At 43.5% G+C, this 257,421-nt stretch overlaps 1 protein-coding gene and 1 long non-coding RNA gene across 6 annotated transcripts; both read left to right on the forward strand.

Annotated features, from left to right (window-relative positions):
- Positions 1–393: 393 nt before the first annotated feature.
- NFX1 (nuclear transcription factor, X-box binding 1) lies at positions 394–226,665 on the forward strand. 5 transcript variants are annotated; one of them, XM_043508487.1, is made up of 25 exons: positions 394–485; positions 25,165–26,214; positions 33,923–34,084; positions 45,366–45,443; positions 46,529–46,634; positions 75,825–75,896; positions 86,051–86,089; positions 87,869–88,008; positions 90,632–90,731; positions 90,835–91,052; positions 97,279–97,376; positions 118,513–118,543; positions 122,460–122,542; positions 124,720–124,828; positions 149,918–150,037; positions 150,938–151,017; positions 151,486–151,716; positions 158,642–158,715; positions 181,444–181,545; positions 188,103–188,144; positions 188,502–188,600; positions 199,141–199,207; positions 214,492–214,634; positions 219,911–220,012; positions 223,147–226,665. In XM_043508487.1, exons 1-23 carry the CDS (start codon positions 461–463, stop codon positions 214,555–214,557), a joined length of 3,192 nt encoding a protein of 1,063 aa, XP_043364422.1. In that variant the 5' UTR covers positions 394–460; the 3' UTR covers positions 214,558–214,634; positions 219,911–220,012; positions 223,147–226,665. The 5 variants fall into 5 exon arrangements, with proteins under 5 accessions (XP_043364422.1, XP_038248877.1, XP_043364421.1 ...); XM_038392949.2 differs by lacking the exon at positions 86,051–86,089; XM_043508486.1 differs by lacking the exons at positions 86,051–86,089; positions 118,513–118,543 and adding an exon at positions 140,448–140,517.
- On the forward strand, positions 188,609–190,925 carry LOC122458835. Its single transcript, XR_006279116.1, has 2 exons — positions 188,609–189,091; positions 189,912–190,925. It is a non-coding gene; the product is annotated as an uncharacterized LOC122458835 (long non-coding RNA).
- Positions 226,666–257,421: the final 30,756 nt, after the last annotated feature.

A 257,421-nucleotide genomic window follows, 5' to 3' on the forward strand; every position in this document is an offset into this window, starting at 1 on the left:
GGACAAGAAGCAATGGGCTTAAATTGCAGCACGGAAGGTTTAAGAAAAACTTCCTGTCAGGATAGTTAAGCACTGGAAAAAATTGCCTAGGGAAGGGAATCTCCATCAGTGGAGATTTTTAAGAGCGGGTTGGACAAACAGGTGTCAGGAATGGTCTAGATAACTTTGTCCTGCCACGAGTGCAGGGGACACACTGCTATCAGATAACCGTTTTTTCACCATAGCAGTTTCTTACAATCCATTAGGTACCAATAACTGCTACAGGTAGCACATTCCTGCACGCAGCAGGGTCCTACCTTGCAACTGGCTCCAGGGCAGCGCGCTCCCGTCCCAGAGCGGCGCCGGCCGCGCGCTCTTGGCCCTGCCTCCAGCCCGGGTTGTGGGTGTGGCCTACGCGGTGCCGCGAGTTCTCTCGGCCGGGGTGGGAGGGTGTTTCGTTAGGCGCGTGCGCGGGGTCGGCATGGCGGAGGCGCAGCCGGGCTCAGGTAGGGCTCACGCGGGTCTTGGTGTGACAGAGATCCCCGGGGACGGGCCTTCGGCTCAGGGATCTGCCTGTCTTTAGAGCCTGCCCGTTGCGGGATCTAGGGGCAGAACCACCCCCGCCGACGGCGTGGGAACCCGGATTGGCCGGCACGCGGCACGCGGCCCCGTGCGCGGCGCGAGCTCAGGGGCAGGGGTGGTTGGTCCGCGCAGGCACCAGCGAAGCCGCCTCCCCGTGTCTGTGCGAGCAGCAGCCTGCGCCGGGCAAGGCCCTTCTCCGCCGCCGGGCCTTGCGCACTGGCGCCGGGAGAGAAATGTTCCTGGGAAAGCTATAGGGGATCGGTGATTTGGTCTCCTAGAGCAATTTCTACGCCCCTGAGCTCGCTTCACAGCTCCTGCCAGCATTTTTTCCCCTGATAAAAAATTGTAGTCAACGTGGGGGAAAAGTGAGGTTTTTTTCTAAGATGAATTAGCTGTAATCTTGCTATATTGCAAAATCTTATCGGTGGGCACAAAGTATTATTTCACCGTGTAATATAAGCAAAGGCAAACGCAAAAGTTTAGGAACGCAATTATAAAACTGGGTATTTCAAAGTCAGGAATCTTCAGAAGTCCTTATTGCATAAGGCAGTCCCTCTTCCTGATGGGAGAAACATTTTGTTTCTAATCTAGTAAGTAGTGAGGTATTAGTGGAGGCCACTAAAATTCATTTTTAAATATTTGTTTTATTATCTGGGAATTTTATCTATATGAGGGAGTGTATGTGTGTGAGGTAGTGGGTGGGAGGAGCAGGTTTGGGGGGGTGGGGCAGAGGTTGGGGCGTGGGGGTTGTATTGCAGAGGGAGACTGACTCATCCTTACCACACAGCAGGAGATCCTGACCCATGGGACTGGGCCTAGCTCCCTGCTTTTACTCCTAGGGGGATTCTGCATGCCTGCAGAAAATGTACCACCTCCTCTCCCAAATTCCTGTGCTTCCCTGCAGAAAACAAAAGAGAAGCAAAGGGAACCCGTGCTTGAGGGGTGCGGGCAGGGAACAACCATGGTTTTTTGGGGGGGTTGCTCCCCCAGCAGAGGCGAGGCATGGGGTTACATGCCACTGCCCCCCCTCATTTCTGCAAGCGCAGAACTGCCAAGCTGAAAGAGGCTGCCGCTGACTCTGCAGCTGAATGCCGCCTCTTAGGTCCTAGTGCCAGTGGTGCTCCCCATCTGTATGCTGGGAGCCTTCCTGTTTTCAATGCAATCCTGAGTGTGGGTGGTAGGGCTAGGTAAGATGGGGTAAAAGGAAGGGGGGTGAGGGAACAAAGGGAAGGGATGGGGAGGGATGGAATAGGGCAGGGGGAGGGAAATGGAGAAGGAAAGGGGATAGGGGAATCGCACAGGGAAGCGGCAGCCCAGCATGCGGCGTCTCCTAGGCAACAGCTGGGGCTCCTTCTTTAAACAGGCCCATCGAACCCTTACCCTGACAAGCTCTACCCCCCCCATGCTTGGACCCCTCCAATGAGCCCAGACCCCCACCCCACTGATCCCCAAGCAGCTGCACAGGACCCCCATCCCATCAAGACCTACTCCCCCAGCACGTGGACCCCCTACTGGGCCCCATCTCCCCACATCCAGCCACCTGCCACCTCCGCCCCCCCCAGCTGAGCCCTAACCACCTTCACCTGGATCCCATGCAGCGTCTTATTGCTCCTGCACACAGAACCCCCCAACAAGCCCCTGTACATCCAGATCTCCCACTGAGCTGCCTGCACCCAGACTGCCCCACGCAGAAACCTCTCACCCCACACCTGGATCCCCCCACATTAAGCCCCTCCGCACTTGGATCCTGCTGGCCTGAGCCAGCCCAGCCACTACTGGGGCAGGCCCAGACCTGTGTCAGGGTCAGGTGCAACCTCACTGCCAAGTCTCTGTACATTGGGGCTTCAGGTGATCTCCCACCTAAATGCAGCCAGTGGCCTATGCTCCCCACTGCCATGCTGAAGCCACATTTATTTATTGACAAATAAAATTTGCAGAATTTTAAAATATGGTGTACTTAATTTTTAATTTTTTTGTGCAAAATTTCTCAGGAGTACTGCTTTGCAACTGGGGCTTTTTGATCTGGTAGAGACGGGTGTAACAAAATCCAATGGCTGAAGTTGAAGCTAGACAACTTCAGACTGGAAATAAGGTGTATATTTTTAACAGTGAGGCGAATTGTTACAATGGTTAGTGTTGATTCTCCTTCACTGACAACTTTTAAATAAAGATATATGCTCTAGGAATTTTATCGACATTCCGTTGCCTATGTTATACAGGAGGTTAGACTAGATGATTACAGTGGTTCCTTCTGGTCTTGGAACCCATGGATGTGTGGGGTGAGTTTATTTTATTTCGTGTTGGGCCTTATTTTTAAGCTTTCTATGGAAGAGTTATATTGTATAGTAAAAACATAAAGGGAGAGAAATAATATGTTGCACGTAAGTAATTAGGTTAGTGTCCGAAGGTCATAAAAAATGAAAGACTGGTGATGGAGGTAAAGCTCAAAATATTAAGATCTTTAAGGTGGACTATTGTCAGGCTCAATGGGTGGTGATCAATGGCTCCATGTCTACTTGGCAGCCGGTATCAAGCGGAGTGCCTCAAGGGTCGGTCCTGGGACCGTTTTTGTTCAATATCTTCATTAATGATCTGGAGGATGGCATGGATTGCACCTTCAGCAAGTTTGCAGATGACACTAAAGTGGGAGGAGAGGTAGATACGCTGGAGGGTAGGGATAGGATACAGAGGGACCTAGACAAATTAGAGGATTGGGCAAAAAGAAATCTAATGAGGTTCAACAAGGAGAAGTGCAGGACAGAAGAATCCCATGCACTGCTACAGACTAGGGACCGAATGGGTAGGCAGCAGTTCTGCAGAAAAGGACCTAGGGGTTACAGTGGATGAGAAGCTGGATATGAGTCAACAGTGTGCCCTTGTTGCCAAGAAGGCCAATGGCATTTTGGGATGTATAAAATGGGGCATTGCCAGCAGATCGAGGGACGTGATCATTCCCCTCTATTCGACATTGGTGAGGCCTCATCTGGAGTACTGTGTCCAATTTTGGGACCCACACTACAAGAAGGATGTGAAAAAATTGGAAAGCGTCCAGCGGAAGGCAACAAAAATGACTGGGGGACTGGAACACATGACTTATGAGGAGAGGCTGAGGGAACTGATTTGATAGCTGCTTTCAACTACCTGAAAGGCAGTTCCAAAGAGGATGGATCTAGACTGTTCTCAGTGGTAGCAGATGACAGAATGAGGAGTAATGGTCTCAAATTGCAGTGGGGGAGGTCTAGGTTGGAAATTAGGAAAAGCTATTTCACTAGGAGGGTGGTGAAACACTGGAATGAGTTACGTTGGGAGGTGGTGGAACCTCCTTCCTTACAGGTTTTTAAGGCCCGGCTTGACAAAACCCTGTCTGGGATGATGTAGTTGGGGTTGGTCCTGCTTTGAGCAGAGGGTTGGTTTCAACCCTAATCTTGTATGATTCTACTGTAATGTTCCTCTAAGTACACTTCCCAGAGACCTCTAATGTAAGACAAGGTCCAACAAATGGACTGCATTTCCCCCTATTTTCCCTAGGAGTTGCTAGCAAAAAAACAAACTTTTTTCAATGTACATATGGGGAATATGATCTTCCTTCTATTTTTTTCCCAGTTGCTGCTGTTATGGGATGGCTAGGCTAACGTAATTAGTCTTATATTTTGTTCTGAAGGTGGAGAGGTCTTGTGATCATTCTCACTTTTAGAATGTGGTTCCTTGGTCTTGGATTCATGAGACCTGCTTTCATGAGACTTAGCCTTAATGTACTGCTGGCTGCAGGTGCTGCTCCTGAGATGGGCTGCTGAGTTTTGGACTGGATAGAGTTTTCTTTAAAGTCAGACATTTACAGTCTATTGCAGTAATACAGTTTGGAATTCAAGAAGGCTGTATCACTGTCATGAGGTCATCATACAACAGTAGGTGCACCATCTTCTTGCTAATTGCAGGTGAATGGAAGTTGTGGATGTGAGTGGCCAGAATTAACGGGTTGTTCAGAAAAAGCCCCAGTTTATGGGCTGACTTCACTACTGAGTGTAGACTCCCTCATAGATATGATGCTGGCAGCTAGGTCTTCCTACCTTCAGTTTTTGTTCGCTTGCTTATCTCTGTCAGACATTGAGGTAACTGAAGGATAGCATTATTATCATCAAAAGTGAGTAACACACTGTTCATTACCTGCATGTTGTTGACATTGTAGACCATGTGTTGTGATTCTTCTAAGTGGCTCCATAGTGTTGTCAAATAAAATGTGTAATAGTGGATGAATGGGCATCCAGAAGTGAGTGCTCTGGCAGAAGAGGAGCAATTGCCCATCACTGCTTTGCATGCTGTGGTCAGATGTTCGGCTGTGTGTGGAGGTTCTTTCTGTCCAATAAGACCACAAGACTTGGTTTATTAGCGAATGCACCCGACCAGTTTTATTGCCAACAAAGCACGGTGCTCCGGCTCAAGGTTACAGGTGCACTAACATGTATGCTCATGACAATGGACCAGTTGAGTCACTGGTGGGACTTTCCACTGCACCCTAGGGCATATCAAGGGTTAAAGTGAAGTATCCCAACACTTATAGACTGAGACAATCTGGGATAAACAACTTACTTATCACCTTATGTGTTTCATGACATGTTTGTTACCTCACCTTGTGCTTTTCTCCTGATGTTTCAGACAAAATATCAGAATTCATCACTTTTATCAAACCATTTTATCATATGTTAGGTGGTGGTGTTCTTGTGTTGGCCTGCTGCAATGTGTTTACGTATTCAGTGTTGTGACTGGGGTCCAAGGGAGCCGCACTGAAATTACTCAATTAGGGTAAACTGCAAAGAATGGGGCAGACAATCCCCAAAGCCAGTGGATATTCCAATACTTAGATTTTACTAAGCCAGCACAAAACAGCTTCTATAGTACCTTACTGGTAACCAAGAAGCCAACAGCACAGTTCCCTTAAAGCACGGGTGGGGAACCTTTTTTCGATCCTGGGCCCACTGACCCATGAAAAAATCAGTTGCGGGCCACACAGAGCCCCGTGGGGTGGGTGGGGAAGGCAGAGGCTCAGGGTTTCCTCTAGGCTGTGGGGTGGGGTCAGAAATGAGGGGTTCAGTGTGCGGAAGGAGACACCAGGCTGGGGTCAAGGGGGTTTTGGAGTGTGGGAGTGGACTCAGGACTGGGGCAGGGGGTTGGGGTACAGGCTCTGGGAGGAGGTTGGTGTGTGGGAGGGGAGTCAGGGCTGTGGCTGGGAGTTGGGGTGCAGGAGGGGGTAAGGGGTGGGAGCTCTGGCCGGGCACTGCTTACCTCAGGGGCTGCTCCCAGTCAGCAGTGCAGTGGGGCTAAAGGAGGCTCCCCTGGCCGCGTGCCGCTCCCGGAAGCAGCCATGATCATGTGGTCACGCGGCTCTGTGTGGTGCGTGCTGCCCACAGCATACCTGCAGGCACTGGCCAATGGGAGCTGTGGGGGCGGCGCCCACAGGTGGGGTTAGGCGCACATGGATTCAGAGCTTCCCTGATCTCCCCTGCGCCTAGCAGGGGCCACAGAGACAGACGATCGACTGGCCTGGCACCCCTAGCTTCCCCCCCACAGCGGGGCGAGCCGGTGCTTGAGGCTCAGGGCTTCTGGCCCGCGGTGTGGAGACTTGTTGTGGGCTGGATGAAATCAAACGGGTCCGGATGTGGCCCATGGGTCAGAGGTTTCGTACCCCTGCCTTAAAGCAACACAGTCTCAGGCCTCCACCCAGACACCAAGTCAAATATGATGATGATTACTGAAAATCTTATTCATCATATAATAAAGTTCTACCAATCCCAAAGGATTGGACACATTACCTACCAGGTTAATGAATATTTCTGATCATATCCAAATACATGCTTACAGCCCATTCTTATTAACTAAACTAACATTTTAAAAAAAAGTGTATTGGTTAAAAGATCAGATTCATAGTAGAGACTAAAAGAAAAGGAGTACTTGTGGCACCTTAGAGACTAACAAATTTATTAGAGCATAAGCTTTCGTGAGCTATAGCTCACTTCATCGCTCAAATAAATTTGTTAGTCTCTAAGGTGCCACAAGTACTCCTTTTCTTTTTGCGAATACAGACTAACATGGCTGCTACTCTGAAACCTGTCATAGTAGAGACTGTGAGCTTTGTAGTTGCAAAGAGTTCTTTCAGAATTAGTCACTAGGTTATAGTCCAGTATTCATATTCAGGGTGATCCAGGTGGGACTGGAGATCTCAGTTTTACGACTCAAGCTTCCCCTGCATAAAGCATCAATCAGATCTGTGATAAAAAGATCAGGACCCAAGACATTTTTATACAGTTCCAGGCTTCCTCTTGATAGTTCGGCGTCCGTAGACAATCATGGAGGCTTTGAAGTAGACCCTGTTTCCTAAGCATCACTGGTAATTAGCTACATGGATTAACATAAGGCAATTTATCCATTAGCCAGTTTATCAGAGACTTTAAAGAGACACATAGACAATGATATTATTTCACCCAAGATTCATCTAAATGTTAATATTCCCTTTTGATCTCTGAATCAATAGCTGTAATGACAGACAGCAGCTGTCTGTTTACATGGGCAACATCTAACAAGATATAAGTAAACGCATACAATTATCACTTCTAATTCCCTAACAATACAGATTTGCATTTCTAGCCTATCTAACATGGAATGGTCTTAATTACCATTTACATACTTTTCTAACATGTCTCTAAAGATTGAATTTGGGTAATTTTCCTGCAGGATGCTTAACCCTTTCTGGCCATGTGACACAAGTGTGTTTTAAGAAAAGGAGTACTTGTGGCACCTTAGAGACTAACAAATTTATTTGAGCATAAGCTTTCGTGAGCTACAGCTCACTTCATCAGATGCATTTGGTGGAAAATACAGTGGGGAGATTTATATACACACACAGAGAACATGGAACAATGGGTTTTATCATACACACTGTAAGGAGAGTGATCAATTAAGATGAGCCATCACCAGCAGCGGGGGGGCGGGGGGGGGCAGGAAGGAAAGTGTGTTTTAGGAATGCTAGCAATACTGGTGCTGAGTTTATGTACCGGACTGTGTTTTGCAGACAAGTATCTGCTTTTGACAGAGCCTGACTGTTGCTCATAGCATAACTTCTGTTGACTTTGGTTCAGGCCTTACACCAGGCCCATGCTTCAGGCTCTCTTTCTACTACACATGCAACCCCAAAGTAAGAATCTTTTGTAGCTCAGTGCTTTCCTATTAGTACCTGCTACTACTTCAAGGCAGGATAGTGGTATACTGTGGTTAATGGTTCTGAAATCTGCAAAAAGAGTTAGTTATATAACTCCTGTCCTCTTCGTGTCAGTGAACAAAGGCATTAGCTAGTACAACGGATATTGTTCCAGTGTTGTATTGGTCTGAAACCTGATTGGGGGTGGTCAAAAGCTCTTGTAATTTGGTATGATTGGAGATGGCTTTTAATTAGTTTTTGTTAAATAATTTTTTTAACTTGTATGCTCCTCTGGGGAAGAGGTCCCAGTGACCATAGGAGGTCATCGGGTTCTGCTAGCTCTGTGTGCAAACAACTGCTACTAGGTAATGAATAATTATGTTCAGAATTTTGAAACCTGAAATTACTACCCAGTTACCTCTTTTTGTAATCTGCTGGTTCTTATCACAAATTTATCTATGGTTGTTTCTGGATGATGGAGATTTTTTATTCTTTTTGCTACAGGTGGTATACTGTGGCTATGTGACATACATGATGTGACTGAAACACTGTCATTGGCAGATAACTCTGAAACTATATAAAATGATGGAGATCTTGAAGGTGGATAGTCTTCAGAATCCTGTATGTTGAGGATGGATTCTCCTAAACAAAATAAGTTAATGTAGTTATTTAATTATTATTACCATACTGCTCATTTAGTATTGCTCTTGTATTCGCTGACACTCAGTACTGCTTTAAAGGTGAAATTGTAAAAGGAAACTCTGCCTATTTCAGCTTTTTTTTTTTTTTTAATCCCAACTGCATCTAAAATGATAGTACCATAGAGTAACAACTATATTTTTTGCTCAAACATAAGAATTCAAGAATAGTCTAGAAGGAAGACAGGCAATCCTTAAGAAAGAAGTATGAAATAAAAAAGTTTACCAACCTGAAGATCCTGCATGTTCAGACATGTTCCTTTCCAACTCAGCTTCCTCCTGAGAGGGAACAGTTCTCATGTTGTTTCATTTGGGCAACTAGGCCTTGCATCTGTTTTCAGCGCTTTAGCATTTGCACGCATGCCTGTTTTTACCCATAGGTAGAGGAACTTCATTAAAATATTCCCAAACTGGGTCTTTTTTACAGCCTGTTGCTGTTATAGGTTTTCCCTTCTAGTTAGAGAATGGTATGGTAGATCTCAGATCAATGAAGGCTACACTCAGAAAGACCTCAAGACTTCTGGAATATGCTGCTCAAACAATTTCACTTTTGTTTCTAGTGCCTACTCCCTTCTCACATTTATCTTCAGACTTCTTGTCCAGATCTGTTCCGCCCCCAACAATCTTCTATTCATTGAACTTTTTGAAACTTTCCACTTTCAGAGAGAGGTAAGGGATTAAGTCTGTGTACACAAATTTGCAGAGGGACAATAAGGTTGTTATTTCTCTCCTCTCTATATATATTTATTTATTTTAAAACAATTTTGCTGTTAACAAGCATGTTATCTCTGGAGACACAAATCCACAGTTTGAGAACTGCAAAACTGAGCATCTCTGATGGTATCCTCTAGAGTGAGCACTGAGTCCCATTGGGTAGATAGAAAGATTAACCTAAATAATGTTTTCAGAAGCCTCTGAAACTCCATAAGATTGGGTCCCTAATCCATGAACTATTGGAACTCATTTACAAAACTTTTCTTAAACATTACATGAATATATTGTCTCATACTGTAGAATTAAAATCCCTATTCAATGATGAGATATCTTTGAACTATAATGTATGTTAGGTTTTTTTCCTCAAAAATCAGATTTAAATTTAAAAAAATCCCTTTTTAAAAAAAAATAATTTATTTTTATCCACCCTGCTAAATACACAATAACTCAAACATTATCTCATAACATGTCTTTTGAGGGTCATTTATTTTGCAGGATGTTTAACCCTTTCTAGCCATGTATAACACCAGTCTATAGAACCAGTTCCCACTCGCACAGAGGGAAGGACTTCTACGTCAAGTTCTTCCTGATACCGAAAAAGAACGGTGATTGGAGACCCATTCTGGATCTAAGATCACTCGAGACCTGTAAAGATACAAACTTCAAGATGGTTACTCTTGCATCAATAATCCTATCTCTGGACCAAGGGACTGGTTCTTGGCCCTCGACATACAAGATGCTTATGCATATTGCGATCCATCCATCCCATAGAAGGTTTCTACAATTCGATCTGGTGCAGGACCACTTTCAATACAAGATGCTCCCGTTGGTCTATCATCTGCACCAAGAGTGTTCTCAAAGGTCTTTTCTGTGGTAGCGGCACACCTTCGCACAAAAGCAATTATGATATTCCTATATCTAGATGATTGCTTGCTCTAAGCACATTCCATCGATGCTTTGAGGGCTACAAAAAAGACCATGGACTTATTCCTTCAGCTGGGACTATAGGTAAATGTCCACAAGCCCACAGTAGTGCCAGTACAACATCTGGAATTCATAGGAGCCTACGTAGAAGTGATAGCGGCCAAAACCTGCCTTCCATCACAAAGATTCAACACCTTAGCCAACTCAATCTCAAAGATCCAGGCCAGTCATAAGACCTCTGCCAGAAACTGTCTTCATCTACTGGGACATATGTCAGCAGGCACCTTTGTAATAATCATGCAAGACTTCACATGAGCTGCCTTCAAGGATGGCTCAGAACGGTATATGTACCAAGCAAACACAGCTGAAACAAACTTCTGTTGATGCCCTCAGCTGTGGAAAAACTCCCTTGACTGGTGGAAAGACCCTCAGAGTATCTGTGCAGGGGTTCCCTTCACTCAACCACCCCCAACATTAATACTGACAACAGATGCATCCCTATTTGGATGGGAAGCCCACATGGACACCCACACTATTTAAGGCAAATGTTCCCCTCTCAAATTCACACTAAATGTCAGCTTGCTAATGCCTGCTCATGTTTCTTGCCACTCATCAGGGGCAAGCATGTAGAAATAGATAGGTTTCACATAAACTGCAAGGGAGGAGCAAGATCACCTTCCCTGTGTGGCAAGACAGTGAAACTCTCTGGAATTGGTGCATTCACTACCACATCAACATCTCAGCAGCTTACCTCCCAGGCATACAGAACACTACAGTGGATGCTCTCCAAGGGAATTTTTATGAGGCTCACGAATGGGAAATAGACCCTCCATTCTCCACAGCATATTTCTATGTTGGGGAGTCCCAAAGATAGATTTATTCACCACAGCCAAGAAAAAGGAGTGCTTCCAATTCTGCACCAGGGCCAGCCTGGGTCATCACTCTCTCAGAGATGCCTTTCTCCTACACTGGAACACAAATCTCTTCTGTGACTTTCCGCCAGTTCCTCTGATATCCAAGGTCCTGTTTAAGATGAGAAGAAAGAGCACTTGAGTTATACTTGTAGCTGTCATCTGGGCAAGACAAACATTTGTCCGCCAATCCTCTCCAGCCTATTCGGCATCTCCTCTTTCAGTTTGCTGGCCAGATCCATGCAGTATACAGGTTCTCTGACCCAAGGCATGGCTCCTCAATGGTTTTAAATCTTGGAAATGACCTGCTCTGAGGATATAAAGATTGTGCTGTTACATAGCAGGAAACTACTAGTCACACATATATTCAAAAGAAGAAGAGATTCCAACTGTGGTGTGACTTGAGGCACATTATTCCTATATTCTCTCTATTACACTTGTGCTACATCACAGCCTACAACTAAAAATGTCAGAATTATCTCTAAACTCCATAAAAGTGCATCTTGCAGCCATCACCGTCTTTCATCATCAGATAGATGGTTATTTTGTGTTCGCCTATCCTACAATAAGAAGAATTCTGAAGGGTATGAGTAACCTCTTCTCACAAATCAGATGTCCCACTGCAGCATAGCATCTCAGACTTGTGCTTAGGTGCTTTATGCAGCCTCACTTTGAACCTATGGCCACAGATGTTCTTGTACACCTCTCTATGAAATCTGCATTCCTAGTGACCATTATGTCTGTTTGGAGAGCAGGGGAGAGAGAGGGGCTCTAGTGGCATACCCCTATTTACAATCTTTTTCAAATATAAGGTTACATTATAACCGCACCCCAAGTTCCTACTGATTTCAGATGTCCATATAAACCAGTTTATCCACCTCCCAGCTTTTTTTTTTTTTCCTGAAACTGCACTGGAACAAAAAGGAGTCGACACTGGGTGTCAGGAGAGCCCTAGCTTTCTATTTGGATAGAACTAAGACCTTCAGGAAATCTCCTAGACTATTTCTTCCCATTGCAGACATATCTAAGGGATCCTCAGTCTCTAAACAAAGACTCTCTAGGTGGATATCAGATTGCATTACCTATTGCTACCTTGCTCATCACCTTCATTCTTGTTCTTCAAACTCACTCCACGAGATCTCTCTCCACTTTCATAGCCTTCGTCAAGAATATTCTGGTCACAGAAATATGCAGAGCAGTGACTTGGACATTTGCTCATATATTTGCTGAACATTGTGCAGTCACCCATAACTCTGCATCCAATGCCATATTTGGCTACACTGTCATATCCTCAATACTAAACTCGACTGAAGCTCCACCACTCCATTAGGGGTACAGAGTCACCTAGAGTAGAGTGGCCATAGGGACTTTACTTGAAGAAGAGAGGGTTACTTACCTTGTCAGTAACTGTGGTTCTTAGATACGTATCTCTGTGTGTGCTCCACTACCTGCCCTCCTCCCCTCTGCTTTCTAGTTCTTACCAATGAGCTCTGTAGTAAAGAAGGAACTGAGGATGGTTTGCCCATGTGGCGTTATGTAGCCCTGATGCAGGGCACAAGACTGGGAGAGAACATCTGCAGGTTGAACAAACATTGCTACCTAAAATCTTTGATCTGAGGCGTAGGGCATGAATACACCTAGTGTGGCGCACCCTTAGGAACACACATCTAGAAGAACCAGTTATTACACAAGGTGAGTAACTCTCTTTTGTGAACTTTAGGTACTACAATGCAGTGACCTACAAAATGATTCTCATAATAAAAATACTTTGCAGATAAAGGAATATGTTTGTGTTCTGTTTGAATAACACTTTTTTCTACTTAAAAATTAAGAAAATTCAGAAACAAAAGGTTGTTTAACTTGAGTTGTGGTTTATCTCCATCAAACTTTAAGATTCAGGAAACACCAAATTAGGGATTGAACTTCAACTATTTTTTTCTTATATCGTCACAAAAATCACACCAGAGCCTTAACGTCAACCAAAATATAGAATAACTTTGTTTTCTGTATAATATGTATATATTGAACACTTCCTTATTACACTTGTGTTTTAACTTACAAAATGAGGTAGCAGTTTTCTCTCCAAACAGTATCAAAAGGAGTATCAGCACAAACAAAAATTCCAAAACAACATCATTCTATGGTGAGAATGTACTTTCTGCAGGGATGCTAGTGCAAATATAGAAAGTAAAATATATAACTGAATATTTCTTCATACTTGGGATACTTTGCAGGCAGTACAGACATGAAAATCAGGGAAAATAAACCTTTTTCTAGGGAAGCTTATATACAAAAATATTTTATCGAATCTTTTAAAATGTATAGGCTGAATAAAATTTTCCCATTAGGAATTTTGCATTATGAACAACTAAGATAAAACATAACTCCTTGCTGTGGGGAAGGAACTCTGCATTTTCACACCTGGCCTGATGACTTTGTCTCAATTACTATATATACTTGATCATAAGCAGGATCGTTTATAAGCTGACTCCCCCGCCCCGATGGATAAGTAAAAATAGAAAATTATGACCCATTTATAAGTCGTCCCTATAATTCAGGGATTGGTAAACTTTTGCTCCTGGGCCATCAGGACAAGCTGCTGGTGGGCCGAGACTGTTTGTTTACCCCGAGCGTCCGCAGGCACGGAGGTAAGCCTAAGTAAACAAAGTGTCCCAGCCCACCAGCTGCTTACCCTGACAGGCTGGGACAACAACTGGTGGGGAAATTTTGGGGATGGGGGGGAGAGAAGCTGGAGGTCAGGGGAGTAACCCCTGTGACCACCCCCCCACATGACCCCACGCCTAGCCAGGGACCCCCACACTCTCCCCATCCTATCCCTTCCCATCTTAGCTGGAGCGGGCCAGGGAAGGATGTCTCTAGCCTGGCTGGAACTGCTCTGGTAGGCTGGGTGGCGCAGCCGCAGCCTGCTCCGGCGGGCAGGGCTGAGCGACGCGGCAGCACTCTGCCAGACCCAGAGCTGCAGCTGCTTTGGAGGCTGGGGGGAGAGCATCGTTGCCAGAAGCGGAGAGACTCTGGCCCCGCCTCTTCCCTTCTGGCTGTGCTGCCTCTCCTTCCCTCCTCTGTTGTGGGGAGGACTGTGTCATAGATTCATAAATACTAAGGTCAGAAGGGACCATTCTGATCATCTAGTCTGACCTCCTGCACAACGCAGGCCACAGAATCTCACCTACGCACTTCTACGAAAAACCTCACCTATGTCTGAGCTATTAAAGTCCTCGAATCGTGGTTTAAAGACCTCAAGGAGCAGAGAATCCTTCCTCAAGTGACCCATGCTACAGAGGAAGGCAAAAAACCTCCAGGGCCTCTTCCAATCTGCCCTGGAGGAAAATTCCTTCCCGATCCCAAATATGACGATCAGCTAAACCCTGAGCATATGGGCAAGATTCACCAGCCAGATACTACAGAAAATTCTTTCCTGGGTAACTCAGATCCCATCCATCTAATATCCCATCACAGGGGATTAGGCCTATTTACCCTGAATATTTAAAGATCAATTAATTACCAAAAATCCCATTATCCCATCATACCATCTCCTCCATAAACTTATTGAGTAGAATTTAAAAGCCAGATAGATCTTTTGCCCCCTCTGCTTCCCTTGGAAGGCTATTCCAAAACTTCACTCCTCTGATGGTTAGAAACCTTCGTCTAATTCAAGTCTAAACTTCCTGGTGGCCAGTTTATACCCATTTGTTCTTGTGTCCACATTGGTGCTGAGCTTAAATAATTCCTCTCCCTCTTCGGTATTTATCCCTCTGATATATTTATAGAGAGCAATCATATCTCCCCTCAACCTTCTCTTAGTTAGGCTAAACAAGCCAAGCTCCTTGAGTCTCCTTTCATAAGACAAGTTTTCCATTCCTTGGATCATCCTAGTAGTCCCAGCTCTCCCTCTCTATATCCGTTCATAAGCCAACCCCCTTCTCTGATGCTTCCCTTTTTTACAAAAAAAAATTTGGCTTATGAATGAATATATACTTTGATTAGTATCACAAATTAAAAATGGTACTTCTTATTTTCCTTTTAATTAAATTTAATTTTTTTATTATAAAGGGTACTATAACTTTTAAGAATAAAGTATGATATGTTGTGAACATTATATGTTAAAATTTTAAATTAAACCTTGAAGTTAATTCAAAATTTTCAGTTTGTAGCTTGAAATTGGGGATGGATGTGATTTTTATAAAGATACAAAATACAATTTGTCTTGTTTTATGAATTGTAGTTGAAGGTTAATTCTTACCTTCGTCTCCTTTTTAAGGCTTGATGGGGAGGAACTGCAACTCGCATTAAAAAATGTTTATTATTTCTGATTACCTTATGAAAAACCCAGCTGCTGAAAACTTTTATTTTTGATTGTCCTAGAATCATAGATTCAAGGTCAAAAGGGATTATCATCATCATCTAATCTGAAAAATCAGTAAAAAGCATACTGGTTTGGAAGTTTTTTGTACTAGTCTACCAACGAGTTTCTAAACCTGTAAGGTCAGGAGCTACTGAACATTAAAACGTGGTTGTTAGTGTATTAAAAGTTTGGTCATGTTGTTTAACTTCATAAAAATTGACAGTTGTTTCACATCTCAAAAAAAGTTACTATCTGATGTTTGTTCTGCATGGCTTGAAAGTTCTATTGTCCACTGAAAATAGTAAACTATGTAAAAAGTACTCATTTTAAAATAAATTGCATGTCCATCCCTTAAGGTTGAAAAGATAACATTACAAATGTAATCCAAGTGTGAACTAGTGTAGTGCTGTATTTCTAAATCTGCATGCAAATAGCTCCAGACCGTTTGGTGCTGTGCTTAATTTTCTTAAGTTTCCGCACTGGTGATAACTGATGGTTGTGTTGTCTGATTTCACTGCTTGCTATTCAAAAACTTGTGCCTATCAGTGAAACTGACAGAATTCAGATAGCTTTTCCCTTGCTGCTGCTTAAGTAAAGTTTGAACAGTACAGGACAAGCATTCAAGCTATTCACTGGAGAGTAGGACTCGAAAACAGAGGCTGAGTTGAATGCATTCTTTTGCAGTACTGGAAAGTTGAGGGGTGAAACAGCAGGGCACTCCCAATCCAACTATGTAGCAGCTAGTAGGCTCTGGGATGGGAGAGAATATTCCTTCTACTTTCTAGAAGCCAAAGCTTGTGACGAGAGGCAAAGAGAGGCTTCAAATTCAGTCATCTTCTAGCCAGAGTCTGATGGAAAGATGGAGCCTGGTGAGGGTCCAGGGACATTTCCCTGGCAGAAGTCCCAGCAGTTTCATTTTTTTCCCAGCAGCTTGGGAGCATGGTGGCTGGCTTATCACCTGTGCATTGCCTGTAAATGTTTCCTTCCTCCATCTTTTGTGTCATACGTTGGGTAGTAGGTTTAATGATGCATCTATATTAGTATCTATAACTTGTCACTGTGGAATCATTACTCAACACAGAGCTCTGGCATTTTAGTGGAGGTTCACTGTTGGTGAACTAAGTCTGAATGTTGCTAGTGTACACTTAGATCTAGGTGACAGGGCTTGAAAATCTCACCAGTATACGAGTGGATGTTTGTGAGGTGGGAAAATGAGTGATTCGAAGAAGGAGATGTTCATAAGAATGGTGGGAAGAAATTCTGGAGGGAGGGAAGGAAGAAAGACAGGAAATATGAGGGAGGAAGTAGAGGACACAAAGTAGGGAAAGGTGAGGGTGGGAAGAAAAGAAAAATGATAGTGGAAACTGCTCAGGAAAAGATAAATCGTGATCTAAAATAGGAAAGTGGAGTGAAACCAGGAAGGGAAAAGTTGTAAAAGAAGCAGAAAAGATGTGGTAAGTTACATTTAAAAAAAACAAACAAACGTTATTTGACAATATTACATTTAAGTGTGGTACTCAAACGTGCACAACTGTTTTGCTTGAAGTGTTGGGCCACGTGATGTGGCAGCGCATTTACTTTTCACATAGGTAACTAGACTTTGTCCTTGAACTGAAACATACTGGTTTTTTCTCCTCCCCCTCCCCCCAAAGTTATGTATTGTGGTTTTGTCTTACAGCTATGCCAGAGGTTTTGTCTACACTAGAGATGCTTGATGTAGTAACTACAATTTGGACTCCCAGTACATCTATACCACGTTTTGCTTCTAACAATGCACAGGTGTTATACCACTGCTTTCTAAACTCCGCTGCACAAGGATTTAGTAGGCCAGAAGACATGTACCTTTCTCTTCAACTTAATTGTGCTGCTACTATCAGTAGTGCTACTCAGAGAAAACCATCATACTAGTGTACTGCCAGCTAGCCTGAAGCCAGTGTTTGGTTGCTGGTGGCCATCTGAGGAGATAAGGAAGATCAGGACCAGCTGAATTGTCACTCTCAAGACTTTAGTATATAAAAATATGATTAGCTGAGAGGTGTATAACTTTGAGCAGCACAGAGACACTTTAGAGACTTAAGGTCTACGACAATAGCTGCTCTGGCTTGAGGCTGAAAATGTATCTGTTTTGTAGTAATCCACACAGAATCCTTAGTGCTTGCACTTCCAAGCTGCCCTAAATGCTACAAGATAGCACAGAGGCAACTTACGCAGTGTTTTTGGTGAAATAGAAAAATAACTGCTGTCTTAAACTGGTGGATTAGAGGGATGAAGAGCTGCACTACAGTGTGTCAGTGGTGTTGCTGAGATCTTGGAATCCCAGACATGGCAGTGGAGATGGCAGCTGAGATTTTGTCAGGAAGGAGGGGAATACTGACAAAGAACTTTCTATACTAGATATGCAGTTTTGATAATACTGTGGACAGATTGGAGCTGTTTTTTCAAGCTTTGAGGCTAGAGAGAGTTTTTTCTGAGTTGTTACGAATGTTGCCGTTAGTGGTTTGGTAAACGAGCGGAGTGGAAGTATCCCCTTTTGTCCTTGCTTTGCCATTTCCCACTCTGCTTTGCCTTCACAGTTTTCCCTACCTCCCTGATATTATCAATAGCTGCCATGCCCAGCACTTCTAAGCTGGTTCCTCTGTAATTTCCAAACTTTCATAGATTCTAAGACGAGGAGGGACCACTGTGATCATCTAGTCTGATCTCCTGTATGTTGCAGGTCATAGAACTTCCCCAAAATAATTCCTAAAGCATATCTTTTTTTTTTTAAATCCATCTTAGTTTCCAAATCTTGACTTTTTCCTTAACTCTTTTCTCCCTTTTGATGCATGAGCTACTGTTCCTAGTTAAGATTGAAGTGCCTCGGTCAGTTTACATGTTGTTTGGCTGAGCCATATGTCATGTATAGACTCAAAATGGTGGATAAACAGGGAAGATTATTGTAGTTATACAGTAGCCACAATTTAAATTCTTCCAATTTAATGCCTGAAAAACAGTCCTAGGCATATAATGGTAACAAAGGGATGACACCTGAAAATAAGGGAGAGGTAACTACATTTCCTATCCTGATAGTTGACAAACCCAAAGTAAAGTTTTGGAAATCTAGCAGAGATACCAATTTTAAGACTTACTTTTCCCAATCCTCAGTTGATATGTCTGAAACATTTCAGAAACCAATTTTTCAAACCTTGCAATTACATTATGGGGAAAATACATGATTTCCCTCCACAGATACATAGTAGCTCACACTACCTTGCCGTTCATGGAACTGCTCCTCATATCCATGTGAATAACTCTAGCACAGATTTATCAGTCTTTGCCCTCACTCTCAAATTGCCTTTTTTTTTTCTTGCTGTGCTTTGCCCTTCACAAAGCAGTTTGTGTCCTGTCTGTGTGTAGTAAGTGACCGTTAGTCCAGTTACACTGACGACCCTTTTCCTCTCCACTTCATACCCACAACAGGATTGTTGAAGGGGATATCATTTTACATGAGTAAACTTTGACATGATTTTCTACAGAGCCTTATGATTGACAGAGTTGAAGGCTTTGGTCAGATTGACAAAGGCCATATACAGCTCCTGGTGGTGTTGACATTTTTCCTGGATCTGCCTGGCTGCACAAATCATGTTGGTGGTGCCTCTTGATGGTCCGAAGTCACACTGGGACTCTGGAAGTACTTCCTTTGCAAGAGGGAGCAGGCAATTCAGTAAGATTCTAGCAAGAATCTTCCCAACCATGGAGAGGAGGACAATGCCTCAGTAGTTGCCACAGACGGCCCTATCTACCGTTTTGAAAATGAGGATTACATAAATCAGTAGGGATTTCTTTGGTGCGCCAGATTTTGAGCAGCAGCAAATGAAGCTTGTTAGTCGGTGTTTCCTCCCCATTTTCTGTACTTCGGCTGGTATTCCATCAGGACCTGATGCTTTTTGGTTCTTTATTTGCTTAATTGCTTTGCGGACCTCCTCAGGTGTTGGTGGGTTGGCAAGAGTTTCCTGGATTGGGTGCTGAATGATGGGGTTGATGGTGTTGTCAGTCACAGTCGATTCTCAATTTAGAAACTTTTGATAGTGTTCTTCCAGTGCTTTTTGATAGGTTCGTTATCTTTAAGAAAGATACTACCATCTTCAGATCTCGGTGGTGTGAGGCCACATGAGCTTGGTCTGTAAAGGTCTTTGTCTCACCAAAAAAGCTTCATATATCATGTCTGTCAATGAATGAATGGATTTCTTGTGCTTTGTCCTCCCACCAGTCGTTTTTGATTTCTCAAGTCCTCCTTTGAACTTCAGCTTTGAGCTGATGGGAAGAGCTTTGCTTCAGACTGGATAATGGATAGTTTTGCCTGACCCAGAAAGCTTTTCTCTTCTGGTCCAAAAGGGCTGTGATCTCAATGTTCTTGTCCACCATCGTGACTTTGACGACAAATAGCAAGGCTGATGGATTCCTCAAGTCTCATGGATGGTCTGTTTTAGGGCTTCCCAGTCTTCTTAGACGCTTTTGTTTGTCATTTCAAGGGGTGCATATGGTCTGTTTTTCACTGAGGAGTGCTTGGAAGTTCTCTTGGTATGCTGTGGATTGAAATCTTTGGATGTTGTATTTCCATCTCTGTGGTTTGGATTGCTTTCTATGTTTTGATGCAATCTTGATGAACATGACTGACCTCAACAGGCGGTGGTCGGTCCATTAATTGTTGGCTCCTCTCACGATGTGGGTGATTTGGACATCTCTTAGAGCCTTAAAGTGTTCTTAAAATGACTTAGTCTAGGAGGTGCCATTGTTTTAAGCGGGAGTGTTGCCAAGTTGTTTTGTACTTGTTGCTTTGTCTGAAGATGGTGTTTGTGATTGCAAGCTTGTGCTCTGCTCATTTGCTGAGTAGAAGGATGTAATTGGAATTGGTCTTGCCCACTCCTTCTTTTCTCATAGAGCTACTCCATATATTAGAATCTCGGCCTTCTCTTGTGGTAAAGTCCCCTAAGAGGATTATCTTATCTGTTTTTGGAATAGATGACTGACAAATCTATCAAGGTCAGTGTAGAAGGATTCTTTCTGTTCTTCTTCAGCATGAAATGTTGGTGCATATGCACTGATGATGGTGGCAAATGACTTATTGACCAATTGGATACAGAGGGTCTTAAGGTGCTCGTTAATGCCAATGGGGACCCCCTGGGGAGCCACGAGCAGGTAACAGGGTCTCCGCCAAAATAAATCAGCAAGCAGGGCTGGCATTAAATTCGCTGGGACCCAGGGCTAAGAGCTGAAGCTGAAGCCCTGCCTCCCAGGGCTGAAGCCAAAGCCCAAGCAACTTAGCTTCTTGGGGACCTGGGAAACTGCCCTGCTTGCTACCCCCTACCACCAGCCCTGGCTTTTAATCTGCTGGATATGCAGAAAAACAGTTGCTGTGGTGCAGGTGAGTTGTGGAATTTTTATGGCATGTTGAGGTGGCCTCAGAAAGAAAAAGGTTGAGAACCCCTGGTATAGGTCACTGTAAAAAGTATTTGTAATGATCTTCTTGTCTTTCTGAGCATGTCACTTATTTAAGGTATCTGGTTTGAATAGCTGATTACTGCTTAAGAAATGAGCATGTTTAAAAATTATTTTTGTATTTATGCATACATAGTGTCTTATTGTTGACATAAACATATTAAGAACACAAGAATGGCCATACTGGGTCAGACCAAAGTTCCATCCAGCCCAGCGTCCTGTCCTCCTGGCTAATGCCAGGTGCACCAGAGGGAATGAACAGAACAGACAATCATCAAGTGATCCATTCCCTGTCACTCATTCCCAGCCTCTGGCAAAAAGGAATTACCCTAAGGAATGCTTTTTAAAAATGAGAGGCTTGCAATTTGCTAAGTTTAAAAATATACAAGCTTATTTTATCCTAAATCATAAGCTGATGTTTTCATTTTAGAGTAAAGCATAAGGTAACAACTCCTACAAATGTTACCTAACTTGAAATATTCTTAAACATGTGTTTTAAAAACAAACCCATGGGTTTATCTTTTTCACAAGGTAGGTGGGGGAGTAAGTTAGCTTCATTAGCTGAAAACTATAGTAAGGAACTTTGTGCCCTCTTTTCTTTCAGGTCTTTCATAAAAGAAAGTAGATTAGGCAGAGTTAGTAGATTAGGCAGTGTATCTGAAATGTTTAAGCTGTAAATTTTTGGGACACTGGCCATTTTGATCACATGCTTCTGTCATAGTATGTATTGCGCTTTTTTTTTTTTTTGCGCTGGAGGGTAGATTAAAGGAAATTAAAAATCATCCTTACATGACCCTTGCTTCAACCTCAACTGTGTAGAGATTATCTTTTCATAACAAAGTGCACACACCTGCAGAGATAGAATTAGAAGACAAGACCCACAGCTTTAGAATACACCCCTTTTCTGCCACTTGTCTTTACCACTTCTCTGTTTAGCAATGGAAGGACCTTTTTTAATGTTCTAAGCTGCCATATGCTCGTGCAAATTTTTTACCCACTCTTGCTCCAGTGAATTCAATGGCAAAAAATTCCATGGTTTGGAAATCACTATTTTGCCTATTACACCCCAAACCACCCACAACAAAAATAGCTGTTAACCTTATTTAATCACAACCCAGTTTCTTCAATGAATACAGCAGCTGCATGAGTTTTCAAGGAGATACATATATGTAAATCTGGAGGGTTAAAAAAGTCAAATGACACTCAGATTTGAATTTTTTACTTTAGGCTAAATTCTTAATGACCTGTAACATTATCAAACAAGTTTTCTTCATACTTCTTAAAAACTTTCCCTTTTATTTTCAGAATAATTTTAGCAGTTTTCTGACTAAACCTGTCTTCTAAGCAAGAGTTAGTGTGACTGAAAAATGTCTCTGATTAGTGCTGTCAGTTAGTCGCAGTCAACTCGTGATTAACACAAAAAAATTAATTGCAGTTTTAATCGCACTATTAAACAATAGAGTACCAATTGAAATTTATTAAAATGTATTAAATATTTTGGATGTTTTCTACATTTTCAAATATATTGATTTCAGTTACAACACAGAATACAAAGTGTATTCTCTTTATTATTCACTTTATCAGTATTCACTTTATATTATTTTTATTACAAATATTTGCACTGTAAAAATGATAAACAAAAGAAATAGTATTTTTCAGTTCACCTCATACAAGTACCATAGTGCAATCTCTTTATCGTGAAAACACAACTTACAAATGTAGATTTTTGTTGTTGTTACATAACTGCACTCAAAAACAAAACCATGTAAAACTTCAGAGCCTACAAGTCCACTCAGTCTTACTTCTTGTTCAGCTAATTGCTAAGAGAATCAAGTTTGTTTGCATTTACAGGAGATAATGCAGCCCGCTTCTTATTTAGTATCACCTGAAAGTGAGAACAGAGGTTTGCATGGCATTTTTGTAGCCATCATCGTAAGGTATTTACGTCCCAGATATGCTAAACATTCAAATGCCCCTTCATGCTTTGGCCACCATTCCAGAGGACATGCTTCCATGCTGAAGACGCTCGTTAATTACATTTGTGACTGAACTCCTTGGGGGAGAATTGTCTGTTTCCTGCTCTGTTTTACACCTGCATTCTGCCACATATTTCATGTTATAGCAGTCTTGGCTGATGACCCAGCATGTTTCTTTTAAGAATACTTTAACTGCAGGTTTGACTAAACGCATAGAAGGTACCAATGTGAGATTTCTAAAGATAGCTATAGCACTCGACCCAAGGTTTAAGAATCTGAAGTGCTTTCCAAAAGCTGATCAGGATGGGGTGTGGAGCATGCTTTCAGAAGTCTTAAAAGAGCAGCACTCCGATACAGAAACTACAGAACCCAAACCACCAAAAAAGAAAATCAGCCTTCTACTGGTGGTATCTGACTAAGATGATGAAATTGAACGTGTTGGTCTGCACTGCTTTGGATCGTTATCGAGCAGAACCCATCATCAGTGTGGACACGTCCTTTGGAATGGTGGGTGAAGCATGAAGGGACATATGAATCTTTAGCACATCTGGCACATAAGTATCTTGCAACATCAGTGCCATGTGAATGCATGTTTTCACTTTCAGGTGACATTGTAAACAAGCTAGCAGCATTATCTCCTGCAAGTGTAAACAAACTTGTTTGTCTGAGTGATTGGCTGAACAAGGAGTAGGACTGAGTGCTCTTTAAGGCTCTAAAGTTTTATATTTTGTTTTTGAGTGCATTTGTATAACAAAAAAAAATTACCTTTGTAAGTTGTGCTTTCACAGTAAAGAGATTGCACTTCAGTACTTGTATGAGGTCAATTGAAAAATACTATTTCTTTTATCATTTTTACAGTGCAAATATTTTGTAATAAAAATAATGGGAGTACTGTACACTTTATTCTGTGTTCTAATTGAAATCAATATATTTGAAAATGTGAAAAACATCCAAAAATGTTTATATAAATAGTATTCTATTGTTTCACAGCACGATTAATCACAATTAATTTTTTTAATTGCTTGGCAGCTGTATCTCTGATAGAACATGGCTGCAACTTTAACTATAGAGAGACTACTATCTCTTCATCATATAAGACAGGAGTAGCAAACATAGTGCCTGTTCACAGTTCCTGTAGAAATTAACAAAAGAATCTGCCTATAGCTCTGCCACAGTATAAAAGGGTTGGGAGGGAGTTAAAGTCAAAGTGGGTGGAGTGGAAGAGGGAGATAATGACTGAGCCCCTACCCTACCTCCCTCCACATCTGTGCCAAAATGCCCCTCAGCTTTGGCTTAGGAGAGGGTCCTTCCCAGTACTCACCGCCCACATGAGTCACCCCTTGTCTCTTTCTGTCACCCCACTCAATTCCTGCTGCCACCAGTCTCCCAGCAGTGGGATCAGAAGAATCTTCTTTCCAGACTTCTCCCTCATTGCCACTGCTGAAGGGCCTCATACTACTAAGCACAACGAAAAGGAAGTTTTTATTACTACTACTACTATGCTCCCACCTTCGTCCAGGAACCAGGACCTGGCAGGCAAAGAGGAGGAGGAAGAGTGGGGAGAAGAATCAACAAATGGGGTAGGGAAGAGAAACGCGAGGGTAGGAAAAATGAGGTATGGGGAAAGGAAGTTGATTAGAAGAAGAGGACATGGGGCTGGGGGGAGAATGCCAAAGTGAGGTTGGGTGGGGAGGTGTTGTGAATGTCCAAAGTGGGACAATGGGTAGGGAAAAGAGGGGACATTCACATAAAGAATGGAGATCATGGGGTGAAGAAAGGAGGTTTCAGAAATACAAAGGGTTTCTTGTGAAAAGGCTTTAAATGTGGTATTTTACTTGGCTAGCTAAAGGACACTGCTCTCAGAAGACTGCAGAATTTTCTTCCTAGTGAAATTTTTACTCACAGCCCAAAACTGAGAAGGTGCAGAACAAATTTAACATGCCTGTAAGGCAAATAGAAAATAACTATTTTCATATAAGCAATGGTTTCAGAGTAGCAGCCGTGTTAGTCTGTATTCGCAAAAAGAAAAGGAGTACTTGTGGCACTTTAGAGACTAACAAATTTATTAGAGCATCCGATGAAGTGAGCTGTAGCTCACGAAAGCTGCTCTAATAAATTTGTTAGTCTCTAAGGTGCCACAAGTACTCCTTTTCTTCATATAAGCAATGAAAACTCCATGAAAAAACTGAATTTCTGGATATTGGTCCTTATTTTGCAATTTAGTGTTTGGAGCAGCTGCACTTTTCGGCCCATTGTGTATGCAGTAGATTTTGCTGTGGTACATCATTAGAGGAATTTTAATACTTGCGCAGTTCTGAACTTTAGTAACTTTTTTTGTTTTATGTTTTAGGTGCATTAAACTTCAATCCGGATGCAGCTGATTTCATCCCAAGAGAGAAAGAGACTCCTGATGTAAATTGGAGAAGTCTGGGTAGATTGGAATCCAATAGGAATCAGAATAGAAATGATACTCTACCACTTCCTAGTCAGTCTTCTGATAGAGGCACAGACTATGTAAGCTCTTCCACAAAGCAACACAGCTTTTATAGTCCAGAAAGCCAGTACTGTAGCCAGCAAGATTTTCTCCAGCTTGCTGGTACCAGTAAACCTCATAAGAATCATAGTTTTCCAAGCCAGCGATGGCACAGATCTAGAAGTGATAGGACGTATACTAGAAACCGGATAAGGCAATCATCTGATGGCACAACCAACATGACAACTGTAGATACCACATTAGTACCAAGGTTGAGAGTCAATCCTAAAGAATACAATGACTTTTGCTCTTCAGAGAGTGACAAGGAGGTATCTAGTGCAGACAATAGAGGGGCAAAGCCAAAGAAAACACACCTGATGCCTGTATCTGGAAGAAGCCTCAAAGAGAAGGGGAAGCAGTTACATGAGTGGGATAAGAGAGTGACATCTAAACAGAAGGATGATATGTTTGAAAATATACCATCTCTGGATCTGACTCAGTCTGACTCTTCAGAAGCATCTTTTGGCAAAGCATTGTATGATGGATATGTTGGCAATAGTGATGAACAAAAAAGATATCCATTTGTGAACAAGAAATACTCCAGGAAGTCCAGTAAACCCCAGTTAGGTAAAGAAATCCAGAAAAAACAAGATACTTACCGCAGTAAAAATACAAAAGCAGTTAAGAAGCCGCCTCTTACTTATACTCAAAAAGATAAAATTAGTGAGAGGAGCAAAGAATCAGGTGTTCACAACAATGATCAAAACTTGACCAGCATAACACATGCTCACCAATTAGGGGAATCAGTCAAATGTGGTGGAAGACAGCTTCACCTGCAGGTGGGACACACAACCTCCCTTCACTTCAATTGGACTCGGTATTGGAAAAAGCAGAGTAATGTACCAAGGAACAAGGAAACTCATACAGGTAAGTTTCCTGGACTGGTTTAGACCTTCAAATTAAAGGTCTAGTCCTGTGAGATGAACAATTTCAACGGTATTGAAGTTTGTTGGTTGAAGATGGTTGGCATTTCACAGGAGTTGCTCAACACCTCACAGGGTCTGTTTCAAAGAATGCAAAGGATACTTAACATTCCTGTATTATATTTAAATGCATCTGTTTGCTATGTGTCTGGTGATTTTCCATAATTCCCACTTCATTATTAGAAAGGTGGCAGCCTTTTCACAGGTTTTGTTTAAAGCTGAATTTTGCTTCTTTTGTAAATCAGACTTCAAAATGGAGGTCACATCAGGGACAAGAGTAGAATTGGGGGGAAAATGTGAAGTGATTTGAACAAGTGTTCTAAAGCTGGAGCATACTTAATGAAATTATAGTCAAAGTTGCAAAAGTTTTGTAATGTTTTGTTGCACACAGAGGGGAGCTAATTAAGGGATGAGTAAAATGAAACTCCTATTGCTGGATTCCCCTTCTTGAGATCAAGCATATGGTACCAATAATATGTAATATTGGAAATACAAAAAAAGATATTGGGCCTTAGTTTTGAAACAGTGGAGTGGAAAGGTGTGGCACTGACCATCAATGACAGGTTTCAGAGTAGCAGCCATGTTAGTCTGTATTCGCAAAAAGAAAAGGAGTACTTGTGGCACCTTTGTCTCTAAGGTGCCACAAGTACTCCTTTTCTTTTGACCATCAATGAGTAGATCACCAGCACAGTGTTCAGACTCTGTAGTGTAACTTGTGGAAAGTCTTCAGTTCCAGGCTTTGGAACTCAAACAGATGTGGAGGGGACTGACTACCCTCCAAAACCACAGCACTGATTTCTATTTTTCATCTAAAGAAATAGCTCCTTCACTCATGCCTGGCCTACACTACAAAGATAGGTTGGATGTTACCTTGCATCGACTTACATGTGTGTATGTCTAAACTCAAATTTGATTAAAAAAAGAAAAGGAGTACTTGTGGCACCTTAGAGACTAACAAATTTATTTGAGCATAAGCTTTCATGAGCTACAGCTCACTTCACTTTTTGCGAATACAGACTAACACGGCTACTTCTCTGAAACCTGTCAAATTTGATTGCTACCTATGTAAGCGCCCTTGTAAGGGTAACATGTTAACACCCCTGCCCAAATGGCATTGTGCCATGCTTGGCATACTGTGATTGATGCAGAACGAGTGTAAATGCTGTGTGAACCTATCTTGACCCTAACTATCCTTCAGCAGCTGTCCAACAATGATTGCTCTGGTCACAATTGTGAACTCCACTGCTCAGGTGTCACAGAGATCGGAAGCCATGTCTCCCTGCCTTTTAAACCCTCACCAATTTTTTAAAATGCCTTTTCCTCATTTCCCACTTTGGCAGTTCTCCCTCATTGTGTACAGCTGCTTAACCGACCATGCTGACTCCATGTGTGTCTGTCTGTAGTAGACATGAGGTATTGGATCACCTAGATGTATGGGGAGAAGAGGCTGTGTAGGCAGAGCTATGGACTAGTCATAGAAACATAGATACGTGTGAAAACATTACATAGGGGATGCAGGTAGCAGCAGCAGTGCCGCATGAAAGCAAAGATGCTGCAGCAGGTATACTACAAGGCCATGAAGGCCGACAATTGAGCTGATACCAAGCTGCACACCTTTTGCTTTTACTACGAGTTGCATGCAATACTTGGCAGAGAACCCACCAGCATTTGCAGACCACTGTGGATACCTTAGAGGAGCCTGGGACAGAGAGCCATGTGATCAACAGTGAGATGGGAGACATTGTAGGGGAATCCAGCTATGCTGCGAGCCATGTACTTCCAATACTCCACCACAGACTAGCCAGTCCTGCCAGCTAAGCACAGAGGAACCTGATGAAGTTAGCCAGACGCAGGTATTGACTCTTCATTGTTTTTCTTGTATGAGACGAGCTAGCAGTATACCAGCCAAATAATTGTCTACCTCTCAGTCCCCTGTATGGTTAAGTGGGTGGGATGGTGGTGGTGGCGGCAGTGGCATGCAGAGAAGTTCATAGGAATGCTCTCAGGAAGATACAAAGAAATCTTCATGAAGGCTTCATGGATGTACTCTGCAATCCTCTCCAGGAGGTTTCTAGGAGTGGCTGCCTTATTTATTCCTCAATGGTAGGTCAGTTTCCCATGCCATTCTGTAATGACTTCGCCTGGCACCATTACAGTTCACAGGCTAGCGGCATATAGTTCTGGGCAGCTTTGGGACATCAGTAACAGCTGTGCTTTCCGTGCCTTTGTTACCCTCAGGAGTGAGACATCAGCTAAAATCACTACCGCCAGTGGAAAATTAGTGCCAGTACTCCGTACCATTGCCCTATGTTTGTACCCATGGAAATAAAGGCTGATATATCATTGTTTCATATAATGGAAACATTCCTTCCTAATTTTTTCTTTCCCCCCCCCATCTTCTATGCCCTTGGTGGGACATGTTCCCGATGCCTGGGACTGGAGAGCTAGGCTGTGCAGAGGGACTCCAAAGCTGAAGTGTCAATAAGCATGGTTTTATTAAAAACATTTATGGGACTAAGAGAATGGGGTTCTGAAATGTCTTTCACTTTCCACTATGACTGTAAATCCAATAATACATCTGTTTTATCTGTAGTTAGTGCTGTTGGGGCCCTGTGGAGTACCCCTTCCACACCCATGGAATGACTGACTCTGATGAGGACGGAAAGAAGGGGACTGTGGAGGATATGTTCATTGAGATCCTCCAAACTAGTGCTGCATTGGACTGTGAATGGGGGGCCTGCTATGTGAATGTGGCAGACCGCATAGAAAAGCCCAGAAGTCCCAGTGGGAAAAGGAGAAGGAGATGCACCGGGACATGAGTTTTTTTTTTTTTAGGCAGGAAATACAAATGCAACAAGAAAAGGAGTACTTGTGGCACCTTAGAGACTAACAAATTTATTAGAGCATAAGCTTTCGTGAGCTACAGCTCACTTCATCGGATGCATCGATGAAGTGAGCTGTAGCTCACGAAAGCTTATGCTCTAATAAATTTTAGTCTCTAAGGTGCCACAAGTACTCCTTTTCTTTTTGCGAATACAGACTAACATGGCTGCTACTCTGAAACCTGTCACAAATGCAACAGACTCTTGTTGACCTATAAGTCCAACAGTCATGAGCTCCCTTCCCTTCACAGTCAGTGGAGAACTCCATTTTAGCACCTCCCTGTAGGGTGGTAGAGTGGCCTCGCACTGAGCCAGAGGGGGTGGGACCACTCTCTAAGCCCAGGTAGATGGGGCCAGGCTGTGCATATCCCTCCCACTGGAAGTCAGGAGGCAAAACAGGAAGTATAAAGGACAGGTCCTGGTGCTCAGTTGTGCTGCAGCCACCGGAGGAGATAGACACCTCCCACCCCACCCTTTCCTGACGCTGGAAACCACACAGGAGCCCTGCTGAGCTGAGGACTGGCCTAAGCTGCTTGCTGACCGAGGCACTGAGGAGTCAGCTACTGGCAGTCCCAGCATCTACCCTGAGGAAACTGTGTACCCCCATGAATCCAGATACCACCCCAAGGGGAGGTAGTGGCCCAGGGACAGCTGACCCAGTCTGGCTGCATTGCTGCTGGAAACCTGGTCAACATGTTGTGGCTGGATTCCCCGCTGACCTACTGGTGGAACAATCTGTAGGGCTCTGGGCTGGGACCTGGTGGAGTTGCGTGGGCCCGGGTCCCCCTGCCGGATTCCCGGCAGCCTCCCCACTTTTTAGGCTATGAAGCCTGCATTTGTCTGCCATCTACCTGAGCCAAGACATCGGGCAATACACGGCCAACTGCTCTGCCCTATCTCAGAGGTCCGAGAAACCCCTCCTGAGGCCTGAGACTGTTGGGTACCTGGTCCTGAGACTAATTGCCGCTCTGTCTCTGCCTAAGGCCAGAGCTCTCACACTGCTCATTGCTCTGCCTTGCCTGAGGGGCCGGAAGCTTTTAGACCGTTTGTTGCTCTGCCCTGCCAAAGGCCCAAGCCATACATCCTTGCAGCTCTGCCCTGCCTAAGGGCCATAGCTCTAAACTGTTTACTGTAATTCTCTGACTGTGGGCGATGCCCACTGACATAGTGAGGTGGAATGGCCTCCCACTGACTCAGAGGGGGAGGACCCACCACTAACCCACTGCATTTCCTTAGAACCCCTCAACGTTCCAGGTGACATCATGGGCTGAATCCCTATCCCTGTTACTCCATGCCTGGAGACAGTAAGGACAACCAGAACTTAACATACATCCCCCGTGGCGCTCTCAGGTCAGCGTACGTGTAGCTGAAATGGACAGGAATGTTTTCTATTCTAATTTTAAAGTTCTGTTCTGATAATTTATTTTAGCAGTTTGAATTGTATTTGTTTTTAATTGTACTTTTGTCTTTTTTGCACTTTTTTTGGTATGCAATACATTTTTATTTACTGAAAATAAATTCATCTTTATTACTTCACAGCATGTACTCCAGGATGCCTAGTCCTACTCAAAGCATCTACTACTTGTAAATGTACAGGGCCACTGAATTCATAGGTACAGTTTAAAAAAAAAAAAAAAAAGTGTATTTCCCATTGACTGGTAGCAATCCGGCTTTGCAACATTCCACTGCATGATTGCCTTCTTAACTGTCAATGCGGTTCTTATTCTGGTGTTCATGCACTGGAGGGTGAAGGCCAGACAAAAGTGCTATGCAGGTGTGGCACACTTTACCTCCAAGCAGCACCCTGGAACCTCCATATTCACGCGTTGTATAATTGATATATTTTTTACAAAGCATGTCATGTAAGATACCTTATGAAGGGTCATGATCTGCTGAAACCCATTCTGTCAAACTACGTCTATTGTTAGTGTGCATCAAGTTATGAGACTTTGCTGAGTGATTGTTACTGAAATATGCCGTAAATTTGCTAGTGACATACAGAGGATGTGATCCCAGCCCAGGAGGATGTTCCACGACCATTAATTAGCAGGGGGGTTGTAATAAAAGTTTTTTTTACAATTCAGTGACAGTTGCACAAGACCACACCAGAGGAATCGCTCGACCCTGTGACTCGGCAAAGCCCACGAGGACATGTTTAGGCTAGTATTTTCCAGGCATGTGGACTGAGGGTATAAAATAAGGGACAGTAGCATCATGCTTTGCCTTTCTCCTCCCCTCCCTTCCCCCCCCCCACTGGAAACAACAAGAATGCTGAGAAGACAAAGACTTCAACTGAGGAGGCTGGTCCCAGGTTTGAGAGAGAGAGGCCTGTGTATTAAGAACTGTAACGTCCAGTGGGGTGGGAAAACTGCTTGATCTAAATACTGCCTAGTGTAATAAGGTTTGAGACTTAGATTGTGTGCTTATCTTTTATTTTCTTTGGTAACTATTTCTGACCCATTATACCTATCACTTATCACTTACAGTCTTTCTCTAGTTAATAAGTCTGTTTTATATTTTACCTAAAACTGTATTTTGGTTGAGGTGCTTGGGAAAATCTCAGCTCAGGTTACAAAGGCTGGTGTATGTCCTCTCCACATTGAGGGAGGGGCAAACTGGGTAATAAACTTACACTGACCAGGGCAAGACACTACAGCTCTGGGGTGCAAAGCTGGGGATATAGGGGAATTGTCTGGTGCCTTTTTCTGTGTGATTCATGAGTGACTTTGGGAGCATTCAAGAAATCTAGCTGAATGTGGCGCTCGACGTGCTGAGTGAGAGCAGCGCCTGAGGGCTTTGCTGCTTGTCACTAGCAAAGCATTGTGAGAGATGGCCCAGGCTGGAGAGTTAAGGGGGCAAAGCAGTACCCCAGTTCCAAGTTGTGCCCTAGGGATCCTGTCACAGCAGGTTTGTGGTATTTTAAAAAAGGCTTAAAAACTATGGAATAGGGATGGTATTATGGGATGGAGAAAGTTACATGATGTCAGTTTGACTTTTGCCCTCAGCCACCCCAACGCCTATGCAGCTTGTGTGTACCCCACAACATGTTGCAACAATTTGTCAAAAGGTATTTCACCAAAGGGTGATGCAGAGCACCGTAGGTGTACCTCTCATGCACCGAAGTTTGTGTTGGCACAGGCACTTCTGGTGAGGATGTGTAGACCCAAGCAGCCATACTGTAACTGCAGCGGCTTTATGCTGACATAACTTGAGTCGACCAAAGTTTCTAGTGTAAATGTGGCCTTGCAGCAGCAGGCTGTCCTCCTCTAAAGCAGACCCACTATTAGATGATATCCCACCATACACGAGCCAGTGTTCTACTCAACCACATAAAAATACTTAAGAGGGAAGGAAGTCTTAATAAGATTGAAGCCATTGTGGTGTTTTGGTGGGCCCTTTTGAAAGGGATATCTCTTTCACTGTTCCCAGTGGGACTGAGCTTGATTCCACCATCATCCCCAAGGGCAGGATGTGGCATCAGTCTCATTGAGGACTGTGGGAGATGGTCCTTTTCGAAGGGAAAATTTTTTTGTGCCAGGTAACTTGACAAAGAAAAGTAAAAAATGACCATTAATCCTAAATGTCTTCAAAAGCCACCCATTGGACTGGATCCAATCATCAGATAGGCCAGAAGGGAACGTGAAAGTACCATGTATGTGTGTGCTGCTAGGGAACTCAAATTACACTAACTATTGCCCTGTCACCAACTTTTCAAACTTCCCATATTAAAATTCTGTGCATTGGCAGCATTGTAATATTTCTTTTAGGTTTAATGGTAGGTTTTCCTCATATTTTTTTTTAATAACTTAAATATTAAATTTTCCTTCAGGAAAAACCTTAAATGTGCCCTGTAGTGACAGTGCAAAACCACTCAACTATGATTAAGTATTTTAGGTTTTGTGGACTCAGATTAAATTGACTTCTAAAGATGCCCTTGATTTTTTTTTTTTTCTTCTCCTCTCCTCCCCCCACTCCCATGGGTTAGCTATAGGGCAGAGTTAAGGTTGTTTGGCTGCCCTAACTATATTTACACACCTTAATGTATTTTCAGACTTTTCCCACTATCAGTTTTTAGTTTCTTCCAGCTGGTGTTTGAGGTGCACTTCCCTCTTTGATTTCAGGGTAGTCTTTGATGCTAATTTGCCTACTAAAAGGGTTCCACATTATGGCAACCATCCCTTTGGTCTAGAGTAGTTGAATGTGGCTCTGTCTGGAGCCCACCACTCTGTTCCTAAAACAGCCAGTTAGAAATGCTTCCTCTTGTGGGTGAATTATGAAGCCTTCTGCATATTCCCAGTAATGCATCATTCAACTGGTCTGTAAATAATGCACAGATACAGGATTTTAACTTTGTTTAGATTGAGATTTGTATAGTGATGTATATGTTACGGTGTTCTTTTGTAAATAGTAGAAAAAAGCTAAATTCTCCCACTTAAGATAGCTGGAACAACAGACTTGTAAAATTTTCTCTTCTGCCAAATAAGAATCTCTAATAGGTTTAAAGGAAACACCTGAACAATTTATTACTGCTTTTGCCCAAATTTATGAGACTGACGCACAAGAAAGCAGAAAACTTGTACCAAATTTTTGGATTGGAATCTTTCAGCTTTTCTAACAGGAGAAAAAGCTTTGCATTACATCCATAGGAAGAAATAAATTCTAAAATTGCATTTAAAGTGTAGCATATTTTGGTGCCATTTTTAGTGAGTATAACTTGTGCATATTGTCCTGATTAATTTAGGTGTGTACGTATTGAATTTTTCTTTTCAGGTTCCCTGATAGACCAGCTGACCACAGAGAAATATGAGTGTATGGTGTGCTGTGAGGTGATCCGAAAAATAGCCCCGGTATGGAGCTGTCAGAATTGTTATCATGTGTTTCATCTGAACTGCATTAAGAAGTGGGCAAGATCACCAGCATCACAAGCCGAAGGTAGGTATTTTCTTATCAGATGTACAGAAAAGTTCACATTTTTCATGGTATGTGGAAGAAGACAAATTCTAGTCCTAAGTTACCTATGCATTTAAGTTGATTAATACAACTGCCTCCGAATAAAGCAAGCTTTAAATCAGAGATGGGCAAATTTTATGGTTCTTCACATTACAACGCTAATGTTGTTTTCTGTACTTCTGGCTCAATGAACTTCCAGGAGAGAGAGAGAGGGAGAGTATGTGTGTGAGAGAGTGAATGATAGTGGCATGCCAGTACTGCTATGGTTACAGATGCATTAAGACATCTGTTTAACTGTTACCTTTTCTAAGTTCTCCAGAATTGACGTGCTTAGTTGGATTTATTTGAAATTTGCTGTGCTTCAGGGGGGTGCAGGATAGGGTTAGTCACCCATATTGGAGGCATGTGTATGTAGTGTTTTGGCAATATGAGCCCTGAAAAAAATAGCTATTTTTAAAGAAACTTATGGGTGGGGGGTTTTTTTCTGCTCAGCGTTTGAGATCAAACTGTTGATTAGTAGACCAGAATGGAATAAATCTGCTAAGATTTACCCAACTTAATGATGGCAGCCGGAGAAAATTAAAATGTGCATTTTCTGCACTGCGCACATACCAATACAGAAAAATAGCTAGAGGGTTTCTATTCTTATCATTTTATATGATTTAAAACTCAAAGCTTGTAAGCTGTCTAAAATCTGAATGTTTAATTGGATTACTTCAAAATTTGTGGTGCCTCATGGGCTGCAGGGTAGTGTTTGTTAGTGATCCAAATTTGAGGTTATTTGACTCTGGGATTCCTGAGTTATGGGGCTTTCCCCAATCCTTCCCCCATCACCTTCCTTCTGCTTCCTTGTACTGTTAAATGAAAAAGTACTAATCACTGGTAGAATCACATGCCTTGTTGAATTTGATGACTGAAATCACCATTGATGGCTTTGAACTCAGCCTTCAGTTAACTAAACTAAGGTTAAATTAATCACAAGCCCTCATCTAAGACAAAAGGAGTTTTGAACTGAGTGGCTGGACATTACTACCATTTGTGAGTCAGGGGTGGCAGTTTTATTTTGGGGAATGTAATCATACTACTTAGTGTGGTGGCTGGGGGAAATTAGACACGTGAATGCTTCTTTGGAGGGAAGGAGTACTAGTGTGTGTAAGTGAGGGAATGGCGAGGGATTTTAGGGAGCAGGATAAATGGGAATGGATGTTAAGGGGAGGCGAGAGATTTTGGGGGCTTAGGGGAGGGAAGCATTGCACCCCCCAACTCTGCCAGTGCACTTCAACCGTCCTGCATCTCCCAGCTATGCCAGTGGACCTCATATATCCTGCATACAGAGCTGTGCCACCTACCATGCACCCCAACTCTGCCAGTGCACTCCTGCCACCCCAGTTGTGCCAACTATCATGCACCCCAACGCCAACTACCATGCATCCCAACCCCCCTGCATCTCCCAGCCCAGCCCGTGGACCCCAACCACCCTGCATCCACGGAAGTCTTTGGAGGGAAGAAATTAGACGTGTGAATGCTTTCTTGAAGGGGAGAGGGGTTACGGGGTTGGGGGTGCAATCCACACCAGTGACTCTGTAACCTGGGGTGCCTCTCAATGCTTTGCTGCTGTATTTCCCAGCCTCGGATGCTCACAACCAAACTATCAGTACGCAGGTCACAGCCTAAGTGTTTGTGGGCTAGACACCTCTGGTTTAGCAGCTTTGGCACCAGCAGCACACCAAATATGCTCTCCCTGGTCTCCACCAGCTTTGGGTACTACTTGCAGGGTGACCCCAACACGCTCCCAATCATGAATTTTTCAAAACCCGTGTGCTCTGTAATGTCTACCCCTCTCCTGGACAGTTCAGAGAAATAATAGGGTTTGTTTGTTCCTCTAAAAGCACACAACCTGGCAGCTTTCCACATTCACTTTAATTTAAATACAGTACTGGTGGTTCAGATTAAAAGTAAAACAAATTTATTAACAAAAGAAGATAGGATTTTAAGTGAGTTCAAGTATAAGAGATAAAGTTAGAAAAGGTGACAAGCAAATAAAAGTGAAAATACACATCTGAGTCTAAAACTTAATTTAGCAGGGTTCAGGGTTTCTTCAAGATGGTTTCTCTCACCAATCATCATTCTTCCTAGCCATGACAGACTTTTCCTCAGTCAGAACTGTAGTTAGTCATTGGCTGCGTGTGTGTGTGTGTGTGTGTGTGTATTGCTTCTGTGTGCTGTCTCAACTCTGCTCAGATAGCTGACACAGCAGACCTTGATACAATTGCCCAAAAGACCATAGACCTGTTTCAGTAGAGAAAGCACTTGGCAAGGTTTGTCCTAATGTCCTGGCTCAATGGTTACCAGTACACTAACATATGTATGCCCATTGCAATGGGCTCAGCTCAGCTCAGCAAATGGCGGAATTTTCCATTCCCCATCTTGGCTAGCCAAAGACACTCCCTCTGAATCCCCTCTTTATACACTGATACAAACAAGTTATGTATCATAGAATCATAGACAATTAGGGTTGGAAGAGACCGCAGGTCATCTAGTCCAACCCCCTGCTCAAAGCAGGACCAACTCCAACTAAATCATCCCAGTCAAGGCTTTGTCAAGCCGGGCCTTAAAAACTTCTAAGGATGGAGATTCCACCACCTCCCAATGTAACCCATTCCAGTGCTTCACCACCCTCCTAGTGAAATAGTTTTTCCTAATATCCAACCTAGACCACCTCCACTGCAACTTGAGACAATGCATCCGATGAAGTGAGCTGTAGCTCACGAAAGCTTATGCTCTAATAAATTTGTTAGTCTCTAAGGTGCCACAAGTACTCCTTTTCTCATTGCTCCTTGTTCTGTCATCTGCCACCAATGAGAACAGCCAAGTTCCATCCTCTTTGGAACCCCCCTTCAGGTAGTTGAAGGCTGCTATCAGATCCCCCCCCTTCTCTTCTGCAGACTAAATAAGCCCAGTTCCCTCAGCCTCTCCTCACAACTCACGTGTCCCAGCCCCCTAATCATTTTTGTTGCCCTCCGCTGGAGTCTCTCCAATTTGTCCACATCCTTTCTATAGTGGAGGGCCCAAAACTGGACGCAATACTCCAGATGTGGCCTCACCAGTGCCGAATAGAGGGGAATAATCACTTCCCTCGATCTGCTGGCAAGGTTCCTACTAATGAAGCCCAATATACCATTTGTCATCTTGGCAACAAGGGCACAATGTTGACTCATATCTAGCTTCTCATCCACTGTAGTCCCCAGGTCCTTTCCTGCAGAACTGCCGCTTAGCCAGTTGGTCCCCAGCATGTCAGAGTGCATGGGATTCTTCCGTCCTAAGTGCAAGACACTGCACTTGTCCTTGTTCAACGTCATAAGATTTCTTTTGGCCCAATCCTCCAATTTGTCTAGGTTACTCTGGACCCTGTCCCTACCCTCCAGCATATCTGCCTCTTCCCCCAGCTTAGTATTATCCGTGAACTTGCTGAGGATGCAATCCATCCCATCATCCAGATACCACTTGATACTGGCTGCCAACTAGACATCGAGCCATTGGTCACTACCCATTAAGTCGGATGATCTAGCCAGTTTTGTATCCACTTTATAGTCCATTCATCCAATCCATACTTCTTTAACTTGCTGGGAAGAATACTGTGGGAGACCATATCAAAAGCTTTGCTGAAGTCAAGGTATATCATGTGCACTGTTTTCCCCATATCCACAGAGCCAGTTATCCCATCATAGAAGGCAATCAGGTTGGTCAGGCATGACTTGCCCGTGGTGAATCCATGTTGACTGTTCCTGATCACCGTCCTCTCCTTCAGATGCTTCAAAATGGATTCCTTGAGGCTCTGCTGTATGATTTTTCCATGGACTGAGATGAGGCTCTCTGTAGTTCCCCAGATTCTCTTTCTTCCCTTTTTTTTAAAAATGGGCAATATATTTGCCTTTTTCCAATCGTCTGGGATCTCCCCTGATCACCATGACTTTTCAAAGATAATGGCCAATGGCTCTGCAATCACATCAGCCAATTCTCTCGGCACCGTAGGATGCATTGCATTCAGTCCGATGGACTTGTGCATGTCCAGCTTTTCTAAATAGTCCTTACCCGTTCTTTCACCACTGAAGGCTGCTCACCTCCTCTCCATACTGTGTGTCCCAGTGCAGCAGTCTAGGAGCTGACCTTGTCTGTGAAGACTGAGGCAAAAAAAGCATTGAGTACTTCAGTTTTTTCCATATCATCTGTCACTGGGTTGCCTCTCCCATTCACTAAGGGTCCCAAACTTTCCCTGATGACCACCTTGTTGCTAACATACTGTAGAAACCCTTTTGTTACCATTCACGTCACTTACTAGCTGCAACTCCAATTGTGCTTTGGCCTTCCTGATTACACCTCTGCATGCTCGAGCAATATTTTTATATTCCTTCCTAGTCATCTGTCCAATTTCCCACTTCTTCTAAGCTTCCTTTTTGTGTTTAAGCTCCCCAAAGATTTCTCTCTTAAGCCAAGCTGGTCTCTTGCCATATTTACTATACTTTCTGCATATTGGGATGATTTGTTCCTGCACCCTCAATAAGGCTTCTTTAAAATACAGCCAGCTTTTCTGGACTCCTATACCCCTCATATTAGCCTCCCAGTGGATCCTGCCCATCAGTTCCCCGAGGGAGTCAAAGTCTGCTTTTCTGAAGTCCAGGGTCCGTATTCTGCTGCTCTCCTTTCTTCCTTTTGTCAGGATCCTGAACTCGACTATCTCATGGACACTACTGCCCAGGTTGCCACCCAGTTTTACTTCCCCTACACATTCTGCCTTGTTTGTGAGAAGCAGGTCAAGAGAAGCACGGCCTGTAACAAATTGGCCTTTGCTGGGACACTACTGAGAGTATCAATTCAGGACAAATTGCTTAGAGCAGGGTAGTCACAGCCCAAAGCTGGGGGTCCTTCACTACTAAGGCACACCAAACTAGCCAAATGGAGAGGACTTGGGTTTTACGCCACTGGCTAACCAGAAGTCATACAAGCAATTCCCTCAGACTCTCCAGTTTCCCAGTATCACCACCAGCGCCACTCATGGGGATGAATGGTTATGAAAACCAATACCCCAGTAAAAGAAAAAAGGTTCTCCTAATCCCAAAGGACCAATCCCCAGACCGAGGTCAATATACCAGTCAGATCTCACCCAGAAATCACACTGTTGCCAATTCTTTAGAATCTAAAATCTAAAGGTTTATTCATAAAAAGAAAGAAATATAGATGAGAGTTAAAATTGGTTAAATGGAATCAAATATATACAACAATTGCCAAGTTCTTAGTTCAGGCTTGTTTCAGGCTTGATGGGATTACTGCTGATTTAAACCAATCAAGTCTCTGGAGTACAAACATCCAAGATTGGAGGGGTCGTTCAGTCCTTTGTTCAGAGCTTCAATTTCAAGCACAGTTCCTCTAGAGGTCAGAAGCAGGATTGAAAACAAAATGGAGGGGTTTCCACGGCCTTTTATATCCTCTGCCGTGTGGAAGGAAACCCTTTTGTTCTTACTGTGGGAAAGCACAGCAGCAAGATGGAGTTGGGAGTCACATGGGCAAGTCACATATCCATGCATGACTCAGTTTGCAGGTGTCAGCCATTGCTCACATGCTACCTTGAACACCTCCAGGAAGGTTCTCAGATGTGGATTGGAGTCTCCGAAGGTCCACTGGCAGTTAAGTGTTTCTTGATTGGGCACTAAATCTGAATAATTCTTTCTCAAGAAGCTGACCAAATGCTTCACTAATGCTACTTAGAATCAAACACATTGAGATATGAGTACATAGCCCATATTCATAACTTCACATACAAAAATGATACACACAGACAGCATAATCATAACCAGCAAATTACAATCTTTTCATAGACATCTTACTTGGCCTCCTTTGTACAAGATTTGGTGCAATTATAGGACCTTGGTTGCAACAATGATTTATATGGTCACAGTTCATGTCAATAACATGTCACAGTCCCTAGTTGGTTCCTCCAGCACTTACACCAGGAAGTTGTCCCCCCACATTCTCTAAAACTTCCTGGATTGTCTGTGTACTGCTGTATTGCTCTCCCAGCAGAGATCAGGGTGATTGAAGTCCACCATGAGAACCATGGCCTTGGATCTGGAAACTTCTGTTAGTTGTCCAAAGAAAGCCTAGTCTACCTCATTCTCCTGGTCTGGTGGTCTATAGCAGATGCCCACCACGACATCACCCTTGTTGCTCTCGCCTCTAAGATTAATCCAAAGACTGTCAACAGGCTTTTCTCCAGTTTCATACTGGAGCTCTGAGCAATCATACTGCTCTCTTACATACAGTGCAACTTCTCCACCTTTTCTCCCCCACCTGACCTTCCTGAACAGTTTATGCTCATCCATGACAGTGCTCCAGTCTGCCTGTTTGACGTAATTAGCTACCATCCTTTTACCTTGTACATGTTGATTCAATCAAAACATCTCTGTCCATCACACTGTTGTCGTGACCTTATCTTTAGGGAGGGGTCAGTGTGTTCCTGTTATCTTTGGGGAATGAGTTTGTACCACAGCTGGAATCGGGGTGTTCTGTTACCCCCTTATGGACTGTGTTTGTGTGAGTGTCCTGTGCCTAGCACTTATTAGGAATGTGTGTGTGTGTGTGTGTGTGTGTGTGTGTGTTTGCAATACCAGCCCTGTTTTTGCCAAGTTCTCTGAACTTGCAAGCAGGCGTGTTTTATAACAGGGCCTGACTTCTGCTTACAACCTGACTTCTGATAACTTTGTTTAATATCAGCTGTGCCAAAATACTACTTTAATTCAGGCCTCATGTTTCGTGCTCTCTTTCTACTACAAGGATCTTCCCCTTCCTACAAGGTTGACTTCCCTTGTCGTCTTGGGTGAAAGATCTTGGTCTAGGATGGTTTCTCATCTGTATTCAATTTCTAGATACTTCAAACCCCCCTTTAATTGAAGGACCCATCTTTTGCGGCTGTTCGTTTCTATCTAATTATGGATGCAAAAAATGACTTCTCTCCTTGCTTGTCTTGCTTGTCAATATGATTTTGAACTGAATTGGGCCCACTATGGATGCCAGCCTACTCAAGGAGCAAGTTTGTTTTTGACCACCAAGAAGTTGCTGTGATCAGGTCCTGGCTCTTGCTACAAACATTGAGGCTGGATTCTGATGAAAAGTCAAGACCAATACTGCTTTTATCAATCTGTGAGCGGCATAAGACGCAGTTTGGAAGGAGTACTTCCAGAAGTGGCAGCAGAGACCAAATCTGAGCCAATCAGTAGTCTCTACTTTCCACCTTGATAATGGAATTGCACAAAATGCTCTAACTGTGGAGTTATGTGGCGAAACTGTGTTATGACTGAAAGCTAACATATCTTGGTGTCATCCTTGACTGTAGACTGACCTTTCACGATCACCTCAAGAAAGTAGCCTCTAACATGAAGATTTGCTTCAACATTATTCAAAAGTTAGTGGGAACAAGCTTTAGATCAACTGCCTCGGTGGTACAAACATCAGTCTTGGCCCTAGTGTACAACTTGCAGAGTACTGTGCACCTGTGTAGACAAGAATCTGCCAAACCCAACTTGTGGCTGGGCAGCTGAATCAGAACACGCGAATCATCACGGGAACTTTTAAAATCAGCGTCTCTACCACAGCATTCTGTATTAGCTTGAGGTTCGATGTTTGCTATCTGCCGAAATATAGCCACAGGACAAGAACTTAAATGTGCCAAAGAGTACCCAGAACTTCCCATTCAGTAGGTTATGAATAACAACAATCCCAATATCCCAACAATGCCTGAAATTGCAAAATTTAATGACCACCTAATGACTTTGGATCCAGCCAGGGAATGGCAAAGTTCTGGACCTCAGCTACCTTCCAAACAAGCACATCATTACTGACCCAATAAGCTGCCCTCTTGGTTTTAACCTGCCACGCAGACTTTGTGCCACATTGAACTACATCTGAACAAACCATGGAAGATGCAGCTAATTGATGCACAAGTGGAAAATCAGACTCCCCTTTGTGTGACTGAGGTGAGGCCATCGAACATCACACATCTTTACTTTGCCAACCACGCCACGGTTCACATCCTTTTACAGTCCATTCACACTCACCCACAGGATTTCATCTAGCGCTGTTAAATTAGAAAAAGAGGGAAGGAAGGAAAAGATTTTGTCTTGCCATTTTCTGTTCCTCTGGAGGTGGCAGCAGCCAGTGGTTATTTATGTACGTTCCAGGTGTAGTCAGTGTGTCAGGTGTACCTATGTGAAATGGTGAAGGCAGTAGTAGGCCCTGCTTGGTAAAGTTGTGTTGGTGATACGAGGACTTGTGGATAACTTTGAGTTGTGCGATGGAGTTGTGGTTATATGTTTTGCACCTTCTGTGTGTGAGCAAAGGGAAGAGCTGCATCTGAGTCTTCAAGATCTACTGTGTACATTGTGTAATTAGCAGGGCACAGGTGTTTTAATAATGCTTTCATATTCCAGCTTACTACTGACAATTACCTATGCATTTATTATCTGCATATATTCCAGGTAAAGTGAGTGTGGTCAATATCAGGTGTAGCTTGTTGGTAAATTGTCTAGTAAATTGCTTAAGTACGTTTTGGTTCCTTATGAAATATATTCAAGAGATGAAACAACCAATGTTAGTCAGGTTTACTGCTATAAGCCAATAATGATATAGTACAGGAAAAAGGTTCTATTCAATACCAGATTCCGGGAAGTCGTCTCATGTAGTATTGATGCATTCATCTTATGCAGAACATGTATGTGACGGGACATCTGAGTACAACCTGGAACTGTGGAACTGCTATGCACCCATAACTCTCCAGCCTGGGTTGTCTCTCACAATGCTTTGCTAGTGGTAAGCAGCAAATCCCTCTAAGTGCTGTTATTACTCAGCCACCACCATGCAGAAGCACACCCAGCTAAGTTGCATGCATGTTCTCCAAGCCACTCACGAACTATGCACAGGGAAACATTAGCAAATCTCCCAAGCCACTAACCTTGCACCCAGGGGTGCTGGAACAATTTGTATAGTGGGATTACTGAAATCCATTGAACCAAACTGTGAACCCTGTTTATGATGGAAACCACTTAAAGTCCGGGGATTTGGCCAGCACCCCTAATTCCAGCACCTAATGCTTGCACCCCAGAAATGTACCATCTTGCACTGCTCAAGACCTTCTCTTTAACAGTGAAAACTCATTAGTTCGCCACTTCATCAAAGGAAAATGGATGTGCATTAGCCTTTGTAAACTGAGCAGATTCCCCAAGCACTTTAGACAAACTCACTGGTAAAGATAAAACATTAAAATAAGTTTATTAACTACAAAAGGATAGATTTCAAGTGATTATAAGTGGTATGTATAAAGGTTAGAGATGTTTACTTTTTCTTTTCTAAAGGTAACTGCATTCTAAATCCTAAATTTTTAGACTAAGCAAGAGTTGAATCAAACAGTTTTTCTCATCCCACTGAATGTAGCAGGTAGGTTATAGTTCTTAATACACAAGCTGAATTTCCTTCTCAGTCTGGGAACAGCCTTCTCAGTTCAGTCTTTGTCTTCTCAGTGTTCTTGTTGTCTTCAGCGTAAGTGGAGAGAGGTGGTCTCATGATGCCACTGTCCCTTATTTTATACTCTCACTTCATGTGCCTGGAAAAATACTGGCTCAGACATGTATTAGTGGGCCTGCTGAGTCAGAGTTGAGCAGTCCTCATGTGCTGCTTTGCGCAACTGAGTCATAGAGTTTAGGATTATATGGGGAATATAAGAAAGGGCACAAGCATCCATATCCACTATTTCTAGGCAGATATATTCAAGAACCTTTTCAGGACTACGAAGTGTTCATAAAAGATTCCGCTTCTGTGTGGTCTCACTCAGTCAAGCATTTGGCTAATTGCTGGCTAGAACAGCGCACAGCTTAATTCAAGGAATTTGCTCTGTGTCTTTCTGCCTTTCAGTGCTCATCTTTATCAAGCACTATAAAATGGATACGGTGTTTGTCCAATGTGGCATTTGGATGAAAGGTTTTGAAGTCTGTCTTTTGGTTTTACTTCATTCACATCCTTCATGCTATCATGGAAGCGCTTAGTCTCATACAGGGACTGAATCCTTGGGGTATTTTTTCTGCTCTGTGACCTACCTACAGTTGGGCCTTATGTTCTGTGATATTGCTTACCGCTCAGGGTGTTGCCCATATCACAGTCACATGACACTCCATCATACACTAAGCTATTGGAGGTGACTGAGTTCAGAAGACCATATTGCTGCTTGTTTCCCCACAAAAGCATCATTGCCCATGCATCTTTCTCAGATCGGCTGAATCTAGTTATGCTTTAGTTGCTTAAGAGCTCTTTACAATTCAATGATTTGTCTCTGTTTAGGTGCTTATAAAATGTTTCCAAGTAATCTGCTAACCTTTACTTCAATAAAGTGATATATTTAACTCCATTGCTAATTAAAGTATTTTTTCACATCACATATCCATACTTGTGGCTCTTCTGTGAACCCTCTCCTGTTTTTCAGCATCTTTTTTTTGTGTGGTGTGGACACCAGAACTGGATGCAGTTTTTCCCATAATGGTATCACCAATACTATGTACTGGGATTACTACCTTCCTTATATACTATCCTATTTATACATCCAGTGATCGTGTTAGCTCATTTTGACACATTGCTATGTCAGGAATTCATGTTCAATTGATTATTTATTCTGACCTCAAGTCCTCCTCAGTACTGCTTTCCAGAATAAAGGCTGTCATCCTGTAAGCATGGCCTGTAATCTGTATTCCTAAATGTATGACTTTGTGTTTGTTTGCATCTATCATAATGGTGATCCAAATCACTTGGTAATATGCTGTCCCCATTGGTATTTACCATCCCTGCAAACTTTATTGGCAATGAGTTTATATTTTCTTCCAGGTAACTGATAAAAATAGAGTAACATTGGGCCGAGAACTAATCCCTGCGGGACCCCCGTAAGAACACTACCACTCATTGATGATCTTGAATTAGCAATTCTGTTTTGAGATCTATCCATTCATTTTTATTTTATTTAAAATGAGTGACTAATTTTTGTATTGCACTACTTGTTAAACAGAATGTGACACATAACGAAATCAGATTTCTATAAGGTGGTATAGTATTACTTGAAATGGTGAAATTAGTAAAGTCTAAAAAAAAGTTTGCTGTCCTATGCCACTATTCTAAATTGTTTATCATCTGCCTTAAACATATTTTAAGTTCTTGTATATTAATTTCTTTACAGATGGCAATAGTGGCTGGAGATGTCCTGCTTGTCAAAATGCTTCAACACAAGTTCCTACTACTTACACCTGTTTTTGTGGTGAGTGTATTTCATATTTACAGTTGGTATTCTTTAATTGATAAGTTCTAATACTGTTGAAGAATCTTTTCTTACATCCCCAAAAGCTCTCTTTCATGGCTACTTTGTTAATGATATTGGAAGATAACCGCCTGATTTGTGTGATGTTTCATTACTATATAAAAATTACATATAACAAATATTTAGATAAATGTTAAAATAAAACCTTTGTTAGGAATGTTTAGCAATCAGTATTGATATGAAGACATGTAGTTGGAAAAAATCTAGAAAACTGCTAGCATACCTTGTTCTAAGGTACAGGTAATTACATCTATTATAGGCCCTTCTCTACATATGTTCTATTAGTGCAACTTTTCTAATGTGTGAATTTAAACCAATATAGTAAACCAATTCAGACTCCTGTTTGGACACTCTTATTTTGGTTTCAGAGTAGCAGCTGTGTTAGTCTGTATTCGCAAAAAGAAAAGGAGTACTTGTGGCACCTTAGAGACTAACAAATTTATTAGAGCATAAGCTTTTGTGAGCTACAGCTCACTTCAGCTGTAGCTCACAAAAGCTTATGCTCTAATAAATTTGTTAGTCTCTAAGGTGCCACAAGTACTCCTTTTCTTATTTTGGTATAAGAGTGGCTTTATTGGTTTAGCTTAAGTTGATTAGAAACGGGATTAAATTAAACTGAAATAAGTGTTCACACGGGCTTGCACTAGTTCTAATTATATCAGTTGAAGAAAAGATTTAAGTTAAACAGGTGCAACTTTCCTGTGTAGATCCAGAGCCTAGATCTCTACTTTACCATATGTAGGCTGATGCACAAAACATTGCAGCATCATGAGATAAATGAATTATGAGATATCTAAAGGTATGCAGTTATGTTTGAGACTTGCACTCAATTTCCAAAGTTCCGAGCAGCTTCAATAAGCTTCCACTTCTTAAAATCAGCCTGTCTTGGAAAAGTTGCCTCCTATTTTCTAAAAAACGTGGAATATCACCTCAAATAAAAGTGACACCTCAAAGTCCGAGATGGTCCATCACTCTCATCAACACTGTTTCTGCATCTGATTTTTTGTTTTTGTTTTGCTTTTTAGGTAAGGTAAACAACCCTGAATGGAATAGAAATGAAATTCCACATAGTTGTGGAGAGCTTTGTAGAAAAAGAAGACCAGGTCAGGACTGTCCACATTCTTGTAATATGTAAGTAAGAGTGTTTCAGAATGTTTTGTAGTGATCTACAAGCATTTGTGAAATCTGTGGAAACAGATTTTTGGATATTTGTGTTTTTGTTTCAATTTGTCAGTTACTTAATTCTTAAAACCCCTGTTTTGATGGCTGTTTAGTGAATGAACAAACGGTGTGTATGAAATTGATTATTATGGAATGTGGTTTTCTTTACCAGTATGAAAAAGTTTCAGGCTTTCAGTGACTAATGCCAGCTACTATTTGTTAGACGTTTTTCAGATTCCTTTAGGAAAGTGTAAAAATTTAAACTTTTTCAATGTCTTTAATTCTGAGCATAAAATATATTATATTTTATACATCACCGGATTGAGTATATTTTTCAGTAGAAGCGTGGAAGTTAGTACAGTGGCACTTGTTGTTCCCTTCCCTCTGTTTTATAGAGAGGGGAAATAATAAATGAATATTCAGTTCTGATCTCTTTTTTGTAAAAGAAATAAAATTACAGTGTAACCAGATATAACAAATAATAGAAATTTTTAGAAATATTAATTTTTGTTTAAAGGCTTGTGCTTATGGCTGAAAATTTTGGATTTTAAGTGTAACAGCCCATCTTTCATAGAACTGATATATTTTTTGTATTGGGAATGAAATATCAAATTTTTTAGGATTGGTTAGTTTTTGGGCCAGTCTGCTGAAATAGTATCTTTAACATTTAAGTATTGCCACCAAGATCAAAGATTGTGCACCCTGTTTTATTAAAGAAAAACAAAAAAAACCCCTACACTTAAAAATGTTGACCAGTGTGTGCCCCTTTACTGTTGTAAAGATAAACTTAGTAGGTAAATCTATAATTTCCCCACTTTCTAAAACTGCTTTGAAAAAGGCATTTCTAGCTTCGTAATATAATAATCATTAGTAGCTGCAGGTTTGTTTCCCCTTAAAGTGAGGAAAGGTGGTCAGTGGGTCAGGTGCTGGACTAGACATCAAGAGACCTAGGTTCTCGTCTCACCTTGGCCACTGACTTGCTGTGTTACTTCTCAAACAGAAGTTATGGGCGTCATGCAGAATTTACTGGGTGGCGTTCTGTGGCCTGTGGTGTTCAGGAGGTCAAAAAACGAGATCATAATGCTTCGTTCTGGCTTTAAAATGTATGAAAGTATCTATGCAAGTTAGTGAGCTATAGGGATATTGTCAAGTTGAATCTTTTTTTTATATTGACTGACTTTAAAATGTTCTCCCAGAACAACCTTTAAACAGTATTTCCTAAAACTTCGTTTTTAAAAGCTAGGGATATTTAAAAGGGTCATTTGGGCAGGCCCAGAATGCCTGCTGCTTTTTTAGTTTTAGCTTTGCTGCTGCTGTTACTAGTAGATCTCCTCTGGCTGAGCCCAAGGAAAGGCATGCACCATCATCAAAACAGTTGCGTTGATTCTACATTTAGCAGCACCTTATGAATAAAGTAAATACACTGATTAAATAAATTTTTCTTTAGTCTGTCTCAGTTGTGCTAATCTTAAGGGTTACTTATAACAATGGTGAGTGCAAAACATCAGATGGAAATGTGAGTTTCCAAATGCATGATATCCCTTTAAATGACCTTGCAAGTAAAACTAAAATAAATCTCCAATAATATCAAGAACTAAAAATATATTAAATATTTCTATTCTATATAACATTATGGTATTCATATTTTGCTTGTATTTATTTGAGAACACATGGCTAAAACTCCTCCCCACACCCCAATATCCTTATATGTCAATACAGATGTAATATGAGATCTTCTCAGAAGATGGAAAGGAAACCAGTTAAAAGCATTGTGGTGTTTCTGTATAATGGGAACTGATCCATCTTGAACACATTAGTTTCAAGAACTTTCAGAGGAACACATAATGGGGAAGAAGAAAATAAAACCGAATGTGTACGCAGTGTTGCCTCAAATATTTAAAACTTGTTAGTGTCTAATATTGTTTGTTTATCTTGTCTTTTTAGATTGTAAATTTCTGGGGCAAGGATTTTTCTTTCTACGTGTTTGTATGGTATCTGGCACGGTGGATCCCTAATCCTTATTTGGGCATATGAAGTAGAAGTAATAAATAATAATGAAAACAAGGAAAATTAATATATGATTATATAGAAATGCAAACTAAGTAGCTTTGTTTAGGTTTTCATTATTAAATCAAATATCTTCCCCACCTTTTTAACAGTGTATACCTAGTCTTGTACAAATTCATACATTTGTAAGACTAGAAGGGGACCATTATGATCACCTAGTCTGACTTCCTGCATAGTACAGGTCATATGAATTACTGGGTGGAATTCTGCATCAAGCTCATATCTTGTAGAGCATGTTTTTTTGGAAAGCTGGTCTTAATTTAAAGATTTCAAGTGATGGAGAATCCACCAAATCGCTGGGTAAATTGTTCCAATAGATAATTATCCTCATTGTTAAAACGTTGTTGTTCCTTGTTCCTAACCTGAAATTAGATTAATTCTACTTCCACACATCAGCACTTATTATGTCTTTGTCTGCTGTATTAAAGAGCCCTCTACTATCCTTATGGAGATATTTATGACACATGATCAAGTAATCTTTTAACCTTGTATTGGTAAAGTAAATAGATACAGTGAAAGACTTAAAAAGCTCTAAGGCAGGATTTGCAGACCTCAGATCATTCTTGTAGTTCTCTTCAGAACCCTTTCCAAATTTTCAACGTTTATGTAGCGTGGACACCAGGACTGGACATACCATTCCAGTAATGGTCTCACCGCAGTTGTGTATACAGAGGTAGTATCCTCACCCTACTTCTTGATATTTCCCCTTCTTTATACATCCAAGGGTTGTATTTAGCTCTCTTTAGCATTGCGGTGGGGAATGCATGTTCAGTAGGTTATATACCATGACCCTTAAATCACTTTTGAGTCCCTGCTTTCCAGGATACAATAATCAATCTAATAAGAGTGACTTGCACTCTTTGTTCTTAGCTGTATAGGACCATGTATTTTGGTGTATTAAAATGCATGTTGCTTAAATGAACCCAGTTTACCAAATTATGCAGGCTGCTTTAGTCTTTTCTGCATCTTTGTTGACAATTTTTTTTACCATCTCACCTAGTACTGAACTTCTATCTTCCCTAGGATTTCTTTTATTCTAGATTTTTGTATTTTTATGTACAGTAACTCCTCACTTAATATTGTCCCGGTTAACGTTGTTTCGTTGCTATGTCGCTGATCTATTAGGGCTCATTTAAAGTTGTGCAATGCTCCCTTATAATGTTGTTTGGCAGCCACCTGCTTTGTCCACTGCTTGCAGGAAGAGCAGCCCATTGGAACCAGCTGGTGGGAGTGTGAAACCAGGGTGGACCGACAGCCACCCTATCAGCTTCCCTAAGTTCCCTGTGCGGCAGCTGCCCAGCAGGCTATTAATTGCCAGGCAGTTCAGGTTTCCCTCCCCCTGCTGCCGTGTGCTGCTCCTGCCCTCTGCCTTGGAGCTGCTCCCAGGAGCCTCCTCCTTGCTGTGCAGGGGGCTGGGGGGAAGAGGTGTCACCCTCCTCCCGCTCCTGTATCCCATCTCTACAGAGTTAGGGGAGGGGGAGAGGACATGACAGGGCTCAGGACAGAGGGAGCTTGCGGTCAGCAGCTGCTGTCTCAAGTTGCTGATCTACTTAAAAAGGCAGCATACTTAGAATGAGGTCTAAGGTACTTAAAGGGGCAATGCGCATAACTCTCAATCCCACACAGGGTGTGTGTGTGTGTCTGTCTCTCTCACTCACACGCGTGCGCGCGCACACACACACATATACACTTTGGAAAGTGGAAGGAGTGGTGCGCTCCAGTGGGATAGCGTGGGTTCATCATCACATTCAGTTTCCGCAGGGAATCTTTGCAGCCACTGCCATGCATCTATTGTGCTCCCTCCATTCATGTGCACTCCCTCCATTCATACTTCCTTGTAGAGTGAGGCTACATTAACAACATGTTAACCCTTGAGGGCTCAGCCGAGTGCTAGTTCATCATTTTAGGAGCAAGACATTCCCTGGGAAGTATCCCATCCCACCCTCTTTCACAATGTCTTTTGTCTGGTGAAAAAAATGTCCCTGGAACCTAAACCCCCGCCCCGCCACCCCTTTACATTCATTCTTATGGGGAAATTGGATTCACTTAACATCATTTCACTTAAGGGATATAACTACAATGTTAAGCAAGGAGTTACTGTAAATTATCCTTATCTCTATTGACAATAGATGTTTCTTATCAGTTGCCTAGATTTCTTAACTTCTGATTTATATCCATTGTCCTCCACATCCCATCTTTTCCCATTTGTTACATTATTTCTTAAGTTGTGAATGTTTAAATGTTTAAAGCTGTCGTTTACATGCACAACATTAGAATGAAAATTATTTTTTTTACTTTGAGGAAGCTAAAGCTTTTCTTAAGTCGTTATTGAATATTGTGGATGAAATATAGTGAGGGTTTGGATGGTTTACAGAACAATATTCCCACAGATTTTATCTTAGATTTTTAATAAAATGTTCTATGTTATGGTAGCATTTCACTGTATATTAACTTGACTACATCTTGTAGCCTCCATTTGCTATCATGTATTTCTTGTAGGTTTTTACTGTTTTTAAAAACCCTCGATAGCTTTTTTTTTTTTTTTTTAACCACAGACTCCCAGGTGATTTGAGAGATTTTTCTTATCTCTGGTGAAGGAACTTGTTAAAGCTTTATGTAATTTTTAATAAATGGTGTTAACCAGTTCTTTTTTTATCCATTATTTTACTGACATGTTTGAATAATTAGAGATTAGTGAGACACTAGTTCCTTTTGCAAAAGCTGGTTAGACCATATTATAATGTGATTTTGTGTTTTGTTCTATTTTTAATGATCATTTCAACCATTCTGCGAGGTATTAGTTGTAAGGCTTACTGGTGTCCAATTCCCCAGATCACCTCTATAATTTTTTAAAATACAGATACATTTGCTATACTCCAGTTCTCTGAAACTGTTTTCAGAAACTATCTAGTTTTGTTAGCAGCTAACTTCACATTGAGGCATCTTCAGAACTCTTGGGTGTACACCAGCTGGCCTGGTGACTTACTGCTTTTTAAATTATCATTTTGTTCCAGCACCTTTTCTTCTAACATAGTCTCTGATAGCACCTCTTCTTTATTACCAGAAAAGAGTGGATGTGAGAGAGGTATCTGCCCAACCTCCTCTCCAGTGAAGAATGGTGCAAAAAAATCATTTAGTTTCTCAGCAATGACCTTCTCTTTACCTGAGAATCTTCATTTTAAAAGTAAATTTCTAACCTTCATGGTTGTAGAGAGGAGCATGAGAATAACTAGAATGATTCAAGACATGGGAAAACTCTCATACAAAGAGAGTGAAAGGATTTGGGATTGTTTACCTTAGAAAGGAGACTAATAAGAGAAGACAAATGATAATATGTATAAAATAAATGATACAGAGAAAGTAGATCAGGATCTTCTGTTCTGTCCCTTTAAGAATAAGGGGATCTTCAATTAAATTGAAAGGTGGCAACTTCAAAACTGATTGAAGAAATACTTTTTTACAGAGTACATAATTAGACTGGAATTTATTGTCATATGAAATTGTGGAGGCCAAGAAATTAACCATATAGATGTCCAAACTAATTTTGAATCTTGATAATTTCTTGGTCTCCATCTCTAATACCCCTTTCTCTAATATCCCTTCAAAAATGTCACCTTTCATTACAACTCTGTATATTCTTGTTAACTGTATAAATATATCCAGTCTCTTTTTTTTGAATCTTGCTAACAAGGATATACAGAGTTGTTGTAATGAAAGGTATCATATTTTGGAAGGGATATTAGACCTCATGCTTCAGGATTTAAAACAATCTAACTATTCAATATTAGAATGAGAGCTAATGTGGGGGTAGACTATCCCATGTCTGCCTACTGGGAGGTTCTTACACCTTCCTCTAAGACATCTGGCACTTGCCACTGTCAGAGATGGTACTGGTTTAGGTGGACCTTGAGTCTGATCAATTGTGGCCATTTCTCTCTTGCGTAATGTAATCACATGATGCTAGTAGTTGGGGCTTTAGGACAAACACTACAGGAGTAGGTTTCAGAGTAGCAGCCGTGTTAGTCTGTATTCGCAAAAAGAAAAGGAGTACTTGTGGCACCTTAGAGACTAACAAATTTATTAGAGCATAAGCTTTCGTGCATCCGATGAAGTGAGCTGTAGCTCACGAAAGCTTATGCTCTAATAAATTTGTTAGTCTCTAAGGTGCCACAAGTACTCCTTTTCTTTTTACAGGAGTAGGTGGGTGAAATTCCGTGTCCTGCATTGTGCAGGAGGTCAGACTAGATGGTCCTTTCTGACTTTAAAGTCTGTGATTCTAAAAATCAGTTTAATGAGACTAAATTGGGGGGCCCAGATAATCTTCATCCAAGAATATTAAAGAAACTGGCTCATGAAATTGCAAGCCCATTAGCAAAAATTTTTAATGAATCTGTAAACTCGGGTTGTACCGTATGACTGGAGAATTGCTAACATAGTTCCTATTTTTCAGAAAGGGGGAAAAAAAGTGATCCAGGTAACTACAGGTCTCTTAGTTTGACATCTGTAGTATGCAAGGTCTTGGAAAAAGTTTTGAAGGAGAAAGTAGTTAAGGACATTGAGGTCAATGGTAATTGGGACAAAATACAACATGGTTTTACAAAAGGTAGACCATATCAAACCAACCTGATATCCTTCTTTTAGTAGATAATAGATTTTTTTTAGACAAAGGAAACACAGTGGATCTAATTTACCTCGATTTTAGTAAGGCATTTGATATGGTTTCACATGGGGAATTATTAGCTATATTGGAAAAGATGGGGATCAATATGAAAATTGAAAGATGGATAAGGAACTGGTTAAAGGGGAGACTACAACGGGTCACGCTGAAAGGTGAACTTTCAGGCTGGAAGGAGGTTACTAGTGGAGTTCCTCAGGGATCGATTTTGGGACCAATCTTATTTAATCGTTTTATTACTGACCTTGGCACACAAAGCGGAAATGTGCTAATAAAGCTTGCGGATGACACAAAGCTGGGAGGTATTGTCAATAAAGAGAAGGACCAGGATATCATACAGGAAGATCTGGATGATCTTGTAAACTAGAGTAATAGTAATAGGATGGGTTTCAGAGTAGCAGCCGTGTTAGTCTATATCCACAAAAAGAACAGGAGTACTTGTGGCACCTTAGAGACTAACAAATTTATTTGAGCATAAGCTATCATGGGCTACAACCCACTTTATCAGATGAATAGAATGGAACATACAGATAGATAGATAGATATACACATACAGAGAACATGAAAAGGTGGAAGTTGCCATACGAACTTTAAGAGGCTAAGTAAGTAAGATGAGGTATTGTCAGCAGGAGAAAAAACAAAAACACTTTCCTAGAGATAATCAAGATGGCCCATTTCAGAGAGTTGACAAGAAGGTGTGAGGATACTTTAACGTGGGGAAATAGATTCAATTTGTATAATGACCCAGCCACTCCAAGTCTCTATTCAAGCTAATGGTATCTAGTTTGCAAATTAATTCCAGTACAGCAGTTTCTCTTTGGAGTCTGTTTTTGAAGCTTTTCTGTTGCAAAATTGCCACCTTTAAGTCTGTTACTGAGTGACCAGAGAGGTTGAAGTGTTCTCCTACTGGTTTTTGAATGTTATGATTCCTGATGTCAGATTTTTGTCCATTTATTCTTTTGCGTAGAAACTGTCCAGTTTGGCCAGTGTACATGGCAGACGGGCATTGCTGGCACATGATGGCATATATCACATTAGTAGATGTGCAGGTGAACGAGCCCCTGATTGCGTGGCTGATGTGATTAGGTCCTATGATGATGTCACTTGAATAGATATGTGGACAGAGTTGGCAACGGGCTTTATTGAAAGGATGGGTTTCTGGGTTAGTGTTTTTGTTGTGTGGTTTGTGGTTGCTGGTGATTATTTGCTTCAGGTTGGGAGGCTTGTTAGGGGGCTTATTCCTTCACCCGCTTACTTCCCTGGTCCTTCTCGTATGAACAGAGAGCAACAATACCCAAAGTCCAAAGGTGCAAACAATTCGATGTTTGGGGTGAACTTCCAGCAAGCATGATTCCAGTTTCCTTCCTTAGTGTCCCCCTTCCCAACTCTGACACCACAGAGCCCTACATAGATTCATAGATGCTAAGGTCAGAAGGGACCAGTCTGATCATCTAGTCCAACCTCCTGCACAACACAGGCCACAGAATCTCACCCACCCACTCCTACGAAAAACCTTACCTATGTCTGAGCTATTGAAGTCCTCAAATCATGGTTTAAAGACTTCAAGGAGTAGAGAATCCTCCCTCAAGTGACCCGTGCCCCATGCTACAGAGGAAGGCGAAAAACCTCCAGGGCCTCTTCCAATCTGCCCTGGAGGAAAATTCCTTCCCGACCCCAAATATGGCGATCAGCTAAACCCTGAGCATATGGGCAAGATTCACCAGCCAGATACTACAGAAAATTCTTTCCTGGGTAACTCAGATCCCATCCATCTAATATCCCATCTCAGGGGATTAGGCCTATTTACCCTGAATATTTAAAGATCAATTACTTACCAAAATCACATTATCCCATCATACCATCTCCTCCATAAACTTATCTATCTGACTTTAAGATTCTACTCGATCTTTTGCCACCACTGCTTCCCTTGGAAGGCTATTCCAAAACTTCACTCCTCTGATGATTAGAAACCTTTGTCTAATTTCAAGTCTAAACTTCCTGGTGGCCAGTTTATACCCATTTGTTCTTGTGTCCACATTGGTGCTGAGCTGAAATAATTCCTCTCCCTCTCCTGTATTTATCCCTCTGATATATTTATAGAGAGCAATCATATCTCCCCTCAACCTTCTCTTAGTTAGGCTAAACAAGCCAAGCTCCTTGAGTCTCCTTTCATAAGACAAGTTTTCCATTCCTCGGATCATCTTAGTAGCCCTCCTCTGTACCTGTTCCAATTTGAATTCATCCTTTTTAAACATGGGAGACCAGAATTGCACACAGTATTTCAGGTGAGGTCTCACCAGTGCCTTGTATAATGGTACTAAAATCTCCTTATCCCTACTGGAAATACCTCTCCTGATGCATCCCAAAACCACATTAGCTTTTTTCATAGCCATATCACATTGACAGCTCATAGTCATCCTATGATCAACCTATTCTCCAAGGTCCTTCTCCTCTTCTGTTACTTCTAATTGATGTCTCCAGTTTGTAACTAAAATTCTTGTTATTAATCCCTAAATGCATAACCTTACACTTCTCACTACTAAATTTCATCCTATTACTATTACTCCAGTTTACAAGGTAATCCAGATCCTCCTGTATAATATCCCGATCCTTCTCTGAATTGGCAATACCTCCCAGCTTTGTATGCTCTGCAAACTTTATTAGCGCACTCCCACTTTTTGTGCTGAGGTCAGTAATAAAAAGATTAAATAAGATTGGTCCCAAAACCGTATGCTTTCTGCTTCTTCTTAATCACTACTCTAAGATGCTTGCTCATGCAGCTTGGCTACAACTCCTGCCTGTGAATTTTTTCCCCTTTCTTGGGATACAGGCTTCTGATAACTTCTGCAGCTTTGATTTAAAGTAATCCCAGGCCGCCTCTATCTTTAGAACCATAAATTTTTCAGTCCAATCCACTTCCCTAACTAATTTCCTTAATTTTTGAAAGTCAGCCCTTTTGAAATTAAAAACTCTAGTTGCAGATTTATTTTTGTTAATCCTTCGGTTCAGTTTGAACTGAATTAGCTCATGATCACTTGAACCAAGATTATCCCCTACAACCATTTTTTCTATGCGGTCCTCGCTACTCATCAAAATTAAATCTAAAATGGCATCCCCTCTAGTTGGTTCAGCAACTACTTGGTGAAGGAATCCATCAGCTATCGCATCTAGGAAAATCTGAGCCCTATTATTTTGACTAGCACTGGCCCTCCAGTCTATATCTGGGAAGTTAGTCTCCCATGATCACGCAGTTTCCATTAGTATTTACTTTATTAAAAAGATTAAAAAGGGCTCTATCCATATCCAAATTAGATCCGGGCGGTCTATAGCACACCCCAAGCACTATCGTAGGAGAGGCTCTACTAGTTTTCTTCCCCAATGTAATTTTTGCCCAGACGGACTCTGTCTTATCCATTGCATCGCTTCTTATTTCTTTACATTCTACCTCATCATTGATATACAATGCTACTCCACCACCTTTACCTTTATTTCTGTCTTTCCTAAACAGCACATACCCTTCAATACCTGTAGTCCAGTCATGACTACTATTCCACCATGTTTCTGTTATCCCTATAATATTTGGTTTCACTTCCTGCACCACTAGCTCTATTTCCTCCATTTTGTTACCTAGGTTCCTCGCATTGGTGTACAAACATCTTAATTTTTGCTCTTTGGCCTCGCTCATATTTTGTACCCTATTAGGCACAGTCATTCTAACTCTATAACCTATTAGACTGGTATCTACAGTGCCCTCGCTCCTTATATACATTCTCCTACCCACGGCCGTGTCCCTGTTCCCATTTCCCCCCTTAGCAAAACATGATTCCAATTCCCCACCCCCATTTCCTGTTCCCATTCCCTGCCCCCCCACTTCCTGATTGACTGCAGACTACATAGTAAAAGTTGAGATCTGCTTAGCTATACCTTAACCAATCATTTTACTGAAATTTAACTAACCAATCCTAATATATTGTAACATGATTATTTAACCAGTATATCCCACCAGCTTAATTAGTTTACACTCAGCAAAATTAATTGTATAGCAGACGGAAACAATCACAGAACCAGACACACACCATGCCAATAAACAATAGCAAAGTGGGAACCATAATGACAAAACATTACAGAAGTGAGGATTTCACAACTATGTCTATAAAGACATAAGGGTTTCCCAGCTGTGTCTATTGATAAGTGAGTTCTTACTGAACAGAAAACTATCAAACTAAACTTCCTTTTACATCCTCAAGGCTCTTCTCTTTTTCTGGAGGTGATAGATCAGATCACCTTTCTAACAGCCCCAGATTGCCTTATTTCAGTGTGACTAGTTTGGAATGTGAGGATGTGACCATATGCTTCCCAGGATATGGTTGCCTCTGCTGCTTAGCCAGAGATCTTAGCTTAAGAACAGGGCCTCAGACTGTCACAGTAAGAGAAGGCCCTTACACCAGTGATTTTGATTCTTTCTTTCTTTTCTTCCTCTATAACTAGCTAAGTGATAAGAATACACCTAAATTCTTAGAGTATAGGCCTTTACAGATGAACCTGAATATCTATATCCTAACAGGGCTGTCTGTAAGCTAGGACTGGTCTGTCTCCCAAGACCTGTGAGAGCGAGGGATCGTCTTTCAGGATAGGTTGTAGATCTTTGATGATGCGCTGGAGAGGTCTTAATTGAGGGCTGAAGGTGATGGCTAGTGGCATTCTGTTCTTTTCTTTGTTGGGCCTGTCCTGTAGTAGGTAACTTCTGGGTACTCTTCTGGCTCTGTCAATCTGTTTCTTCACTTCAGCAGGTGGGTATTATAGTTTTAAGAATGCTTGATAGAGATCTTGTAGGTGTTTGTCTCTGTCTGAGGGATTGGAGCAAATGCGGTTGTATCTTAGAGCTTGGCTGTAGACAATGGATCGTATGGTGTGTCCTGGATGGAAGCAGGAGGTATGTAGGTAAGTGTAGCGGTCGGTAGGTTTCTGGTATAGGGTGATGTTTGTGACCATCTCTTACTAGCGCAGTAGTGTCCAGGAAATAGACCGCTTTGTATGCCACTAGCCATCACCTTCAGCCCCCAACTAAAACCTCTCCAGTGTATCATCAAGGATCTACAACCTATCTTGAAGGACGACCCATCACTCTCACAGATCTTGGGAGACAGGCCAGCCCTTGCTTACAGACAGCCCCCCAACCTGAAGCAAATACTCACCAGCAGCCAGACGCCACACAACAAAAACACTAACCCAGAACCTATCCTTGCAACAAAGCTGTTGCCAACTGTATTCACATACCTATTCAGGGGACACCATCATAGGGCCTAATCACATCAGCCACACTATCAGAGGCTCGTTCGCCTGCACATCTACCAATGTGATATATGCTATCATTTGCCAGCAATGCCCCTCTGCCATGTACATTGGACAGTCTTTCCGATGAAGTGAGCTGTAGCTCACGAAAGCTTATGCTCAAATAAATTTGTTAGTCTCTAAGGTGCCACAAGTACTCCTTTTCTTTTTGTCTTATGAAAGGAGACTCAAACCGCTTGGCTTCTTTAGCCTAACCAAAAGAAGGCTGAGAGGAGATATGATTGCTCTCTCTAAATATATCAAAGGGATAAATTCCACGGAGGGAGCAAAATCATTTAATCTCACTACCAGTGAGGACACAAGAACAAATGGATATAAACTGGGCAGCAGGAAGTTTAGACTTGAAATTTGACGAAATTTCTGACCATCAGAGGAGTGAAGTTCAGCAACAGCCTTCCAAGGAAAGCAGTGGGGGCAAAAGACGTATCTGGCTTCAAGACTAAGCTTGATAAGTTTATGGAAGGGATGATATGATGGGATAAATTAGTTGCCAAAATTAGGCTATCTTTGACTATTAGCGGTAAATATGCCCAATGGCCTGTGATAGGATGTTAGAGTGGGTGGGATCCGAATTACTACAGAGAATTCTTTCCTGGTTATCTGGCTGGTGAGTCTTGCCCACATGCTCAGGGTTTAGCTGATCACCATATTTGGGGTCAGGAAGGAATTTTCCTCCAGGGCAGATTGGCAGAGACCCTGAGTGTTTTTCACCTTCCTCTACAGCGTGGGGCATGGGTCACTTGCTGGAAGATTCTCTGCACCTCAAAGTCTTTAAACCACGAGTTGAGGACTTTAGTAGCTCAGACATAGGTTAGAGGTTTGTTACAGGAGTGACTGGGTGAGATTCTGTGGCTTGCATTGTGCAGGAGGTCAGACGTCATAATGGTCCCTTCTGACCTTAAAGTCCTATGATTCTAAACACTCAAGATAACCTCAAGAGCTGGCAACACTGATTATTCTTGTTACCAGCTGTGCCTGTTACTTTGGGGTTATTTATTCGGGTTACTCTTTAGGGGTAGGGGATTCTGTACTTCTATAAGTGTACTGCTTATGTGACTTGTGTTCGCCTATGGAGCTCTACTTCTCCCTACTGCAAGTGCCCTCCTAATGGAGCTATCCTGCAGGACCTAGGTTCCCCAGGGTTGGGTTCTTCCAGCCCCAGAATCAGCTGCACGCACGCACAGATTAACAGAGTGTGTCTGAGAGGACTGGATTAATCAGCACTCCCAAGCTGGAGTCCCTGGACTCAGCAGGCTGGGTCAAACAGCACCTCCAAGCTGTCACTCTCATATGCCATGAGCCCCACACTGGAATAAAGCACGCCTGAGCAGGCTGGATCGAGCAGCACTTTCAATCTGTCCCCTCATATGCCCTTGGACTCAGCAGAGTGGGTTGAGCAGCACTTCCAAGATGCCACTCTCATATGTCCCAGGTTCAGCATGTCTCTATCGCCATTTTCACGTTACAATTGTTGTGGAAGTAACCCACTTGATGAGCAAACCCCACAGGATTTTTGAGTGCTGCAGGGATCTTTTAGCTTAGGTACAAGGAGTGTTGCTGTAGAGTGAATGAAGAAACCAAAAAATACCCACCGGGGGGGGGGGGGGGGAGAGACAGAGAGAAGCAACCAGCTTAATCATGAAAGTTATTTATTGCCAGATAATAACCATAAGGCAGCCAAACAAACAAAACAGTTATAATATTAAATCTAAGTTAAATTTGATTATAAAAGTCAGGTTTACAAAACTGAAACTTATCACACAAGTCAGGGTCAGAAGGCTATACCTAGAGAGAGAGCGAGATGGGTTCTCACCTCTCCATGAAGCTTGAATTGATCGGAGGTCCCAGGTGGTGGTGCTGGCTGAGAGTCCGGAGTGCTGGAGTCAGGCAGAGCCCCTAGCACGATCAGTGAGGAGAAGATGAAGTCCCTATAGAACTGATACAGATTTTGGATCCAGGCATCAGAACACTTATTTGAGCATAAGCAGGGGTTTTTGTAGAGAAACAACAATGGTTCAAGGGAGAACACTAGATTTGTTTGTGTAAACAAGGGAGTATACCAAAGTTGTTGTGTTCAGGCTATACCATGGGAGCTGATCGTTCCTGGCTTTGGGCGGCATTCCTTGGAGGGAACTCAAAATGCAGTTAGGAAGCTTCGCTATTTTGGATACCAGTAAAAGATTTATTACTAGAATTGGTCTGATAACTACAAAGCTGGGTGTGTGTAGGTGTGGGTTCATTAACATCTGGAGCAGAGATCCCCCATCATGCAGTGCTTCCCTGCTTTTCTGGTCCCAGAGTTCTATGGGGTTCTTGCCTTGGAATCTCTGTTCTCCATTCCGTATGCTAATGGAGATGCCTCCTTGTCCCATATTCGATGCAAATGCAGCTAGGGGAGTTTCCTTAATCCTGTCATCCTTATTCCAGGGATTTAGGTGCATCTCCCACTGCCTTTTCGTTGCTTTTTGTAAATCTTTCTTCTGATGCAGATTTGGTTCAAGCAGAGACTGGGGGTGTGGTGGGGGAGGGAGGTCTTTTGTGAGTCAGGCAGGCTGCGTACTGTGCCCTGGTTCCCCAAGAACACAAAGCTTCTAGATAACCCCGTTGATGAGGTGCTTGCACTGAATGAGTATCCCTATCACATCCTTACTCTGTGGTACCGGGTCTGATCTTCAATCCATTGCAGCCGCCGCATCAGTCGCTGGATCCAGCAAACCAGTAGAACGAGACCAATTGCTAGTATAATTTGGAAACTGATCATCACCACAATGGGGTGAAGCATGATATTCAAAAGACCTGTTACACTAGGGCTCCACCCAAGAAAAGTCTTCCACCAGGAGTGATAGCCTGTGTTTCTAACTGTAACTGCTAGCCTAGAGATCTCTTGGTTGTGGTGTTGAATCTCGAGTTTGCCATTCTCCCCCAAAGTTCTGAGCTTCTGCAGCTCACTTTGTAAGGAGGGATGGGTTAATAGTTCCTTAATGACAGTGAGACCCATTCCCAGGGAAATGGGGGAAACCTCCTTTTAGAGCTCAGGATAAGCTTTCAAATGTTGTACAGTCCATATAGGCACAGTAAACTTAATATCACAACTAACAATAATGGTTACATTACAGAAATCATGATTAATAAGATACTGTGGGTTGAATCCAATGTCCATTAATCAATGCAATGTTACATCTTTCTTGCACACACACATGCTTTACCATCACAGATAATAACAGACCCCTCTTCCTGGATGACATCGAAGGAATAGTGAGACTTATTCCCAGGTTATGGGAAGAAGCATTCATCATGTTCCTCCAGCACTTGGTCTTCTCAGATATAGCCCAAACCTTCGTTTCTCCTACACCCCTTTACATTTACTATGTTCCACACATTATCTTTCTGCCAGGACCAAGTGTTAGGATCTCTGGAGTACATTACTGAGTTATCATTAATCCAGGAGTGGGCAAATGTTTTGGCCCGAGATCACATCTGGGAATAGAAATTGTATGGCGGGCCATGAATGCTCACAAAATTGGGTTGGGGTGTGGGAGGGGGTGAGGGCTCTGGTTGGGGGTACAGGCTCAGGGGTGGGCCAGAAATGAGGAGTTCACAGTGTTGGAGGGAGCTCCAGGTTGGGGCTGGGGTGAGCGCTCTGTGGTGGGGCTGAGGATGAGGAATTTGGGATGTAGGAAGGTGCTCTGGGCTGGGACTGAGGTGTTTGGAGGGCAGGACGGGGATCGGGGCTGGAGCAGGGGTTTGGGATGTGGGAAGGGGTGCAGGCTTCGGCTGGGGGTGTGGGCTCTGGAATGGAGCTGGGGATGAGGGGTTTGGGGTGCAGGAGCATGCGCTGAGCTGGGATCGAGAGGTGCGGAGGGAGGGAGGGGGATCAGGGCAGGGATTGGGGCATGGGGAGAGGCTCAAGGATGCAGGATCTGGGTGGCACTTACCTCAAGAGGCTCCCGTAATCAGCGGTATGTCCCTTCTCCAGCTCCTATGCAGAGGCATAGCCAGGCAGCTTGGCACACTGCCCCAGTCAAAGGCACTGCCCCTGCAGCTCCCATTGGAGTCCTGGAGGGAGCCATTGGAGCACATAGGAGCCAGAGGGAGGACATGCGGCTGCTTCCAGGAGCCTCATGGAGCAGCCACTGGCCAGAGTGCCAGAGCGGGGCTATGTGGCTGCTTCCAGGAGCTGCGTGGAACGACCCCCCTCAACCCTGCTCTCGGGCTGGAGCTCCAGAGTGGTACAAGCCCGAGACCCTGCTCCCCAGCAGGAGCTCGAGGGCCGGCTTAAAATGGCTGGCAGGCTGGATCCAGCGCACGGCCTTTAGTTTGCCCACCCCGATTAATCTAATCCCAGTGGGACTACTGGGTGGATTACTCTAATTTCCTTGCCTGCCACAGTTATCAAGAATAACTGAAAGCTTTGCTGGTGGTAACTGTACAAAGCATTAACTAGTCTCCACTAGGGCCAGAGGACTAATTCTTCCTCCATTACATGAGGCCGAATCAAGTTGATTGCCTCCATGGAAATTTGTCCTGCTATGGCTTGCCAAATCATTCCCATGATTATATTCTGGGTAAGAGCCTGAGCTTGCTCACACGCTGAGGTCAATGTGACATTATTCTGGAGGGACTGTACACCAGACATCATTAACTCTTCATCTTTTTCTGAGTCTTTCCCACCTAGGAAATACCTCACTTCTTAACTGCTGTTCCTCACTGAATTGTTTCAAAGATGCTATTAATGGGGTTCCCATCTTTCCTACATTTTCGGTGGCATATGATATTTTATTAGCCAGAACTTCTATGTTTGCGGCATCAACTAAAGAGATTCCTGTTCCTACAGGTGCAATCCAATCACTTAATTCCCTTTTTACTCTATTTACATGGTCAGCCCTGTGCCACATTTTTACCCATTCATCCCAACCCTTATGGCTAGTTCCAATCAAGGGAGTGCATACAGGTGCTATGTGAGAGAGATTCATGCTTTTTAAGTGGATTTGAACCTTCCTTTAGAAAAGTCTGAGGTTGAAGAACCAAATGGTCTTGTTGATCCAATTTTAACACAAGGGTCCTGAAATTGGGGCTCTTAAACGTCAGAGGGGAGTGAGGTTTGTGATCAGAGGGTCAAAATTTAAAATGTTTTTTTGTTGTGGTTGGCCCAATTCCATTTTGTACAATCCAGGCTCATGGAATCCCTCCGAAATGGCAATGTGCCCATAGAATTTAAACCAAATTGTTGGCATGAGCTTATCAAAATGTGTGCCCTTTAATGGAACTACCTAGTCTGGGCAACCTGGCTGAATCAAGTCATGTCCAGCTAAAGTCCAGTTCAGCGGTTCCCAGTTTGAGGAACCATGTGGTGATGATCTCGCCTGCTGGCGAGATCAGAGACAGCTGCAGTTCATCTCCGGGTAACGGAGGTGTCTGGGTTCTGATGACAACGATGACACGTAGGGGCATGGTTGCTCCCCAAACCGCAGAGAAAACCAGGACTATCCTGCACCTTCTGCCACCTGGGAAGCTGTTACTGGTTGTGTTTGATGGTGTATGTCCCTTTCGAGACCATAACGGTTTACAGAAGAATGGGGCGGAGTCTGGTGTGGTCTTAGTTTCATAACAAAACTTGAGTCGCTACCCGGTGGCACTTTGCGTACAATTGGCAACGCTTTTCCAGGGGCAACCCAAGGAGTTACTAACAGCATAGAACTGGTAGCTACACTGCAGGGCCAGGGGGTTGCTTCCATTTCTATAGAATCCATACATGTGGCACAGAAATTTTATTTCCTGGCCTCCAGCTGGCAAGCACCTCCAGAGGTTTAGAGGGATCACAGGTTCAGCATAGAGCCTGGCCAGCATCAGACTCCAGACACTTATGAACAGCAGAGATCTGGTGCAAAGGTAGGATGGTATGGCTTGGGTTCGGGACCTGTGAGGGGGAAGGGAAGAGAGAACAAACTCCCACACTCCCCTGGTATATACTGGGAGAGTCTGGGACCAATATTGTAGGGTGAACATGAAGCAGTGACCTAGGTGAGGGTGGCCATAATAAGTCGAGGACTTCTCTGGCCTTTTCCTGCCTCAACATCGGGGTAGGCACTGACAAGCCCACCTGACGCGTATTTTCCAACAGCCCCAAGCCATTCCTTCTTGCTAACCAAGAAGGGTGACTAGCAGGATGGAGAAGACAGTTTTAATAATCCTTGAGGGTCAAATGGTTTACCCTTCTGCTCTTTGAGCTGTGGAATGAAACCATTTCCATCAGGGTTTCCCATTTTTTCCATTCAGGATTTCTACCTGATGATAAACACTGGGGCTGGCCCAATTCACAATAAAGCAGGGGCCATCCCAGGTGTGTGTCAAAGAGTGCTCCTTTGCTGAAAACTTCCTGTACATTAGTGGTTGGCCTAATTCCCATATTAACGGAGGTTTTCCCCAGCCTAATTTTTGTCCATATTTTGCTGTATTATGTCTAGCTGTGCAGCCACTCACTTGTGTAATGCAGCCATCACAACTACAAAGGTTTGTACCCATTCATCTGTTGCCACTCCCAATCCACCAACTTTCAAGCATGCGCATTTGTCTTCCAGTCACAACTTCAAAGGGAGTGTACCCATGTATAGGCTTAGAGCCTCTTAGCCGTTAAGATGATTGGTAGTTTTTCATCCCAGTCCCTCCCTGAGCTCTTTTTTTTTTTAAAAGCTTCCTTTAGTGGGTGATTGGTTTGTTCAACTTGTCCAGAGGACTCAGGGTGTCCAGCTATGTAGAAATGTTGCTTAATGCTTAAAGCCTTACATAGCTCTTACATAACATCTCCCACAAAATGGGATCCCAAATCTGAATCAATTACTCTGGGAATTCCTATTCTTGAGAAAACGGTGTTAAAGAGCTGCTTAGCAGTGACTGAGGCAATGTTGGTTTTAGTAGGGATGGTTTCCACCCATTTAGAGAAGGAATCTACTATTACCAGGCAGTATTTATTCCCTCTACTGGTGGTGGGTAAAGGGCCTATGTAATCTATCTGAATCTGGGAACAGGGACCCCTCTATTCTTTGGTTCCTCAATGCATTTTTTCAAACCTGGCAATTAGCATTAACCATGACGCACTGCAGACAATTATCACACCACTGATTTATATTGGCTTTCATGCCTGGCCCCCACCCTGTATCTTTAACCTTATTTAAAGTATCCTGTTTTCCTTTATGCCCTTGCTCTTGCACAAACAGAATCAAGTCCCCCCGTACCTGGCTGGGGACTATCCAGTGCCTTTGACCACCTGCACCCACTGCCCATTGGACATCTCCAACCTGCTCAATCCTGTATTTTCCTGTGGGATCTTTAACTGTCTTGGCTAAGGACAGGATTTCTGTATCACCATCTTGAAGGGTCCTTAAGTCCAAGGTATCTATTCCTTTGCCTATTTTTTTTTCCCCAGGTAGTTATTGCCTCTGTTTGTTCTACCTGGTCTGTGTCTCTAGTGTGGTTACGAGTAGCAGCAGCTTTGGCTAAGGCATCAGCTCTATTGTTCCAGTGTGCTTCTTCTGAGTGATTTTTCTGATGCCCCTTTGTGTGCGTCAGCAAGGTGTCCCCAGTTCTTTCCTTGATCAGATTTGCTACGTCTCCATTTGTCTGAATGAGAAATGAGGGGCCCATCTGTGGCTATCATTTCTCTATTCAATCGAAGGGGGAGCCACACAGTGATTGCTCTGGCTGTCCAGTCAGTGTAAATAGTAACAGAAGTATCCCAGGTTTCATAAGCTAGGACAGCTCTAACTGCCTCCACCTGGGCTGCTTGGGCAGAATGAGGGTGAACTAGTCCTTGGAGCATCTCTCCATCATTTACACAGATCACTCCATACCCTCTTTGGGGATGACCCGTATGGTAGAAACTTGAGCCATCTGTAAACCAAATTGCAACCCCCTTTTGTTTAGCATCTGCAAGCTTCATGCCTCCCTTGACTAGTGTTTTACTTGGGGAAGGGTTAGTTATGCTCCTCTCCTTCTATAACTAGCCCACCTGGGGCTGGTGAAATGGCTTGCTCTTTTTTAAACTCGACTCCTTGGTTTACTAGGGTGAGGGTCCATTGAGCAATGCGTGGGTTAGAGACCCGGCCATCTTCTATTTTCCCCGATATGATGTACTTAGTGCATTCCCCTCTCATCTGAACAATGATCTTTGACCCTCCAATAATAAATTCTCAATGCATGAGGCTCCAGACCAATTCAAGACACTCCTTTTCACAGGGGGTAAAGCCTGGCTTTGTTTGATACAGAAGCCTGGAGGCATATGCTATGACTCTGAGCTCCTTGCATTGCCTTTGTTTGAGAGTAGCTCCGACACTTGTTTCTGAGGAGGCGAATTGAATCACAAAGGGCAGGGCAGAGTCAGGTTAAGCCAGGGTAGGAGCACTAGCCAAACCTTATTTCAAGGTGGCCAGGGCAGTTGGTTGGTCTGGTCTCCATTCCCAAATCCTGTTGTTTTTTAAATAATTGGTACAGAGGTTTGGCTTTGTAAGAGAACATTTCAGTGAACTCTCTGGAAAAGTTAAAAGTTCAAGAGAGCTCACAGGGAGTGTGCGTCAGTGGGAGCAGGTAGCTTTCCTATCGTTTATACCCTTTGTTGATCGGGAGTCCAGCCATCCTTCCCAAGATGCACCCCCAAGTATTTCACTTGTTGCTATACTAACTGAGCCTTTTCTCTATTTACCTTCAATCCGGTTTCCTACGCTATAGTCAACACCTCTCTGGTGATTTCCTTGATCATTTCTGAAGTGGGGGGTGTGTATTAAAATGTTATCCACATATGAAATTACATGTGAGTGGTGGTCAGGGCACAAATGGTTTTAGTCACGTGGGCATGACAAATACTAGGGGAAGAATGGAAACCTTGGGGAGTCCAGCTGAAGGAATATTGTTGTTCCCTATAGGTAAAAGCAAACTTATACCAATATGAAGGATGGAGCAGTATAGCCATGAAAGCATTAGCCAAATCAATCACAGAAAACCATTTTGAGTCAGCTGCTACTGCTGCTGCGATTTCATTGTATTTAGCTACTACAAGAGCTGCTGCAGGGGTGACTGCATTTAATGCACGGAAGTCTATTGTCATTCCATAAGTGACCCCGTCCGCCTTAAGGACTGGCTATACTGGTGAATTGCAGATACTTTGCGTAGGCACAAGCACCCCTTGTTCCAAGAGACAGTCTATAGTATCGGTAATGCCTTCCTCTGCTGCAGCTGGGTACTTATATTGCCTTTAAGGAGGGGGATCTTTTCCCTCAATCAAAACTTCAGCATCTATTTTTGCACACTGCCTTATTTTTAGTCCATACCCTAGGAAATTCTTGTACCCACTAATCACTAATGGAGGTTAGGGTCGCTGTGGGTGCCTTTATAGCAGCACAACGATGCACAGCAGAGATCTCTGTAGGCCCCCATTCTAACCTCCATAACACACCGTTAGCTAGATCCACAGTTAGCTGAAATGTTCGGAGGAAAGGTACACCTAGGATTCCCTTCTCATTTCCCTCATGAGCCCAGCATTCTATTTGCCCCTGTAGTCTGTCAGTTTTCAAGGGAACATCCTGCCAGACTGGAGCTTCCTGGATTTCTCCCCCATACCTGCTGAGCTGAACCTGTTTAGTGGTGGGTCTCCCTCCAGAGAGCCCCTGGGGACGTAGAATGTTTAGTGATGCTCCGGTGTCCACTAGCAATTGGGCTAATATCCCTGGGTTTTCCCACTGTAGCCTTCACAGTGGGTCTCCCCCATACATCACACTGAAGTCTTGCGATCAGATGGGGAGGCCCGAGACAAACCAGGCAGACTTACTGATCGGCCGACTCTCTCGAGAGCCTCCACTCAGAAGAAGGGGCAGGGATTTGGTTTTAACAGGGAGTGGGCGTGGGGGACGCACTCTGTACTGGGGCAGTGGGCCAAGTGGGGGCTCCCTGCATTAACTCTGTTCTCTGCATGATCTGAGACTAAGTATTAATTAGAATGCTGAGGGGCTGACTATCATATTTTCCCATACCCTCCCCCAACTTCACCAGCTCCATCCAAATCATGTTCCTAAGGGCATGGCTACACTTGCAGATGTAGAGCACTGTGAGTTAAACCAGCCGTCGGAGACGGCAGCAGGGAAAGCGCTGCAGTATGTCCACACTGACAGCTGCAAGTGCACTGGCGTGGCCACATTTGCAGCACTTGCAGTGGCATTGGGAACTGTGTATTATGGGCAGCTATCCCACAGAGCACCTCTTCCCATTCTGGCGCTGTGGCTAGTGGGAAGGGGATGGGAGGGTTTGTGGCATTCTGGGTCCTGTCCCGATGTGTTGCATCAGTTCGCATCCCAGCAATCCCTGGGCTTCCATCCACATTTGGCGCCATCTTTCAACGTTTTTTGTACTGCGCGCGCTGTCTTCCCTTTTGGTCTGCAGGAGTGGATCCCAAACTGCTGAGGAATATGCTGATGTGTCTTGCCAGCACATCATGAATTGCAGTCAAGTTGCTCCCTACGCTGTGAACTGACAGTGAGAAGTCGGAGGATGATATCAACTCTCATAACACATACGACATGAGATTGCTTGTGGCATTCACGGACATGCTCACTACCATGGAACACCGCTTTTGGGCTCGGGAAACAAAGACTGAGTGGTGGATCACACTGTCATGCAAATCTGGGATGATGAGCAGTGGCTGCAGAACTTTCAGATGAGAAAAGCCTCTTTCAGGGGACTGTGTGATGAGCTCGCCCCCACCCTGCGGCACAAGGACAAGAGATTGAGAGCTGCCCTACTGGTGGAGAAGCGGGTGCTATTGCAGTCTGGAAGCTGGGAATTCCAGATAGCTACTGATTTGTTGCTAACCAGTTTGGAGTGGGAAAGTCAACCGTTGGAGTTGTGTTGATGCAAATTTGCAGGGCCATTAATCACATCCTGCTCAGAAGAACCGTGACTCTGGGTAACGTGCATGACACTGTGGATGGCTTTGCACAAATGGCTTTACCTAACTGCGGAGGGGCGATAGATGGCACACACATTCCAATTCTGGCACCAGCCCACCTAGCCTCTGAGCAAGTTAATCGGAAGGGGTATTTCTCTATCGTTCTCCAAGCGCTTCTGGATCACTGTGGGCATTTCATTGACATTAACACAGGCTGGTCCGGAAAGGTGCATGATGCATGTATCTTTTGAAACACAGGCCTGTTCAGGAAGCTGCAAGCCGGGATTTTCTTCCCAGAAAAGATCACCATACGGGAAGTTGAAATGCCCATTGTGATCCTTGGAGTCCCCGCTTACTCTTTAATGCTGTGGCTCATGAAACCCTACACAGGGAGCCTTGAAAGCAGCAAGGAGCAGTTCAACAACAGGCTGAGTCGGGGCAGAATGACTGTGGAGTGTGCTTTTGGCCATTTAAAGAGCCGCTGGCGCTGTCTGTATGGGAAACTGGACCTGGTCGATGTCAACATCCCCACGGTTATATCGGCGTGCTGTACCCTCCATAACATTTGTGAAGGGATAGGTGAAAGATTCACTCAGGCATGGAACTTGGAGGTTGAACACCAGGAGGCTGAATTTGAACAGCCAGAGAGCAGGGCTATTAGAGGGGCTCAGCGCAGGGCTGCAAGGATTAGGGATGCTTTGAGGGAGGAATTTGAGGCTGAAAGCCACCACTAATGTTTGGTGCCCTGCACAAGAGTGAAGTGCAGTGGTTCCAATGTTAGTAGGAATCTGTGCTTGCTACATATGATGCACTGACTTTCAGTGCCTGTTGCTTTCATGGGCTATGATATCTTTTACTTAATGCAATAATAAAGAATCTTTTCAAAGCCAGAAAACTCATTTATTGAAAAGAAAATTCATTTATTGACAAGAAACACAACTTCTTGGGAAACAGAAAGGGCATGACACATCTGTGCGGTGGGGAATGGGACAATCACAGATTTGTATATGTCCTGTTATAATAATGAGTCTTCCTGTCTGGAATGCTGTGCAATGAGTGCTGCACTTCAGGCTGGCTAAAATGCATAGTGATGGGGGTTGAGTGCAGTGGGTAAGGGTCGTAGTTTGCAGGGTTGTGTGGTGAAGCCACAGGTGTTGAAAGCAGCTGGTGATGATAAGAACCTGGATGTTGGGGAAAGTGGGTTGACGGTGACATAGTGGCACAAGGGAAAGAGTTTTGGGACAAGGGCTGCATAGGGGGTGGGGGTTGGGGCGCGGAAGTGCTCTGCCTGCATTGCTATGAGTGCCTGTATTGAGTCTGATTGGTGTTCAATGATGCTTATCAGCCACTCCGTGATTTGATGCTGGCGATCCGCATTCTGCTGGTGGACCCTCCTTTCACTCTCCCGCCATCCCTGCACTTTTTGATTTTCATTAATGGACTGCTGCATCACTTCATGCAGCATGTCCTCTTTGCTTTTTTGAATACACTTCCTGATTCTTTGGAGTCTTTTGGCTGTTGATAACAAAGACAGCTGGGATCTCAAGGTTGCATCTGTAAAGCCAAAAAGCAACACTTAATAGAGGCAGCATTCTTCACACCAGACAGATCAATGATTCAGCCGTACTTAAAGACAAGCACAGTAGCAGAAATTGCCCAACCCAAAGCGAGTGCACATAACCCACAGGAGCCCCAAAATGGTGAGTAAGCATAGGGGCAAAGGAGACTGATTGTTTCACGGCCGTACTGTCCTCTGGCGTTCTGTGCCTTGGGGAGAGCCAACAACTGCACGGGGCCCCTGAACACTGAACACACTCCCCACATTTTCCACAGGAGTTCGTCCTGGAAGATATCTCGCTGCTGAGAGTGACCTGGGAAGCAAAGGAGGGTTTTCTACTCTACAAAAACTGCATTGTAGAAGAAACAATGGTTCAAGGGAGAATACTAGATATGTTTATGTGTAAACAAGGAAGTATACCAAAGTTGTTGTTGTTCAGGCTATACCATGGGAGCTGATCATTCCTGACTTTGGGCGGTGTTCCTTGGAGGGAGCTCACAATGCAATTAGGGAGCTTCACTATTTTGGATACCAGTAAAGGATTTATTACTAGAATTGGTCTGATAGCTACTGAGCTGGGTGTGTGTAGGCGTGGGTCCATTAACATCTGGAGCAGAGATCGCCCATTATGCAGTGCTTCCCTGCTTTTCTGGTCCCAGAGTTCTATGGGGTTCTTGCCTTGGAATCTCTGTTCTCCATTCCGTATGCTAATGGAGATGCCTCCTTGTCCCATATTCGATGCAAATGCGGCTAGGGGAGTTTCCTTAATCCTGTCTTCCTTATTCCAGGGATTTAGGTGTGTCTCCTACTGCCTTTTCATTGCTTTTTGTAAGTATTTCTTCTGATGCAGATTTGGTTCAAGCAGAGGCTGGATTAGGGGCGGGAGTCTTTCACAAGTCAGACAGGCTGGGTGCTGTGCCCTGGTTCCCCAAGAACACAGGTAACATTCTATGGAATCCTTTAGGATCATAGAATATCAGGGTTGGAAGGGACCCCAGGAGGTCTTCTAGTTCAACCCCCTGCTCAAAGCAGGACCAATCCCCAACTAAATCATCCTAGGCATGCTTTTTCAAGACTGACCTTTAAAACCTGTAAGGAAGGAGATTCTACCACCTTCCTAGGTAACGCATTCCAGTGCTTCACCACCCTCCTCGTGAAAAAGGATTTCCTAATATTTAGATATTGCTCCCTCATTTATTTGGCCTAATCTGTCTTTTACTGTGTTGTAACCAGGTATTATGGTATCCAACTGATTTTTTTTGTCATTCCACTGTATTTCCACAGTGCCAGCGAAAGATATTCTTGTTCTTTTAATTTTTGCTTTAGAGTTTCATGTTTGTGTAGAGAAATTAATCTATCATTTTTATTTTTTACCAAGCATCTATTTTAACTGCCTAATCGGACAGCTTGATGATTTTACTGAAATTTCATGCGTTCTTGTCCTCTCCTTATCCTCTAGTTCAATTGTAATTTTGCTTCCTATTCTTTACTGGATATACAGATGCAATTGTACTCTGTCCATCGATGTGCTCCTTAACTCCTGTCAGCTTTCCCCCACCTCATAGTTTAAACACTCTTCCAGTATCCTATTTTACGTGCTTGCAGTCTGGTTTCGTTTTATAGAATCATAGAATATCAGGGTTGGAAGGGACCTCAAGAGATCATCTACTCCAACCCCCTGCTCAAAGCAGGACCAATTCCCAATTTTTGCCCCAGGTCCCTAAATGGTCCCCTCAAGGATTGAACTCACAACCCTGGGTTTAGCAGGCCAATGCTCAAACCACTGAGCTATCCCTTCCCCAATATTTAATTAAGGTGGAGCCCCCATCCCTTTTCTACAGGCTTCTCCTTCCAAAAAATCTTCCCAAGTGCCTAGTAAATTTAAACTTGTCCTCCTTACACTGAAGTTCTCTGTGCCTAGTTGGACCCAGGCATGGACTTGAAAGCATTTCAGAGAAGGCTTCCACGGAGGCCTTGGATGTAAACCTTCTTCCTAGTAGTCTAAATTTAGCTTCCAGGATCTCTCATGTAACATGACCACAGACTTCTCCACAGCAATCATCAGAAGTCCATCTAAGTTTCTTGTGATGTCCACAGACTTCACACAGGCAGGCAAGTTTCTCATCTGTTTTCTCAGTCACCTTATACCCAATATATTCCTATATCTCCTATGACCATGGCCTTTCTTAGTCTCCCAAGAGTTTCTCCTCCCCTGGAGAGCAGCAGCCTTGGTGCATGAGGAATTGTCAGTCTAAGTGGGTTCCAGTTAAGGGTGAGTGTTTGAGTCTAATTGCTAATCAAAAACATGTATGTGCACTGGAGATCAGTTAATGTCACTGAGACATTGAGCTTTTGCATTTCCTTACCTTTGTGATTTTAATTTCTAATTCTAACATTGCATTGTTATAAAACAAACAACTAATAGAGTTAGTTATGACGTTTTTTAAAATATGCCATGTGACAATTTTTCCTACGATCTAATGTTTTAAGTTAACATACTTTTTTCTCTGAATACATTAGAAAAATGCCTGCTAAAGATTGCAACATGTTTTTAAACTTTAAATATAAAAGTTATCTTGAATGTTGATATTGACATAGTGTTACTATTCAAGGTTGTCATTGTTACCGATGACATATAATGGTTAACATGGAAGTTAATGTTGACACAGTGTTGCTGAGGACACAAGCTATAATTATAACATTAGCATTATCTCCACAATGGCAGAAGGATTAGGAGAACATAGTGCACCAAGTATACTAGAGAACTTTAGAAGACAATGTTGTAACCCACCCTAACAGAATGTAGTTTTTAGTGACCTTTAGGGACTAGACCACAATTAGTAGCTTGAGTCTGCACCTGGTTCTGTATCTCAAGCACTAGATTCATGCTTTTAGATTCAGAGATCTCTGTTTCAATCCCTACAGACACAGGTGGGCTTGGCTGAATTTGATTTTTGTTTTTAAGCATTTTTAATTTTTATTGATTTTAAATTTTCATGGTTGTGCAAAATTATGAGTTTTAAAGCATTCTATTTTTTATTTTTATTTTATTTAAATTTTCACTGATGCAGGAAGCTATGGGAGGGTCAGACAATGGGGGATGGGTCAACAACAATTATTTAATGACTGTAGGTGTTGAAATTCAAACACAAACTGTCAAGATCATATGTCAACATATATACAATAAATATTAAATCAGACAGTTCTCTAGCAGCATTTATTTTACTGTAAATGTCTATCAGTAAATTTCAATTATTATGATGGAAATATTTTTTCATCAGTTTGTGTGAGTACAGTGAAGTCAATATTTACTGAAATTTACAGATACAAATCTAATTTTTTCACGCCTCTTATAGTATTTAAAGTGCTATGGTCATCTGGACTTCAGAATGAGAGGTTCCCTGTCAAAGCGAGTGTACAATCTACAATGACACAGCATGGCTTTTTGTCCTCCATAGTAACTTGGCATTGTGTAATGATGCCCCTAGTCAGGACAGCTGTACGGAAAGAACCCTGGATTTCTGGATTTAAAAGAATCAGCTACTACTCTGAGCTAAATGATAGAGCCTTTAAGTTAAAAACAGATTTCACAAAGGGTATGCCTACACTCCAATCAAAGGTGTTATTGAAGCTTGTGTAGGCATACCCACACAAGCTTTAATTTAGCTAGCACAGCTAAAAATAACAGTGCTGCCATGGTGGCAAGAGCTTCATTGCATGCTAGGAACGTAAGAATATACCCAGGGTCCCAGGTGGGCTTGTACAGTCTATGCTGAAGCTTGTGCTGCCATGGTTTCACTGCTATTTTTAGCCATGTTATGAGTGAGTTAGATTAAAGCTAGACTAAGTATCTTAACACAGTCTGAAATCACCTCTCCACTTCAATTCCAGTGTCCACGTTACCCATGCCTGCTTGGGTGTTGCACTCTGTCCCCTTCTAGTGGCACCTAGCCCAGCTAGAGATTGATGAGTCTGCTACAGCTTTAGCTGTAGTCATCTGGCTTTTAGCTCATGCAGTAGAGGCTCATACACTAAGCTTCAGAGATTCCAGGTTCAATCCCGCCTGCCGATGGTCTGTTGGCATTACACACATACCCAAAGGTAAATGTTAGAGTTAAAAACAACTGTGGAGTCTGAAATAAAATGTTATTAAAATGAATGCCAAATGCCTAAAAAGTTTAGAGGGTTGGTGTCACAGAAGAAAAGATTTGAAAGGTAGGGACACCTTTTGCTAGAGACGAGGAGTGTATCATCAACAGTGTTGTAGTTGATATGAAGGTGGCAAAGAGTACTGGAGACCTAGCCCTTAACTTATTTCCATTCTCTCAAGGATTTCGGTGAGTGGTGTAGATCCTGAATTGTCACCAAGTTTTTGTTAGTGTAAATATAACTTTGTAAAACACTTTAGGAAAAATATTAATATACAAATGTTCTGATAATGTACTGTTGTGTTTTAAATTTACAAGCCTTTGGTAACACTGCAGAATGTAGAAACTTTTTCTCTGACAAGTGAAACAAGTTTAAAAATCAAGATACCATACGTTTTTTGTGACTTATTAAAATGTTTTCATTTTTAAGCCTCTGCCATCCAGGTCCTTGCCCATCATGCCCTGCCTTTACGACAAAAACATGTGAATGTGGGCAAACAAGGTGAGATTATTTTGTTTATGTTTTGTACAAACAAAAAGAGGGAATTTTATAAATACAAATTGTAATAAATTTCCATTCTTTGAGGTAAAAAGAAAAGGAGTACTTGTGGCAATTTAGTCTCTAAGGTGCCACAAGTACTCCTTTTCTTTTTACGGATACAGACTAACACGGCTGCTACTCTGAAACCATTCTTTGAGGTATACTTCCAGTCTGTGTATTGGGAATGTCCAAAGCTATTTCTTACAACTTTGCTGAAAACTAGATGCAATATATTTGAAATCTACTCTGTTCTTAAAAAATCTAAATAGGGACAGACGTAATACCTGAAATAGAGTCATCCTGGTAACTTTTCATTTTTACAATTACATTTTAATATATTTTTAAATTCTCTTCCCTTTTTTTGAATGAGAGATCCACAGAAACAGGGAATGGAAACTGAAATTGATATATGCAAAGAAAAAATTGTAATTGTTACAGTAATCTTAAATGGTATTTGTAATAGGTAAATGATTGAGGTAATTTTTAGTTGATGTAAACATGTTGCTCTAAACCGGGGTTCTCAAACTTCATTGCACTGCGACCCCCTTTTGACAACAAAAATTACTACATGACCCGGAGGAGCGGGGACTGAAGACTGAGCCCACCTGAGCCTTGCTGCCCTGGGTGGGTGGGTGGAGGGGAGCCAAAGCCTGAGCCCCACTTCCCTGGAGGGGCAAAGCTGTAGCCTCAGGCTTTGGCCTCAGGTGGTGGGGTTTGGACTTGGGCTTCGGTCCTGGGCCCTGACAAGTCTAAGCCAGCCCAGGCAACCCCATTCAAACAGGGTCACTACCCACTTTGGGGTCCTGACCCACAGTTTGAGAACCACTGCTCTAAACCCTGTAAACAGTTTTTAAAATTCCAGTAGAGGCAAAAAATGTATTGCTATTTTAAAAAAATTCAATTAGTGCCATATTTTAACAAAATTGCATTACTAAGATCTTGTTATGACACTCAATGTGAGAAATAAAATGTGTACAAGAGTTTTTAGGTTTTTTTTTTTTTTAAAGTTTGTGTTTGCGAAGTAAGAATTAGATGTTAATATATACTCTGGCATTTCAGTCGTAAAAATCCTAATCAGAACCAAGATTTGGGCTTCTAGTTAGTTCATGACTGAAAGTCCTGTAGCTTTAGAACTCCAGAGCTGTTCAGCCACATCATCAGTGGACAGCATATATCTACAGAGCAAGTACAACAACTTCCTATTGCTTCTAACTTTTTCTACCACTAATGTTAGATGAATGCCTTTTCACAGCTGCTGCCACTGTGGAAAAGTGGATGTGTTGGCCAGACTTGCTTGATTCTTTCAGCCATACCTCTTGCAAACTTGATTTTTACTGTCGACTTTTCAAAGTCTCCAGTAACTCCAGTTGTAACAGTGTTTACTAATACAGATCCCTGAATCCCAGCCTCAGCTTCATCTCATGCAAACTGATGAATCTGTCACCTTACAACTCTGTCTGTATTGGTGACACAGACTTTTCATCTGTAGCTGGTCAAATCACTGTCCTGGCACAAAGCCTATCTCCTATGCTTCAAATATGCATGGCACTTTTTGCTCCAAATCTGATTACACCCTGATATATTTATAGAGTATAAACAGCAAGGTGGGAGAAGACGTGTTTAAGACAATGGCCAATTTGGTACAAGAAATAATGGGTATATACTGGTCATGAATAAATTTAGCTTGAAAATTAGAAGGTTACTAACCATCAGAGGAGTGTGATTCTCGAACAGCCTTTCAAAAGGAGTAGTGGGGGGGAAAGCACTTAACTGGTTTTAAGGAGGAGTTTGATAATCTCATTCATAAACTTACATGAAGGGGTTACCTCTGATCATGGGGGACTGGACTTGGTGACCCAGGAAGTCTCTTCTAGTCCTATGTTCCTGTGTGCAAAGCTACAAATTAGTTTTGAAAGTCTCACCAAATTGTCTTGTCAAATTGTCCCGCTTGAGACAGCTCTTATAATCATAGAATATTAGGGTTGGAAGAGACCTCAGGAGGTCCAATCCCCTACCCAAAGCAGGACCAACACCAACTAAATCATCCCACCCAAGGCTTTGTCAACCTGGGCCTTAAAAACCTGTAAGGATGGAGATTCCACCACCTCCCTAGGTAACCCATTCCAGTGCTTCACCACCCTCCTTGTGAAATAGTGTTTCTTCTTTGAGTGCTTGTTCACATGCATTTCGTGCACGAACGTTGGAAACTTTTCCCTTAGCGGCTCCCGGCGGGACCCCCTGAGTGGTGCCACTGCATCGTGCCCTGCCACCTGACCCCTGCCACCCAACCCCCTCCAGTTCCTTCTTACCGTCCGTGGCTGCGTTGGAACAACCTCTCTCTCTTGTATGAGAGCAGTCCGTTAGCCTTTCTCATAGATAGCTGTTATCAGTTAGTTAGCATACCTTTGTTGTGGACACTTACGTGATCAGGGGCTTGGAGGTGTCCAGCACCTGCCCCGGGCTGCGGGGCATGCCGCAGGCCCACGGGTTTAAGGCTTGTGCCACAAGCCTGTACCAGTTAGTGACTTCCATGGCTCGTGTCTACATTGCCTGAGGGAAGAACATCAATCTTGAGCGATGTAAGATTTGCAAGGCGTTCAAGCCAAGAACAAAGAAAGAAAGAAAGAAGGAAAGAAAGAGAGAGAGAGAGAGAGAGAGAGAGAGAGAGAGACTTTCGTTTGAAGCACTTATTGATGGAAGCCACATTGCAGCCACCAGGCCTGGAGTGCCTGACATCAGCTCCAGCTTCCTCGGTGCGTAGTGCCCCGGAGTCATTGGGAGACCCGGCACCGGCTAAATACCGAAAGCTTTCGGCCCCAGAGCTCCAGACTAGGCCCTGGCACCTCTCGTCCTCCCCTGTGTGGCCCATGGCCCAGCCAAAAGGAAGGTGTGAACGTTCCCCGGATAGGAGGCCGGCACCTTCTAAGGCTCTGAGCACCGATAAGAGTGGGAAGGCTGCTGTACCGGCACTGGCACTGGTAGCTGCAGCACCACAAGTCCCACTGAGCCCAGGCCTAGGTGAACTCAGTGCGGGCAATGGGCACGAGGACTTAATGGATCAGCCCTCCACTCCTGGCACCTTTGAGGTGGCAAAGGACCTCATTGAGCCGTCGGCGACGAGCTCCATCCTGTAAAGGGAGAATTTTCTGGCACCCATGCCACAGGTGCCGTCGAGGGGTAAGCCAGCAATGGTGTGCTGTTTGAGGACACCGTCCCGGCATCGCTCCCGGAGTTGGTCCCGGTCGAACTTGACGTCTGCGGACTCCCAGGTACCTGTGGCTCAAAGGAAGTCACAGTACCGGGAGTCGTTCGGCACGAGGAAGTAACGGAAGAGGCACAACGCTCTCTGGCACTTATTAGAGACTGGCATCGGGAGAAGTCGAGACGGCCCTTGCTGGAGGACTCACGCAGATGCCGATTCTGGTCCCGAGAACGCCAGCGCTGATCCCGGTCCCTGGGATATCAGTATCGGTCTTGCTCCCATTTCGTTAGGAGCCACTCGTCGACCTCCCGCAGGCACAGATTGTTGGCACCGCCATGGCCTTCGCGGTTGGTGTTGCCGCAGTCCGGCGCCGACTCCAGCCGTTACAATAACTCGCACTGTGCTCTGGACAGCAAGGACCCTCAGACGGGGTGGCACTCCCAATGGGGGCCGCCAGGTCATTGGCCCTTCTGGACTCCTTGGGCCTATCAACAGCGCCAAGGGGCCCCATCCAGGGCGAGCTACTCGGTGCAGTGGTCCCAATCCCTGCACCGATGTCTGACGGCGCTAGAAGCTACAGTATCCAAGCCTCCAGCATTCCCCCAGGATAAACTGGAGAGACCAGCACCGAGTCTGGTGCCGCCCCGGTCTGAGCCAGAGGCCCCTCCCATGGAAGAAGGGGAGCAGGAAGACTAGCCAGAGGGGGTTGAGCAGCTGCTAACCTCCTTGTCATGCTTGGATGAGGCGGTGGCAGAAACAGCAGTGTCCGGCCCTCCACCATAGACCACAGAGCCCACCAGGAGCTACTGCGTAGGGTCACCCAGAACTTGGGGTTGCAGGCCGAGGAGACTGTTGAGCAGGAGGACCCCATGATGGACATTTTGATCCCCAAAGGTCCATCTAGAATAGCGCTTCTGCTCATTAAGACCATCCAATTGAATTATAAGACTGTATGGCAGACCCCGGCCTCCAGCTCTCCAATGGCTAAAGGAGTGGAGCGCAAATACTTTGCCCCGTCAAAGGGCTATGAATTCTTGTTCTGCCACCCAAGTCCATGCTCCCTGGTGGTCTCCGCGGTGAACGAAAGGGAGCTCCATGGACAACAAGCCCCGGCACCTAAGGCCAAGGAGGCAAAACACCTGGACCTTTTTGGCAGAAAGGTATACTCGTCAGGGGCCTTCAGTTGAGGATTTCTAACCAGCAGGTCATCCTCAACAGGTATAATTTTAACTTCTGGGCGGCGGTGGGGAAGTTTAAGGACAACCTCCTGCAAGGTTCTCAATAGGAGTTTACGGCCCTGGTGGACGAGGGAAAGACAGTAGCTAAGACCTCTCTCCAGGCATCCCTGGATTCAGCAGACGCGGCGGCCAGAACAATCACGTCGGGGGTGTTCATGAGGCGCTCGGCGTGGCTGCAGGTGTCAGGCCTGCCGTCTGAGGTCCAGAGTACGCTTCAGGATCTCTCCTTTGAAGGGTCCGGGCTCTTTTTGGACCAGACAGATGCGAGGCTGCATAGCCTCAAGGACTCGAGGGCTACACTTAAGTTGCTGGGTATGCACACCCCGGTGACGCAGAGGAAGCCCTTTAAGCCGCAGCCTCCCCCTCAGCGCCAGTACCAGCCTCGTCATAGGCATGAACCTTACTGTAGGCGAGGCAGGGATAACAGGCAATGGCACAATAATGCACCGGGTCAGAACCAAGGTCAGCACAAATCCCAGCTAGGCAGTAAGCCAGGCTTTTGAAGGTGCGCTCAAGGACAGTGTACCAAACCAGTCACCAGATCTGTCCCCTTGTTTCGTGAATCACCTGTCCCGTTTCTCCTATGCGTGATGCAGCATTACGTCGGACCGTTAGGTCTTACACACAGTACGGAACGGGTACTTGCTGCAATTCTCTTCCCTCCCACCCCCTTTCCCCGTCCCTCTTCAGGGACCCCTCTCACGAGCATCTTCTAGAGAAGGAGGTTCACTTGCTGCTAGAGGCAGGGGTGGTAGAGGTGGTGCCGTACAACCTACGGGGGAAGGGTTTCTACTCCTGGTACTTCCTCATTCCCAAGACCAAAGGGGGCCTTCATCCCATTTTAGACCTGCGCAGGCTCAACAAGTTCCTGGTCAAGGACAGGTTCCGCATGGTCTCTCTGTGCACCATCATCCCTTCCCTGGATCTGGGAGGCTGTTATGCTGCCCTCAACATGAAGGACGCGTACTTTCACATTGCCATCCACCCAGCACATCAGCGGTTCCTGTGCTTCACCGTGGGCCAAGAACATTACTAGTTTGCGGTTTTCCTGTTTGGTCTAGCTGTGGCCCCACAGGTGTTCACGAAATGCATGGTGGTGGTGGCAGCCTTCTTACGGAGGCAGAAGGTCCGGGTTTATCTGTACCTTGACGACTGGCTCCTGGCGAGATGATCCGAAGTGGAAGTGCGGGGCCAAGTGAAGGTGACCCTCAGATTGACCAGGAGCCCCAGCTCATGGAACAATGTCCCCAAGTCCACACTCATGCCAACTCAGAGAGTGGAATTCATAGGGGGCGGTCCTGGATGCGGTGCAAGCCAGGGCAAGCCTTCCAGTATCCCGATTTTGGACTATCCAGCAAGCGGTGGCCTCCCTGCACCAATTTCCAAAGACAATGACCAGGTGCTGCCTGCGGCTGCTGGCCACATGGCAGCATGCACGCATGTAGTCAGGCATGCCAGACTTAGACTCAGGACTCTGCAGGCGTCCAGTCCACTACCTGGACTTGGTAGTGACAGCCCCAAGGGATGTGCTGGACTCCCTGCTGTGGTGGCAGTCCTAGCCTGTGGTTTGCGAAGGCATCCCCTTTGCGCCCTACAACCGGACCTGATTCTGGTGACGGACATGTCAGACAACGGATGAGGGGCTTGCCTGGGGGTCCCCAGGACTCAGGGCTTGTGGTCCGGAGCAGAGCGGTCGCTCCATATCATTGTGAAGAAGCTCAGGGCGGTTGGTCTAGCCTGCCAGACCTTTCACACCACTCTGAGTGGTCACAGTGTGACAGTCAACACTACTACCATGTTTTATATAAACAAGCAGGGCGGGGCCCATTCCTCACTGCTCTGTTGCGAGGCTCTCCTCCTCTGGGTCTTTTGTATAGTCCATGCCATTCACCTCGAGACGTTGTATCTTTCGGGGGTGCGGAACGAGCTGGCGGACTCCCTCAGTAGGTCATATCACATGCACGAGTGGACGCTCAGAGCGGATGTCATGCTTTCTCTCTTCCACAGGTGAGGGTTTCCCCGGGTAGACCTGTTTTGCCACCAGGGCCAACGCCCAGTGCCTGCGGTTCTGCTCGTTCCAGGGCCACAGCTCAGGCTCAGTCGCAGACGCTTTTGCAATCCCGTGGGGAGGGGGCTTGATGTATGCCTTCTGCCCGCTCCCCTTGGTACACAAGGTCCTACTCAAGGTTCGCAGGGACAGGGTGGCAGTGGTCCTCATCTCCCTGGCGTGGCTCTGCCAGCACTGGTACATAACACTCCTAGAGCTGTTGGCGGAGGCCCTGGTAGTCCTGCCCCTACACCGGGACCTCATCACGCAGGACGGCGAGTGGCTTCTCCACCCCGACCTGCAATCACTACACCTGACTGCATGGAAGTTCTGTGGCTAAAAGCCTTGGAGAGCCAGTGCTCCCTTCCTGTGCAGCAGATTCTGCTTGGCTGTAGGAAGCCCTCTACCAGGGCTTCCTCTGTGGCCAAGTGGAAAAGGTTCTCATGTTGGTGTGAGCCCCGACAGGTGCCAGGCCCCAGTGCAAGCCATCCTCGAGTACCTCCTGTACCTCAAGCAGCAGGGGCTGGCCCTGTCCTCACTCAGAGTGCACCTGGCAACCATCTCTGCCTTTCATCTGGGGTTTTCGGGGGGCTTGGTGTTTTCCCACTTAGTGATGGTATGGTTCATTGAAGGATTGGAGAGGATGTTTCCGTACTTACGCCCCCCCAGTCCCTCCTTGGAACCTTAACTTGGTTCTCTCTAAGTTCATGGGACCCCCATTCAAGCCCCTCGCTACCTGCTCCCTCCTCCACCTTTCCTGGAAGCATTTCTGTGGCCATTACCTCGGCCAGAAGAGAGTCTGAGCTGAAGGCTCTCACCTCTGAGCCACCGTATACAGTGTTTCACAAGGATAAGGTGCAGCTCTGACCACACCCCAAGTTCCTCCCTAAGGTGGTCTCGTCTTGGCCCAAATGGAATTGCATTTGTCTGCCGTTTTTTTTCCAAACCCCCATACAGACCCGAGCCACCGCAGCCTACACACCCTGGATGTCCATCGAGCACTGGCATTCTATTTGGAGTGCACCAAGCCCTTTCATAAATCCACGTAGCTGTTTGTGGCCGTAGCCAAGAGGATGAAAGGCCTCCTGGAGTCGGTGCAGCAGATCTTGTCTTGGATTACAAGCTGCATCTGGGCGTGCTATGAGCTCGCAGGTGTTCCAGCCCTGGCAGTCACAGCCCACGCTACCAGGGCGCAAGCGACTTCCACGGCTTTCCTGGCATAGGTTCCAATCCAGGAGATCTGCAGAGCAGTCACCTGGTCCTTGGTGCACACCTTCACGACCCACTACACAGTCAACCAGCAGGCCAGAGAGGACGCAGCAGTTGGCAGAGCAGTCCTCCAATCAGTTGTTCCGTGACTCCTACCCTCCTCCAGAGGTAAGCTTATGATTCACCTAATGTGGAATGGACGTGAACAAACATTTGAAGAAGAAAAAACGGTTACTTACCTTCTCGTAACTGTTCTTCGAGCTGTTGGTCACGTCCATTCCACCATCCACCCTCCTACCCCTCTGTTGGAATCGCCGGCAAGAAGGAACCAGAGGGGGTCAGGAAGCAGGGGTATATATGCACAGTGCAGTGGCACCACTCAGGGGCCCCGACGGGAGCCGCTAAGGGAAAACATTTCCGACGCTCGTGCACGCAATACATGCACACCTAATGTGGAATGGATGTGAAAAACACAGCTCGAAGAACAACAGTTATGAGAAGGTAAGTAATCGTTTTTTCCTAGTATCCAACTTAGACCTCCCCCCCTGCAACTTGAGATCATTGCTTCTTGTTCTGCCATCTGCCACCACTGAGAACAGCCTAGCTCCTTCCTCTTTGGAACCCCCGTTCAGGTAATTGAAGGCTGCTATCAAATCCCTCCTCACTCTTCTTTTCTGCAGACTAAATAACTCCAGTTCCCTTAGCCTCTCCTCATAAGTCATGTGCCCCAGCCCACTAATCATTTTTGTTGCCCTCCACTGGACTCTCTCCAATTTGTCCACATCCCTTCTGTAGTAGGGGAACCAAAACTGGACACACTACTCCAGGTGTGGCCTCACCAGTGCCGAATAGAGGGAAATAATCACTTCCCTTGATTTGTTGGCAATGCTCCTACTAATAGATCCCATCATGCCATTGGCCTTGGCAATAAGGGCATGCTGCTGACTCATATCCAGCTTCTTGTCCACTGTAATCCCCAGGTCCTTTTCTGCAGAACTGCTGCTTAGCCAGTTGGTCCCCCAGCATGTAGCGGTGCATGGGATTCTTCGTTCCTAAGTGCAGAAGTCTGCACTTGTCCTTGTTGAACCTCATCAGATTTCTTTTGGGCCCAATCCTCCAATTTCTAGGAATGTTCTAGAATACTGCAGAATTTATTGGGTGGGAAACCGCAGGAAATCCACTTCCTTCTCACAAAATGCTATTGAACCTACTCTACAGGATGAAATGTGGATTTCATTTATTCCAGTTTGGTACTAAAGGTCAGGAAGGATATGGTCAGTCCTGGATTTCATGATACCAGATCACTTTTTTTTTTGCACTATTTATGTCAGCATATAAAGTCATGTAAAGTTTACCATTCTCAGACTGTCATCTCAGCATCCAGAACACGGAGTGCATATGCAAACATGATTTAAAAGTGGTTATTTTTGAGATGGAAGAAAAGATTAAAAACGGCTACCATTCCGCGGATACAGTTATAGTCATGGTTTGAGGTCAGCTTGTTAGCAGGCTAACCTGGTGTGTAATTCACTTACATTTGCTATAGCAACATTAATTTCACTGGGAAGTTATAAACAGTATTGGAAATACTGTTTTACACTCAGAATTCCAGATCCATTTCATATGTTGTTCTGACATTCTGTACTCTTTCAGTATTCAAGTTGTCCAGCCTGCAACTTGCTCCTGTGGTACTATACCTAGCCATTTAAAAAAAAAAATTTGTCAGGGTCCCCCTCCCCCCCCAACTCTGAACTCTGGGGTACATGAAAGACCCCTTAAGCTTATATTTTACCAGTTTAGGTACAAACTTCTCTAAGGCACTAATTCCTTAGACTGATATTGCTGCCACCACCAAGTGATTTACACAAAATATTTAGAGAAGGGTCACTTGGAATCCCTATCCCCCCAAACCCCTTCACCCCCTTTCCTGGGGAGGCTTGAGAATAACCTACCAACCAGTTGCCTTAGCAATGTGAGCACAGACCAGACCCTTTGTCTTCAGGACACTGAAATCAATCAGGTTCTTAAAAGAAGGACTTTATTGATAAAGAAAAACATAAAAGAATCACACCTGCAAAATCAGGATGGAAGGTAGTTTTACAGGATAATAAAAAGATTTAAAACACAGAAGATTCCCCTCTGGACTCAGCTTCACAGTTACAAAAACAGGAATGAAATTACTTCTGTAGGACAGGAAAATTCACAAGCCAAAATAAAAAATAACCTAACTTGCCCTACTCACAGTTTCTGTGGTTTTAGATGGATTATTCCACGTGTATTTTCAGAAGCTATTGTACCTGCTTGGCTTCTCCCTCTGTCCGGAGAGGGAACAACCTACACAACAACAACGAAATCCTTCCCCCACAGATTTGAAAGTGTCTTTTTTTTTTTTTTTTCCCTCATTGGTCCTTCTGGTTAGGTGCCAACTAGGTTATTTGAACTGCTTAACACTTTACAGGTAAGGGAATCCAGTACAGCTGCCAAGGATACATAAAGGTTGCTACCCTTTCCCCTATATTCATGACAAGATTATACACATGACCATTCATCTGGACATTGGACATGGATAAAAGATGACTGTAAGAGTAAAAAGAAAAGGAGTACTTGTGGCACCTTAGAGACTAACAAATTTATTAGAGCATAAGCTTTCGTGAGCTACAGCTCACTGCATCCGATGAAGTGAGCTGTAGCTCACGAAAGCTTATGCTCTAATAAATTTGTTAGTCTCTAAGGTGCCACAAGTACTCCTTTTCTTTTTGCGAATACAGACTAACACGGCTGCTACTCTGAAACCTGTAAGAGTAAAGTCAGTTACCAAATTGTGCAAAATCAGTGCATCTAGAATTCTGTAATCAGTGGATTTTACAACGAGGACACTATAATATTAGCATTACTAACCTTTGCATATATCCCAGACAAAAAGTTAAATCTTAGAGAATGTATCTAATTTAAGAGTTTAAAAAAAAATTACAGAGATTGCCTGATTGTGTATTAATTATATTGACTACTTAAGAATTTCTGATTAACGCTCTGAAGTTTGATAGGTTCTTGTTCCAAGATCAGGCCTAGTATTAAAATTACTGTTCAGTTGGGAACCCTGATGTGCACAATTTCAACATTCACCCGCAGGAAAACCCTTCTGGGTTTGTAATAGCTTGATTAGTACAGTTCACAAAGTCACCAACACGCTGACCCAGAAAAGTTGATGGAATGTACATCTGAGCATCCATAGACTTACACTATCCCTTGCAGAACAACCTGCAGTGTTAGTCATTATATTCCTCATTACCATCACCAGTGGCCGTAATCGTGGCACCTCCCAAGGGCTACATCTCTCCCTCTCTAAGCCCATAGACCGGTATACAACTTTTATAATATGCTATGCTGACACCACTGTGCCTAATGCATATTCAGTAAGGGTTTCTCTACTCTTCCTTATTTGTATTTCCTCATTTTAATAATGTGGGGTGTTCTTACTCCATAGGTTACTATATTAATTGTTTAGCTTATTGCCATATTCGTTAAGTCATTGTCAAGGCAAACTTGCAGTTAAGCATTTGCCAAAATTTAATCCTAAAATATCCAAACCTAGTATCAGTTCAATGTTCTTGCAGTTACCTGGTATCGTTTTGTACGAACTTCCCCTGTAAAGACACCTTTCCCAGTTCACTCTAAACTCAGAGTAACTGTCTGGTAAGTTGCTCTTCCTAAGGCCATGGACCTCACAGCCTTTTGCTAACTGCTCAAGCTAATGTGTTACAGGATGTAGACCTGTAGGCTCATTGTTTTACTCCTTAACTTATGCCTGTGCTTTACTTAGCAAATACTTAAGCTACACAGGGATTTTGTAACTATCCAAAAACCATGCATTATAAACTCAGCAAATTCAGAGTTAAGGCCACACTTAAAAGAAATTCAAATATCTTAAGGTAATAAATGTACTGTTTTCCACCAGAATATCAAATCAAGTGCAAAATCATATTCTGCATTTTAAATACTACACTACACCCAGTTAGTGTGATGTCAAACACTTTTCTCTATATTGAGATGTAAGAAGAGTCTAAGGCCGCAGCATTATTCCTGAACAGAATTATGTATCTGTCATTAACAAATAGAACTTGTTTACTTTGAATGTTGCAGCATATATTGTAAAGGGGTTATTTGAATATATAAATGTGAAATCCTTAAATCCAGCTAAAAGATGCTATACTAACTACAGTATCATATTTATCTACAGTCATTCAGTTCGCTGCGGCCAATCCACCACAATTCATTGTTCTAATGTATGTGGGAATACTTTAAATTGTGGTAGGCATAACTGTGCCCAGGTGTGCCATGTGGGAAAATGTCATCCTTGTCAGCTTACAGTACAGCAAGGTAGGTATCAGACATGTGGAAATGTACTTAGATTTGTATGTTCAGTAGAGCTGTTTTTCAATTTCTTTAAGTTAGCTAACTGCAAGTAAACAAATAAATTAGAGTATAATAGTGGGCAAAATAACAGGTAATCGTTAAGGCCAAGATTTAAAAAAAAGACTGCTGTAGTTGCATTTAATTTAAAACAGGTCACTAGCTCTTATTCTTAATATATGCAAGTACATCTTAAACCTTTTTATTTAGTGATTATTTCCTGAACACTGAAACAACTTAAAATTCATTCTAATATTCCCCAGGAGCATATGTCAGGTTTGTCCTTTTGCTGATGCAGCTATATAAAGAATTTATTTATTCCAGTAAAACCCAGAATTAGGTACTTTACCTGCTGGGTTTTAATCTAAAATTTGGATAGTGCATAAAGTCTCTTCCAGTATAGTAGGAGTGGTGACTGCCATAGCTTTGTAACCATTCAGAGGTTTATAGCATCTTGAATTTCACCTTTTGGGATTAAATTTTTCAGGCTCAATCTTTTCCTGAAGTTAAATATTTTGGGGAAAGTTTAAGCAAAAAATGATTCAGCCACTTTTGAGAGTGGAAAAACAAAATTAAAAAACAAAACAAAAACACTGGAATATTATTTTGATTACTTTCAACAGTAAAAATGGTGGAAGTTGAATTATAGTATAGAAATAGCTTACATTAAAGAGAAATGCCTTTGTTCCACTGAAATTTGGTTTTGTGTTGCTTAAGTTATGAGCCTTTTTAAAATCACAATCTTGAATATATGCAGTACATTTTAAAGACTGGTTTTCCACTAAATTTGTAAAATGCACAGCTAAGGAAGGCAATTAGCACATGCACAGACTAGTTTTCTGTACAGCAAAAAGTGTACTGATGGTACCAAAAGGTGGAAGTGGAGCTGCTTTCATTCTCTTTGATATTGGCAGTAGGGAACTTTGCTTCAGTGCATCTTCAGAGCTCTACAGCTGGGGAAATTCAGCCAGCCTGCCTTCTCCTGTTGTGAACCTCCAAAAGTATGTGGACAAGAGTGTAGCAGATAGAGCAGCCAGTTGAGTGGCCAATAGTCAGTCTCCATTCTGCCCCTGCTTACATCATGGCAGCTCCTGTTCGTACTTAATATTGCAGTGAAGAAGAAGGTGTGATGCTGAGTTTGGCCAGTTTTTCTTGCTGGCCCAAATTTTAGGGATAAGCACAAATGAACAAGTGGAAGGAGACAAAGGAAGACAGCTTCCCCTGAAGATGTGGAAGTAAAAAGGTTTTTAAATGGTACATGCATCCAACTTTTTAGGGAAAATTATCTATTTGCTTAAAAGTTAGATCTTCTTTTCCCCAAGTGTATACTAATCCCCCACTGACAAGCATTTTAACTCATGGGACAGGAGTTTTCTTTTTATAAATCTCAGCTCCAGTCAATATTTATGCACTGTTCTCTAACCCATTTTGTTGTTACCTGTTTAGCTTTGTCATACAAGTTTTTTCTGTATTGTCGTTGCTTAAGTGTCCTTACTTCATTATATTGGAACCTAAAAGACATCTTCACTTTTGTTAAAGTCAAGCACAGCCTGCCTGAAGACTATCCCCTTGACAATTTTAATGTCCTATGGGAGATTGAGTGGTTCCAAAAAAGTCAACAGAATTTTTTGTAATGGACAGTGGCATCCTAATTATAGGGGTTGGTGCTGTGCCTCTTTTAATGAATATTGTAAAGGATTTGCTATCATGGCAAGTTCTATAAATTAGTAATTCTATAAATTATATGTATGATGAATTTAGCGAACACCTTTCCATCTAAAGGCTGAATACATGCTTATTTTTTATCAGTGAGTTTACTTCCAAATTGAGAAAAGTCTTGCTTCAGATAGGCACTTAATTTTAATTTTTTAACTTTAAAAAAAATGCATCTGCAAGGGTTCTATAAATCAAAACAGGTGATATACCACTGTTACAGGATATTTTAAATACTAATTTACTCTTGAATAGGAAAATATTACTTATGTGTGACCCCTAGGACTTTTTTAATCAGTAGTTTTGAAAAGTAACAGAAAACTTGTATAAAAGCACATTTAAAGTAGCATACTTAAATAAGCACCCACACTTTTCAAATGGCTAAAAGTATTTTACCTCTGGTCTGATAGCCCATGTGGCTCTTATGATGTCCAAATGTCTAGTACAGTATAATATTGGTACATTTCTTTGTGATATTTACAAAGAAAATGCTTGCATTTCTTTTTTATGTAAATTTTTTGAAGTTTAGTTTAAGATAAAAGTTCTCATTCAAGATTAATTTGCATTATTTTTTGATTAAGCCCTCTTTTGCAAGTAGTTTGTCCTTTTTATTGCTACTCATTTTTTATTAGCAAAAGACACTAATAAAAAATATAGAAACTCAGCCTGTATACAGCTACAGAAATGTACACAGCTAAGTCAAGTCTAAATAGAACAACTAAAGTACACTTTTAAAGGTTGTTTTAATACATTTTCAATTTTTATGTTCAGTTTTTCAAATTTAGTATTGTCCTGCATATAGTGTGTTGAGTGTTCCTTGTTTGTGGTAATACTGTTTTTTTGGGTTTTTTTTTTCTTACTGTTTGTTCTCCCTTAGTCTGCTACTGTGGGAGTACCTTTCAAGATGTATTGTGTGGAACAAATGAAGAGTTTTCTGATGGATTTGGAAAGTTCTCCTGCCAGAAAGCATGTGACAAGTAAGGGCCTCTTTCTCCCCAATAACCTAAAGCAAAAATTACATTTTATTCAACACTTAGTGACTGTGATATCCTTATAATTCCTTGTATATTTCTTTTTTAGAAAATTAAAATGTGGAAGGCACAGCTGTATGCAGATATGCCATCCTGAGCCCTGCCAACTTTGTCCACGACTTCCCGAAGTAGTGCACTGCTGTCCTTGTGGGCAGACTCCTCTTAGCAGATTACTAAAACTAGGATGTATTGAGCGTAAACTGTGCACGGATCCCATCCCATCGTGTGGAAAAACATGTGGAAAACCTCTACCGTGTGGTAGCCATGGTAACTAGAACTTTCTGCTTTAAATGCTTACAAACGCATTCCATTATTAAAGGGGCAGGTAGTCCAGATTCATATTTCTTTAAAAAATAGATTCAGAATTAACAAAAATCCAGTATGAGTAGAAAGTGTTCATGACTGCGTGGTTGTAGTCAAGTTGAATTTATAAAAGCCTCCGTAGAATTTGCAACCCAAATCTTGAATAATTGTAATTGTACTTGAGAAATAGAAAGTCCGCTGTCTAGAAACAAATGAAACTGACCAGCTTTTTTAGCATTGCCTTTGTGGATCCCCACTGTAGGTGGTAAACATGTTGTGGGAGGCAAGTGCAGAAATTTCTAGAAAACAAGTGTCCAGTGGGACTGCATATGAACCCTGCCTGTGTCCCCATGTCCTTAGTTCCTCCAGATCTTTCTGGCCAGCCAGCTGAGTTCTACAGCATGTCATTTCCCTTCATGCTTTACAGAAAAGTTAACTATAAGCAAACATGTATATACAATAAAAATGAAACTTTTAAATGGCATTAGCTCTGGTGCTCTTGTGGGCCTGCCGATGAGGGCCTTGCACTTTTTGCCTCGCTGCTCCCAGGGATAGGGTCCAAGGTCCACTCTGAGATCACGTATTGAGCGTCCTCCTATTCACCATGGATCAGGTGTGGCAGCATCTACTACTTGAGTGACTCCTTGCTGATGGGTCCGTCCAGAGGTAAGTCCACTATATCCATATGGAATAAATCTATCTTAGATTTGTTGAGCTACATGGGCGCAGTTGCCCATATTGCAGAAGACCCAAGGACAATTGTGTAGAAGAGGAGAGAGGAATGAAGCATTATATCAGCAAGATCTCCTTTGCCTAAGAGTCTTCTCACCAGCAATTCTCTCCTCCAGCCCTCTTTATCATCAGTGTAACGGGAAGATGAAGTTCTTCAAGTGATTGCTCATGTGTATTCCACAATAGGTGTGCGTGCTCATCACGTACACCGGTGCCAGAAGTTTTTCCCCTAGCAGTACCCATAGGGGGGAGTGCCCCAGCAACCCCTGGAGTGGTGCCTACATGGTACAGTATAAACTTCCGGCACCGGTACACATGGCGAGCATGCACACCTATTGTGGAATGGACATGACAACACATCTCGAAGAACACCAGTTACGCAAAAAGGTAACTGACTTAACGTTACTGACAACCTTATCTTTATTGCCAAACAGTTGTCAGTGTTGGCGCACACTTCCTCCCTGTTCTGTTCAAGGGTCTTTAAGAGTTTGTCTCCATTAGTCTCCCAATAAACCTTGAACTTTTGAAGGCCAACTTAAAATGACGTAGTATAACAGATCTGTGGAGAGTAAGTCATCAGCCTATTTGTCATTTTGAAGGCAGAAGCAGTCCTGCCAGTCTCTGGCAAGAAGGTGTATGGCCCAGCCCATAAAGATCCAACCATTTTTTCTTTATTATTCTGCCTGTACCTCTGCAGGCAGTTGCAGACCCACACTGGTGCTGAGGAGAAAACGAAAGGAAAAAAAATCTTTAAACTTCAGCTGCAGAATCATTAAAACTGTGCTGTCAGTTTTGCCCTCTTACACAGGGAAAGCCCTCCTTTGTGTTTGCCTGAGACTTCAGCAGCTTGACCCCGTGCTTATCTTTATGGAGCAGTATCTGATGGACAAGCCCAGGAAGAAGGCAGAATACACATTACAGACTCTTTGCAAGCAGCCAGTCTGAGCAGGGGACCCCTTGACCCCCTTACCACAGAAGTGGTCTCGGATGTCATTAGACTGGCAAAAAGCATGCTAAATAAACTGCAGTGTCTGGTATTCCTGCTCACCCTCATGGTGGGTAACACAAAGAAGATTGATTTATGAGTGGCATCAATTTCTCTGGTTTCAGAGTAGCAGCCGTGTTAGTCTGTATTCGCAAAAAGAAAAGGAGTACTTGTGGCACCTTAGAGACTAACAAATTTATTAGAGCATAAGCTTTCGTGAGCTACAGCTCACTTCATCGGATGCATTTGGTGGAAAAAACAGAGGAGAGATTTATATATACACACACAGAGAACATGAAACAATGGGTTTATCATACACACTGTAAGGAGAGTGATCACTTAAGATAAGCCATCAACAGCAGCAGGGGGGGAAAGGAGGAAAACCTTTCATGGTGACAAGCAAGGTAGGCTAATTCCAGCAGTTAACAAGAATATCAGAGGAACAGTGGGGGGTGGGGTGGGAGGGAGAAATACCATGGGGAAATAGTTTTACTTTGTGTAATGACTCATCCATTCCCAGTCTCTATTCAAGCCTAAGTTAATTGTATCCAGTTTGCAAATTAATTCCAATTCAGCAGTCTCTCGTTGGAGTCTGTTTTTGAAGCTTTTTTGTTGAAGTATAGCCACTCTTAGGTCTGTGATCGAGTGACCAGAGAGATTGAAGTGTTCTCCAACTGGTTTTTGAATGTTATAATTCTTGACGTCTGATTTGTGTCCATTCATTCTTTTACGTAGAGACTGTCCAGTTTGGCCAATGTACATGGCAGAGGGGCATTGCTGGCACATGATGGCATATATCACATTGGTAGATGCGCAGGTGAACGAGCCTCTGATAGTGTGGCTGATGTGATTAGGCCCTATGATGGTATCCCCTGAATAGATATGTGGACAGAGTTAGCAACGGGCTTTGTTGCAAGGATAGGTTCCTGGGTTAGTGGTTCTGTTGTTGTGTGGTGTGTGGTTGCTGGTGAGTATTTGCTTCAGGTTGGGGGGCTGTCTGCAAGCAAGGACTGGCCTGTCTCCTAAGATTTGTGAGAGTGATGGGTCGTCCTTCAGGATAGGTTGTAGATCCTTGATGATGCGTTGGAGAGGTTTTAGTTGGGGGCTGAAGGTGATGGCTAGTGGCGTTCTGTTGTTTTCTTTGTTGGGCCTGTCCTGTAGTAGGTGACTTCTGGGTACTCTTCTGGCTCTGTCAATCTGTTTCTTCACTTCAGCAGGTGGGTATTGTAGTTGTAGGAATGCATGATAGAGATCTTGTAGGTGTTTGTCTCTGTCTGAGGGGTTGGAGCAAATGCGGTTATATCACAAAAAAGCTTCAAAAACAGACTCCAACGAGAGACTGCTGAATTGGAATTAATTTGCAAACTGGATACAATTAACTTAGACTTGAATAGAGACTGGGAATGGATGAGTCATTACACAAAGTAAAACTATTTCCCCATGGTATTTCTCCCTCCCACCCCACCCCCCACTGTTCCTCTGATATTCTTGTTAACTGCTGGAATTAGCCTACCTTGCTTGTCACCATGACAGGTTTTCCTCCTTCCCCCCCCCCCTGCTGTTGGTGATGGCTTAAGTGATCACTCTCCTTACAGTGTGTATGATAAACCCATTGTTTCATGTTCTCTGTGTGTGTGTGTGTGTGTGTGTGTGTGTGTGTGTGTGTGTATATAAATCTCTCCTCTGTTTTTTCCACCAAATCCATCCCATGAAGTGAGCTGTAGCTCACGAAAGCTTATGCTCTAATAAATTTGTTAGTCTCTAAGGTGCCACAAGTACTTCTTTTATTTTATCAATTTCTCTGTATTCTTCAGTGGATTGATAGAGATTTTTTTTCTTTTGCAGTCACAAGTCCCTCTTGGACATGTTGCCTTAGACTCACTCCTTGATGCATTGTACAGAACAGTCTCCTCCTTTAATCCTCTCTATCTTGCCACATGGGTGGGGCAAAAGGCCTAAACTACCTAAGAAGAGCCAGAGCAATTTCAGCTCTGTGCAGTAGTGGCTTGGGGGAAGAGCGGTAGCATGCATCATAGGAGTGGTCATCAGGTCATAGTCTTACCTATTTAGAGTTCAAATTGAATGTCTAGTCTTTAGCTTACCCTTGGGGTAGAGGGTGCTTCAGTCTGTTAATAGGAGGATTAAGTTTAGAAATGTGAGCAACAAGGGTGATGTCATGGTGGGAGTCTGCTATAGACCACCGGACCAGAGGGATGAGGTGGACAAGGCTTTCTTCCAGCAACTCACGGAAGTAACTAGATCGCAGGCCCTGGTTCTCATGGGAGACTTCAATCACCCTGATATCTGCTGGGAGAGCAATACAGTGGTGCACAGACAATCCAGGAAGTTTTTGGAAAGTGTAGGGGACAATTTCCCGGTGCAAGTGCTGGAGGAACCAACTAGAGGCAGAGCTCTTCTTGACCTGCTGTTCACAAACCGGGAAGAATTAGTACGGGAAGCAAAGGTGGATGGGAACCTGGGAGGCAGTGACCATGAGATGGTCGAGTTCAGGATCCTGACACAAGGAAGAAAGGAGAGCAGCAGAATACGGACCCTAGACTTCAGAAAAGCAGACTGTGACTCCCTCAGGAATCTGATGGGCAGGATCCCCGGGAGAATAACATAAGGGGGAAAGGAGTCCAGGAGAGTTGACTGTATTTTCAAGAATCCTTATTGAGGTTACAGGGACAAACCTTCCCGATGTGTAGAAAGAATAGTAAATATAGCAGGCAACCAGCTTGGCTTAACAGTGAAATCCTTGCTGATCTTAAACACAAAAAAGAAGCTTCCAAGAACTGGACAAATGACCAGGGTGGAATATAAATATGTTGCTCAGGCATGGAGGAGTGAAATCAGGAAGGCCAAATCACACCTGGAGTTGCAGCTAGCAAGAGATGTTAAGAGTAACAAGAAGGGTTTCTTCAGGTATGTTAGCAACAAGAAGAAAGTCAAGGAAAGTTTGGGCCCTTTACTGAATGAGGGAGGCAAGCTGGTGACAGAGGATGTGGAAAAAAGCTAATGTACTCAATGCTTTTTTTGCTTCTGTCTTCACGAACAAGGTTAGCTCCCAGACTACTGCACTGGGCAGCACAACATTAGGAGGAGCTGACCAGCCCTCTGTGAAGAAAGAAGTTGTTCAGGACTATTTAGAAAAGCTGGACGAGCACAAGTCCATGGGGCCGGATGCGCTGCATCTGAGAGTACGAAAGGAGTTGGCGGATGTGATTGCAAAGCCATTGGCCATTATCTTTCAAAACTCATGGCAATCGGGGAAGGTCCCAGACAATTGGAAAAAGGCTAACGGATTGAGCCTCAGCTATATCAAAGACTTAAATTCAATCTGTGAACTTCTTGGGGCTGATGTTCTGTTGCAAACTGGGATTCACTATATCTTTTGATTCAGCTGAGAAATTTTGAAGTTTTTGCTTAAGCTATGAGGTGTATAAACAGTTATACTTGAAATCATTTCCATATTAGTCTTCTGACCATTTGGTTATCTTTTGCTGTGGATTTTATTTCAAACTGGCATGCTATTTATGGGTGGGATCATTTCCTTCCAGTGACTGACAGGTCTGGTTTGGTCTTCAAACTGCAAATTAGGCTGGAGTCGCACTGTAATGGATCTATGGACCTTATTATTTGGAGAGAGGAAATTTTCAGATAAACTCAGATACATTTTTGTGTCTGTTCAGTATTCTTCACATGAAGCAATGTGCTCTTTATAGCTGGGCAAACTTTCTTCTCCAGTAGATGCGTCTCTCTTAAGAGTGCCAAGTTCATGCACACAAGACACTATGTCTTTCATACAGTTTGGATCCATGCAGGCAATCATTTTGAAGAACCAACCAGATATGATGGGAAATGGCTAATTTTTGTTTTCCTTTTCCAAGCTAAATAACCTACAGAAGATCAGTATATATAGTGAAAAATGAATTAGTTTAATTTTTCTCAGTTTTAAAAAAAAAAGTCAGATTATACAAATAGGGAAATCTTGTTTTTTAAAATGGTTTTTAACATAGTGCTCCTCAATTGTTCATCTCATTAAATCACACCATATTAAATCACAAGATTCTATATATTTATATGAAAAGTGTTTAGCAAAGTGTCTATTTTTAATACTACTAGTATAAAAATTGTGGAACTGGAACTCTAGAGGCCATAGATTTACTAAAATGAACAAGCACAATTTTAGCCTTTTTAAAAAATATTTCAAAGCAATACACAACTTTAAGTTGCAAATCTTATAATGCACCTAATTCTTATTTTTTTTTTTTGACATAAAATCTGTAACATGTACATGAGAAATATTAAGGGAAGATGATTTGCAGGTAGTGTCTTGTGCCTGCAGCTCAGAATTCATGCAGAAGCTGCAATGTGACCACTGATGTTCATATGATATATAATATAAAGTACCAATATGTTAAATGAAAAGGTTTAATTTACAAATCATTCTTACATTTTCATTTTTGATAGATTTCATTCATACATGTGAAAGTCTTTGCCATGAAGGAGAATGTGGACCATGCTCTCGTACATCAAATATTTACTGTAGGTGTGCCTTCAAAACAAAGGTAAAACTTTAAACACTTATCTCTAGTAACAAGCTCTCTCAAAAATTATCTGGGGGAAGGAGGCCCTATACACTGTAGAAGCAAGTAGTACTGCCAGATTTGTAGAACCAGTAGGAAATAGCTAGCTCAACATGCGGGCCATTTACTTATATGTTTCATCAAGTTCAGGAGTGTGCTTTTCAGTTTATATGTACATGATTTTATTCATTAATTTAGCTGTGGAAAACCCATCTTCTCCCACAAAACTACTACAATTCAGTGAATGTTATTTCCACCAAAAGCATTGTTAGAAGTATGTCATGTGCATGGTGATTTGATGTGGAATTTTGGAGAGTGGTTTTCGCTGTGGAACGTTGCTAGTGCGGCCTTATTAATGCTGCTAGGGCTGCTATTCTTGGAGCTCTGATGTTAGCTGCACTAGAACAAAATGCAGCGTATTGATTCATTAGACCTTGGTCTTATTCCCAAAGAAAGGCCACATGCTCAGTTTGGTAGCAAAGGCACTCAACCAGGTTTGCTGTCAACAAAGTACAGTCCTAGTGCCCCATAGGAGCTCAGGTACACTAACATGTATATCCCTTACAAAGTACTAATTCAATCAACAGAACAGGATGCTATCTCCTAAACTAGTACAAAGATGCTGTGCATGACTTCTCCTTTCATATATTAATACAGACAAGTTACATATTACATTCCATATGCTTTTCATTATAATCCTGTATCTTGTACCTGCCAGTTCGAACAAAACATCTTCATCCATTTTCCTCTCCTTCCCACCTTACCTTATGAGGGGTCTGTGCGTCCATGAGTGTAGCATTTCCTAGAAATGTGTTTCTGCAGTTACTTGAGAACTCTGGGCATTTCTGTACCATCCTCTCAGGTCAGGAATGTGCTTTCTAATACCTAGCATGTTGCCATTCTGCCAAGGCCTGGCATATGCTGGTTCACAGCCTTTGGTTCACACTGTTAGTTATGCCTAGGGCTCCCGCAAGGCTTACGGGGGAGTCATTTGTTTAGCAGTCTCCATTTCTTCCTCACTATACATTTGTACAGTGATCCAGCAGATCGTCAGTTTGTATATGGCCAGTAACAGGGCAATTGTTTTTATTATTATTGTGTGGAACCAGATCTTTGAAGCAATTTGATAGTGTTGGAGCCTTAATGAATGTGACATTCATGTGTTCACAATAGTATCTTCAAACCATGTATATCTGATGATTCTGTTACTTTGCCGCCAAGGTCCAATATGGTCCCTGCAAACTTGCTTTCCTGATAAATGTTTGGGTGAAATGCCTAGGATTATCTCTTACTGCTGTGAGTTCCAGCATAGCATCTTTTAGCTTTTGCAGCTCCTCAGAGAACTCGAGATCCCGTCCTTGAAAAGTAAGAGTGGTAAATCACCAATGTGACTGAAGTCCATCATAAAATACCACGTCCTGAAAAAGGCATTTCTCATAGACAAGACAGTCCCAGTCATGGAATTAATCTTGGCCATAGTGGCAGCTGACTGGTCAAACATCTTGGCATCTGGATTGCTTCCCCTATATTTACAGAATGCGTTACAATTCCAGTCTGACTGCCTCTCTGTCACAAGAACCTGCTCTTCTTTGACTAGCGTCCCTGTGGGTGTTCCTCTTCAGGTGTACATGTGCCCATGGTTCTTCAATCGAAGATCTTCATTAACAATGTGTGTTTGGCCCACATGTCCTATACATCCTCATGCCACGCTATGAGGCTAAATAGGTCTGCTTGTGCAAACCGCCCTCAGTTCCTTCTCAGCCACCTCGGCTTGAGATGGAGTTTTAGCAAGTCCACCTCAAGTGTGTCTCAGAAAAGAATTTTTTTCTAGTTGCTAGTTTAGTTCTGTCTAGTTTGTTAGATTAGCTTAGGTTAGTATTTGGGAGGATTGTTTTTTGTTCTCCCCTCCTTCTGGGGAGGCTTGTCTTCCTCAGGAGGGGATGCCTGTCTAACCAGGGTTTAAAGGTTGCCTTGCTTGCCAGAAGCCCAACCTGATTAGCGGCAGCACTGCAAATGTGTTCACTGCCTAGAAGAGTCGCTCATCCCACGTAAGTATGGCTTTTGTCTAGTCCTTAATTTCAGGGTGAAGAAGAACCTGGAGATCAAGTTGAGGCTACTTACGATGGAGCATTCCCATTGCCCTGCTTCAGAGCCAGGTCAACAATCTCCGGACAGATCCAGCATCCCTTCAACCTCGACTCAGCACTCCCCCCAGAAAGGGAAAGAATCCAGAGGCCTTTTCAGAAGGTCTCTGGAAGAAGAGCTCTGACTCTCCTTGTAAACAGTATGCTCTGAAAAGTCCTTGGTCTCCCAGTAGGTCAACCACCTCAGAAAATTCAGCCTCTTGAACAGGTACTGTAGAGACAAGGGGCTCCTCTAGTTCCAGCGGGACTGGAAAACCCTGAAGCTCTTCTAAGAGCTAACACTGCTCCGAGCAAGTTCTGGTTCCATCTGGACATGATAGAGATAGCAAAGAGAGACATTCTTCCAGACTGATACAGTTGGACATAGCTCTACATTTGGTACCTCCCCTGATGGGCTCCTTGCTATGGTATAAGGCTAAACCTCCATCAGCACCCACCTCAGGGTGCTCTAATTCTTCGGTATTGTGCACTTCTAGAGAGAGGTGGACAGTTATATTGATTCACAACTCCCTGACGGACAGGTTAAGCAGATGCTTGTCTGCAGACCAGAAATGGGAGATCCACAACACATTTCTAACCAACATGTTTGCACAGTGGGGTACTCCGCTGAGACCTCTTTGCATCGCAGATGAACAAAAAGCTTCCCACGCATTGCTCCAGGGGAACCATAAACTGTGAATCCCAGGGCGATGCTCTCCTGCTGTCCTGGATGGGTGACCTTTCTTTCCTTCCCCCTACTACCTCAAGATGTACAGAAGATCTGTCACAAAAGAGCCACCATTATCCTCCTAGAACCCCACTGGTCCAGACTGTTTTGGTTCACGGAACTCCAAATGATGTCAGCACATTCACCTATCAGAATATGACTATTATAGGATCTCCTGGCTCAGGATGAGGGTAAGGGGGAGATCAAGCACCCTAACCTGGGCTCACTCCATCTCATGGCCTGGTACTTGGATGGGCATCAGAAATAAAACATTCATGCTTTGTCCTTGTTCAGGAAATCCTTATCCAAACTAGAAAGGATTCTACTAGAGCCTGCTACCTGGCTAAATGGCGGTACTTTTCAGCCTGGGTATGTCACCACCACCATGTGTATTCCAGTTATCCTAAACTATCTCCTCTGCTTAAAGACTTCAGATCTGGCTCTAAGTTTGCTGCGAGTACTCCTAGCATTGATTAGTGCCTTTCTCCTTCCGGTGAAGGTACGTTCTGTCTTTATGCACCTGGCTACTGTGTGATGTATGAAGGGCTTGATCAGAACCTTCCCACCAGTCATTAAACTTACCTCTCAATGGGACCTTAACCTTGTCCAGACAACACTCTCAGGTCTGCCCTTTGAACCTATGGAAACATTTATAACAATACCTACAGGAAAACTTCTCCCTCCTGGGGGTATTACAGCTCACTCCATGTGAGCAGAAGCTGCTTTCATGTCATCCTTATCGGACGTTCTGCTGCAGAGCAGCAACTTGGAGGTCTGTCCACACGTTCATGACATACTATGCTCTAACTCAAGCTGCAACTGTATACCAGCTTCCTTGTACTCTCTTCTAGTCTGAACATGGCTTGCTAGTCAACCATGTATGGAATACACACAAGGACAATCACTCGAAGAAGAAATAGAGGGTACTTATTGTAACTGGAGGTTCTGCAAGATGTGTTGTCCCTATCTGTATTCCCCTACCTGCCCTCCATCCCCTCTGCTTCGGATTCTGTAAAAAGAGGAACAGGAGAGGCACTGATCCATACTGCCTCTTATACCCTCAGTCGGGAGCACGAGAGAAACTGTTGCATATGTGAGAGTCAAGAAACACTGCTTTGAAGAATTTCTGGACTCGGGCGCGTGGCACACGTGTACCCACTTGTGGAATACAACAGATAGGGACCACACACTTTGAAAAATCTCCAGTTACAGTAAGTAACCTCCATTTACTCACCCTTTGCAGTAACTGTGGTTCTTCGAGCTGTGTCCCCCTGTTGATGATCTCTACCTACCCTCCTTCCCCCCTGCTTCAGAGTTTCCTCTATGGAACATTGTGGTAGAGAAGGAGTTGTGGGTGGTTTGCCTGCACAGACCTTTGTATCCTCTGTGTGGGGCACAAGAATGTATGGGACAGATGCACAGGCCAAGTGGATGCTAATGAAAATTTCCAATTGAAGTTGCATGGAGCACACACACACACACCTGAAGTGGAGTACCTATGGGGGGCACATCTCAAAAAAATAGTTTTTACTGCACTGGGTGAGTTATCTCTCCTTATGTGTGTCATCAGTTATTGGCTGTGTGTGTGTGTTCTCTCTGTGTGCTGCTCTTGCTCTGGCCAGATAGCCTGTCCAGCAGGCTCCAGTCGACCTGTCCAAGAAGACCACAGGCTCCATTCAGTAGTGAAGGAACTTGACCAGGTTTATTGTCCACGAAGCACTGTCCTAGAGTCCTGGCTCAATGGTTACAGGTATGCTAACACATGTATGCCCGTTACAATGAATTCAGCTCTGTCAATAGCGGGACTTTCCATTCCCCCCTCGGCTAAACAACAACACCCTGTCTGTGACCCCTCTTTTATACACTGATGCAAATAAATTACCTCTTACCTCTCTGACGTGGTTAGTTACCACCCTTTACATTGTACTTCTTGGTTTAATCAAAACATCTCTATCCATCATCCTATGATCCTGACCGTATCTTTAAGAGGGGTCAGTATGTCCCTGTACCATCTTCAGGGAGAGTGTTTACACCATAATCTTGTATTGGGGTTTTTTAGCACTACCCTTCTAGAATGTGCTTACATGACTACTTAGTGCCTAGGCGTGCTTGTGTTTTTGCAACGCCAGCCCTGTTCTTGCCAAGTTCATGTATTGGATGGTGAACCCGCAAGCCGGCATCTGCTTTGTAACAGGGCAGGGCTTGACTTTTGTTTGGGCCTTAGGTCTTACACCAGGCTCTTATATCAGGCCTCATGTCTTAGGCTCTCTCTTTCTACTACATTCCCCCACTTTTTGTCTTTTTATGGGGAGGATGTTTTAACGATCGTCGCAGAAAAGCATAATGCATGGACTGAAGATGTCGCAATGGACTAAACGCTGTTATATTGCCACCTTATTTTACCTTCTCCACGTTCCTGCCCCATCTGTTCCTTGGTCTGCACATTCCCTCGTATGACTGGTGGACAGATTTTAAGTTCCAGTTATGTCTTAGTCCCTTATGGTGGGCCTGGGAATGTTAGCTCAGGAACTTTGAGGAATGTAATTTTATGTTTGAGATTTGGGCACACTCCCATATATATAATATGGGTATATAAGTATAATATCACAGAATATCAGGGTTGGAAGGGACCTCAGGAGATCATCCTGCTCAAAGCAAGACCAATCCACAATTAAATCATCCAACCAATTTTTTCCCCATATCCCTAAATGGCTCCCTCAAGGATTGAACTCACAACCCTGGGTTTAGCAGGCCAATGCTCAAACCACTGAGCTATCCCTGCTCACCTCCACCCCCACCATGTGTGTACATGTGACACTGCCTCATATACGAGCATCACAATCCTTTTCTAATCTGCTGTTGTCATCTGGCCCTTTTACTTTGGTTCTGGAGATAGCAACACACTCATATTAGGGCAATTACAGTTACCATCTGTATTATCATTAGTAGTAGGATGTGTTTTGGAACACTGGGATAGGCATTATTTCAGGGTGTCCCACAGTGCTATGTATATAAGAAGTAAAACAGAAGTTTGGAGTAGAGACATCACAAATGAAGCCTTTATATATGTTTTTTTTGTAATTAGTTACTAACTACACAATACAGTCCGTCCATGTTATAGGTTACCCTTACTGCTGGTTGTCACCCTCTACTCCTGAGGGAATTCTGCACCAAAAAATTAAAAATGTCTGTGGACAATATTTTAAAATTCTGCATATTGTATTTGTCAAAATAACACAATATAATCACACCAGTTTCAATATTTTGGTAATTTTATTTCAAAATACTTGTCAGCAATTATGTCTATAACAATACAGACAAAAAAGATTCAGGAAATGTGTGTTTGACAAATAGATTCCTTACTAGGCATGTTAATACAGAACTTTGAGTAATTAATTTAAACTACAAAAAAGAAACTTATTTCCTGCACCACTCAGAAGAAGTACAAAGGCTCGCGGGAGTCGGAGGTAATGGAGGAACTGAGGGAGAAGGAAGGAGGCTGGGAGTGAACCATGAGGGTTGTTGGGTGTGGATAGGAGAAGTATAGAACATTTTCATTTTGGAGGGAGGAGGGATTGCTAGGGAGTTGGGAAGCCCAACTATGCAGACCCTGGCTCTTCCATTCAGTCAGGCACATCTATCCCTGTCCCCAAGTGTGCCTGCACCCCCTGTTCCCATGTGGCCCTCCATTCATCCCCTGGTTCAATACTGTCAACCCACTAGCTTCTGTGCCCGTGACCCAGTCTGTCCCACTCCTCCCACTAGCCATTCTGAACCCCAGTCTGTGATCTCCCAGCAGCCCTATGGGCCCCACTCTGCTTCCTAACCTGGCTCCACAGGCAGGCTGCTGTGATGAACGCAGGGGCTAGCTGTCACTGCTGGTCAGCTGGCTGTTCTGGTGCCACAGCGGCCTCTGGTGGGTGAAAGGCGGAACTGCGGCACTTCTTCAGTAGACTGTATTTTCGAGGGGGTGGGAGGGAAATTCTGTATCAGACATGAATTCTGCGTGTTTGCAGTGGCATAGAATTGCCCCAGGAGTAATCCTCTGATAAGCTTCGCTGGGCAGGAAACAGGAACAGCTAGCTTCTGTGTTCCATTGGTTGCATATCTCTGATACACCAGTAGTTGACGTAGATCTAGTTATTTCTTATAGATGCTGTCTTCCAGATAACCTACTGAATGGACAGTAACCAATTTATCAAATATTGCTGTGTCAGAATTTAATATAGTTAACCAGACACCGAACATCATTGTTTTGAATAACCTGCTTCAGTTAGGATGCAGTCAGTGTCACTGACCCCAAATTTTGACTGGTACTAACAGGGAATTTGTTTACACGATTTGACAGATCGCCAACTCATCACTGTTTTTGTTATACACCAACAATGCCAATGCCAGCTAGCTGTTTGTTACTAATAAGGTTAGGTGATTAAAAAAGGAAAATGTTTCCTAATGAGTTGGTTATGGTAGTTACTATGTAACTTCCATAAACAGTACAAATAACTTCTTTACTGGTTTGTTGTTTCCTTGCTTTGTTGTTGGCTGCCATTAGTTTAATTTTTACCTGTGTGTTGGTTAAACAGTTTAGCAATGTTGTTCATATTGTAAATGGTGTAGAGCAATAGAACAATACAGTTGCTTTTACACAGTAGCTAAATTCATTCATATTTCAATGGTAAAGATTTGAAACTACTGGCACATGAACTCACTTTACTTAATAATATACAGTTTAAATGACAGTGAGCGCTGGTCCAGCTAATGGTATTTAGCTGATTGCCTACCTAATTGTCCATATATAGTAGACTGAGGTGTAGTTGGCTAGTCTGTTGTTTATAAAGCACTTCATTTTTCTTTTCTTGATACCTGGGGGTTTCTTCACTGTGTACTGATATCTTTTGGTGTCTTCAGTCGGTGGGATGCAACCATAAACAGCTTAAGTTGATTAACAGAATAAAGTTTTTACATTCCTCTTTTTTTCAGTAACCCAATTTAATACACAGATTAACTTAGTGTGCATTATTTATTTTTTATATATTAAATATAGTTCTTAACTGCTGAAATAGATGTTCACGATCTTCTGTGAGGAGTACTGCTCTCCCGTGTTGAGCACTCTGTTTTAGCAAAAAAGTTAGTAACAGAATTTTTACCCAAGCTTTCTAGAGTTAATTTGCTTGTGATACCAATTCCACTTCTGCTAACTGTTTAGAAGCACAAACTTTAACCGTCACTACTTCCCTTTAACATAACAATTAAAGAAAGAGTGTAAACATTAAACCAAACTGATTTTTAAATGCTGGTCTATGAAAACACATTGAGAGTATTAACTTTTATAACGCTTAGTTGTATTTGGGAAAAAAAAGCTTGTTAATATGTTGAAATTGTCTGGTTAGCTTTAATATTTTGGAACACAACCGGACATATCTTTTTTACCATTTTTGCTATAACATTCTTATAACTATATTTTAATACTTAATAAAGGTGCAAACAAGTTTATAAAAACCCAAACGAGAAATTGACATTTTGTTAATATTACTGTTGTTGAATTACTGGTGATGTTTCCCTTTACATTTTTTCCTTTGATTAAAAAAATCCCCCTGTGATTACTAAGAGAATTCTTTTTGTTTGCAATTGCATTATTTGTTGAGGCAGAAATATATGTACATATATTTATAACTGAGGCCTTTTTGAGCTTTTGCAAAAAAAAATTAATTGGTTAATACTGTTACGATGGTTATACCCCAACCATAATATTAAAATAATGTGGTACCATTTATATTTTTTAAAAATATAAAATTGACTTTTGTTGCAACAAAATAAAAGAAAAAAGTGGTCACGTGACACACAGCACAGCACAACATACAAGACATACAGGACAAAATTACAATTAAAAATGACTGGCACCAGAATTATATTTATAACTATACAAGATAAGGCATTAAGAACCTTAGGTATTTAAGCAATGCATTATAGAAAATAAACAGGTGAGCAAAAGAGTTAAAGATCTAAATAAGCAAGTTATTACCGTTTCATTTTAAACTTTTAATAAGAATTGATAAAAATTCATATGAAGTTATTTGCCCCCTTTGTTGTATTAGATTAATAAATTAAGGCATTTTCCATTTCTTTATATTACTTTACTTTAAAAACTCTTCTATATGGAAATGTTTCAAATATTAGCCAGTGGTTAGAATTAGAAGTGGAGTCTGCATTTCTGTTGCTTGGCAACCATATCTTCAAGAAAATTAGAAGTAATTCCAGCTGTTAATTCCTGAAGAATGTAAATAATTCATTTACTGGATTTATTTAAAGTCAAACTTTTACCTAATTTTCTCTGTTATTTTGTTCTGTTTTCAGTTGTTTTGTCTTTTTTGGCAATGGTGGTTTCTAGAATAACTATAACTTTTAACTTTTAAAACAAAGAGAGAAAGCAGAAGTGAGTAGAGGCGGGGAGTGCAGGGGAAGGGAGGGGGGAAGTGCAACCTACGAAGGGAGGGATACCTGAGCCAAGAGAGATTAACTCTATCAAATTATCTTAAAGTACAGGCAGCAGCAGTGAGTTTAGCAAACTGAGAGAGGATATAAGGGAAAACTTAACTGACGTAAAAATATTTGAGAAAAAAGTTTATATTATTAGCTCTGAGCTGAGGCTCCGTGGGTTAAAGCAGTTGGGAACCTGCACTCCTGGTTTTTATCCTGGCTCTGAGATGAGAGTAGGGGTCATTACCTGCTCTTGCAATATCTGAATTTGTTCCCCCCGTCTGTTGCTTTTGTCCTCATGCCAAATAGATTGCAAGAGTGCCCTTGTCTGCTACAGTTAACTATTTTGGGGCAACTCCATGTATTAATGCATCAAATTTAGGTATTAAACTGCTCACTCTCAGTATTTCACTTCGAAATTCGTTTTTATCAACTCCCCCATGATAAAGTCGCAGCTCAAGTCTACTAATGTGCTCTGTGAAATGTTCCATTTTTTCCTTCGTCTGATTTACCAATTCAGTGAAAGTATTGTTTGCTACTTCTCCCTCCTGTGCACTTATTTTTCCTGTTCTGACAGGCACCAATCTAGAACTCAGTTTAGCTTTTAGTGGAACCTGGCTTTTATCAGACAATGCAAGAGGCCCCTGCCCATGGGTTATTAGGTGGCTAGTTTAGGTCATTCCCAGTGTCCCCATTGCAGCACCCATTCCAGTCATTCCATGTAACATCTTTTAATTTTTCTCAGGCCACCTTTTTCCATTTCTGTTTCCATTCTTCAGGCACTATATAGGTACCCGAAGCCCATTGCTGACCAATATTTATAACCGGGGGTGGCACTTCTATTTTTTGAAAATTCTTTGCAGCTATTTCCAACATTTTATTCTGTTCCTGTGCTTTCTGTAACGTGTAATGTCTCTGAACTGCTTGCCACCCTGCAAGGAGAGCAGAAGCATTTCAGAGCTTTGTTGCTTCTCTTAACTTTTTCTTTGTTTCTGTTAGTTGCCCTGCCAATTTTATGGCCGTTGTGTACATTTCTTACTCTTATTATTTTCTAAGGCTATAGTCTCTGTCCAGCCTTACAGATTCCATTCCATGTTTCTTCCCCCATATCTTTTAAATTCATATGGACCTCCTTTACTGGCAGTCCAGTATGTCCATACCTCATCAAACTCATCAAAAACATTGTGGCGGGTGGTTTTGGGTACATGTTGTCAGTCGCCCCTCCCTCCATGAAAGCAATGGCAGACAATCGTTTTGCGCCTTTTTTCCGTGCAGATGCCATACCACAGCAAGCATGGAGCCCGCTCAGCTCAGCTCACCGTCACCACTGCTGTTGTGTCCTGGGAGCCGCTGTTAGCAGACGGTGCAGTACGACTGCTAACCGTCATCATCCACTACTTCCGCTGCAACTCTGCTCTCCTGCTCTTGTATATGAGCTCAGTCTCAATAGCAAATTTCTCCATGTTGTCGTCATCCACCGCTTCCGCTGCAACTCATCTCTCCTGCAGATGTCATACTACAACAAGCAAGGAGCCCGCTCAGTTCACCGTCACTGCTGCTGTTGTGAGCTTTGTAAACACCTCACGCATTATCCTGGAGTATATGCATAACCGGGCTAAGAGACACCAGCACAAGGACGATTTTGATGAGGACATGGACACAGACGTTTTGTGAAAGCATGAGCTATGGCAGCTGGGACATCCATGCTGGCAGTGAGGCTGGTTGATATAGTGGAATGCCAATTCTGGGCCCGGGAAACAAGCACAGACTTGTGGGACCGCATAGTGTTGCAGGTATGGGATGATTCACAGTGGCTGTGAACTTTCGCATGCATAAGGCCACTTTCCTTGAACTCGGTGAGTTGCTTTCCCACACCCTGAAGCACAGGAATACCAAGATGAGAGCTGCCCTGACCCTGGAGAAGCGAGTGGCGATAGCCTTGTGGAAGCTTGCAATGCCTGACTGCTACCAGTCAGTCAGGAATGAATTTGGAGTGGGCAAGTCTACTGTGCAGGCTGCTGTGATCCAAGTTGCCAGTGCAATCATTGACATTCTGTTATCAAGGGTAGTGACTCTGGGAAATGTGCAGGTCATAGTGGATGGCTTTGCTGCAGTGGGGTTCCCTAACTGTGGTGGGGTGATAGAAGGAACGTATATCCCTATCTTGGCACTGGACTACCTTGCCAACCAGTACATAAACTGCAAGGGGTACTTCTCAATGGTGCTGCAAGCACTGGTGGAGTGGATCACAAGGGACGTTTCACCAACATCAACGTGGGATGGCCGGGAAAGGTGCATGACACTTGCGTATTTAGGAACTCCGGGCTGTTCGAGCAGCTGCAACAAGGAACTTGCTTCCCAGACCACAAAATTACTGTTGGGGATGTTGAAATGCCAATAGTTATCCTTGGGGACCCAGCCTACTCATGAAGCCTTACACAGGAAATCTGGACAGTAGTAAGGAGCAGTTCAATTATAGGCTGAGCAAGTGCAGAATGGTGATAGAATGTGCCTTTGGACATTTAAAAGCTTGCTGGTTCTGTTTGCTGACTAGGTCAGACCTCAGTGCAACCAACATTCCCATTGTTATTGCTGCTTGCTGTGTGCTTCGTCATATCTGTGAGAGTAAGGGGGAGATGATTATGGCGGGGTGGGAGGTTGAGGCAAATCGCCTGGCATTTGATTTTGAGCAGCCGGACACCAGGGTGATTAGAAGAGCACAGCTAGGCGCGCTGCGCATCAGAGAGGCTTTGAAAACCAGTTTCATGACTGGCCAGGCTACGTTGTGACCATTGTGTGTGTTTCTCCTTCATGCAAACCCGCTCCCCTTAGTTGATTTTAATTCCCTGTAACCAAACGACCCTCCCTCCCCCTTTTGAAATAAAGTAACTATTGTTTTGAAACCAGGCATTCTTTCTTTATTAATTAAATAAAAAAATGAGATAACTGACAAGGTAGCCTGGGTGGGGTGGGGTGGGAGGGAAGGACAAGGCCATATTGCTGGGTGCCCGGAGCCTCCCGGCACCGTGTTCTTGGGCATCTGGGTGAGGAGGATATGGAACTTGGGGAAGAGATCAAGCGGTTATACAATGGATGCAGTGGGGGTCTGTGCTCCTGTTGGCTTTCCTGAAGCTCCACCAGATGCTTCATCATATCTGTTTGCTCCCCCATTAGCCTCAGCATCGCCTCCTGCCTCTGCTCTTCGTGCTCCTGCCTCTGCTCTTCATGCTCTCTTAATGCTTTCCTGGCCTCTAACACTGAATGCCTCCATGCATTAAGCTGTGCCCTATCAGTGCAGGTGGACTGCATGAGCTTGGAAGACGTCGTCATGAGTATGTTTTTTTTCGCCTTCTAATCCGCAATAATCTCAGGGATGGAGATGATAGGGGGAGCATAGAAATATTTGCACCTGGGGGTGGGGGGGAGATAAAAAGGGAGAGTAAAATTTAAGATGATACATTTCTGAGAACAAAAGTATTCTTTCACAGTGAATCAAGCAATTCACAGCAGACAGCACATGTGCTTTAGGTACAAGGTTGCATTTTGCCTTTTATATTGAGAGCCTGCCAGTATGGTGACACATCACTCACGGCTGGGCAACAGAATTCTGTTTCCAGGCAGCCATGGTGTCATAAATATAAAGGGAAGGGGGGGAAGGCTTTTGTCTGTCTGTGTGATACCTTTGCTGGGAACAGATCAAGGATGCAAGCCCTCCTGCTCCTGTAAAGTTAGTTAGTAATCTAACTAGAAAATGCGTTAGGTTTTCTTTTTTTTGGCTTGTGAAATTCGCTGTGCTGGAGGAAATGCGTATTCCTGTTTTTGTGTCTTTTTGTAACTTAAGGTTTTGCCTAGAGGGATTCTCTATGTTTTGAATCTGATTGCCTGTAAGATTGTCTTCCATTCTGATCTTAGAGTTGTTCTCTTTATCTTTTTTTGTTCTAATAATAAAGTTCTGTTTTTTAAGAACCTGACCGGGTTTTGGGTCTTAAAAATCCAAGGCTGGTTGGTGCTTTTCTTGTTTATTCTCAAGCCTCCCCAGGAAAGGGGGTGTAAGGGCTTGGGGTTGGGGGATATTTTGGGGAAATAGGAACTCAAAGTGGTCCTTTCCCTGTTCTTTGTCTAAATAACTCGGTGATGGCAGCATACAGTTCAAGGACAAGGCGAAATTTGTGCCTTGGGAAAGTTTTTAACCTAAGCTGGTAAAAATAAGCTTGGGGGACTTTCATGCAAGTCCCCACATCTGCATCCTAGAGTTCAGTGTGGGGAGGGACCCCTGACACGTGGTAAGGCACAGGGTACGCGGGGTTGGCTTCTTACGCATACCATGTGGGAATGGTTTCAAACTGCAGTGCCATCCTTTCCCATAGCAAGCAATGGGTTGGGTTTCACATTTAAAAGGAGGGGTTGCTGCTTTTGGGTGGATGTGCAGCACACGCCTCCCCCCACCCCACCGCATGGCTGTTCTCTGGGATGATCCCTTCACCCCTCCCCCCGCTGCTTGGCTATTCTCCAGGATGATCCCTTTTAGCCAAGCACAAACAGCCCAGCATGAACGGGGTCCTTTTACTGTTCCCTTACAAAAATTTGCCTATTTCAACCAGTGGACCATGAATGATATCACTCTTCTGAGGCTAACACAGAAAGATATAGACTGAATGTTGCTTGAATGCCACCAAAATCCAGGGCCAATTGCTGCCATGCTTTGTGCTGCAGTGATTTCAAAATACTTGTTACTAGCTTGCCTTGGTAAAGTGTCCTACTGTGGAGGACGAAATAAGGCAGCCCTCCCCAGAAACCTTCTGCAAAGGCTTTCAGAGTACCTCCAGGAGAGCTTCGTGGAGATGTCCCTAGAGGATTCTCGCTCCATCCCCAGACATGTAAACAGACTTTTCCAGTAGCTGAACTGGCCGCGAATGCATCCCAAGTCTTCAGGGCAAATCAGACATGAAACACTATTGCTTTTAAACCTTGTACTATAGTTACAAATGTGCACTCACCAGAGGGGACTTCTCCGGCTTCAGGGTCGGGGACTGGCTTCAGGGTGATGAAAAGGTCCTGGCAGCTGGGGAGAACGGATTCACCACTTGCCTGCTGCACATTCTCCTCCTCTTCCTCATCCACCAAATCCTCCTCCCTGTTGCGTGAGACTCCCCCCTTGCAGGTGTCCAGGGACAGTGGTGGGGTAGTGGTAGGGTCTCCCCTAGAATGCCGTGCAGCTGATCATAGAAGCAGCAGGGGTGGGGCTCTGAACTAGAGCACCCGTTTGCCTCCTTTGTCTTTTGGTACGCTTGCCTGAGTTCCTTAACTTTCACGTGGCACTGCTGTGTGTCCCTGTTGTAGCCTCTCTTCATCATGCCCTATGAGATTTTGGCAAATATATTGTCATTTCTTCTTTTTGATTGGAGTTCTGCCTGCACAGATGCTTCTCCCCATACAGCAATCAGATTCAGTGTCTCCCTTTTGGTCCATGCTGGAGCTCGTTTGCGATTCTGGGAGGACTGCATGGTCACCTGTGCTGCTGAGCTTGCCACGCTGACCAAACAGGAAATGAAATTCAAAAGTTCCCAGGGCTTTTCCTGTATACCTGGCTAGTGCATCGGAGTTCAAATTTCTATCCAGAGCAGTCACGCTGGAGCACTCTGGGATAGCTCCCAGAGGCCAATACCGTTGATTTGAGTCCACACTACCCCAAATTCAACCCAGCAAGGTCGATTTTAGCGCTACTCACCTCGCCGGGGAGGAGTGAACTTGAACACAAAAAAGAAGCTTCCAAGAAGCGGAAGATTGGACAAATGACCAGGGGGAGTATGAAAAAATTGGTCAGGCATGCAGGAGTGAAATCAGGAAGGCCAAATCACCCTTGGAGTTGCAGCTAGCTAGCAAGGGATGTTAAGCGTAGCAAAAGGGTTTCTACAGGTATGTTAGCAACAAGAAGAAGGTCAGGGAAAGTGTGGGCCCCTTACTGAATGGGGGTGGCAACCTAGTGACAGAGGATGTGGCAAAAGCTAATGTACTCAATGCTTTTTTCGCCTCTGTCTTCATGAACAAGGTCAGCTCCCAGACTACTGCGCTGGGCAGCACAGCATGGGGAGGAGGTGACCAGCCCTCTGTGGAGAAAGAAGTGGTTCAGGACTATTTAGAAAAGCTGGATGAGCACAAGTCCATGGGGCCAGATGCACTACATCCGAGGGTGCTAAAGGAGTTTGCGGATGTGATTGCAGAGCCATTGGTCATTATCTTTGAAAACTCAGGTTGATCAGGGAAGGTCCCAGACGACTGGAAAAAGACTAATGTAGTGCCCATCTTTAAAATAGGGAAGGAGGAGGATTCTGGGCACTACAGGACAGTCAGCCTCACCTCAGTCCCTGGAAAAATCATGGAGCAGGTCCTCAAGGAATCAATCTTGAAGCATTTAGAGGAGTGGAAAGTGATCAGGAACAGTCAGCATGGATTCACCAAAGTCAAGTCATTCCTGAGTAACTTAATTGCTTTCTATGATGAGATAACTGGCTCTGTGGATGAGGGGAAAGCAGTGGATGTGTTATTCCTTGACTTTAGCAAAGCTTTTGATACGGTCTCCCACAGTATTCTTGCCAGCAAGTTAAAGTATGGGCTGGATGAATGGACTATAAGGTAGACAGAAAGCTGGCTATATCGTCGGGCTCAACAGGTAGTGATCAATGTCTCCATGTCTGGTTGGCAGCTGGTATCAAGCAAAGTGCCCCAAGGGTTGATCCTGGAGCCGGTTTTGTTCAATATCTTAATTAATGATCTGGAGGATGGCGTGGATTGCACCCTCAGCAAGTTTGCAGATGACACTAAACTGGGAGGAGAGGTAGATACGCTAGAGGGTAGGGATAGGATACAGAGGGACCTAGACAAATTAGAGGAATGGACCAGAAGAAAACTGATGAGGTTCAACAAGGACAAGTGCAGAGTCTTAGGAAGGAAGAATCCCATGCATTGCTACAGACTAGGGACCAAGTGGCTAGGCAGCAGTTCTGCAGAGAAGGACCTAGGGGTTACAGTGGACGAGAAGCTGGATATGAGTCAACAGTATGCCCTTGTTGCCAAGATGGCCAAAGGCATTTTGGGCTGTATAAGTAGGGGCATTGCCAGGAGATCGAGGGACGTTATCCTTCCCCTCTAATCGGCATTGGTGAGGCCTCATTTGGAGGATTGTGTCCAGTTTTGGGCCCCATACTACAAGAAGGTTGTGGAAAAATTAGAAAGAGTCCAGTGGAGGGCAACAAAAATGATTAGGGGACTGGAACACATGACTTATGAGGAGAAGCTGAGGGAACTGGAATTATTTAGTCTGCAGAAGAGAAGAATGAGGTGGGATTTGATAGCTGCTTTCAACTACCTGAAAGGGGGTTCCAAAGACGATGGGTCTAGACTGTTCTCAGTTTTAGCAGATGACAGAACAAGGAGTAAAGCTCTCACGTTGCAATGGGGGAGGTTTAGCTTGGATATTAAGAAAAACTTTTTCACTAGGTGGGTGGTGAAGCACTGGAATTCGTTACCTAGGGAGGTGGTGGAATCTCCTTCCTTAGAGGTTTTTAAGGTCAGGCTTGGCAAAGCCCTGGCTGGGATGTTTTAGTTGGGGATTAGGTCCTGCTTTGAGCAGGGGGTTGGACTAGATGACCTCCTGAGGTCTTTTGCAACCTTGATATTCTGAGAGTCTATCCCTTCAATAGCAGGGATACTGATCACGTTGCTTCTTTTCTCCCATCTAAGTCTCCATTTTCTCTCATTCCAAACATCTGTTTCTTTGGATAGCAAGAATTAGAGCATCTTCTGAGAAGAGATCCCCTCTTCTCCTCATAGACAACCCATGCCTGCTGACAGTGTGGGGACCCAGCCCCGAAACACCCCCTTCCCACCCTCCTGGCTGCCTTCCCCTCTCCAGGAAAGCAGCAGCCCCTCCAGGCAACTTCCAGCTGTTCTTCTGCTCCTGCCTCTGTCTCTACCTGCCTGGCAAAGCTCAGCTGCTCCACAGGGAGGGAGGCCCACTGCACCATGTGACCGACCAGTCTGGGGGGGTGGTATGTAACCCAGCATTCCCCCTCCCCACTCGTCGCCTCTGCTTCCCCTCCCTTCTTTTCTTGATAGACTGTTTGCTACTGCATCTGGCATGGCTTTCTGATTTAATATGAGAATAGACAATTTAAAGATTATCACAACTTATTTGAAAGTTTTTTGACTGGACTATGATGCTTTTGTTGGGTGCATATGAGAGGTAGTTCAAGCAACAAAACTCTGATAGTATTGATTGCCACTGTGGACATATGGGTGTGGTTAACCCTTCAGTAATGAATTTCAGACTTGAGGATTTCTTGTTACGAGATGTCATATTTCTGGTAAGATTTAAATTGACTATTAATGGAAATTTTTGTTCTGGGATATGTAATAGGATTCCCAACAGTGCAGCAAAATGGTACTGAAGCAAAATAACCCCAACAGATTACAGTAGAATTTTTTAAAATGAGTGCATTATTTTATTATTATTAATAGATCTCTGGTGAAAGTGCTAAATATCTAGTGACCAGTTAAAAGAATAATATAAAAACTTCTCCATTTTCTCCCCCATTAATTTTTTAAAAAATGGATTTGGATTTATCACTTGATTCTTTGAAAATAATAGACAAAAACAGTCAGATGTGCTGTAGTTTTTTTTTTTTTTTAGAAACAGGAAAATAAAATATTCTTCTGGATAGGTAAAAGGGATGCTCTGCTAGTGCTTGCTTTGCGGTGTCTGTCTGTTCCCTTCATAGATGTTGTCACCATTAATATGGCTAACATTTCTTTGGGAATGAGGTGAGGAGGTACAAAAACGGTGCACTACTTTACTGTTTGTGTTGAAGAACCTCTAAGAAAAAGAGTAGTTAAAAATTGGTGTGATATGTAAACATAAAATAAAATGGGTATTTTGAGGTTCTTCTTTGACTGCTTTGTCCTATGTGTATTCCACACATGGGTATACATCCACCCCATGTGCGTGAAATTGGAGGTTTATAGCAAGTAGTGTCCATTGGCCCGCACCTGTGCAATTGTTCTCCCCATGCTCTGAACCAAGTCCACAAGAGGTAGGGCAGACTGACGCCTCTCTAGTTCCTTCTTACTGCCGCATGGCTTGAGTCAGAATCTGCTATATCCACAGATTTCTCAGTGCTGCTTTCTTCTTCAAACCTGTAAATATATTGTACATAGTTTTGCTTTAATATTTTAGTGTTGTTTGAGTTTTTAATCTTTAGTAAACCTTAGTGTCTCCCCACCAATGCAGAGTACTCCCATTTGGGCTAGCAACACCACTTTCACAAAGGCTTTCTGAGTGGTGTGGCCCAAATGAGACATCACAGTTTACACAATCTTCCATATCTGGACGACAGACTCCTAATGGGTCACTTCAGTCAGGAGGTCCAGTCAGTAACTCTGTTCTTGCTTCAGCTTCTAGCAGACTTGAGAATCTGTGTTAACTAAGAAAAGTCCACTTTGATTCCCACAAGGACAATAGACTTTATAGGAGCAACCCTAGATTTGATCTCAGCAAGAGCCTACCTCCCTTTGGAAAGATTCCAGACCATGAACAATTTGAAAAGACAAGTCACTTTCAGACCACAAACCACACTCAAGGTATGCTTTTCCCAATTAGGCCACATGGCATCATGTACATACGTAACACCATTTGTCAGGCTTCACCTACATTGCCTACAAGCCTGGCTCCATTCTATTTACTTACCAGGCAGAGATCACATAAACACTACATAACAATTTCTACCAAGGTCACAGCTTTTCTTGCTTTGTCGATGAACCCAGAACAAATATTTGTGGGAATTTCTTTAATTACATCCACACCTGATGCAACCATTGTCAAAGCTGCATCCCTGATTGGATGGGGAGCCCATCTGGACAACCACACTGCATAAAGCACTTGGTCTACTCAGGAGGCCAGTATCCAAATCAGTCTATGAGAGCAGTCTATCTCACCTGCAATGCATTTTTTCCACTTATTCAGTCCCACCATGTCCAAATACCGTCAGACATCATAATGACTGTCTTTTACATAAACAACAAGGTGGAGCAAAAATCCCTTCCTCTCTGTTTATGTGCACCAGAAATCACATAATTATCTCTGCTGTATACCTACCAGGCACACAGAATTCTCTAGCAGACAGTCTCAGCAAGTACTTTGCCCACAGACCATGAGGGGGAGATGCACAATTCCATTCTGAATAAGATCTTTGCATAGTGAGGAACGTCATCCTGAGATCTGTTTGCGTCCCAAACAAAAGATTCATCCTTTCCTTCTCCAGGATAGCCCTGGGCCATGGTTCCAGGGGTGATACTGTTCTGTTATTCTGAACAGACCATCTCTGGGCTTTCCATTACTTCCCTTTGGGTTCAACAAGCACAATCATGCCTTCTGTCCTCCAGTAAAAGGATATTCCATTCTTACTGACCCAACAACAATTAGATTCCTGAAAGGTCTAGGTAAGATCTTCTCATTAGTGGTGAAAACTGCATTACAATGGGACCTCAACCTTGTACAATCAGTACTTACCAAGCGACCTTTTGAATCATTGGCAACATGTTGTATGATACACATTCCCATGAAGATCACCTTTTTAGTTGCTATCACATTGGCCAGAAGCCAGAGCCAACTGGGAGCACTTTGGTTTTGCTATTTTCATCAGCAGGTTTCCCTTTGCCTTCACCTTCACCTGAAATTCATCCCTAAAGAAATTTCTGAGCTTTGCATCAATTGATCTATCTGCTTAATGGCATTCTTCCCAAAATCTTATACTTCCAAAGAGATGAGGAGACTTCACTCTTTGGACATCAGACAAGCTGTAGTGTTCTACTTGCAAAGAACAAAATCAATTAATAAATCACTAAGACTGTTTGGCACTATAGTGGAATGGTTGCGAGGGCAGGTATTATCTGCTCAAAGACTCTCTAACTGGATCTCTGGCTGCATCATTCTGTTTGTCCAGTTGACACACTTCTCCCCTGAATGGGGTAAGGGCCCATTCCACAAGAGCACAAGCAACCTCAACAGCATCTCTTCAAGAGGTACCTATACTGGACATCCGTGGATCGGCAACCTGGAGTTCTGTGATACATTCACAAAATATTAGGCCTTAATTCAAGCCTCCTCTACAGATGTAGCTGTTAGGACTGTGGTATTACAAGCATCTATACCAACTGCATCCTCATACCCCCTCCTGTTAAACACTGCTTATCAATCACCCACAGGTAGAATACACATAGGGACTCGTGTTTCAAGAAGAAATAGAAGTTACAGACCTGTAACTGGAGGTTCTTCAAAATATCTGGTCCTTATCTGTATTCCACTACGCAGCCTCCTTCCCCTCTGCTTCAAATTCTTCTGCTTAGTGGTAAGAGAGGAATTGGAGAGGTACTGGTCTGATGCCCCTACCATCAGTTCGGAGCATGAGGAGAAAAACTTGCAGGACCAATGGGCACTATTTGCTAAAAATCTCTGATCACAAGCACATGGTGTGCTTGCCTACCGTTGTGTGGAATACAGATAGAGAGACCAGACCATCCTGTTACAGATCAGAAGCCTCCATTTTTTTTTCCTCCCTTTATGATCGGTTTTTTGTCCCACTTACTGTGTATGCAAATATTTTAGTAGCTAAAAACCAGTTGCTTGACTTTTTTTTTTTCATTTGATATACTGTATGTAGTTGTTAGCTTTCTAGAACATTAAGCTCTCACTACATATCATTTGCTGTGATTTAATCTTTTCCTATCTATTTCTTAGGAAGTCCCATGTGCCCTCCTCAAAAATAAAGGTAAATAGTTGTAATATACTAACCGTGAAATAGAAACTTTAAAAACATTCTACTCAAACTGATGTATTTTTTGTGTGTTACTTCGTATATTGAATGAAAGTATGTGGATGAAGAGATCAGATGCTGGTGGAGGTTGTATGAAGTATAGTGTCAATTTCATCCACTACACAATACTCTGATTTCATGTGCACAATTGGTGGTCTTGGGTTTTACGTATTTTTGCTACCTTTTTGTACTATATTATTTGCTTTGATTGCTCTTTTTAAGTTTATTTTAGATATTTAACACTCTTGTTCACTTAAACAGGGTCAAAATCTTTAAATTCTTTGGAAACAAAGCATGGGTGTGTATATATTTATATGCTGATTCATCAAATTGGTAGAAGGATTCAAATAATAGTAAATACATCAGTATACCTTTCTGTGTGCTTTCAGTGTTGGAAATTTCCAATGCAAATAGTTGGTTTATTCTCCTTTTGAATAGATCTTTTATTAAATCTATACTTGTGACCTCATGGAGGGGAAGCCCGTTAGAACTTTTCAGACAAAAAAAGTCTCCACCAATTACTTAACCTTATTTTCTGAAGTTTTTCCCCCTTTTTCTAGTATTTTCACTGTTGTGTCAAATGCACTTGTGCAATCTTAATCCTAAATTTAGTGTTTTAGATCAGAATAGATGTTTAAAAAAGTTAACAAAGTGTGCAGCATAAAATGCATCTGAGTTTGTTTCTCCTCCTGAAATTCTTAATGTTTCAAGTTTTCATAAGCAATATTTTCTAATTGGATTGTAATTCCAATCCATATTAAGCCCAAAGACTTTATATAGTCCAAAACGTTTCAGTCCTCATCAGACTATACTGTGTCCCGCAGGCATAGAACAGGAGAGACCAAGCTGCCACCAATGACAGAGGCCCCTGCAATGGAAGGGAATTGATTAGGTGAGATCTGCCCCAGATGATCCCAGCAGGTGAACCCCATGCTACAGAGAAAGGCAAACAAAAATAACCCAAAATCCTTTCCAATCTGACCTAGAGAAAAAATCCTTCCCAACCCCAAATCTCATGATCACCATAACACTGACCATTATGAGCAAGACACAATAGTCAGATTTCTAGAATGAATTCTATGTACCACCTCAGAGCACTGGTCCACCCCATCTCTAATGCTTCAGAGGAAGGCAAAAATAAACAAAAAACCCACAGAATACGTCTAGCCAATTGCATATTGGTAGTGGGTCTACCCTTTTATTTCTACTGAATGGTCAATTTTAGACCAATACAGCGGTTTTTAAGTTTTCAATCTTTTAATCTTCTCTTTGTTTTATTAGAGGAAATTTCCTGTGTTGTTGGGGGAGGCTTTAGTCACTGGTGTTTAACAATTAGGAATAGTGAAGGCTGTTCATCTTGTGGCTCAACATTTCCCATTTCAGACACTTGTAATCAATTCTTGACATGCTCGGCATTTGCTAATGTAGTGCTGCTTTTTCTAGATTTTCGCTTGTCAGAAGCATTGCATGTCCCAATTAGGATCCACGTGATACAGGAAGCCATGAAAGTTTTGAGGACAGGTTCAGAATAAGAACTGATTCCAGGCTCTTCCGCACACTTTCAACCTTAGGAGACCCCAAAGTCCAGTGCTGAAAAATGCTTGGTTTTCAGGGGGTCTGAATTGTCCAGTAGGCCACAGAGTTCTGCAGTGTTCTTTCTTAGTGCCAAGGGACCATTAGAAGAAAAGAGAATAGCAGTACCACTGTTCTTCACATGCGCACAAGACTGAAATCTTTTGACCTGCACTATCCATTGGGGCTGTGCCTGTGCCCTGCATGTGTTTGTGTTCCTCAACCGAGAGGTAGAGTAGGAAATTGTAGTGCTGCTTTTCCTGCTGCTCAGGCTGATGAACTGGATTTGTGATTCTGTTTCACAACCACTCTTCTGTTGCTGGTTTTGATTTGATGAGCCTGTAAGTGATTAGTGCTTCCCAGTATCCTGGACCTATTTTCTCCAGGTTCTGTTTTACATTTGCCTTCATTTCAATCTGGCCTCATTCATCTTGAAGGGAGCCATTTCTCAAAGAGAGGCTTCTCCACTGTCTGGAGAGCAGCAGAATGTATGCTCTCCTGCTCTCAGAGCTGGAAATTCTTTGTGGCCTGATGTGGCACCAAGATATTTTGGATTTGCCTCTGTTGCTGTTCAAGAAATGGTTTCAAAAACCCGTGATTCATCCTGTGATCCTCAATGGAACTTGATCCTCATCCATGTCAATTTTGATGCAACCAACTTTCATGAGAGACCTTAGGACAAAATTCTTTCCTTTTAAGATGGTTTTTCTTTCCAGAGTGAGTGAATGAGTAGAACTCCCATCTTCTCTCCTCCTTATCTCCCTCGTTTTCCAGAAGGATATTTTTTGTCTTCGTTCAGAATTTGTTCACAAGATGAATACTAAGTTCTATCTATTGTTCTTCTCCTTTCAGTCCTAATCTAGTATTCCCCACCCACGACTAGAAGCTACATTTATTGGATGTTAAGCATGTTGTCAACTTTTATCCTATTCTGAGAGTTTAGAAAGTCACAGCAGGGTTACAAAGGTAATGCTGCATCTACCATAGCTTTTGCTAGGTGGGTCTTATGCTGTATTCTTAAAGCATATGACCAGACTGTCAGATAAACTTGCCAGATTCCATGTAGCTAGATGAATCTTCATGAGCCGTGAACATGCTGAAGATGTGTAAGTCAGCAGCATGATCATCTCCTCACTCCTTTATAAATTGTCATCAATTAGGTATCTCCACTTCTCAGGATACTTCCTTTGGCTGCAAGGACCTGATAGTGGCATGTTAAGGTAGTCCCACATCCTCAGGTTACTGCTTGCTGCATCCTCTTTTTGTGCCCTTAATCCAGTGTTTGTAGGATAGAAGAGAGAGACATAAAACAAAGGCGAAAATTACCAGTAATTCTGTCTGTTTTCTCCTCTTCTATACTATATCTCATCCACCTCCCTTTTGGGTGTTGTTTTGCTGCTTGTTTTATTTCTTTCTGTCTTTCATACTGTTTCCTTCTCTATAGATCTGGAAGTTCTCTTCCTGATGGGATGCAGTTGTGGCTGAGATTTATGGAATCAGGGGCAGGGCTTTAGAATATTTTGCCTCCCTGCTTCCAGTAGGTGTCACCATAACACTGCCTTTGAATTCAGTGTTGTAGGATGGGAGTTGAGGAGACTACAACAGTGTCACCGGTAATTAACATTCCCTACTTTATGTAGCAACATAAAGATGGTCAAATTTTCAGATTTTTCAAATCCATTAGCTGTTTCATAAACCACTTTCTTAATATACTTAAGTAGTTCTAAGTATGTTAATGTAAACTTCCAAATTATGCTTTTATCAGTACTTGTCACTATTCTGCGGCATGCTTAGATACTGCTGTAGGTATTTGGATGTAAACTGAAATGCACCCACATTGGAGATACCTCACAAGTGACTCCACTTCTCTTGTAACTTGCTGTTTACAGGGACTTTTTGCTCCAAACATTTAATGAGTATATTGTCAGTTTGTAATCTGTCGCCAATTTGAATTGTTTAAGAATCAAATGGTGGTATTGTCTTACCAGGAACGTTCCCCTTAATTAAAGACTGGTGGTCATTTTAATACTGACGCTAGTAAGCAAGAAGCCAAAGTACAACCACCAGGCTTATGTCTCAAACTAATTATAAAAGAGAGTTTGGTCTAGTGTCACATTATATTAGCCTCTCTATGCAGTGATTTGTGCTGCCTCTGTAAGAATGTACTCTCTTTTCTTCATTTCATCATATTATTTTTAGTGTGGTCTTGCTACACACATTTACTTATTGCAATCTTATAATATGTAGTCACAGGTTGAATATTTAAATAAATATAAACACATTTTTTCTACTGGAACAGCTGATATTACATTTATGTGTGACAAGCGATGTAACAAGAAACGGTCATGTGGACGACACAAATGTAATGAAATTTGCTGTGTGGTAAGTTCATTTATACAATATAAGAAATGGTTCAGTGTAAAATGCTACATCTCTACTTTTTTTAAAAAAAATAGTATGTGAAAAGGCTGCTGAGATGTAGATTCCCTGTTTCGTAATGTAAAATATTCATCCTTGCACTTTGTTCAAGAAGTCTGTTAGGATTAATGCTGTGCACCCAAGTGTGATAGTGTAACTAAGACAGTGGTTCTCAACCCATGGCCCACAGGTCACATGCAGCCCAATTAGCACACCACTGCAGTGCAGCGGTGTGCTAAAGGCCCTAGGGCTCAGGTCCTGGCTGACTTGTTGCTGGCCCCCGCAGGGTGGGGTCTAGGATCCTAGCTGCACTGCCACCTGGCCGCTCCGGGGCCAGCTGTGGGGGCCTGGCTGCTCAGCCAGGAACCCACGCCCAGGGTTCCACTCCTGACCCCACTTTCTGGAGGGGTCTGTGAGTGGGGTTGCTGGGGATAGGGGTCTGTGAAGGAGTTTGGGGGGGGCACACTGTGGTTCTCAATCTGCAGCCCAAGTAACATATTTTGGGCTGCATATATGAAAATAGGTTGAGAACCACTGAACTAAGAGCTTGTCAACACACAAGCTATACCACTTTAACTATATTAGTATACTTAAAGCAATACAACCCCTTAGTATGAATCCAATTATACCAGTATAAATGTGCCTTATGCAAGTATAGCTATTCCCATATGGGAAGCGGAGTAAACTATACTGATGTAAGACATCTATATATGAGTATAACTGTGACCATGCTAGGGGTTGTACAAAATAACTTTGGTTTTTAAAAAAAAAAAAAAAAAAAAACCACCCCTAACCAAATACAAATCCTATACCAGCACAAAACTTTGTGTATCCTAGTCCTAGGTTGATAAAATTCCAGTTGATCAATGAGATACTCTCATAGATCTACAGTATTGGTGCTAAGACCCCAGCTTTGGAGTCGTCTCAGGAAGGATCACTTCAGTGTGCCAGACCCTCTTGGGGTCTCACTCTTCCTCCAGGATAAGCCATGCGGTTTCACTGCCTCCTTAGACTTGACCTCTGGGCCTTCATCACACCATGAGCTCCATTTAGCGAGTCCCACTGAGACAGACCTCTGAGGGAGACTTGTACAATCTTAGAGAGCAGTGCACCTCCACCAGCATCTGCAGTGACACTCAGCCAGTGTTGTCAAACTGAAGGGTTTAATAGTTGACTAGAATTCCGCATAGGAAGACCTTGGTTAGCAAAGAGAAATGAATAGGGCCCTACCAAATTCATGGTCCATTCTTGTCAATTTCATGTTTCAAATGTTTATATCTGAAATGTCATGGTGTTGTAGCCATGGGGATCCAGACTCAAAAGGGGGGTCTGGGGAGGTTGCAAAGCTGTTGTAGGGGGTCACAGGATTGCCACCCTCACTTCTGCAGTGCGTTCAGAGCTGGGCTCTGAAAGCAGCACCCCTGGAGCTTCCTGCAGCCACAGGAGGTTCCCGGAGGTGGAGGTGGGTCTGGTCTCCCCTGTGCTGCTGGGAGTGCCCCAGTCAGGGGCTCCTAGCTGCTAGTCCCAGCCAGGTTAGGGAGGGACAGGACTTGCTCTTCCCCTGCACTGCTGTGCTTGCAGGGAGCTCTTCACCCTCTAGCACTTAGCTCCCATCTCACACCGCCCTGGTCCTTTGTTCCCGAACTGAGGAAATGCTGCTTGGCTTCCTGCAGAAAAGGTGGGACAATCTGTGGTCGTTGGTTGCGAGGTTTCAATATCCCGGTGATTTGCTATTGTCTTCATGGTTTCTCCACTGACACAGGGATTAAGGCCCACTTAGTTCCGGACAGCTAGGCTGCTGACAAGCAGGTTAAAAGGTTCCACTCACACCTGTCTCTTTAGCCTGCCCTGAGAGCATACAGACTCTTTCTCCCCCCCGCCCAACTCCAAAACTAGGAAACACTGCAGTATATGGGGAAACTGAGGTATACATAGTCTTCATAAAAATATTGCAGAAAATTCCCACTTAATAGATGCTCAGCATGTGGTATGAAAAGAATCTTGACTGTTAATTTCTTCTATCCTTGGGTACAGTAATATGGCCCTGGTCAGTAGTGGATTTTAATCATATTTTGCGGGGCATTTTAGAGGGGGAGAAAAGCATTGATAATTTAGTAATTTTTCATAAATATTTTTCCCAGGACAAAGAACATAAGTGTCCCTTGGTTTGTGGACGCAAACTCAATTGTAGCCTTCATAGATGTGAAGAACCTTGTCACCGTGGCAACTGTCAAACATGCTGGCAGACAAGTGAGTATACTGCAGTACATATGTTCATCTTTAGAAGATTAGTGCGCTGTAGACATTTTAACTCTGATCCTTTAAGAGGTTTATTCTCTTATTAGGTGTATTATTGAAAGTGCATTATTTCTCTATAATAAAAATTCAAATACTCAGTTATTGAGATGATCATGATTGCCATATTTTGCCATGGGTAACAAAGTTGTATAATTGAATTAGATGGATTTATTTTATTTGTTAGATTTAATAATTTCACTACAGAATTTATATTTAAAAAAAAATAATTTCAGTAAAGTTTACTTACAGTTCAAGGCTCTGATCCTGCAGTCACTTAGGAACAAGTTTAACTTCATAAACATAAGCAGTTCTTCATAAGAATTAAGTTCCCAGTTGTGTTTCATCAGTTTCTTTTCACAAGCACTAAATTTATTTTAAAAGGTGTCAAATTGAAAGCGTTGCAGACTGAAGTCTTTGTTTAGCTACAGAACCAGACTGTATAAATTATGGAATATCAGGGTTGGAAGGGACATCAGGAGGTCATCTAGTCCAACCCCCTGCTCAAAGTTGGACCAATCCCCAATTTTTGCCCCAGATCCCTAAATGGCCCCCTCAAGGATTGAACTCACAACCCCGAGTCTAGCAGCCAATGCTCAAATCATTGAGCTATCCCTCCCCCCATACTCGCCCAATCATGTACCTTAACCCTAGCCGATTGGGAGCACCAGTAGGAATGGAAGTTATGTCATCTCCATGCCTCTTGAATTCTTCAACTCTCTGCTCAGATGTTGAATTATGGAAACTTCTGTGGAATCAACACGTGTCCACTGAGACCAACACACAGCCATCAAATCGTAACAATTTTTGGTGATTACTAAAATAATACGGATTCAGACAGATGTCTTGTATGTGATGGGGTTTGATGTACACTTAAAAGTTAGATCAACATAAATAAGTGTCCGTTGGGAGTGTGAAAAAAACCCACACCCATGATCGACATAGCTATGCCAATCTAACCCCCAGTGTAGATGCAGCTTCTTCCATCCATGTAACTCCTGACATCCAAGGAGGTGGTGTTCTACATAGACAGAAGAACTCTTTCTGTCATTGTAGGCTGTGTCTGTTACAGGGTAATGCATGAATAGCTATGCCAACATGGCTATACTGGTGTAATCTCCATAGTGTAGCCATATCCAAGGTTTTCATCTTCTCCCTTGTCCCTGATTAACCCAGTCTCCGTCTTTCTGTATTTAAATGCATTTTGCTACAGAAATGAATCTTTAGTTAGTTAGGTAGTACCCATTACGCCTCCACTCCTGTCTGCTTCTGACAAGTCTTTCCCCAGCTGTCCCCCAGGTTTTTCAGCTCAGCTTCCCAGTTCTTTGTCATGTTGTTTTCGGGGGACCACATTTTCGCTTGCCTTCAGGTGTATTGCTATTCTGGTGATGGAATCAGTTTCCATCCAAAGCACATGGCCGATCCATCTCCAATGCCTCCTCGTAGTGATGGTGCTCATCTTCTTTTGGCTACATTGTGTGAAATTGTTCTGGACCAAAAGATCTTTAATTTACAATTATTTGCTTACAAATTGAAATTATAGAAGTTAGGGCAGGCGGGGAAGGATCATGCAGTTCACCTCCTTCAATTTGGCCATGTATTCTCTTACCTTTTCACCTGAGTATAATGTAATCTCTTTTAATCCTGTGTCTTCATTGATGGTGCTTTTACCTACCTACTGGCAGCTGTTTTATTTCTCACTTCATTTAAGTTTTTCCTTAGATTTGAAACCAAAGGACAAATCTGAGATAAGGGCATCACTTCTTTGTAAAGTGTGAATATGTTTTCCCTTTCCTAATAGTTTCCTCTCAAATATTTGTTTAGCACAATCCTTCCCTTTCTTTTCTTATGTTAAGGTTACGATTCTGTCAAGGGTATTTTTAGTAAGTCAGGGACAGGTCACAGGCAATAAACAAAAATTCATGGAAGACCGCTACCTGTGCTTGACTTTTACTAAAAATACCCTGTTGAAGGGAGGCGGGGATTGGTGGGAAAAGACAAATAGTCAGAGCGCTGCTGGGAGCTTTCAGCTGCTCCAGCCCCACTGTTGCTCCTGTGGCAGGGGCTGACCCAACCCCTGCTGCTGCTGCTTCAGTCCTGGGGCCACTGCTCTGGTGAACTCAGGGCTGAGCGCTGCTCCAGCCCTGCCCCTGAAGAAGTCATGGAAGTCCCAGAAATGCACAGAATCCATGACAGAATCGTATCCTTACTTATGATAGTCCTCCTCTTGTTTCCTTAAACTGTAATCTTTCCTGATGCATGATACCTTCCCACCTTTGCCACTGAATGTCCTTTATATGGCAAATTTGTGTGGTGTCCTCTTTGACAAAGCTTCTAAAGTATTTTAGACAAAGGAATTAATTTTAACATTGCATGTTTATATATAATGTTACATACAAAATAAAACTACATTTAAAGAATATTAAGGTTGCAAAGTAAGGAACTCAAAGGCTAGGAAATTCCTAAGTAAAGGTTGCCCATGCAACCTTAATTTAGTCTCCTTGTACATATGCATTATGATAGATGGTTGGTTATTACCTGATAACCTACTGTTTAGTCCACGGGGTCCCTGTCTCATTCACTTTACAGAATGAATAGTGCTTGCTGAATAGGTAGTTACTCAATATTTCTTTTTATATTATTAATTCATGTGGAAAATAAATTGTCATTTAAATAATGAGGCAGGGATAGAATCCAAATCTGCAGGGCAGCATTCTCATTTGTCTAAAACACAAGACCATTATTTCTCTTCCAGCATTTCCCTCCCTTGTTCATACACACCTTTCAACTTCTGCAACAAATGATGCAGGTCAACAGCCTTATTCACTGAATAACCTTGATTCATTCCCTGAGCACTGTAAATCCTGTGCACTATGACAGGGATCCTGTGGGGGGAAAAAATAGCACCTGATCATGTAATTAAAGACTTAATCAAAATACATGCACACCAGTGGGACAAATTAATGTTGTTCAGGCAGCGTTAATTCTGGCATATCCTAACTTCTGAGTGCTTGACTTTGCAACCTTTATAATCTTTTAGCATAGGCCTATTTGTGTGTAACTTCCTTGATTTTTTAAAAAAGTTTATTTAATGTAGAGCCATACAACATGGGTCATCAGCAGAATCAGAACCTGTAGACCACAGGACAGACCTCTGTTACTAAAGCTATGTCTACACTAAAAACTTTGGTTGACCCAAGTTATGTCAGCGTACAGCAACAGAAGTTTGCATATACCTCAGGCACATGCATACTTAGTTGCTTGCACTGGCACTGGACATACTTACCAGGAGTGCTTGTGTAGATGCAAAGTGCAGTGCACCACAGGTAGGTGTGCTAGTGTGCTATGCATTGCCTTCTGGCATAATGCCTTTTGCAAAATGTTGACAACATGTTGTGGGTAGAAATGAGTCATGCCAGGATGTCTGGGACTTAGGGGTCAAGTTCCCAAAATGTAACTTTCTCCGTACCATAATGTCATCCATGGCCCATAATTTTCATGTCTTTTTATTAAAATCACAAAAACCCACGTGACACTTTTCAGTGTCCACCCTCTGACACACAGCAACATTAGATTGCTACTGGCCAGTGGGAAATCATTTTGGAGTTGGAAAATTCACATAGGGAACATTGTCATGCAAGTGCTATGCAGGACTGTGACTTTCAGCAACATGCCTCCAGATGAGAGCAGCCCCTGTGGAGCATCTACCCACCTTGCTCCAGATCTTGGCCCAAGGACCAACGGCCAGTGCATAGCAGGGTCCCACCACCATGCTAATTGGCTCTTCTGGAGTCCATGAGGCATTCCCCATATGCTCTACAGCATCCCAATTCCCTTCCTGCCCTCCCACATTGAGTAGGCATTAGAAGCGTGTACAACATGGTCCCCATTCCCCCTTTTCTGGGATATGCAAGGGCAATTGCTTACTTAGGACTTTCCTGTCCAATTCTTGTTAGATGAGGATCTCCCTGAACACCCATTGGTCTCTTTCTCTTCATCACCAGATGAAGCAGTACTCTCGGAGTCTACCTCCCCCCCTTCAGATGATTTCAGAGCCCACCAGGACTTAATAAAAAGGGTGGTTGCGGCTCTGCTTATCCAACCAGAGGAGCTGCAAGAAAAGTTGCATAGATTGATGGACATTTTGACTTTTGTGGCACCCTCTAGGGTAATTCTCCTTATAAATGAGGCTATCCTAGAGCCCATCAAGATCTTATGACACATCCCATTCTCCTTTCCTCTCACTGTTAAAAGGGGGGAAAGGAGATATGTCCCTTCTTAGGGATATGAATATTTTTACAACCACCTGGTTCCCTGATACCATCTGCTGCAAACAGGGAAAGAAGCAAGAAAGCTGGACCTCTTGGTGGAAAGATTTATTTCACAAGAGAGTTACAACTGAGAATCACGAACCAGCAGGTTCTGCTGAGTCAGTCTGATTTTAACTTGTGGGAAAGTTTCCTAAAGTTTGACAAGTTTCCAGATGAGGTTAAGCAGGAGTTCACGACTCTGGTAGATGAGGGCAAATTATTGGCCAGATCATGCTGGAAGTGGCTGACTCAGCGGCTTTTGTTATGGCTTCGACCATTTCCATGCAACGTTCATCTTGGCTGCAATTGGCAGGTCTACCTTGAGAGATGCAGCAAACCATACAGGACCTCCCATTTGAATGCTCCTCGCTCTTCTCTGAGAAGACAGATGAGAGGCTTCATAGCCTTAAGGACTTAAGAGCAACACTTAAGTCACCGGGAACCTGTATGCTGGCGGTGAAGAGCAAGCCGTTCTTCCCGCAGCAATCAGAGTGGTTCCACCATTCATTCCTCATAACCAGGATCTGTCAAGAAGAAGGCTAGAGGTTATAAGAGATGGTCTCTACCTTCTTCCTCCTCTGCAACTGCCAGTTCATCTGGACAGAACAGATCATCAAAGCTGTTCTCAAACTATGGGGTGGACTCCCCAGGGTGGCAGCAGCAGCGCAGAAATAAGGGTGGCAATGCGGCACTAAGTCTGCTATGAAAAGTGATGACAAATATCACTTTTCACATTCTCTCCTTTACTTCTGTGCTGCTGCATCCTTACTTCTAAGTCTGCTGTGAAAAGTGATATTGATGAATATCAGTTTTCACATTGCCATCTTTACTTCTGTACTACTGCTGGTCAGTGCTGCCTTCAAAACTAAAAGTGGCTTGGTATATGTTCTTGGGGGAAGGAAGAGATGTTAACGACTACAGACACAGAGAAGGGGGCCCCGATCAAATAAGTTTGAGAACCACTGATCTAAAGCAACTAAACAAGTTTCTGAATAAAACAAAATTCTTGATGTTTACTCTTACTTCTGATATCCCTTCCTTAGAGACTGGGGACTGGTTCGCTGTCCTTGACTTAAGGGACACTTACTTTCATGGGGCAATTCATCACAGCACAGAAATTTCCTCAGATTCATGGTCAACGAACCCTACCATCCGCTCACAGTTCTCCCGTTTGGCCTGTCAACAGCCCCTTCCGTGTTTACAAAATTCATGGCAGTAGTGGTTGTATTCTTGCACAAGTAAGGAATCCATGTGTTGTCTTACCTGGATGATTGGCTATTGAGAGGCCAGTACGGGTCCCAGATAGTCTCCAGCAAGGCCACTATCCAGTCAGCCTTCTACACCTAGGACTCCTAATCAGCGCAGAAAAATCTATCCTGACTCTACTCTCTGAACAAGAATCTATCCTCTCTAATCCTGGACACCACACTTGCCAGTGCATTCCTGCCACAAAAGAGGATCCAACTGTGACAAAGTGTGGATTTTCCCTTACGTTGTACGTGAGCCTATGTGAGTCTTACTGTTTTGCATCAGTGCTATGTGTGCCTCAGTTTCCCTGTGTATTGCACCAATGTCTAGGTGGTGGGAATAAGGGTGTGTTATTTTTGCAGTGGCTGCTCCAGCTGCCTGCACAGATGCTATGGCCACCCCTTCGTAACCTGAGACCAGGGAGGGGATGCGACCAGGTGAGTCTTGGCCCAGGAAGCGAGACAAAGTCTGGAGGAGGAGCAATGAGCAGGGCAGGGGCCAGGCAGCTGGAAGCACACGGTGTGAAAGGGGATACTGAATGCGCTGAGGTCAGACCCAAGAAGGTCGAAGCTGTGTAAGCTTCTTGCCCTGGAGACAGTATGCTCAGAGAGAGGAGGCATGCTCCCCCAGATTTCTGACTGGCTTTGTATGGAGTAGTTCCAGAGCATCACCCCAATGGCTCTGTGACACCAAGCAATGCAGCTCATTGTACTAGATCTAAATGCTCATCCTCTCACTACAGTTCGAAAATGCCTCAAACTTCTAGGGCACATAGTTTGGCATGCAGGACTGCACTTCAGGGAACTACAGGGTTGGCTCACCTCAGTATACTCTCCAGCCCACCATCATATGGATACAGTAATTGAGATACCTGCTTGAGTCTTGTCCTCCAATGACTGACAGATAGACCCATCAAACGCTGGCAGAGGAGTTCCCTTTGCTGCTCCTCAGCAGACACTCATTGGATTGGGGAGTTCACTTTGGTCCCTGTCAAACTCTGGAGCTTTTGTCTTCCCAGGACCTAAGTCTCCATATAAATATCAGAGAACTCAGGGCCAGCTGTTTGGCTTGCATGGCCTTACTCCCACATATCATGGGGCAGAGCTTTAATATTTACTGACAACACAACAGCCATGTTTCATGTAAATAGACAAGGATCCCGGTCAACAAAGTTATGCCAAGGAGGCAGTCTTGCTTTGGAACTTTTGCATCAGCCTCAAAGTGGCTTATCATTCAGGGGTTCAAAACATTCTGACAGACTGTGAAAGCAGATTGTTTGCAGGCCACCATGAATGGTCCCTTCATCCAGATATGTCCGAGGCCATTTTCCAATAGTGGGGTACTCCCCTAGTGGACCTGTTCGCAACAAATGAAAACAAAAAATATCTGGGTGGGATAATTTCCTCCTAAACTGGTCCAAAGCCCTGCTGTATCCCTCCCCTCCAGTTCTTCTACAAGGTCTTGTCCAAGGTCAGGCAAGATTGTGCTCACATTATACCAATAGCCCCACTGTAGCTTCGACAATATTGGTTTTCATTTCTACTAGCCCAATTGGTCAGACCCCCTCTGTCACTCCTGAGAGATGCATATGTCATCTCCCAGGACAACGGCTGCCTCCTCAATCCCAATCTATAGGCCTGTCAGCATGGATGCTTCATGGCTGACTTCCTCTGAAAGGTGTTGCTCTAAAAGAGTAGAAGAAATTCTCCTGAATGTTAGGAAGCCTTCAACCAGGTCTACTTACGTTGCAAAATGGAAGAAATTCCCTATTTGGCCTATGCAAAGAGGTGTCCACCCAGCCCAAGCTTCAATTCCACATATCTGGGAGTATCTCCTGTTCCTGAAGCAACAAGGACTTGCCTTTAATTCCATCAGAGTCCACCTGGTGGCTGTCTCAGTTTTCCACCTTCAACCCTTTTCTCTTCAAACCCTATGTCCGTTAGATTTCTAAAGGGATTGGATGTGCTATACCCACTGACCCATAGCCCAATTCTGCAGTTTAGTTCTGATAAAGTTTGATGGCTCCCCCCTTTGAGCCACTAGCAACTTATTCCTTTTACACCTATCTATGAAAATGGCTTTCGCTTCATCATGATTACCTTGGCCAGGAGAATAGGAGAGCTATGATCCCTGGTGTCAGAACCTCCCTACACAGTATTCCACAGTAAGATAAGGTTTTCCTTTAATCTTATCCAAAGTTCCTGACTAAAGTGGTTTCTGATATTTTCACATTAGTCAAGAAATTTACTTACTACCCTTCTTTTCAAAGCCTCATTCAAGTAGCTGGGAAGAGAAACTCCATTCTCTAGATGTTAGAAGTATTAGTCGGATCCAGGCTTTTTGTCTGGATCGGACTAGCCCATTCAGATCATCCTCACACCTATTTGTTGTAATTTCAGAAAGAGTAATGGGCCACCCAGTGTCCACTCAGATAATCTCCTCCTGGATTTCTGGATGTATATGTCTGTGCTACTGTTCTGTGGATCCAGAACTTCTATCTAAAGTGTGACTCACTCAACTAGATCAGTGGCGGCTTCCGTGGCCTTTCTTGCTTGGGTGCCCATCCTTAACATTTGTAAGGTGGCATCCTGGTCTTCAGTCCACATATTTACCTCCTATTATGCCATCACTCATTAGTCTAGAGACAAAGCCAGATTTGGATTCGTGGTCCTGCAATGCCTGTACAAGTAGACTCTGAACCCACCTCCAACTTGAACTGCTTGTGAGTCCTCCACAGTGGAATGGACATGTGCAATCACTCAAAGAAAACAATGGCTATCTACCTTTCTTTACTGTTGTTCTTTGAGCTGTGTTGCATATGTCCATTCCACAACCCACCATCTTTAAGAACATAAGAAAATAAGAATGGCCATATTGGGTCAGACCAGTGGACCAGGATCTAGCACAGTATCTTGTCTTCCAACAGTGGCCAATGCCAGATTCTTCAGAGGGAATGAACAGAACAGGGCAATTGTCAAGGTTCCTTCCCCACTCTGAACTCTAGGATACAGATGTGGGGACCTGCATGAAAGACCCCCTAAGCTTATTCTTACCAGCTTAGGTTAAAAACTTCCCCAAGGTACAAACTTTGCCTAGTCCTTGAACCATATGCTGCCACCACCAAGCATTTTAAAAAAAGAACAGGGAAAGAGCCCACTTGGAGACATCTTCCCCCAAAATATCCCCCCAAGCCCTACACTCCCTTTCCTGGGGAAGGCTTGATAAGAATCCTCACCAGTTTGTACAGGTGAACACAGACCCAAACCCTTGGATCTTAAGAACAATGAAAAATCAATCAGGTTCTTAAAAGAAGAATTTTATTTAAAGAAAAGGTAAAAGAATCACATCTGTAAAATCAGGATGGTAAATACCTTACAGGGTAATCAGATACAAAACATAGAGAATCCCTCTAGGCAAAACCTTAAGTTACAAAAAGACACAAAAACAGGAATACACATTGCATCCAGCACAGCTTATTTTACCAGCCATTAAACAAAAGGAAATCTAACGCATTTCTAGCTAGATTACTTACTAATTTAACAGGAGTTGTAAGGCTGCATTACTGATCTGTTCCCGGCGAAAGCATCACGTAGACAGACAAACCCTTTGTTCCCTCCCCTCCAGATTTGAAAGTATCTTGTCCCCTCATTTTGAGTCAGGTGCCAGCGAGGTTATCTTAGCTTCTTAACGTTTTACAGGAGAAAGGGTTTTGCCTCTGGCCAGGAGGGATTTTATAGCACTGTATACAGAAGGGTGCTTACCCTTCCCTTTATATTTATGACAGCAATTATCAAGTGATCCATCCTCTGTCATCCAGTCACAGCATCTGGTAGTTAGAGGTTTAGGGACACCCGGAGCATGGGGTTGCATTACTGACCATCTTGACTAATAGCCATTGATGGACTTATCCTCCAAGAACTTATCTAATTCTTTTTTGAAGTTATAGCTTTGACCTTAACATCCCCTGGCAATGAGTTACACTGTTTGACTGTGCGTCGTGTGAAGAAGTACTTCCTTTTGTTTGTTTTAAACCTGCTGCATATTAATTTCATTAGATGAGCCCTGGTTTTTGTTTTATGTGAAGGACTAAATAACATTCCCTTATTCACTTTCTCCACACCGTTCATGATTTTATAGACCTTTATCATATCTCTCCTTAGTTGCCTTTTTTCCAAACTGAAAAATCCCTATCCTTATAATCTCTCCTCATATGGAAGCTGTTCCATACCCCAGTTGTTTTTATTGCCCTTCTCTGTACTTTTTCCATTTCTAATGTATCTTTTTTGAGATGGAGCGACCAGAACGGTATGCAGTATTCAAAGTATAACCATACCATGGATTTATATAGTGGTATTATGATATTTACTGTCTTATTACCTATCCCTTTCCTAATGATGCCTAACATTGTTAGCTTTTTTGACTGCCATTGCACATTGAGCAGATGTTTTCAGAGAACTATCCATAATGACTCTAAAACCACTTTCTTGAGTCGTAACAGCTAATTTAGAACCTATCATTTTGTATGTATAGTTGGGATTATATGTTCCAATGTGCATTACTTTGCATTTATCAAAATTGAATTTCATCTGCCGTTTTGTTGCCCAATCACCCAGTTTTATGAGATCCCTTTGTAACTATTTGCAGTCTGCTTTGGACTTAACTATCTTGAGTAGTCTTGTGTCATCTGCAAACTTTGCACCTCACTGTTTACCCCTTTTTCCAGAACATGTGAATATGTAGAACAGCACTGGTCCTAGTACAGATCCCTGGGGTACCCTGCTATTTGCCACTCTTCGTTGTGAAAACTGATGATTTATTCCTACCCTTTGTTTCCTGTCATAGCTTCAATTACATATACATAATTAAACACCTGTAATGCTTTTGCTGCCAATTAGAAAGCAGGACAGTTATTCTCTGGCCCTCAGGGATGTTATGTAGCCTAGTGATCCTTTCAAAGATGGTCAAATATTCCTCAGTGCAATCAGTTTCCTTGTAACTAGGGTAGAATTTGTCCCAGTCATGTGATCCTTGGAGAGGAGTGCTTGCTGCCTAAGGGTTTTGTATCCATAGCTCCAGCATCCTGTGTTCATGATTTCTCCTCCCACTTCCACTCCTCTAGTTCTGTGGCTCACTAATGTGAAGCTATTTCTGCTGCCTGTTTCTGCTTCTCAGCTTCCAGGGCTCTTTGGTGTGCTGCTTCCTCTGACTCCCACTTTTCCTTTTCTGCCTACAGGGGTCTCTGGTGGGTTTCCTCTTGTGCTGCCGGTTTCTCTTTGGCTGCTTACATCTGGAATTCTCATTCCTTTGCCACCTATAACTTGGCCAACTGTAACTTCATGGCTGTTCTGCTGATAGAAAATCAGCCTAAGGCAGCCAAGCCTTTGCCCTCAGGCCCTTTTATTGGATCAGTCTGATCTTTGGACCATTTATCCTGCTGGCTCATTTTTTACTTTTAGTTCTCTTTTCTTTACCGGAAATAAACTAATGGAAAATAACTGTAATCCTTTTATTTGTCTATTCCCCAACCTTCTCACTTGTGAATCTCTTAGAATCTAGTTTACAAGTGCTTGGGGTCTGATCCTTAGCTAACCAGTAAACTGTGTAAATCCTGGCAATTACATCATTATGAAGGTTATTAGGGTACCCAGGACCATAAGTCACCTTGTTAATCCCTTCATTCCAGCATGAGGATGCCTTCCTTATGCTTATCTGGGTGCTACCCCTCTGATATCGCCCAATCACTCTTCTCTGGGCAATGTTAGCCCTTACTTTGGAGTGCATCTATTGTTAACCTGCAAAGCAGTCACCCTTATCCACTGAATACTCCCAGAAATATCAGGTCTGCTGTCTCTAAGGGATCAGTGAACACGGCAGCTTGCATAATTCAACCCATGAATGGGGACATCCTCAGCCCACCTTCAATCCTTCTTATTGGCCCTAGTGCGGCTCGTAGGACCCACAAGCATGATACTCCAGGTCAGAGCAATCTAACAGGGAATCATTCTCCCTACTGCAAGAAAGTAATTAGAGCTTCCACCTGATCCCCATGAGCTGGATCCGCTAGTTCTGGCAAGGTTATCCTCCTCATCTCCTGATGAGGCAGTCATCCCAGCTTCACCATTCCCTCTGGGTGACCATAAGCAATTTTGAAAGCTGCTACATAGGGTGGCAGAGGAGCTCCAGATGTTCCTGGAGAAGGTTCAGGACACACAACTCAAGCTCCTGGACATCCTACATCACACAGGGTCCAGCCGGATAGTACTGGTGAATGAAGCCAGATATATCCAGCATATATTGGCAACGTGTATCTCTACCCCCAAGAGGGCTAAGAAGCACTACTTTGTCCCAGCTAAGGAAACAGAGTTTCCATTTAACCACCTTGCACCAAACTCCCTCCTTGTTCAGATTGTCACAGAAAGATGTAGCCACCCACTCTGAAATTAGGGAGGCCAAGTGACTGGACCTGCTGGGAAGGAAGGTTTTTACATCATCTAGTTCAATATTCTGAATATTCTATGTAGTGCTGTTGGCCAAGTACGATTTTCTGAATTATTGACAGTTCTTGGATTTTAAGAACAAATTTCCCCAAGCAAGACATGGCTCAATTTCAAGCCCTTATTGATGAAGGCAGGTTGGTATCCAGCATTTTTTGAGAAACTAGAACACAGTGGAGCATTTGCCCTTCAAGACCAACCTTTTCAACAAAAAGACTGAGGAGTCTTTGCACTCACTATAGGACTTCAGGGCAACCCTCCATTTTCTGGGTGTATATATATACACCTGCCCCAAAGATCCACGAGCATCCTGGCAAAACAAGAGCTGTGCCTCAACCATTTTGCCATCAGTGATTCTATGAATCTCTTTGTGAATGGCAGTGTACACAAAAGCCACGATACCTACACTCTACACATCCGTCACCTCAATCCAACCTTATTCCCCAGGCAAAAGATACTACTGATACCATCTCTACCCAATCCTCACATATGCTTTGGTAGCTCTTTCTCCACAACTGGAGTGCAATAACAGTGGACAAGTTGGGTGCTGAATATCATCCATTCTGTCTATACCAATATGTTTCTCTTCTTACCCCCATCCAAAATGTCCTTCCCCATCCTTCTTTGAGACCATTCTCATGAGGAGATCCTTTGCCCAGAGGTAGAATCCCTCCTTAGAGACATTTACTAGTTCCCAAAAAGAAGGGAGGGTGGAGACCCTACTCTCCATCTGCACCAACTCTGTCTTTTTTTTTTTTTTTTTTAAATTTGCAAACTAAAATTCCATATGGTTACACTGGCATAAATATTTTCATCCCTCAAAAGAAGCACAGCTTTCAATATGAAAGATGCATACTTCCATGTGGACATTGACCCCTTCCACACAAGATTTCTGTCAGGTTTATGGTGGGTCCTGACCAGTACCAATACAGGGTACTCTCATTTGGCCTAGCAACCACACCCAACATCTTCCTCAAATTGTTTCTAGTAGTAGTAGCACAGTTCAGATGCAGCAGCTTCACCATTTTCGTATATTTAGACTATTGGCATCTTGTTGAAAGGACACATGAGAAAGCCCTTACATCAACATCATCTCTGCGTCACCTTCTCTCATCCCTAGGAGTCTGTGTGAACATGAAAAAATCTACCCTGATTCCAACTAAGACTTCAGAATTTATAGGGGCAATCTTCAATTCAGTCAGGGTGAGGGTTTATCTCCCGATGGATAGATTTCACACCATGAGTAATGTGATAGACCAGGTAATGTGTGCCTCTTGAACATAATTTCAGACTTTCCTTTCTCTCCCGGAATGCATCATGGACTTATATTACACTATTTACCAGTCTCCACTTCCATTGCCCGCAGACTTAGTTCCAAACAGTATATACACCAACCAGTCACAGAATGAACACCATAGTGACTTCCTACCAGGTTGAGGACCTCATTAATTGGTGGAAAAATCCTGAGTAAGTGTGTGTAGGTATTCCTTTCCTAGCCCCACACCTGAAAAGATGATCATTACATTACATTACTCCATGATAGGCTGGGGACCTCATGTGAACAGTCAGGTGGTGCAGGGACTTGGATGCCTTGAGAGCCCAAAATGCACATCAGTCTTCCAGGCAGTCCAGGAAGTTTGTATAGCCTTTCTACCGTTCATCCAGTTTCACCATAAACAGGGCTGAGTGAGAGCCATCCCCCTGTGTGTAGAAGCTCTCACCTTATGGAACTGGTGGATCAAAAATCATATTACCCTATTGGCAGTGTACTCTCCAGAAATCCAGAATTAATTGGAAGACAGCCTAAGCCAGTAGTGAACAGTATTTTCACTCAGTGGGGAACCCCCATTTCGGGCAGGCAAACAGGAAATGCAACATGTACTTCTCCAGGGGAGCTCAAGAAAAGCACTCCGGAGGCAATATTCTCCTTCTGACCTGGTCAGATTACTTGAGCTATGTCTACCTTCCCATCATGATACCAGCTCAGGTTCTATAGAAGATTTAGCCCAAGACAAAGCACAAGTCATCCTCATTGCTCCCAAATGGCCCAGACAGTTCTGGTTTCTAAGCCTCCTACAATGTCACCCCATCCAACAATCAGCATGCAATCCTTTCCAAATCTCTTGACTCAAAGCACTTCATCTCATGGCTTGGCATTTGGATGGGTGTCAAGCCTAGAAAGTACCTGCTGTGAAGTCATGCAACCTTTCTTAATAATAGCAGAAATGACTCCACCAGAAAATGCTACCTAGCTAAGTGGAAACATTTCTCTATCTGGGCCTGGCAAAAGCATACATCTTCAGAGACAGCAGATAGTCCCACTGTTTTAGACTTACTATGAAGGCATCAGTTCTTTCCCTTAATTCACTGCGAGTTCACCTGGTGGCAATCAGCATGTGTCACCTGCCATCAGATCTTTACCCAGCCAGTAACCAAATTCTTGGAAGGCCTGATGAGAACCTTTCCACCAGTAAACAAACAAAACCTTCAATGTGACCTTAACTTAGTACTTTTGACACTCCACTAAATCACTCTTTGAACAACTAGCTGTGTGTTCCATGTTTTACCTCCTGATGAAGGTAGCATTCCTCATTGCTATCACCTTGGCCAGAAGGGTAAGTGAAGTAGGGGCACTGACAACTACAAGAGATATTCCTAAGGCATATTCCAGTTATATCATATTCATACTTATAAGCATATTTCCATAAAACATATGGAATGCAACGTCACATATGCAATATTCCATGAGGACAAAGTTTTGCTATGACTACACCCAAAATTCCCTCCTAAATTTAATTTAGGAATTTCACATTGGCTAGTTTACCTACCTGTTTTGGGGGGGGGGGGGGGAGAGGGTTTGGTTTTTTTCCCCTGAAGCCCCATGCCTCTGGCAAGGAGAGGATTCTTCATTTCATTGATGTGTGATTTTTACCTTCTGAAAACAAAACAGATCAGAAAGCCTCCTAGGGTATGTCTACACTGCAGTTAAACACCTGTTGTTGGCCCTTGTCAACGGACTCAGCTACAGGGTTGTTTAATTCGTGGTGTAGATGTTTGTGCTTGGGCTGGAGCCCTGGCTCTGTGACCCTGTGAAGCTGGAGGGTCCCAGGGTTCAAGGCCGAGTCCAAACATCTACACAGCAATTAGACAGTCCCATAGCCTGAGCCCAAGTCAGCTGACCGGGCCAACTGTGGGTGCTTAATTGCAATGTAGACATACTCCTAGACTGTTGGTTGCCATAACAGAACAAGTTCAAGGTCAAGCTGTATTCTCCCAGAGAATCTCTAAGTGGGTCTCTGGCTGTATCGTACTCTATAGTTGACACAACTCCCTCCCCGTATGGGCTCATATGCATAAGAGGCATCACTTCAAGAGGTATCCCTGCTTGATATTTGCAGTGCAGTTACATGGAGTTCCATCTACACATTCACAGGACATTATGCCTTGATCCAAGACTGGTCCGCTGACGCATAATTTGTGGCAGTGGTTCTACAAACATCCTTGCACCCTTCTCTTCTCTAGGTACTATTTTGTCAGTCACCCACAGTAGAATATGCACTTGAAGAAAGGGAAGTAACTGGAGTTCTTCAAGGTATGTGGTCCCTATCTGTATTCCGCTACCCACTCTCCTTCTCTGCTTTAGATCATGACTGGCTTTGCCATAGACAAAGGAACAGAAGAGCCAGTTGGTCTGCCCTGCCTCATTCTTTATACCCTCAGTACGGAGATGAGGATAGCAGGGGCTTGGGCATAGACCAACAGACACAGCTTGCAAGAATTCTCTGGTCTCCGGCACTTGTATACCTACAGTGGTATATAGATGGGGACCATGCATCTCAAAAAACTCCAGTTATAAAGGTAGGTAACTTCCCTTTGTGCATTTCTCTGGATCCCCCTCAGTCTCTCTCCTGCATCCCCTTCATTCCCTTCTGGTCATAGCCAAAATCCACATATGGAATGTACTTGATGAACTTGTATCAACCAGAATTGTAGTCTTGTTTAAGATCTTGTCAAAGTAATTTGATATCAGTTTTCTAAGGAAGGGGAAAAGCAGCAAAAGACTTTCTACAAAGTCAGAAGCAGGAGAGAATGTCTTAGCTTCTGTCTGTATAGAATCTTTCTTGCTTCTCTTTCTTTGCTTGACATAAATTGGATGAATGTCTGTCTTCTGATTATCCTTTCTATTTTCCACTCTCTCATGTTCCCTTAAAACCAATTCATTCTCTAGTGGATCTGCGGTGGTGCTGCCGTCAGTTGTCCAGTAATTCTTCTGTCTTTCTCATAGTACTTATCAGCTACACACCAAGACGACCGATCTTTTTCTCTAATGCAGCCATCAACTTGGACTTTATGCACAGAAAGCCTCTTCTGTCGACAGGGAGGAAACAAAATTTGGCTTGTAAGGGATGTGTCATAATAACTGTTCCATCATTGGTCAACATCATTGCTTATGTAGAATTGTACCTGGAGAAAAAGCTCCTACACTCAGGCCTGGTCTATACTGAGGTTGGGATTGATCTAAGATATGCAACTTCAGCTACGAGACTACCGTAGCTGAAGTCGACATTCTTAGATCGACTTACTGCGGCATCTTCACAGCAGTGAGTCGACTGCTGGCACTCCCCCATTGACTCCGCTTGCACCTCTTGCAGCGGTGGAGTACAGGAGTCAATGGGAGAGCGCTTGGGGGATCAATTTATCACGTCTAGATAAATCGATCTCCAATAGATGGATCACTACCCGCTGATCCAGCGGGTAGTGTAGGCCTGGCCTCAGACTCCCGTTAACATGTGGTGTTTCCCCACTCAGGAGTTTGTTTTGCAACTATTTTATATACCTAGCATAGCAGGTCAGTATGATTCCTTGTTAACTGGTGTGACAGGGTCGGGCCAGATGGCTACAGGAGAGTGATAGAAGGCAGATACATTATCCCCAGGTTAAGTAGGTCCCTTTTCCCTGGGTAAGGTAACAGGGAAGGTTCCAGAACAATCAGGAACTTTCCAGAAACAATTAAGGCAGACAGCCTGATTAGAACACTTGCAGCCAATCAAGAAGCTGCTAGAATCAATTAAGGCAGGCTAATCAGGACACCTGGGTTTAAAAAGGGGCCCACTTCAGTTTGTGGTGCGCGTGTGAGGAGCTGGGAGCAAGAGGCACTAGGAGCTGAGAGTGAGAAGCATACTGCTGGAGAATTGAGGAGTACAATCATTATCAGACATCAGGAGAAAGGTCCTGTGGTGAGAATAAAGAAGGTGTTTCGAGGAGGCCATGGGGAAGTAGCCCAGGGAGTTGTAGCTGTCACGCAGCTTTTACAGGAGCCACTGGAGACGACTGCAATCCACAGGCCCCTCGGCTGGAAACTGGAGTAGAGGGCAGGCCCGAGTTCCCCTCCATCTCTCCATCCCCCCAACTCCCTACTTGATACCGGAGGAGTTGAACTGGACTGTGGGTTCCACAAGAGGGGAAGGTCTCTGGCCTGTTTCCTGATCCACTAGGTGGATCAGCAGAGACTGCGGGGATTGTTTTTCTTCCTTTCCCCATTCTGGCCAGTGATGAGGCTGAGTGAACAGCAGATTTGAGCCACGAAAGTGGCCAAAGTGAGGGCTGCCGTGAACCTCTGAGGCGAGAAAATCCGCAAATAAGCGCAGGACCCACTAAGGCAGCAGAGGAACTTTGTCACAACTGGTGTCAGGGGTGGGATTTGGTGTGCAAAGCATGGCGGAAAAAGGAGATGATGGTGGTGGTGGTTTGTTTAAAAAAAAAATGAGAGAGAAAGATGCTTTATTTTTTTTTTCACCACAATGGAGGAGGTAGTGCGGGCACTGATACAAGCCACGGCTGCCCAGCAGTAGGCTACCCGTATCCAGGCAGCCACCCAACAGGAGGCAGTGCGGCTGCAGCAAGAGACTAATCGCCTGCTGATGGACCAGGCTGCTCAAGTCTGGGCTATGTTGCGGGAACTGGTAAATCAAGTGAAGGAAGGCCCTTACAGAGATCAACCACGGCCATGATGGGACGCGGATCATACGGGCCAGCAATTGGCTGCAGAAAATGACGGGGGAGGATGACATAGAGGCATATCTCCTGGCCTTTGAGAGGACAGCCCTACAGGAGGCCTGGCCTCAAGATCAGTGGTCTGGCATCCTCCCCCCATTCCTGTGTGGAGAGGTCCAGAAGGCCTACTATGATCTGCCTGAAGAAGCTGAAGCAGACTACCCCCAGCTGAAAGCAGAGATCCTGGCCAGATCTGGGGTAACGACCGCAGTGCGGGCCCAGCGGTATCATGAGTGGAAGTACCAGGAAAACAAAACCCCGCGGTCCTAATTGTTTGACTTCATCGATCTCACACGAAAGTGGTTGCGAACTGAGTCCTGGAGTCCGGAGGAGATACTAGAGGTTCTGATCATTGACCGGTACATGAGAGGACTACTGCCAGACCTTCGCGCCTGGGTCAGCCAGAATGAACTCTCCACCTATGACGAGGTTGTCGCACTGGTAGAGAGGCGAAGGACAGCAAGGGAGCTGACCCGACCAGTTAAGGAAGAAGCACCCTGCGTTAAACTAGCAGCACCAAGCCCTAGTGCTCGGGTGACTGGGCCACCAGGAGAGGCCAGGTGGAAAAAGAGAGGGGCTGAAGGCCCACCAGAAGCCATAAAACGTCAGAGCACTGAGGGGGAAGAGGATTGTGATGTTAGACTGCCCAAACCAAGAGACCGGGGAATGCCTAGGGCTCCCTACAGATGTTACGCCTGCGGGGAGTGGGGGCACATAGCTGCACAGTGTCCCAATGATGAGGAGCCTATGCAGTGTAACCTGGGGAACTGGGCAGACCCATGCTCCCTGATCTACATTGCGGGGGTCTCACTAACCCCACATATGTACACCAGACCAGTGAAGCTAAATTGGGTAGAGACCACGGCATTGGTTGATTTGGGGAGTGTTATCATGCTTGTCTCAGGGAAGCTCGTGAAGCATAGTCAGCTGCTGTGGGGTAAGCATATGGGGATAACATGCGTCCATGGGACAGTTGGTTATTACCCAATCATCCCAGTAAAAATTGAGTTTCAGGGGAATACTACTGAGGTAGCAGTAAGTGTAGTCCCTAAACTCCCATACCTGGTGCTCATAGGGAGAGACTTCCCAGGGTTTGGAGACTTACTCCCAGTAAGGGAATTGGAGAAAGGGGGAAACCCTGAAGTCAGTGAGGCATCCACACTAGACTGTCAACCCCCAGTCTTCTCTGAAATATCCCCAGATTTGTTTTCCACTCCCAGACAGAGTAGAAAGTTGAAAAGGGAAAGGAGGGCAGCTAAGGCCTTTGGAACCCAAATACTGACCCAAAGCCAGAGGTTTGAGTAGCAGCCGTGTTAGTCTGTATTCGCAAAAAGAAAAGGAGTACTTGTGGCACCTTTGAGACTAACAAATTTATTTGAGCATAAGCTTTTGTGAGCTACAGCTCACTTCATCGGATGCATTTGGGGGAAAATACAGAGGGGAGATTGATATACACACACACACATGAACATGAAACAATGGGTTTTATCATACATACTGTAAGGAGAGTGATCACTTAAGATAAGCCATCACCAGCGGGGGGGGGGAGGAGGAACCTTTGATGGTGACAAGCAAGGTAGGCTATTTCCAGCAGTTAACTAGAACATCTGAGGAATGGTGGGGGGTGGGGTGGGGGGGGAGAAATAACATGGGGAAATAGTTTTACTTTGTGTAATGATTCATCCATTCCCAGTCTCTATTCAAGCCTAAGTTAATTGTATCCAGTTTGCAAATTAATTCCAATTTAGCAGTCTCTCGTTGGAGTCTGGTTTTGAAGTTTTTTTGTTGAAGGATAGCCACCCTCAGGTCTGTAATCGAGTGACCGGAGAGATTGAAGTGTTCTCCAACTGGTTTTTGAATGTTATAATTCTTGACGTCTGAGTTGTGTCCATTTATTTTTTTACATAGAGACTGTCCAGTTTGGCCAATGTACATGGCAGAAGGGCATTGTTGGCATATATCACATTGGTAGATGTGCAGGTGAACGAGCCTCTGATAGTGTGGCTGATGTGATTAGGCCCTATGATGGTGTCCCCTGAATAGATATGTGGACAGAGTTGGCAACGGGCTTTTTTGCAAGGATAGGTTCCTGGGTTAGTGGTTCTGTTGTGTGGCTGCTGGTGAGTATTTGCTTCAGATTGGGGGGCTGTCTGTATGTATGTCGCTCTTGTATGTAGGCGGACCGGATCAGCTGAAAAGGAGGCCACCCAGGAGGGAGAAGCACCCGAGTCTGACGCATACCCTAACGCCTCTGAACCAGTAGAGGGCACAGAGACTGGCCCCCTAGATCTTGGGCAGATTAACCTGGGGAGAGGAAATTTTGGACTGGACCAGGCTGAAGACTCAAGGTACAACAACGTTAGGAAGGAGGTGACCGAAATAGATGGGGTCCCTGTTGAAGTGAAAACCCAGGGACCAGGACCCTATTTCATAATGAAGAAGAATCTCTTATACCAGGTTGCACCAGTACAGGGGCAGAAGGTACAGCAGATCCTAGTACCTCAAAAACTCCAGAATGCTGTATTAAGTCTTAACCATAGTCATCTTTTTGGGGGGTCATTTGGGGGTAGAGAAGATCCTGGCACAGGTCCTGCGACGATTCTTCTGACCCGGAGTACATGAAGAAGTGCGGAGGTACTGTGCATTCTGCCCAGAGTGCCAGCTGCACAGTCCCTGTCCCCACTTGAGGGCACCTTTAGTACCCCTTCCCATCATAGAGGTCCCCTTCAAGGGAATACCCATGGACCTAGTGGGACCCCCGGAGAAGACAGCCCGGGGCCACCAATATATACTTCTCATTCTGGATTATGCTACTCGCTACCCAGAAGCCATCCCCCTGCAAAATACAGCCTCTAAAAGGATAGCTAAAGAGTTGGTGGGGATCTTTGTCTGAGTGGGGCTACCAGAGGAGATATTAACAGACCAAGGTACCCCATTTATGTTGAAGCTAATGAAGGACCTCTGTATGCTGCTCCATATCCATACCCTGAGAACTTCTGTCTATCATCCGCAGACCGATGGGCTGGTAGAAAGGTTTCACCAAACCCTCAAGGCAATGATAAGGAAAGTGGTAAGTTGGGACGGGAAGGATTGGGACACCCTACTACCCTACCTTACGTTCGCAATCCGGGAGGTACCTCAGGCCTCAACTGGGTTTTCCTCTTTTGAGTTATTATACGGACACTACCCCCGTGGCATACTAGATATTGCAAAAGAAATCTGGGAAGAGGAACCCAATGAGGAGAGAAATATAATTGACCATGTGTTGCAGATGCAACAACGGATAGCCCGGGTCACCCCATTGTACGGGAACATTTGGAAAAGGCGAAGGAGGCTCAGCATACCCATTACAATCGCCAGGCAAAAGTCTGACGGTTCCAACCGGGGAATCGGGTGATGGTGTTGGTACTCATGGCAGAAAGCAAGCTTTTGGCCCAATGGCGGGGCCCTATGAGATGGTTGAACCTGTGGGGGGAATAACTTACAAGGACGCCGGAAACAAGAACAAATTTATCACATTAACCTCTTAAAGCCTTGGCACCAACGAGAGGCGTGTGTAGTGGCCCAAGAGACCCCAATCCAGGGAAATAACATGCAGGAGCAGATCAGGATGTCCACTGATCTGACACCAAACCAGAAGAAGGAGGTAACTGAGATGATCAACCAATACCAGGATGTGTTTTCAACCAAACCAGTTCGGACCACTGAAGCATATCACCACATTATCACAGACCCTGGGGCAAAAGTAATTTTAAGGCCCTATCGGGTCCCAGCAGCAAAAAGGGAGGAGATCAAGGCAGAGGTAAAAAGGATGTTGGAGCTGGGAGTCATCGAAGAATCCCACAGTCAGTGGTCAAGCCCGATTGTGTTGGTGTCCAAACCAATGGCACCACTAGGTTTTGTAATGACTTTCGCCAGCTGAATGAGAGATCCAAATTAGATGCATACCCCATCCCAATGAGTTAGTTGACTGCCTGGCAATGCCCGATTTTTGACCACCCTTGATTTAACAAAGGGATACTGGCAGATTCCCCTTGCCAAAGATATGAAAGAAAAAAGGGCATTCTCTACCCCAGAGGGTCTGTTTCAATATACTGTTGTTCCTTCTGGACTGCATGGGGCACCTGCCACCTTCCAGCGTCTTATGGACAAACTCCTACTGCCCCATACCAGTTATGCAGCGGCATACCTGGATGATGTGATTATTCACACCCCCAACTGGGAAACCCACTTGGAAAAGGTGGAAGCAGTTCTGGACACACTAAGACGGGCTGGCCTCATAGCCAACCCAGCCAAGTGTGCTATAGAGCTAGCCGAGGCTAAATACCTTGGCTACCTTGTAGGAAGGGGCATGGTCAAGCCCAAACTAAACAAACTAGAGGCTATCCAAAATTGGCCCTGGCCTAATTGGAAAAAGCAAGTCCGGGGCATTCCTGGGTGTGGTGCGGTACAACTGACGATTTATTCCCCATTTTGCTAGCAGAGCGAGTCCCCTGACAGACCTGATAAAAGCCTGGGATCTGGACATGGTGAAGTGGACAGATGCCTCAGAGAAAGCATTCATGGATCTACATACAGCCCTCTGCGGTAACCCCATGCTTGTAGCCCCAGACTTCAACAAAGAATTCATTTTACAGACAGATGCATCTGAAGTAGGATTGGGAGCTGTCCTATCGCAGATGGTCAGAGATGAAGAACACCCAATCCTCTACCGCAGCAGGAAACTCCTCCCGAGAGAGCAGAAGTATGCCGTGGTTGAAAGAGTGCCTAGCTGTGAAATGGGCCATGGAAACACTATGTTATTACCTTCTGGGATGATGGTTTATCCTTGTGACCAACCGTGCACCCCTCCAGTGGATGCAGCGAAATAAAGAGAAGAACGCAAGGGTGACTAGATGGTTCCTGTCCCTACAACTTTTCCAATACACCATACAACAACCAGGCTGGAAGCCACCATGGTAATGCAGATGGCTAGTCATGGGTACATTGCCTGATGTCCCAAGTTGCCCAACCCCGTGGTGTTGAGCGGGAGGGGATATGTGACAGGGTCAGGCCAGATGGCTACAGGAGTGTGATAGAAGGCAAATATATTAGCCCCAGGTTAAGTAGGTCCCTTTTCCTTGAGTAAGGTAACAGGGAAGGTTCCAGAACAATCAGGAACTTTCCTGAAACAATTAAGGCAGACAGCCTGATTAGAACACCTGCAGCCAATCAAGAAGCTGCTAGAATCAATTAAGGCATGCTAATCAGGTCACCTGGGTTTAAAAAGGAGCTCACTTCAGTTTGTGGTGCATGTGTGAGGAGCTGGGAATGAGAAGTACTAGGAGCTGAGAGTAAGAAGGCATACTGCTGGAGAACTGAGGAGTACAAGCATTATCAGACATCAGGAGGAAGGTCCTGTGGTGAGAATAAAGAAGGTGTTGGGAGGAGGGCATGGGGAAGTAGAGTTGTAGCTGTCACACAGCTGTTAGAGGAGCCACTGTAGACAGCTGCAATCCACAGGGCCCTGGGCGGGAACCCGGAGTAGAGGGCGGGTCCAGGTTCCTCCTATCCCTCCATCCCCCCAATTCCCTACTTGATACCGGAGGAGTTGAACTGGACTGTGGGATCCACCAGAGGGGAAGGTCTCTGGCCTGTTCCCCGATCCACTTGGTGGATCAGCAGAGACTGCAGGGATTGTTCTTCTTCCTTTCCCTATGCTGGCCAGTGATGAGGCTAACTGAGTGAACAGCAAATTTGAGCCACGAAAGTGGCCAAACTGAGGGCTGCCGTGAACCTCTGAGGTGAGAAAATCGCCAATAAGCGCAGGACCAACCAAGGCAGCAGAGGAACTTTGCCACACGGGAGGATTAACAGCTCAGACTTCAATCACATAGCCTGAACAAAGGGTCAAGATCCCCAGTCACATGGCCCTTAGAGAGACAAACAGGTCAAACATACACTCACTACGTCAAATCAAATCACAGGTTCTGCAACTGCTACTCATACTCCCCTTAGCCTCTCCCTTTTGCCTTAGGTCTTAACATGAGTACAATACTTAAAATTTTTGTTCAGGGCCTATTTTCCTGTGACCAGTTTTTTCTAAGATTTATTAAAAAGGTAATATTAACAGTCTGGAGAGCACTCCTACTAACACTTTTAAACTCTTGGGTGCAAGTTCTGCTAATTTAAAGGACCTGCCATTTAAAATTTTTTTAACTTTAGTAGCTGCTGTGTAACATGCCCTTTAGTTACTGTTGGATTAAAAAGGACGTCGTCATTATATAGTATGAATACATTATCCAGCTTAGAGACTAACAAATTTATTAGCTACAGCTCACGAAAGCTTATGCTCTAATAAATTTGTTAGTCTCTAAGGTGCCACAAGTACTCCTTTTCTTTTTGCGAATACAGACTAACACGGCTACTACTCTGAAACCTGTCATTATCCAGGTTGACTCCAAATACAGAACAGAAATATTTATTGAACACGTTTGTATTGTGTACTTCCTTATTCAGTTTTATCTTCATCTAGTAATGGATCTATATCATTGCTGACATGTTTTGTTCCTGATTTTTTTTAAAACCCTTTCTTACTGATTTTTAACCATATTGGCCATAGATATATTGATACCTTTAACTTCTAATATCAATTGCCTATATTTTAACTGATTTGTATTAATTACAATTTTTCTTTTTTTCCCCATTTGTTACATAATTTCTTATTTTTTTATTGTTGCTTTAACTTTCTTAAACTGGATTTTTTTTTAACCAAGGTAATTTTTTTTATGATGTAGGAGTTCTGGCTTTTAGGGTGCTTTATGCTAAATAGAATCTCTAATATGAACTTGTTAAAACATTTGTGGTTTTGTTTTTTTTTTAAGCAACCCAAAACTTAATCCCACGTGACTAAACTTCAACTCTGTTTATTAGTTGTTCGGTTTGTTTTGCTTTGTCAGGTTTTGATGAACTAACTTGTTACTGTGGTGAGTCGGTAATTTATCCTCCTGTTCCTTGTGGTACTCAGCCACCAGAATGTAAAAACTCCTGTACCAGACCACATGAATGTGATCATCCAGGTAAGTCATAGGTACGCCCACATAACTTTTTTAAATTGTCCAGTGTCTACATTTTTCTGTGTTCTCAGATTTATTGTTTGGTGTTCAAAAAATGAACCAGATTAGGTATATTTAAATCTTTCCTTTCCATGAATATAATGGTACTTTTTTTCCAAGTAAAATGTTGGGGTTTTACACACCATCCAAAATTTCTGAAGAATTTTTTAGCCATTCAAATAATCAAATCTCATTTTAACCTTGAGATTAAATACTATATTCTGAAAAGTAAGCACATGGTGACCTCCCCTTTTCATAGATTCATAGATACTAAGGTCAGAAGGGACCATTCTGATCATCTAGTCCAACCTCCTGCACAACGCAGGCCACAGAATCTCACCCACCCACTTTTTGTAAAAAATGAGAAAAATGTGTCTTCACAGAACTGTAATATCTCATTTTATTATTTGGGACTACTATAATTAGTAATATAGCTGCAGAAAATTGATACAAAGCATAGTACAGAACAAATTGATCAAATTACTGACAAATGCTTTCTTATGCCATGCTCTAGAACAGTGGTTTTCAACCTTTTTTCATTTGCAGACACTTTGGAAATCTTAGACGTAGTCTGCGGACTCCCTGATGGTCCAAGGACCATAGGTTGAAAACCACTGCTCTTAAAGCTAATACTCAAAATGTCCTACCGTTCAGCACATGAACTCCAGGAAGGAAGGAATGGCTATGCAGCTAACATGTCATCCTGATGTTAAAAAATTTAAACATAATAGAATACCACACAAACATTAATTGTGTGGTTCTGAAAGAATAAATAAGAATATAAAAGACTCTGTAATATAAAATGTCTGAGTGAACTAAAGTATTTAAGAATTGTTTCCTGATTTTATATTCCTATGTCTGCAGTGTACCATACGTGTCATAGTGAAGAGAAGTGCCCACCCTGTACATACCTCACTCAAAAATGGTGTATGGGCAAGCATGAAGTAAGTGTGGCTGCTATTGAGCAAATTACAGTGACATTTTTAATTACAAATGAGCGATAGCTTTATGTGGACTGTTATTTCTAAACTATGTTACTTTGTGACTGGATATTTGCTTCTCTAAGACTACTCCCCAAGTAGCCACAAAATTGATACCCACAGAAACTATGCTGATGGTGTTTGTAAGTACACTGTTTCATGCAGTTTAAAATGATGAGATGCAGTTTTGCTTTCTTTAGACCACATGTGTACAGACTTGATCCAGTATTTTCAGGTATAACATATACACACACACACACACTCAGGTTTGTGTTTAAAATAGATTGCAAAGAGCTTAGTGCAAAACCATAGATAATTTTCTTCTAAAAATCTATGCTATATTAAAATATGAACATGATTAAAAGTATCTGAGAATACATACTTTACAATAACACATTCACTGTTAGTTATAATGTCTTTTTTCCTTTCCAGCTGCGGAACAATATTCCCTGTCATCTTACTGACATCTCTTGTGGTCTTCGCTGCAATCAAACGTTAAAATGCGGAATGCACAAATGTAAAAGGATTTGTCACAAAGGGGTGTGTCTCATAGATGAAGAGTGCAAACAGCCATGTACTAGTCTGAGACTATACTGTAATCATCCCTGTATGGCTCCGTGCCATCCGTCTTTACCTTGTCCTACAACTTCTTGCAACACAAAGGTGATGGCTCTGAAACACAGAACATAATTCACAGGCAGACAAATTGTACACTAACAGGTTTCAGTCAATAATGAAAGATTATAAAAAAAATAAAATTAAAATACTGATATTGAAACTTTAAATATAATGCATACTATCAGTATGCAAGTTTTGATATGAATTATTATATTAATATGTGATAAATCATTATGTATTTTATGGTTGTTTTGTTTTTCAAAATTGCCACTATTAGAATGGCTAGTAGTTTGAGCAAATGTACCTGCCAGATTTCTATCTGTTAAATATTTGTCCCAGTTCCTCAAACGTGATCCATTCACTTTTTGCTCCTGCATAAGCTAGCTCTCTATTGCTTGTGGGGATTTGGTATGGATAGGGAAATGTGGCAGAGGAGAGTTGTATCTGTCCTCGCTTGATATAAAATCATAGTGACATTAAGCTAGTGACGTAACATAGAGCAGCCTGCTGGGAGCAACCACATAGAACAGACTCCTTCACACACCCACATCATCTGATCTTTGCTCAGAAGCAGGGAAAATCAAACTGTATATATTTCACTGTAGTAGATGTAAACAAAATAACCACCCAAATCTCTCAATAAAAATGGTGGTTCTTCGAGTGCTGGTCCTTATGTATATTCTACTGTGAGTATATATGTTTGATGAGCCTGAGATTGGAAGATCTTGCTACTAGTGTCCATTGGTCCGTAGCTGCATTCTTGTTCTCCTCGTGCTCTGAACCTACATTGTAAGAGACAATGCAGCCAGCCACCTCTCTAATTCCTTCTTACTGCTGCGTGGTCTGAGACGGAACACTCTAGTGTCCTCGGAGTTCTTCCTTCAACTTTATCTGTAAATAGTTTTAAAATATTTTTTATTAGATAGTGTATTATTTTAGTATAATTAGTTAGGGAATGGCGAGCCCTTTTTCCCCTTTAGAGGCTTTCCCCCAATCCTATATCTCCACCCTCTTCCCAGCATGAAGACTGAGCTATGTTGGGAGTACTGGGAGTCAAAAACTGCCTCTCCTGTCCATGAGCCTTCCCGGTCAGTAAATCATCAGAGGTGTCTATGCTGCCTGGGAGAAATATATTTCTCCATGTACAGTATTTACTGCTCCTTTCCTAGCTGGACCTGCCAGGTGCAGGACTTTGCCTGCTCAATAAAATGTATTCTGAGCCTAATGAGACCTTAGTCTGATGTAGGCCAGACAGCCCTCCCGTATATTGGTCAAAGCACGTCCCCAGTTACCATCATTTTTGATACCTGGGTGAATAGGAATACAGTTAAGGACTCCTCCACTCAAGAGAAGCAATCTCTATGCTCGAGAGAATACTCTTCCTCTAAGTCCCCTCCCCAGCTATCATTTGAATCATCATGCTCTGGTTCCAAATCCCCAAAGACCCACCATACTTATTCTGAGGCTCAGAAGACTAACACTTCTCTGGTCATTACCACTTTGCCATCGGTACTGAGCAAAGAGAAATGCCATGAGTCTCGACCTCCACTACCAAAGAAGTCTAAGAACTATATGCACTGATGGTACTGTCATGTTTGCATTTGGAATCTAAGACTTCCAAAAGACTTCCTACACCCTCTCAAGTATGAGAAGACAAGTACCATCATCCTCCATTTGGAAAGAAGTATATCACTACTGAGCATCTCACTATCTAGTCCAGTCCACATTCTTCCATCATTTCAGCACTGGTTCTCAACATGGAGATGTTGACAACTTTGGTGCAGGATTGCTACAGGGACAGAGATCCTTCTCTGCTACCATCCACCATCAATGATACCAAGGGCACCGCCATTAGAAATGGACCCCACATTTTCATTGGAAGTGTCCAATGTTGAGCAAAGACCATCATAACCCCCACTGAGGTAGGTTACCCCAGACACAGGATCCAGACCTCCTGGGTTCCTCCACTAGACCATAAGGTGGCATACCTCACCAGGACTATTGGTCATGCCTTCGGAACTACCACAACCCATAATGGATCCTTATCACTGTCCATAGTGGGGACCATGGAACCCATTTACCCGTTATCCAGAGTCAGTGCAGTCACATAGAGAATCACATCATTCCCCCCCAACCCCCCCGTTCCACAAGAGACCAGCCTGAACTCCTTCTAGAACCCATGGAAGAAGGGGGGAGAAGAACTGGATCTTGTGGTACCACCCATCCCATCGGGTATATCATCTTCCTTTCGTAACAGAGTGGTCGCTGTGTCATTACCTTCTCCATCAGAGGACCACAGATGGTTCCAGGAGCCTATTAAGGGCGGCTGAGATGATTCCCTCAGGAGGAGGGAGTTATCCCACAAATTGCTGGATATTCTCCAGAGTGTTGGATGGAGTAAGATGATCAACCCAGTGAATGAGTCTATCCTAGAGACAGCCCAGGTGGTGTGGCATACTCCAACTATATGTGCACCTACATGTAAGAGGGCAGAGAAAATATATTTGTCCCATCTAATGGAGCAGAGTTCTTTTTTTACTCCATCATGCCTCAAACTGCTTGTGGTGCAAGCTGCCACACAAAGGAGTAGATAACAGCAAAGCAGATCTGCCCCTTCAGAAAAGGAAGTGAAATGTCTGGACCTTTTAGGAAGGAGGGAATTTTCATCAACAAGCTTGCAGTTCCACGTAGCCAGTATCCAAGTGCTTTTGGAAAAGTATCATTTTGCCAACTATTCCAAGTTTTAGGAGTTTAGAGACAAGTGCTCTGCCTTCATTAGGGGGACAATTCCAGGCACTTTATTGTATAAGGTAGACTGGTGGCTAGATCATCCCTCCAGGCAGCAGTAGATTTGGCTGATACAGCTTCTAGATCAGTGGCTACCAGCATTGTGGTGTGAGGATAAAACTGGCTTCACTCCTCAGGATTCCCCAGAAAAGTCCAGGCCACTGTGGAGAACTTGCAGTTGAAGGAGACAACTTATTCAGCCAAAAGACTGATGAGTCATTACCCATTAAAAGACTTGAAGGTAACCCTCTGTTCCCTGGGTTTATATAGACCAGCTCTCAGAAGGAAATATAGCAAATAATCCTACAAACCTAGACCACCAGCTCAGCCCCTCTACCATTGGAAAGGGTACAAACTGCCACAAAAGAAACAGAGTGTGCAAAGACCCAAGCAGAATGCTGCTCCTTCCAGACTCCACCCTCAACTATCAGTCAAGAAATACAGGACCTCTGAGAGCAGCCAACTCACCCAGAGGCCATGTTCTCCCACCCCTGAAATTCGATTTGGTGGCTGACTGGCCCAATTTTTCCATATATGGCAAGCACAGCAGACGGAAGGGTCTTCTATGTCATCTGCTTTGATTACACAATGGTTCCTTTCCCCTCCCCCTCCAAAATCCCCTTCCCTCTCCCTTTTCAGGTACCACTCTCATGAGAGAGCACTCTTATAGAAAGTACACTCTCTACTTCATCAAGGGTCCATAGAGCAGGTGCCACCTCAGCACGAGGGAAACCATTTTTATTCCAAATATTTCATGATTCCCAAGAAAACAGAGAGACCCAAGTTAGACATCCATCACTTCAGTTTCTTTGTCTGAAAATTAAGATTCAGAATTGTCATTCTGGCATCAGTAATCCTGTCTGAACAGAAACAAATGATTCACAACTCTTGACATCAAGGGTGCCTATTTCCACATAGACATTTTTCTGTCCCACAGGAGGTTCCTCAATGGTAGGTACAAACCACTCTCAATACAGGGTGCTTCCCTTTAGAATTAGCAACAACACCCAGAGTATTCATAAATATGCTTTCAGTAGCAGCAGCACGCTTCCGTCCATATCCATATTCAGTAGTAGCAGAACTCAATAGCCCATATCCATATCTTTCTTATGGGAAAGTCTTATCAGAAGGCACCCTCATCAATCTCATCCTTACTCACTCTCCGAACATCTCTAGGAATCTGCATAAGTGTAGAAGAGTCCTCTTAAACTCCAACACAGACCGTAGATTTCATCGGAGCAACTCTAGACTTACTCAGAGCCAGAGCTTATTTCCCCATGGACAGGCTCATGAACATTCTGATTAATAAGCTCAGAAAGAGTCCACTGACATTGATTCAGACATGCCTCATCTTCCTGGGTCACATGGCATCTTGCACTTGTGACCCCATTTGCAAGATTAAAACTCTGCTGCCTACAAGCCTGGCTTCAGACAGTTTACATGCCAAGTAAGCACTGCCTGGACAAGTTTTGTTCTGATCATTCACAGTGTACACGACTCTGTAGCTTGGTGGCAGGACAAACAACAGCTGTGCATGGGAGTTCCCTCACTCCCTACTCTTCAGAAGATATTGATGGCAGATGCCTATCTCAAAGGCTGGAGCTCTCATCTGAACAAACACACAGTACAAGGAACATTGACCCCTCATGAGTTAAGGATGCATATAAATCTGTTAGTCTTTAAGGTGCCACTGGACTCCTCGTTTTTGTAGATACAGACTAACATGGCTACCCCTCTGATATAAATCTCCTGGAACTGAAAGCAGTTCAGAAGGCCTGCATATGGTTCTTACCATTTATCCTCTCCAAACATGTTCAGGTAATGGACAACATGACTGTATTCTATATCATTGTTTCCCAAACTTGGGACGCCTCTTGTTCAGGGAAAGCCCCTGGCGGGCCGGACCAGTTTGTTTATTTGCCATGTCCGCAGGTTCGGCCAATCGCGGCTCCCACTGGCCACTTCCCGCAGCCCTCATTGGCCTGCAGCGGCAAACCGTGGCCAGTGGGAGTCGCAATCGGCCGAACTTGCAGACGCAGCAGGTAAACAAACCAGCCCGGCCCTCCAGGGACTTTCCCTGAACAAGCGGCGTCCCAAATTTGGGAAATACTGTTCTATATGAACAAGCAAAGAGCAGGGGGAGCAAGATCTGCACCCCTTTGTATAGAGATGGTCCACCAATAATTGGTGTATTCATCATCAAATTATGCTGTCAGCAGTACACTTTTCTGGAATACAGAATACTCTAATAGAAAGCCTTAGCTGCCACTTTTCGACAGAACACAATTGGGAGATTCATGACTCAGTGGTAGGATACATATTCCAACAATAGGGATCCCCATTTCTAGACCTGTTTGTGTTGCAGGACAACAAACAATGTGCTGCTCAAGGGGGCAAAGGGACAGAATTCCAGAGATGATGCCCTTCTAATCTCATGGTCAGGCAGTCTGATGTACTCCTTTCCCACCATCCCACTCTTACTTCAAATCCTCGGGAAGACCTGGGAGGATGCGGCAATCATCATCACTACCAGGTGGCCAAGACAATTTTGGTTTCCCGTTCTTCAGCTGTCATCCCATCCGCCAGTCAGCATTCAACCTTTCCGAGATATCCTGAATCAGGACAAGAGCAGGCTCAGACATCCAGATCCAGGGACAGCTTCACCTCACAGTGCAGTATTTAGACAGGCATCAAACCTAGAGTAGAAATGTTTGGCAGCTGTTAGTCATTCTTAGTAACAGCTGGAAAGAGTCCACCAGCAAGTGTTTCTTCGTTAAGTGGAAAAGATTCTATGGTTGGGCCGTACACTATCTCATGTCCTAAGGGGAAATGAATATTCCTACTATTTTGGACTGTCTACTGACCTTGAAATCCTCCAGGCTTTCCATTAGCTTGCTATGCATTCATCTGGCAGTGATCAGTTCCTGCCACCCTTCAATCAGCAACTGATCCATCTTCATGCATCCAGTTACTGGTTGCTTTTTGAAAGGTTTATTCAAACCATTCTGGTGCCATCACTTCAGCTAGAAAGGTAAGCAAATTGGGGGCTCTCATAGCCAATCCACCTTAAACAATATCCCATAAAGATAAGGTTTCCAAAAGACTCCACCCTAAATTTGTCCCCAGAGTAGTCTCCAATTTCTGCATGAATCAGTCCATAAGCTTACCTGTGTTTGTCCCTAAGCCTCATACCACCAATGAGGAACAGAGACTCCATTCCTTGGATGTGTCTTAGGCATTGGTATTGTATCTTCAAAGAACAAAATCCTTTAGGCTCTTTGTTGGCATTGCAGAACTCATGAGAAGGCAAGCGATCTCATTGTAAAGATGAAGTGGATATCGGGGTGTACCTTGCTCTGTTACCAGTTACTGAAAACTCCTCCACTGCACAGAGTGAGGGCCCACTCCACCAGAGCAAATGCTGCTTCAGTAGCTTCATTTAAGGGCGTATCTCTTGTTGACTTATGTAAAGCAGCCACACGAAGTGCTGTTCATACCATCACAGGAGTCTGCACCCTGGTGCACACCACCTCAGCTGTTGCATCCTTTGGGACCATGGTCCTTCGATCCTCAATACCATCTCACGCACCCCTTCTTCTTGACTACTATTTGTCAGTCACCCACAGGGAAATACACATAGGGACCAGCACTCGAAGAAAGAATGCTTACCTACCTTCTATAACCAGAGTTCTTTGCAATATATGGTCCCTCTCTATGTTCCATTACCTGTCCTCCTTCCCTTGTGCTACAAAGCATGGACAATATATGGTAGAGAAGGAAGTGGAAAGATAGTTGGTCTGTACCGCCTCTTATGCCCTCGGGTCAGAGCATGAGGCAAGCAAGAATGCAGGCACGGACCAACAGATGCCACTAGCAAGAATCTTCAGTCTTGGTCACATGGGGCGCATGTGTACCCACAGTGAAATACGCATAGGGACCACACATCTTGAAGAAAAACTCCAGTTACAGAAGGTAAGTAATCTTTCTTTTCTTTCTTTAGCTCATGTCTACCATAGAAACTATATACAGAAATCAATTGAATTTTTAGTAAAAATAAAAAAGACATAAGTTTTCAATATTAGCATTTTATTAAGTCAGTATAATGTTTTGGAAGACTAGATTTCCAGTGTATTTGTTACAAATAAGGAGAAAAAATTGATTTACTGCTTTCATGGCATAACAGGTTGATCTTCAGTGTGAATGTGGCAGAAGAAAGGAGAGTATGATTTGCTCAGAAGCATCTAGTACATATCAAAGGTTTGTACTGGTTATTTTATTCCTTGTCCTTTTCTCGACTTACTTTCTTCTACAGTTCATCAAAGTTAGGGTTTTTGAGTTTGACTTTTATATGGTAACCTATTAGATTCACCTGCCCTGTTATATACACTTTTCCCAAATTAAATGAGCTACCCTATAGTTCTTTTTTACCATTCCTATTCTTCTGAAGTTATATGCTCACCAGTATATACTGAAAGATATTCCTTCTGTCATTGTTGATTGGAGGTAGAGCAGAACTTTGGTTGCATATCAGGGCTAGGATCTCCCATCCCTGGAATTCTACAGAGTTGTTGTCATCCAGAGCTATTTAGATGCAGACTAGAGGTCTTCATTTATAACAACGATCTTGGCTCTAAATTACTTCTAAATTTCTTCTTTCTCTTATTTATTTACATTTGGATTACATTGGAAAAAACAGGAGATTGGGAACTTTTTTAAATCCTAAGGTACAATTACTGCTGGGCAGCACTCTTTTCTCTTCCTTTCAAGACCATGACAAAGGCCTGAAAAATAAAGGGGTGCAAATTGTGTCTGTGTGGCTTCTTCCCTCACTGCCAGGTCTCAGAGTACCTAAAATACATGGGGAAGAGATTTCTAAAGTGTATGGAAAAGCTAGATGCCTTTGCAGTCTTCAGAAAGAGGAGCATGTAGTTCCCAGTCGTCATGTAGGTCAAGTCTCCATCAAGCTGTTGGAACAGGCTGCAGGGCCCTTCCCTGTACTTCATAATACAGTATGTGTCACATAGACCACTAAAAAGGTGCAAGCGTGTGCCGAACATTGTTTGATTAGTCCCATTAACTTCAATGAAACTACTCATATGCTAAAGATTATGTGTTGAATCAGGGCCCCAGCTTTTTATAATGGATCACTGTCCAGAATGGTGTGTTACATGCCAGAGTCATCTGTCTTAGTGATCGCAGTTGCTTCCTTGAAGGAACACAGGATCATCTTCCACATGTTTTTAGTTGTGGCATTGGACTGGTAGTTGGAGAGAATATAATATACAAGGAAAAGATTACACATTCCATTCTCACACTGCAAAAACTATCAGCAACTGTTACCTTTATCACCAACACTTTAATAGACAAAATAACCCATACCAAAGCCAGAACAGTGACATTATCAAAGCATGCATCAATTTGACATTAACTGATTAATAGGGACAAGAAACTGAAATTATCTGAATATCTAGTGGTTTGTTACTGAGTGACTCCTATTCTATGAAACTGATGAAGGAATACTTTGACAATATTATACACATGCCTTTAACAGGTAAGGAGACATATAATAATAATACACTCTTCTCATCTGGAAAGAATATAAGAGAAAATATACTGGTCCAAAGAGATTTATAAATCAATTTATGTAAATTGGAAAGACATTTTTTAGCATCCTGACAGGGTGTGAAGGGACATGCCCTCACTCTGTTGGAGAGGAGACTAACGAGCTGTTCCGGGCCTGTTCAGCATTAATGAGGCAACCTGTAAGACTTGTTCTGCCTGGAAAAGGGGGGAGCTTAAAAACAGAAATCTGCCACAGGAAGAGGCAGTGAATAAGAGGGCTACTCCACCTCAGAGGTTGCTGACAACAGAGACAGGTCAGCCGAGAGGGAGACAGGCCTTACCTCTCCCAAAGCTACATGGACTAGCTACAAAGCAAGATGCCCCGAGAGGAGGAGCAGAGAGATGTGAGGCTGCATGGTCTGAAGGACTCTCTTAGGCCACCTTGCATTCGCTAGGCCTTTACATGCTGCAAGCTGAAAAAAGCAGTTCCAGCTGCCGCCTCCTACCCACGTTCTGGGGCCCCCTCAACAGGGCACCGACAAAAGAAAGGAGAGAGACGAAGTTTAAGCACCATGGTCCCTCATCCTCTCATTCGCCTGCCCAGTCTGGTCAAGCAAGACATCAAAGGGGCTCGAGGAAGGCATTTTGTTGGTGCGCATGAGGATGGCGCCCCAGTCGATTTCCAGGATCTGCCCCTCCCCCCCAGTTTGTTTCAACTGCCTATATCCCTTCCTGTTGGCATGATCCCTGCTGGGTGCTCAGCATACTATTTTTGGGCTACACCCTACAGTTTTCAGACCCCTCCCCCTCTTCCCTGTCCCTCTTCACGTACCATTCTCGCAAGCAACTTCTTGTTCAGGATGTGGGAATCCTCCTGCACCTGGGGACAGTAGAGGAGGTAGCTCAAGACATGAGGGGGAAAGGGTTCTATTACTCGTATTTCCTAATTCCAAAGGCAAAAGTAGGGCCTAAGTTCCATTCTGGACCTGTGTCATCTCAACAAGGAGTTGAAGTTTCGCATGGTCTCCCTAGCCTCCATTATCCCCTCCTTGGAGACACAGACAGTTTCTCTGCTTTGTGGTGGGCTAGCGCGATTTCCAATTCACAGCACTACTCTTCGGCCTCTCATCTGCCCCGAGAGTATTCATAAAGTGCATGGCGCCAGTGGCCGCTTACCTGAGGAGTCAAGGTGTACAGGTTTATCCGTATCGCAACAACTGGCTCATCACAGAAAGTTCTCAGGCCCAGATGAAAAGGAGTCTCGATCTGGTGTGAAAAGAAAAGGAGTACTTGTGGCACCTTAGAGACTAACAAATTTATTAGAGCATAAGCTTTCGTGAGCTACAGCTCACTTCATCGGATGCATTTTGTGGAAAAAACAGAGGAGAGATTGATATACACACACAGAGAACATGAAACAATGGGTTTATCATACACACTGTAAGGAGAGTGATCACTTAAGATAAGCCATCACCAGCAGCGGGGGGGGGGGGAAAAGGAGGAAAACCTTTCATGGTGACAAGCAGGTAGGCTAATTCCAGCAGTTAACAAGAATATCAGAGGAACAGTGGGGGGTGGGGTGGGGGGGAGAAATAACATGGGGAAATAGTTTTACTTTGTGTAATAACTCATCCATTCCCAGTCTCTATTCAAGCCTAAGTTAATTGTATCCAGTTTGCAAATTAATTCCAATTCAGCAGTCTCTCGTTGGAGTCTGGTTTTGAAGCTTTTTTGTTGAAGGATAGCCACTCTTAGGTCTGTAATCGAGTGACCAGAGAGATTGAAGTGTTCTCAACTGGTTTTTGAATGTTATAATTCTTGACGTCTGATTTGTGTCCATTCTTTTACGTAGAGACTGTCCAGTTTGACCAGTGTACATGGCAGAGGGGCATTGCTGGCACATGATGGCATATATCACATTGGTAGATGCGCAGGTGAATGAGCCTCTGATAGTGTGGCTGATGTGATTAGGCCCTATGATGGTAACCCCTGAATAGATATGTGGACAGAGTTGGCAACGGGCTTTGTTGCAAGGATAGGTTCCTGGGTTAATGGTTCTGTTGTGTGGTGTGTGGTTGCTGGTGAGTATTTGCTTCAGATTGGGGGGCTGTCTGTAAGCAAGGACTGGCCTGTCTCCCAAGATCTGTGAGAGTGATGGGTCGTCCTTCAGGATGGGTTGTAGATCCTTGATGATGCGTTGGAGAGGTTTTAGTTGGGGGCTGAAGGTGATGGCTAGTGGCGTTCTGTTCTTTTCTTTGTTGGGCCTGTCCTGTAGTAGATGACTTCTGGGTACTCTTCTGGCTTTGTCAATCTGTTTCTTCACTTCAGCAGGTGGGTATTATAGTTGTAGGAATGCATGATAGAGATCTTGTAGGTGTTTGTCTCTGTCTGAGGGGTTGGAGCAAATGCGGTTATATCGTAGAGCTTGGCTGTAGACAATGGATCGAGTGGTATGATCTGGATGAAAGCTAGAGGCATGTAGGTAGGAATAGCGGTCAGTAGGTTTCCGATATAGGGTGGTGTTTATGTGACCATCGCTTATTAGCACCGTAGTGTCCAGGAAGTGGATCTCTTGTGTGGACTGGTCCAGGCTGAGGTTGATGGTGGGATGGAAATTGTTGAAATCATGGTGGAATTCCTCAAGGGCTTCTTTTCCATGGGTCCAGATGATGAAGATGTCATCAATGTAGCGCAAGTAGAGTAGGGGCATTAGGGGACGAGAGCTGAGGAAGCGTTGTTCTAAGTCAGCCATAAAAATGTTGGCATACTGTGGGGCCATGCGGGTACCCATCGCAGTGCCACTGATTTGAAGGAAGAAAATAACAGAACGCCACTAGCCATCACCTTCAGCCCCCAACTAAAACCTCTCCAACGCATCATCAAGGATCTACAACCTATCCTGAAGGATGACCCATCACTCTCACAGATCTTGGGAGACAGGCCAGTCCTTGCTTACAGACAGCCCCCCAATCTGAAGCAAATACTCACCAGAAACCACACAACAGAACCACTAACCCAGGAACCTATCCTTGCAACAAAGCCCGTTGCCAACTGTGTCCACATATCTATTCAGGGGATACCATCGTAGGGCCTAATCACATCAGCCACACTATCAGAGGCTCGTTCACCTGCGCATCTACCAATGTGATATATGCCATCGTGTGCCAGCAATGCCCCTCTGCCATGTACATTGGCCAAACTGGACAGTCTCTACGTAAAAGAATGAATGGACACAAATCAGACGTCAAGAATTATAACATTCAAAAACCAGTTGGAGAACACTTCAATCTCTCTGGTCACTCGATTACAGACCTAAGAGTGGCTATCCTTCAACAAAAAAGCTTCAAAAACAGACTCCAACGAGAGACTGCTGAATTGGAATTAATTTGCAAACTGGATACAATTAACTTAGGCTTGAATAGAGACTGGGAATGGATGAGTCATTACACAAAGTAAAACTATTTTCCCATGTTATTTCTCCCCCACCCCCACCCCCCACTGTTCCTCTGATATTCTTGTTAACTGCTGGAATTAGTTAGAAGAAGTTAGTTAGAAGCCTACCTTGCTTGTCATCATGAAAGGTTTTCCTCCTTTCCCCCCCCCCTGCTGCTGGTGATGGCTTATCTTAAGTGATCACTCCTTACAGTGTGTATGATAAACCCATTGTTTCATGTTCTCTGTGTGTGTATATCAATCTCTCCTCTGTTTTTTCCACCAAATGCATCCGATGAAGTGAGCTGTAGCTCACAAAAGCTTATGCTCTAATAAATTTGTTAGTCTCTAAGGTGCCACAAGTACTGCTTTTCTTCCTGGAAACTGTGTAAGTTTCCTTTTTTCTCATTAGCACTGACACACAACCTGTATCCCGTGGTTAATACACGTCTGCAACAGATGTGCCTTTACAGTATTTTTATGATCTAATATTAATTTTGGTTAATTTTGCGCAATATTGTCCCTTGGTACTTCTTTTCGCATAATCTTAAAGCATTGGGTTATTTCTCGGTCATTGGCTTAAGTCATCATTTCTTGTCTCCAAGGCCTAAAATAGCTAAGCTAAAGTCTTGTAGGCCTCAACCTACAGGTTCTTGCGTTTCAGCTTGTCTTCCTCGTGTCTAATACTTAGTTCCTCTTAATACTAATCAATCTTACACTTTTATAATCCTACAAATTAACTCTAATTAACATACAATGAATATATGTAATATAACATATTGATTAATTATAACATTACACAATAAATGGATAATAAACTAAAATCATTGGCTATAAGGTGAAGGTAATCTTGATAGCTCTGGCTTGGCCTCTCCAGCACTGGTTCGGCACACTGCTGAAGCTCTTGGTAGCAGCTCCGCTACAACTACCACTCTGGCCAGACTTCCCTGAACCATGGCCGGCTACTGAACCCGAATCTAGTGGCTCCACACATGATGGCTTGGTTGCTGCATGTTTGACTGCAGGGGAGTGGGCATGCTCTACCCGTGTTCAACAGGCTTTCTGATGGGTAGCACGTTTCAGAGTAGCAGAAAGCCCTCCAGCAGCATGACCTACCTGGCCAAGTGGAAGCAGTTCGCATGTTGGGCCTTAGACCAAAATCTTCTGCTCAAAAAGGCCTCACTCCAGTCAATCCTGGACTATCTTTTGTACCTCAAGCTCCAGGGCCTGTCTCTTTCATCAGTCAAAGTTCACCTGGCACTATTTCAGCCTTCCACCCTCCAGTTCAGGGCAGGTCAGCCTTTGCTCATGATATGACAGTCCGGTTTCTAAAAGGTTTGGAGCGGCTCTACCCTCAAGTCCATGACTCTGTCCCACCTTGGAACCTGAACTTCATGCTGTCAAGGCTCATGGGTCCTCACTTTGAGAGATTGGCTTCTTGTTCCCTTCTGCTGCTCTCATGGAAGGTTTCCTTTCTGGTGGTGATAACATCAGCCCATAGGGTCTCTGAAATTCGAGCACTTATCTCAGAGCCATCCTACACAGTGTTCTATTAGGACAAGGTTCAACTGCGGCCACAACCAGCCTTTCTGCTCAAGATTGTTTCACAGTTTCATACTAACCAGGACATATTTTTACCAGTCTTCTTTCCAAAGCCTCATAAGTCAAACGAGGAGAATAGACTCCACTCTCTGGAGGCCAGGAGAGCGCTAGCCTTTTAAAATGAAAGGACTAAGCCATTCCATAAGTTAATGCAGCTCTTTGTCATGGTGGCAGACAGAATAAAGGGCCTTCGTGTGTCTGCTCAGAAAATTTCATCATGGATAACTGCCTGCATCAGGTTTTGCTATGAACACGCGAAAGTGCCACCGCTGGTGATCATAATCACCCATTTAGCCGGAGTGCAAGCCTCATTGGCAGCCTTCCTGGCCCAACTGCCTATTCAAGACATCTGCACGTCTGCTACTTGGTCATCCATCCATGCATTCACATCCCATTACATGATCACTCAGCCAGGCCTGCGACGATGTTGGCTTCGGTAGAGCAATATTGCAAGCTGCACAACTGTGAACTCTGAGTCCACCTCCAGGAATGCTGCTTCTGAGTCATCTAGAATGGAATTGACATGAGCAAGCACTCGAAGAAGAAAAAAAAGTTACCTACCTTTCGTAACTGTTGTTCTTCAAGATGTGTTGCTCATGTCCTTTCCATTACCCGCCCTGCTATAACTCTGTCAGAGTTACTGGCAAGAAGAAAGTGAGAGGGCATGGGGACAGTGGTGTCTCTTATACCAGTGCATGGATGGGTATAAACTGTTCAGGAAGGACAGGCGGGGGAGAAAAGGTGGAGGAGTTGCACTGTATGTAAGAGAGCCATATGATTGCTCAGAGCTCCAGTATGAAACTAGAGAAAAGCCTGTTGAGAGTCTTTGGATTAATCTTAGAGGTGAGCGCAACGAGGGTGATGGTGGGTGTCCGCTATAGACCATCAGACCAGGAGGATGAGGTAGACGAGGCTTTCTTCGGACAACTAACAGAAGCTTCCAGATCACAGGCTTGGTTCTCATGGGGGACTTCGGTCGCCTGACATCTGCTGGGAGAGCAATTCAGCAGTGCCCAGACAATCCAGGAAGTTTTTGGAGGGTGTTGGGGACTTTCTGGTGCAAGTACTGTAGGAACGAACTAGGGGCCATGCTCCTCTTGACCTGCTGCTCACAAACAGGGATGAATTGGTAGGGGAAGTAGAAATGGGTGGCAATCTGAGCTGCAGTTACCATGAGATATTCAAGTTCAGGATCCTGACAAAAGGAAGAAAGGAGAGTAGCAGAACATGGACCCTGGACTTCAGAAAAGCAGACTTTGACTCCCTCAGGAAACTGATGGACAGGAATCCCTGGGAGGCTAATATGAGGGGGAAAGGAGTCCAGGAGAGCTGATCGTATTTTAAAGAAGTCTGATTCAGAGCTCAGGAACAAACCATCCCAATGTGCAGAAAGAATAGCAAACATGGCAGGCGACCAGCTTGGCTTTACAGAAAAATCTTCAGTGAGCTTAGACACAAAAAGGAAGCTTACAAGAAGTGGAAACTTGGATAGATGACTAGAGAGCAGTATAAAAATATTGCTCGAGCATGCAGGGATGTAATCAAGAAGGCCAAATCACAATTGGAGTTGCAGCTAGCAAGGGATGTGAAGAGTAACAAGAAGGGTTTCTACAAGTATGTTAGCAACAAGAAGGTCAGAGAAAGTGAGGGAACCTTACTGAATCGGGGGAGGCAACCTAGTGACAGATTATGTTGAAAAAGCTGAAGTATTCAATGCTTTCACAGGCAACGTCAGTTCCCAGACTGCTGCACTGGGCAACGCAATATGGGAAGGAGCCCTCAGTGGTGGAAGAACAGGTTAAGGACTATTTAGAAAAGCTGGACTTGCAGAAGTCCATACATCTGAGGGTGCTGATGTGATTGCAGAGCAATTGGCCATTATCTCTGAAAACTCGTGGTGATTGGGAGAGATGCTGGACAATTGGAAAAAGGCAAATACAGTGCCCATCTTTAAAATAAGGGAAGAAGGAGAATCCGGGGAACTACAGCTGGTTAGCCTCACCTCAGTCCCTGGAAAAAACATGGAGCAGGTCCTCAAGGAATCACTTCTGAAGCACTTAGAGGAAAGTGATCAGGAACAGTCAGCATGGATTCACCAAGGGCAAGTCATGCCTGACCAATCTGATTGCTTTGTATGATGAGATAACTGGCTCTGTGGATATGGGAAAAGCAGTGGATGTGATATACCTTGATTTTAGCAACACTTTTGATACGGTCTCCCACAGTATTCTTGCCAGCAAGTTAAAGAATGGATTATAAGATGGATAGAAAGCTGCTTAGATCATCTGGCACAACAGGTAGTGATCAATGGCTTGATATCTAGTTGGCAGCCGGTATCAAGTGGAGTGCCCCAGGGTTCGGTCCTGGGGCCATTTTTGTTCAATATCTTCAAGGATCTGGACAATGGGATGGATTCACAGATGATACTAAGCTGGGAGGAGAGGTAGATACACTAGAGGGCCCAGAGTGACCTAGACAAGTTGGAGGATTGGGCCAAAAGAAATCTGATGAGGTTCAACAAGGACAAGTTTAGAGTCCTGTACTTAAGATGGAAGAATCCTATGCACTGCTACAGGTTGGGGACCTACTGGCTAAGTGGCAATTCTGCAGAAAAGGACCTGGGGATTACAGTGGACGAGAAGTTGGATATGAGTCAACAGTGTGCCCTTGTTGCCAAGAAGGCTAATAGCATTTTGTATAAGTAGGAGCATTGCCAGCAGATCGAGGGATGTGATCATTCCCCTCTATTCAGTATTGGTGAGGCCTCATCTGGAGTACTGTGTCCAATTTTGGGCCCCACACTACAAGAAGGATGTGGAAAAATTTGAAAGAGTCTAATGGGATATTTGGCTGCATTAGTAGGAGCATTGCCAGCAGATCGAGGGAAGTGATTATTCCCCTCTATTTGACAGTGGTGAGGCGACATCTGGAGTATTGCATCCAATTTTGGGGTCCCACTACAGAAAGGAAGTGGACAAATTGGAGATTAGGGGGCTGAGGCACATGATTTATGGGGAGAGGCTGTGGGAACTGGGTTTATTTAGTCTGCAGAAAAGATGAGTGAAGGGGGATTTTATAGCAGCCTTCAACTACCTGAAGAGGGATTCAAAAGAGGATGGAGCTTGGCTGTTCTCGGTGGTGGCAGACGACAGAACAAGAAGCAATGGTCTCAAGTTGCAGTGGGGGAGGTTTAGGTTGGATATTAGGAAAACCTATTTCACTAGGAGGGTGGTGAAGCACTGGAATGTTTTACCTAGGGAGGTGATGGAATCAACATCCTTAGAGGATTTTAAGGCCCAGCTTGACAAAGCCCTGGCTGGGATGATTTAGCAGTGGTTGGTCCTGCTTTGAGCAAGGGATTGGACTAGATGACCTCCTGAGGTCTCTTCCAACCCCAATCTTATATGGTTCTATGAGTATGAGACTCCAGAGGGCACCAGAGCCGGCCGTATGGGTACTGCTAAGGCAAAAAATTCTGACAACAGTGCATGTAGGCATGCACAAACCTAGAATGGAATGGACATGAGTAACATATCTCAAAGAGCAACAGTTTTTCTTTGAGTACTTGCTCATGTCGATTGCAATTAGATGTGTCCATGCCATGTGCACAGTACCTGGAAGTGTTTTCCCCTCGTGGTTCCCACTGAGTAGGTTCGGTTCAGGCGCTCCCTGGAGTTGCGCCTCCATGGCGCCATATACAGGGTCCTGCCAACCCACTATCACTTGAGTTCTTTCCACCTGTTAACTGGAACGCTCATCTTCTCTTGCTTCGGCAAACCTTCTTCCTAGTGGTCTTCCAGACTGTGCTCTGTAAATAGTTAAATCAGTTAGTTCAATCATTGTATAGTTAGAATCCCAGTAAGGAATTGTTCTAGGGGTTACCCCCCATTTTCCCTACCCTCTCCCCGGTACCAGGGTATGCCTCGATCTCCAGGGTTTAAACCCTGTGCGGCTTGTAACAAGCCTATGCCCAGGAGTGACACTCACTCTTCCTGCTTGAAGTGTCTGGGTAAATCACATCAGAAGGACTGTTGCAAGATCTGTAGGGGATTCTGCCCCAGGACTCAAAAAGAAAGAGACCCAACAGTTAAAAATCCTTTTGAGGGCGGCCACCCTCTGTCCCCACTCGGAACCAAGTTTGGCTGAACTGATGCCTAGTACCTGAACATCTGTGTGCAGTGCTCCAGCATCGACATGGGAAACTTCGGAGCCAAGAAAGGACTCTGATAGAGAAATTTGGCACCGGCAGGGCTCCCTGCACAGGGGCTCCCCACCACTCCGCAAGAATAAGAATCCAGACTCACCCACACAGAGACTGGGATTGAAAGACTCAAGCACAGTGAGACCTGCATTGGGCCACTCAAGTACTGCACCACCTAGCCCAGCACCATTGACTCCTGCTCTACCAAGGGATCAGTAGAGTCTGGCTCCGCAGGACTCCCCTACCCAGGAGAGTCACGGAGAGGCTTTGGAGGCACCCTCCACACAGGAGACCTTCAAGGTGGAACACAAGTGGAGTTGTGTGTGAGCCTGATAAGATCAACTTTCGATAACCTTGGCCTTCTACTGAATGTGCAGAAATCAACCCTGTCCCCCACTCAGAGGATAGAGTTCATAGGGGCAGTGTTGGACTCAAGACAGGCGAGTGTGTTCCTACCAGAGTCACGGTTTCAGACCCTTTACAACATCATACAAGGTATCGGACGATTTCATACCACCATGGCAAGGAATTGCCTGAAGCTCCTCGGCCATATGGCCGCCTGTATTTATGCAGTGCAACATGCCAGACTGAGGCTCTGACCCTTCAGGCATGGCTAGCATCAGTGTATCGACCAAACCAGGACAGTCTAGACAACTTAGTCACTCTTTCCCAACTGGTTCTCAAGTCTCTCCTATGGTGGCTCAACCTGCAAGCTCTGTGTGCAGGGATTCCCATCTCCAGACCTCAACCACCTCTTTTCCTGGTCACGGACACATCAGCGATGGGGTGAGGAGCACATCTGAGGGAGCTCAGGACTCGGCCTCTGGTCCCAAGCAGAGCTCTCACTTCACATCCATGTCAAGTAGCTGAGGGCAGTCCGTCTGGCATGCCAGACCTTCCAAACTCACCTGGAGGGGAGATGTGTATCAGTCGTGACAGACAATACAACAGCAATGTTTTATATAAACAGACAGGGGGAGCTCCTCTCCCCTGTGCCAGGAAGCTCTCAAACTGTGGGACTTTTGCATGGCCCACTCGATACACTTGGAGGCATCTTATCTCCCTGGAACTCAGAACGAGTTGGCAGATAATCTCAGCAGGCCCTTTCACAGCCACGAGTGGTCCATCCGCCCAGACATCATGAACACCATCTTTCAACAGTGGGGAGCTTCCCAGATAGACTTGTTCATGACAAGAAACAGGAAGTGTCCACAGTTCTGCTCCTTCCTGAATCACAGCCCGGGCTCAATCGTGGATGTGTTCCTTCTCCTTTGGAGAGACCATCTCCTTTATACACTTCCACCCATTCCGCTCGTTCACAAGGTGCTACTCAAGGTTCGGAGGGACGAAGCCTCTGTGATATTGGTAGTTTCAGCCTGGCCACGTCGGCACTGGTACACGTCTCTTCTGGAGCTGTCAGTAGAAACTCCTATGATTAGATGTTTGGCTGTGTGTGTGTGTGTGTGTGTGTGTGTGTGTTTTCCCTTTGTGTGCCGTCTCAGCCCTGCGCAGACAGCTGGCATGGCAGACCTCAAACAAACCACCCAATGATCACAAAATCCGTTAAGGGATGAAGGCACCAAGCCAGATTTATTGTCGACGAAGCATAGTACTAGTATCCCGCAGGCTCTACCGAACCACTGATACATGTATGCCTGTAACAATGGACAAGCTCAGTGAACAGCAGGACTTTCCATTCCTCCCTAGGCTAGACAAAGATACTCCCTCTGAGATGCATCTTTATACCGTGATACAAGCATATGAGTACTGCTTCTCTGACGTAGTTACAGTAGTTACTGCCTCCTCACTAGTTATCACTCATCATCTTGTACATGTTGGTTTGATCAAAACATCTCTATTATGTACTGTCATCCTTGACCTTATATTTTAGGAGGGGTCAATGTGTTCCTATTATCTTTGGGCAATGTTTTTATACCATCTTTGATATCGGGATGTTCTGGTACCACTTGATATCTGGAAATGTTTGCGTGAGTACTCTGTGACTAGCACTTCTTAGGAATGTGTATTCCTGCAATATCAGCCCTGTTCTTGCCAGATTGTGTGAGCAGGTCCTGCCTCATACCAGGCCTCTGATACAAGGGCTTATGTCTCATGCTCTCTTCCTACTACAGTTGCGATCACTGTACCGCTGCTCCCGGACCTGATAACCCAGGACCATAGCCGTCTTCAGCATCCCAACCTCAAATCTCTCCACCTCATGGCTTAGAAGCTCCATGCCTAAATCCGATGGAGCTTGCTTGCTCTGATCCAGTGAGGGAAGTCCTCCTTGGCAATAGGAAACGGTCTACTAGGGCTACCTACCAAGCCAAATGGAAGAGATTCACGATTTGGTCATCACAGAGACACACATCTTCTATGCCCTTGTCAGTACCTCATATCTTGGATTATCTTCTGCAGTTGAAGCAACAGGGGCTCTCTATGTCATCAATAAAAGTCCACTTGGCTGCCATTTCTGCCTTTCACTCAGGCACATCTGGCCGACAGGCTGTCACCAACCCAATAGTTGGACACTTTCTTAAGGGACTTGACAGGCTATACGACAACCAATCCCAGACTGGGACCTTAACCTTGTTCTTTCCAGCAGGGTTCCCAAGCTTAAGGTCCTAACATCTGAACCTACTTACTATAAGGACAAGATTCAGCTTCCTCCTGAAGGTTCACAAAAAGAAAAGGAGTACTTGTGGCACCTTAGAGACTAACAAATTTATTAGAGCATAAGCTTTCGTGAGCTACAGCTCACTTGATCAGATGCATTTGGTGGGAAAAAAAAAACACTCCTGAAGGTTGTCTCCCAGTTTCATGTTAATCAGGACATTTTTCTTCCCGTTTTTTTATCCCAAGATGCACGCAAATATCTGGGAGCAAAAACTCCACTCTTTGGATGTTCGCCGGGCGTTAGCTTTCTATATCAATCAGACAAAGCTGTTTTGAAAATCTAAGCAACTACTTGTCATAGTAGTAGACAGAACGAAGGGGCGCCCAGTCTCTTCCTAAAGAATTTCATCATGAATCACATCCTGTATCTGGACATGTTACAGTCTGGCTAAAGTACCTGCCCCATTGCTGACAGTGCACTCCATGAGGGTGAAGGCATTCCTTGCCCAGGTTCCAACTGAAGAAATTTTCAGGGCTGCAACATAGTCATCAATCCACACTTTTACCTCTCACTATACCATTACCCAGCAGGCTAGGGACAATGCGGCCTTCGGCAGAGCGGTGCTTCAGTTAGTGAATCCATGAGCTCCAACCCCACCTCCAAGTTCCTGCTTGGGTATCACCTAATTGGAATCTACATGAGCAAGCACTCGAAAAAGAAAAAATGATTACCTACCTTTCATAACTATTGTTCTTCGAGATGTATTGCTCATGTCCATTCCAAGACCCACCCACCTATCCCTCTGTCGGAGCAATGCCAGCTAGAAGGAATTGAAGGACCCTCTATATAGCTCTATGGAGCGCTCTAGGAGCACCTGAACCAACCCTAGTGGAAAAACCTTCCAGGTACTGTGCACACAGCACACACACACCTAATTAGAATGGACAGGAGCAACATCTCAAAGAGCAATAGTTATGAAAGGTAGGTAACTGTTTTTCTGCTTCGCTTCTAATTTGCCTGGAGTATTGAGAACACAAGAGTGACAGTCTCCCTGCTCTCAGTTCATGTGTCCACAGGCACAGCAACACCTGGCATCTGTGAGGAGCAAGTTCATGGAAAGTCCTGCTCAGCTTTATATCCTTGGGCTGGAGCATGCTCGTGGTAGATGCAATCTTCAGAGAATATAGACTCTGGGAAGTCTCTACTGACCATATGCAAAGTGCCATTTTCAAATGCATATAACTTGGTGAAATATGGGTGGATTTTCATGGTGAAAGCAAAAGGCACATCTTGGGCAGCAAGGCAACTCTCTCTGCCAAATTTCAGTTCCATGCTCCAATAGATGGAGGCACTGGAATTGCTCAACTAAACAGTTGTAAGAATTTTTTAACATGGACAAAATATTTTTCCCTAAACTGATTCTGAGAAATGACTGAACAGTTTTGGCTGAAATAAAAAAACAAAAATAAAAACCTGGGTTACATACCCACTGTGGAAAATTTCAGCCCCAACGGTTAGTTTGACAAAGTTTATAAGCAATTGAATCCAATGTCTTGTAATGGTAAGTGGTGGGTAGCCTTAACTATAGGTGACACTACCAGCTCATCTATAATAAATGCATGATCTCTTAAATGAATACTGTTATACTACTTTAGCTTAAAGCTATATGTCTAGTCTCCATTGACTCTGGACTGAGATCTTTATATACTAATTTGCTACAGTTGCAGGCTGGAAGTGAAGCAAGATTTATGCAGAGTATCCATGCATGACATAACTAGCCCAGGAGTAAAGAAATTTACCATAGGAGAGGTATACTGTTGTTTGACAAATCAATGACAACTATATTCGCTACTCTCTCTTCTGAAGTAAAGATTTTTGTCTTGGACAATGACCAGTGCATACTGTAGATAGTGCAGCTTTGTGAAGGCAGTACATTTGCTCGCTGTTCCTAGTTTGCTCAAGGTCATGTTCCTGAAGGTACTTAGCAGAGCTGCTAGACCATGCATAGTACTGACCTGTGAATCGGACCTTAGAAGATGGCCATCCATACAAGGATAATTACATTTTCCTTTCACTTAAAGGGAGGGATAACAAGATCTTTGTGAAATACCTGTACAAGAATCTGAGTCTTTGTGGTAAAAAAAAGTTTCCTGCTGTAGCAGAAGATGAAGGATACAGGAGGATATAGGATGAGTTGAAGAGGATTATAAGGGAAAATAGGAATGGAAAGAACTTGCAGCCAGAGGGAACAGGGGAGAGACTGGAGAATAGCACCATCACCAGGAAAAGGCAGGTCTATGTGATCAGGGACTCTTTATTGAGAAAAATAGACAGGCCTGTAACTAGAGCTGATCCAGAGAATAGAAGAGTGTGCTGTCTTCCAGGTGCTAAGATACGGGATGTAGACCTGAGGTTGAAAAGGATCCTAAAGGGAGCGGGAAAGAATCCCCTAATTATCCTTCATGTAGGAACAAATGATATGGCTAGATTCTCGCTGAAAAGTATTAAGGGAGACTGTGCTAGGCTGGGGAAGACGCTTAAGGAAATCGAGGCTCAGGTGATCTTTAGTGGGATCCTGCCTGTTCCTGGAGAAGGGCAACAAAGGTGTGACAAGATTATGACTGTCAACAGATGGCTTAGGCAGTGGTGCTATAAGGAGGGCTTTGGGATGTATGGCCACTGGGAGGCATTCATGGACAGAGAACAGTTCTCTTGGGATGGACTTCATCTGCGTGGGGAAGGAAATAGACTTCTAGGATGGAGGCTGGCACAACTGATAAAGAGAGCTTTAAACTAGGAATTTGGGGGAGATGGTTGGGAGATGTCCAGGTAATCTCCATGACGGATTTTAGCATTGAGAGAGAAGAAGACGAAGTAAGAAAGGATACAGCCATGGGTAGGAGAATGTATATAAGGAGCAAGGACAGTGTGGATACCAGTCTAATAGGTTATACTGGCTGTAGAATGACTGTGCCTAATAGGGTACAAAATGTGAGCGAGGCCAAACAGCAAAAATTAAGATGTTTATACACCAATGCGAGGAGCCTAGGTAACAAAATGGAGGAACTAGAGCTACTAGTGCAGGAAGTGAAACCAGATATAGGGATAACAGAAACATGGTGGAATAGTAGTCATGACTGGACTACAGGTATTGAAGGGTATGTGCTGTTTAGGAAAGACAGAAATAAAGGTAAAGGTGGTGGAGTAGCATTGTATATCAATGATAAGGTAGAATGTAAAGAAATAAGTGATGCAATGGATAAGACAGAGTCGGTCTGGGCAAAAATTACATGGGGAAGATAATTAGTAGAGCCTCTCCTATGATAGTGCTTGGGGTGTGCTATAGACCGCTGGGATCTAATTTGGATATGGATAGAGCCCTTTTTAATGTTTTTAATAAAGTAAATACTAATGGAAACTGCGTGATCATGGGAGACTTTAACTTCCCAGATATAGACTGGAGGACCAGTGCTAGTAATAATAATAGGGCTCAGATTTTCCTAGATGCGATAGCTAATGGATTCCTTCATCAAGTAGTTGCTGAATTGACTAGAGCGGATGCCATTTTAGATTTGGTTTTGGTGAGTAGTGAGAACCTCATAGAAGAAATGGTTGTAGGGGACAATCTTGGCTCAAGTGATCATGAGCTAATTCAGTTCAAACTGAACGGAAGGATTAACAAAAATAAATCTGCAACTAGGGTTTTTGATTTCAAAAGGGCTGACTTTCAAAAATTAAGGAAATTAGTTAGGGAAGTGGATTGGACTGAAGAATTTATGGATCTAAAGATAGAGGAGGCCTGGGATTACTTTAAATCAAAGCTGCAGAAGCTATCAGAAGCCTGTATCCCAAGAAAGGGGAAAAAATTGATAGGCAGGAGTTGTAGACCAAGCTGGATGAGCAAGCATCTTAGAGAGGTGATTAAGAAGAAGCAGAAAGCATGCAGGGAGTGGAAGATGGGAGGGATCAGCAAGGAAAGCTACCTTATTGAGGTCAGAACATGTAGGGATAAAGGGAGACAGGCTAAAAGTCAAGTAGAGTTGGACCTTGTAAAGGGAATTAAAACCAACAGTAAAAGGTTCTATAGCCATATAAATAAGAAGAAAACAAAGAAAGAAGAAGTGGGGCCACTAAGCACTGAGGATGGAGTGGAGGTTAAAGATAATCTAGGCATGGCCCAATATCTAAACAAATGCTTTGCCTCAGTCTTTAATGAGGCTAAAGAGGATCTTAGGGATAATGGTAGCATGACAAATGGGAATGAGGATATGGAGTTAGATATTACCATATCTGAGGTAGAAGCGAAACTCAAACAGCTTAATGGGACTAAATCGGGGGGCCCAGATAATCTTCATCCAAGAATATTAAAGGAATTGGCACCTGAAATTGCAAGCCCATTAGCAAGAATTTTTAATGAATCTGTAAACTCAGGAGTTGTACCGAATGATTGGAGAATTGCTAATATAGTTCCTATTTTTAAGAAAGGGAAAAAAAGTGATCTGGGTAACTACAGGCCAGTTAGTTTGACATCTGTAGTATGCAAGATCCTGGAAAAAATTTTGAAAGAGAAATTAGTTAAGGACATGGAAGTCAATGGTAAATGGGACAAAATACAGCATGGTTTTACAAAAGGTAGATCGTGCCAAGCCAACCTGATCTCCTTCTTTGAGAAAGTAACAGATTTTTTTCGACAAAGGAAACGCAGTGGATGTAATTTACCTAGATTTCAGTAAGGTGTTTGATACATGGGGAATTATTAGTTAAATTGGATAAGATGGGGATCAATATGAAAATTGAAAGGTGGATAAGGAATTGGTTAAAGGGGAGACTACAACGGGTCCTACTGAAAGGCGAACTGTCAGGCTGGAGGGAGGTTACCAGTGGAGTTCTTCAAGGATCAGTTTGGGGACCAATCCTATTTAATCTTTTTATTACTGACCTTGGCACAAAAAGTGGGAGTGTGCTAATAAAGTTTGTAGATGATACAAAGCTGGGAGATATTGCCAATTCAGAGAAGGATCGGAATATTATACAGGAGAATCTGGATGACCTTGAGAAGGAGGGGGAGAAGAGGAGAAGGACCTTGGAGTATTGGTTGATCATAGGATGACTATGAGCTGCCAATGTGATATGGCTGTGAAAAAAGCTAATGCGGTTTTGGGATGCATCAGGAGAGATATTTCCAGTAGGGATAAGGAGGTTTTAGTACCGTTATACAAGGCACTAGTGAGACCTCACCTGAAATACTGTGTGCAGTTCTGATCTCCCATGTTTAAAAAGGATGAATTCAAACTGGAGCAGTACAGAGAAAGGCTACTAGGATGATCCGAGGAATGGAAAACTTGACTTATGAAAGGAGACTTAAGGAGCTTGGCTTGTTTAGCCTAACTAAGAGAAGGTTGAGGGGAGATATGATTGCTCTCTATAAATATATCAGAGGGATATATATCGGAGAGGGAGAGGAATTATTGAAGCTCAGTACCAGTGTGGACACAAGAACAAATGGGTATAAACTGGCCACCAGGAAGTTTAGACTTGAAATTAGACGAAGGTTTCTAACCATGAGAGGAGTGAAGTTTTGGAATAGCCTTCCAAGGGAAGCAGTGGGGGCAAAAATCTATTTGGCTTTAAGATTCTACTCGATAAGTTTACGGAGGAGATGGTATGATGGGATAACATGATTTTGGTAATTAATTGATCTTTAAATATTCAGGGTAAATAGGTCTAATCCCCTGAGATGGGATATTAGATGGATGGGATCTGAGTTACTACAGAAAATTCTTTCCTGGGTATCTGGCTGGTGAATCCTGCCCATATGCTCAGGGTTTAGCTGATTGCCATATTTGGGGTCAGAAAGGAATTTTCCTCCAGGGCAGATTGGAAGAGGCCCTGGAGGTTTTTCGCCTTCCTCTATAGCATGGGGCACGGGTTACTTGAAGGACGATTCTCTGCTCCTTGAAGTCTTTAAACCACAATTTGAGGACTTCAATAGCTCAGACATAGGTGAGGTTTTTCGTAGGAGTCGGTGGGTGAGATTCTGTGGTCTGCGTTGTGCAGGAGGTCGGACTAGATGATCAGAATGGTCCCTTCTGACCTTAGTATCTATGAAGTATCCATGGAGACTCTCTTTGATCATATCTTCAGTAGATCTCCAGGAGGTTTATCTTCACATTCTGAAGTCCTGGGAGAGCAATGCAGTAATGATGGATTTCACTATTTCAATCTGGAATATTAATCCCTTTATATGCTATTAGAGATTTAGAATGGCCTGCATGTGATCTTTTCTCTTTGTTCCACAAAGAATCTTATGCACTTTCCAAAATATCTCTCTCTACAGAACTGGCTTTGTTGTTGTGATGTGTAGGAGATCGACTATTTCATCCTTCATCTTCTGTTGTGTCAAAGGATTTTGGTGCTGACAATATTGTTTTAGTTTATTTTAACTTTAGGGAAAGAATAAACTTGTTCTGGATTCAGTGAGTGAATTCTATAGAATATCCTTTTTCTGATCTTCTCAAGTATCCATTTTCTTGAGGTGACTGACTATCAAGAGAGAGTGGTGCTGGGGAAGATCTCCACTGATTTGGGAAATGAAAACTCAAAGTCGAGAGGCTTTGGGTGTTGGATGTTTTTCCAGAGAAACTCAGCCTTGATTTTTCAACTTTCAGAAATCAGCCTCTTCCTAATGCATAATTGCTACACTAGCTTCTGGAGGAGCAGCAGCAGCTTCAAAAGGAAAAACCTACTGAAGCAAGGTTGTCTGAAGATTCTCTGACTGGAATGAGAAAGGGGATATTTCCCTTGTTCACAGCCTCAGTGACTATTTTGTTTATATACTACCCAAAGATTTTACTCATAGAATATGTGGAAGGGTGTCAGCCTGCAAGTCCAGTTTCTGCAGGTGGAGCTGCAGTAGCTCCCGGGCAACTACATTAGAATTTTGAACATTCAGTAAATCTTAAGAGTCAGGTGAAGCATAAATCCCAAAAGAAGCAGCTAGAGAAATCCAGTTTCAAGTAGGTATTTTTTTTTCTCTTTTTTTTTTTTCCTGTATGCTCCCAATTGAGAATCACTTTACAAAATAAGAGGTCACAGCCAACACTCCCAGGGCTAAGGCCCCTGTATCGAACTTTTGTCTGATTAATTCTTTTATATGTGGGTTTGGCAGGACGGTATGATTGTGCTCCTTTAGGCTCAACCTTAGACTGGATGATTAAGTCCTTTTGGTCCTTTGTGTGCAAGCAGGATTCCTGAATCTTACTCACATCCTCATAAAACCAGACAGGGAAGAAAGAATTAGACAGCTCTTCTGCAACTTAACAAGAAGTTTTATTTTCTACAACACACACAAACCTACAAAGTTAAATTCCCATCTGTGCTAAATTCTGGGAAGTTTAGTTGAGAGCCTGAGGTATCTTTCTCATTTAAACTTTTCTTCCTTTCTTTAAAAGATATTTCAGAGAAGAACATTTTGTGAGGGGTTTTAAGACTTCAGGGGGAACCTTAATGGCAAGAGGATAGCCTGATTTACAGATGGTATAGACATTTTGCTGTCCCTTTAAGAACCACCTTCCTTGGCCAGGGGGATTTTGAACTCTCAATGATATCTGAGTTACTCATATTTTGTCAAACATGATAGTTCTTTGAACTGACCAAGACTTCATTTCCAAGGTCACCATCATCTTCCTCCTATAATAGAAAGTGGTGTTGTCACTCTGGTAGTCACTAAGGCAGGGGTAGTCAATAGGCGGACTGCAGGAAAAATGTGGACCACCAGAAACTTTTGAACAGACCCCAAAATCTTTTCATTTACTTATCATCATTGTTAGGGTTTTTTTTATTGTTTTCTGTGGAGTCTGGACCTTGACCAAGAAATTTGGACATTGACAAAAAATAATTGACTGCACCTGTTCTAAGGTAGTGGAAGAGCATAAGTTGGATGTGAAAAGGCTGTCAGGGGGGGTAAAGGTGTTTGTGTATATGCAAGGCATTCAAAGCTCCTTCCAATACTGCTTACTCTGTGGAAGGAGCAGCAATTTCATGGGTGAGGAAGTCTGTAAGGGCCATTATATGGTCTTTCATCCACACTTTCTCAAAATAGTATAATCAACATCCTTTCCTCTGCTGATGCATTTAGTAGAAGTCTGTTATGGAACATGGTGCCTCCCAGTGTCTTAATTTTTTTTTTTACATAGCTGAGTTGTATCCTCCCCTCCTTCCCTAAGGATGATTAACTGCTTTCTGCATGCCTCTGTGAAAACTGGCATATGAAGGAAATGAAGAAGGGAAAATTCTCTTATCTGAGCATTTTTTTTCTAGGACCCTCCATCTCAGATAGTCTGACAGTGGCTCTCCATTGTGGAGATTGTCGGACATAAAGAGTGGCAAGAGAGAAAATTCTCAAATTAGACAAAATTTTTCCCTTTCAAATTTATTTTAAAATTGGCATGCCATATTAACTTCAATTTTTCTTCAGAAATTCACTTTTTGTGATTCACTATAAACATGAGAAATTTCAGGAAGAAAATCAGTGTTGTTTTTTCTTCACAGAAAGTTAGATATTGGTGGTCAGGGTGATCAAGACCAGGATTAGAATGGAAATTGTCTCAAACTTTTACTTATAGAGTTGATACTGTTTCATTAGTGTTTGTGTAATGCTTTTCTTCCTAAAATGTTTCCAAAGTGTGGTGTTGACTGTATTTTCAGGGTTTGTTATTCACAATTAAAATACAGTGTTATGAGGGTTGAAATGTGACAGTTGTTTTACATTTTTTTTAACAGAGATATGAAGAATTTTTTTTCACAAATGAAACTGTAGGGATATTACTTAGGTAGATACTGACATTTGACCAGAAAGTGGGTTAACTTCTTTACTTTTCTGAAAAGTGCCATGGGGTATTTAAGTGACTCTGGTAAGAGTCTTAGTTTTACATCACGTTTTAAAGTTGACAGCTCCAGTAGCATGTATTCAATAGCATGCCATCTGCCGCATCTCCCACACCACTTTCTGTACACCTGGGTTTCCTTTGATATCTTCAATCAAAGCATAAACCAGGCTTCATCCAACTTAGCTTTAGAATGTAATTATGCAACCTTGTCAATTGATGCATTACATTTTTACCAAGATGCAACATAAATGTGTATGGTGTAAAATCTACAAAAATGATGGTTTCCCTGACATCTTTCATTCCTCGGCTTTTCTGCATGCATTCCTTCTTTGCATCTGTCTCTCTTGGTGTTTTCTCTACAAAGGGTAGTTAGGAGTGGAGTCCTGTTCTTGTGTAGCTTAGAGTCTTGCATGTCAGCCATCACTTCCCACTCCCACAAATGCCTCTAACTCTTCTGCTGGTGTATGTCCCTTACTATCCCAGCTGGCCACACACATTAAAAAGTCTTCCCTTTTCCACACTCCATAACCTTAAAGTAGTGGTATGGAGTATAATGTTAGGCTCCTTGAACTTACTTATTTCTCTGGTGTCTCACCTGGACTACTAGTCTGTAGTTCCATGCTATTTGACAAGTGGTCTTTTTGCATATGAATTAAGTAAAATCTAATTTTTTTTTCTTCCAGAATAGCTGCTATATCCATAGCCACTAAACTAACAGACCTGCAACTTGGAGACTCAGTGGAAATTAGTAGGCTGATTACCAAAAAAGAAATGAAGCAAACAAGGTAATCATGAAGAATCAAGCATGGGAGGGATTCTAGCAATCTATAAATGTTAAACTGAAATGTGTATGTCCTGAACTACTACTACTTTCTACAGAGGGCTGGTCACCTCTCCCCATACTGTGCTGCCCAGTGCAGTAGTCTGGGAACTGACCTTGTTCTTGAAGACAAAGGCAAAAAAAGCATTGAGTACATTAGCTTTTTCTATTTAGAAAAGCTGGATGAGCACAAGTCCATGGGGCCAGATGCACTGCATCCAAGGGTGCTAAAGGAGTTGGCGGATGTGATTGCAGAGCCATTCGCCATTACCTTTCAAAACTCATGGCAATCGGGGGAGGTCCCGGATGACTGGGAAAAGGCTAATGTAGTGCCAATCTTTAAAAATGGGAAGGAGGAGGATCCGGGGAACTACAGGCCAGTCAGCCTCACCTCAGTCCCTGGAAAAATCATGGAGCAGGTCCTCAAGGAATCAATTTTGAAGAAATTTCAAGGAGAGGAAAGTGATCAGGAACAGTCAGCATGGATTCACCAAGGGCAAGTCATGCCTGACCAACCTAATTCCCTTTTATGATGAGATAACTGATTCTGTGGATGAGGGGAAAGCAGTGGACGTGTTGTTCCTTGACTTCAGCAAAGCTTTTGATATGGTCTCCTACAGTATTCTTGCCAGCAAGTTAAAGAAGTATGGGCTGGATGAATGGACTATAAGGTGGATAGAAAGCTGGCTAGATCATCGGACCTAACAGGTAGTGATCAATGGCTCCATGTCTAGTTGGCAGCCGGTATCAAGCAGAGTGGCCCCAAGGGTCAGTCCTTGGGCTGTTTTTGTTCAATATTTTCATTAATGATCTGGAGGATGGTGTGGATTGGACCCTCAGCAAGTTTGCAGATGATACTAAACTGGGAGGAGAGGTAGATATGCTAGAGGGTAGGGATAGGATACAGAGGGACGTAGACAAGTTAGAGGATTGGGCTAAAAGAAATCTGATGAGGTTCAACAAGGACAAGTGCAGAGTCCTGCACTTAGGACAGAAGAATCCCATGCACCGCTACAGACTAGGGACCGAATGGCTAGGCAGCAGTTCTGCAGAAAAGAACCTAGGGATTACAGTGGATGAGAAGCTGGATATAAGTCAACAGTGTGCCCTTGTTGCCAAGAAGGCTAATAGCATTTTGTATAAGTAGGAGCATTGCCAGCAGATCAAGGGATGTGATCATTCCCCTCTATTCGGCATTGATGAGGCCTCATCTGGAGTACTGTGTCCAATTTTGGGCCCCACGCTACAAGAAGGATGTGGAAAAATTTGAAAGAGTCCAGCAGAGGGCAACAAAAATGATTAAGGGACTGGAACACATGATTTATGAGGAGAGGCTGAGGGAACTGGGATTATTTAGTCTGCAGAAGAGAAGAATGAGGGGGGATTTGATAGCTGCTTCCAACTACCTGAAAGGGGGTTCCAAAGAGGATCTAGACTGTTCTCAGTGGTAGCAGATGACAGAACAAGGAGTAATGGTCTCAAGTTGCAGTGGGGGAGATTTAGGTTGGATATTAGGAAAAACTTTTTCACTAGGAGGGTAGTGAAGCACTGGAATGGGTTACCTAGGAGGTGGTGGAATCTCCTTCCTTAGAGGTTTTTAAGGTTAGGCTTGACAAAGCCCTGGCTGGGATGATTTAGTTGGGGATTGGTCCTGCTTTGAGCAGGGGGTTGGATAGATGACCTCCTGAGGTCCCTTCCAACCCTGATATTCTATGATTTTTGTGTTGCTGAAAAAATGTGCGGCATTGTGAGTAAAGTCCCAAATAAAATCAGGAAAACTTCTAAAAGCCGGTCTGTATTTAACAATACTGGTATTATAGGATTCTCATTCAGTTTTCATAAGAATTTTCAAATCTTTTTTTGTAAGATTTGTTTGTTTTTGGGAGGGGGTTTACTATATAGAATGATTTCCCTACTTTATTGAATGCAGGCATGCTGCTGTCCGAATTGTATTTCAGATATGGAACAAGGATGTGTGCTCCTGAAAATTACAAATTTAACATTTCCTGTGTTGTTTTTTTAACCCAGACAGATAACTTTGTGGTCATCTCAAAACTGGGTTTGTCACTTACAGTCATTAAAAAACAAGCCTAAGAGCACCACAAAAAAAAAAGTCAGAATTTTTTTGCAGCCCAGGGCTACTAAGTGTCAGGCAATTTACCTCACATGCCCCCTCACCACAGCTTATTTGTACTCTCACCTATCTGGCCAGGGTGTAGGGATTGCTTAAATTGTTTCTCAGCTGTGGTACCAGCTGAGCCGCAGGGAGGCAGCCTGTCTGCTGTTTTTTTGCACAGTGAGCAGATTTTTACTGCAGCTTTGTCTGCTGACTCTTGGATTTTGACAGTCTCACTTCTGAGGCTCTCCTCTTTTGAGGAAGTCAGACAGATAGTAAAGGCTCCTTGTTATGATTCCAAGGAGGCTGGAACTGTAAATACCTTGGAAACAGAAGGGGCCCGAGTGCCATAGAGCAAGTTGCTATCGCTGGCACCAAGACACAAGCTGGTGCTCACATTGTTGCCTCTGGTTTTGCAGTGGAAGGCATTCCCCAGTATGGAAGTATACTTTGGTGCATTTATTGAACTCCCTACTGTTGCAAGGTTTGCCTCAATCTCTTACCACAGCATAGGTTCTCAGATTAGTTCCTTACCTTTAACCACCAGTCTTGATTGATTAGTGATGATCCAAATGAGTCCTTTGTTTCACAGGAGGAAATTTCAGTTCACCCCAAAACCAAAGCCTATAGTTTCATTAGTTCTGAAAATTCACATACAACACCGAATGTGTGGGTTGTCCACACCTCTGACTCCTGTTCCAAAGCATCTCAACCTTTGAACAAAAAAATCCACTTGGTTCCTCCCTCTGAATCCAGGTATTTGATGTGATTTTCATCTCCTTACCCTTACCCACTGTAAGAGCTTTTCCCCCTGCCTTACCCTTATGGAGTTGGACCTCAAGGGAGTGTCTTGCCAGCATGGACCCTCCTTCATAGGAACCCCAGACTAACTACTCTGTTATGAAAAAAGAAAAGGAGTACTTGTGGCACCTTGGAGACTAACAAATTTATTTGAGCATAAGCTTTTGTGAGCCTCAACCAATGCCACTTCTGTGAATGCAAAATTTCTGAACCACAATCACTGAAAGAACCCTAGAGCAATTATACCTCCAGCACCGACAGTTCATAAATAAACCATAGTAGGTTCAGCTCCAGTGGTATCAAGAATAACATCAGTCATGGTTTCATCAGCACCTCAGCTAGAGAACACAGGATCTTTCTGTTTAGATAACAAGCTGGAGCAGTGCCTGTAGGCCAGAATCCTCAGAATTCCTTCTCTTCTCCCAAGGATATCATGATAGAGTACTCCAGTTTCTCCCTTAGAAGATTTCAAATAGTTTCAAGATATTCTGACTCTTAATAGCAGAAGCATAAGGTATTGAGTAATCTGCAGTCCAAGAAAAACTCCTCATCAGGACCACATTCTCTCACATTTTATCCTAAACTTTTTCATCTTCAAGAGATCAGATTGCACCATTTGAATGTTAAAGAGCAATCAAATTGTATCTGAACAGGACTAAACCTTTTCAAAAATCAGATATTTGTCTTCTCTGCTGGAAAGAGCGCACTCAAAGTACTGGGACAACCCTCTCCAGATTAGTCTGTTTATACAAAAGGTAAAAACTGTCTAGTCAAAGAATATTTTACAAGATCTCTCTGCTTCTTGGGCACAAACCAGCTGGTAATCTCTACGTACAAAGCAATACAAAGTATATGTAACGGCTTCTTCAGATGCTGCACTTGGTCACTGGGTCCTCCACTCTGCTATTCTCCCTTGAAATCTCATTTCCTTCTTTCTTTTCCCTCCCTAACCCTTTCTTTTTTTTTTTTCTTGGATGAACTGCTTGCTAATTCTCATCAGTCTCCAAAAAAAATTTTCTGTATGTGAGAACAAACAACTTGATCTTACTGCAAATGTGTCCTCTCAGAACTGAAGAAACTTCTGGTTTGGATTATTCCCACATTTGTATATAGTTAACTTTTTGTCTAGTTTATTAGGGCAGTGATTCTCAACCCGTAATCTGCAGACCATTGATGGTCTACAGATGAGCTTTGGGGAGTTCCCTAATTGACTTCTCGGCAATTAACCATAGAAATCTTTGAAGCATTATGGTTTTTATTGAAAAAAATCTGTACAAGTTAACCATCTCATTCTTCTTTTATGTGGAAGAAAGGAAAAGTTAGATATTGTAACAAGTCTTTTGCATGATAGGCCACTGAGCTGCTTTCCCTCAATCCTCTCAGCAGGAGAGTCTGCTTATTATAGAGACAGTGCCTGCTTTGGGTCAGACACTGCTCCTGAGGAAGCTTGCAGCACTGCTGCTTGTCGGTTAGAGAGCCATTGCCTGCTTTGGGTCACTGCTGTTGAGGAAGCACACGCTTTTCTCCTCAAAAAGAAAAGTAGTACTTGTGGCACCTTAGAGACTATCAGCATTGTTGGATACTGTAATCAAAAGAGTAATTATCAGGAAGCTGCTGCTAAAGTTGGCATCTCTCAGATACCACCAGGTAAACTGTTTGTGAAAAGGCAATCTATTGAAACGTGGAAATGCAAATGTGTATGTGAATCAAAAACAAAACAGATGGAAAGAGTAAGACATGATGTGACTTTGTCGATACCTTGAAGAACTCTGGAACTACATGGCTGCACAAGTAATAATCGTCAATTATATAATCAATTACCTCTTTCAACAAATTGATCATACTGAGCAGTGACCGCTGTTGTAAACCCCAATATATCAGGGTTGGTTTGGTTGGGAGTGATAAATAATGAAGAGGAAAGGTCACTGATTCAAAGCAATCTGGATTTGCTTGATAAACTGAGCACAAGCGAACAATATGGATTTTCATATGGCTAAATGTATATATCTAGCAATGAAGATATATGGCATACTTATGAGATGGGGAACTCTATCCTGGGAAGTAGTGACTCTGAAAAAGATTTGGGGATTATGGTGGATAATCAGTTAAATGTGAGCTCCTAGTGTGATGCTATGGCCAAAAAAATTAATGAATAATCCTGGGATGAATAAACTGGGGAATCTTGAGTAGGAGTAGAGAGGTTAATTTATCTCTATATTTGGCATTGGTGTGACCACTGCTGCAATACTGTATCCAGTATGTCTACAGTTCAAGAATGATGATGATAAATTGAAGAGGGTTCAGAGACAAGCTAAGACATCTGCTACCAGAGTTCATCTTCCTTCTTGCTTCATCAGTCACAGATCTTCTGTAAACCCCCAATGTGACCTGTGAGAAAGAAGCCATTGATAGTGTGGTCTGGATCCATCAGTTTCGGAGGGTGGATCATCAAAACAAAGTCCCAGATCTAAACCTTCAGAGGTAATGATACAGGGATAGAATAGCTAACTTTCTCATCCATAGTCCCAACCCAAATACTAGGTTAATACTAATACAAATACTAGGACCATTTAAACCAGTAACTACCTGCCAGAGACCTTTGGTGACTATCAAATCATGAGCTGATTCATGAAGCTCATTATCTGTATGAATGTTGAAATCTTGACAACATCCGGACTCTGCAGCACAGCAAGGCCATCTGTTCACCAATGTTAGTCCTATTCTCATTTTATGCCTGCTCTTACATATGAGATTGACCAGTTTAATTTTGCAGAGAGACACACAATGCTCTTTAGTCTGATCTCCTATATGTCCTAGGCCATAGAATTTCACAGTTACCTATGAACTGAGTCCAAGTAATCCCAAGTAATACCCAAGTAATCTTTAGGTTGAATGTAGGTAGCACAGACTGAGATGCACAATAGCTGCGCTCTATTCCTAGCTCTGTCACAGACTTCCTATGTGGATAGGACTCTGTCATAGGCTTTGCAGAAGCATGCCCTTAAAAAATACACACAAGGGGGATGAATGAAGATTCCATAGTCAACTTTAATTCTAGCATTTCTTAGATTTTGAGCCCCTTAACTTTGCAACCTTAATCTTCTTTTAGCATTGAGAGAGAGAGAGAGTGAGTGTGTGTGTGTGTGTGTGTGTGTGTGTGTGTGTTTAAATGTAAAAGTTCATTTAGATTAGAAGGAAGGAACTAATTGTTTAGGACCTGATTCAATATACATTGAAGTCAAGGGAAACTTTTCCATTGCTTTCAGTGGATGTTGACTCAGACCCTTTAACTGCTTGTAATTGTGTGAATGTAACCAAATAATCTTGCCATAAAAACATGATTGATTTTATTGGGTCATTATAGAATCATCTATCAGGGTTGGAAGGGACCTAAGGAGGTCATCAAGTCGAAATCCCTGCTCAAAGCAGGACCAATCCCCAGTTTTTGCCCCAGATCCCTAAATGGCCCCCGCAAGGATTGAGCTCACAACCCTGGGTTTAGCAGGCCAGTTCTCAAACCACTGAGCTGTCTCCCCCCCTTGAAAGCTTACTTAAAAGCATGCAGAAATGTTTTAGTGTTGTTTTTTTCTTCTTTGATAATCCAGGTTGCAGTGTAATGAAGAGTGTTTTGCCCTTGAAAGGAACAGGTGGGTTGGTATGCTTTTTCACAAAAGTATTAACTTGATGTATCTAAACTGTATGAAAAAGATCATTTTTCCATGTGAAAGAGAGAACTGATAAAATGTCAAGATCATCCCCATAACATTCTGTACTAGATGATCAATAAACTATTAATTTTAGAAACATGTTCTAAAATCTTACACCTTTCCCATCAAAAATCTTCTCAGATTATTTCTAATTTAATGAAATAGCTCCAAATATATCAACTAGAAAGTTTTCTGCAAAAAGCTGTTTATCTGTAGCATTGGTCCCTCTCTGTAATGGAATCAGTTGATCATTGAAAAGCCATCTTTACATTTAAAATTTTGTTTTCTAAATTGCAGACGCTTTGCTGAAGCTCTCCATATCCGTGATAATTCTGACCCTTTTAATATCCGTTCTTCTGGATCAAAGTACAGTGATAATTTAAAAGAAGATGCAAGGTATATGTTGGAATACATGATTACAACGTTGTTATTTTGCACCCCATAGCTGTCACTGTATTTTAAGGTTTTATTACATAGGCTGACATAACTATGTATATTTATTCAGTTAACCCTTGTAATTTGTTATGGGGTTGCCCTTGTCATACCACAGTTAACATGGAAGCTTTGCTCAAACTTAAGAAACAATGCTTGAAAGTGCTTTAAAATCCATGACTCGGATATACAAACAGGTACTTAGTAGAGTTGACAAAAGCACATGAAGAAGTTAGTTTGCCTCCTTTTGAGGTCACTGCTATGGGGTGGGGAGCTGACAATGGACATGCTCCATACATGCCACACGTGCCCATTGCTGTGACTGGGGCAGGGAACTTAGACTGGGCATCTCTCACTACCTGCCACAGCCACAGTGCTGAGAGTGGTGGAGGAGTGAGGTCAATCATTGAGATCATAGAATCTTAGAAGATCAGGGTTGGAAGGAACCTCAGGAGGTCATCTAGTCCAACCCCCTGCTCAAAGCAGGACCAACCCCAACTAAATCAAGATGAATGGGGCAGTTCTCACCTCTCAGAGCTGTTGTTTCACGCTGAATTAATCCACATGGTGTGTTGTGATTCATCTGAGATGAATGTGCTGTTTCCCTCCAAAAGGAGCCCTAGACTCTACGTCCAGATTTGGGTAGGAACTGTAGCACTCGAGTTCTCCTTTCTCTTCTTGCTTCTAGCTCACTCCTCATAGCCGCTGTACTGTTCTGTTCCTAGTAGGGGCATGGAGGGGCCAGGAAGAGGGCAGAACTGATAGCTGAGTGGAGCAGGGAGCCAGGGAGCCCCATTCTGTGCCACCCTTCCTTTCTATGAAGCTGCCCCTTGATTGTGTCCCTCACTATCACTGTTAGTTTTTTTTTAAATGGGAAAAAACTTGTGAATGCAGTATTAAGGTTACCTATCACTGCCTTGTATCCTTCTAGCATGTAAAGGATTGCTAAACTTCTGAAAACCAGGAATTAGAGTTAAGGTACTGTCTCCCACACTACACCCACACACAACCTTAACACTGCCCTATGTCAATGGATTCAAGTGATAGTTTACAAAAAAAAAAATTTAAATTATGATTTTTTTAAATTTTTTGATTTACTTTTAAAAAATCAAACATTTATTTACATTATTAGTTCTTTCTACCCATTTTATAGTCTTAAATTGTGTTTTATACTTGTTTCTTTAGTTTTCTAATTGTTCATAGCATTTCAGATTTTACATAAGAATTTTTTTTCATAGAATTATAGAATATCAGGGTTGGAAGGGACTTCAGGAGGTCATCTAGTCCAACCCCCTGCTTAAAGCAGGACCAATCCCCAATTTTTGCCCCAGATTCCTAAATGGCCCCTTCAAGGATTGAACTCGCATCCCTGGGTTTAGTAGGCCAATGCTCAAACCACTGAGCTATCCCTCCCGATGCTCATCTATTCTAAAAAACACAAGTCCAGGGCCTCATTAACACCCTTGCTGTGAGAACAATACAAAAGAGACACAAAACTGACAAGCAGTAGCACCTGCCATATTTCCAATCAATATCCCTTCAAATATATTGAATTTCCAAAAGTCAAGAATGCTTCATCTAGGCTACAGCCATTCATCAGGGGTTGTACCTTCAGATCATTTGGACTTAAGTTCATAAGTCACATAAATGCTTTTGAAAATCTCTCTGAGAAACCTCAAATATGGGGTTAGGAGCCTAAATTTAGGCCCCTCTTTTTGAAAAAGTTGGACTATGTATATAGAAAACTTGCACTTTAACAAAGTTATAGTGTGAAAGTCTGTTTAGCTTTTCATTGTTAACACTGATGCATTCATGAAGTTTTTCAGCAGTTAATTAACCTAAGCGTGCAGAAAAAAATGGAAGTTTACAAAACCAGTTTTATTTCTTAACCTCCATTTGAACTAAAATGTCCTCATCTTACTTACAAAGCTGTTTTGCAAGACAATCCCCCCTACCAAACAGACAGAAGATAGGAGAAGGGAAAAGGAAAAGAGACTAAATTGTCTTTTTGGTTCAGAGGAAGGTGAATATGATTGTTGAGAGTTCCAAGATGGAGTTGTGGACCTCTCTTTGTATAGACAAGATCTCTTGATCTATTTGAGGTCAGTTTGGAAAAGCTGGAGTGGGTGTCCAGGACCATTGCTGGACAAAGTACCCTCTCACAGTGATAGGTGCCAGTGTCTGATCAGACAAAATCAAATCTAGGACCGGTTATGGTATATTGATAAAATCTCAAAAACTTCATTCTCTGTGATTCGTTAGGCTTGATACCAATTACCTGGAGTCTTTTTTTTTTTTAAACAGCCATCCTCTGAGTTTTCCAGTAGCTCTTTTTCCCCAGACAGTCTTAACTCAAAATCAAGGTAACTTCAAGCAATTTTGACACAATCTGAAATATAGCAAAAGTTCAGTTCTTAAACAAAATTCAAACAAGTTTCTAACATTCATCAAGTTCTCCCAACATGATACTGTTTAAATGATTTTCAGTCTTGTTCCATAGTTCCAAACCAATAGCCAATAACACACAGACTTTTAAATATGTTGGTCTTAGAGGCAGGCCAAGTCAGTTGGTCCTATTGTCGTGACTATTTTTCCAATTTTTTAAAATAAAATATAAAATATCTCTTTCAGAAGCAAAGATGCACATTCTTGTTGAGATCCTAATTTATTGCACTTAACCTTCTCTGATTGATTTAAATGGTGATTTTTTTTGTAGACATTAAATATAAATGATGTGCATGTGAATACAATGTATAATCTTGCTCCTCTGGGTGCAATTCTCTTCAGCAGCCTATTAAGTTATTAGGATAGATAGGTTAGTGCTGCCTTTGTTTCCTTGCCTATTTTGGGTTGGAATTTTGTGAATTACTCCACAATGTGCCCTTTCTGAAAATTAGTTCTTGATGTAATAAGTGAGTGGTTTTTTTTTAGTTGCAAGAATGCTTTTTTTTTCTTATTACATTAGTTCAATCCTTTAACATTCAAAGACATCAGTGTGTCTCTCTTTTAAACTGGTAATAATTTGACATCTCCAAAATGTAAATATGTGGGGAAGCAGGGGTTATACACATTATATACACCTTAAGTCTGATCTTGAATAGATTATCACTAAAATCATCAGACCAACTAACTTTTTTCCCTTACCCAATACCTGTTGAGGTCAATGGAAGTCTTTCCATTCACTTGAGTGAGCTTTGGATCATAGACAATCCTTGGGCATTAGATACTTGAAGAGGCTATCTGATCGTATAAACCCTTTATGGAAAATGTCCTATTATTGAGTGTATTGTTTTCCTAACTGTATATGTGCATATGACACAAACATCTGCTTGTAAATTTCATAAAGAAAAATATCAATCCCCCACTGCCTCCCTAATTCCCTGCTGTCTCCCATAATCTCCTTCTGTATTCATTCCATTTGTATTCCCAGTTTTAAATCCCCAAATCAAATACCAAATGACTGATCTGCTTTATTGAATCTCCCCTTGAATACTAGGTATACCTTTTACAGATTAAAAAGTACTTACTCTACCAACTGGACCCCTCCGATCAATTCCTTTTCATGAGATTAGCATGGGACGTTCATTGTTTTGTATTATGCTTTTAAGGAACTACAGTTTGGACTCATTGTCATATCAAGAATCCAAATTTGGCCTATCGGGGGTGTATTGGTGTCCCAAACCCCTTTTTATGTTATGAATATTCCCATTCCCTTTTGTGTACATAATTTTGGGCGGAGAGAACATTTGTATAGTTTTGTGTCTGACTATTACTTGCTATTTGATGTCACACTGTTTGTGATTTGTAGACACCATTGCTGGTTTTGCTGTCTTCCTAATTCCAGAGATACCCCAGAGTTTCCTTGAAAAAAAGAAAATTACTTACCGTAATTCTTGTTCTTAGAAGATATATTGGTTACTAAAAAGAAAAGGAGTACCTGTGGCACCTTAGAGACTGACAAATTTATTTGAGCATAAGCTTTCGTGAGCTACAGCTCACTTCATCGGATGCATTCGGTGGAAAATGCATCTGATGAAGTGAGCTGTAGCTCAGGAAAGCTTATGCTCAAATAAATTTGTTAGTCTCTAAGGTGCCACAAGTACTCCTTTTCTTTTTGCGAATACAGACTAACACGGCTGCTACTCTGAAACCATTGGTTACTGTGCTTAAGCCTGCAAGATGCCCTCAACTCCCACTGGGAGGACACTTGAGACTTCACAGAATGCAGTTCTAGGATTCCCATCCACTCATTCACCTTTCCCTCAGATTTGGGGATGTAATTTCTCTGTCTTATTTTGCATAATAAAGGGATGACTGAGGCAGTTATCCCCTGTTATGCCTCATTAGTATGCAGGTAAACACCAGCTGCTATTGAAGTAGTTTAATAGCTTGAATTTTGAGCTCTGAAACATTCCACACTCAATCACATAACTAAGGCATGACCCAAGGAGTGGAGATCTAATATAACTTTTAAATTCATATATTGTATTTCACTTAGGTAACGTTATTTGAACCATACCATTTTAGATTTTTTTTTCAAGACGGGAAAGAAGATAACATTTTGTTAAATGTGATGGATAGTCAATGTGTGTGTATATGAATTTTAAAATAATAGTCAAACAATTAAGATTTCAGAGTAAAACACTGGAAAAAATAAGTGCCGAATTAGGGATGGTTGTGAGAACTTAATTTTGCCTCATCACTGCTGTACTGCCCTTTTTTTAGCAGAAGCAGATCCATCCTTTCTCTTTGGCTGAGAACTCAGTGGCCTCAGTCTCTGCTCTGTTTCACAGAGTGCAGCTTGGTGGACAAAGATAGGATGCAGCCTTGTTGTAGGCAGGGTTTACCTCAGCTTCTACTTCCCTGAGCACAATGGGTCCCAGGTGGCATTAGACCAGGAAAAAAAGACTTCATTGCTTGATACCCCACCCATGTTCACAGAGTGCACTATAAACCCAAAAAGAACAAGCCACAAGTTTGCACTGATTCCTGTACACTCAGCCCTGGTATACGCTACAGAATTTACAGAATACGAATGTAGCCATGTTAGGTCGATTTTATAATGAATGCGTCTACACAAGCAGCCCTGTTCCGTCGACCTAAAGGGCTCTTAAAATCGACTTCTGTACTCTTCCCTGGCGAGGGAAGTATCGCTAAAATCGACCTTGCTGGGTTGAATTTGGGGTAGTGCGAACGCAAATAGATGTTATTGGCCTCCAGGAGCTATCCCAGAGTGCTCCAATGTGACCACTCTGGACAGCACTTTCAACTCCAATGCAGTAGCCAGGTACGCAGGAAAAGCTCCGGGAACTTTTGAATTTAATTTCCTGTTTGGTCAGCGTGGCGAGCTCAGCAGCACAGGTGACCATGCAGTCCCCCCAGGAATCACAAACGAGCTCCAGCATGGAGTGAACAGGAGACACTGGATCTGATTGCTGTATGGGGAGAAGAATCCGTGCAGACAGAACTCTGATCAAAAAGAAGAAATGCTAATATATATGCCAAAATCGCACAGGGCATGGTGGACAGTGGCTACAACAGGGACACACAGCAGTGCCGTGTGAAAGTAAAGGAGCTCAGGCAAGCCTACCAAAAGACAAAGGAGGCAAACGGTCGCTCTGGGTCAGAGCCCCATACATGACGCTTCAATGATCAGCTGCATGGCATTCTAGGGAGGGACCCTACTATCACCCCACCGCTGTCCATGGACACCTGCAAGGGGGGAGTCTCACACAACACAGAGGAAGATTTTGTGGATGAGGAGGAGAACACGCAGCAGGCAAGAGGTGAATCTCTTCGCCCTGGCAGGCAGGACCTTTTCATCACCCTGGAGCCAATATCCTCCCAAGGCGGGATCCCCGACCCTGAAGGCAGAGAAGGCACCTCTGGTGAGTGCACATTTGTAACTACAGTACAGGGTTTAAAAGCAGTAGTGTTTCATGTTTGATTTGCCCTGAAGACTTGGGATGCATTCGCGGCCAGTACAGCTACTGGAAAAGTCTGTTCACATGTCTGGGGATGGAGCGAGAATCCTCTAGGGACATCTCCACGAAGCTCTCCTGGAGGTTCTCTGAAAGCCTTTGCAGAAGGTTCCTGGGGAGGGCTGCCTTATTTCGTCTTCCACAGTAGGACACTTTACTAAGGCAAGCCAGTAGCAAGTATTCTGGAATCGTTGCAGCACAAAGCATGGCAGCAAATGGTCCTGGGTTTTGGTGGCATTCAAGCAACATTCAGTCTATATCTTTCTGTGTTAGCCTCAGGAGAGTGATATCATTCATGGTCAACTGGTTGAAATAGGCAAATTTTTGTAAGGGAACAGTAAAAGGACCCCGTTCATGCTGGGCTGTTTGTGCTTGGCTAAAAGGGATCATCCTGGAGAATAGCTAAGCGGTGGGGGGAGGGGTGAAGGGATCATCCCAGAGAATAGCCATGCGGTGGGGTGGGGGGAGGTGTGTGTTGCACATCCATGCAAAAGCAGCAACCCCTCCTTTTAAATGGCAAACCCAACCGTCATTGCTTGTTATGGGAAAGTAAGGCACTGCAGTTTGAAAACATTCCCACATGTTCTGAAGGCATTAGAAGACAAGTACCCTTTGGCTTACCATGGCTGCCTGGAAACTGAATTCTGTTGCCCAGCTGTGTGTGATGTGTCACCATACCGGCAGGCGCTCAATATAAAAGGCAAAATGTGACCTTGTACTTAAAGCACATGTGCTGTCTGCTGTGAATTGCTTGATTCACTGTGAAAGAGTCTCCCTTTTGGTCTCAGAAATGTATCATCATAAATTTTACTCTCCCTTTTTATCCCCCTGCAGATGCAAATGTTTCTATGCTCCTCCTATCATTTCCATCCCTGAGGTTATCGCAGATTAGAAGGTGAAAAAAACAAACTCTCAATTACATGTTTTCCGAGCTCATGCAGTCCTCCCACACTGATAGGGCATAGCGGAATGCATGGAGGCATTCAGTGGCAGAGTTCAGGAAAGCTTTAAGTGAGCACTATGAGAAGAGGCAGGATGCAATGCTGAGGCTAAAGGGGGAGCAAATGGACATGCTCAGGCATCTGATGGAACTGCAGGAAAACCAATAAGAGCACAGACCACTGCTGCATCCACTGTACAACCGCCTGCCCTTCTCTCCAAGTTCCATATCCTCCTCACCCAGATGCCCAAGAACGCGGGGGTAGGCTCCAGGCACCAAGCCACGCCACTGCACCCCAGAGGATGGCCCAGGCAACAGAAGGCTGTCATTCAAACAGTTTTGATTTGCAGTGTGGCTACAATAAGTAATGTGCCCTTGTCCTCCACGCCTCCCTCACCCCACCCTACCCCACCCCAGCTACCTTATCAGTTATCTCCCTTTTTTTTTTAATTAATAAAGAAAGAATGCATGGTTTCAAAACATTAGTAATTTTATTTCCTTTGCCAGCTGTGATTGAAGGGGGGAGGGTGGTTGGTTTACGGGGAATTAAAATCAACAAAGGGGGCTGGTTTGCATCAAGGAGAAACACACACAACTGTCACGCTGTAGGCCGGCCAGTCATGAAACTGGTTTTCATATCCTCTCTGATGCACAGCACGCCTACCTGTGCTCTTCTAATCGCCCTGATGTCTGGCTGTTCAAAACTGACAGCCAGGCAATTTGCCTCAACCTCCCACCCTGTCATAAACGTCTCCCCCTTACTCTCACAGATATTATGGAGCACACAGCAAGCAGTAATAACAATGGGAATATTGGTTGTGCTGAGGTCTAACCTAGTCAGCAAACAGTGCCAGCAAGCTTTTAAACGTTGCGACAAAGTTCCTCCTCTGCCTTGGTGGGTCCTGCACTTTTTGGCAGATTTGCTCACCTCAGAGGTTCATAGCAGCCCTCGGTTTGGCCACTTCTGCTAGAGGCTCAAACCTGCCGTTCATTCAGCTAACCTCATCGTTGGCCAGCATCGGGGAAATGGAGAACAATCCCCGCAGTCTCTGTGTCCCACCTAGTCAGTCTGGGACAAGCCAGATCCCTTTCCAAATTATTAGACCTTCCCTTCTGGTGTTTCTCACAGACCAGGTCAACTCCTCCAGTGTCCGATCAGGAGTTGCAGGGATGGAGGGAACCCAAGCCCACCCTCTACACCATCCAGCCCCGGGCCCTGTGGATAGCAGCTGCCTACAATGTCCCCTATATCAGCTGCATGATAGCTACAACTCCCTGGGCTACTTCCCCATGGCCTTCCCCCAGCATCTTCTTTATCCTCACTGCAGGATTTTCCTCCTAATGCCTGATCATGCTTGTACTCTTCAGTCTTCCAGCAGCACACCGTCTCGCTCCCTGCTCCTTGTGCACCCCCCCCCCCACTAACTGATGGGAAGGCCTTTTTAAACCAGGTGTCTTGATTAGCCTGCCTGCCATAATTGATTCTAGTAAGTTCTTAATTGGCTCCAGGTGTCTTAATTAGCTTGCCTATCTTAATTGGTTCTAGCCAGGTTCCTGATTGCTCTAGGGCAGCCCCTGCTCTGGTCACTCAGGGAACAGAAAACTATTCATCCAGTGGCCAGTATATTTGCCTTCTACCAGACTCCTGTACCACTGGTCTAGGTCTGTCACAACATCCAAAGGCACATTCTACCACCATTCTGCACTTGCTCAGCCTATAGTTGAACTGCTTTTTACTACTGTCCAGGCTGCTTGTGTATGGCTTCATGAGCCATGGGAGCAAGGGATAGGCTGGATCTCCAAGGATAACTAATGGCATTTCAACATCCCCAACAGTAATTTTATGGTCTGGGAAGTAAGTCCCTTCTTGCATCTGGTCAAACAGCCTGGAGTTCCTAAAAATGCAAGTGTCATGCACCTTTCCTAGCCATCCCACACTGATGTCTGTGAAACGTCCCTTGTGATCCACCAGTGTTTGCAGCACCATTGAGAAGTACCCCTTGCGGTTTATATACTGGTTGGCAAGGTGGTCCGGTGCCAAGAAAAGGATATGCGTTCCGTCTGTCGCCCCACCGCAGTAAGGGAAACCCATTGCAGCAAAGCCATCCGCTATGTCCTGCACATTTCGCAGAGTCACTACCCTTGATAGCAGAACATCAGTGATTGTATTGGCTACTTAAATCACAGCAGTCCCCAGAGTAGATTTGCCCACTCCAATTGATTCCCGACTCACCGGTAGCAGTCAGGCATTGCAAGTTTCTACAGGGCTATCGCCACTTGCTTCTCAACTGTCAGGACAGCTCTCATCTTGGTATTCCTATGCTTCAGGGTGGGGAAAAGCAACTCACAGAGCTCCAGGAAAGTGGTCTTGCGCGTGCAAAAGTTTTGCAGCCACTGGGAATCATCCCATACCCGCAAGACTGTGCGGTCCCACCAGTCTGTGCTTGTTTGCCGGGCCCAGAATCAGCGTTCCACTGTATAAACCAGACCCACTGCCGCCATGATGTCCCAATTGCCACATCCAATTGCTTTCAGGAACGTCTGTGTCCATGTCCTCCTCACAGTCGTCCACGTGCTGCCATCTCTTAGCCAGATTCTGCACATGCTGCAGTATAATGCACAAGGTGTTTACAATGCTTGCAACAGTAGTGGTGAGCTGAGCTGGCTCCATGCTTGCCGTGCTATGTCGTCTGCACAGGTAACCCAGGAAAAAAGGCGCAAAATGATTGTCTGCAGTTGCTTTCATAGAGGAAGGGAGGGGAGACTAACAACATATACCCAAAACCACCCGTGACAACGTTTTTGCCCCATCAGGCATTGGGAGCTTAACCCAGACATCCAATGGGCAGCGGAGATTGCGGGAACTGTGGGATAGCTTCCCACAGTGCACCGCTCCATGAGTTGATCCTAGCCATGGTAGTGAGGACGCACTCCGCCAACTTAATGTGCTTAGTGGGGACATACACAATTGACTGTATAAAATCGATTTCTAAAAATCTACTTCTATAAAATCAACCTAATTTCATAGTTTAGACATACCCTCAGAAATTTTTGTATTTTGTGCAACCAGAAAACAGGGTCCCGCACAATAGATCTCTCTGGAGCAGGATTTGCTTTAGCTCCCCTTCCTTCGCAGGGTGCGGCACAGACAACCTAAACTAAGGAGACATCCTTCAGCAGGCATCTCCCTGGTTTCTCAGGCAGTGGGGAGTGTGTCTAAAGAGAGCCAGAGTACATCCATTATTGGACCCAGAACTGTACAAGGGAACCACACCACACCACACCCTCCCTCCCTCCATGGGGGAATAGGTCCCGGGGTGGTGCCCCTTTGAAGAAAAGAGCCAGCCATACATTCCAGCCTGTAGGAGCAGAAGCATGCAAAGCAGATACCTCCAAACACAGAACTTCCTACAGTTCTGCCTGAACGTTCTCTGCCCTGTGCTGATTGGCTGTTCACTCTAACCCTCTCCCTCCTAATTTATTCAATGGTATTGCATTTATCAATGTACATATGTGGTAGGTAGATGCTGCATTTATCTCTTATCTTGTATACTAGGTGAATTATAATTCTTTATTATTTCAGGAAAGATTTAAAGTTTGTCAGTGATATTGAGAAGGAAATGAGAACACTCGTGGAAGCTGTAAATAAGGTTGGTGGCCAAAGCATTTGCTTTACACAGAGTGTTCATTTAAAAGAAATTTTGTGTTTATTGGAGTCAATGTTAATGACACCATTGCTTCAACTTTCAACCATTGAATTTTAGACAAATTCAGACTAGAAATAAAGTGCAAATTTTTAACAGTGAGGGTAATTAACCCATGGAATAACTTACCTAGGGTGGATTCGCAATCACTTGAAGTCTTTTAAATAAAGATTGGATATGTTTTTAAAAGATGCTCTAGTGCAACCAGAAGTTATGAACTTGATGCAGGGATCACTGGGTGAGATTCTTTGGCTTGTGTTATGCAGGAGGTCAGACTACATTATCATAATGGTTGCTTCTGGCTTTAAAAATCCATGAATTTTAATACAATTTTTGTGAGTTAGAGGGAAATAATCAGGTAATGATAATTGTATATCTTCATTTCAATAAATATGAGTATTAGACTCTTTGACTTTGTTTTTCATGGTTACCAAATTTTGCTCTTTCAGCAAGTTTTTATCAAAATTCAAATAAACTTCATTTTGCTTATTTGCAATATTGAACTGCTATGTTATGTATGTTATTTCCTAATGCTAAATTTAATTAATCTAATAGTTTTTGTTTCCGTATGTAACGCCTTTGTTCTAAATTTTGAAACATTTTGGTGATATTTTGTCTCATCTTTACTTGACATTTGGAAAATAATGTTGTTTATGTTATTGTTTGTATGCCAAAAGAAGATGAATAGTATAACAGAGACAAACTAATATCTTTAGTTCAATCTCTCTGAAAATGCTCTATCTGCTGTTACTGAAATTCTTCTTCGAGTGATTGTGCCCGAGGAACAAATATTTAATAATGGACTCTTCATAAGAATGACCATACTGGGTCAGACCAAAGGTCCATCCAGCCCAATATCCTGTCTACTCACAGTGGCCAATGCCAGGTGCACCAGAGGGAGTGAACTTAACACATACTGATCAAGTGAAAAGAAAAGGAGTACTTGTGGCACCTTAGAGACTAACAAATTTATTTGAGCATAAGCTTTCATGAGCTACAGCTCACTTCATCGGATGCATTTGGTGGAAAATACAGTGGGGAGATTTATATACACACACAGAGAACATGAAACAATGGGTTTTATCATACACACTGTAAGTTAAAAATAAGGTGTGAATTCTTAACAGTGAGAGTAAGTAACCATTGGAACAATTTACCAAGCTTCGTGGTGCATTCCCATCACTGATAATATTTAAATCAAGACTGGATGTGTTTCTAAAAATTAGGAATTATTTTCTAAAATCTAGGGATTATTTTGGGGAGGTTCTATGGCCTGAGATCAGACAAGATGATTACAATGGTCACTTCTGGCCCAATCATGGAAGATTAGAAGAGACCTCAGGAGGTCATTTAGTCCAACCCCCTGCTCAAGGGACCAACCCCAAATAAATCATCCTAGCTAGGGCTTTGTCAAACCAGGCCTTAAAAATTCTAAGGACGGAGATTCCACCACCTCTCTAGGTAACCCATTCCAGTGCTTCACCATCCTCCTAGTGAAATAGTTTTTCCTAATTTCCAACCTAGACCTCCCTATGACATTCCCCTCTGGTGTTGTCTGGACCAGTGATCTGCTAGGTCACTCCAATCCTTGACTCTGGGAGCCAGCCTTACCTTGCTCTGCTGTGAGAACCCCCACTCCTGGGCTGTTCATGCACAGCCTCTGGCCTGTAAGCTGCTCCCAGTTACTTGCAAGCGAATGACACTAGCCAATACCGTCGGTCCCAGACACAACTTTAGGAACCTCCATCTTGCAGTATCCAGTTCTGCCTGCTGGACGCTGCAAGCTTATATGAGTTTGTCAATTTAACAAAGAAATTGATATGCACCAGGGTTATTATCCCAAGGGGAGTCTGTCACACTTCAAACCAAATGCACTGCTTCAGGTAGAATAAACAAATAGATTTATTAACTATAAAGGTAGATTTTAAGTGATTATAAGTCAAAACATAGGTCACATTTGATCAAATGAAATAAAAGCAAAATGCATTCTAAGCTGATCTCAACACCTTCAGTGCCCTTACAAACTTAGATGCTTCTCACCACAGGCTGGCTGGTTGCTCTTCAGCCAGGCTCACCCCTTTGATCAGTGCTTCAGTAGCTTGATGTGGTGTCTGTAGATGTAGGTGGAAGAGAGAGGAAGAGCATGGCAAACATCTCTCACTTTTATCATTTTCCTTCTTCCCTCTTGGCTTTGGCCCCCCCACCCCACCCTTCAGAGTCAGGTGAGCATTACCTCATTGCAGTTCCAAACTGACCAAAGGAAGGAGGGTGACTCCCTTGAGAGTCTCCCAGATTCTTTTGTTGCTGTCTAGGCCAGCATCCTTTGTTCCTGTGAGGCTGGGCTGGGTTTGTCCCATACATGCCCTGATGAGGTGTGAACTGCATCTCAGCTCTTGGAGAATTTTTTGCCTGACTTATTTTAAGCCATGAGGATACATTTTCAATCTCATAACTACATGCATGAAATTATAACCTATAATCTTATTATAACAAGAATGCTCAGTGCATCATGAGCCTTCCAAAGACACTCAACATGACAAATTTTGCATTGGATACCATGCAATCATTTTACAAGGATCAATATGGAGGTGCTGGGTGTCCCCCCGAGCGTCACACCTCCCCTCTTAGTTTACTGAAAGACGGTTAGCTCAAAGGCAGTTTGTGTTACAGTTCTCTTGGCATCCAGCCATTAAAGCCATTAGGCAGTGTCCCTCACTTTCCCCACCCACACATAACAAGCCAGGTTTTTTATGGTTTCTCTGCTGTGATAAGCTTTAAACCTGTTTACAGGTATTAATTGAGCCCCGCCTCTACCAGATCCATCTTTTGGATCCATCTCAGAACAGGACCCAGCCTTCTCGCCAGCTCATTCCAACAGCCCAGATCCCCACTGCTGGCCCTGTCTGCCTCACTATGACCCAGAAGCTGAACTGTGGCTCACCTATCCACAGGGATGCCCATGCCAGGTGACCCTTATGCCTTGCCATATTGGTCTGCCTGGAACCCATACCGCCACCTTGGCCTCTCCTCACACCCACGCCACCTCCCATCTTTGCCTTCTGTGGACCCGCCCTCTGTCTAGGAGGATCCCCACGGAGCTTCAACTCTTCCAGTGCCCTCCATACCACCAGTATTGCCGACACCATTGGTTCTTTCGATCCCAACTGGGGCTTCTTCATCACATGATGATGTCATCATTCCATCTGCACTCTTGCCTCTAGATGACCATGTTCAATACCAGAACCTTCTCCACCATATGGCAACTTCCCTCAACCTCCCTTTGGAAGATGTCCAAGACCCCCACGATCAGTTCGTAGACATTTTGCAGCCCCCTGGACTCTCCCCCACCACCTTGCCCATACAGTCTGTCATTCTCCAACCAGCACAAATGGTTTGGCACACCCCTGCCTTCTCCATCCCTACTCCAAAATGAGCTGAGCGCAGGTACTTTGTCCCAGCAAAGGGTACAGACTTCTTGTTCTCCCACCCTCCTCCAAACTCCTGGGTGGCTCAGGTGGCCACAGAACATGTCCGCCAACAACATCTCCATTCCACCCTCCTGAACCAGGCGGTGAACAAGCTTGACCTTATTGGCCATAAAATCTGTTCCTCCGTGGGCCTTCAGTTCTGCATTGCCAGTTACCAGGCCATTCTGGCAAAATACAACTTCCTTTCCTACACAAAAATTGCAGACTTTCAAGCTTTCCTGCCCCCTAATAAAAAGCAGGATTTTCAACACCTTAAGGACAAGGGCAAATTAGTCGCCAAGATGGCCCTTCAGATCATGGTCGATGTTGCTGATACCGCCTCCCGCTCCCTGGCTTCCGGCTTGACTCCCAGCTACAGTCCAGTGGATTCCCAAAGGGGGTCCAAGCCACACTTGAGGGCCTCCCATTCAACAATCAAAAACTCTTCAGTGATAAAACTGATGAGTCCCTCCACTTCCTTAAAGATTCTCGGCCATCCTCCTGTCGCTGGGCCTCTATACCCCTGTCCCTACCCACAGGCATCACCAGTCATCCTTCCAACCCCATCCCCGTGCAACCTACCAAACCTGTCCACAGCACCAATCTGAGCCCTCTCACCACAGTTCATGCTCACAGTGCCCACAACACTTCTTTGCCTCTACCTTGGCCACCTCTTCGCTTCCACAACGGGCAAGATCACCACCGATTGTTGGGTACTAGACATCGTTCAATTAGGTAACCACGTTGAATTTCTTTCCTTTCCCCATCGCCATCCTTGTCCAGGCCACTCAGGACATCCCTCCCAACTCCCTCTGCTCCAACAAGAAGCGGATGCCCTCCTTCAGAAGGGCGCCATAGAGCACGTCCCACTGTGCTAGTATGGCCGTAGTTTCTACTCCCCCTATTTCCTCATACCAAAGAAAGGGGGTGGCCTCTGCCCCATCCTGGATCTCCGCTCCCTGAACAAATTCATTTGCAACTTCCATTTTCATGTGGTCACTCTCCCCACTATCCTCCCATGCCTTCCCTGTGGCTCCTGGTTTGCAGCTCTTGATGTGAGATACGCTTACTTTCATATAGACATCCATCCTGCCCATCGCATATTTTTACATTTCATGGTGGGCTCCTCCCATTATCATTTTTGGGCCCTCCCCTTCAGGATTGCCACTGCTCCCCCACATCATCACAAAAGTCTTCACAGTTGTGGCACCTTATATGCGTCGACTAGGACCCTCCCTCATTCCCTACCTTGTCAACTGGCTTCTAGTTGAACTCTCGCATACCACTCTTCTCCACAGCATCTGGACCCCCTGTGCCCTCCTGGACTACCTGGGAATCTATACCAACAAAGACAAGTTGGTGCTTGTCCCCATGCGCACCTTCACCTTTATTGGCTTGTGTCTGGACTCAGCTGAGCCTTTCTCCCTCTGGACCACTTTGCAGCCCTGAGCACTCTCATCGCACACCTACGCCATTGGCCAAGCTCGCACATCTGCCTGTGCCTCTCTCTCCTGGGCCACGTGGCTGCCTACACCGTGGTCATGCCATCCGCTTGCTTGCATATGCGCTGCCTCCAACTGTGTCTCGCTCAGTCTACAACCCACAGACGGACACTCATCCCTCCCTCCATCCTTGCCTCCCTGACCTGCTGGTGCAATCTGTCCACAGTCCTCGTAGGTATTCCTTTCGCACCACCCATGTCCCACACTACTCTCACCACCGATGCCTCACTAGTGGACTGGGGAGCCCACTTGGACGGCTGAGTGCCTCTGGTCACACCGCGAGGCAAAGATGCACATCAATGTCCTCGAACTGTGCGCTGTGCTTGCAGGTTGTTTCTGCCACTTCTCTGCCACCTCCATGCCCAAGTGTTGTCCCACAACATGGTGGTGGTCATATATGTCAACAAGCAGGGCAGAGCCCGATCCCACTCCCTCTATGCGGAGACCATCCTCCTTTGGAATTGGTGCCTCCAGCACAACATCACCCTACACGCCGTACACCTTCCGGGCACAAACAACTCCCTCGGAGACCAGCTCAATCACTCTTTCCATGTCAATCACGAGTGGGAACTCCACAATCCTACGCTATGCTACATCTTTCACAAGTGGGGCATGCCTCACTGGAACCTCTTTGCCACAGCAACCAACCATAAACTTCTACTCTTCTGCTCCAGGGGAGCCCTCAGTCCCAGTTTGCAGGGAAATGCCCTTCTCATTCCCAAGACTGACAAGCTCCATTATGTCTTCCCGCCCATTCAACAATCCCCCCCAGATCCTCAGCAAAATCTGCCAGGATCAGAGGATAGTTCTCCTTGTGGCCCCGGCATTGGCCCTGCCAGAATTGGTTTCTGGACTTCCTTCATCCTTCCACTCATTCACCATTGCCTTGCATGCTGCCATCCATGCAGTTCTCAGTTCCAGTACACTGCAGGTAGAGGGTTTCAGCTTTTATCCAATTTCCTTAAGATCTAATCATGAAGGTCTGGCATCTTGTTTGATTGCCACCTAAAACATTTCGTACTTGTATGTTATGTCTTTGATGGCACCCAGACAGCCTTTGTACAGTGGGTTGTAGACATATAAGACTGAGGGCATGGCTACACTGGAAGCTTCAAAGCGCTGTCGCAGGAGCGCTCCCATGGCAGCGCTTTGAACTGTGAGTGTGGTCGCGTGCAAGCGCTGGGAGAGAGCTCTCCCAGCGTTCCTGATAATCCATCTCCACAAGGGAATTAGCATGGCTCCCAGCGCTTGGAGCCTGTTTACACTAGCGCTTTAAAGCGCTCTGACTTGCTGCGCTCAGGGGGGTGATTTTTCACAGCCCTGAGCCAGCAAGTTAGAGTGCTATAAAATGTAAGTGTAGCCAAGCCCTGAGAGGCTGTGGAAAGTTCAAAGTCTAAACTGATTTGGCCCTTAAGGGATTAAAACTATTTGAGGATTTAAGTAGAGCACTTAAGGCCTGATCTACGCTACAAAGGTAGGTAATCTTAACTACCTCTCTCAGGACTGTGAAAAATTTCACACACACACTACCCCTTGTGATGCGGTTAAGCCACCTTAAGCCCCAGTGTAGGCAATGTGAGGTTTTGAGAGAATTCTTCCATCAATCTAGCTACTGCGTCTTGGTAAGGTGGAGTTACTGAAGAGCCCCTTCTGTCACTGTAGTAAGTGTCCACACTACAACACTACAGTGGCATGAATTCAGCTGTGCCACTGTAGCATTTCTAGTGTAGACATACGCTAAGTAGCACTTGAGTCCCATAAAGATCCATGTCTCCAGACCATGTTCTTCCTTGCGTTCATCTTTTGTGCCTGCCACAGAAGAGGATTTCCCTAGGATATTTCATTAAATTTCCTTCAGGACTTTGCCCCTCAAAGTTTCTCAATACTGCCAGGGCCAAAGCATATCTTTCAGAAAGACACTCAGACCTGATCTGAAGATATCCTTTCTTAATAATTTGTTCCAATAGTTAATCCCCTTCTCTGTTTATTTATTTATTGTAAAAAAAAAAAACATGCCCGATTTCTCATTTGAATTTGTCTGGCTTTATGTTCCAGCCATTGGCTCTTGTTCATTTCTCTGCCAGCTTTAAGAACTCTTTAGTATCTGGTATTTTCTCCCCATGAAGATATTTCTACACTATAATCAAGTCACTTCTTATCCACCTTTTGGATAAGCTAAATGGTAAGAATTCTTTAATTCTCTTGTAAGGGATTCTTTTAAGCCCTCGAATCATTTTTGTGGCTCTTTTCTGTACCCTCTCCAATTTTTCTACATCCTTTTTAAAATGTGGACATCAGAAATGAATGCTGTATTCCAGTATCAGTCTCACCAATACCATATACACCTCCTTACTTTTCCTTATTAATCCCATGTTTACACATCCAAGGATCACATTAGTCCTTTCAGCCAGAGCATTGCACTAGCAGTTCCTGTTCCATTTTGTCTGTCCACTATGACCTCTAAATCCTTCTGAGAGTCACTGTATTTCCCATTCTTCATGACCTGCATTTTGTTCCTAAATGTATGAACTTGCATTTGACTGTATTAAAATGCATTTTGTTTGAATGGGCCCACCTTGCCAAAATATCCAGATGACTCCTAATGACTTCCCTTACCACTCTACCACTCTTTGTGTCATCTGCAAATTATAGTAAAAGTGATAAAGTTCCTTACTGTAGCCAATACAGTGCTGGCCAAAGGGTATTCTTGTAGTTTTTCCTTATTGGCTATAGGGATTTTATTCCTGATACTTCACAGTATAAATGCATGGAAGAATTCTATATTTTGCCTTCTCAGTCTGAGAGTCTAGAAAGAGAGGAAAGGAGTACTTGTGGCACCTTAGAGACTAACAAATTTATTTGAGCATAAGCTTTCGTGAGCTACAGCTCACTTCATCGGATGCATTTGATGCATTTAAATTTATACTCAAATACATTTGTTAGTCTCTAAGGTGCCACAAGTACTCCTTTTCTTTTTGTGAATACAGACTAACACGGCTGCTACTCTGAAATCTAGAAAGAGAGGTTTCATGTGGAAACCCTCAGGTCCATCCTTCAGGCCATGCACAAGGTGGTTTCCTTTGCTCAGAAGGATACGTACCTTTTATATTTCCATTTGTCCAGATCCTGGTGTTCTTCGAGAGATGTCCCTATGGGTGCTCTACTTCAGGTCAAGGTGCGTCCCAGCACCTTTGATCGGATATTTCTACAGCAGTACCCCTACGGGTTGCACACATGCAGTGCCTGCCTCTCGAGCTGTCAGTGTTTGAATAGCACATATACAGCCCAGGCTCCTCAGTTCCTTCTCTGTCGTCCCTGGCTAGAGATGGAGTTCAGCAGTGCTCTTTGAGATTAGCTAGTTAGTTTGTTTCTCAGTTTAGTTAAGATTAGTTTTTAGTCATTAGAGTTACTATTTAGAAAAGTTACATTAACTGTTACATTTATCTTGGAGGGGGGAAAAAAACACTGCTGTTACGGACATGCCTAGCTCCCCAGGCTTCAAAAGATATGCCTTCTATAAGGATGCCATCCCCATCTCAGACGGGCATCCATTGTAGCAAATTGAAAGCGTGGACCCACAAGAACAGGGAGCTCAGGCTTAAAATGCTGTTCCTGGAAAACTCCCTCAGACCTGTGTCTGAGCCTGGCCAGCAAACCTCTGTGACACCCTCCAGAGGCAAAGCAAAAGCAAAAAAACCAGCCAGTTTCTTCTCCTCCCCTCAGGAGTCATTCCGCGGGGGAAAAGTTAAAACCGGTAACTCCTGCTCAGCACCTTTCACGTTGGAGGCACCTCAGGCACCGACCGTGAGTCGGCTGCCCCTCTACAAGGTGCCGAGACTCAGGGCTTTCAGTTGCCTGCCTCTTTCAGCTCTCCCTCAGCCACCTCTTTCAGTACGGTGCTGAGAGCTGCTACAGTGCCAGCAATACAAGTGACGGCTGCAGCACCGTCCTTTGATCTTGCGCCACGACTTTTGCAGCCGCTGCTTCTGCACCAAGCCCCCTGAGGTCTCCAGCCTTTATTGCAGTACCTACCACAGGGGCACCTACTCCGCGGAGCCAGCTTGCACCCCCGGCATCAGCAGATGCCCCAGCAGACTCTGCTTCCATCAGCTCCACCAGTTTTTACAGCCAGAGGAATTCAGGATGTCTCATGCTCCTGAGTCTCCTCTTCTTGGCACCAGTCTATCACTGAGACCTTTAGCACCCTACCTTCAGTACTCATCTACCACTTCAAGCCCCTCCAATGAAGTGTGGGAGGAACAGGAAGAGGAATATGATGACCAGATGTTTTCCTCTCAATACTCTCCCCAGATTCAGTTACCTACAAGTGGGAGATGCACTACAGCATGATGTCCATATCCTCAAGGCTATCCACACTGGTATGGCAATCCCTGGATGGGACCACCTATGCCCCCCACCCACCGGGGCAATGGCCACACTGGGGTCCATGGACCTACACCACACCACACTCAGGTGTTCCGCGGGCTGCCTGGAGGAAAGCTGCAGATACTCCCCACTGCCGACTTACACTGAAACCCAGATAATACCTGAAGTGGCCACCACCCCTACAGAGGACACTATCCTGCACACTTCCTCTATAGCAATAACACCACAAGACGCCACGGTACCCCCACCACCTCCCACTACTGATGAGCTCGGTCACTTTTAAGAGTTGTTTCAGAGAGTAGCAGAAGAGCTCAAGATTACCCTGGAGGAGGTACCTGAAACACACCGTAAGCTTACCGACATCCTGCAAGCTATAACCCCCTCCAAAATAGCCCTACCAATTAATGGGGCTATTATGGAACCTGCTAAAATTATTTGGCAGACCCCAGTCACAATAACACCCACTAGGAAGAGACTGGACCGCAAATATTTCATATAATATCAGGATTGGAAAGGACCTCAGGAGGTCATCTAGTCCAACCCTCTGCTCAAAGCAGGACCAATTCCCAATTTTTGCCCCAGATCCCTAAATGGCCCCCTCAAGGATTGAACTCACAACCGTGGGTTTAGCAGGCCAATGCTCAAACCACTGAGCTATCCCATATATCCATATATCCCATCTAAGGGTTCTGAGTTTCTATTCACGCACCCCTCACCTAATTCACTAGTGGTCAGTGTGGCCAATCAAAAAAACAAATACCAACACTTCCGATCCAATCCATCGGACAAAGATGATAAGAGACTGAACTCCTTCGGCTGCAAAGTGTATTCTTCTTTCATTTTGCAGTTTAGAGTAGCAAATTATGCAGCGCTCTTAGCAAAATATGACCATAAAAATTATGCTAAGGTAATGCCATTTATTGATGATGTGTCGGAGGATAAACGACAACTATTTAAAGCAGTAGTGTCCGAGGGCCAGTTGATCTCCAACACAGCTCTTCAAACCGCCCTCAATGCTCCAGATGCAGCTGCCAGATCCACGGCCGTCATCATGCGGTGGGCATCATAGTTTGTTTCTTCCTCCTTTCTGAAGGAGATACAGAATACTGTCAAAGATCTCCCCTTCGATGGAGACAAGCTCTTCACCTGTATGACTAATGAGGTCCTTCACTCCATGAAGGACTCATATGCCACACTCCAATCCTTAGGCATCCAACCACCTGCCTCAAAGAGGAGACCATATAGATATCAGCCAACGACCACATTACCATACCTTTGCGCAACATCCACCTTTAATTCAATATGATATGCAACAACGATGACATTGGCCCAGGAACCAACGACGTCGTCCTCTGCAATCAATGGCTACCCACTCTCCTAACCCAAATAAACAAATTTGAAGTCTTGGTCGAGGGTATAAAAAAAACTCGCACCCTCTCCAGCACCAACTCCAATCAACCATTTCTTTGGACACCGTTTGCATCCGTTTCCTGGCCAACTGGAAAACCATCAGTATGGAAACTTATCAGATCGGGTTATGCCATCCCCTTCCTCTCCTTACCTCCCATCCACCATCCAACCCCGTCCCTCTTCAGGGACTCCTCTCATGAACAGTTGCTCTGTCAGGAGGTATAACACCTCATACATCTCAGAGCAATAGAGGAGGTACCCCCTCAACACAGAGAGAAAGGGTTTTACTTCCACTAGTTCTTGACGGAAAAGAAAAATGTTGGTTGATGCCCTATCCTTGATCTTTGACATTTGAACAAGTTCGTCAAGAAACAGAAATTCTGGATGGTTACTCTCCCAGTGATAATTCCAACGCTGAAGCAAGGAGATTGGTTTTCAATCCTCAACCTCCCAGGAGCATATTTCCATTTTTCTATCCACCCTGCTCATCATCGTTTCCTCAGGTTTGCTGTGGGAGCACAACACTACCAACACAGAGTCCTCCCATTTGGCCTCTTCACCACACCACATGTCTTCTCTAAGGTGCTAGCAGTTGTAATAGCACATCTCAGGAAAAAAATGGAATCCTCATATTTCCTTACCTGGACAACTGTCTCCTCAAGTCTCCCACTCAGTTAGAAGCGAACCACACAACTCTTGCAATCCTTCACTGCTTCCACACCTGGGGCCTGCAAATAAACAAAAACAAATCTACCTTACAACCTACCCAACAAATCGACTTCACACAACATACGCACACTGCATAAATGGAAATGGTTCACAACTTGGTGCGCTGACGAACAGACCTCTCCAGCTTCTGCTTCACTCCCACTGATACTGGATTGCCTGTTACACCTTAAAACATCTGGCCTCTCTATGAGCTCACTCAAGGTCCACCTTGCAGCAGTCATCGCCTTCCATCATAAGATTGACAACGTTACGATCTTTGCCCATCCAATCTCCAAAAGGTTCCTGAAGGGCATCCATACATTATACCCAGATGTGAACCGCCTGCGCACCTTGGGATTTACACCTAGTCTGAAAGCCCTGATGGATAAACCCTTTGAACCGATAGCTACCTGCCTCTTTTCTGCACTTATCCATGAAGAACGCCTTCCTCATAGCAATCATGTCTGCCAGACAAGTAGGAGAAATGTGGGGGCTTATGGCGGACCCTCCGTATACCACGTTCTTCTGCGATAAGGTCACACTCCGCACGCATCCAAAGTTCTTACCTAAGATACACTCTTCTTTTCACCTCAATGAACTTATACATCTCCCAACATTTTTTCTAAAACATCACGCTAACGCCTTTGAAACAACAATGCACGCTCTTGATGTGCACAGAGCATTATCCTTTTACCTGGATAGAACAAAACCATTTAGAAAACCCCCCCAGATTTTTGTATCTACTACTCAGCACTCACAAGGAAATGCTATCTCTACACAGAGACTTTCCAAAACGATTGCTGACTGCATACTCCTTGTTACCGGACTCAGGCAAATACAACCTCCTACATCAATTAGGACACACTCTACCAGAGCTCTCTCCACCTCCACGGCCTTGCTCTGTAATGTCCCACTGTCCGACATATGCAAGGCAGCTACCTGGGCATCGAACCTTACCTTTGCCAATCACTACACTCTCATCCACACTGCAGTGTCCGACACCAGATTGGGTAGCACTGTCTTGTCAACAGCCTTCTTGCCTCATCCTAAATCCCAACCATCCTAACGGATACTGCTTTTCAGTCACCTGAAGTGGAGCATCAGCTCTCTCGAAGAAGAGGAGGTTACTCACCCTGTGCAGTAACTGATGTTCTTCGAGATGCTCCACTACCCCCCCCCTCCATTTTGGAGTTCGTAATGCACTCCGTTGTAGAGAAGGAACTAAGGAGCCAAGGCTGTGCACACACGATTCAAATACTGGCAGCTCAAGAGGCAGGCACAGTGCGTGCGCAGCCCGTAGGGGTACAACTGGAGAAATCTCTGATAGAAAGCATTGGGACTCACCTTGACCTGAAGTGGAGTACCCACAGGGACACTCATCTCGAAGAACGTCAGTTACTGCACAGAATGAGTAACCTCCTCTTATCTGTACTACCCATTAATAAATTTTATTTATAATTTTCGCACCCTTTGGGAAATTTGCTTCATCACACCTGGACAAAGGCTCAGTAAAATGTTGAGTAACTGTAGCATCAATGTGCTTGAGTTATAGGTAAGGTTGAGATTTTTGTTATTTTTTACTAAAAATAACCAACAGTTTGCAGGCAATAAGCTTGTGACCAGTCTGTGACTTTTACTAAAAAAATTTGGGGGGGGCGAGGCTGACGGGAGCTGACCTGAAACCCGGGGGGGGGGATGAGAGCCCAAACCCTGCTGAGGGGCGGGGGACTCAGAACTCTAGGGTTTCCCCGCCACCCGCAGTGGCTCACAGCTCCAAGGTTCCGCATTGCCCACGGAGGCTCACAGCTCTGTGTTCTCTGCCTCCGGCAGTGGCTCACGGCTCTGGGACCAGTGGCTGGGAGCTGTGGGGGGTCACTTGCTGTCTGCATAGGCTGAGAGCTGTCCCAACCAACTGACAGCTCTGGCTCTGCCACCCTGGGGCTGAAGCAGAAAACGTCATAGAGGTGTCTATAAATCACAGAATCTATAATCTCTGTAACATAATCTTATTCTTAGCTATAGGTTATCTATCTGACTCTGCTTGTCTGGGAGCCTCTGTCAGCCCACCACCATGTCCTAATTGCAACAATTGTTCAGCAATGGTGTGTGAACAGAAAAGGGGGCACTCCCATCTCCTTCCAGAAGCCCTTTGCATATGGTCAGAAAGTCACCTCGCTTTTCTGAGCCTTATACCTCAAGCCATTCACTTTCTCAAAAGGAAACTTCATTCCCTTAAAGTAAAATGGGTAGAGAAGTTCTATAGGTCTGTCATCCAGACATTTCTGGTTTTCGCTTCAAGGACTGTAACTAAGGCAAACTTTGGCAGATTACCGTCTCTTGGTGGGTAAAAGACTGCTTCCTAACAGAGTATGATAAAACTGGAAAACCTTGGCTTCTGGAAGACCTTGACCACAGTTTATCAGATCCTTCCTAATTTATTTACCTTGTGGGCTTGAGAGCCAAGGCATCTCTCCTTCTGCAAAGCAGCCATATAATCACTTCTGCTTCACATATATTATCTGCTACTGTCATTGGAATTTGTCTGTGGCAGACTCTGAATTTGGTAGAGCAGTACTCCAAGTGCTCCCTCATCTCTGGATTCCACCAGTTGCTACATCTACTGATCATCATATCTGTTGCTGGGTAGGATGGGCCAAGACAAGACTATGACAAATAAGATTGCTGTTGAGAAGTCTTTTCCATTAATTAAATATCAGAGGCAAAGTCCAAAGTGCACAGATTTAAGAATTTAACTGTTAATATTTACAACATAATTGTCTAAACATCTCTTCCAAAATTTGATTCTCATTAGCTATAGAATTGCTCTACCTCATGTTATATAGAAATGGAAATTTGTGGCTTGAACAGTTTGATTTGAATGCTTCCCAGATTATTAGGAATTGAAGGTTGTGCAATACTGTAATTAACTAAAAATTAACACAGTTAACAAATTAATTTTGCCTAGATTTGCACTAGTGTTTTGGCTCTGTCCTCAGATTTATCATATTTTGCCCATTATTTGAAAAACAGGTATCTCTGCTAGTACTTAATGATTTAGACAAGAATTTTTACATCAGTTGTAAAGCCATTACCTTTTAGCACACCACTTTTCAATGTGTAATCTATATGCTAATTAGGCACTTGCATTTGTAAATTACAGCTACTATAATACATTTCAGAAGACATCTGTTCAACTGGGTAATTTTTTGTTTACCTTAAACTAAAAGCTAATTCATTTGTCTATTTCCTGTTGACACAGTATTGTTTTATCAGATGTCAGTGTTGCTATATTTTGTGAAAGGGATATAATCAACAGGGATATGGCAAATCCTCTTTATGTACAGCATATAAATTGAAAAGCCAAAATAAAAATAAACAAAAATTGTCCAATATAATACCAACTCTACAGTTATCTTCCAATGTGTTATTCTAGCCCTGCAGGGATATGGAATATGGTTTAAAAAAAAAAGAAAAAAAAAAGATTTTGTCAAACCATTCATGGTCTCCTCATGCATTTTCAGAATCTAAAAATTAAAGCTGTGCAAACCAATGTGGAGGTGTGTGTGTGTGTGTGTGTGTATAATGTGAATTAATAGGAATTTTGTATGCACATGGTTTTCATCAACAGTATCTAGTTCTCACTGTACTTGCAAACTGACTTTGTCACTGTTAGAGAAGTCTAGACAATAAATCATATATGTAATCTTGTCTATGAAAATAATCATAAACATACCATTTATTTTTCTCTTAAATTCAGGGAAAGCATTCAAAAAGAGTCACTGTATGCACCCATGAACAGAGATCACCGCAGAATCATCCATGAGTTAGCTCAAATTTATGGCATGAAAGTGTGAGCTATGACAATGAACCAAAGCGTAATGTTGTTATCACTGCAGTGAAGTATGTTATATTAATCTTTTTTATTTTAGTTTGCAAAGTAATTAACATCCATTCTAGTAGATACGAATATTGTGTTTTCTATATTTTGTTCTGAGTTTACTTTATTTACAACTTGCAAAATACATCCTTTATACTTTGTAAATTCTATAGAAGCAGCTTTTAAATGGCTGGGGTGGAGGGGATGCATAATCTCACATGATTGCATTTCCATCAGTTTGGGGGTATTTCTTCTGATTTCACCTCAGTCTCCCATTTTTAAGTATGACAAGACTATCCAATTATAGTTCCTTTGACTCCCAGCTGTGTTTTTGCTGTAGTTCTTACTTCTGGTTACAAGAGGTTGCTGCTCTCACTACTGCTGAGTAACCCACAGGCATGAACTCCTGCTTCTGATGATGATCACTTCCTCTCTTGCCTGCTTCCCCACTGTCTGTTTTACCTTTTCAAGAGAAGGGGAAGAGTCATCAGCTAGATGCAGGGAGGAATGGGAGGAACTTTTAATGGGGGCAAAAAGAAGGGAAGTCTTAAGGTGAAAAGTGAGGGGGGAGCAACACCTGAGAGATCAGAGAAAAACAAAAGAGAGATGCCTCATAAAGATGCCAGAGAAGGGATCAGGCCAACTCTGGAAGTGAATAGCCAAGTCATAAAAGTTTCTAGTGCAGGGGAAACCAAGCCCTGTTTATGGGAAACGGTTGGTTTTGGTTTTGGTTTTGGTTTTTTTTTTTTTTTTTTTTTTTTTGTGGATGAGTTACCTACATAGATTTAGGGAAGCATCTGTATTTTAGGATATTTATCAAATGCTCTACCTTTAGGGTTTGCTCATTGCTGGCTTTACAAGGATTTTTGCTGCTCATGTGCTTTGCATTGTTACATCATTTGAACAAATAATCAGTTTCTGATTCAAAATCATAATGCTATATATGGGGGGTAGAGACTGTATATTATAGTGGGCTTTGGTCTACCAGGAGAGCCTGAAAATTTATATTTAAAAAAAGAAAACCTAAAGTTCACAAGAATTCACAATCTTACTTGGAGAATTGATTGAAATATCAATGTTGATTTTTTTTTTAAAGCATGGATTTAGTGGTAAAATGCATATTCTTGCTTGTCTGAGAGCATGAAATTTCAGTACAATAGAATTCTCAGGCATTTGCAAAAAAAAAAAAAAAAAGTAAGAGAATATGAAGTAGGTGACCCTGAGTTCAGAACTCTTGTGATTGATAACCAGTGTGCGCGTACACACAAACACACTTAACAGTAAGAAAAATTTTCCTTATCCCTATTGTCAACAGATTTCGGAACCATTTCCAATTTTTCTACTATGCCAGATGGACCATTTTGAAATGAATCTGAAGTCACATTTAAGAGAAGGATTTGATGTGATTAAGAAGAATATTTTGATTATGTTTTCATGCACAACAAATCCACGAATGTGGATGATTGATTCTGCTCTCTCCGTATGAGTGTGGGAAAAAAATGTCTCATGCTCAGTTTCCTGCCTCTGTCTCTCCAGAAGCAGTTCTCTGTATGTTTCTCCTGTGAACTCCGAGGGAAGGCCACAGACCTTTACAGTTTTGTGACAGTTGAAGTTTTTCCTCACCTCGTCCCCCAGTACCTCCAGACCTCAGAGAGGAGAAATTGATTGTAGTCAGCATTGCTGTCTGCTGCAAGCCTGTGACTGTCACCTCTGACAGCATGGCTCTACAGCCATTCTTCACCCCAACCTGGAGTCACAGTGACCAGTGGAGAAAGAAGCACTTCTTAGATCATAAGTGAACAGGCTATTAAAGAAAACACTCTTGAGGGTATCCACATAGTGACAGAGTTGAGTTTTGCAGCTTGACAATGGTCACTTGAGACTATGGATCAACAGTCAATGGAGTGAGCTACTTTAGGGGCTGTGGGGCATCTGGCCAGACACTCGCCAAAGACAGTCCACCTGCCCCTGTGAACCTGCTGTGCCTTTGGATGTCCAAACTCTGCCTACATTAATGGTCACCCCAATCCAAGCTTCTCCTCTGTAACCCTCATCACATTACATTACAAAAGGCAGTCTAGAACTGCTTGTCCATATCTCTTTCTCTGTTTAAGTATCTAATATATTTAGATGCAACCTGTTTTTCCTGTGTTCCAACATAGTTAGGAGACTCCTCTTGTTATGCTCCTGGATGCAGACATTATTTTCAGGTTTGGCCTACTTCAAGCAACATTTGAATGGGCTTTTTGGGACAGATCTTTTGGACACAGTTGTCAGTGAAACTGCAGATCAGAGTGAGTTGCACATGCTTCAGGAAAGATGGGAAAATGCTTCTACATTAGACATAAGATAGACAGCAAAGGTAATTCTCATAGCTTCTTATTGGCCTTGCAGACCTAGCTCTAGGAGATGTCTGTATGTCCTCCCTGACAACTACCCACAAATAAGCTCTGCTGATACAAAGTCAGGATCCAGGCAGGCTTCAGATTACCTTTTGGAATTTGAATGGATGAAGCTCTGACTTAGATACCTTGATCAACTAGTAGATGTTAAATTTCAATCCAGGAAGTCTATATCTACATTTTTATAGCAACAACTGGAAAAATCTTCAGACACCACTGTTCTCAATTTAATGTTAGGTCAATTTCAGCTTCCTGTTTTATGACTTTAATAAAGGGCTCAGCCATACCACTTCATAGGTTCAGTTAGAGCTTTTTTGGGTACCCACAGATACTCAGCAGCACCTCGTATTTCATGATTCATCAAGACAGTAATGAAGTTTCTTTGTTCTGTTGAACTTTCTATTGTTAGCAGGATACTTAACTTAGCTCTGGAATAATTGATGGAGCAGCCCTTTTGAATCTGGCATCTACATCCTTGTATTTTGTTTCTCTATAGTTGCCTTTCTAATCACAACCACTTCTGTTAGGATGACTAGTGAATGTCTATTGAAAATTCCTTTTTTCTCCAGAGTTGATATTCTCCACCAACCCAGACTTTGTATTTAAGTAACTTCTTCTGTCTTATCTCAATCAATACAGCACTTTTTACATTTTGTTTTTTATTAAACCTACTCATCCTCATGAATCAGATGCCATCATCTGACTGTTTGCAGATCAATCAAATCCTAATTAAATCAGGATTAATTATTGCTTTATAATGTGAAAAATCACAGATCTGAACTCTTTAAAAACAAAATTGTCAATGGATCTTGGCAGCTTTATCAGAAGCATATAAGTAAGCCAAAAAAACCTCCTGAAAACCTCAGCACATTCAGTGAAGTCTGCATTCGCATTTTAGGCAAAAAGAAAGTTTCTGATGAGTAAGTCTGTAGATGGACCACTTGGAAATCTCTGTTTCTTCACCAGACATGACTACAAAGTGTATGTTGCATTTTTATCAGATACTGCTTTTGGTCTATAGGTACCATCCACTATTTTTTTTTCTCCTGTCTCAGCTTTGCTGTCCCTCCCTTTTTTCTGATCATATTGCTTGCTGCTTTCCAATCGTCCTCCAGTGCAGTATATATGAGAATAGACAGCTTACTCATACTTCTCACAACAGGAAATTCACTCGTCTGGATTTTTCCCACTCTTGTATATATATGTGTGATAGGTTTGGTCACACAGACCCCCTTGAGGTTGTCACCGGATGTGCTGGAATTACCTCTGAGCCCATTTTCCGTGCCTGCCTGGGACTTCAGAACCCTGCCTTGTTGAGCCAGACACACTAGCCTGCTGCAATACAGACCCAGGTCTGGTGCACACCTCCAAAGCTGCAGGCTTTAACCAAAAACTGCTCAGCAGGTCACCTATCTACAGTACCCAGACACCCAGTTCCCAATGGAATCCAAACCCCAAATAAATCGGTTTTACTCTGTATAAAGCTTATACGGGGTCAATTCATAAATTGTCCACCCTCTATAACACTGATAGAGAGAGATGCACAGCTGTTTGCGCCCCCAGGTGTTAATCACTTGCTCTGGGTTTACTAATAAACAAACATGATTTTATTAAGATAAAAGTAGGATTTTAAGTGGTTTCAAGTAATAACAGACAGAACAAAGTAAGTCACCAAGCAAAATAAAGCGAACACATGCAAGTCTAAGCCTAATACATTAAGAAACTGATTACAGGTAAAATCTCACCTCAGAGATGTTCCACTAAGGCTTCTTACACAGACTAGACTCCTTCCTAGTCTGGGCCCAGTCCTTTCCCCAGTACAGTCTTTGTTAGTTCCAGCAAACATCTTGGGTAGAAAGCAGGGGTGTTCTCATGATTGGTAGCCCCTTTGTCTGTTCCACCCCCTTTTATAACTTTGGCACAAGGCGGGAATCTTTGTCTCTCTGGGTCACCACCCCTCCTCCTAAATGGAAAAGCACCAGGTTTAAAATGGATTCCAGTATCAGGTGACATGTTCACATGTCCTGTGAGACCCCAGCCTCCTTTCTTCCTGGGCTGGCTCCCAGGTATATAGGAAGGCTTGCAAGTAAACAGACCCATTTACAACCAATTGTCCTAGTCAATGGGAGCCATCAAGATTCTAAACCAGCATCAATGGCCCACACTTTGCAAAATTACAATAGGACCTCAGAATTATACTTTATATTTTTAGCTTCAGATACAAAAATGATACATGCATACAAATAGGATGAACACACTCAATAGATTGAACTGTGTATGATACCGTACAAGAGACCTTTTACTAAGGCATATTCCAGTTACATCATATTCATACTTAAAAGCATATTTCCATAAAACATATAGAGTGCAACGTCACAACATGTTTGTAGTTTTAGGGTTTACATGTTGTAAGTTTGGACTTTGATGCACTTTACAGGCTCACACAAAGGGAGCAGTTCAAGCACCAAGAATATTATGCAGGAAACTGTCTATTGGCTTTTATTAGCCTAGTCAACCCCAAGCCCGAGACTAGTGGATATCTTCTTACGTTAAGACATATTTATAATAAGAAAATAGACTATTTCCTGTCTCCATTGTTCAGTTTAAATGGTGTGTGTGTGGTGTTGTGTGTGGGGATTGTTTTAGGCAAGAAGAAAAACATTAAATCAGAATGCTGGGCTGCGTTGAGTCACAGTGTGTTAGAAGCTTTTCTAACACCTCAGTATTGGATTTGCTGTGAGATAACACACTGGATCTTCAAGTCTCAAACTGTCATTTACACTAGATTTAAATCTTAATTTTTGTCTTGATTTTTTTAATATAGTGTATGATTTTTCTATTTAAACATGTAGACAATAACATCACAAATAATAATTGTTACCGTTCTCATCCTCTAGAGGGAAATCCATTTGTCCAAGTAATACCCTAACATCTGTGCTACAGAGGGAAATGCAGACAAGGCCTCCACCACCTATTCCTCACTATAGACAAACAGATAAGTAAGAACTATTTAGTTATTTAAATGTTTTTGTTAAGTTAATTTTTAATAAAGTGACAGTATGGGCCAGAGCCCTCACAATTTTGTCTGGGCATCTCAGTTTTGAATTGCCATACTCATGCTATTTTAATTCTGGGCATCTCTTAAACAGATTGCTAAATGTGACAAATTATGATAAAATGTATTATAATTCTAGGACATTCATTAGAGACTACATATGCCACTCTGGTTTTTAATCAAGTGCAGTAGTAAACATTACATGAGTGTTTTTGTTGTGTTTACACTATGTGGCATATTGTTATTACTTTTGTGCAATAAACAATTTTTGAAATCTTGTATATATTGATGCATTCTGAACATCAAAGATTCTCTGGGGGGGGAACTAGAAATCAAAGGGATTGCTCACTAAACATGTCTGCCCACATTATTGCAGCAGTTTTTTTTTAAATAGACAAATAGAATGTATGGGAGCAGTAGAAAGGGATAGAAGATCTCTTATACAAAAATGTAATTACATGAATCTTGTGTCCAAGTTGGTTGCCTCATCAAAAGAAAGGTATAGAGTAAATGGCAGAAAAATGCATCAAAGCAGTGAAAAATTTGAGCTATTTACCTAGTTACAATTCACAAAATTGCAGAAACTGTGTCTATTTAACATGGAAAAGAGTTATTCAGAATTAAAATTTAACTGAATGGACCCTTCTCTCTACCTTTCTGATAATGAGCACAGGGGGTCACTGACTGAAATAAAATGGGAATAAATTTAGTGCCAGCAAAAAAAAATACTGCTCTTACGCTATATAGTCAATCCGTGTAATTTATTGTTGCAAGAGATAAACACGCATTCTGTAGCTAGACTTTTAAAAGACTGGATACTTTTATAAATATTTCTAACTATTCTTTGCAAACTGAGATATGGGTAATTAGTTCATGGCATATAATGGTTGTCTGTGGGGGTCACTAAATATTGTTTCCTCTATCGTGGCCAAAGAGGGCAAAAGTGGGGACTTCACATTCCTTGGGTACTGACTGCTGCTGGGCAAGATACCAGACTCTTTCGCTGTATGGTCTTATCTAACATATCAGTTCCTGTGTTCATAAGATACAATAGCCTTGAGTTTGCATAGGCTTTTAACATTCTGGGCTTCACAACCATGAGTTATATTTGTTCAATTTTGGTTCTCAAAATGTTTTGCTGAATCTGGATTTAAGGTGCTTACACTCTTCACACATTCCACTGAATGCATCCGATGAAGTGAGCTGTAGCTCACAAAAGCTTATGCTCAAATAAATTTGTTAGTCTCTAAGGTGCCAAAAGTACTCCTTTTCTTTTTGTGAATACAGACTAACACGGCTGCTACTCTGAAACCACTCTTAAAAGGATATTGGGAAACCACAGGCTTTTCATGCAGGCAATGTCTTCTCTAGATTTTTGACAGTATCTAGCAGAATAGGGGCCTAATTCTGCTTGATGCTTTCAGGAACTGCCAGAATACAAATTAATAACAATAATAAGCTGTTCATTCCTTGAGAAGATCCAGTTCATCAGAGTGTAAACTAACGGATTCAAGATTAAAACCCAGCCTAAACCACCAGCAGGCATGCCTAAAACAAGGCTCTTAAATCAATGCTTAGGAGCATATGTAAAAGTAACCTGATTTTCAGTGGTGCTTAGCTCCTGCATCTCCCATTTACTTCAGTGGGATTCATTGGAAATTAGCACCTCCTGAAAAAACCAGCCTGCTTATATTTAGGAGCTTAATTTTAGGTGGCCAGGTTTGAAATTCTTCGCCTCTGGATTAGAATTATTTGTAATTAACATTCATTTAATATTGAAACATTGAAATTGTATTGGGAAACAAGTTTTTGAAAGCCCTCATGTTGCTGTCTTCAGATATATGCAATGGTATTGTAGCCATATTGGTCCCAGGATATTAGAGCAGGGGTGGGCAAACTTTTTGCTCCAAGTGCTGCATCGGGGTTGCAAACTTGGTATGGAAGGCTAGGTAGGGAAGGCTGTGCCTCCCCAAACAGCCTGGCCCCCACCCCCGATCTGCCCCCTCCTACTTCCTGCCCCCTGACTGCCCCTTTCAGAACTCCCCACCTATCCAACCCTCCCTGCTCCTGTCTCCTGACCCCGCCCCAAACCTCCACCCTATCCAATCACCCCCTGTCCCCTGACTGCCCTCGGGACCTCTGCCCCTTATCCAACCCCCCTCCTCCCACCCCCTTACCTTGCTGTTCACAGCGGCAGGAAAAGCCTGGAAGTGGGCGGGCGCAAGCTATGCTGCCCGCGGGGCAGCATGGCTGCAGGGAAGGGGGACAGTGGGGGAGGGGCTGGGGGCGAGCTTCTCTGGCCGGGAGCTCAGGGGCCAGGCAGGACGGTCCCACGGGTAGTAGTTTGCCCACCTCTGTATTAGAGAGACAAGGTGGGCAAGGAATATCTTTTATTGGACCATCTTCTGTTGGTGACAAGCTCAAAGCTTGTCTCTCTCCAACAGAACTTGGTCCAATAAAAGATACTACCTCACATACCTTGACTGTCTTCCACTGACAGTTAAATAGCATATTTGAATAATTATCTATACTACATAGTCAATAATTTCACTAATTTGTATCCTTTGTTTTTATATGTAGCTGAAACTTGACCTGCAACTATCCCTCACTTCAGAGATAGTCTTTTGCTTTTTTTGCATATATTTGTGAAAAGGACAATATTCAGAACATTGGCTCATCTGTAACAAAGTTTTCACTTGTAAAATAAATTACCTAGATATCATTCTGTGTAGATAAATTGCTTGTGGTATTCTACCTTAATATTGGAATGGCTGAATTGTAATATTAGTATTTATGAAAAGCACAGTTAATAAGATATTTGTTCAGCGGGCACTGAAATGTACATTAGAGTGAATACATAAGATTTATTTGATTTCTGTAAAACTTTGTAACAGCTTTCTAATGTCTGGTGCTTATTGATCATGCTGGTCCAATGGCATAATACACCATGAGATGTTATGGTGTTTTTATATCAGTTTGTTAGTTTGGGAAAGTCAGTGTGTACTCCTTTCTTATGCAACTGTATCTTTCATTTAACTGAGAGTTGTGTTCCTGTAATATTTATGGTTTTAATTTCAGAAATAATGGAAACAGTGGCTTGAAGGAAAACATTAAAAGCGGAGCCAGTGATTGACTACTTTGATGTCCAAGACTGAAATGATCAATCTTAAAATATTATTTAGAAAAAGGGAGGTGAAGATACGATCTATTCATGCAAGATGCTTTGTGGCTAATTAAATGATTAACTATTCAATATATTCAAAGTTTAAAATAGTAAAAAAGGCATGGGTGAGTTAAGTGTATGAGCAAAATAGCATTGTCTAGAAATTAACTAAAATTTGAGCTCTGAATATTGCAAGATAAGCTCTTAAAAGCCAAATTCTGACTTCAGATGGATGTGCACAGCTCTCATTGAATGCACTGAGAACTGCATGCATTTATCTAAAGCCAGAATATGGCTTATCATTTATTATATCAATGAAACTGATATTTTAAATTTTACTGCATATATTCAGCTGATCTGCATATTTTACATAAGTTGCAGGTGCAAGTATTTTTCACCTCAGGCTGGTAGATTTTTCTTCTCTGTTTGGAATCAGAGTATCTTTAATGATGTGAACCTGCCTATCCATAATCTGTAGCTGAAAAAACTGGTAATTAAACTGATTCTATTGGGGTAGTGATGATAATGGCAAACATTCCAAAGATTTATACTGAGGGATCCAACCATACTGTTAAAAAAATAACAAGTAAATCACAGATCGCTATCGTATAATCCTAATGGATATATTTTTCAAAGAGTTTTCATGTGATTTAATCATTCAATTTATACTGCAATATATCAAATTTGGGAGTGAAGTATCTGAGATATTCCCACATGGAATAAAACTAAAAATTTAGCTCAATTCTACAATGTGTTACATATTCCCCAGTGCTTAGGCACACTGCATCTCATGGTTCACTAGCATTTGAGGATTTTCTCATTTGGTATTTTCCAGTTCTTGTTCTTGAGGTGGAGGAGGAAAAATGCCGTTTGTTTGTTTGTGGGTTTTTATTAAGCAAAGAATAATGGTTAGTTTTCTTTGTGTTTTATTTAGTTTGTATATTTAAACCAAATAGAGGGATTAAAGTAAAAATGAAAAATATTTAATTCAAACTCTTGAACAGTCAGAACCCCACGTATGGCTTTGATGTTCATAGAGATTGAATCATATGTCTAGGATTAAACTGCTGACTTCACTAGTTTAATCTTTCCTCAGTACCAAGTGAGCAGTAGGTTTGTGCTAGGCTTGTGTTGGAATATGGGTTGAATTTGCAGCAATTCTTGAAACTCATAAAGTCTGGTATGTTAATCCCTCTCAATTAAAACAGCCTTTTAATGATAACATACACTTTAAATATATTCTACTTTACACTATTCAGTTGCCAACACAGTCGCCTAGATTTCAGATTGTTTTTCACATTAATGGTGTCCTCATGAGGAAGGAGAGTTGAGGACCTTTATGGGGAAGATGCTAGGGACCAGCTAAAGATTTGGTATAAATTGTTATAGCTCCATTGACTTCACTTGAGCTACAACAATTTACCAAGTTGAGGATCTGGCCCCTTATGCTAATAAGCTCCTTACTCTTCACACTATGCTCTGTCTGTCTTACCCCTCCTGACTGTACACAGGCCTAGAAATTATTTCTTTGTGCAGCTCTTTGTGCTCAGGGGCAGCTTCTGTTTGCATGTCCCAGAGAGCTTGTGGAACTTTTGAGGGCCATTAGCCACAGAGGCTCATTTTGGGGTGGATATGTATCATAACACATTGATTCAGACAATTGTAATATTCTACATTGTCAAATGTTATGGTTTTTATGGCTTTCTGTCAATGCATGTGTATAAAATTATTTCATTTAGGAAATGACAACACAATGTAATATGTTTCTAATTAAATGTTTGAGATGCATTTTCTCCACTTAAAAGAAACACTGTTAAGGACTATTGATCTTTTCTGTGTGTGTGAGTCTTCATACAATAAGTTTCGCATACAGTGAAAATAATTTTCTTTACCTTTTTCCTTTCATTTGGTGAACAGAAATCAACTTTTTTTAATGACTGAATCTTAAAAACTAGCTGTTATGGTTTGGCATGACAGTGCACAAAATTCTTAAGCAAGTTGAGCCCTAGTCTTGCAAGGTGCTTAACGTTTTCAGTTTCTGCTGACTTCAGTGGGTGAATAGGTTGCTCAGCATCTTTCTAGAAGTGTGATCTTGCAGACACTTACACAACTAAATAGGCCTTAACATGTGAGAAAGAGTCTCATTTATTTCAGTGTCACTGCATGACTGAATGAGGGGTTGCAGGATGGCCCATAGTTTCACCCTACATTAATTTGCTTTAACACAGGACTTCATTTAAAATAGCTAAAACATCACCTACATACTTGTTTGAAATTTGCATGAGGTTTTCATAGCAGAATGTCTAGTTCGTGCACTTTAATTGGTACTTTTTAACAAATTATGATTTGCAACTTAAATGTGAGGCTGATGAGAAGCAGTCTAGAAGATGTTCAGGTTCTGAATAGATCTTTTAATACTTCCAGCTTTTAGTCAGAAGAATCAGGGAATATTCAGTTTGCAAAATAAGGCCAATAAATATGTGAATTCATATATACGGATTAATCATAATGCTCCTTATGAAATGTCTAACAAAATTTTGTTCAGTTGTGAATATTCACATATGTCTAAGCCTATACAACAGCTTTTTAAAAATCACTGACACACAAATGTTTGTTCAAAATTTCTTATTGTAATAGTTCCATTAAAAAAATCATTCATGCACTTCCCTGGGGAAGCAATACCAAAACAAGTTTTTTCCAAAGTATAATTTTCCAGCTTTAAAAATCAATTCAGCTAGATTTAATTGTGGTGTTCTCCCTTCTCTTCTGGTTTGCTTTGGATCATTTTACTGCATATGTGTGCCTAATGGGAATGCTTTTCTAATGTACCATTTTGTATTTCTTCTTATTCTGAGTTGGCTCTTAGTCTATTTATCTAAGAGAAAAAACAGTGAAGTCAGTGGCATTGACTTCAGTGGAGCCAGTATTCCAACCTTGGTCTGCAATTACATTGAAGAGGTCTCAGAACAATACTGTATTTTGTAAATTTTTCTGTATTGAGTACATTACAATAAACAGATTGTCTTTGAAGTAAACTGTGAGGAAGGGCAAATTGGTTACAATACATATAACTTTACCAATTGCTTTTAAATTATTGTATGTAAAATACAGGTAACATTTTGGCATTGGGACTGTGTAACTGTTCAATAGTTTAATGTGTTAAGAAGTGCTCTGATTATTCAGTGCTTAATGTACATTAATGTGTGCATAATCGAAAATCCTTGCTGTGTAATTTAGCTATGGAGACCACTGTTTTGTGGCAGTTTTACAATATGTGCCTCATGATGAAGTAAGCAAAAGAACATTGCTCTAAAACACTCTTTTCATAAGTTATTTGGTGACAGCTATATATCTATATTACTTGATTCTTTTCAAGTATAGTGGTGTAATAGGCAACTTACTGTATAAAGCTGTAATAAAATTAAGTTCTAATTGCTATGCTTTGTAGTTGTTTGAAAACTGTTAGGTAGGTGTACATATGTTGGGAGGGTCTTAAAATGCCATAGGAAGGAAAATATTTGAATGGAACATCTCGGGGGAAGGGGGTCCTTCACCTCAAATTCTAAAATATCAGGTGCAGTTTTCTTCCTCCATGTCAACATTTTTAAACAAACACTTTTTGGGGGGAGCTCCATACCAAAAGGGGAGGAGAGAGAGGGGACTATCTGCTATCTATGTAGCATTTACGAATAGTTTTTTGCTAACTCAAGATTTTATCACAAGTCTCACAGTATATGATGCTTTTTTGAGTGATGACCCCTGTATTGTATTCCACTGTGGTTTATGCATGCACACCATGTGCCCAGAGTCGGCAAATTTGAATGTCATGACCATTGGTCCACACGTGTGCCCTGGCTCCTCTCGTGCCTCCAACCCAGAGGATAAGGGGAGGCCAACCAACTCACTGTCCAGTTCCTTCTCACTGCCGCATGGTCTGGGTTGGAACCTCCAGTGTCTGTAGCCCCAGCCGGCTGCCCTGACCCCTGCAGCCTCTCACAGACACCCCAGCACTCTGCCATGATCTCTGCACCCTTCACACACCCCAGCGTGGGGTGTCCAGTGGAGGGCAACAAAAATGATTAGGGGACTGGAACACATGACTTATGAGGAGAGGCTGAGGGAACTGGGATTGTTTAGTCTGCGGAAGAGAAGAATGAGGGGGGATTTGATAGCTGCTTTCAGCTACCTGATAGGGGGTTCCAGAGAGGATGGATCTAGACTGTTCTCAGTGGTAGCAAATGACAGAACAGGGAGCAATGGTCTCAAATTGCAGTGGGGGAGGTTTAGGTTGGATATTAGGAAAAACATTTTCACTAGGAGGGTGGTGAAGCACTGGAATCGGTTATCTAGGGAGGTGGTGGAATCTCCTTCCTTAGAAGTTTTTAAGGTCTTGACAAAGCCCTGGCTGGGATGATTTTAGTTTGGGATTGTCCTGCTCTGAGCCGGGGTTTGGACTAGATGACCTCCTGAGGTCCCTTCCAACCCTGATATTCTATGATTCTAAGTCACAGAATCAATCATACAATCATAGAATTTTTCCATGTCCTTCTTGTAGTGTGGGGCCCAAAACTGGACACAGTCCTCCAGATGAGGCCTCACCAATGTCAAATAGAGGGAAACGATCACGTCCCTCAATCTGCTGGCAATGCCCCTACTTATACAGCCCAAAATGCGGTTGGCCTTCTTGGCAACAAGGGCACACTGTTGACTCATAACCAGCTTCTTGTCCACTATAACCCATAGGTCCCTTTCTGCAGAACTGCTGCCTAGCCATTCGGTCCCTAGTCTGTAGCAGTGCATGGGATTCTTCCGTCCTAAGTGCAGGACTCTGCACTTGTCCTTGTTGAACCTCATCAGATTTCTTTTGGCCCAATCCTCTAATTTGTCTAGGTCCCTCTGTATCCTATCCCTACCCTTCAGTGTATCTACCTCTCCTCCCAGTTTAGTGTCATCTGCAAACTTGCTGAGGGTGCAATCCACGCCATCCTCCAGATTATTAGTGAAGATGTAGAACAAAACCGGCTTGAGGACCGACCCTTGGGGCACTCCACTTGATACCAGCTGCCAACTAGACTTAGCTGAGAGAAGAGTACATACTTCAGGAAGCGAGTGTCAGGCACAGTGGGCATTTGGTATTTCATGACCTGCACTTCTATACTACTGACGCTGGCTGTAGAGAGAATTTTTTAAAAAGCCACTAAAACTCTATTTGAATCTCTCATTACAAGTTGCAACACTGACAGATCCTTGTGCCACACACTGGCAGCGAGTGTGATGTGGCTTTGGTATTTAGCATTTAGCCCTTTGGGTTTACTTCCATGTTTTTATAAAGTTTAATATCTTTTTAAATAAGGACCAAAGAGTGTGGCCCTGGCTGGCGCAGCCAGAACCAAGAGAATGGGGTGAGATTCTGGCTGGTTTTGGTAATAAATAGTAGCTAAAAACTGCAGAAGGGGAATAAAAAGTTAAGACAGCGCACCTGTGAAGCAAAGGGTGGGGGTGAAATGTACAAAAGAAGAAATGCCAGAAACACTGAGCCTTAAGATGGCTCTGAATAATCAAACTGTCACAATGTTAAACCTTGGGGTAAATGCTCGTGAGTAACCCTGAAAAATGTGTATGACTCAGGGAGAAAGTTTTAAGCACCCTAAAAATGGTAATTGAAATCAAAACTCTTGTTCAAAGGTCTCATGGCTATACTGTCTCTCAGCTTTCACCTGTGAATAAACTTAAAGTCTGGCACAGCAGACAAACCATTACAAACCTGGTCTGTTGTACAAAAGGGGAAACTGAGGTACACCACCTCATGAATTTCATGGGATAATTCACTAGCCTACCTATAGAACAAAACACAGGGTTGGGTATATGGAATCTGGGGGACAGTTGGGAAACCAAGCAACTGATAAGCCAAAATATAACTTCAGCTGCAAATCAATGAACTACTGGCACAGCAATTGTCTGTAATTGCAATGGGATGGTAGAGGGCAGCAGAGGTGAACCTGTGCCTAACTCAATGGACAGGAACCTCATGACATGGGTGGAGGATGGCTTTAAAAGGCTAACTTGGGAAGGGGAGGTGTGTATGGGAATACAAAATGCTCAACTAGGGGGCTAGCACCTGTGTAATAGTTACCATGGTACCTTGGCAGGCGATGGCAACTAAGGTGGTCCCCATGAGTCTTATGGAAATAATGAGACAGGGAGGAGCTCGCTGGGAACCACTGTGGGATAGATGGAAGGATGGAATGGTGTAAAATGGACAATAATTCAGTTAAGTAATTGTTTGTCCAGAGAAATATTTGAAGGTGTCCCTCTCAATGGCCAGGGAGGGGCAGAATTAATGGCCTGGGGCCATTTGGGGTGACGTATATGGGTTATGGGGTGTTTTGCTGGGAATGTACACAATACTAGGGGGCAAAATTACACCAGCACATTACCAAGTTACACACATCTACACCTTGCCATCGGGACTTTGGTACACAAATGGAACTGTGGAACTCATTGCTGTGAATAATCAAACCAGCGCAATATTATCTGATTCCATACCAAGTGGTCAAGCTGGTTTGGACAATACTCCGTTTTTTTCTGTGAATATCCAGTGGATTTATGATATGGACAAGAGCACATGAACACTGCAGAGGCAGCTCACTGCAACTGCCACCAACTGGACACATTTAAAATATACACTCTAGAATAGTGTTACAAGATCTTAACCCTGTCAAAGGAGGAGAAGCAGTGTTTCTGGTGATGGCCTGGATGTTGGACTATATTACAATTGTCAGGGCTCACAATATTACTGTGAATCATTATAGCTGTTGGCCTATTATTAAGTAACTGCTCTGCAGCATCAAAGCTGGGAATGGGACACTGGGAAACAATGCTCTGTGGCGTCAGAGTTATGGTATATATGTTTGCTGGAAATTAACCCCAAAACATTGCATTGCCTGCACTTTGGACTTCTGGTCTTCTGCTTTCTGCCTGTGAGACAAGAACCAGGGGAGAGGTTGAAGGGAAAGCCCTCTAACATTCTCTATGAGGTATTTCTGGAGATGAATTTCCTGCCTTTCAGTGGTATGGCTGGGGAACTACTGGCAGATAGTACACCTTGTCATGATGTGGGCTTCCCCAAGACAGTAGAGGCAGCGCTAGTGGTTGTTGCTGACTAAGAAGGACTAAGACTAAGACAGGAAGTGTTGAGTTTGAAGCCCAGAGTTCTGGGCATAGTCCAGTACCTGAGCGGGGAACAGGGGAGTGGTTTTCCCCCAAAAGGAGTAAATCTAAACACTAAGATCTATAAAACGCTAACTACACTATAAACTATAACTCCTGCACAAACTGTTAAAACTATTTACAGAGCTAAATCTAAAAAAACGGTTGCCCACCTTTTGTAACTGTTGTTCTTTGAAATGTGTTGCTCATGTCCACTACATTCTAGGTGCATGCGTGTCCCCGTGTGCGGTCATTAGAGATTTTGGCCTTAGCAGTATCATAGGGCTGGCCGTGGTGCCGCCTTGAGGGCCGTGCCCATGCGCTGGTATATCAGGCATCACCGGCCCTCTTGGTTCCTTCAACTCTGACAGAGGAATAGGAGGGCGAGTAATGGAATGGACATGAGCAACACATCTCGAAGAACAACAGTTACAAAAGGTGGGTATTTTTCTTCTTCGAGTGCATGGGGAGTTCCGATCTTTTTTCTGAAAAGCTCATTCCTTTTCCCTAAAGAATATCTTGATGTTTTGGATCACAAAAACTATAGGTTTCACTGAAATCTGTTTTCCTTCAAATTAAACCTCTTTTCCCCAAGCTTCTTTGCTGCACAATAATTTGGGGGGGGGAATCAATTTTGTGAAAATAATTTTCTCACCTTTTTAACCTACCTCATCTATGACTAGATTTTTGGGCCATGTAATCATCATATACTTAATTAGTCAATGTAGTTAATTCTGAAATATTTGGCTAACTGGCAGCCACTTAATGTTTAATCAGCATCAATTATAGGTACCTAGGTATGAATTAAATATCACCAACTTAGTGTACCAGTAATGATCTACCGTGCCATTTACTTAAGAGGCACCCAATTAGTGGATATCAAGTTATTTGCTTAATTAGCACCAAAAAAGTGACATTAACATAACTAGGGCTTACTTAATTGACTGCTTAAGTATCTAATCAATGAAGGCATGCTTAAGTAGCACATCATGAGTAAGCATTATTAGAATACACAAAGATGGACAATCTTAAGGTAGATTTACAAGGTTAGGCTTCTACCTCCCATTGATTTCGGTACCTTAGTGTCAACAGCTACCATGCTTCCTGAATTAAAAAAGTAACCATGAAGTAGTTTCAATGAAGGAAACGAGTCAAAAGAAATACTACAAACCAATGACAAACAGTTCCTAGAAGAGGCTGATAAAGAAAGTGGCTAACAACCGAAAGTAACAACTATTCTATCTGGACCAAGGGTTAGCTGAAGAAGATAACTTAATGAAACCAAGGATGATGCTAACTCTGATTTGTGAAGACATCCACAATGCTGTTGTGCTGACAGAAGCAGCACATACCCAAGCAAGTATGGCCATGACAAACACTAGGACGAGACTTACTAAGGAACTTAGGTGTGGTGATGCTCAATATAGCTACCCTAACTTTTAGACACCTAGAAAATAACTGGGATTCACAAAGACTAGGTTCTATACAATGAATGGGGAGATGCATGCCTTAGACTGGGAGTCACAAAAGATGGCATGCAAGGCATTGCCCTGCCTAAGCTAGCCAAGGTGTGTGCTAAGCCCTGCCCCTTCCAGGAGTTCAGTGCCTAAACCCAGCTGCATGTGCCTCCCTTGCTTTGGATTCCCAGCTGCTAACCCTCTCTTGGTGTTAGATGCCTCTACCGTTTTCCAAGATGTCGAGGGGTGGGGAAGAGGAGGACGACCACCGCGTATTCCTGATGGAAACAGCTTCAACAAGAGACTTAGGGAGCCCCACATCAGAATATTCCATAGTCCAGTGGATAGAGCATTCACGTGCGAGGTGGCAGATTTTTGTTTAACACCCTCAGGTGGAGGAGGATTTGAAGTGAAACCGCCCACATCCCATGTGAGTACCTTAAACACTGGGCTGAAAGTTATGAGGAGAAGCCTCCTCCTCTTGTCTCTTTGTGTGAGCTACTCTTTGGACCCAAATCTTCCACCGGAAAGAGAACAAGAGGGATGAGTCTAATTTTTTACGGGGGCGGGGGCCAATTGCAGTCTCTCTCCGTCGTGAGGTCCAGATCAGTTCGTGAAAATTACTCCCAATGAGAAAGTCATGCTTGACCAGTCCTAGCGAGAAAGTCTCCAGCACCCATCTTCCAACAAGCTTTTCCGTTCTCTGCGGTTGGAAGAAATCGGTTCGTGAAAATTTCTAAAAATGAGAACGTCATCATTGCTGTGGGCGACTGATCACTTTCTCAAGGAATGTTCCTGAGAGCCCTTGGTAGTCTTGTCCGGTCACGTGGTGCGTTTGTAAAAATTACTACAAACCGAGACAGCAATTCCTCATCAGGGCTTCTAAGAAATTTCTCAGGGTGTCCTCCGACAAAGCCATTAGCATTCTAGCCCCTGAGCATTTGGCAGATATCGCTGACTGAAAAATCACTCCGAAGGAGACAGTTGTTAGTCTCTAAGGTGCCACAAGTATTTCTCGTTTTCTTGTTTTTGTTTTCTTGTTTGCTGATACAGATTAACAGGGCTACCAACCTTTAGTAATGCTAACCATAGGGCAAGGAGCTCTAACCATAGGAATCCTAATCCAAGGGCAGGGAGCCCTACCCATAGAACCTCTAACCCTAGGGTGCAGAAACCTACAGATAGAAAAATTACTAGGTAGGTTAAAAAAGTGAGAAAATTATTTTCACCCAAAATTATTTTCACTCCAATTATTATAATTATTTTCACCAAAATTGATCTCCCCCCAAAAAAAAATTATTGTGCAGCAAAGAAGCTTGGGGAAAAGAAGGAAAACAAATTTCAGCAAACCCTACACTTTTTGTGATCAAAAAATCAAGAATTTCTTTGGGGACAAAAATGAGCTTTTCAGACAAAAAAGATATTTTTCTGCCAAATGTTGGCTCTAACACATTTTGAAGAGTATTATTTCTCACTGGGAAAGCGTTTTTCAGTAAAAGTACTATGTTTTACTAATATGCCTCATCAAAAAAGTGACTGACTCATTTATCTCCCAAAAATGATTTTCCAAGTAAATATAGTTTAACAAATTCCTTTTCCATGGGAAAACACCAAAAGTATAAGTTTATGATCGAATACAGGCAAGAAAATTGCTTGAGAATCCACTTCTTTTTTCACCAACAGCTCTCTTCACGGATTTGTTCATGCACCTAAAAATGACTTTTATATTATATGGAACCAAACCAAATTTTCACCCCAAAATCCTATTGCTTAAAAGAAAATATAAAGAAAAAGTTGTCAAGAAGAATTTTTCATCAAATCTTGAGAGAAAATTAATTTTTCACCAAAATTGATATTTTTTTCTTAAATAAATTATTGTAGTGCAAGAAAACTGGGGGAAAAGATTTCAGAGTGTTAGTCTGTATCAGCAAAAAAACCAAACAAACGAGGAGTACTTGTGGCACCTTAGAGACTAACAAATGTATTTGGGCATAAGCTTTCGTGGCCTAAAACCACTTCATCAGATGTGGAAAAGAGGTTCCATTTCAAGGAAAACAGACTGAAGTGAAACCTATATTTTTTGTGAAACCTATATTTTAGTCTTTAATTCTTTAGGGACTGAAAAACAGCTTTGGGGGAAAAAAGATATATTTTCTGCCAAAAGTTGGTTCTTTTCTGATAAAACATTTTCAACAGTATTATTTCTCATTATAAAGCGTTTTTAAAGGAAATAAACTATGTTTTGATAAACATAAATTTTGTTTTGATAAAAAGCGTAGTCAAAATAGTGATTGAATCATTTTCTACCAAAAATGGATTTTCCAGTTTTGCCACCTAGGGTAGAGGTCCTATGGGTAGGGCTCCCCGCCCTAGGATTAGGGTTCCTATAGGTAGGCCACTTGGTGTTAGGATTAGGTTTCCTATAGGAAGATTGGAGATAAGGTTAGGGTTCTTATGGTAGGAGCACTTGAGATAGGGTTGGTCCTATGGATAGAGTTCCACACCCTCGGGTTAGCGTTTCTATGGTAGGGCTTTCTGCTCTAGGGTTAGGGTTTCTACAGGTAGGCCACTTGGATTTACGGTTAGGCTTTCTATGGAAAGGCCACTTAGAGTAAACTTTAGGGTTCATATGGCTTGGGTTCACAGCCCTAGGGTTAGGGTTCCTATATTTAGGGCTCCCTGCACTAGGGTTATGGAACCTATGGGTAGGCTACTTGGAGATAAGGTTCGGGTTCCTATGGGAAGTGCTCCCGTCCTAGGGTTAGGGTTCCTATGGGAAGAGCTTCACACCCTAGGGCTAGGGTTCCTATAGGTAGGCTAGTTGAAGTTTGGGTCAGGGTTACTATGGGTAGGCAACTTGGAGTTACAGTTATGGTTCCTCTGGGTTGCGCTCCCACCATAGTGTTAGGGTTCTTATGGGTACGCCACTTAGTGTGATTGTTAGGCTTAATAGGGGTAGGTCAACTTGGAGTTACGATTAGGATGCCTAGCAGTAAGGACTCCCTGCCCTAGGTTAGGGCACTGCCCCAGCAGTGTGTTTGGTTTGAGCATGTCAGAGAAATTCCCCTGGGATAACAAGGCCTGGTACATATCAATTTCTTTGTTAAATCAATGAATCATATAAGCTTGCAGCGTTCAGCGGGCATAACTGGACACTGCAAGATGGAGGTTCCTAGGGTTGTGTCTGGAACCAGAGATATTGTCTAGTGTCATTCAGTTGCACAATCCAAGGAGCAGCTTACATGCCAGAGGCTATGGAGTGGGGGCTCTCACAGCAGAGCAGGGTAAGGCTGGCTCCAAGAGTCAAGGATTGGAGGGACCTAGCAGATCACTGGTTCAGATAATACCAGAGGGGAATGTCACAGTGGCTCAGCGAGCAGGGTGTATATGCAGCTTGTTACTCCAAGTGAAGTTCACACTATAAGCACTGATATTTGTGATTTTAAGTTAGTCTTAAGTGCAGTGGCTAAGAACTGTCAGGAGGAAGTCACAGTTTTGTTTTTCTGTTTGTTTATTTTGGGTTAGGGAAGTTAGCACAAGAAACCAGTGAGGCAGCTACCAAACTAGCTCTGGCCAGAGTGGAAGCTGCAGAGAAGGAAAAGGACCGCAAGTTTCAAATGTGGCAGGCAGAAATGAGGCTCAAAGAAGTAGCTGCGGCCAGGGAAACTATGGAGGCAGAGGCAGCCAGAGAGGAGGCTGCACACAGAAGGGCCATGGAAGGGAGAGAGAGAGAGAAGAAAAAGAAAAAGAGTCAACCAGAGAAGAGGCTACACACAGAAGGACGCTGGAAGAAAAAGAGAGAGAGACAGAAGAAAGAGAAAAGAGTACCAGAGCGGGAAGAAAGAAAGAGAAAGAGAGTGAAAACACCAACTGGACCTGCTAGAAGAGCAGAACTAGAACCCCCCGGCTCCAACAACCCATCACTAAAAAAATCCACAAATGGGAAAACTTATGTCCCGTATACAGTGAAGAGGAAGATATTGCTGAATATCTGACTACCTTCGAAAGGATGTGTATACATACAAATACCTGATGACAAGAGAGTTCCTACCCTGATTGTGAAACTAACTGGTAAAGGTAGGAATGTATTCAGTTGAAGGTGCTTTAGATTATTGTAAATTTAAAGATACTGTTTTTGCAAAGGAGTACTTGTGGCACCTTAGAGACTAACAAATTTATTAGAGCATAAGCTTTCGTGAGCTACAGCTCACTTCATCGGATGCATTCATGAAGTGAGCTGTGGCTCATGAAAGCTTATGCTCTAATAAATTTGTTAGTCTCTAAGGTGCCACAAGTACTCCTTTTCTTTTTGCGAATACAGACTAACACGGCTGCTACTCTGAAACCTGTTTTGCAAAGTTTTCATATTACCCCTGAAACATATAGAGTTAAATTTAGGAATCTTAAGAGGGATATTGGTATGAGTAATTTGTTGGGAAAATCGGTGAGGGGTAAAGAGGTGTCAAGTTTTGAGGGAATGTTGGATCTTGTTGCTCAAGAGCATTTCCTAAGCATATGTAAGGCTAATGTAAAGCCATGTCTAAGGAATAAAGATATAAAGACTGTGGATGAGATGGCTTTTTTAGTTGATGCCTTTGAACAAAATCAGGCATCTACTGAGGGCAGGCCACAGAAAGAGGGGTTTAAAACTGGTGAGATGGGAGGATCCCATTTTGCTCCTAGGAAGAGAGAGGGGGTTGGGAACCTAAACATTCTCTTACCCAAAAACATTCCGCTAACCCTCATCCCAAATCTCCTGTAAAAGCAGAAGAGCCCAAAAGGTGCTATCAATGTAATTCCACTGATCACCTGAAGAATAAATGCCCTGGGCTAAGAGGAAGCAGGCAACCGATAGCTCATGTTAGTTCTGCTGTCCTCAACACAGATCCCCCCCCAAGCAATTGAAACCTATATTGGTTTGTGAGATTAGCCTCTGCAGAACCAGATATGGAGCACATTAAGGCAGTCCAAATTGATGGCAGGGAATACTTAAGGCAGAAGGATACAAGGGCCCAGATCTCTCTGGTTAAGCAGAGCATGGTCCCAAAGGCCAGTATGCTACCTAGCCAAATGGCAGAGATTGCGGGGGGGCGAAAGCAGATTCCGCATACGACTAGCTAAAATCCTTGTGGTTTGGGAAGGTTTGGAAAGTGTTTTGACTGTGGGGGTAATGGAACACTCCTAGTCAACCTGCTTCTTGGTAATGATGATTTTTTTGTGTGTGTGTAGCTCAGGTTAAAGTATTTGCCTGCAGCAGGAGTGAGTTTTATGCTGGGACCCCTGAGGGAAAGGGTAAGGTCTCATGAACCGCTGAGAGAATGGGAATCTCCTTTATTCTTTACAGTAGAGGGAAGCCACATGCTTCCAGGTGGGAGGGTGGTTGAGACCAACTCCTGCACTGCAGCTGGAGGCAACACCACATCAGGAAGGGATGGGGGTGTAATGCCTGCCAGGGAGAGAACTGTCCAGGTTGTTAGTTGCCAGCAGATTGCAGCTGAACCAGAGGCAAAACTGGCTCTAGGGAGCATAGAGAAATGTGTCCCAGAGGAGAGCCCAGAGAAGGGGCAGGGGATCTCAGAAACCACTGAGGTGGGTGAGGATTCCTGTGAGTCTGTACCACAGGGAAGCAGGGTGCTTCCAAGTATGGGAGGGGCTGAGACTAGCTCCTTTCCAGAAGAAGGCAACATGCCCTTAGGCGCAGGGGCAGGAGAAGTGTTGTCAGTGATTAAGGAAACTGTCCTAGTTGTTAGCTGGCAGAGTTTTAGCTGAACAAGAGACAGAACCCTTCCTAGGAAGCACAGACAAATGTGCCTTAGGAGGGGGCCCAGAGGAAGAAACTGGGGTAGGAATAGTGGGGGTACAGGAATATCTCCTCACTAGTCACTTGGGGCAGGATGCCCAGGACACTAGGAGGATGGCTGAGCCAGCATCTCACAGCACTTAGCCTGTGACCCAGATTTTGAGAAGGAACTGTGTAACTGACCTGCTGGAGGGGAGCAATGACACAACTGACTTCACAGGGATAGAGAAAGTGGTGGCGGAGGGTACCCCAATACAGCTCAAAATTTTTCCGGGTGCTATTTCTGATAAGTTTTTGGAAAGTAACTGTGTCTCTTTAAATCAAGATGCAGCTCCAATGCCTGTGACAGCAGAGGAGTTGAGACCAGGAAATTGGCAGGTGGAGGTTTGTGAGAACACAAATGACCCACCTGACAGAGAAGGGGGTGTTCTCCCCCAGGCTGGTGAGAGACAGGGAGCAGTTATGGAACAGCTGCTGGGAAAAGGTGAATCTGATCAAAGGATAAACACACCTAGCCCAGAGAGCACAGATCACAGCCCTCTAGGGGGCAGGGAAGGACTCAGTGCTGGGAGGGGGAGATACAGGATAACCCCAAAAGGGGAGCTGCATATGTATAGTCCTGGGGTTGCTCCCCAAAGGGCCAGCCAATGTGCAGGATCCCCCTGAACACTTATCTTGCCAGACCCTGAGATATCAAAATGCCAGAAAAGTGATTAAATTAAGAGCCCATACAGAAGCAAACACTGGAGGGAAAGAAAAGCCAGTGACTGATTACATGGGAGAGCATCAAAAGACACCATGGGTAGTAACAAACTTACCTCATACTACACTATCTGAACAGGGTGTGTTACCATAGAGATATTTGTAAACACCCATCTGTGATAAAAATCTTGGTATTAATGTTAAGTTTTGGGATAAGAATTTTGTTACTAATGTTAAACCTTATGATAATGCTACTTTTCAGTTAATATCTGTAAACAGGTTTAAAGCTTATAAAAGCAGAGAAACCATAAAAAACCTGTTTTGCTGGGTGTGAATGGACAAACTGAGGCACACCACCTCATGGCCTTAATGGCTGGATGCCAAAAGAACCATAACACAAACTCCGGTTTCAGAGTAGCGCCGGTTAGTCCTGTATTCACAAACAGAAAAGGAGTACTTGTGGCACCTTAGAGACTAACAAATTATTAGAGCATAAGCTTTCGTGAGCTACAGCTCACTTCACGAATGCATCCGATGAAGTGAGCTGTAGCTCACGAAAGCTTTGCTCTAATAAATTTGTTAGTCTCTAAGGTGCCACAAGTACTCCTTTTTCTTATAACACAAACTGCCTTCGAGATTGTCAGAGGACTAACCCTCTTGCAGTAAACTAAGGGGGATGTGTGACTTCTGTACCCCAGAGGAACACCCAGCACCACTATGTTTCATCCTATAGATATAATTGTGTGGTATCTAATGCAAAGGTTGCCATGTCAGGTGTCTTTGGAAGACTCATGATGCACTGAGCATTGTTGTTGTAATGATGTTATAGTAATTGTTGTTACAGAAATGTTATTAGGTTATAATTTAATGTATATAGTTATGAGGCTGAAAATGTCATGGCTTTAAAGCAAAAACTCTCCAAAAGTACACGGGACAGTTCACACCTCATCAGGGCATGATTGGGACAAACCCAGCCCAGCCTCACAGGAGCAAAGGAGGCTGGCTTAGGCAGCAACAAAAGGATTTGTTGGACTCTCGAGTGAATCATCTTCCTTCCTTTGGTCAGTTTGGGACTGCGATGAGGTAATGCTCACCTGACTCTGAAGGGTTGGGGAAGCCAAGAGGGAAGAAAGAACATGATAAAAGGAGGATGTTTGCCATGCTCTTCCTCTCTCTTCCACCTCCATCTACAGACATCATCACCAAGCAACTGAAGGCCAACCAGCCAGCCTGTGGTGAGAAGCATCTAACTTGTAAGGGCATTGAGACTGTGAAGATCAGCTTAGAATGCGTTTTGCTTTTATTTCATCTGACCAAATTTGACTTGTTATGCTTTGAATTATAATCACTTTAAAATCTATTTCTGTAGTTAATAAATCTGTTTGTTTATTCTATCTGAAGCAGTGCATTTGGTTTTGAAGTGTATCAGAGACTCCATTGGGATAACATGCCTGGTACATATCAATTTCTTTGTTAAATCAACAACTCATATAAGCTTGCAGCATTCGGAGGATAACTGGACACTGCAATACGGAGGTTCCTAGGGTTGTGTCTGGGACCAGAGATATTGTCTAGTGTCATTTGGTTGCAACAATCCAAGGAGCATCTTACATGCCAGAGGCTGTGCGTAAACAGCCCAGGAGCGGGGGTTCTCCAGCAGAGCAGGGTAAGGCTGGCTTCCAGAGCCAAGGATTGGAGGGACCTAGCAGATCTCTAGTCCAGATAACACAGAGGGGAAACATCATACACACAGAGGAAGGGAGAGGAGCCAATCATGAGGAGATTCTGAAACAATGACCCCAGCACACACACAACTTGAACCTGCAAGCCCGACAGCCTGACCCCACTGCTGTGAGGCCCTTGACTGATACCTGCAGGCATAGTTGTACCTGGCGGGGAGGAGTGGGGTGTCAACAAACACACACACCTCTCTCACACACGAAGGGAGAGAACGCCACCTGTGAGGATATTCTGAGACAATGGCTCAATATGATAGATACAAGATATGAACTTGCGAGGCTGGCAGCCTGACCCAGTGCTGCAAACACCTTGACCTACGGCCTGCAGCTTCTAATTCTACCTTGCAGAAGGGGAGGAGGGAAGTTCTCCAAACACACATAAACACACACACTGAGGAACAGAGAGGAAGCCACCTGTGAGAAGATTCTGAGATGATGGCTACACGTCACACAATTTGAACCCATGAGGCTGGCAGCCTGGAAACCACTGCTGCAACCCTTAACCTACGCCGGCAAGGAATAGTTCTACCTGGCAGAGGTGGCGGAAGGGGAGAAGGGAGTGAGTGAGGTCAACAAGCATAGATACAGACACAGACACACACAGACGAATGGAGAGGAAACCCCTGAGGAGATTCAGAGATGATGCTTATCCCGGCACAGAGATTCGAACCCGAGAGGCTGACAGCCTGACCCCTGTGCTGCAACCCATTGACCTATGCCTGCAGGGCCTAATTCCCCCTGGGCAGAGGGGGGGAGGGAGGTCAACAAACACAAAACACACAGCACGGACTGGGAAAGGTGAGCAGGAGCCACCAAGAAGGAGAATCTGAGACGATGGCTACCCTGGCACACACATGATTGGATCCTATGTGGCTGGCATCCTGGGCCCAACTGCTGTGAATCCCTTGACCCATGCCTGCAAGGCCTAAACCTAACTGGCAGAGGTGGAAGGGAGGGAGGTCAACAAACACAGACACACACAGCTGAGGAAGGGAGAGGAGCCACCCGTGAAGAGATTCCAAGAAGATTTCTACTGCGGCACACACACAATTTAACCCACAAGGCTGGCAGCCTGAAAGCACTGCTGCAACCCCTTAACCTACGCCAGCAGGAATAGTTCTACCTGGGGAAGAGGGGAGGGCGGGAGATCAACAAACACATACACAGACTCACACACATTGAGGAAGAGAGATGAGCCACCCCTGCGGAGAAGGCTGAGACAATGGCTAACTTGGCACACACATGATTGAACTGTGGTGCCCAGCAGGTCTGACATACTGCTCTGACCCCTTGACCTACGCCTGCAGGTTCTAGTTCTATCTGGCAGAGGGAGGAGGTGAACAAACACTTAAAAATACACAAGAAATAGGGTACAAACAAACACTTATAAACACTTAGTGGTTAACACCCAATAGACATGAAGCCCAGACCCAGGACTAACACATGTGCGATACAAAAGGTATATAGCAAACAGTTTACTTTCACCTATCTGTCGCATAAACTGTAGGGAACTGAAACTGGAACCAGGGAAACCCAAGATCAATGAAATAGGAACCACAGTGAGGACTACAGTGAAGACGACAGGAACAAAGTAGGTGGTCAGGAACAGGTATTGTGGGATCTTCTACTTCTGATCTTCATTTGATGAAATTGAAGGCAAGCACAGTGGCCTCTGGGGCGGATAGCACCTGTGTACTGTGAAGAGCCCTTCAGAATGCTTCTATCAATGGGCAGATTTTTTCTGAGGTCAGGTGACCCTTCCCATTTTTATTCTACTTTTCCCGCCCAATCTCAGTTGTTAGGCAGATCTTCCCAGGCTTGTCCAATACAGAGGTAAGGTTAACAACAGAGTGCCAACAGGGCAACAAGGAGGAGAACCAATATGGAGGATAAAAAACCCAAAATGGTGCATTAAGCAATAATAATTTGTGTCACAGAAATGCCTAAAACACACAAAACAGCTGGAGGAAGTGTCCCCTTTATGATTTTTAGGACCAGTGCTAACTAATGGGCAGTGGTTCCCAACAAGCCGTGAACCCCTTTCATTAAAATGTCAAGTCTTGGGAACCAAAAAAATGAATATTTTCCAGGGATTCTCTCCCTTATCTCAACACAAATTATAAAACAATGATCTTGGAAATGTAACATTTGTTTTTATGACATGCTTATTACACACTATTTATTATTATTATTATCATTACAGTATTTTTATTACTTTATGAAATGGCAACACTCTTCCAAAAATCTTCACTTTGTAGCTTGTATCACTTTTGATTAAGTCTGTTATAAGACAATGCTCCTATCAGAGGCACCAGTAGAAAAAGGGGTGTGGGGGCGAAGCCTGTACAATCCTGGGGTCTGGGGGGGAGGGCACTGCCGGAGAAAGTGTGTGTGTGGGTCCATGGGGGCTGCCGGAAAAAAAAGGAGGGACCCATGGGGAGGCACCAATGTTGGTTGGCACATGACCCTCGTTGCCCCCCCTGTACTTGGCACCTCTGACTCCTCTGTTTCCATCAAGGAGTATCAGATGTGAAACAGCATGAAGGATTTAAGAAGCCAACTCAAAGAGTTCCTCTACACAAGCATTCAGGTCTTGAGCAGTCCAGGCAAACAATGCACATTACAACAAAGCTTCTAATCTAAATGGAGCAGTTCTTATAGGGTGTTCCCGAGGAAATAGAAAGAACAATCCTAGATGGGAGACCAAAACTGTAATCGAGGCGGGGGAGATTGGAGCCAAATGGGTGGAAGTGGCAGAAAAGAAAAAAACTGGTCGCAGTTGGAGCAGATATCAGAAGGAACAACCTCCGACCTCACCCTATACCGGGGACAGCCCAAGGCCCCAACTACACCCAAGGAACACTCCAGACAGCTTATCGTCCTGCCACACTGTTCTCCAGCAACCCACCTCGTCCCAGTGACCCGTCAGCTGGACGATGTTTTAAATGTAACGAGCCGGGGCATGTAAAAGCCAACTGCCCCAAGAACTCCAACAGATTACAGTTCATTGCACCGGAATCACCCCAGAGGTCCTCAGGCCCAGATACCTCCCAGATATCCTTGGAGCGGAGGGAAACTGTGAGTGTGGGCGGGAAGAAGGTCACCGCGTGGAGGGACACTGGAGCACAAGTGTCGGCTATCCATACTTCTTTAGTGAACCCCAGTTTAATCGACCCAGAGATCCAAGTGACAATTCAACCCTTCAAGTCCCACTCTTTCAATTTGCCTACAGGTCTCCAGGTTCCATAAAATGGAAGCGTTGTGGGAAGGGCCATTCATGGTCAAGAGCGCCTGGGAGCTGTTAATTTATCATCAGCATTCCCCACGTCAAACTGAAAGCCTAAGGTGTACCAATTATTCTCTAAAGCCCTTTTATTCCAGAGAATTAAGGTTTCTCCAGTTTACAGCCCAGGAGGAGATGACACTGAGTGGCCTGAAGGTGTCTACTACAAAGGGAAAAATGATGGTCGTGTGGAAGAGGTGAACCTCTCCATGACCTTTGGGCAATACAGCGACAGCAGATCAAGGAGCTGTGCACTAGCTATGCGCCGATGTTTCAGGCCACCCCAGGACTGACTGAATGGGCATACCACTCCATTGACACAGGTAATGCCACCCAATTAAAGTCCAACCTTACGGGTGTCTCCTCAAGCTAAAACTGCTATAGAACGGGAAGATCCAGGATATGCTACAGATGGGTCGGTAATCTGCCCCTCTGCAGTGCAGGGCATCTCCAGTGGTTCTAGTTCCCAAACCAGATGGGGGAGATACATTTTTGTGTGGACTACGTAAGCTAAATGCTGTAACTTGCCCAGACAACTATCCAATGCCACGCACAGATGAACTATTAGAGAAACTGGGACAGGCCCAGTTCATCTCTACCTTGGACTTAACCAAGGGGTACTGGCAGGTACCGCTAGATAAATCCGCAAGAAAAGGTCAGCCTTCACCTCACATGTCGTGCTGTATGAATTTAAGGTACTCCCCTTTTGGGCTGCAGAATGCACCGCCACCTTACAAATACTGTAGATGGCTCCTAGTGGCATTGGGAGAATATGCAGTCGCCTACTTTGACGACATGGCCATATTTTCGGATTTCTGGGCAGAACACCTGGAACATCTACAAAAAGTCTTCGAGTGCATAAGGGAGGCAGGACTAACTGTTAAGGCTAAGAAGTGTCAAATAGACCTAAACAGAGTGACTTACTTTGGACACCAGGTTGGTCAAGGAACTATCAACCCCCTACAGACCAAAGTGGATGCTATCCAAAAGTGGCCTGTCCCCAAAGTCAAAGAAACAGGTCCAATCCTCCTTAGGCTTGGTCGAATATTACAGGCAATTTGTACTTCAATACAGCCAAATCGCCACCCCACTGACAGACTAACCAAAAAGAAACAGCCAAATGCCGTTCAGTGGACCGAAGAGTGTCAGAAGGCCTTTAACCAGCTTAAAGCGACACTTATGTCTGACCCTGTACTAAGGGCCTGAGACTTTGACAAACCATTCCTAGTAACCACAGATGCGTCGAGAAGGGTGTGGGAGCAGTTTTAATGCAGGAAGGACCGGATCAAAAATTCCATCCTGTAGTGTTTCTCAGCAAGAAGCTGTCTGAGAGGGAAAGCAACTGGTCAGTCAGTGACAAAGAATATTACGTCATTGTCTACGCTCTGGAAAAGCTATGCCCATACATTTGGAGACGGTGTTTCCACCTGCAAACCAACCATGCTGCGCTACAGTTGCTTCATACCGCCACAGGAAATAACAAAAAACTTATTTGGTGGAGTTTAGCTCTCCAAGATTTGATTTTCGACATCCAACACATCTCAGGAGCTTCTAGCAAAGTGGCTGATGCACTCTCCCGTCAAAGTTTCCCAGAATCAACTGGTTAAAATTGTCCTTGAGATGTGAAAAATACTGTTTGTCTTTATATACTTGGTAGTATATTTAGAGGTGAATGTGTCTTATTAACTCTGTTTTCTCCTAGAGCTCCAGGAAGAAATCACAGCCAGCGTTTCACCCTATCTGTGATTTGGGGGCATGTCATAAATATAAAGAGAAGGGTAAACACCTTTAAATCCCTCCTGGCCAGAGGAAAAACCCCTTTCACCGGGGAAAGGGTTAAGAGCTAAGACAACCTCGCTGGCACCTGACCAAAAGACCAATGAGGAGACAAGATACTTTCAAAGCTGGAGGGGGCAGAAAACAAAGGGTCTGTCTGTCTGTGTGATGCTTTTACTGGGACCAGAGCAGGAATGTAGGTCAGAACTCCTGTAAAGAGTTGGTAAGCAATCTAGTTAGATATGTGTTAGATTTTGTTTTAAATGGCTGGTAAATAAGCTGAGCTGAATGGAATGTATATTCCTGTTTTTTGTCTTTTTGTAACTTAAGGTTTTGCCTAGAGGGATTCTCTATGTTTTGAATCTCATTACCCTGAACGTATTTACCATCCTGATTTTACAGAGGTGATCCTTTTACTTTTTCTTCAATTAAAATTCTTCTTTTAAGAACCTTTTTTTCCTTGTTCTTAAGATCCAAGGGTTTGGGTCTGTGTTCACCTATGCAAATTGGTGAGGATTTTTATCCAGCCTTCCCCAGGAAAAGGGGGTGTAGCGCTTGGGGGGGTATTTTTTTTGGGGGGGGGAGACGTTTCCAAGTGGGCACTCCCCCTATTCTTTGTGTAACACTTTCTTGATGGCAGCTTTTAACCTAAGCTGGTAAGAATAAGTTTAGGGGGTCTTTCATGCAGGTCCCCACATCTATACCCTAGAGTTCAGAGTGGAGAAGGAACCTTGACACCCCCCCCCCCAGTTTTGTGAACTAGTTCCGTGCAGTTTAGTGACTGTTTGGAAATATGAATTGAAATTGAAACATTAATACACACTTTAAAAGCATATACAGTGTATGATAAAATACCTGTATCTGAAAAAGTATATTGGATTTGAAAAGTATAAACATAGACTAGCTTCCTTATACAGCTGTTTTTATGACAATGTCAGTGCATTCATTTTGGTGATGTTGGCAAACCTAATAATTTCAAATTATGATTTGTAAACAAAGTCTAAATGAGCTCTCCCAGACAGCTGTAGTGATGAACTAGGGGCTGTGGGGAAAGGCTTCAGAACCAGATTGTATTACATTCACACCTAATCTACCTAGGTATCCAGCAAACAGAGCTGTGTTGTCTATGTGATAGATTTTGGCTGGGGTTGGTTTACAAATCACTTGAATGTGGGGGGGAGGGCTGGTAATTAATGTTCTTATGTATGAGGAAGGGCAGTAGAACTGTACTTAGCCTGTGCTGATTGAGGGCATCAAGAGAGAGAGGACAGGTGTTTTTGCTTGATGGTCTGCCTGAGTCACAAATATTATTTGACCTGCCCCTCTCCATTGTTTAAAGACAGAGCTAATTAGGTTCCATAGATAGTCTTTTGTTTTATTAAGTGACCACTACAGCTGAAATCAGGTCTAAGTGCTTAGACCTGCTGTGGGACAGTGTTTCTGTGGAAGAGATGGCCTAATCTGCACCAGCAGGAAGTTTCCCCCACTGAGAGCTCAGCTGAAATCACTGAGAGCTGGGTGGAACCTCAAGAGATCAACTAGCAGAGGTCACAGTGGCAGGTGGTAGCAGAAGGTGATGGTGCAGGGCCATTGGCAACAGAGAGATGGAGTGAACAGTGGCACAATGAACAGCAAGGGCCAGAGAGAACAGTGAGCATCTGGAGGAATGAGCAAGGTGCCTTCTTGTCCCCCACCTGGGAGGTGAACTCATGTGAAAGCACCTCTGAGTCTCCACTGATCAAGGACAACACTGATGAGTGTTAATGAGGCTGATAAGAATGCTGGAGACACAACACAGTTCATGCAAACAACATGGCTGTGGCATCATACTTTCTATTTAAGCAAGAGATACCACAAACTACAAACTGGAGTCCAATGTTAAGTGCATTGTCACCTGTTCATCCTGAAGTTGAACACTGGTTCTGAACAAGACCAGTAAATGCTCACTATCTTTCTGCAAGAAACTCAACTGACTGGCTAGAAGCATGTGGTACAACAGTGAAAAACTCAACAGTTGAAAAAATGAAGAACTCTCACCACAAAAAAAAATTGCATACATGGCTGATGAATGTACCGATGCAAATGGGCATCAAGTATTAAATCATTGTGTATGTTATCTTGATGTCAGTGGTAGGTAAGTAGATGCATTTCTAGATGTTCAAGTTATAGAAGACATATCAGCTGCATCTGTGACAACCAACATCTTAGAAGAGTTAAATGCTTGTCAATTGTACCCCAAACAGATGGCTGCTTGTGTATCTGATGGAGCTGCAAACTTCTCTAGAAGACATGGTGGAGTACAAGCTTTGCTCAGAGAAAAGCGTAACCCTAATCTCTCCTATACACACTGCAGAGGCCATCTACTCCAACTAGCACTAGTACGAGCTGCAGACTCTTCAAAAGACATTAAAAAAGCTATAAATTTAATGTCTTCATTATATTCATTTTTCAGCAAGAGTCCAAAAAGACTGAATATCTTGGAAAATATAGAAGATACACTGGGACTGAAGTTCAAATTAGTCCAACCTGGGAAAACCCTCTGGATTTCTCATGAGCGATCCTTGGCTGTTGTATTAATATTACTCCAGCCATTATTACTGGCTTTGGAAAGTATCTACCAATATGGGATGGATCTAAGTAGTGAGGTTGGTGGAGTACAAGCTACTTTTGCTACTACGTTCAGAGAACACTATTGCCACTCTCTCCCTTGTAAGTCTACTGTTGAAACCACTTGGGTCATTAAACAATGCCATCCAGGCATCTGCTACAACAGTAGTAGGTCTTTCTCCAGCAATAGAAGTTACATTTGGATCAATCAGAGAGCTATCCATTGAAAAAGTACTGGAAGAAGCAAAGACTTCAGTCCAGAAGTTGAGTAATGAAGGCATTTATATTGAATCCTTAAGTGAAGAGGACAAGAAGCGTTTGTTAAGACAACTTAAAGTACGCAGACTTGATTCTTAAAAATCTACAACAGCAACTTATAGATTCTACTCAACCTCTACATAGCTTTTACAGATCCCTGTCCTATAAACACCAACAGTTGAGTGGAGTGAGGCACTACTAGCAATGGGGCTGCCATGTGCTCAGGACAGAATAGAGAATTTGAGCACACAGTGGAGTATCATATGACAAAATGAATGAAAATTTGGCTTCAACTTCTTTTTTATCATCACTAGTGGCTTTACCCAATCTTTGTGCTATGTTTTCTGGGATGAAAGAAGTAGGAATTCATCTCTTGTTACTCCCAGTCACAACAGCTACAGCTGAGCATTCTTTTCCCTCGATTGAATAGACTTTTGTGTTCTGAAAGAAGTCGCCTTCTGCTTGATCATGTGAATGATCTAATGAGCATATCAGTTGAAGGAATGGAGGTATCGGGCACACGAGAAGCCACCAAAGATGAACGCATTGCATTCAAGAAATTCATTAACAGAGTTGTGCAAAATTTATAACAAGAAACCGAGAAGGATGAAGATGTAGTGCTTCATAGAAGGCTTGAGTAGCCAACTTTAATTTTTGTGATGATTTTAAAACACGAGTTAAATCTAATGAAATGGTCATGAAACATTTTTCAGTTTTTACAATGGTGCCACAGAGCCACCTTCACCCTCACGATCTCACCCCTCATCGGCCCTGACCCCCCCCCCCGTAAATTCGACCCCCCCCCCCTTCTAATTTCAATTCCGGGGGAAAACACCAACTCGGAGACTTCTAGCCCTGCCCCAAACCCGGAGGTCGCCCCTATGCAGATCTAAGGGTGGTGTTCACGTTTTGGGTGGTGAAAAAGACAACCAAATATTGTTGAACTGCCACGCGAGTTCCTGGAAAGACGGGAGACCGCGGGCCAGGGAAGCTGGGACGGCGGCAAGTAGCTCCGGTAAAGTTGTCACGAGCACTTACTTGGTGAAATGTGGTACAAAGTCACAGGACATCGGTACAAAGGAAAATAACGCGGTCAATAAACAAAGGTGAAAGCAGCAGGCGGAGGGGCTCCGGGGGGGCCAAGGAGTCCCAGCCCGGGCGCCACCCGCGGCGGTATATTCCCCGCGTCAGCGGATCAGGCGACGGGGAGCGGTTGCTTCCCTTTGCGCCAGTACCAGGTAGGGGCTCGCGCGCGCGCGCAGCTGGCAAGCGAAGCGCTGAGGCGGGAAACTGACGTCGCGGCGCCTTCCCGCGTGCGGCGCTGAAGGTCTGGGGCCGCGAGGACTTTCCTCTCAGCTTCAGCTTCGAAGCGAGGCCGGTTACATGGGCGGTAGGTCTCACAGGCTGGGGGAGGCTGCGACACCCCAAACTGCCAGGGATCGCCCCACTCGCACTCCGCCATTAGTCCCCCCGCTCGCTTTTGTGGCTCTTCCCCCTGTGCTGTGGCCCTGCGCTCCTGGTTAAGGCGGGGTTAGGGGTGGTAGCTTTGTATACATTTTGGTGGTGCCCAGAACCCACCTCCGCCCAAACTCCACCCCTCCCACCTGTCCAAGGCTCTGGGAGGGAGTTTGGGTGGGGGAGGAGGTCTGGGATGCAGGTCCTAGGCTGGGCATGGGATTAGGCTGCAGGCTCTGGGAGGGAGTTTGGGGATGGGAGGGGGCTGTGGGGTGTGGCTGCAGATTAGGGGTTTGGGGTATGGGAAGGGGTCAGGGCAAGAGGGCTCTGTCTGGGGCTAGGAATGGGGGTTTGGGGTGTAGGGGGCTCAGGGTGAGAGTAGGAGTGTGGGGGGTGAGAGCTCTGGCTGGGGCTGGAGATGAGGGGCTCAAGGTGGAGGGCTGAAGGTGCAGTGTGTGGGGGGGTGAAAGCTGTGGCTGGGGGTGTGGGCTCTGGGGTGGGGCAGGGCTGGGGATGAGTTTGGGATGCAGACAGGCTGCTCCGGGACGGGGGCCAGAGAGGAGGACTCTCCCCAGCCTTTTCCCTGCTGGCAGCAGCGAGCTCTGGGGGAGGAGCCCCCTTTTCCTGCCTCCCCAGCAGCACACTCACCCCCACCACTGTCACTGCATGTGCTCCTAGGGCCCCTCTCAGGTCCAGGAATCTCCCTTGCCTCTCCCGTGGTGGGTGCTGCGTGCACCTCCTCCCCTGCTGTTGCCCCTGACTGTAGCCTCAGTGGGGGTGAGGGATGGGGCTGCCTCCTTGTCCAGCACGGAGCAGGAGCGATGACTGCGGTCAGGGGGGCCCCCTGTGCTGGTGGAGGGTCCTGCCGGAAAAGGGAAGGGTCTGAGGTAGAAGGTCAGGCTCAGTCAGCCTACCCTGGCAGGGGAGATGGGGGGCACTAGGACCCTGCGGCAGCAGTTGCTGCAGGGAGGCAGCATGGAGCTGCATGGAAGAAGCAGAGGCAGGGACAATCTGCTCTGCATCTTCTAAGATGGGGTTTCAGAGATGCAGCTGATCATAGAATATCAGTGTTGGAAAGGACCTCAGGAGGTCATCTAGTCCAACCCCCTGCTCAAAGCAGGACCAGTCCACAATTTTTGCCCCAAATCTCCCCCCCCCCCCCAGATTGAACTCACAACCCTGTATTTAGCAGGCCAATGCTCAAACCACTGAGCTATCCCTCCCCCCTGTCTTCAATAACTTGAACATCTAGAAATTCATCTACTGGTCAACCACTAAAATCAAGATAATACAGGCAGTGATTTACCACTTGACGCCCATTTCATTCAGCCCTGTACGCACATTTCTGAATGCAGTGAGAGAGTTCTTTACTTTTTCAACTGCTGAGTCTTTCACTGTTGCACTGCATGCTTCTAACCAGTCAGCTGAGTTTCTTGCAGAAATTTAGTGAGCATTTGCTGGTCTTGGGCAGAACCACTGTCCAATTTCCGGATTAACAAATGACAATGCACTTAACATTGGCCTCCAGTTTTTAGTGTGTGGTATCTCTTGCTTAAAGAGAAAGTATTATGTGACAGCCATGTTTGTTTGCATAAACTATGTTGTGGCTCTAGTATTCTTAACAGCCTCATTAAGTACTTCTAAAATTGGCTTTGGCAATGACTGTCTTATAAGGCTTTCTGCATGTTGATGCAGTCCAGAGGTTGGTGTTTTGCGGCCTTTTCACATAGTTTGTCAGCATTGTCTTTGCTGATCAGTCTGGCCAAACAAGCTCCTCCACTTTCGCTATATAAATCCATGATATGCTCACATTTCAAAAAGGATATATTGGAGTTGGAAAAGGTGCAGAGAAGGGCAGCTAAAATGATTAAGGGTATGGAATGGCTTCCATATGAGGAGAAATTAAAAAGACTGGGGGACTTTCCAGCTTTGACAAGAGACTCCTGGAGTGTGGGGGGGATATGATAGAGGTCTATAAAATCTTGACTGGTGTGGAGAAAGTGAAAAGCTCCCTCACATAGCGCAAGAACTAGCGATCACCCAATGACATTAATAGGTAGCAGATTTAAAACAGATAAAGGAAATATTTCTTCACACAACATACAGTCAACCTGTGGAACTTTTTGCCAGGTGCTGTTGTAAAAAAAAATAACTAGATAAATTCATGGAAGATATGTCCATCAATGGCTATGAGCCAGGATCGGCAGGAATGCAATGCTATGCTCTGAGAGCCTCTGTTTGCCTGAAGCTGGGAGTGGATGGCAGGGGATGGATCACTCAATAATTGCCCTGTTCTGTTAATTCCCTTTGAAGCACCTAGCATAGGCCACTGTTGGAAGACAGAGTACTGGGCTAGATGGACCACCGGTCTGACCCAATATGGCCGTTCTTATTTAAAAATTTAATTAGAAACTCCCAACACCAGCCAAAACTGATCACTTGGGCAACACAGCTCTGTCTGCTGGTTACCTAGGCAGAGTAGGTAAATACAATCTGGTCCTGAAGCCTTCCCCGCTCCCCTGCCCCATCTCTAGCTGTCAGGGGAGAGCTCATTCAGACATTGCTTACAAATCATAATATTAAATTATAAGGTTGGCCAACATTGCTGAAACCAATGCGCCAATATTGTTAGAAAAAACAACTGCTGTGTGAGGATGCTAGTCTTTGTTTATAATTTTCAAACCTATTATACTTTTCCAGGTACAAGTATTTTATTATATATTGTCTATGCTTTTAAAGTGTGTATTAATGTTTCAATTTCAAGTCAAATTTCTAACTAACGACAAAATTGGTAACACTGTTGTAAGTAGTTGACCATTAGGGGGCGTTGGGGAAATTTGGGTGTGTGTGTAGCGCCCCCTGGGGAGTATAGGGAAGGCCCAGTTTCACTGAATTAATTCTCCTGCTGCTACACCTCAGTCGGTTACATCAAAGAGGAGCTGCAATGACTAGGCATTCGGAGGCCAGTGCCTTTAAGAACCCAGCCCTGGGAACCCATGCTGAGAGGTACTGTCTGGGGGGGGGCGAATAAAGTCCCTCTGCTCTTCCCACCCTATTTTTTGCCAAACACTGGTGTCTCAGTCCACTGAGGTAACTGTCACCCCCCTGCCCCTGCCTGTGCTGGGATTTTGCCCTCTGGCAGTGTCTCACCCCTGGGCTTAACTCCATCTCCTTCCCCGCTCCCATCCCTCATTTTGCCTTCAGCCCCTATCCTAACCCTGCTTCCAGCTGCTTCACCCCCCTGCCGTGTCAATTTTCATCCCCTGCTCAGACTCTGGCTACCCCCACTCCGATTTGACCCCTTTGCCCCTTTTCAACCCCTGTAAAAATCAGTCAGCAGAATCTTGCAGCTAATAAGAGCAGAGTGAAGGGCAGTGGCTTTAGCAGATGTTCTGAGCATGCTCAGTTCATGTGAACATGCTCAGTACACCACAAGTAGTACACTCCTACAGGGAGCAGTTTCCTGTACTACACTGTGGTTGCCAGTTTCAGGAGACCAACTGGGCTACTTGTGAGCCATTGAGGATACATGCACATCCTGGAATAAAAGACCTGCAGTGTGTCTGAGGCTAGGCCAGGTTGGCTGACCTGAGTTCTCAGGGCTCGGGCTCTGGGGCTGTAGAATTGCTGTGTAGATGCTTAGCCTGGTCTCTGGGACCCCACTTTCGGGGGAGGGTTCCAGAGGCCAGGCTCTAGCCCAAAACTGATGAGCCACACTGCAGTGTTTATAGCTCCATGAGCCTGTGACAGCTGACCTGGACCAGTGCTAAAAAAAGGAGCATAGGCAGGGCCAGCAGAGGGACTAGCAGCCTGCAGTATAGACTCTCGGGGTATGTCTATAGTGCAAGGTAAGCTTGGTGTTAGTGGGACTGAATCAGAGGATGTATTAGAGGATCCTGGGCTTGAGCATCTACACTGATTCTTAACCCTATGTTAAGAATTTTCTAACCTGGGCTTGAGCCTGGAGTTCTGGTGTCCACACCATAGCAAGCAGACCTGAGTTGAATCAATCATATTCTAGACTCTGTAGCCCCCTTACTCCTGAGGGAATTCTGTGCCAAAAAATAAAAAATTCTTCATACAATATTTTAAAATTTTGCAAATTTTATTTATTAATAAATAAATGTGGAGGCTCTAGAATGGCAGTGGGGAGCACAGGCTACTGGCTGCATGGAGTTAGTAAATGGTGCTGCAGCTCCCCCTCCACCCCCCAGAGACATGGACTCAGCCGCGAGGGTGCATCCAACCCTGACATAGTGCAAGGGCTGGGCCTGCCCAGAAACACCTTGGGTCCCTGCCCCTCCCTGCCAAGTGCACCAGGCATGGGCAGGAGGCTCAGGCCAACAGGATCCAAGTGTGGAGAGGCTTAGTGTGGGGGGATCCAGGTGTGGAGCAAGAGGGTTCTGTATGGGGCAATCTGCATGCAGGCAGCTTAGTGGGGGGTCTGGGTGCAGATTGGGGGGAGATCTGGATGCACAGTGGGTCACTGGGGGGCTCTGAGAGCAGGGGCAATGGGACTTTGCAGGTGGGTCCAGATGAAAGTGGTTGGAGCTTGAAAGGGGTTTTGGGTGTGAGGTCTGGGTGCTGAGGGAGTGGGGCTCATCGTGGTGGAGGGGCTCAGTGGGCAGTGGTATGGGTGCAGGGGTGAGAATCCGGATGAAGGAGGGGTGGGACCCAGCTGGAGGGGTCTGGTTGCTGGGGGGGTGAGGCTTGCTCTGGGGGTCTGGGTGCAGGGTGGGTCTGGGTGCGGGGCATGTGTGAGGCTTGGCAGGGTGGGCATTCAGGTGGGGGGGAGCTTGGTGGGGGAGGAGGTTTGGCTCGGCAGGTAGGTTTGGGTTTGGGGGGGTCCAGATGCATGGGGGCTAGGCAGACTGGGAGCAGCTCCCCATACAGTGACCTCCCCCCCATGGCTGATGAGTAATGGGAGCAGGGCTGTGTGCAGAGCTTCTTGCAGCTGGGGGAGGTTTCTGGGGGTGGGTCTGACCTAGATCTGGCCACTTCTTGAAGGGGAAGAGGAAGTCCCATCATCCTCCACCCTGTTGGGATAAGTAGCTGAGCCTAGTGCTCGGTAGGAGCCACTGTCCGGGGCATCACCAGCTCCCCCACCTCTGCAGTGATTTACCTCTCTGTCAGCTGCTCCAGGTGCCCAAAATGACATTCCTGTGCTGCATGACTGCTCTTGCAACTTCTCTTTGCTTCACCATCAGAAAGTCATTTTTCTGTGGGGAAACAAATAAATTTGCAAGCGACATGAATTCTGCATGGGTGCAATAGAGTAGAATTCTCCCAGGTGTACTCCTTCCTGAAATGTGGCCACTCTAGTCCTTTGTCCGTGGTGCACTGTGACAAAGCTTTACTGCCCACCCTGCACGTTACTGGAAGTTTGAACAGCCTGCTGAGCAATATGGAGGAGTCCCCTTTCCAAGAAGTTCTTGCTCCGCGCTTTCACTCCTATCTCAGGAAATGGGTAGAGGTGCTGGCGGACATTTTGGCAGCATTTTCTGACCCAGAAAAGGCAACTGACAGAGCTCATAATGGAGCAGAAGAAGGAGGAGGCAGTGGCAGAAGAGGAAGAGTACCCTGGCATGGCAAACTTGCACTTGCTGATGCTGCTCAGTATACTCTGTATAGCTGCTGATGTCCCCTACATAGACTGGTGCTTCTGGCAGAGGGCCACAAGCTACTCCTCCATGTCTGTTGCCAACCAGTTTGGTGTTGGAAAGTTGACTATGGGTAGAATCGTGGTGGGGGTTTCTGAGGCAATCCAACATGTTGTTTACCCCAAGGTATAAGGCATGAAAGATACTACTGAAGTAATTGCTTGCTTTGAGAGAATGGGGTTTCCAAACTGCATTGTGGCTGTTGATGAGACCAATGTGGCCATAGTTTGCCCTCAACAAGGAGCACATGAGTACATAAATCACAACCACGTTGTTATATGGGCCCTTGTGGACCACAAAGATCAATTTGTGAATGTCAATGTGGGCTACACTGGAAAAATGTATGATGCCAGGGTCTTTTGCTGATTGGGGGAGTCTACATTCATGGACAGGTTGGGATGCTATTCCCACCAAATGATGACATAAAATATGGAGTTACTGTCCTCACTGTTGTTCTGGGGGACCCCATGTACCCTCTTTTGCCTTGGTTTATGAAACTATGCTCTGATTTCAGAAGCCTGGCAAAAGAAGGTTTAATTATACTCTCAGCTGGTATAAAATCATTGTTGAATGTGCTTTTGGCAGATTGAAGTCCTGTTGGAGATGTCTGCAGACCCATTTCAATAACAGTATCATTAATTCTGTTGCATCACTATGGCTTGCTGTGCTCTTCACAATCTTTGTGAAGCCAGAGGTGAGCCATTTCTCCCCTAAATGGACCTATGACAGAGAGAGGGGCTGCTGAATCAATACAAAAAGAAAAGGCATACTTGTGGCACCTTAGAGACTAACATTTATTTGAGCATAAACTTTTGTGAGCTACAGTTCACTTCATCAGATGCATTCAATACAATCAGCCAGAAAGTGTACCTACTGCAGTTGGGACTGGATTCACCCAGGCGCAGAAGTCAGGGATGCTTAGGGCAGAGGGTGTTACTGCAGCTGGTTGCTGCCCCTTTGGCTGTGGTGAGAGGACACTGACCTATGACTTTAAGAGCTATATTTGAATTTCATGAGTCATGGCATTTTTTAGAAAAAATTATGGAGCAGTAAACCTGTTACTTTTACTAGATTTATCGTGTCTGCTTTGTGATTTGTGATTTTTTTTAAAAAAAAAAAAATACTGTGGCAAATTTGCAGCACTACTAATTAGCCATGTATTTAACTCACTGAAGTGTGTGTGTGTGTGTGTGTTGATGGATGTTTTGAGTTGCTTCCAATTCTTATGTGATTCTGGAAAACTAGGTGCCAACTCATGCCAAGGGCCCCCTGCCTCACTTGGATATTGTCAAATACATAGCTGGAATCAGTCTTGTGCACCTGTGTTAGTATTGTTAAAATAAATAGTAGAGTTATAAAAATGTGCTGAATGTTTGGTTTATTGAATGCTTGTAAATTGCTGCGTGCATTAATCTCTTAGAACATCTGTATCCTATATTTTAAGGTAATATTTGAGCAGTTGCATTGTAAGGCTGTATAACTGTGTAAGGTCTGGTCTACTCTACAGAGTTAGTTCAATGCAAGGTAGCTTACATCAACCTAATTATGGAAATGTCTACACTTAAATTTCACTCCTGCCAATGTAACTGCCCCCCTACACTGACTTAACTCCACCTCCACGAGCGGCATAGAGTCAAGGTCGATGTTGTTAGGTCAACACAGAATCAGTGTAGACAATGCATTGCTTATGCCGATTGTTACTGGCTTTCTGGAGCTGTCCCACAGTGCCCCACACTGGCAGTAGAATTGATACAAGTACTCCTCATGAGGGGACACACTACTGACACAAGGAGCAAAGCATAGGCACACACAAGCGATGTAATTTCTGCCATGACTGTACGCCGATGTAAATTAGGTTGACTTCATTTTATAATATAGACATGGCTTAAATCACCAGACAGAGGAGAGACATTAATTAGTGTGAAATGTTGGCTTCCAAAACAAGGTGTTATGTCCTGCCTCACAAGGAAGATTCAGCGACACCAGACAAACTATTGTGGAACACCAAAATGGACTTTCACGCCCCCTCCAGCCCCATGAAGAGGAGATGTGCAAGTGAATTCTTCCCATCAGATGAATTCGCAATTTGAAGCAGAAGAGGGGAAGGGATAAAAACCTCTAACAAGGAGGAACTATATCTTCATGCTGCTATGACTATGAGAGGCAAGGATTATGAAGCATAAGCAAAAGATCCCCAGTGCTTAGCCTGGGTTAGCCCTAAAGGACACGTAGAGGTTGTGTATT

The sequence above is a fragment of the Dermochelys coriacea genome, chromosome 2, assembly GCF_009764565.3.
Source record: "Dermochelys coriacea isolate rDerCor1 chromosome 2, rDerCor1.pri.v4, whole genome shotgun sequence".
NCBI classification, from domain to species: domain Eukaryota; kingdom Metazoa; phylum Chordata; order Testudines; family Dermochelyidae; genus Dermochelys; species Dermochelys coriacea.

What these genes read in the sequence shown, in the direction of transcription:
- NFX1 (XM_043508487.1), top strand. Translation starts at nt 461, where the DNA reads ATGGCGGAGGCGCAGCCGGGCTCAG. An exon ending in TGCCAGAAAGCATGTGACAA is followed by an intron (nt 90,732 to 90,834) that starts GTAAGGGCCTCT and finishes TTTCTTTTTTAG; the next exon opens with AAAATTAAAATGTGGAAGGC. An exon ending in GGTGTGCCTTCAAAACAAAG is followed by an intron (nt 97,377 to 118,512) that starts GTAAAACTTTAA and finishes TCTATTTCTTAG; the next exon opens with GAAGTCCCATGTGCCCTCCT.